Genomic DNA, 271,781 nt, shown 5'->3' with positions numbered 1-271,781 from the left:
TTTACAAGGACAAAGTTACATTATATATATCTGATGAAGTTTCTCCAGGACAGGAACTCATCCACTATATAGAATGGTCGTTAAACTCGTCTGGGAGAAGGTTGTAAAACTTCTCCGTGTATGCTGGTTTCTTTGCATACAATGCTGTGCGGTGAAATGGAAGATTACAGTTGTTAGAAAATCTGGTATTGTTTTCACATTCTTGAAAAGTTTTCCTGCCGCTTTCATGTATTCCCAATACAGCCAATGTTCTTATTGCTCTCTTTTAGAGAAGCAAAACTTTTACTAGGTTTGTATAGGACAAGTCTCCCCTCTCCCATAAGGTAACTCTATAGGTCATGTGGCCCTCAAGAAAGGTGTGGTAAGCAACTGTTGCAGTTCTCATGGCATACAATAACTTCCAGATTGTTGGTTTAGTCAGTGGTTTCAAGATCAGGTACACCACCAACTTCATTTTTAAAAGCCCTGTTTCTGAATAATTCGAACGTTCAAGTTTGCTCAAGGTCATTTTATGAATATAAAACAGGTGCATGTCCAGAAGACAGTATAAGGTTATTTGGCAGATAGCAGTGGAACTTCTATTCCTTACTATGTACACGTGTAGTTTTGAGAGGAATCTGATGTGGATTCACAACACTACCGAGACTAACAACAGCAAACTCTTCTAACTAATAAAAACATTGATTCTTTTTTATGTTATGTTTTAAAATGATGCCACAACTCATTAATAATGAAAGAATAATAGTGTTTCGGACATTTGTCATCATTATATTATGTTACAAAATGTATAACACCACGTTTCAGGTATTGAAATCTACCCTCTTTGTCAGGTGAAGGAAATTTAATTCATAAAAAAGTACTTAAAATCTACAAAATGTGGGAATTACTGCCACTAAAAAAATATATCCGAAAACTGCTTTTAGTCCAGACAGGAGAAAATGAACTCAAGCGTTGACACTGCACAGGATGCAAATCCTGAGCTTAAGTCACGAAAACGAGAAGTATAGCACAATTATATGTCATACCAGCACAGGTGAAAGTGAAGTACTAACAAGAAAATCAATATCAGTACATCCTGCGGTCTTACACTGAATTCAGTACCAGTAAATGCTCATTTGACCTTAAAGTAGTAGTTGACAGCAATTCGAAATAGTAACTTGATATTGTATTGTCTGTTATCCCTCTACCCTCCAGAATAGATATTTTAACATGAAATTTCTCATTTGTGTTGGCTTCTTTATTTAAACATTTTTACATACATACATTAACACTACATGTACAGGGCGGTGTGAAAAGAACATATTATGTATTTTAAAGCGATATAAGTAAGTTTATTTTAATCACACAATAATTTTATTAACACCAAAACAATCAGCAAACAACCACAATTGAGAATTGGAAAATCTCTCTTCAAAGTTCTCCATAACCTTTCTCTAAGTGTCCTGTGCTACAGCAGCAATTTCTTCATGTATTACAGCCTTCAAATCTTTGATGAACGAGGTTTACGATGATAAACTTTGAACTTCAAATGACTTCACAAGAAGAAGTCGCAAGCCGATAGATTTAGTGAGCGTGCAGGCCAATGAAGATCGTCAATACGTGATGAGGAAACATTTCTCTAATGACTTCCATAGATGCATTACTCGTGTTGGCTGTGACACCATCCTCTTGAAACCATATTTCTCCTATATCTATCCCCAAAGTTTCAAGCTGTTGCAACATCCTCTTCAAAAAATGAGCTCTAACGGTACCAATTTTCAAGACCAAACACCACATCGTAACTTAGGAGTGTGCAATGATTTTTTATGCATTTCTTGTGGATTGTTAGCTGCCCAATAGTGACAATTCTGCCTGTCTACAGATCCATTCAAATGGAAGTGAGCTTCATCACTCATCATTAAAACAGCATTGTCATTTGCAACGACTTTAAGCTTTCTCTCTCAAAAAAATATTCCTTTATGAAAATAATGTTCATAAACCTTATGAACAATCATAATCTTGTAAGGATGGAATTTCAACTCACATGACAGAATGCACTGTAGCGATCGATGTGTATTCCCAAGGTCGGAGCCATCTAGTTGAGCGGTGAGGACTGAACTGAGGCTCTGACACTCAACATTTTGCGAAGTTAATGCCGTACAACGATGACCAGCCAATTTATTCTTTTTTTTTTTTTTTTTTTTTTTTCCTTTGGGATATTGGGGTGGATTCCTAGATCCTCACACGTCAACCTGAGCTTATTGTGTGCCCCTTTGATGTTAGAGGGGTAAGCCTATCTTCGTGCCCTTAATTAGGCTAAGAAGCTTTTCCCCGATACTAGCATCTGGTTCGTCGCCTGGTTGTTTATCACCGAAAAGAGCCCTTCTCCTTGCTCCCAGTCTCTCACAGTCCAGTATTATGTGTTTTGCAGTCTCTTCAGACTTATTGCAGAGTCTACACTCCGAGTCCTCATTTCGTAAACCTAGAGTGTTTAGGTGTTTCCTGAAGTGGCCGTGTCCAGTGATCAAGGCAATCACTTGCTTAACCCGATCCCTCCCCAGCCCCATCAGCCATCTGGTGAATCCGGAGCTAGAATCGGCAAGCAGTCTTTTGCCGAGTGCTTGTCCTTGGTGACTCTGCCACCGCAAGCGGTGCGTCTTCCTGGACCATTTGTTTATACTTTGATAAGCGGCTGACTTGCTTATACCACAACTCGGTTCTGGACCGGTGTATGGCATGCTTGCTCCGCTTTTGGCAAGCCTGTCGGCGCATTCGTTGCCACCTATGCCTGTGTGGCCCGGTACCCAACCAAGACGCACACAGTTGCGTGATCCAAGCTTGCAGAGAGTGTTAAAGCACTCCCACACAAGCTTGGATGAAATGCTGTTGGAGTCAAGAGCTTTAAGAGCTGCCTGACTGTCTGACATTATACAGATGTTCATTTCCTGGTACCTTCTGGTGAGGCCTAGGTTGGCACAGGCTAGGATACCATAGATTTCGGCTTGAAATATGGAGCAGTTCCGACCCAAACTGCCGCTAAGGGCAGTTCTAGGGGATTGACTAAACACTCCATATCCAGTTCTACCCTTAATAAGCGAGCCATCCGTGTACCAGACAAAGCTCTTTCTTATTGTTGGGATGTTATCTTGCGATTTCCACTCATCTCTGGAGTAGAAGTCAACAGAGAATGGCTTATTGAATACGAACTCCGTTCTCATTGTGTCGGAGACCATTTCGAGAATAGCGCTTGGGTTTACAGCCTCAGTGATGGCGCCATGGCTCGCGTTAGACGCGCCATTCCTCCACAAGCCAGCAACCATCAGCCGATAAGCTGACTTACGCGCTTCAGCTTTTATATGAACATCAAGAGGTAGAAGTCCTAAAGCCACCTCGAGGGTCGCTGATGGACTGCTCCTGAATGCTCCGGTTACAAAGATTGTGCCAAGCCTTTGTAAGCTTTCAAGCTTGGCTTTGGCAGTTACCTGATTCACCTTTGTCCACCAGACTAATGAACCATAAGTGATTTGAGGCCTTACAACTGCTTTGTAAAGCCATAGTGCTATATGGGGTTTTACGCCCCATGAGATTCCTGCAAGTCTCCTGGACGTCATGAGCGCCCACTTTGCTTTGTGCAGGATATTATTAAGATGATCATTCCACGTAAGCTTATGGTCTAGAGTCAGTCCTAAATATTTGACTGTCTTTGACCACTCCAGCTGAGTGGATGCGAGTTTCAGCCTAGAAAGAGACTCTAGGTTCTTTTTTCTAGTGAATGGTACAACTACTGTCTTAGAGGGATTTACTTTCAGTCCCTCTCCCTGACACCAGTTGTGTACATGTTGAAGGTTGGTATTCATGATATCAACAACAACATTTGTGTATTTTCCTTGTACCATAAGGACTATGTCGTCTGCATATCCTTGGACATAGATTCCGTTGTTAGTAAGGTCCTCAAGTAGACCATCTACTACTAGATTCCACAGTAGAGGTGACAGGATGCCTCCTTGAGGACATCCTCTTGTGGGTGCGATCACAAGCGATACTTCATTGAGATCGGCCCCTGATCCGTCTGGAGCACAGCATGGCCCTAAGCCACCGGCACAGAGCTGGCTCGAGGCCACGTCGCTGTGCTCCACTTTACCATTGCAGTGAATTTGGCATTGTCGAAAGCTCCTTCAATGTCTATGAAGGTGCACAATGCCAATTCCTTGGCGGACAGGCTATCCTCAATCCTACTGACTAATTGGTGCAGTGCTGATTCACAGGATTTGCCTTGCTGGTATGCATGTTGGTTGCGATGAAGGGGAGTGTCTGAGAGAACTCCCTTTCTCAGGTGCCTCTCCACCAGTCTTTCTAATGTTTTCAGTAGAAACGAAGATAAACTGATGGGACGAAAAGATTTAGGGACAGAGTAGTCCGCTCTCCCTTTTTTAGGGATGAAGACCACCCTGTTGAGACGCCAGACTTGTGGTATGTACCCATAGGCTAGGCTCGCCCTGAATAGTTCACATAGAAGGGTAAGGAGATTCTCCGGCCCTTGTTGAAGCAGGGCCGGAAAGATTCCATCCCCTCCTGCAGATTTGAAAGGGGCAAATTTAGAAATTGCCCATTTGGCTTTAGAGAGAGTGACAATCCTTCTGGCAATGGCCCAGCTACCACGACAAGCTCTTGGCCGTGAGCCTGCCTCGTGATTACCAGACGTTCCAGTGTCGTCATTCTCAAAGATACAATCAGGGAAGTGAGTCTCAAGGAGAAGTTTGAGGCTATCACTAGACCCGGAAGTGTGTTGACCTCCCTGGGACCTTAAAGATCCCAAGTGACCGGTTGGACTTGAGGCTAGCAAGCGTTGCAGTCTAGCTGCCGCGCTTAACTCATTTACCTTCTGTGTAAACTGCCTCCAGGAACTTTGTTTTGCTTTTTTGATTGCTAGGCTGTATTCTGTTAGAGCTCTATGATAGGACTCCCAGATACGGCTCCTTTTGCATTGATTGTACAGCTTCCTGACATTAGCCCTTTTGCGAGCGAGGTCTGCAGTCCACCACTTACTATTGGTTCGACTCTTCCCCCGTCGCAATGGGCAATTGTCATGGAAGCTATTGATTATAGCATTCTGCAGGTCAGAAGCTATCTGATCTATGTCTGTGAAGCATCGCACCCTTCCGCCTACCGATCCCAACTGTGACTGAAGGTCAGACTTATATCCCAACCAGTCAGTCCTCCTGGGATTACGATAGAGGACCTCTGCAGCCTCATCTTGCAAGTTAAAGAGGATATACCTGTGATCCGATAATGAGGCCTCTTCGCTTACGTGCCACTTATCAACCATTCCAAGTATTCCTTGTGTGCAGATTGTTATGTCAATAACTTCTTGTCTAATTCGTGTTGCGAACGTAGGGCGGTTACCTTTATTACATATAAATAGGTCCCTACTTAGAAGAAATTGTAAAAGTGCCTCACCTCTAGGGTTAGTGTTGGTGCTGCCCCATCCAGCAGAGTGATGGGCGTTGGCGTCACAACCTAGAAGAAGTTGTTGACGTCTGGCTTGTGCTTCTTCCACCAGGAGCTCTAGGTCTCTTGATGGAGGGAGTTCCCTGGCATCATATGGCAAGTATACGGAGCCTACAATTGTGCTCTGCACTATACCTCCATTCTTCCAGGTCAGTGTGCCCACAGTGAGATCTCTGGAGCAGAATTCGTTGAGGGTTAGAAAATCCAAGCCTCTCCTCAACAGGATGCAGGTTCTAACATTCCTTAGAGAGGTACAGTAAATTAACTTACCTTTGGTTTCATTTAGGCCCGCCACTCTCCCTTGGTGAAGCCATGGTTCTTGAATCAGTGCCAGATCAAATCCCTCCTGGAGGAAGAACTGGCAGAAGGCTGCCGAGGCAGCCCTACTGTGCTGGAGGTTGATTTGTAGAACTCGTGGCATTGTCCTTGACTGTCGAGGAGACAATTGAGACCTGCCAGAGTCCTAAGTTGGCTCTCTACAGTTGGAAGCCTTCACAGCCTTGTAGCAGACCTCGTCCAGGAAGCAGACGAATCCGTAACCTTTCGGGTCTGGCTTGGATGGAAGGATTTTCCACTCGTTTACATTCAGGTTGGGGTTCTGCTTATTGAACATCTCAAGTACCTTTTCAGGTGTCTTCTTCAGAAGCTTCGGGTGAGCTCTGAAAAACACCCTAGTGGACCTCAAGATGTCCTTACGCAGACCCACTCTCAGAGAGATATCATCTCCCAGAGGTTTTATTCTTTGGATAACTTCTTCCAGCCAACGTTTGGTGTGCTCGTTGATGCAGGAAGCAATTAAAACACCTTTCTCTAGGTAGGTGCCCGCAAACGATGGAACGGAACCATCCTCCAGGGGTTGGATTTCTTCCATAATTGCGTCCTCGATGGCTTCTCCTTGCTCTGCACTAAGCTTCGCTTCCGGGTAGCCTTCGAGGGCTATGGCCATTTTAATCGCTGCGACCTCTCCGTAGGTAGCCTTGGGTGTGCTACCAGAGGCCTCGGGATCGTGGGCTTCGGGCTTTTGGGTTTCCCTCCTAGCCTTCTTTGCGGGTCCCTCAGCGGAGGGCGGGGTGACCAAGGTGCCTCTGGGGCGTTTGGCCGACCCCACCCCCGCCTTGGTACCCGCAGTTGGGCCCGGAGTTGAGACCTCCTGCCGTTCTGGATTCTTTTTCTTCTTCTTTTTCCCCCTCCTCCACTTGGAAGGGTCAAAAGCTTCACCCTTTTCAAGAAGTTTAGCCTTTAGTGCTTTCTCTTCTTTGAGCAGTGGTGAGATTGGGCCTCTTCATTCTGAGGTTGCCGAGTTGCTCTGTGGCATCATCCAGCGTACCTGTAGACATGGGAGTGCTTGGGCTGTTGAGGAGCTGATCTTCTATATCTTGAAGGGATTTTGCTTCCTCAGCGCTTGTACTGCCTTCCTCAGATAAAGCCTTGCCATGTATGGGAGCTTCAGTGTGCAATGGAACCTCCTGTGTTCCTAAGGCACTTTGTTGAGGAGAAGGTAGGGATGTTGGCATAACAACCTCTTGAGTTGTGTTGCCAGGTGGTGGTATGTGCGAGGTAGCTTCAGGAGCTACCTCAGCAGGAAGAGGTAGGTTAGAAACAGCTTCAGGAACTGTTTCAAGGGTTGGTTTGTTTTGTTTTTTTGTTTTTGCTTCTTTCCATGTTGTTCCCACGAGAAGCTAGGGAATGGAAGGTCCGCCCAGACAGAGCCCCGCATGCCTGGGTAAGCTGCTTTTAAAACTGGAGGGTCGCCGGTGTCCAGAGTCCGCATAGTATAGACTGGTTTGCCACCAGCCATTCAGCCCTGGCCTACGCTGTTCCACCGTGGCTTGGCCCCTAGTGGGAGAAATGAAAGGGAAACTAGATCGAAGAGTTGAGGAACTTTACCTCAGATAGAAGAGAGTGAAGAAGAGAGATAGGCTGACACATAGAGAAGTGTGCCAGCCATAGGCCTCCAGAACAAGAAGAGAAGGGATCTGGAGCATTAGCTAGGGTACCTCGGGGTCGCCACTGCCCGTACGGCCTTGAAAGTAAGACCGCCCCTGAGGGAAATTTATTCTTAGTAACTGAACCTGTTGCATGAAACGAGTATACCCAACAAAGTATTGTGTTGCGATCAAGTATTGAATATTACTCTCTTTACGAAAGCTATGTTGAACAGTGATAACAGATTCATTCAATTTGAAGTACTGTTCAACAGCAAACTCTTCCACTGTTACGTTCTTTTTGCACTACCCTTTATCACAAAATATATTAAATATATACAGTTACATTTTTCCATGTACCTGTATCAGTTTTCTTCCAAAATTTGTTTAGAGTTTACAGGGTTACATAATGACTGCCTTAAATGCACCATGGGGATTTGTACAGATATATCAAGAGTTAGCGTCCTACGTTTGTTACCAAATCTCTTGTATTTTTGATAACCTCCTTAGACCTATTGTACACTGTAGTCTGTACAGTAAATGTTGAAAATATTGATAGTAGAATCGATTGAAAAGAGCCGCGATATCGAGAATGTCTTAGGTATGTTGATCACATCCAACAAAATATTTTATTAGTAAAATGTGTGAACACTAGGCCATTTAATGGGAATTTTCCATACGAATAAGCTTTGTTATTTTCTTGTATATACTAAGTATGTGGAATAAAGTGATTTGATTTTTATAGCGGCGGAGTCATAATGTCGAAGAGAAAAATCCTTCCTTAGTGTGGCTCTAGGGCAAAAGATAAACTTGTGTACCAAATTTCATGTTCCTTAAATGAAGTTTTATGCAAGTCGGAATTCTGTCTCCCGCTTGTACACAGTAAAAAAGTTGGGTGTTATAATTTCCACATAGCTGACCTGCCACACCATTTCATAACAAGTGTGCAAACACTATTCCTCTACGGGTGAGACGGAATTCTGTCTTCCGCTTGTATAAGAGTATAAAAGTTACTCTGTACAAGCGGAAGACAGAATTCCGTCTCACCCGTAGAGGAATAGTGTTTGCACACTTGTTATGAAATGGTGTGGCAGGTCAGCTAAGTATGATTCAATTCAGACCTGAATTAATTTTAAGTTAACAAAAAATATTTTATACCATATTATGATTGTACTAATCTCATCAATAACTTGAGGTTAACAATCATTAAAAAAGAATTATCATTCTTATATCTAGTTTTATCAGATGTACACTATCTGTATAAAATTCCAATTAGAAAGAAAATGAAAACTACAATTATTTTAGGTAATATATTTAAACTAGCAGATACCCACGGCTTTGTTTAGCACCTGTATGCTTTGTTTGTAGCACTTGTGATGCAAGTGAATTATATTTGCGACCCCAACGTTGAGTTTACCTTCCTACCACAAACAAAAAAATATGTTTAAAGGTGTATATTTATGGCCATTGTAATTTTCTCCTGTCTTATTATTTTCTTCAAAGTTTATTTTTCCTGCCCAAGAAAATATATATACATACACAGCTCTGAGAAGCTTGCTTCTGTCAAAAGACAACTAAGATGGGTTTCATAACAGTCTTAAATGTATAGTAAAAGTTATGCTACTTTGTGTTTTATATCTGCACTGCTAGCAGTTACCTGCTGCTTTGGAAGCAATTTTGTGCATGTGTATGACCATTGCTAGTTCGAGTGAATTGTATTTCCAATGCCAATGTTGAGTTTTCCTTGTTGCCATGATCGAGAAAATGCTCTAAAAGTGTTTATTTATAGCCATTCTAATTTACTTCATCCTTAGTATTTTTGTTCCATAGTTGATTTTGTCTTGTTAATGATCAAGTAAATATATATGAGATCAGAGAAGCTACTCCTGTCAAAAGACAACTATGATAGGTTTTTAACTCTCTTTAAATTTGTAGTAAAAATTAGATAGTAAGTTTGTCTTTTATATATACTTGATAAAAATGTTTTAAAAATATTTTTGAACATTTAGAGCTGGAATCGGTACTTCAGTTTTAAAAGCATAGTCCAGCTAACTTTCATCCACTATAGTTATTGCCGACTGCTTCGAGGGGAGTCTTCAGAGTCAAATTCTGACCATGTTATGTTTTAAAACATTTTCTAAGGTAGAAAATAACGGTAGATGGGTACTTATGGAATTGCTGAAATCTAATAACAGCATGAAAACTAATGATTACTCCTCAGAAAATGTATTCACTATAAATGTAAAAAAATTGAAAATAGTGGTTAAATTAATTAAACATATGGTTCTGATATCATAAAACAATGTTTATACATAACAGTTTATTACATTTGACAGGCTCTTTCAAGTAATATTTCACAACTTAAAGAGGTCCAAGATGTGATTTTTCGCTTACGGACCAGTGGGGCATAGCCTGGAGGAAGTTTCGAAATAAAAATAGGCACTTTCGCATTTATAATATTAGGACTAGGATATACAATGATATTTAAAACACAGGAAATTGATGAAACATATGAGCTCCTATAATTAAATGGAGATTTTCACACGTGTCAAGGATCCATTTTCAACCTGATGAAGTTTTTTTTTTTTTTTTTTTTTTCCTTCTGAGGGAAGAGGACACTTTGTCCCCGCACTTAGTCCTAAAAGGACCTTTGCGCCTCCCTTACTTTTATTTGTGCCCTCAAAAACCGAGGCTTTTGCAAAAACCAATCAGATTTAAGGGCTCCTGTTCTCTGATGTCCTTGGGGCTGAGGAGATATGCTCCCAAGTATCTTTTCCTAGTCTCTACGATGGCAGGACAATCCAACCAAATGTGCTCTGGTGACTCCTCCTCCTCTCCACAGAGTCTACATTCGCTGCTCCTACTAAGGCCTACCTTCACAAGGTGCTTCCTCAGAGGGCCATGTCCTGTCAACATTCCTAATATCAGTCTTATATCCTCCTTATTCTGGTCTAGGAGAGCTGTCCACCCTTTTGCATAAGGAGAGATAAACATTTTGGATATTCTTAAACCCGAGGCTCTGCTCCAATTCTTGTATCTTGTCCTCTTTTCCCAATCTTTAACCAGAGCTTTAATGCTGGAGAAGGATATTCCACAACCTGGCTCAGGCCCCACCAATATGGATTCTGCTCCCTTTTTGGCGAGGATGTCCGCTTTTTCGTTTCCATGAATTCCTTCATGACCCGGCACCCACCTGATGAAGTTAATACCGGTCAGTGCTATAACCAATCGTAAAATTATACACTGAAATAATTAGTATTTAAAAAAAGTTTATTTATTGTTATAAACAAATGAGAACACAATTCTTGACTTCAATAGGGTTTAAATATTCAAAATATATCTAAGGATATCTAAATAAACACTCATAAATAATTTTAATAACATAAACAAAGACAGCTGTCTTGAGGTATATTAAGCAACAGTTGTGGGGGGGGGGTGAACTACCAGGCAACAAACAGGTTGAGTCCAAGACCTCTCCACCAGGGAGAAATACTAAATCAACTGGTGTCTGATACACCATAGTGTGCAACTGTTTGTTTATTTGAAAAATAAATACTTCTACAACTTTACTGTAGAAAATGTTTGTTTCTTTGTGTACATAGAGTGTACTATCTTGAATAATATTGAGTCAAAATGTTTTGAAGTCAGGTCTGAAGACGTTAAGAGTTCTCTGGTTACTTAAAATTAGCCTTTTTGATGTAGATAAGTGTTCCAACCGTCTTTAATTACTGCCTCACTACAGTAGTCAGTGTGTTGTCTTGCTTTTTATCTATTATAAATGAAAATGATTATTACAAGACTTTAATGTTCTTTTATTTATAAAACTATAAGTGGCATTAATTTGTAGTAGATGATCCAAAATGTATTACAACTACTGTATTATTTTGCTCGCTTCAATACAAAATTTGAATAACATACTTTCATTTGTTGAATATAAGCCCTATTTCAAAAAAAAATGCAATATTAAAATATTACTTCAATGTACAATGTAACGTTTTTATTGTGTATATAGATACACTATAACTTGAACCACAATTTAAAATTACTTTTATTAAAAACAGTTCATAATTACTCTAACACATTATTAAAAAGTGTGATAACTTTTAACATGTTGAGTGCGAAAATGCTTACCACATTGCATACCTAAATGGCTGACACATCTTTATTGGTTACTCAATATTCCTAAAATGTCATCAGAAGACATTTATGCATCATTTTGGTCAAAATCATTTATGTAATTTACGGTACGTTAAATAATGTACAGTACTCCAGCCTGAGGCTGTCTTCATTGAAATAGTTCACACAATACTTGACTAGTTCATACACAATTTAAATATAAAATGAAAAACACTATTTTCCTCTACCGCTTACAAGGGTAGTCAGCCATCATCCGATCGACCCCCTTCATGGGAGCTTTGTAATGTTGGTTGCTCGTACACCACCACTCACTATTTTAATTAACGTAGTCCACATTCAGTGTGTTAATAAGACATTACTCATTACTGGTCACCAACTTGACACACTCCTTCTTACTAGTTACACATCAGATCAAACATTACTTCACTGTGTCGCTTAAAAAATACATCATCTGGATCCTCTTAGTATAAATATTTGTATATCCCTAAACTGCCATTTTCAAAAAACCAATACTGCTTATGAATGACCTTTGCTGTGAACCCACTAAAAACTAGATAGGTGATAAAAATGTCCTATAGTTCCTCAAATTTTACAAGCAAATGAAACTAATCTTATAGGACTTTAACTTGATAACCAACTGTTATGGAATACTTATTTAGATGAACTTTGTAAGACGCTATAAGCACAGCAGTACATATAATTAAAAGGATGAAGCATATAACTAATACAAATACAACTAAAATAGTCAACTTTTTAATTTTGAGTTTAATGTAAGGTATGGATTATTACCTTGGGTTGAAACATCTACCACTAATCTTAATTCTTAAGTCTTTCTGTTCACACTGGGCCAAAACAGTGCTTACACAATTAACTTCTTGAAGTATTATGTCCTCGCTGCGGAAGACTAAAGATGTTGAAGATCTGTTGACTGAAGATGGCTCTTCTCTTAAGGCCGTTGAAGTCTGTAACTGCATCACATTCCAAACGCTGCATTAAGAGGAAGGTGAACTGGAGTTAAACTCAAACATTCATATTAAAATAACCCTTCCCACCATGGTATGTTGTGTGTGTATCTCTGTTGCTCCACCATTCATAAAGATTGTAGTGCACTCAATTGTGCACCTGATGAGACAATGTAAACGCCAATCAAGCTAAATTACACTATAATTTATATTTTGGAATCTAGGTGTCTCTGATGTCAAAACGATGTAATTGTTCTTTTTAGCTTCTTCGCCTTGGACTTTCTTTTATCTCTTCAAACGAACATGGCTCCAGATTCCAGAAGTCGAGTCTGTAACAGCATCATATTCCAGACCTACATTAAGAGGAAGGTGAACTGGAGTTAAACTCAACATTCATAAGTTAATTAAGTAGAATCAACAATTTAACCGTTTGTTGGGTTCCTGGTCATGAGGGGATTCTTGTGAACGAAAGAGCTGATGCCCTGGCCAACCAGGGCTCAGCGACAATTATGATGGGCCCTCAACCGTTTCTGCTGCGGTGTTCCAAGGTGTAAATCCTCTAGGGTTGTCTCGAAATGGATTCGCGCGGAGCATGAGAGAAGGTGGAGGTTGCATCCGGGTTTGAGAATGAGTAGAATGGTATTACAGTCACCTTCCTCCAGGGTGGCTTCGAACCTTCTCTCATTAAACAGATCAATGTCCTTCTAAGGTTATTGGTCTCATTACGGGGCATGGTCACCTGAGGAAGCATCTTCACAGAGTCGGCATCCTTCAGGAGGATCCGCTCTGTAGAAGGTGTAATGAGCAGGAGGAGACTGCTGAGCACCTGCTCTTTGATTGCCCTGCAATAGCAAGAGAGCGGGTATGCCATCCTTGGTAGTTTGGACAGGGGTGGTGAATTTTCCCAGGAGGACTTGATAGGTTGTTTTTGACGGTTTGTGGAACTGCTGAAGTTGTAGACTGGTGGGCCTCATGGTGTGTTTTCCGGGGTGCGAAAAAAGCCCTTGAGGCTTGTGCATGGCAGTAGGCCGCTCCAAGGGGGAAAAAAAGCAATGTTTCAACACACTATGAACCATAATACTTTGATATTATCTACTACCACTAACTTGAGTAGAGTCATAACACAACTCTCTGAACACTTCCTCACAGCCCTAGCTCTCCCTGTAGTGCAGGCCAGCAAGCTACACAACCTATCAGGTGACATTAAGGAGTAAACCAGCAGGTCATTTAGTAGAGGCTAAATTATCTGGCTGCTTGAACATCCTTACCTTAGGAGAGTTTCTAAAATGTATTTTCCCCTGAATGAAACAATAATCTGACATCTTGTGTACATTATTTTATATAACTAGGAATGTGTATGTAATTGACGCTATTGCATTTATTGAAGCTGGTCAATGAAGAATCTGAATAATTTAATTATAGGATTTGATACTTTTCTTCCACTATAGAGTAATATCATAATTTATCAATGTCATATCATTGTAACAGGTCTTAATTATCCATATATTATGTATTAACTCTATTTTTTAAATAGGCACCTGTGCTTAAATTTTTTTTTAATTCAATGAACATTGAGTATTTTTACCATGGTTATGAAACATATTTCCCAGAAATACCCCTGAGCTCTGTAGGTGGGACCTAAAACTTGTCTCCCACATAACCATTTTTTTTTATGTATTACCAAAAAAATTTAATTTACTTGTTTGCAATAGATACATGAAAAAATCATATATTTTCATAACATCCAGATCTTATTCACAGGATTAAATTGTATTGTTTAGAAAGTAGATTTAGTGTTTGATTGTAAGCCTGTGAATTTTGTTTGCTGATTGTTTAGTGCCTCAACACTCTAATTGGACCCTCTGATATTCTTGTTATTTATCAATGACAAAATCTAGCCCGAACTATGACACCTAGTTTTATGCTGGAAATATTAAATCTCGCTCTACCGATCGCTAGAGTTGCATACCGTTTATCTGTGCAATCAGCTATTGATTATGCCGCAGGATAAGCTGAAATTACCACATGCCCCCTGAACCCTGAAATGAAATTCATGTGAACAATGTATACCTAGAGTCAAACACTTAATGAATTGTTTTTACTGAAATGGGAGTTTTACACGAAATGAGGAGTTAAAAAGTCAGCTGGTCCTAGCAGTTTCTGGAAGTCACAGAACAGAGTAAAATCGGTGATGAGTACAAATTACCTTCAATGATAATTTTATGCTACAGAAGTAATAATATATACAGATAGCTTCATTTACAAAACATAGGAAATAGTTTCAAGTCATCGTGGTCACTGTTGGCCCTTTTTTCAGTGACAAAAAACTCCTCACTCTTTCAAGTACTTACATAGAGTTTTTTTTAACTTTCTTTAAAAATAATCCTTATCTTTTTGCAGAAAATACCTTTAACCATTAGTGCAACACCCGTCACAAGGGCAATTTTGTCTATGTGGGGGGGGGGGGGGGTGGGGGGGGGGGGGGGTGGGGGGGGGGGGGGGTGGGGGGGGGGGGGGGTGGGGGGGGGGGGGGGTGGGGGGGGGGGGGGGTGGTTTAGTTAATAGTAATGTTGCATTAATATTATTTGTGTTAAACACATAGAAAATTGTTTCGTAGTATATAACCTCTTTGTATATATTTCCCACCCCCTGTTTAAATCATACAAAGTTTATTTGAGGTAATTTTCTAGAGATGTTAACTCGTTTTTATGTCAAATGTTTTTCCATGATGAAGCCTATTGTAACCTTTCAGAATCGTTATTTAATGGCCATTAACAAAAAAACTCTTTGAAGAAAGAGCTTTTTCTTATTGATGTAATTAATTCCAAGAGAAATATCGCTCAATTAAAACTATTAGATGTCAATAAAAACCTGTTTTATTTTATTGCATTACTGTAGTAAAACTATAATTTTTCTTGTATTACTTTTTTCCCTTTTTTTTTTGTTCGGAAATGTTATTTTCTCAGCCATATAAAATTTTCTTCAATAATTCAAAACTGTTATTGGCCGTTTATCTACAATGTTTCATTATTTATTTCAGTATTTGTTTTTTATAGTAAATGGAGCAATGGAAAGGATCTTTTAATATTTGATCAGTGTGTATCAAATTGGAAATTTCTTGCCTAGGGTATCAAAAACTTGGAATCAACTTTATGTAGATGCAATTGTTATGTTTTTCTTAATGTATGATTAAAACAAAAATCATCCTGTAGCAGAAGTTTATTGTTTATTCCAATTCAGTTGACGAAACGGATTATAGTTTCCAAATATCCCATAGTTTGTGTATATTGTGAAATCGTATCTTTCCAAGTGTATATTTAGCTCTTCTGTTTATTTTATTCATTGATTTGTAATAAAATACTTTGAAACTATTGAAATTAGAATCAAGTGCAAAGAGCCGTGGCTCATGACGAATCCTCGATACCTTAAGAATTTAGGAATTCAGTAATATAAATTAACCCAATGCCTAACTTAAATATGATGTTTTTTCTGGTAAGATAGATACGTTGCCAGAGTTACCATTTACAATGTTGTTCACCCATATTCAAGTGTGTCGAATTTGTTTGTGCTTTATTTTGCTAAGGTTAACTTTTAAAAGCGCTTTTTACTTTTCTTGCAGAAATTAATTAAAATGTCGTGGTTTTTAGCTTGTCATTGTGAATTAATACTAACCATTAGATAGTGTATGTACTCACATTTTCAACAGTAAAAGCACTGGCACACAATTTTTGGTAAAATAGCTATCGTTACCATTTGTTTAAAATCATGTTGTTTTTTTGTTCAGTGTACCTTTACATAATTTTACAATCTTTACAGTGAATAATTGTATTTACACATTCTTATCAGGACATTTATTGCATGTAATGAATGAGTGCACACAAAGGTCCATTGTAAAAGGATTGTTTTATTGTCAAAGGTTATTTATGTGAAATTTCACACCAAATTCCCACCATATTGAAATCGAAATCAGATCACAAGTGTATATATTAATTAAGAAAAACAAATATATAGCCCTGACTTGGGATTCGTTCAGGATACATCTTAAAATTACAGATAATGAGAGAAACAGAATCTAAATTGTGAATTTCAACTTCAAGATGTGTTCCATTACAATTCTTTTATGACACGGAGATAAGGTATTATTTAGAATTCATTTACATACTTGCTTTGCAGTTGATTTCATTTGTTGTATTTTCAGCTGTTACTAAATTAAATGTGCCTTTTTTATTTGCACAAAGGTTATGTGCGTTAGGCACAAAGGTGTTACATTAAATTGTTTCTTTTCATGAAAATTATGTGTAGAATACAAAATTAGATTAAATATAATTGAGTCTTGTTAATAGAATTTGACACTGAATGAAACAGAATCTGTGTCAAAATATTATTTTTTTCATTTCACATAATGCTGACACATACAATTTGATAAAAACTAGGTAGAGTCTGTTAGTCAACTTCTCTCACTATCACAGTACTGCAAGTATGATAACACTTATCACATGTGCAGCTAATCTTGTTTCTGATACAAGATTTGTTTAGCTCTGCAGCATGATACATCTAAATGCTTGACATTATAAGATAAGACTAGTGAGTAATAAACTGTTTGAATTGTGAGCATCTTAAAGCATTTTATAAATGATTTTCATGTTAATGTTTGTCTCAAACCCTCAACATTAGAAATGTTTTTGTTTCTAAAGCGTATCCTTTACCTTTCTTGATCATCAACTGTGTTCTCTTACTGTTAAGATATTTTATCGTATGAGTTCAACTAGCCGCAATATTTACTCAATTTACAGTTTTGAAACGTGATCTAACTAATTTTTAAGTGAAAGACACACACAGACAGTCAGTTGTGCTTACGTAAATCAGTGTTTAAAAATATTTAAGAGTGTAAAATTACTACTTAAATAACTAATCTTAAATAAGCTAGATAAAAACCATTTAAATACGATAGTTTAGAAATCATCTGGAACTCATCATTCAAATTAAGCTTTCTAATACCGTGTAACGGTATCAGTACTAAAATTATTATCAAATCACCGAACAATAAAATTTAGTTTCCATCTACAAACAGTATTGCCCCATTCACATTCTTCTGGAAGTATTTGATCTAAAATTAGCGTGTGTTTCCAATGACAGCACATTGCCAGGAACCTGTGAGAGTACGATGACTAACTCAGGAGAAAGTGTACATGTAACACATACCCATCGGACGTTGCATGTTACATAATTGGGTCAACAGCATGGTTACTGTCACGCGATACAATTGACCTCCTCATTGTTTTTAAACATGGGAGCTATACAGCTCAAATATGCAAGTTTAACTTCACATAATCGAATTCTCAATTGTACTGTTGTAAAAGTAATTTTTTTTATATTATATTTTAAAATTCTTACATAACATTTACTGACACAATATCATACAGCTGTACAAAAAATAAGTATTTAGAATATTATCAATATATTTTACTTTTGTATGGTTTTTACGATTCTTAAAATAGAAGATCATGTGCATACACAGACACTCTAAAAAATAAATATACAATTCAAGAATCAAGATCTTTATTGACCATTAAGTAATACAAAATTACAATTAGGCTTCGTCAGTTCCAACAATAAAATATCACAGCTTGCTAATTTAAAGATACATAAAATAACAATACTAATAATAATATAGTAATTTTTTGGTTAGTTCACATATTATATAACAATAACATATTATGTGCAATAAATAACACAAACACCAATACTAATATAATACAATACTACATTACATAAAATTTTTAAAATACCCACATTTAACTGTCACTAATATTATATTCTAAAAATTCTCTTATGGAGTAAAATGCACGACTTGACAGCCAACTAGAAACCTGCCTCTTAAATGAATTAAAATCTAATAATCTCCATGATTCAGGGAGTTTGTTAAAAAATTTTATTTGTAAATATTTATGGACTCTTTGCATATTTTTTCTAGTCTAGGAATAGGCAGGACTAAGTTGTTTACATTTCTTGTTTGATAACTATGGATTACCATTAAAACAGAGGAAGTCATTAATATTCTCTTTTACATAAATTAAATTTTGAAAAATGAAAATGCAGGGTACAGTCATTATATTATGAGTAGAAAAATAAGCCTTACAACTACTCCTAAACCCTAAACCAAAAAGGATTCTTATTGCCCTTTTTTTGCCAAAAAAAAACTCTTTCCGCACCAGTACTTACCTCCCCACAAAATATTTGAATTACAATAAATGAGCATGAAAAAAACTAAAATATGACATTTTCATCAACTCTTGGGTTAAACAGGTCTTTAAACTTTTCTCAATAAAAAACAAACACGTGCCAATTTAGAGATTAAGTTGTTTGTATGATCCTCCCATAAAAGCTTCTGATCAATAGTGACACCTAAGAGTTTTTATTGGCTTTGTCATTTTACTATCTATCTGCATTTGTCTTAAAGTAAAACACTATATGTTCCGTTTTACTTTTCATTTATTTTAAGATAGTTAGAATCAAACCATACATTGGCTGTGTTTATTACTCTATTAGTTTGATTGAGCACTTTATTTAAAACAATTTCCATTTACTAAGATAGAGGTGTCGTCTGCGTACAGTATGGTATCACAATCTAAATTAACAGGCAAGTCATTAGTATATAGTACAAATAGCAAAGGACCTAGGACAGAACCCTGTGGAAACTCCAGCAAGAACCTCCTTAGCAGATGAAATCTGATTTCCCAACCGATACCATGTGCAATCTGCCACACAGATACATCTGAAAAAATTGTAATTGCTCGTTATTTATTCCGTAATATTCAAGCTTTTTCAAAAGAACACCATGAGAAAATTCTATCGAAGGCCTTGCTTAGGTCTAAAAGGGTCATTCCCACAAGTTCATGATCCTCAAAGCTCCTTAAAATCTTTGTCACAGTAATATCCTAGGGCCTTAACTGTAGAGTATCCTGGACGAAAACCAAACTGGCTACATGAAAGAATTTGATATTTATCAAAATAATCTAATAATTGGTTTTTTAACGCAAGTTTCTACAATTTTTGAAAATACTGATACAATTGTTATGGTCCTATAGTTATCAATACACATTCTATCACCCTTCTTAAACAAAGTTATACTTTTGGATGTTTTTAAGCAGTTTGGAAAGACAGAAAACGACAGACAAAGATTAACTATATACACTAAAGGTTTAATTATGAATGGAGACATCTGTTTCACAATTTTGTTTGAAAATCCAAAAATATCCTCACAATTTTTTCATAAATACAGAAAAGAATTATGAAATATACAGTTTTTTGTAATCATGGGACTCACTTTTTCACCCATTATTGTGCATAAGTGTTTTTTGTCTAAGAAAATAATTTTCACAACAGCCTGAAACAGATTTTTCTCAGAAAATATTCTGTCAAAAAATTTATAATTAAATATTTTAAATTATTTTTAAGTGTTTACTTTAAATTGTTTACTATCATTAATATTGTTTCAATAGTATAAAAAAGACTTGAGGGGCAAGGGTATTAGTCTGTAAAGCTTCCACTATAAATCCCTTTAAACTTATGTATCTGCACTATTCTAGAAATTGTTTAAGAAACCTTTCTGACATAATAATATTTGTTATACATTTTTAACAATACAGAGACAAAAAGCCAATGTTTGTTTTTTATCTAGCTTTGCTTGATGTGTGCCAATAAAGATTTTTTTGTTTTTCATATTAGATATACGGATAAACCTTATATAAGGTATATATATATATATATATATATATATATATATATATATATATACTTTATATTTAAAAAATATAAATCTCAATCATAAAAAAATATATATATACAATTTTTTATTGATTGATTAATTTAGCCTGTATTTCAAAGTTTTAGTAGGTAAACTGTGATGGATGGTCCTTCAGTTGTTTCAATAAGCAAATTATATCTTTTTATTACTTGCTTTGGTTGTTACCATATAAACGGATTAATGTTAACAACATTTTTTATGTGTCAATTGGATGACAATATATTTTTTGACATTTTTAAGGTTTTGGCTTAGACAATCATGACTTTTTGAAGTTATTTATTTTACATACATTTGTATTTAGGTGTTTAGTTGTCAAACTTATTTTTTTTATTATTTAAATGTTTCTTACCATTTTCACTTTTTACAGCGAATTTAGTGTGTATATAATCCCTCTTATAATTCTGATTTAAAAGCTAAAAGTATTTTTATTCCAAAGGAAGTTGAAACATTGTAAGAAACGATAATAATTATTTGTTTTTTTTTTTTTTACATAAATCGGCAAGTAAGTAATTTTTGAACAACGCTCAGAGAACTGAAAGGAAAGATTCAGTCTGTTTGTAATGGAAGAAAGGTTTGTACTACATTTTAGTACTGTTGTAACCAAACGTTCGATACCTAAAAGCTCCACGTTTGTATCTGTATCGAGCGAACAGTACTGCACACATAAAGGTACTGTAATGGTGCTGCAAATCAGAGGTCGGAGTATTTTAATTTGCTGACTCAGTGGCTCAACCTAGTGTTTGTAATTTTGCCAGTAACATGCGATATGCTGGCAGGAATGTTTTGGCACAGATCCTACCTTATACTCTTTAGTGTCAAGTTCTGTTAATAGATTCAATCATATTCTGTTGTAATTATATGATTAGACGTTAATTTTATTAGCAAAAATAATTGAATAAAATATTTTAACACTTGCATGAAATTCTTTAAATGTAATAAATGCATATTTAAATTGATTATTATCTGAAAAGATAATCTGCTATTTCCTGTGTGTGGCCAGTGCTTTTATTAAATTACCGTTTTGAGGGGTGGCAACCCTCTTAGCGTAGTCAAAACATGCGGCTTATTCTATATTTTCTAGTTGAATTTCTAGTAAACCATATCTAATAACTTTTCCAAATCCTGCTTCCTTTCTTATATTTTTAAATCCTTCTTGTTTTTCCTATAATTTACAATAGGTATAAGTTACAGAATTGTAATTTTCCATGACAATTTATCCTATTAGTAATTATCTTATTTATGTCTATTAATACTAATAATATTCTTTGGTTTTTAAAGCGGTGACAGTTAAAACAATTTAGAAACTATTAAAAGTTGTCAATTGTCACAGCCAGATAGAAATAAAATCAATTTCATTTCTTTGATCAAGTACATGTTTATGAATTTACATTATTTGAAGGAAGTCGAATGGCTTTATCCTGTCAAGGTTGATTTGTGTAAGTTACTGTATGTTTTTCTCAGAAACTATACAAGATTGATATGAAATTCTGTGTTTTTTTATAACACCTTTCTTAAGACCGAATGTGAGACGAGATGTTAATGTTATTGTATGACTCACTTGAATTCTGTGTACCGCCATGTGTAACCATTTCTTCCGAAGTTTAGAAAAGAGACTCGTTAAAAATAGGCTTTTTCAGACATATCAGTTAAAATATCCATGAAAAATTACAATTGCATAACCCAATCTCATAAATTATAAAATTTATGGACAAAATTATAATTTTAAAAAACATGTTTATCAAAATTAGGTTTAGAATCTATACTTTCATTTAAAAGAAAATATAAATAAAGAATGATTTATTTTCTCATTTCTCATTTTCTTACAGGCTACATACATACATCAATACATAACGGTAAAATTAATATAATGGAGTTATAATTTCCTAAATCTTGTCAGGTCTGACTGCACCGTTACATATTTCAGGGTATGCTCAGGGTATCCCGGTTTTTCAAAATTAAATTGTGTGTGAAGCTGCGGGTTATAAATAGAAGTTTTGAGGGTTTTGAGTAAGGTTTGAATATTGTAAATAAAAAGAAACAGGCATAGTATACTTGAGTGATATGGAGATATGGCAAGGAATCTCTTTTATTTATATTGGCGTATATGGTAACCTTTTTGTAAATATGTTCATGTAAACACCTGTATGTAGAATAAATAAGTCGTTTGTACGTAGCTGTAGATCTTGCTGATTGATTTAAATGATATAAGTTTGAGGTATGTCACTGCTTATGAAAAATATGTTAACAATAAAACAACAGTTGCAAGGGGTTTACAAGATATCTCAGTATGTGACACGTTGGCACTAGTTACTGCAGTTTTATGAGTTAATGAGATCATTATGTCAAAATACCTTATCAGTCCCGTGGGAGTTAACTGTGTGTGATTCATGATAAGGCTAGATAGTAGTTTGTTATTTATGGTCATCACACAAAGCCTTGTTTTCATACCCAATTTCTTATGTAAAGACAGCCATATGTTTCAGCAAGCAGCATGCTTACAAACAAAAGAGGTCCCGATTATTTATTGTTATGGAAAAAAAGTGGAAAATAAAATAAAACCATATGTTATCTTGTTTTTTTAAACAAAATTCCAGAAATCATTACTAAAATACATTAATTTGTAATTTTAATCATGAATTTTTTTTATTAATTTAACATTATTTTTATTTCAAGAGCCAACTGTAATTGAAATTTGTTAAACGCCATACCTTTTTTACTAATATCTTATTGCAGATTTTTAAGATGTCTCTGCTTAAAGGCATACCATTCACATGCCTCGGTGCTTTAAAAAAATGTGTTTTCAATAGGAAACACAGTTTTTTTTTTTAGGATGATTTTAAGTATAAGGAAAGTCCATTACTGGAATACAGTAAAGAATTCTCTTCTGTGTAAAACACTGGGAAAGTAGAGACATTATAATGTCATTAACAGACACTAACAACAGGAAAGGTCCAAAGACCAATCCTTGTGGGACACCTGCTATCGTATTTAAATAATCTGAGGAGAAATTGCTTACAACTACCTTCCGTTTTCTGTTACACAGATATTATTTTATTAACTTAACCTCATTGACTTTTACACCATTTTTCACAAAAAAATTTTATGTGAAATACAACCAAATGCCTTACATAAATCAATTTGGCAGGCTCCATTTTTCTTAAGATAAGTAGCACAACAAAATTATTAGCAATTCAATTAGTATTCAAGTAGTGTGTTAAATTGCTGTGAATATAATTCCTTTTTGTATAAAGGTAACTTACAAAGAGCAACACAAACATAGAGAATTTAATAGTCTATAGAATAGAACCACTGTGGTTTACGGCTGAAATTGCATTATCCATTAAAATAGTTTTTTGCTTTATCATAGTGAAAAATGGGTATTATAAATTCATCTGCATTGAACTCTCTATATAATTTATAATAGTGATAGGATTGTTTAGAAGTCATTGGATAAGTTTTAAGTATTTTAAAATAATCTGAATGAGGCAGTTCATACTTAAAACTTGGGTAGTTATTGTAGTTGCAAGGTTACTGAGGCATTTGTATTTATTAGAAAAGGGAAGGAACATATTTGTCAGTAGCCTATTAATATTTGCTTTAAATTGTAATATGAATCAACTACTTGGTTAAAACTTTTAAAAGCCACTAAAACACTAAATTTTAAATTCATTAGCAATATTTAAATTTCTATATTGTATAGAATCAGAATAGTTTGCATATATTTGAGGGGGTCTTGCTGTCATTTTAAGAGAGAGAAGACAACTAGTTTCTTAACTCAATTGCTTTGATTTTAGTAATTTTTTGTGTATGTGTGTGAGTGTGGTGTGTGTTTGTTGGATTTTAATGATTACAAAATAAGTTTTTTAGTTAATTGTGTATATAGGCTGTGTAGCCTCCAATTGGCAATTTCCTTTCTTAGATCCATTGTTTTCATGGTTCTTTTTCCCAACATGATAGTCAAGAGTTTGATTTAAATTGTTGAACCTTACCAGACCTTTTCAGTTAAAAGTTTATAATTTTATCTTCAATCTTAATTCCTTAGGCCATATTCCTTCTAAGGATAGTTTTCACACCCAAACCATGTGGATTTTCACATCAGTCATTCATTTTCAATTTTCAGATCGTTATGCTATGGCAAGTACATCACATACAGTCATAGTGGTCACTTTTTATTGTCTGCTTTAGCCAACTGAGCAGAGCTAAAGTCGATAATTTCTTTAACAGTCCACAGTTCTTGGTTGTTGTAGCATTTTTGTTACTCATCAAAACCTGGTTATCAAAGTCGTTCATATCAGTTGCTTCCTCATTATACTGTGATCCAAGAGTAGAAAAGTCCATCCTATCCCTTCATCGAGTAGCTGAGCGAGTAGTTTGCGCCCTCAGTAGACGCAGCCAACTCAGCAGTCACAACTGTTTGTTGCAGGCGTTGAACGGCTGCAGATTCAGCACCAACAGTTGCAGATTCAGCAGCAACAAGTGCTGTTGCAACAACAACAGCTGGAGCTGGAGTTGCAGCGACAGCAGTTGCTCGTGCAGCAACAACAAATGTTGCAACAGCAGCCGGTTCAATTGTCCTCACAGTTTCCCCCGCCGTACTCGGCTCCCGTTGACAACAAGAATTAGCTTAGGCGTGAGTTTTTCTCTCTTTGTTGCGTATAGCTCCTCTTGTTTAACGTAAATCAATGGTGGTATTGAGTATTTTTGTGCGTGTGCGTGTGTGTATGTGGAAAATCTATAAAAATGTTACGTCAGCAAGTTTTTTAACTTTTCTTAGCGACTATAGTCCAGTCGTATTACCTGATTGAAAAATTAAATGTTTTCTTACAGCAAACTAATGGCATAATTTAGTCAAATACATCATAAATAAATAAAAAAAACCATTCCGAACCAAAATCGTCTATTAGGGGGTATAGGAGGGTGGTTTTTAGGGGTGAAAATGGTTTTTTGCAACAATGCATCCTATTGAAAACAGTTAAAATGTAAAAGTTGTTGGAAATGAAAAAATCTAACAACTTATGTAGTAATCATTTTTGCTCAAACCTCAAAAATTTCCCCAAAATATTCAAAAAAAAAACCGTGTTTTTTGGTTTTTAATTTTTTTTCTTTTACAAAAATGGTTCGATTGAGCTGAAAGTTTGATCAAATATACTTTGTGCTATTCTAAAAATACTGTATTTTTTCATTACGAAATATTCAGCCGTTATAATAAAATTTCACTTTAAAAAAATATTTTGATAATTTTCAATCACCATTTTGAAACATTTTTTTTATCAAAAAAGGTTCTCTGACGGCTCATTATTTTCGTTTTTTTATCTATTTTGAAGAAAATGAAATAAAAAATATTAGTAGTTTAATTGAAAAAACTGCAGAAAAATTGTTTATTTATTTAAATTATAATTTTTTTTAATGTTGAAGAATTTTCGAATATTTTTGAAAAGTTTAGAAACATTGTTGAATGTGAAAGTTGGATTACAGGTATATATAGTACAGGTATATAATAGTGTCCTTGAAGCAAAAGGGCGGGGTCAATCCTATTCTTCTATTATACGGGTCTCAGTATGTTTCTATGCATTCAATAAGCAGCTGCTTTGTCGTCAGTCAAGTTATATTAGAGTAGTGTCATGAAATAAGCCTCGTGATTAGCAATTTACAAGATTTTTGTCCATATAAAATACAAATCGTAAGTATAACTTTAAAATTTTGTTTTGCAAAATTTTTACACAAATTATTCAATAAAAATTATTAAAAATAATACAGATCATAAAACTTTGTCTCTGTACATACAATTTTACGCATGCTATTTATCTAGTAATTTTTACGTATTTTCAGTATACTAATTTTATCGTGCTTTCTGCATTTTTATAGATTCATGTAAATGGTGGGAAAAGGTACCTTCTTGTATTATTTGTAAAAGCCCGCGATGGAGATTTGGTGAAAATAAAAAGTCGAGGGATAGATACTCTTATTTCGTCAAGTAAACAAAGCAATGATCAGCGGTACAAAACATTTCAGAAATTGACTGAAGCACACATTCATAATGGTTGTCGATCGGCATACAATAGACCTCGATCAATTGTTACAGCTTCCAAAGAACAAACAAGAAAAAAAATCTATTGTGGAAGAAGATTATGAAAGAACCATGTGATTTTGATTCTGAGCATCATTGTGTTTTTTGTGAAGAACCTTGTAACCAAAATAGAGCATTTCGCGGCATGCAGAAGGTTGAGACTAAAGACAAATTTTTATCAACTTTAAAGGGAAGAGATGTTTTCAGAATGATTTAATAAAAGTCTGTTAGTTAGACTGAATTTTCTCAAAGAATCAGATGAAGTTCAAGCTTATTATCATAATAGGTGCATGTCATCTTTTTATGATGGGACAGGCTCAACATCTTGTAGACATACATCGAGTGTAGATTCTAAAGATTTCATAAGTTACTGCGTGTATTACTTTAAAAAAATTCATCCGAGTGCCAATTTTCCCTTAACGAAATTAAAGAAGATTTTGATGGTGATATCTCAACATTAAATACATAAAAAAAAAAAAAAATGAGTGATAGTTTTGATAATGATCTTGTGTTTCCTTCAATGAAAGGAGATACAATCATTACATTTAAAAAAGCAGGGAAAAAATTAAGTAGAATATGGTATGAATCACGATCAGATGACGTAGAATATGAAAAAAAAAGATATTTATATTTTTAAGTTCACTGAAAAAAAAACATAAATATTAAAAAAAAAACTTTTGGAAAGAAATAATGGTTTCGTGATTCAATTTTCAATAAGAATTGTAAAAAATATTGTAAAGAAATAAAAAATATATGATGAAAAATACAAATTAAAAAAAAAATTTACTAAGACTCGAATTTTGTTTTTTGATTTATTTAAAAATTTCCACGTAATTGTTAAATATGCATGATTCCATTATTATTTTGCTTAATGCTTACAAATAGCACTGGTATAAAAAAAAATTATAATTTAAATAAATAAGAACAATTTTTCCACGTAAATAATACAATGTATAATGAAAAATGTCAATATTTTGTTTATTTTTCAATTTTTCTTCTGCAGTTTTTTCAAGTAAACTACATATTTTTTATTTCATTTCTTCAAAATAGATAAAAAAAAAACGAAAATAATGAGCCGTCAGAGAACCTTTTTTGATAAAAAAAATGTTTTCAAAATGGTGATTAAAAATTATCAAAATATTTTTTTAAAGTGAAATTTTATTATAACGGCTGAATATTTCGTAATGAAAAAAATACAGTATTTTTTGATAAAAAAAATGTTTCAAAATGGTGATTGAAAATTATCAAAATATTTTTTTAAAGTGAAATTTTATTATAACGGCTGAATATTTCGTAATGAAAAAAATACAGTATTTTTAGAATAGCACAAAGTATATTTGATCAAACTTTCAGCTCAATCGAACCATTTTTGTAAAAGAAAAAAATTAAAAACCAAAAACACGGTTTTTTTTGAATATTTTGGGGAAATTTTTGAGGTTAGAGCAAAAATGATTACTACATAAGTTGTAGATTTTTTCATTTCCAACAACTTTTACATTTGACTGTTTTCAATAGGATGCATTGTTGCAAAAAAAACCATTTTCACCCCCTAAAAAACCACCCCTCCTATACCCCCTAATAGACGATTTTGGTTCGGAATGGTTTTTTTTATTTATTTATGATGTATTTGACTAAATTTGTGCCATTAGTTTGCTGTAAGAAAACATTTATTTTATTTGACCATTTTTAACTGCTATTTCTCTTGGACTAATAGTGCAATTTTGACTCTTAGTTTTCTTCTTAAACTTATTTTTTTTAAACTATATTATTACTTTCCTTTCCCATACAAATTTTTTAATTCAAAAAAATGGTATAAATATATGTATATTGTAGGGATTTTATTTGCCAATTACGATTATTACAGACTACTTTATGATTCCTTTCGTTGAGAATTGAATAAAATAAATTTTTTCTTAAACCATTGAAATGTAAAAACATTTTTTAGACGTATTTGTATTAACCACAAACTGAGTGAGGCTGAAGTATTATGGATCATCTTAGAATATCATAGATAGAAAGAGTGGACATTCCTTAACGTAAGCTCCAGTTGCATATTATTGTGAAGAACAACCCAGAACAGAAAAAATAAGAGGACAGTAATTTTAAAAAAAATTTATTATTATACTGTCTTTATATTGGATACAAAATATTATATATGTTTGAAGAAACAACTGGTTTCATTTTTATTGCACTTATTAAATAATTTTAACTATGGTACTAAATGGACGAGGTACTGAATGGACGAACTGTATTAAGCGTTTTGGTTAGGAATGAAACAGATTTGTTGAAACTATCTTTTTGTTTTATCTCCAAGACAAAGTATTATAAAGCTTAATTTCCAAGTAATATGGATATTTTTCCAGCACAGTCAGACAATGAATGGTGTATTGGTACTTTTTTATTTCTAGTGTTGTGGACATGATTAGGATGAGCTTCTGTAAGTCACTGACATTTTTTTCTAACAAACTTAAGGTTTTTAATCTAATCTGTAATGCAGGAATAGTTTCGGTTTTATGTATTTGTCTCTGCACGTGTCTCTATAATTTAGTTTGTCAATTAATATAATAACTCTTAAAAAAATTGATTCAATCTTTGAGGTTCCTCCTCAAAAGGTTATACTACACTGTATTAGAGAAATAAAATAACTGTGGTATACAGCTAATGTGGTCTGTCTGTCTGTAACCTCAGATATAATCTTTTCATCCAGTTTTATTCCTAGAAATGTTTATATTAGAAATAGTGCAAATATCTCCAGTTGGTAATCTAATATCAGATAAAGCATGGTTTTGGAATGGGATGTGTGAAAATTTCAAACCATTGTTTTGAAACCAAACAAAAATTTCTGTGGTATAATTCTTAGTTAAATCTTTTAATGATGATTGATTTTTATCAATAGTCAGACAATTAGTATCGTCTGTAAAAACTAACATGTTTGATTTAATATTTCTCGTTGTTTATGAAAATTAAAAATGAAATAGGACCAAATTACAGCCCTGCTGCTGCTTACCATCAGTCTGAGAAAAAAATGTCTATCCTGAGCATCTCGTAATTTTTACCTTCTGAAATTTGATTTTTAAGGACTGAAAAAATAAATATGGATTATCAGTAAATCCGAAATGTTTAAATTTCATAAGTAAGAGCTCATGGTTCACACTGTCAAAGGCCCTGGACAAATTGCATATAAGTGCACACCCCAATATCCATCCAAGCCTCCACGACATTTGTAACTAGATCAAACACTGCTATCTGAGTGCTCTTGCCTTTACCAAATCCAAATTGCTCCAAGGTTTAATAATTCTTTTATTTTCAAAAATATTCCATTATTTTATGGGAACAAAAACACCATGAACAACAATAATTGTAAACTTCTTCAAAGAACCATATATACTCTCACATAATATCAACAAACAATGTAGAAATATCACACTGTGTGTATAAATATTGATATAGAATATATTATGCTCTGTTAAACAAAGCATATATAGATTAAAAAACATACAGTGCAATGATATGTATAAATATTTCTGTATGGGTTTATTCATTTCTAATGAAGCTGTGTAGCATGCATATATTATCTTTTATTCAATTTAATCAAGAAGAATTTTTAAAATAGTTTTTAATAACTAAAAAACTCTTAATTAAAAAAAAATCCTCTTAACTTTAACATAATATTTTATAGTTTCTTTTTATTTATCCAACTTTAACATAATATTTGATAGGTTTTTTTTTGTTTATCCAACCTCTTTATGAGCTGTTAAATTTTCATAAATGTATCTCTTTGATTGGTTTATTGTTATTTATTTCTTTGTTGCATGTTAGTTTAGTGAACAGTAGAGTTTCTTAACCAAAGAAAGTTGAAATATTGATGTAATGCATGGTAGTGAAGGTTTGCTCGGTGTTGTTGCTAGCATTGCCCGCTGTTTAACGTACGCCCTGTATCGCACTCGCTCTTTGCTCGGTGTTGGTTCTTCTTTTCCCTCCTGTGGTACTGATCTTGTTGATTGTGTGATTGTAAGGTTGCGTCTAAACTCGCAGGGGTGTTGCGGCCAGGCCCGATAGCTGTGACTGTTGGACCGTTGCCCCCCCAAGCACCCTACCAACCCCTCTCTCGTTCTGGTGAGTACAGCCCCAGTGGTTGAAATAGGAACCGCCTCCTCGAATGTCCAGGTTTGCCAAATTGTACAGTAATCTGTATTGTTAGAAGATGTGCCTGAGCCGAGTAATTTGTCCACAGATCTTCACCCAGTTGACATGAAGCCATTCATGAGTGTTTTAGTATATTTGTAATAAATAACGTCTAAATTCTTAGATATTCTTTGTTTGAAGTTTATTTTTGATGATGGAAGGATTGTGAAGGAAACAGGATTTTTCTGAACATTTGCCATCATTCAGTGAAACAAAGAATTCAGTAACACTACTTTTCAAGATCTGCAATCTAATCTCTTCTTCAGGTAAATAACTAACCTAACACTTAATTGCAAACTAGGCTAAAATAAACAAATCATACCAAAGCGTTGTCAGTCATAGGTGGCTGATCGATAAATGCAGACGTATAGTGACGTGTATTCTGTAGTTCAGTTTTAATAATTAGTGTTATTTGAAGACTCTTGGAGCATTTGGAAAATTCTTTAAATATTACTAAATGTTAATGAAAACACTACTTATCCAAATTATTTATAAACAAACGGAAAAATCCTGTTTCCTTCCTCTTTGAAATTAGTTTAGTTCGTATTGCGTACACTTATTTAGTATTACAGTCGACTCTCGATAACTCGAATTTCAAGGGAACGGCTGTTTTCTTCGAGTTACGTATAGTTCGACTTAAGAATAGTTCGAGTTATAGAGTTAATATTTCACTAAATTCGACTTACAGAGGTAAACAAAATAAAATTCGAGTTATAGAGGTACAAATAAACTATGTTTTTTATTCCCTACATCCTTTACAAAACTAATGTATGTACTGTAACTACATACAGCATTTGTACTTACTGTCACACTGAAATGTATGCCTACAATTCATACGTACATACAATTTCAAATTTGAAAATAATCTGTAATCTTCTTCTGCCTAAGGCTTTTTTCAGAATTTAAGTCTATAATGTTCTCAATAACAACAACAGCAGAGAATACGTTGTCTGGTACGTCACTTGATTGTTCTAAGTCACTGCGACCAGTCGGACAATTCAGTGACATGTCCAGACCTGTTCGGCTAGGTCTATGACCTAACACAGGTTCGCTGTAAACACAGCATAGCTTCGTGTTAGCGAGGGTTGATCTGAAAATTTCGAGTTGTAGAGGTAATGTATTTAAAGACTTCGACTTATCTACTGAACTTCGAGTTATAGAGGTAATTTTTCTATTACTTCGAGTTATTGAGGTAAAATTCGGGTACAAAATTAAATCGAGTTACGCATGGTTTTTTTTTTTTTTAATTAGGGAGGTTTTCTCAAGGGAACGGAAAAAATTTGAGTTATCAAAGAATTCGACTTATTGAGGTTCGAGTTATCGAGAGTCGACTGTATAACAGTAAATAAAACTCATTTCTCAGCTTTGTCAAATGTAAAGGAACAAGTCAAATTGTTTTAATATTAAAATAATAATTTGATCCGAATTCTGATATAAGTTAGTTAATTTTCTTTAATGTGCAATTGGATCTACAAGCAAAACATCATAATAGAACAATTAAAGTTATGCTTGCAGGTTTAAATCTAATCGTAAATTTAGCCATAATGAAGTTAAAAGTGGTCACAATATTTTCAGCATTTTTCAAACCTATTTTTAAATTGTTAAAAACTTAAGCCTTGCCCGAATGAAAAGAAATTTTACCAGGAAACGTAGATGTAATGTGAGGAGTATTATAAACTTTTTAATAAACCCTTTTTTTAACCAATTATTAATTTTTTTTATTTATTCAGAAATATTTTGTCTTAATTTTAATTTGTGTTAATGTTTTAAATTCCTGTGTACATATTAATTTACCTGCTTAATTTTAGTATGTTCTGTTATATATAGCAAACTCCTGAAAATTTAATTTTAAGTTTTCCAAATTCTTGTTATTATGGCGGTTATTTAATTCTAATTTAAATGGGCGTATGAAATAATTATATAAGTTACATTTAATATTTCCTTTTCTACTGTAATTTAAAGTTTTAGTTTGTGTAAAATAAGTCACTCAATCACAATACAGATCTAATCTTTATAATCAACATGTTACCATTTAGTGCCTCAGAAACAGATTATTTTTGATTAATCTTTTATAGCTTTAACAATTGCCAAGTAGTATTTCCATTTTGAACTTTGAAATTTTGTGTAGTTTTTTTCTTTGTATTGAATGTTTTTAGATTTTCTTTAGTTTAAAAATATATATTGTGGTATAGCTGTGACAAAATTGTAAATTCTAGGTTCATGTAAAGATTGAAACAACTTCTGTATTTGGTTTTGTTACAATTTGAATTGTAATTTTGCTAGCAGTTTGTAATAGCAAATGGAACAAGCGATCTCTCGAGGACAAGTGACTCACTGACAGACATAACTGATAGCTCTCCTCGAATGGTGATTCATAGACATAACTGATAAGCTCTGTCGCACTCGTGAACAATGAGTTCATTAGCATATATCACAGCCATGTCAACATTTGACACTTCAACAAGTGTTCTTACAAATAGTGTAATAATGAGATTAGTGTGTAACAAATTACAGTGTTTGATCATGTCCTCCTAATTTTTATACAACAGTTGTATCAACCATTTAATTTCTGTTGTCACTTGAATTGCAGAGCATCTCATTCACATTATGAAAATAGGTGAAATGCAGTTTAAAAATTACCTAACAGAATACTTATAACAAATTAATCAGTTCATTACTAACCTTGCTATTATACCATATATTCTGGAGCAGATCATATTCATCACTAATTACAAATTTTAGAAATTTGTCCAAACTTAAGTTTTATAATTTTATTTGATTTTACCTTGTTAGAAGATTAAGAATCTTTGAATCTTCTTCTTTAAAAATGTAGTCAAATTAAAAATTAGTGTACATTTTCCATAAAATGACTTAAAAAGTCATATCCCTACCCACCCATCCATAGTTGTATGTCTTTCCTTACTCGGTTTTGAAAATGTCACGTTAAAGCCCATGATGGCAATACAGATTATATATTTTTTTAATGTTTAAAACACTGATTTAATAATAATGAAAGAAAATTTGTATGTACAGATAGACGATTTTTACTATTTTGTTTATCTTAGGATTCCCAATGTCCTTTAATGGGTGCGTTGATTATGCCAAGGAACTGATTCAAGCAGTATCAAACATGACTGACCACTGAGTCATGTGGTCACTTGTAGGTGGTGCGGAAGTTACCTAAAATTGAAGGTCCACTGTACCTTCAAAACAAGTGCAGTTCTGAAGGGAGACACACCTGTAACCGTATGATAATTTTACCTAGAATTGGAACATCAACTCAAAGAATAATTTCTGTAAATAACACAAAGGGCTTTAAATGAAATCTTTTCTTTTACTTGATTGAATTTCGTCTGTCGCTCCTGTTTCCTCAATCAATCAATCAATCAATAATTCTTTATTCATTAGTTGTACAATACGGTACATCGAATAGTGTCATACATTGCTTATATATGTAAACTTACTTATATATATAAAATTCCTGATTATGTCCAAACAAGTGGACCAATAAATCGGATTTTAAAATGACTGTGCATTTTTGTTATAACTGCCGATTTGGGCTATACACGTAAAGTCGCAGACTGTCTTTCCGCCACATTTGGATGTAAGTCTCAATTATGGCCAAATACAGTAACCATTTGGCATGATTGATGCTTTTTGAATGTAGTGATCGATTGGATGCTGTAGTGTATCTGTTAGTACAATTATGGCTATACACATGGATACTGTGGTGTGTCTATTTGCCTGACGTCATTATTATGGCCATACACACGGATAGTGTGATGTGTCTATTTGCCAGACAACACGATCATGGCAATATACACAGATGCTGTTGGTTCACATTTGTCTGACAACACGATTACGACCATTTGTGATGCATCTGGCTCTCTGACTAGTACAATTATGGCCATACGAATAATTACTGTGGTTTGTTTGAAAGCAAGATTATGACCATATGAACAAGTATATGGTGTATCTGTCTGTCGACAGCAAGATTATAGGCTTACATGTAGAATTCATCAAGTGTGGTAATCAGGACTATTGTTCATTGAACTTCTAGTTGTATTTATATCTTTAACTACCATTTTGTACATTTTAACTTGTATGTAAATATTTGATTATAATTTAAATGCCATTCAAATTGTTACAGTTTTTGTGCTTCATCAAAATTAAAATTTTTCTCTTTTTGTTTTAGATGGGCGAGGTTGGCCAGCTTAAGAATCTTTTCCATTTTAACTTATTCTCTCTTTGATTTGTGATCTTCATCATGGACAATGACACTGTGACTTCAATCAAATTGTATCTTCCTTCTTCTCAGTTTGTTCTTCCGATTGCCATCATTGAACATACTCTAATTTAATTTACTATCACTGGTAAACGAGAATACAAATATTTTCCAATATTAATTTTAGAATAATAAAATTAATATTGAAAATATTTATATTCATTTCCAGTGATAGTAAATTGTACTTTTTCCCAATGCTTCAAGATTCTTCATACTGTAGTTTGTAAATCATATTAGATATTGTGTTAGGTTAAGGTAAGTTTAGTCAGTTTTTTATATACTTAACTATAGTTTGTTTTAAATTTAAATACAATATATTATTCCTTTAAGTTTTAATTTGACAATATAAGCAATACTTCATTTTATACATTTTTGTAAGTTTGTTTTATTGTGGAACTTGTCTACTTCTTGTATTTTTATTTTTTGATTCAGACGTATTTTATCCAACCTGTTTTTAATCAGATATTAGTAGTAACTAAAATACTTAAAGTAATGCTTTTGAAATTTGTTTTATTGCGGAACTACTTGATATTAATAGATAGCTACGGTGATGCTTCATTTTATAAATTTTTTTAAATTAGTTTTGAAGTGTAATTGGTTTATTTCTTGTAGCTAGTTTTTTTTTTTTTTTTATCTGAATATACATATTTTATCTCATTAAATTTTAATCTGATATTATAAGAAATAATCAACGTCTACTTATATAATAAAGGAATGTATAGTCTAGAGATTTTTTTAATGAGTCAAAAGGAGCATTCGATCTGCTAGTGGATGTTTAAGGTATTATATATTAGTCCAGCTAAGTTAATGTGAAGTGCCAAAACAGTATCTCCTACTAACATGCATTTACAGAAAATACGTTCTGAACGTTGTTACCGCCTGTCAATTTTGTTCCTAGAGACATTCCTAAATTAGTAATTGTGAAATAGTTTTGGGCATTTTTAACCACATAGCTGTTTCTACCAAAAATATGTACATATATGTGTTATTTTAACGAAAAAACCATGGGTTGATGTGCCTTATTGCCCCATAATGTAGTGTTACGTTTCCATTGGGTATGTTTAACAAAATTCTGATATTTTCAATTGTTTTATAAGATACTTGGAAAACCAAACAAATGGCATAAATTTAGTTATTATTTACACATATTTTTTGAGTTTATTATTTGTCATAAGTATCTAAATTTAACTTTTCAATAAAACATGTATAATAAATAGATCAAACGAATACCCTGTTTTATATTGTGAATTTTTTGTTAAACATGCCCTAGTTTACTATTTTACAGTTAGATATTTTTGTAAGTTTTAGCTTATATAATTTGCCCATTGCGACTCGGCTGTCTATTTTTGTCCATTTCATAATCAGCTCTATTGTAATAATAAAAGTACGATTTTTAAGAATGAATATGTTTTGATTATTTATACCCATACAAAATGTCTTATTAGTTATAAAACGACTTTAAATTAACTTAATAATTGTTTGGACACTCCATCTAGAAATGGAAAAAAATTGTACTTTTTCCACATTAAAAATTCCTAATTTTCAAAAGCCTGCTAATTAATTTTAATTCTATAATGAGTGAGAGTGAGTGGGTGAGTGAGCAAGTACGAGAGTGGGTGAGTGAGTGAGCAAGTACGAGAGTGGGTGAGTGAGTGAGCAAGTACGAGAGTGGGTGAGTGAGCGAGCGAGTATGAGAGTGGGTGAGTGAGCGAGTGAGTATGAGTGGGTGAGTGAGTGAGCATGAGACAGCGAGTATGAGAGTGAATGGGTGAGTGAGCGAGTAGGAGAGTGAGTGAGTGAGAGAGGAAAGAAACTTTATTCAAAATCATTAAGATTTGAAAAGCGTCAAAAACATTATATGACATCACATTTTTACAAGGACAAAGTTACATTATATATATATATCTGATGAAGTTTCTCCAGGACAGGAACTCATCCACTATATAGAATGGTCGTTAAACTCGTCTGGGAGAAGGTTGTAAAACTTCTCCGTGTATGCTGGTTTCTTTGCATACAATGCTGTGCGGTGAAATGGAAGATTACAGTTGTTAGAAAATCTGGTATTGTTTTCACATTCTTGAAAAGTTTTCCTGCCGCTTTCATGTATTCCCAATACAGCCAATGTTCTTATTGCTCTCTTTTAGAGAAGCAAAACTTTTACTAGGTTTGTATAGGACGAGTCTCCCCTCTCTCATAAGGTAACTCTATAGGTCATATGGCTCTCAAGAAAAGTGTGGTAAGCAACTGTTGCAGTTCTCATGGCATACAATGAACGGCTCCTCAACGTCCACAATAACTTCCAGATTGTTGGTTTAGTCAGTGGTTTCAAGATCAGGTACACCACCAACTTCATTTTTAAAAGCCCTGTTTCTGAATAATTCGATTGTTCAAGTTTGCTCAAGGTCATTTTATGAATATAAAACAGGTGCATGTCCAGAAGACAGTATAAGGTTATTTGGCAGAGAGCAGTGGAAGTTCTATTCCCTACTATGTACACGTGTAGTTTTGAGAGGAATCTGATGTGGATTCACAACACTACCGAGACTAACAACAGCAAACTCTTCTAACTAATAAAAACATTGATTCTTTTTTATGTTATGTTTTAAAATGATGCCACACCTCATTAATAGTGAAAGAATAATAGTGTTTCGGACATTTGTCATCATTATATTATGTTACAAAATGTATAACACCACGTTTCAGGTATTGAAATCTACCCTCTTTGTCAGGTGAAGGAAATTTAATTCATAAAAAAGTACTTAAAATCTACAAAATGTGGGAATGGCTGCCACTAAAAAAATATATCCGAAAACTGTTTGTAGTCCAGACAGGAGAAAATGAACTCAAGCGTTGACACTGCACAGGATGCAAGTCCTGAGCACAAGTCACGAGAACGAGAAGTCTACCACAATTATACGTCATACCAGTACAGGTGAAAGTGGGGTACTAACAAGAAAATCAATGTCAGTACTTCCTGCGGTCTTACACTGAATTCAGTACCAGTAAATGCTCATTTGACTTTAAAGTAGTAGTTGACAGCAATTCGAAATAGTAACTTGATATTGTATTGTCTGTTATCCCTCTACCCTCCAAAACAGATATTTTAACATGAAATTTCTCATTTGTGTTGGCTTCTTTATTTAAACGTTTTACATACATACATTAACACTACATGTACAGGGTGGTGCGAAAAGAACATATGTATTTTAAAGTGATATAAGTAAGTTTATTTTAATCACACAATAATTTTATTAACACCAAAACAATCAGCAAATAACCACATTTGAGAATTGGAAAATCTCTCTTCAAAGTTCTCCAAAACCTTTGTCTAAGTGTCCTGTGCTACAGCAGCAATTTCTTCATGTATTACAGCCTTCAAATCTTTGACTGAACGAGGTTTACGATGATAAACTTTGAACTTCAAATGACTTCACAAGAAGAAGTCGCAAGGCGATAGATCTAGTGAGCGTGCAGGCCAATGAAGATCGTCAATACGTGATGAGGAAACATTTCTCTAATGACTTCCATAGATGCATTACTCGTGTTGGCTGTGACACCATCCTCTTGAAACCATATTTCTCCTATATCGATCCCCAAAGTTTCAAGCTGTTGCACCATCCTCTTCAAAAAATAAGCTCCAACGGTACCAATTTTCAAGACCAAACACCACATCGTAACTTAGGAGTGTGCAATGATTTTTTATGCATTTCTTGTGGATTGTTAGCTGCCCAATAGTGACAATTCTGCCTGTCTACAGATCCATTCAAATGGAAGTGAGCTTCATCACTCATCATTAAAACAGCATTGTCATTTGCAACGATTTAAGCTTTCTCTCTCAAAAAATTATTCCTTTATCAAAATAATGTTCATAAACCTTATGAACAATCATAATCTTGTAAGGATGGAATTTCAACTCACATGACAGAATGCACTGTAGCGATCGATGTGTATTCCCAAGGTCGGAGCCGCCTAGTTGAGCGGTGAGGACTGAACTGAGGCTCTGACACTCAACATTTTGCGAAGTTCATGCCGTACAACGATGACCAGCCAATTTATTCTTAGTAACTGAACCTGTTGCATGAAACGAGTATACCCAACAAAGTATTGTGTTGCGATCAGGTATTGAATATTACGCCCTGCATTACTCTCTTTACGAAAGCTATATGTTGAACAGTGATAACAGATTCATTCAATTTGAAGTACTGTTCAACAGCAAACTCTTCCACTGTTACGTTCTTTTTGCACTACCCTTTATCACAAAATATATTAAATATATACAGTTACATTTTTCCATGTACCTGTATCAGTTTCTTCCAAAATTTGTTTAGAGTTTACAGGGTTACATAATGACTGCCTTAAATGCACCATGGGGATTTGTACAGATTTATCAAGAGTTAGCGTCCTACGTTTGTTACCAAATCTCTTGTATTTTTGATAACCTCCTTAGACCTATTGTACACTGTAGTCTGTACAGTAAATATTGAAAATATTGATAGTGGAATCGAGTGAAAAGAGCCGCGATATCGAGAATGTCTTAGGTATGTTGATCACATCCAACAAAATATTTTATTAGTAAAATGTGTGAACACTAGGCCATTTAATGGGAATTTTCCATACGAATAAGCTTTGTTATTTTCTTGTATATACTAAGTATGTGGAATAAAGTGATTTGATTTTATAGCGGCGGAGTCATAATGTCGAAGAGAAAAATCCTTCCTTAGTGTGGCTCTAGGGCAAAAGATAAACTTGTGTACCAAATTTCATGTTCCTTAAATGAAGTTTTATGCAAGTCGGAATTCTGTCTCCCGCTTGTACACAGTAAAAAAGTTGGGTGTTATAATTTCCACATAGCTGACCTGCCACACCATTTCATAACAAGTGTGCAAACACTATTCCCCTACGGGCGAGACGGAATTCTGTCTTCCGCTTGTATAAGAGTATAAAAAGTTACTCTGTACAAGCGGAAGACAGAATTCCGTCTCACCCGTAGAGGAATAGTGTTTGCACACTTGTTATGAAATGGTGTGGCAGGTCAGCTAAGTATGATTCAATTCAGACCTGAATTAATTTTAAGTTAACAAAAAATATTTTATACCATATTATGATTGTACTAATCTCATCAATAACTTGAGGTTAACAATCATTAAAAAAGAATTATCATTCTTATATCTAGTTTTATCAGATGTACACTATCTGTATAAAATTCCAATTAGAAAGAAAATGAAAACTACAATTATTTTAGGTAATATATTTAAACTAGCAGATACCCACGGCTTTGTTTAGCACCTGTATGCTTTGTTTGTAGCACTTGTGATGCAAGTGAATTATATTTGCGACCCCAACGTTGAGTTTACCTTCCTACCACAAACAAAAAAATATGTTTAAAGGTGTATATTTATGGCCATTGTAATTTACTCCTGTTTTATTATCTTCTTCAAAGTTGATTTTTCATTTTTCCTGCCCAAGAAAATATATATACATACACAGCTCTGAGAAGCTTGCTTCTGTCAAAAGACAACTAAGATGGGTTTCATAACAGTCTTAAATGTATAGTAAAAGTTATGCTACTTTGTGTTTTTATATCTGCACTGCTAGCAGTTACCTGCTGCTTTGGAAGCAATTTTGTGCATGTGTATGACCATTGCTAGTTCGAGTGAATTGTATTTCCAATGCCAATATTGAGTTTGCCTTGTTGTCATGATCGAGAAAATACTCTAAAAGTGTTTATTTATGGCCATTGTAATTTACTTCATCCTTAGTATTTTTGTTCCATAGTTGATTTTGTCTTGTTCCTGATCAAGTAAATATATATGAGATCAGAGAAGCTATTTCTGTCAAAAGACAACTATGATAGGTTTTTAACTCTCTTTAAATTTGTAGTAAAAATTAGATAGTAAGTTTGTCTTTTATATCTAATACTTGATAAAAATGTTTTAAAAATATTTTTGAACATTTAGAGCTGGAATCGGTACTTCAGTTTTAAAAGCATAGTCCAGCTAACTTTCATCCACTATAGTTATTGCCGACTGCTTTGAGGGGAGTCTTCAGAGTCAAATTCTGACCATCTTATGTTTTAAAACATTTTCTAAGGTAGAAAATAACGGTAGATGGGTACTTATGGAATTGCTGAAATCTAATAACAGCATGAAAACTAATGATTACTCCTCAGAGAATTTATTCACTATAAATGTAAAAAAATTGAAAATAGTGGTTAAATTAATTAAACATATGGTTCTGATATCATAAAACAATGTTTACACATAACAGTTGATTACATTTGACAGGCTCTTTCAAGTAATATTTCACAACTTAAAGAGGTCCAAGATGTGATTTTTCGCTTACGGACCAGTGGGGCATAGCCTGGAGGAAGTTTCGAAATAAAAATAGGCACTTTCGCATTTATAATATTAGGACTAGGATATACAATGATATTTAAAATACAGGAAATTGATGAAACATATGAGCTCCTATAATTAAATGGAGATTTTCACACGTGTCAAGGATCCATTTTCAACCTGATGAAGTTTTTTTTTTTTTTTTTTTTTTTTTTTTATTTTATTTTTCCTTCTGAGGGAAGAGGACACTTTGTCCCCGCACTTAGTCCTAAAAGGACCTTTGCGCCTCCCTTACTTTTATTTGTGCCCTCAAAAACCGAGGCTTTTGCAAAAACCAATCAGATTTAAGGGCTCCTGTTCTCTGATGTCCTTGGGGCTGAGGAGATATGCTCCCAAGTATCTTTTCCTAGTCTCTACGATGGCAGGACAATCCAACCAAATGTGCTCTGGTGACTCCTCCTCCTCTCCACAGAGTCTACATTCGCTGCTCCTACTAAGGCCTACCTTCACAAGGTGCTTCCTCAGAGGGCCATGTCCTGTCAACATTCCTAATATCAGTCTTATATCCTCCTTATTCTGGTCTAGGAGAGCTGTCCACCCTTTTGCATAAGGAGAGATAAACATTTTGGATATTCTTAAACCCGAGGCTCTGCTCCAATTCTTGTATCTTGTCCTCTTTTCCCAATCTTTAACCAGAGCTTTAATGCTGGAGAAGGATATTCCACAACCTGGCTCAGGCCCCACCAATATGGATTCTGCTCCCTTTTTGGCGAGGATGTCCGCTTTTTCGTTTCCATGAATTCCTTCATGACCCGGCACCCACCTGATGAAGTTAATACCGGTCAGTGCTATACCAATCGTAAAATTATACACTGAAATAATTAGTATTTAAAAAAGTTTATTTATTGTTATAAACAAATGAGAACACAATTCTTGACTTCAATAGGGTTTAAATATTCAAAATATATCTAAGGATATCTAAATAAACACTCATAAATAATTTTAATAACATAAACAAAGACAGCTGTCTTGAGGTATATTAAGCAACAGTTGTGGGGGGGGGGGGGGTGAACTACCAGGCAACAAACAGGTTGAGTCCAAGACCTCTCCACCAGGGAGAAATACTAAATCAACTGGTGTCTGATACACCATAGTGTGCAACTGTTTGTTTATTGAAAAATAAATACTTCTACAACTTTACTGTAGAAAATGTTTGTTTCTTTGTGTACATAGAGTGTACTATCTTGAATAATATTGAGTCAAAATGTTTTGAAGTCAGGTCTGAAGACGTTAAGAGTTCTCTGGTTACTTAAAATTAGCCTTTTTGATGTAGATAAGTGTTCCAACCGTCTTTAATTACTGCCTCACTACAGTAGTCAGTGTGTTGTCTTGCTTTTTATCAATTATAAATGAAAATGATTATTACAAGACTTTAATGTTCTTTTATTTATAAAACTATAAGTGGCATTAATTTGTAGTAGATCCAAAATGTATTACAACTACTGTATTATTTTGCTCGCTTCAATACAAAATTTGAATAACATACTTTCATTTGTTGAATATAAGCCCTATTTAAAAAAAATGCAATATTAAATATTACTTCAATGTACAACGTAACGTTTTTATTGTGTATATACGAGTAGATACACTATAACTTGAACCAACCACAATTTAAAATTACTTTTATTAAAAACAGTTCATAATTACTCTACACATTATTAAAAAGTGTGATAACTTTTAACATGTTGAGTGCGAAAATGCTTACCACATTGCATACCTAAATGGCTGACACATCTTTATTGGTTACTCAATATTCCTAAAATGTCATCAGAAGACATTTATGCATCATTTTGGTCAAAATCATTTATGTAATTTACGGTACGTTAAATAATGTACAGTACTCCAGCCTGAGGCTGTCTTCATTGAAATAGTTCACACAATACTTGACTAGTTCATACACAATTTAAATATAAAATGAAAAACACTATTTTCCTCTACCGCTTACAAGGGTAGTCAGCCATCATCCGATCGACCCCCTTCATGGGAGCTTTGTAATGTTGGTTGCTCGTACACCACCACTCACTATTTTAATTAACGTAGTCCACATTCAGTGTGTTAATAAGACATTACTCATTACTGGTCACCAACTTGACACACTCCTTCTTACTAGTTACACATCAGATCAAACATTACTTCACTGTGTCGCTTAAAAAATACATCATCTGGATCCTCTTAGTATAAATATTTGTATATCCCTAAACTGCCATTTTCAACCAATACTGCTTATGAATGACCTTTGCTGTGAACCCACTAAAAACTAGATAGGTGATCAAAATGTCCTATAGTTCCTCAAATTTTACAAGCAAATGAAACTAATCTTATAGGACTTTAACTTGATAACCAACTGTTATGGAATACTTATTTAGATGAACTTTGTAAGAAGCTATAAGCACAGCAGTACATATAATTAAAAGGATAAAGCATATAACTAATACAAATACAACTAAAATAGCCAACTTTTTAATTTTGAGTTTAATGTAAGGTATGGATTATTACCTTGGGTTGAAACATCTACCACTAATCTTAATTCTTAAGTCTTTCTGTTCACACTGGGCCAAAACAGTGCTTAACAATTAACTTCTTGAAGTATTATGTCCTCGCTGCGGAAGACTAAAGATGTTGAAGATCTGTTGACTGAAGATGGCTCTTCTCTTAAGGCCATTGAAGTCTGTAACTGCATCACATTCCAAACACTGCATTAAGAGGAAGGTGAACTGGAGTTAAAACTCAACATTCACATTAAAATAACCCTTCCCACCATGGTATGTTGTGTGTGTATCTCTGTTGCTCCACCATTCATAAAGATTGTAGTGCACTCAATTGTGCACCTGATGAGACAATGTAAACGCCAATCAAGCTAGATTACACTATAATTTATATTTGGAATCTAGGTGTCTCTGATGTCAAAACGATGTAATTGTTCTTTTTAGCTTCTTCGCCTTGGACTTTCTTTTATCTCTTCAAACGAACATGGCTCCAGATTCCAGAAGTCGAGTCTGTAACAGCATCATATTCCAGACCTACATTAAGAGGAAGGTGAACTGGAGTTAAACTCAACATTCATAAGTTAATTAAGTAGAATCAACAATGTAACCGTTTGTTGGGTTCCTGGTCATGAGGGGATTCTTGTGAACGAAAGAGCTGATGCCCTGGCCAACCAGGGCTCAGCGACAATTATGATGGGCCCTCAACCGTTCTGCGGTGTTCCAAGGTGTAAATCCTCTAGGGTTGTCTCGAAATGGATTCGCGCGGAGCATGAGAGAAGGTGGAGGTTGCATCCGGGTTTGAGAATGAGTAGAATGGTATTACAGTCACCTTCCTCCAGGGTGGCTTCGGACCTTCTCTCATTAAACAGATCAATGTCTTCTAAGGTTATTGGTCTCATTACGGGGCATGGTCACCTGAGGAAGCATCTTCACAGAGTCGGCATCCTTCAGGAGGATCCGCTCTGTAGAAGGTGTAATGAGCAGGAGGAGACTGCTGAGCACCTGCTCTTTGATTGCCCTGCAATAGCAAGAGAGCGGTATGCCATCCTTGGTAGTTTGGACAGGGGTGGTGAATTTTCCCAGGAGGACTTGATAGGTTGTTTTTGGCGGTTTGTGGAACTGCTGAAGTTGTAGACTGGTGGGCCTCATGGTGTGTTTCCGGGGTGCGAAAAAAGCCCTTGAGGCTTGTGCATGGCAGTAGGCCGCTCCAAGGGGGAAAAAAAGCAATGTTTCAACACACTATGAACCATAATACTTTGATATTATCTACTACCACTAACTTGAGTAGAGTCATAACACAACTCTCTGAACACTTCCTCACAGCCCTAGCTCTCCCTGTAGTGCAGGCCAGCAAGCTACACAACCTATCAGGTGACATTAAGGAGTAAACCAGCAGGTCATTTAGTAGAGGCTAAATTATCTGGCTGCTTGAACATCCTTACCTTAGGAGAGTTTCTAAAATGTATTTTCCCCTGAATGAAACAATAATCTGACATCTTGTGTACATTATTTTATATAACTAGGAATGTGTATGTAATTGACGCTATTGCATTTATTGAAGCTGGTCAATGAAGAATCTGAATAATTTAATTATAGGATTTGATACTTTTCTTCCACTATAGAGTAATATCATAATTTATCAATGTCATATCATTGTAACAGGTCTTAATTATCCATATATTATGTATTAACTCTATTTTTTAAATAGGCACCTGTGCTTAAATTTTTTTTTAATTCAATGAACATTGAGTATTTTTACCATGGTTATGAAACATATTTCCCAGAGATACCCCTGAGCTCTGTAGGTGGGACCTAAAACTTGTCTCCCACATAACCATTTTTTTTATGTATTACCAAAAAAATTTAATTTACTTGTTTGCAATAGATACATGAAAAAATCATATATTTTCATAACATCCAGATCTTATTCACAGGATTAAATTGTATTGTTTAGAAAGTAGATTTAGTGTTTGATTGTAAGCTGTGAATTTTGTTGCTGATTGTTTAGTGCCTCAACACTCTAATTGGACCCTCTGATATTCTTGTTATTTATCAATGACAAAATCTAGCCCGAACTATGACACCTAGTTTTATGCTGGAAATATTAAATCTCGCTCTACCGATCGCTAGAGTTGCATACCGTTTATCTGTGCAATCAGCTATTGATTATGCCGCAGGATAAGCTGAAATTACCACATGCCCCCTGAACCCTGAAATGAAATTCATGTGAACAATGTATACCTAGAGTCAAACACTTAATGAATTGTTTTGCTGAAATGGGAGTTTTACACGAAATGAGGAGTTAAAAAGTCAGCTGGTCCTAGCAGTTTCTGGAAGTCACAGAACAGAGTAAAATCGGTGATGAGTACAAATTACCTTCAATGATAATTTTATGCTACAGAAGTAATAATATATACAGATAGCTTCATTTACAAAACATAGGAAATAGTTTCAAGTCATCGTGGTCACTGTTGGCCTTTTTTCAGTGACAAAAACTCCTCTCACTCTTTCAAGTACTTACATAGAGTTTTTTTTTAACTTTCTTTAAAAATAATCCTTATCTTTTTGCAGAAAATACCTTTAACCATTAGTGCAACACCCGTCACAAGGGCAATTTTGTCTACCCAATTCATAGACTAACACGTTGAAAAGGGCAAGCAATCATCAGCAATGTAACACACTGTCTTGGCGCCTGAAAAATATATCCATCTCAAAACAGTTTGTAAAAGAAATTAACATTATTTTGCTAGAGAGATGCCCATACACTTTACAAGAATTCCCGTTAGGTTGTACCAATATGTTAATAATTATGTTAAGTGACTTTATTTGATTCTTATTATTTTAATATGTGACTTACTCATGTAACATTTTGTTATTGTTTTTTTTTTTTTTTATTTGAAGTTTATTTTTGACGATGGAAGGACTGTGATGTGAAGGAAACAGGATTTTTCCGGACATTTGCCATCGTTCAGTGAAACAAAAAATCAGTAACACTATGTTGTATTGTATGTACAGTATGTATTAGGTTAGTTATTTACCTGAAGAAGAGATCAGATTGCAGATCTCGAAACGTGGTGTTACTGATTTTTTGTTTCACTGAACGATGGCAAAAGTCGAAGTGAAGGAAATGTCTTCCACCAGTTGATATTGGACGGTTTATTGATGGTTATAAAATAGAAAGTTACACAGGTGCTGAAACTATAGAAGTGAGACTCTGAAGGGAACTGATGACCCCTGTGGGTCCTTACACCACAGTTTCTCAGACAGAAGTCACAGCTATTATGAAATTTGCTCATTAGAATCTTTGCTGCGGTATAGAAATAAGACGATCAGCCTTTTCATAGATAACTAGGCAGCTTTGAAGATGTTAGACTTTTTTTCAAGTCCAAACTTGTCTGGGTTTGTTATCAGGTAGTTTTTATTTTTTGGCAGAATCATACATTTTAGTTTGTTGCTCTCCTTGTCACGACGGGATCTTTAGGAACGAAAAAGGCGATGCCATGGTTTATCTGGGTTTAGCATCTAACATTATCCGACCTCAACATTTTGTGGAATTCCTAGATATGAATTCTTTAGGGATAAGCTACAATCTCCAACTTCCTTATGAAGATATGAGAAGGTGGAGATTGTATCCGGATCCAACTATGAATAGGCTGGTTCTGCAATTACCCACCCCGAGGGTTAGTGTCTGATCTTCTCTTTGTAGATTGTTGTCTTCTCAAGTTGTGGGTCAGATTACGAAACATGACACTTAAGGAAGCATCTTTACAGAGTTGGTATTTTTCTAGAGGGTCCACATTATAGATAATGTCATGAGTAGGAGGAAACTGCTGAACACCTTCACTTCTATCCACTGTCTGTTTCACTGAACACTACTTTAACGTTGCTGAGTATTGCCCTTCAATATCAAGAGAATTTTATGCAGTCTTACGAACTCTAGACAAGAGTATTTCCCTAAGAGCGCCTGATTGGTTGTTTTTAGCCATATTTACAGTCATGATATCTAGGCAACCCAGATCATCTTGACGCTCTTGCTACGCCTCATGGCAACCATAGGTCTCAAAGTCTCACCTCAGCAGATTTTAGAAAAAAAAAAAAACTGGCAAGAGCCACAATTGATGTGTACCTTCAAAAGCATCAGTTCGTTTTCCAGTTCAACAAAGGCTTTCAAAGAATTGAAAGTGTGAGCACAGTTTACTACACTGTGGTATGAGTATGATAAATCAGCATAAAGTTTTGTAGTAATATGTACTGCGTTAGTGCATCATCTTCTCTGTTCGTATTTCCTTTAAAAGGCGGAATTACAAGTCTTGCACTTTTAAAATTCCTTATTAATGAAAGAATTCATCGATTGTTATAGTTCTTTATTGGGGATCTAGAAACTTAGACACTGTTATGCGGGCAGCCAAAAGGAATTAGCAGTCAAAATTCGAAGAAGATACTAATTAACAACAAGAAACCGAAAGGGAGAAGGAATACTTCTTAGATATAAAAAGTTAATTTATAAGTATTAAATGTTATGAAACAGTTCCGGGTTTACAGCTCTGTTTAATTCTGTTTAATTTGACTGTAAACTCTATTATTACTGTAAACTATTATTACTTGTATCTTTTGATGTCAAAATTACTAAAAGTATCTTCCTCTATGAAAGAATATGGGTTGACATATAAATGGGCGTATTCAAAAGTAAAACTTTAGAATTCATTTGTCAAACCAATACTATTAAATTACTCATGTTTTGAACGCAAGGACAAATTCACACTCCATTAAATTGTTTTGAGTAATCAATATATTAAAAGTGTATTTTAATTGTGGACAATAATAATTCAACAACGTTACAATTATCAAAATGCATTTATTGAATCCAGTAGTGGTCACGTGATGTATGCGTAATGTTTCTCTAAAAGTTGATGATTGTATTTATGTTGGGCGGTTTCGTGATTAATTGAGTTGGTCGTGAGGATTTTAGGAGTTCTTTGATAATTGGTAAGTCATAATCTTCGTTACGGTTACACCCTTATATTTTAAAATGTGTCATGATACGAAAACGTTACTTTGCATTCATTGATTATTTTGTTGTTATTACCAGCGAAGTCTGGTAATGTATTTGGAACAAACAAACATTCTGCTATATTATTATTATCAATTAAAGTAACAGAACATCATCACTTATAATTAATTACCAACGTGACTTTTAGACTTAGGTAATAGAAACCCCACTTATTTTATAACCTGTTCACAAGGAGCAGTAAAATCCTTAAGTTTGTGTAACCTACTGATATCATTTTCAAGGAATGAAGGATCCTTCTAAAGAGCAGAACCTAAAATTTTGTCAGGATTCTTATAACTATTTAACAAATTGTCGTTGTAACATGTAAAATATGTTTTGAGATTTTAGTAGTACTGTTATATTTATAAACTTAAAAGTTAGGTATATGCTGCCTGTTTTGAGTGTGAAAAAGTATTAGATATGAGATCCTAAGTTCATTTTATGACAGAATTAGGCTATGGACTTTTTTATCAAATCTAAGCCACATGTAACCTTGGGTAATATCACTTAATACTATTAATAACATTTCATTTGACAAATAGGGTATTTCATATAATGTATAGGAAATTAAAAAATTTCCTACCTTTTATTTTCCTATCATTATGAGTGACAGTATCATTGATATCGATACTAGGCCTATGTACTATAAAAAATGCATGGATTACCAATATTGACAATGTCAATGATTCGTTTGTCAGCAATACATTTTTAATATTGTGTTATTTCAGCAATTAATTACGATTTTCTATAGGATCTAAACTAACGATGTTCAAAATTCTGTATATAGGTTTTGTTCTTCTTTGGCCTATAATTGTTAGGCTACCATTTTTTCTTCTAATTTAGCCGATATAGTGGTAAAATGTAGGGTTGTTAATGTTAATATTGTACCATTATTAGGCATAATTACATGGTGTATGTAAACAAAGGTCAATAATTTACTTTACCAATGTTAGTACCTAAAATGATTAAAACCACTTGTAATATTTCCTAGGTTAGAATACTTTATTTCCATACCAAAGTTTTAGGTCCTCACAAACTATTACACAAAAATTAATATATTTAAGAATAGTTTAACCGAGGACATGATTAGATGGATTTGTAATTATTTAATAGTCCGTGTAATGTTTTATTGACCTCTAAAAAGTTTCTAATCAGTTACTAGAATTTTTATTTTTAGGCTCTTTTAAGCAGCTTTAATCTGCCTGTCGTACTTATGGGCTAATGGCCTACAGTTTAACTTTAGAAGTGGCAGGTGCCGGATATACGGCACGGTCAGTCGTGAAAGTAGCTGCACCGGAAATCTGGCCCCATTACGTTGTGTCGCATTTAGTAATTTTTGAAGGGGTAAATATTATATTATTGTGATAAAAATCATATATTTACAAAGGGGAAGAGTCATACTTCATATTAATAACGTTTTTTATTAGATTTTATTTTTAGATTACTCTATGGGTATAAAAAACAGTTGGCAGCAGACATTGTACAGCTCTGACTGCCGGTAGTTATTGCACAACCTTTTGTTGACCTTCTTTTGTTGTTCCAAGTGCATAGATTGGAGTTTATTTTAGCTAGTTATTAATAATAAGATAAATAACAATTTATAACACATTTTTGTAAATAATTTGTGATAAAATCAGCAAAAACTTTAGAGATAGATCAAGTGACGATCAAACTTGCATCAATGATTTTGTATTTTATTTTGAGTTGATTTATAATCAAAATGATTCATAAGAATTGTTTAATATTTTTGAAAACATTATAATTTAACATGTATATAATGGTTTTATGTCTATTCCCTATGCATTAAAAATAAGTGCGTTGGTACATTTCTGTAAATATACATTAAAAGTGTAGACATGTATTTTAAAAGTCATATAAACTATATATTTATGAAATCACCAACAAAGTCTAGATAAAATGTATATATTAGAAATGTTTTTTTATGCGCTTGAAGAAAGGTACAGAATGGAATCCGAGGATAAAATTTTAATTTTTTAAAATTGTTTTTGGTGTGTCAAAAGTTTATTGTACCAAAACTTTTTGTTGTGTATATATTATATTTTTCTGTGTTCTTTTATGAAAAAAATGATGTATAATTTATTGTTTGGAGCATGAGTTGAGGTTGTAATAAGTTTTAGAAAATACCCTAATAGTTGGCTTAAAACACCCTGCCACTAAAGAGGGTTTACACTGCCACCTCTAGGTTTAATGTTCCTATCGATCAGAATAAGGGGAGGGGGGGGAGTTGATACAGAACAAGGTCGATGGTACTTATCATTAGTGTTATGGTCACAGACAGGATATTTTAACCCGCTCTTCTCTAATTCAGATCCAAATTCAGACATGTTTGACCGCTTAGCCATTGCTATTCCCTAATAATGTTACTGATAGGTACTATACCTAGAGGGATTGTTTTGTTCATTGCCATCAGCGCAAGTGAACACCAAAGATGCAGACAGTCCTTGCTGATGATCTGGAGGTGTTAGTGTCCATTTAACTACTAGTTCATTTTTCTTAAGTTAAACAAATACTTTTTAGAGCTTTCTACTGTAACTGCTAGCAGTGCAGATACAAGAGACAATGTAGTCTAACTTTTAAATTTACATTTAAAGAATGTTATGAAACCTAAATAAGTTGTCTTTTGACAAAAGTAGGCTTCTCAGAGCTGAGTATATGCATATATATTTTCTTGATCAGGTAAGAGGCAAAATCAGCTATGGAATAAAATATACTGACATCAAAGTAAATTACAATGACCATAAATATACACTTTTTATTATGTTTTCCTTTTTATGGGAAGAAGTCAGAAATATAATTTACTCGAACCAGAAGTGCTCATACAGGTGCAAAACCTACAAAATTGCTTGCGAAGCCACGGGTAACTGCTAGTTAATAATAATAATCATTTTGCTTTATAATAATTGATTGTAAATATATGGATAAAACTATGCGCTTTCATGTAAAATGAAGATTTATAAAATCGCTACTTATTCCAAAAATACACCTTGTTTAATTTATTTTGTAACAGCATCAATCAACAAGAACACATTTTTGTTGTAATGGGTTGCATTGGCGCTGTTAGATGGTGAGCCTGTTACTTGTATAAGTTTACACAACGAGATCAAACAATGATCTTCATACATTTACAGGCGTAGCAGTGTGTACTCTGTGTGTAAAAATGTATTGTTTACTGGAGTTAGAAGGTTTAACAGCAAGTTTTATTAAACAATTAATTTTTTAATACGTTTCCCTTGCTGTACCATGGTGAAACTTAGCACACCTATAAGAATAGTATGCAAACAATTATCTTTTTTACAAATAAAATAAAGGTTACTTTTTGAGATAAAAATAACACAGGTTTAATACTGCCATGCTGTATATCAAATTTGGATGCTTTGTCAAAATTTCAATATTATTCAAACTTTTGAAAAAAGTAAAAAACTGTTAAATCTAAAATTTATAATTTTAAAAATGGTTTGTTAAAAGAGGTCATAAACTGTTCATTAGAACATGAAATGACCCAACATGCAAAAAAGCTTGTCAAGTAAAATCCAATGTCAAGCTCATGTTCTAGTCCTGTTTAACTGGAAGAGTGTTGTCTAACATAAATGTTTGTGCATGAGATTGAAGGAGGAAGAGACCTAAGAAGGTGTGGGAGTGGGTAATGACCATGACATTGTATCTGTCCACTCTGCATCGCTCGTTTGTGGTTATTGAATGATAGATGCCATGGCCATCACTTCAAAACTTCCATACTCACAAAAACAGGCCTCAATTCTTTTTTTTTTTTTTTTCAAAAACTGAAGAGACTTGTAAGGGTGGGTGGAGATAAGACAGAGTTTACAAAATTAAAGAAAATTCACTGGAAGAATTTAGTTTCATTAAATCGGATGAGATTGCATGACTAACAGTGAGAGCAGCGGTAGGAAAAAATATAAGAATAAGAAGAATAACAATAATTTATTCACACAACAGAACACAAAGGTTTTCTGTGCGAGTCAAAACATCAGTATCAAAAGTAATTGTAAAAAAGCAACAGAACAACTGTTTACAATAGAGCATACAATCTAAAGGTAAAACACAAAATACCTTCTTGTAACAGTTTTGTTATTCTTAATACAAAAACAATCGGTCCAATCAAGACATGGGTATCACGAGAGCCTCGTGGAGACTGGAGAAAGCCTTCCCAATCAAGTAAGCCTTTAAATAATTTTTGAAACTGTTTACATTTGTTTGAATTTTGATTACATTTGGAAGTAAATTGTTAAGTTTAGGACCAATATAAAATATTGAGTTTTTGAAAAGGTTAAGTCTGAAACAGCCTGAAATTAGATAATTTCGTGATGTGTATTATGATCATGATTTAAATGTGGAAAAAGATTTTTATTTTCAAAAACAAACCATGTTGAATGAATAATGAGAAGGGAGGCCAAGGTTAGGATCCCACTAGATCGGAAACGTTCTCTCCAGCTCTCAGCTGTTTTCATTCCCCAGACGACCCTCAACGCTTTCTTTTGAAGAGTGAATACTCTATTAAAGTTGATGACACTAGAAAATCCCCAAAATATTCCGTAAATGATGGACTCAGCTTTGACTCAAATAAGCCTATGTAATCCAGTGTAAGAACTTGTTCTGAGCCAAATGTAGAAAGAGACCTCAGGGCGAATAGCTTCCTAACAGCATTACTGTGCTAAGTAAAAAGTTCAATAACTAAATACATTTGGTTTAAATCAGTGTTGGAACTGTTCCATGCCCCAAGTATGATAATGAAGTTTAATTTTTAATTTGTCAGTTGAAAAGTTTTATAGAGCCAAACCCATTTTGTCCTATTTAAAAAAAATCAACAAATACAACTGTTGCCCAAATTCCGTAGTGTTTGATACTGTTTTGAGTGCAAGAAGTGTAGTACAAGAATTTGTATAAAGACAAATTTTCTCTACATCATTACTTTGTTGCCTTTGGCATGAAAAAAAGCATTAAAGAAAATCTTATGACAATGCTCATGTACCGGAAAAGTTGTAATGGAATCATACTGAAGTCTTAAGTATACAAAGTGAAGTGAAGTGGTGATTGTGTGTTGAAACAATTGTTTTTAGAAATAAAAGAATAAATAAATATTTTGCAGTAGTTTTATTAGAAATTATATTATATGCCATCCCAGTTTGCCACACGATATAAAGTTGACAATATGAACTTTCTTGTCTGTTACTAACTTAAGTCAGTATTTTTTGTGGGTTAAGAAATATTTTACCTAGCAAGTTGATCCTGAATTTCTTGCAATGTTTTCCCATTAGTTTCTACAAAAGCACAAATTGTGAACACAGTACAGATGATACTGCTGGCAGAAAATAACCAGTAGTTGAAGTACATGCCGATGTGATCAGCAGCTGGGATGTATATAAAATTCAGGAACAGAGAGGAGAGTGCTAACACAACTGTCGTGAGAGCAGAGGCACTGGCCCTGATGTCAGCTGACAGTAACTCTCCTTTGATGCTGGTACCAATCGGCCCAAACCCCAGACAGTAAAATAGCCCGTGAAAGATAAAACTGACAAACGGAATCCAGCTTGAGCCTTCAACATCCACTTCTGTTTCTGCACTCAGATAGAACCAGAATCCTGCACTAAACATAGTAATTGAACATCCTAATGATGTTCCGGTCAGAAGAGTCTTCCTGCCGAGACGATCCACAAGGATCATTGACATACCACTTGAAATTACCCACACGGAAGCAAGAATTACGGCACATTCGCTAGCACCTGCAGATTCAAACATTGTTTTTGGAAGAGTGGTTGAACTAAACGCTATGATTAAACCCATACCGGAGAATTTAGTGAAGATCGCATATAGCTGAACAATTAAAAAAGCTTTTCTATTTGTACGAGTTGTAAATATAGCTGCGATTGATCCCGTGTTTTTCATTTGCTGCAGAACTACTTCCTCCATCTTATCGACTTCTAACTCTAAATTGTGGTTGTCCATTCCTCCCCTGAGCCACCGTAAGGATTTCTTAGCACCTTCTCTATCGTTGCGTATGAGGAAGTAATACGGAGACTCCGGTATCGAGAACATCATGGTTAGAAAATAAATGGGCACCACACCTGCTGTTATTGCCAAGGTGTGGTAAGACACGTAAGGACCAATCGAGTACACGTACAATGTGCCCACGTAAGTCATGAAGGAAAACATGTTTCCCAAAGCCCCTCGTATTTTTGGCTCCGCAATTTCCCCAGTGTACATCGGAGCAATGGTCGTGATAACGCCGACCCACAATCCTCCCAGAAACCTCGCTACGTGCAAATGTACAAGGCTAGTGGCAAGCCATATCAGGACCCAAGAGGAGATGGGGAGTATGCTGCAATAGATAAGTGATCTCTTTCTGCCAAATCGGTCCATAAAATAACCTGTAAACAAAGAAATAGTATGAGATAATTACTACAGTTAGTTGTTTTATTTTATTTATATAAATTAGCTGGTTAATTACAGACTACAGATACACTTAAAAGTTGTATCAAAGAACTTTTATAATGTTATCATTAATTATGTAAAATATCCAAATAATTGAATATAGTTTTAATTTGGTTACTTTTATTGATGTCTCAAAGCTAATACAATTATTTTTGTACAACACGATTTTTGTTACTGATTTAAGTATTAAAACATGTAGATCTTGGAGTTGTGAAAAAGTTAGGAATGTGTTTCTTTGGAAAGAATACATTCTATTATATTTTCGTTTTAGGAATCTAAAGGGTTTCACACACTTAATTTTACTTTTATATTGTATACACATTTACTTAGACTTACTATTCACTCTTACAGTTCGTTTTTTATCTTCAGTTTTCATTTTCATTGCAAATAGTACAAACATATTTCATAACTTTTACCTTCACACACTAAAACTAGTTTTTGTACTTGACTGTTCCTCACTACCAGAGTTCTGGGAAATCAAGGTGTATATGTTCTTTTGCCCCCCCCCCTCTCCCACATGCTTTTTATGTATTTTTGCATGAAAGCAAACAAATGTTTTTCAGGAAAAAGGTTTTGTCAAGATGCAGTCTATGTCACTGTAAATCATTTACTATATTATAAATAAAAAAGGCAGTAAAAATCACCTTTAGAATTAAAAAAATATATATATTTTTTATACTAAAGAAATATTTTAGGGTTGAAAAATCTAACCAGTAAATCCAATCTCCTTTCCTAGTAATCTTTTTAAAATACACTTACATGCCAAAGTTCATCAAAATCAGACTGTATAGTCTGTATTATAGTATTGTATTCTTTTGTTAAAAATAGATTTTTAAATAAAAACCTGAAAATGGTCAATCAAGTCATTTTCTTTTGAAGCGTGTAGGTCCTCAATCAAAATTTGTACATAGGTCTAAACATGTTTTGAAAAAGAAAACTTTTAAAACATTATATACACATTCTTAATAAGTAATATTAGTGTTTAAGATTTAAAAGTAAAATTCTATTAACTAATCAATTGTACAAGATTTCAGTCTCAAAAGTTTAGAATTGCAGTATGTCTATTTAACTAATCAATTGTATTGAATTGCAATTTGTACAAGATTTCAGTCTCAAAAGTTAGAATTGCAGTATGTCTATTTAACTAATCAATTGAAAGATTTCAGTCAAAATTACAGTATGTCTATTTAACTAATCAATTGTACAAGATTTCAGTCTCAAAAGTTTAGAATTGCAGTATGTCTATTTAACTAATCAATTGTACAAGATTTCAGTCTCAAAAGTTTCGAATTGCAGTATGTCTATTTAACTAATCAATTGTACAAGATTTCAGTCTCAAAAGTTTAGAATTACAGTATGTCTATTTAACTAATCAATTGTACAAGATTTCAGTCTCAAAAGTTTAGAATTACAGTATGTCTATTTAACTAATCAATTGTACAAGATTTCAGTCTCAAAAGTTTCGAATTGCAGTATGTCTATTTAACTAATCAATTGTACAAGATTTCAGTCTCAAAAGTTTAGAATTGCAGTATGTCTATTTAACTAATCAATTGTACAAGATTTCAGTCTCAAAAGTTTCGAATTGCAGTATGTCTATTTAACTAATCAATTGTACAAGATTTCAGTCTCAAAAGTTTCGAATTGCAGTATGTCTATTTAACTAATCAATTGTACAAGATTTCAGTCTCAAAAGTTTAGAATTGCAGTATGTCTATTTAACTAATCAATTGTACAAGATTTCAGTCTCAAAAGTTTAGAATTACAGTATGTCTATTATTTTCCAGATATCTCCTAATAAATTCACAGAAATTGCATTTTGAAATTTTTTCTGCGATTTGTATTATTTGGTTATGTATTTATAATTTAGTAAATCGTACATGCAAGTAAAATCCTAAGTACATTTAGAATAAATGTATGTACTCAGTTTTAACAATATAAAACTAAGTTAAAAAATTATTACACATAAACTAGTTATGGTTGTTTTATTATCAAGTAATAAATTGTATTATTTAAAACCTTGCAATTTTAAGTACAAACATTATAATGTTTTAGTATTGTACCGAGTAAAATGGTTTCCTAACTTGAAGTCACTTGACCGTTGATATGTTTGATTGAAAGCTGCTCACTATGCCAGCTGCGGTAGTTTAATTGAGTAATAATATCTTTTCCTGGAAGTAGGCTGGCTGGCTGAAATTATACAGATCCAACTGTTGTCTAGATAGCCTTGGCTGACGATACATAAACAAGTACTTCAGTCAGAACTTTTGAGATAAATAACAGTATTGTACTGTAAGTATCTCAAAATTTAAACTTGTAAATGTTCTCTTATTTTGTTTGAATTTAGTTGTTTTCACTGTAGTAGTGGGTGCGGTATCCAATATCACACTAGATACTTTATTTTTTGAACCATCAATTTACATAAGAATATAAGTAACTAACTTTTATGAATATTATTGTTGAAACTTTTATGAATATTATTGTTGAGCATCATTTTGAATAAAATCTACAAAACCTAATATTGTACACTAATAAGGCCTCACAGATGTATGAATCTCCCCAGCACTGAGGTTTGTGATCACTGTAAACTCTAGATGCCCTAGATGTAAGGCATATATGTATACAATTTTTCAATAAACATTTAATCACAAAAAGTACTTGCTCCGCCGGGACTCGAACCCGGATCTATGTGTATGTACAGTATATATTTTTTATATGTATATTTTTATTTTGAAAATTCTACAATTTAAACTCAAAGTTTGAAAACATCTTTCACAATCTTTACAATTGTTTGTTAATTTTGAAAGTAATAAATGGTTTATTTTATTGGTTTGATGGCATCCTTCTAGAGCATTCAATTTACTAATTATCAAAACAAGATTGGTTTTGTTATCTCTATAAACAAATAAATGTACAGTGAAGTTCCAATCAAGTGTGGGGCTTATCCAAGCAATTTCATCATGACACTTCTTGGTAAGCCAAGGCATGAAGAGACTGGCACTCAAAGTGTTAAATAAATATTTGTTAGTGAAATTAATTATTTTTACAAATACAATGCTATTGCTTGAACATAAGTAGCTCAAAGAGGACATTCCATGTCAGAACCAAAATAGTTTTATGAATAATAAACAAAATATGCAAATAAGTAAATAGACTATGTATTGCATAGTTATATTTATTTCAAAATTACTTAAATTTGCATCAAACAATATTTGCCATTAGTAAGAAATTAAATTTAAAGACATGATAAAACATAATGCTATTACATGAAAATGTTTTAATACAGTTCTTTTGAATTATAATTGTAATTTATCATAAATACTTATTTACCTTTTAATTTAATGGAACAAATCTAAACTATTTTCACAATTTTCAAATAAGTATCACACATTTCAACATTTTTGTAACAAGGCTTGTTAACACAGCTTGATGTAAAATTTAAGTTATTAAGATCAATTTATTCGTAAATGGATGAATATTGAATGGTTTTGCAGTTTTTTATGAATATTAGTAAAACAATTTGTTTTGTAAAAGTTATGAAAGAATCATTGAATTTGAATTTGTTCTATTAATATATTGTAATTTTGGCAAGATTAGGTATTGGTAATTTTGGAAGTACAGTATTAATAAATGTTCTATTTGCTAAAGATTCCTGTCTCTTGCTTCTTTGTATTGTATTTAATGTCCCAGTTCTATGAAATCCAAATCAAAGTTTTATATCAGCTGTCATTTTAAAACCACTAAATATTTCACCCTTTTAAGATTTTGGCAGCAAACTAGATTAAATTATTGGCAACAAAATCTTCCAAAACTACAACTTTTAAATTATTATTTTTTTACTCTTTCAGTAATAAAATATGCTGGAACATATATATGTTTATTGTTCACCTTGAATCCATATATACATTCTGTAGGAATTTTTAGAAACACATAGCTGTTTAGAAACACCATGTACTTTTCTAAGTAGTTGGTCGAAGACTAACCGGTAGGTATGGGACTGAGAATGTTGCCCAAGTAGAGTGCACAAACCATCCAGGTGATCTCTGAGTGGTGGAGACTAGAGGGGCATTGGGCTGAGTCAGCTTGGGGATTGTGGGGGAAGGCCACCATAGCACTCTCCGCCTATCATGATTCCGATGTTGACTGTGAACAGAAACCATCCATGTGATATCTAAGGTAGAGACATAAAGGGACGTTGGCTGAGTTAGCTTGGGGATTGTGGGAGAGGGCTAGCCATAGTACTCTCCACATATGACTCCGATGTTGACTGTGAACAGAAACCATCAATTTAATCTCTGAGTGGTGGAGACATAAAGGGGCGTTGGGCTGAGTTAGCTTGGGGATTGCGGAGGAAGGCCAGCCGTAGCACTCTCCACCTATCATGATTCCGATGTTGACTGTGAACAGAAACTATCAATTTAATCTCTGAGTGGTGGAGACATAAAGGGGCGTTGAGCTGAGTTTAGCTTGGGGATTGTGGGGGAAGGCCAGCCGTAGCACTCTCCGCCTATCATGATTCCGATGTTGACTCTGAATAGAAACCATCCATGTGATATCTAAGTGGTGGAGACATAAAGGGGCGTTGGGCTGAGTTAGCTTGGGGATTGTGGAGGAGGGCCAGCCATAGTAACTCTCTGCATATCATGATTCCGATGTTGATTGAGACTTGTTCACCTTGAATCCATATAATACATTCTGTAGGAATTTTTATATGACATAGCTGTTTAGAAACACCATGTACTTTTCTAAGTAGTTGGTTGAAGACTGACCGGTAGGTATGGGACTGAGAATGTTGCCCAAGTAGAGTGCGCAAACCATCCAGGTGATCTCTGAGTGGTGGAGACATAAAGGGGCGTTGGGCTGAGTTAGCTTGGGGATTGTGGGGGAAGGCCAGCCATAGTACTCTCCGCCTATCATGATTCCGATGTTGACTGTGAACAGAAACCATCAATTTAATGTCTGAGTGGTGGAGATGTAAATGGGCATTGGGCTGAGTCAGCTTGGGGATTGTGGGGAAGGGCCAGCTTATATAAATTAATTTATATATATATAAATATATATTACTTATTTATTTTTTACTATATTGTCTAAGTAATACTGACATTATATTACAATATCTATTGATTTTCTACTGAACAAAGCGAATATTCTACAAAAATACTTTTATGACAAAAGTTTAAAGCCATAAGTAACAAACAATATTGTGGAAAATGGATAATTTAAGCCATGCTTTTGAAATTTCGATATGATTGTGCTAAACCAAAACATTCTTGTTTAAAAATTCAAATAATTTATTAACTTCTTAATTGTTTTTAGTATTTACTTACAATTTGCATTTGTCCTTAGATTGTGTTCTTGCATAATTGTTTATGTTATTAATTTTTGAATAGTATTTAAATTTTGTATTAACTTGTATGTTCTTTATATGTTGTGACAATTAATTTATTAACATTACTTACTTATTTAGTTTTAATTTTACAGTATAGTAAAAATGTTCCTTAAAAATAATGCTTCATGCTATGGAATTTGAAATTAATTTCCTCCCTAACGTTTTCAGAACTAAGGCTAATTTTTTAACTTAAGATAGAAAGACGTTAAACTTTATTATCTATTTGCCAATACAAATTTGAACCATGCTACATGGTTTACCTGTAACTGCTGCCCAGAACTGGTGACATCGGGCTCTGGTGATAGGCAAGGTTGAGGTCCAAGATGTGAACATTGGTGACTATATTTTGTAGATTCTAAACTGGGTGATCTCTTTAACTGTGGTCTGTTTTCTGTAACTATCATTACAGAAATATTACTCCATTTTTCATATATTGTCCAGTTAAGAGTTGCACACTGGAAAGTAGTGTTTCAGCTTAAATAAATAACTACCAACTCTAGTCTATTTAAGTATGATATTGCTGGATTGGATAAGTCAGGAAATGTAAATTGGAACTTAGTTAGTCCAGAGAATACAATTAGTTGAATATCTAAGTATTTAGAAACTACATTAAACCACAGGTTACATAGTTCCCATCATTACTAGACAGAAGTGATCATACATATAAGTTCTCAGTTTTGAGCAGAATTCAACTTTCATTGCTGGGCAAAAAGTTGTAAAACTTGTGAACACTAGAGAAAATAGTTTTTTTTTAAGTAGAGGAAATTATGTGGAGTAACAACAGTTGACCTTAATTCGTCCAAATTATTATCCTAAAATACATTTTTTCTCTAAAACTGTAGGCAGTGTGGCCTTTTAAGAATGTTAATCCTCTAAGTAGGTTGTTTATAAATTTTTACTTGGATTGCCTAGTACAAGAAATATTAAAAAAATGATGTGGGTATTAAAATTATAAATGCAAGAGACAACAATGGATAGTCTTTCTATATATTGCGAGTGCTCATTCAAGTATTCCACGCATTTCTCCCAGGTGAGCTGATGGTTGAGTGAGTTAACTGCTGGCATCTCGAGCTTATAAATGTCCGTTCCCATGAGGACAGTTAATATGTTGACTGTGACAGATTACAGTGCTTAATTATATTGATACTAGTTATTCTCACTCAGTACAGAGCCGTAGTGAAGGTGTGAGTCATCGTTTTAAGCACTAAGTAATGTGCTTTTCCATGAATTTGAGGCAATACCTATATTTTGACTTGTATATTTCTATTTAGGTATTGTTATCTTAGGAACAAGTTATTGTTCACAATAAAACAATTTAATTTTTCTATTTAGACACAATTCTTATATACTCATTTGTTGTTATGTTTACTATATACGGATTAAGAGAGTTTCTTTTCACCATTTCACTGCCATGTTAAAAAGTATGTAAAAACATGGTTTATGTTGATGGAAGTTGTAGTAAAACGGTTAATTGTTTCTGTGCATTGTATAATAGTTAGTGTAAAGTTTTTGCATACATGTAAAAAGCCACTCTTTTATCATGTTAAAAAGTTTAGTAGTTTTTCAATGGAAGTTTGATTTAAAATGGTTTTGAATTTCAATTTTGACAGTTGTGCAGTGAATAAAGCAATAACGATTTAACAATAAATTGATTAAATGTTTACTGTGTAATGACAAGTTTGCTGCAATCATTAAACAAATGGTCTGTTTCATTCTAATGAACGGAACTTAATTGGCAATTAGTGGAGGGAAGATAGCTCAGTTTTCCCAGAAGTGGTTGATTGTTTTAAAGCATGATTTTGTTTTAAAACTCACAGTTCTGTAAGTGCATTAGCGAATAGTATTCATTTATTCAATAGTAGCTTGGTACACTTTGGCAGCTGAAATTATATTTTTCTGCATTGTAATGTATAATTATTAAAAACATAAAATAGTATTAAAAGATTTTTCTGGTTCAAAATGCCAGACATTAAAACGATTAATTCAATTTCATGAAAACTCACCCAATAGCAAAACAAATAGCATGGTACATAATACTTCTTTTAAAATCATTAAAACTTGTTAATTAATTTGCTTCATTTTGATTAATAAGTGACAGAAAATGCATTTATGTGAATTTACATCTATTAATCAAATAACAAAGTATTACGTCTATGTTTAAGCAAGTTCTGACTTTAATTTTATATTCATTTTTATAAAAAGTTTCATTAAAGTGTTGGCTGTATATAATTGACATTTTAAAACGTAAAAACACATTTTTTACTCTTCATTTTGTTCTCTTAACAGAAATAGGTATAACTCATCTAAGTTGTTTCGTTTACATTATATCAAAACACTATATAGCTTAGTGTTAAATAAAAGAGAATTATAAAAACCTAATTGTTTTTAGCACTATAGTAGAGTATGAAAAATAACTTTTTACAGCATACTGTACATGTTTTACTATTGCATCATAATGTTCAATTTAGTTCAATTTTACAGTATTTAAAAGTACACTACTTCAAAAATTAAAATAAATTTAGGTCTGAAGTAAAAACCATCTGAAGTAATAAAATTTTGAATTAACTTAGTTGTAAATTGAATATTTTTACATCAAATTTAAATAGATTTTAAATTTTAAAGTGTTGCATTTTTAACATCTGAAAGATTATACCAGATTAATTATTATTAGGTATACATTAGTTATATTATAGTTGTATTTAATAAAATTAATTAATTGATTTGATATCAAAATAATCCTGATTATCTTTCAGGTTGTTTGTGTGTGCATGGTTTATTCTTATTAAAACATTTCTAACCAATTATGAATTATACGTGATAGAACATAATAATATAATCAATGAGAGATTTGATTATAATATGATATTATCAATAATATGGTTTATTATACTATGATATTATCAATATGATATTATTATTGTTATTACAAATATTATTTGAGTTAAATATATAGTACATAAATAAGCATTAGATTTACACATTTCTTGATGTTATTGATCTACAAGTTATTGTGTCTAAAAAATAGTTGTAGTTTCTATAAGGTTTTTGAAATTTCTTAATTATTTTTAAACATTAATATTTTGTTCTGGTTGTTCAATTGTATATGAAATAGTCTATTCATACTTAAAAATGAACAATTGATACATGTCTATAGTGAAGCATCATTCTTTTTAATTCTTAGTATTTTGTGAGATATGATTCTGTATCCACAATTACTTAACTACTAAGTGCTAGTAATTGCTTATTAATGGTTAATTTTGCTGGTCTTTATGCTCAATTTTGAGTTGTAATTTTTATTTAAATTTTTTACCCTTTTGTCAATAGATTTCAACTGTCTGATAATATGTACCTTGAAGGCACAAAGCCTTATTTAATAACATGTTGTAGTACAGATTGATAATTTTCCTCTTATTTGCAAACTATATCATATATGTAGATAGTTTAAGGAATAACTGTATTAAGATTATTAAATTTTCCTCTGCGTTACAAGATTTGTCTGCAAGTTCTTAAGCCAAAGGAGGGAAGCCTGTGAAGCTTACATAATCAAATCAGCTTAACTGAGTAGTCCATACTAAAACCTGAGACAAATCATTTTAAAAAAGGAACCAACAAGTGAGATTACATTTGTATCATAGTGTTATAATAATCTATATGGCCATTCGATTGTTTAGTATGTATGTCATTGTTTATTGAAAAGTTTTAAACCAATAACAAGCTCGGTAATTGTTGTTTTAATGAAATTGTCGATGTACATAATGTCATATTACTTGTTTACACTTATTTATCAAAGATTATACAGTGTTATTATATCTTAACCGTAGAAGTGACACATTTCCCATACGTGGTGCATTAGGCCGGCATCAAGTGTCAATGCCACATAACATTTGTACTATCTTACTTTCATATTATGTACCTTTAGAAGTAGTAAATATTTCACAAATATCAGGTTTTTAACACTTTGAGTGCGGGTCCTGTAATTTAATGGAATCTCAAATTATCACCAAAATGTGACTTCCAAGCTCCTTTATATAACGAGACCATGTCAACACACCCAATCATTGTTACAACTGTAGATGATCATTTTAATGGTAATTTAGTGGCACAGTTCATTCAGGGAATTGATACAGATTCTCTGTACCCTATTGTTGAATGAGATACTGGTATAATGATTGTAGTTATGTAGAGTTACATTAGTAGTATTTGTTACAGAGAGGACCAGAGGCTAAGGTCCTCTACATCGTGGGGCAAGATGGTGACACAAGGACACAGGTTGTGTCTCCTGGTAACGGCCGTCTGCATCGGCTTTACATCAGCTCTAAGTAAGTTTTAAAATTTATTTGAATACTATACCTTATAATGTTAATTTTAGTTCAGGGATTTTTTAGACTTAATCCTATCCATTGACCTGTAGACTATGCAATCTTTTGTGGTCTTTATTATATATATTTAGTATTTTCCAACTTCATTGGACCACATTGGAACGAGTTAACTTATAATAAACAAACAACAGAAATATATGAATGATTTTTTTTAGTTTGTTTTAAATTTATAATAAAAATTATCGATGAGGATGGTTTTAGAGGAAGTAAGTTTTGTACCTCTGTTTAGGAGGAAGTCGTAGATTTACAAAACACAATTTCAAATTTTATTTACAAATTGTGTTATATTAATAAGATAATATTGTTTAATATAATGTGACAAATACTTTATAATTCGCTTAAATGTGGTTAACGGTAATAAGGAAGAAACAACCATTTAAAGTAAATTAGAGAATATTGCTTTCTTTGAATAATATATTGTAGTACGTAGATGTGGAAGTTTAATTTCAGGCATCAGTGCTTTTAATAGTATATTTAACCTAATTTCAATAGTTACACTAGTTTAAGGACAAATTTGCGAAAGTAAACACCATTTCTAAATGTGAATTTTTACAAATTGCACCACAATGGGGTACTTGATTAAACGAGTAGCTTCACTTTATTATCAACTTTCAGTTTCAGTATATGGTGACATAAATTGAAAGTGGTTTTAAACAAATCACTCTATTGTAAATAATTGACCTTTCAGTTGACACCCAACTGCATGGGGCAAAAAACTAAACTACAATACAAGAAGTTGAATTTGTTTTTGATCATCCGACAGTTGCAGTACCTACTATTTTACTATTTAATACTATAACTTGCTTATTTGTATGAAACTTGTTCATTTCCACCAAACCACTGGGACATTTTAGAGGCACATCAGGATTTATTAGATTTTGTTGTGAGTCATTTACATCTTAGTAATATTATTGAATAGTAATCTGGAGTTGTGGTAGGGGAGGGTGATGACTTTCGGCCTCTTACAATTTACTCTTGAGAACGATTTTCAAACAAAGATTCTAATGACAAAGATGGAAATGCAATGCTATAAATCACAGAAAAATCAAAGCAGGAAATCTATGAAAATGCAAAACAAAAGTATTTATAAGACTACCCATTCAAACTAAAATCAATCCGTGATTAGATTATTTTGCACATCTGTAACACTTAATATTAAGGTTGTATGGTTTTTTACTGTTAAGTGTATCATTCTCAAACATGAAATTATTCTTTGAAGCACCTATAAAAATTTGTGAAAGTAAATATAAAGCAATTGGATATAGAGTCCGCCCCAATACAATTCTTAGTGTGTGAATTTTGTGAACATTTTTTAGCTTGCAAATTTGTTATAAACTTGATTTAGGAATTACCCTGTATAATTTACTAAACAAATTTTTACATCTATTCCGAAGATAAGAATAGAAACTCCCAAAATAAAGTTATCAAATAGAATCTGCTGTTTTAATTATATCAATGGAAAATAAAAAAATTATATCAATATATAAAATGTTGGCGCAAAAAGTAATGGTTTATCTCGATTTTTGAAATGTGACAAATTTCAATTTTCAAAATGGGGTTAATGAACAGCTAAATAGTTTTTATAAGGACTATTTAAAAGTTGTTTAGTAAAATCAGAGTCTCTAACAAGTTTATAATGATGTAATGAATGTACTAGTTAGTCTAAGTATAGTTTGTACTTACAAACACACATGCTATTTTAATCATATTACATCTTGTACAAATATTTTCTCTGAAAAATCATTTTTTAAATAAAAATAGAAGCTAAATGATTAGTTAATGTACTTTTATAACTTTTCTAAATTATGTTTAATTCAATATTCAATCTTTATTTAGTAATAGTATACAGTAATAGGACATGTAAACAGTAAAAACAAAAATTAAAAATTGGCTGATTAGTCAAGCATTTTATAGTGTAGCTGAATTTGAAAATGGGAATTTCTATTCTATAAAATTTTAATCCAAGATATTATGTAAATATGTGTTTTTTACTTGAATCTTTGTATTTATTTGTGCGTTTAATTTATTTATATGTTTTATTCATTTATAGGATTTTAACTTATTACACTTATTGTTATACATTTTAAATGTAGATTTACCATATCTTATTCACTTTTGTTGACTATAGATGTATTCTATTTGACCCATATAATTTGACATGTAACCTTTAATATCTAAGATTAAGGAAGGCTACACTAAGGCTTACAAGTTTGACTATGTCTATTGCAACTACTGTTGATTAATGACAATAAACATATTTCATTTCATTTCATGAATAGAGTCACAAATTTAAATAAATGCATGTGTCATTTAAACAAAACTAAACATACATAATATACTCTTAGAAGTTTTTAGATAGTATTTATTTTAAAACTTACTTAAAATAGAGAATGTACATTGAGTTGTGAATCATACTATTCTTGATTATCAAGATATGTCTATTTTAAATCATTAGGTACTGTACTTTCTGTAAATTGATGGAATGTTTGTGGTTAGAGACTGTCTGACCTAAGCTGGTAACGTTGATGTTGGTGACTAATTTCCTTTCCTTTGTCACTTTACAAATAATTTATAGAAATACTTATTATGTTATTTCTTTTATATTTAACTTTTTAAAGCTGAACTTGAAATAACTATTTATGAAGACTTAAAAAAATAGTATTTTCCTAATTTTGCTTTATAATTGTGGTAACATTTTATTAATCAGTGAACTATGAAAGGAATAGTTTAAGGTTCAAGTTTTTATTGCATCCCAATCACTCAGGTTTTGTGTATGAGACTTCGTATGGAAAATGCTCAACCTTGTTCTGTGCTCTGAAGATGACACATTGTAAGAACGGTGATTTGGTCCCCTTCAAAAAACATGTAATTTTCCTGCACTATATTTAATTTAAAATAATAATTTCCTCAAGTCCTAAAAGAATTTAAAACCATGTCACTACCTAAAGCACTATATGACACGTGTACATATGTCACATTTTTATTATCAGTCATTTTTGTTATGCCCTGTTTATACAATGGCTTAAATAATTGTTCAACTAATGCATCCCTAAAAGGTATGTTGAGGACATACATACCTTTTAGGGATGCATTCAGATTCAGGAAGAGCCTGAAACCACAAGTAATGAACTGAAACTAGTAATAAAACAAAAACATAACGACAGGAGGATTGTGGGGGAAGGATGGCAAAGTTTTTTAAAAACATTTTTTGTTAAGAAGTGAACAGATCCAAACATCTGTCATTGTTTATAGGCAGTTTTCTTCGCAGTTGATTACTTGAGTTAGCAGTGAACATGTATTTGAGACACCCTGTAAGTCTTACATTGATTATATTTTTTGTTCACGGTACATCCTCAACAACGAAAAACATGTCAACACTAACATAAAACAAAGTCATATCCTTGTAGTGACTATTATATGTCTGTGTAGACTTTATTTTAGATAAAATAATCACAAATCTTTTACCTTGGAACATTCAACTGTTTTTGTCGGTTGCCACAAAGGGAACATTCAGAGTTTTTGGCGTTTCTAGACTGATGTTCTTTATGTGCCCATCATAGGCATAGCACTATAGGCTTTCCATATTCTCGTGGGACAACTCCTAGCACTCCAAACAGATAATGTTCAAGGTCGAATATTAATCAGACAAGATGTATTATCTCATTCATATCAAATTATGTCATTACATACAAATTGATCATAACTTTTAAACTCGTCAGCTAATTCGTGAAGTATCACAAGTATATTTATATTATACTTTAGTTTTTGAACTCAAATAACCTGAAATGTAATTTGAATTTAATTTATCTCAGATATATCAAAGATTACATGGTCTGTATAGAAACTTTTGAACATAAATAAAATTGTAGTATATCATCCTGGGATTTCAATAAGTTCTCTTAGTTGTTACATTATAAATAAATATTTTTCTACAAAACTTCAAAAATTGTTATATTTAAATGGCTCTTGAAATTTACAACTAATTCTGTTTTTCACAGATCTTTCTTCACACATATGGGTATTTTGACAGAGAGAAATTAGAAACATAATTAATTAGAAACCACTCTGATAAAGAAATGAATGAACAAAACCAAGATCGGTCAGCTGGCACGTGGGCAAACCATTGAGCAATGTTGATTCTTGGATATTTCTATCTGGATTCATGACAGCTTGGCCATGGGATAAAGTATTGTAACTGCTGAAACAGCTGTAGTTTGTCAATGGGTCAGCCAGCTGAATCATCCAGGATTAGTTACTCTCTCCCCACCAACCACCCACCCACCCACCCTGTAATCTATAATGTAGTTGGCTATGAATGTTGAGATATAAATTTGATAAATGTTAACACAACATCATACTGTGACAATTCCATGGAGAGTGCATAATTAATAACACTGATGAAATAAGAATGTCATTTTGTTTAATATACACAAATTAAAATAAATTCTAAGCAACTAAAAGCAATATATCATAAGTTTACACTTCTAAATAACGGGGAATGCACAGATATGTGGTAGAATAGTTCAAAAGATAAAGGAGATTTCCACACTGAGCTTTAGTGTTTGCTCTCATGATGAAAATGATGTAGCCAGGTTTCATCAGCAGTGATGACATTTGAAAGAAACTCCAGATCTTCCTCTAACATCAACTTTAACTGCATGCAAACCTGTCTGTGAGTATCCTTTTGTTCGGGAATCAACAATCTTAGAATTCATTGCGCACAAACACGTCTCATGTTTATTTTTTGTCCCTGAAGGTCCAAAGTGTGGGTGACACCCAAGGAATTGTTCAGTATTTCAGAAAGTGATCTCAGAGTAATTTGTCGATCCTCTCTCACAATGACAGCAGCAGTGTTGATGTTTTCTTCCGTAAGAGCAGTAACTGGAGCACCAGATACACCTTCCTTAGAAATCGATGGTCTCCCAACTTTTAAACATTTAAACCAACTTCGAGCTGTACTGTAGGGAAGGACAGACTCCCCATATACCTCCTGTAACATTGTGTAGGCCTCAGCTGAAGATTTCTTGAAGATGAAAGCAGAATTTCAAAGCCACATTTTTTTCCTCACGTGTTACCGTCATTTCACTTTTAGGTGAAACTGAACATGTCTGAACTTGCCTGCTTCTAACAGGCGTGAACCGGGAGTCCCAACAATGAAACTACTGCGTGATTATTTCACATTAAGCTTGTGTAATATCATAAGTTTAAATTTTAGCACACTAAATTATGATCGCAAAAGAGTTATGATCATTGCTTAATGAACAGCTCTTGTATTTCATGTATTAACATGCAGATTTTCGTTTTTTTAAATTAAAGCACTTTTGTTCTTTTGATTCTCTTCATGCAAACTGTAAAAATCTGTCTTTTGTTTTTTTATTTAGATTGTACATTGTTTAGTTTTTGGAACAGGTGGTTTGGATGGGGGGAGAAGTATTTAGGTTATCAAGAAGATATGTGAGAGAAGAAATGTAAGAGATCATTGAAGGGTGAAGAAAGAGTAGGAGAAATGAGTTAAAAGCAGTTAGTAACTTTGTGCCAAGGATACGGAGTTACGTTAAAACTGTGAAAGATGATGAGGAGCTATTTACTGTAATTTCTAAACTATTTAATTTAACTTAAAAAGACTTTGAAATATTAATTGACTAACGAGATTTTTTTTCATAACAGTTCAGTCGCCGCCCCGAATAGTGAAACAGCCGCCAACAGATGAGTTGTTGTTCCAAGTCGCCACCCAGCAGAACGAGAACGACAAACCGTTCATCATTGAATGTGAGGCGGAGGGTGAACCCGCTCCCAAGTGAGTTATCAATATCTCGTTCTTGATTTGGTTTATGTCGTAAGCTAGCTCTGTATTTAAAGGGGTTATTGCAGTTTTCTTGCACAGTTTTCAATTTTAATTTGTTATTCCTTGTTATATTGTTATATTTATTACTGAACCGCACATATAATGAGTGATCCTAAAACAACATTTTTGTTATACTCCTGTTTTACTATATTCTACTTGATAATTAATTTGAATTTATGTTCATAAAATAATAATATGTCTGTCCAAAATTGGATTTTTGATGTTGCTTAGTACTAATTGTTGTAGATGGTTGTGTACTATTACAGTTTGAAACCACTTTTGTTTTTCTGTCAATAAATTCACAAAATTTACTAGTTCAGCCTAATTATTTTAGAAGTAGTTGTTCACCCTTTTTAAATGTGTTTGCTGTTCTTTTTTGTAACTTTGCAAAATTGTTCTGTTTTTTTTCCTAAATTTTAATTATGTTTCTTACTACGTCAGGAACAAAACAGTATATTTTCAATTGGATTGTGATCTAAATGACAGTTATATAACTCTTATATAACTTTACTTTGGTTGTCAAATCGTGTAGTACCAGACATTTAATTCCTCTGGCTTATCATATCATTTTTACATTATAAGTTTGCTAAAAGCTTCCCTCTCATCATTATAAGTTGATTATATTATATTGTTGTTTATGTACGAAGGTCATAATATCCATTAAAAGTCGGTTATTATATAAGTAGACAGCTTTTTATGAAGAAGTCTCTAAATTGGAGTTTTACCTCCCAAAATGTTTAGCAAAATGCCTTATTGTGTGTTTTTTTGTGTAAGTAAAATGGAATGTAAAATGAGAATTTTAAACATTGTTTGTGGTTAAAATATAAGCTTTAGAAAAAAACATGAATGGCTGACCTAATATATTGTGTTTATTTCCCATGAAACATTTGTATAGATTTTAGATTAAATCTGAGAAAATATGGGATAAGCATAACGCTAAAGTGTTATTTAAAGAATGTGTGAAGGCTTACAGTTGATAATTTCAAACTCTCATTTATATACAGATTGCTAAAGCAGGGTACTTGGCAGTGTTATTTGTCTTTCTGATTGTATAATATCCTGTTTTTTTTTTTAATATTCTGGTCACTGACTTTAAATAATATGTATATATTGAAAAGAAGTAAATCATCTCAAGCAGTTGGTATTTCATTATGAATCTTAGTATATTAACTAATCCATTTTCATTCAGCATTCTATAACTAGAAGGTTGTTAGGTGTAATCAGGAAGTCCATACATCAGACCTACCTCATGGGCCGAAGTATTTCTGTCCGAGTTTGTTCACCTGTGACTGGACGTTAGCCCAATGTCAGTCTAATGTAGGAGTGACATTTGCTACGTTGATACAGACAGAACAATGGTTCTTGACTGAATGTGCTTTGATACACTCTCTATTAATTAGAAACCTATAAAGTTTTGATGAATACCCTTCATTGTTGTGAGATAAAAGGCTTATTATACGTACAGATTATTTACTAAGATTATAATTCAAATTTTCTTATTTGAACTAAAATATACATGCAAAATTAGGGCCACATGGTTTTTCTAATTTAACTTTTTTCTTAAAGTTTATTTCAACCCCAAGCAATGCTACAAATCAACATTTAACTCACAAAAAACACAGGAAGCTATTTTGTTAATTATTTTAACTTTTAATGTCTAATAATTGTATGATGCTTCAAAAACTACAAATAATATTTTTGTCTCTAAATACCGTTTTACATACCTAAGTTGTATGTAAAAAAGTTAAAAATCATATCTCACATGTTAGCATTTAATATTTTTACCCTATTACAAATTTTAATAACAAATTGTAAAAAAAGTGTCATCATAATCACAAACTTTCCAATCAAATAACTACTAACTAAAGTTATTTAAAACCTTATAGACAAGGAAAGAAACAATTTAAAATATTTACAAATTTTGAAAATTGCCTCAATCTACAAAATATTAATTTACTAAATAATAATTTATTTTCTACATAAATGGTGTTTCAATAATGTTGCCTTGTTAGTTGGAATTGGTAGATCTCTATTTATTGTTATTGTAACTTTGGACAGTGACATTTCTACAATGCTAATTTTTTGTTTCCCAAAAAAACAAAGTGACACTTTTGTAAATATCTGTAACTATGTTGTAAATCGTGTTGTCCTCTAGTTGAATTTAGTTCATATGCGTTTTTTTTTTTTTTTTTCTGTTTTTTTTTTTTTTTTTTTTTTTTTTTTTTAATTTGAATACACATTGTAATTTAGAAGAAAATCCCCATAGCATAATACTGTAATATACATTTCATCATGGAGTGGAAAAATCTGTAATATATCATATTTAAAACTGGAAAACTTACTAATGTAATTCCAAATATTTTCTTCATTACAGAAATATATAGTTTATATTGTTTAAAAATATATTTATACTTAATTTTATTTAAAAGTATGTACGAGGGGTTTTTTTCAACCTCCAATCTCACGCCATGACAGGACCACTCTCCAGTCACAAATGACAGGTCCTTAGTATGCATAGTATTTGATTGCCCATTTTACCCGTTACAACATTTCTCACTGCCGAGTTCAAGTAGCTAGTTTGCACTGCAGATGCCTAAACATGGTTGCCTCCATTCATTCATCCTCCAAATGTGAAATAAGGAGTGGTATTCGTTTTCTGTAAGCAGAAGCTCCATTGAAATTCCATCGGAGAATGTGGTGTGTTTACGGAGCAAACACTATGAGTGAAGGTGTTATACATGAGTGATGTAGAAAGCCAAAGATGTTGACTGACACCCACAAAAATCGCTGAATGGCTTCAACTTTGACATTTCTCGAATTGATCCTAGAATTTCATTTGATCATCTTTAAACTTTTGAACCTTTTGACATGTTTTATATACATACATATATTTAACCAATTTACTTATCTAACTATTTAACCAATTAATTAGTCTCTTAACAATCACTTTTACAAAAATGTATTATCTGTATTAAATACACCAGAATAGCAGTTATAGCTGCCTTTCTGACACTAGAAACATTGATAAAACTTGTTAATGAGAAGTTTGATTCTTTTGTTTTGCAACCATAGGAATTTTTTATCATAACCAGATAATACTGGTTTCTTCTTTAATAATATGAATGTACATTCATTCCATATGCTTTGTTTCTATACTTACTGCATGTGCGTGATGTAACATTTGACGTTTTAATTTATTAATTATTATTAATTAGACAACATTCTAGTTTTTAACACGAAATTTCCCATTTTTTTCCCACAGTTAATGGTTGTGTAATTAACTATGCATTGAGTAACATTACACAATTAGAGTTGACCAGTGGCATGATTAAAGGTGGTGGATGATAGAGATAGAACACCCCCGAAGGCCCTAAACGATTTTAAAATATACATATAACAGCAATTTAACTTGTTGAAATGGGCATTTAAAAGTTTTACTTTGGATTAGGCCTCTATAGTTTGTTCAAATTTAGATTTATTCCATACCTCCCAACGTGGAATGCTCTTTAATCAGATTCATTCTCCACCCCTCCCCTCCCCCCACAAGTCAAGTCCTAGTTTCAACACTGAGGTAAGCAATAATCCATTTATTGGATTATAAAAATATTACTTGCACAGTTAAATACTGTAAAAGATATGTAATTATTAATAAATAAAAATTCATAAGACTAAAGAATAGATCTCTGTAGGTGAGGAAGTTTCGTATTACAAAGCGAAACAAACATCCAGTGAAAATATATGTTAAGAAATTTGGTATTTTATTATAGGAACATAGCATTAGATGATATCAGGTTTTTAACAATCATCTTAATATGTTTCTTTTCAATTTTCAAGATACCTGTACCTAAAAGCAATCAAACAAATTATCATTTGTTGAGATCAAATTAATAGTTTGTTATTGGAAAACATGTTTATAAATTCCATATAATTTATTTGAATGTTCTTAATTTGGAAAAGTAATTCATTCATTTTAATGATATATAAAAATTATATAAATGTTTAGATATTTTAAGAGAAAGATTTTCCCACAGTTAGTTTGTGGATGGAAACAATGTTTAAATATAAAACTTGCCATTAGAATCAATGAAATATAACTTGTAATATAGAAACCAATATCAAATTTTGATTATGCTCAATATTAAATTTGTTATGTGCTAAATGTATATTTCTGACCTCTAATTTTATTTAAAATGAACACAAAGTAATTACAATTTTAATATAAATAAAATATGTGTTAGGTCATTGAGTGTTTAGTATTGCCAATCGAACCTACTAAAAAATCCTTTCACAATAGCTAAGTCTTACTTGGTTAACCCCCAAACCAGACTTTGTATAGTAAGAATCTATTCATAATTTTATATAATCCAATGCCGAACCTTACAATACTTTGTTTGATATTTAATACAGGCATATTTTTTACATAACTAGTATTTTAGAGTTTTACATGTTCAGTTTCCTTTAAAATATAATCACATGTTTGTATTGATTTATCCTTTTTTTTAATATCTAACAGAACATATGAAAACATCCTTGAAACAAGAACTTAGACTTTTTTGTGATTGGTGCACTTACTGATTGTTTAATGTAACTTGACAGATATCGCTGGATAAAAAACGGAAAAAACTTTGACTGGCAAGCCTACGATGACAGGATATCCCAGCAGCCCGGTAGGGGGACCTTGGTCATCACCTCTCCTAGAGACGAGGATCTTGGTATGTTCAAATATCTTCTTGTTCTATTACATATCTGTTAGCAGAGGCTGACATGTCATTCAAATAGTATTTTATGAAAGCATTAGGCTATTTAATTGGTTACAAGCATCAGAGCTCTGTGTTTTGTTTATTCATATATTTTTAGGTTCACCAGCAGATATTTACTGATTACAATTTGATAACAGTAATATTACACAGAAAATGTTTTTCAATTTAGTATTAGTAGTAGCAAGCTTCTTTGGAACAAACCTTTTTTTATCTAGATTTTAGGAGTCAAGTCTGAAACAGCATCAAATTTAATACGCTGGACTATGTTATGTGTAGTAGTTTTCTCTGAAAACTAAAATTTTGATTTAAACTGTCACAATTCTTTCTTCTACACCATATATTGGGGAGACGGTATAATAGAATGTTCTGCTTCTGCACTTGTTTAACACTTCTTCAGTGTGAAATGTGTAATGGATCAGATCTGATAGTGACATCCTCAATTGACAACTGTTTGTTCTCTGTCGCTCAGGTCAATACCAGTGCTTTGCTACGAACGAGTGGGGCACGGCCACCTCCAACTCGGTGTTTGTGCGGAAGGCAGAGCTGAACTCATTCAAAGATGATGTCCCCATGACCCTAACGGCAGAGGAGGGCAGTCCCTTCAAGTTGACCTGTCAACCTCCGGACGGCTGGCCCAAACCTAATGTCTATTGGCTGATACAGGTAACTGCTGTAAAGATAATTAAGTATAATATGTCCATGGGTATTGAACTTGGGAAAGATCAAGAATTATGCTGAAATAGTTTTAAGCCTGGAAAAAGCATCGAATATGCTTTGATTTTTGGTAATTACGGTCTTCTGATTTTTAGTAGTGTAGAGAACAAGCACTAAAAAATACAATTTTTTTTAACTCATTAAATTTTTTTAAACATAATTACATTGTCTTTAGGATTTGGAGATTAACATTTTGAGCGGAGTCCATTAAATTGAGTTCATTGATACTGAAAATTTAACTCAAGGTCCCTTTTTTATCGTGGCTTTTTAAGACTGGACCCTGTGTTAACGTTTCTGGTACATGCAGTGTTATAGTGCAATAAATGTTGTGTCATTGATAGCTAGTTGATGTGGTGTAGTGATGTATTACTAGTAAGACAATTGATTGTAGTTGAAGAACGGGGAAGCGGTATGGTACAAACATTTGAGTCTCTAGTCTAGTCTAGTAAATGTGATTTTAAAGATTAAAAATAGGTTTTAGTGATTGAGAATTTAACCTTGGAAACGTTGACCAACCCCTTTGGTATCAATTTGTATTTTACAGGTAAAAGCATTATTACCAGTCAAAGACCTTAAATTATACATCATTTGTAGGCCTATGAGTTGTTTCTAATGTTTAGTGGCCTTTGATTATCTGTCATCCTGTTTCTAGTTGCCAATCTGTGAAATTTCCACATGTGATTTTGTTTTGCAGCAGAGATTTCTTAAATCAAACCAGGATAATTTCACATTATTCACTAATATATTGTCTAACATATTCAAGGGAATCTGAACAGTAGTATGCTTAATTACGAGTTATAATATAATAAATACAATAAATAAAAACGTATAATAAATGAAATTTTAGAAGATTGTCAAACTTGATCGTTACCAAAAAAAATTATTAAAAAATAATTCATATATAAAAATATCACTTTTAGTAACTGTTAACAAACTTAGGTCAAGATAACAAAAATATATTGGCGTTAATCAGAACATTTAAGTAAATTATTACAAACACAAAACCCTTTTTAAAAATCTTAAAACAGTTTAAACTAATAAAAACTTATTTACTTTTGCCTATCATACATGGCTCTCCTAATTAGATTTAGAATTATATTAGCTTACAAGTGTTGTAACGTTGGTTGTACGTAATGATATTTCGCAGAACGCGGACGGAGGTATCAAGAGTATCAACAATTCCCGGATGACTCTGGATCCGGAGGGTAACCTCTGGTTCTCGAACGTAACTAGGAATGATGCCAGTGAGGAGTGGTACTACGCTTGCGCTGCCACTTCCGTATTCAGGTAAGTTCACTCCTAGCCAGAATTGATAAGTGCTGAAGTACAGTTTGTCAGTTGTGGTTGGTGTCAGTGCTGTACAAATTTAATTTGTTCCATTATACTAATATATATTTCCTGCTTTGTTGTTCTTGCATTTCTGATCTTTGTCCTGTAATTTTTGTCTTTTCATCAAACTTTGTACATTTTGTATAGTTAAAATTATCAAATCTGTTTTGGTATATATTGAACTGGAGATGTCCAATAGCCAATTTATGCAACACTGTGGATTTAGTGATCAATATATACGACAATTTAGAGAGCAAATAACTACTTTCTTTCATAAAATCAACACTGTACGAAGTGATTTACACTACACAAATTAAACAAATTTAATAAAAACTTGCAGTTATGTTAACCCCCCTTCAGCTGGGAGGGGTCCACCTTAAATTAACGGTGGTTGGCTTGGGTAGAAGTTGATGGGATCGGTGATTTTCTTAAGGAAGTGTCAAAAAGCACTTGATTTAAGTTTATTTTATGCTCTTTGAGGCATTTATTATTGAATCATGTCCATAATAATACTTTATACTACTTATAAGTACCAAAACTGAACATTTAAATACAACCATATAGAGAATCAGCACTAATAATAAGTCCCAAAAGGGTTAATTATTTATTTTTAATTTTTTGTTTACTCCACTAAAAGCTTGCCATTTTAGGTTTTTAATGGTTTTTTAAACCATTTTCTCTTAATTTATTTTTTCAACTAACGCACTAGCTTACTGTACATCTAATTGAGAAGAAATCTCTCAACATATTAATGCACGTTAACATAAATGAAAAAGAATTTGAGCATGCAGATAAAATTATAATCAATCCAGTAATAATCAGGATATGGTGGCTAAAAATACGTTATTCCAATTTTCAATGGAATGATCTATTGTGTTATATTGAGCTTTTGAAGTAAGAATCAGATATACAAGAAGAAGATATATAAGAATAAATAATGTAAGATTAAAAACCATTTTAATAGGTAATTAGTTTATAAATTATGAAGTAAGTAAATGATTTCATAAACTTATGCTAAATTAAAAAATATAAATAGATATATAACAAAAATAGTAATATTAAGGTAATAAATAATATAAGTAAAACTCACTCTATTTTCGAAGTATTCATAGTGCAATATAAGTTTTTTTAAACAGTTGTTTTTAATGAAATAATTGGACTGAGATTGTTAACTGTGTGGCAGGAATGAGTACAAGTTGGGAAACCGGGTGTTGCTGAATGTCGTAGCTGCTGGTATCTCTGCAGCACAGAACCGCCATGAACCGGTCCAGCAGTACTGTACCAGAAAGAATGAAGTGGCTCTCCGAGGCAAGAAGGTGGAACTCTATTGTATATTCGGCGGAACGTAAGTTACAACACAGCATTCAAGTTTAGTGGCCCTCCCACTGAGTGGGCATTAAGTAAATTGTGCGTGCGTAGGACAACAGATTGGTACGGGATTGGACCTCTTTCTTGCAAAAGTGTTTTAGCTAGGTACTGATTTAAAACACATATCGTTAGTGATAAGTAAATAAAACAATTTTAAATCTCAAGTCCTAATAGCTCTATAACATAAGTATGATTTGAATAAAATCACCACTAATCCAATTTCTGTAATTTTTAAACCTTTGGAAACATTTGATAATACAAAAAATAATCCAAGATATCAATTTATTGTAAAAGGGTTTGCAGATGAAAATAGAAATAGCTATGACCTAAGTCATATCCCCTACCTTTTACTTTTAATTTCAAGGTTTATAAGGTAATTTGATAGATTATAATATGCCCTGCCAGAATATGTTTTTAATCTGCAAAAATACGGACATAAGTTAGTATAATTTAATAAACATATTTTAAACGTAAAATGTTTGAACAATTTCAAATAAACCATAGTTATGATAACAAATGTATTGAAATATGAACATAATATATTTTCTAGAGGAATTATTTATACAACTACAAAAATTGTGAAGTGTTCAAAGATGCTTGGAAATATATATTTCTCTACTGTTATAGTCTAAAAGTAGCTTAATGTCTCATTCTTTCTATATTTGTTATAATTATGTTTGTCTACGTAATGTACAGTAATTGTGGTTTTTTCTAACTAATAATCTACAGTTGTGGTTTTTAGTGGAATGAGATATAAGTCAGAAAAACCACAACACAAATATGTGTAGGATGACGATAAATTTATCCTTGTACTATCGTAATAGTGTGTAAGAATTTTTTTATAAAATTAAACTTTTTACCTCTTTATTCTTAGCCCTACAAAACAGAATCCTTATGACAGTGGTATGATTATTTAAGGAACATTTTGTTGTTGCCTTTCCATTGTATTGAATCTCATGGTACTGTCAAAAGATTCGGGTTTTAAGACACACAGAAATGAATAATCTAGACAATGGTAAACAATTAACACAAGAGCTGGCAATATTACAATAAACTTGAATTTATTTTGAATAAGTATTAAATAATGTTTCTTTCTTATATTTTGTCACAAACTTTGTGTAAGTATTTCTATTGCCTCCCATAAAAACCCCATTTTAAGGTGTAACGGCCATTAGAACACTGCAGTTATAATAAATTCAGGGTGTCCAGCAGCCTTGAAAATCGGGAAGAGCGGGAATTATGCTTGAATTTTACCTGCCTTGAAAAGGGCGGGAATTATGCTTGTATTTTGTAGAAAAATCGGGAGTTTTGATTTTTTATTATACCGCTGCTGCCGTTTCTAATGCAAGGCGCCCACTGCGACCGTCCCGGCCCTTTTTGTGAAGTCGAAATACACGCAATGAAATGGACACCCGCACACTGGGGCACCCCGGCCCGGCCTTTTTGTGAAGTCGAAATACACGCAATCAAATGGACACCCGCACCACTGCGGGCGGCCCGGCCCGGCCTTTTTGTGAAGTCGAAATTACACGCAATCAAATGGACACCCGCCCAACTGCGGGCGGCCCGGCTCGGCCTTTTTGTGAAGTCGAAATACACGCAATGAAATGGACACCCGCACACTGGGGCACCCCGGCCCGGCCTTTTTGTGAAGTCGAAATACACGCAATCAAATGGACACCCGCCCAACTGCGGGCGGCCCGGCCCGACCTTTTTGTGGTCGAAATACACGCAATGAAATGGACACCCGCCACACTGGGGCACCCCCGGCCCGGCTTTTTTGTGAAGTCGAAATACACGCAATCAAATGGACACCCGCCCAACTGCGGGCGGCCGGCCCGACCTTTTTTGTGAAGTCGAAATACACGCAATCAAATGGACCACCCGCCCAACTGCGGGCGGCCCGGCCCGGCCTTTTTGTGAAGTCGAAATACACGCAATCAAATGGACACCCACACACTGGGGGCACCCCGGCCCGGCCTTTTTGTGAAGTCGAGATACACGCAATCAAATAGACACCCGCCCAACTGCGGGCGGCCCGGCCCGACCTTTTTGTGAAGTCGAAATACACGCAATGAAATGGACACCCGCACACTGGGGCACCCGGCCCGGCTTTTTTGTGAAGTCGAAATACACGCAATCAAATGGACACACCGCCCAACTGCGGGCTTCCCGGCCCGGCCTTTTTGTGAAGTCGAAATACACGCAATCAAATGGACACCCGCCAACTGCGGGCGGCCCGGTCCAGCCCAGCCCGGACCGGTCGCAGTGGGCGGGTTTTCATTTGATCGTATGCATTTTGACAGAGTATAAAAGTCCGGGCTGGGCTGGACCGGGCCGGTCGCAGTGGACGCCGTGCTCAACACAAATGAAGATATTGAAGCAACAGTGTTATTATGTTCACATCGATGTGAAATTGACAGAATACAAAGGAAATTTGGAAGTAACTCGCTCTCGTTGCAGTCGCCAAAAATGGCTTTGTAGTAGGTTTGACGAGAGATGGCATTTATATATGCTTGATGTTAAAGTAATTTGAAGAGTGGCTAAATAACCTACGCGACTATATATTGTATTTATAATATTCGCATGTTGAAGAGGTTACCAATTCTTTGAAACATAGTGATGAATATTAAATGTTTCAATTTAAGGTAATCGAAAAACGTGGATCATGTGATCAATTATGGTGTACAATTGGATGCCTATAGGATTTATTTTAAATTTATTTGAGATATATAATTAATACGTACAACACTTTTTTTTAGTAATCTAGGTGTTTATTTACCCTTGCTATACTATTAATGGTTGTTATCATTTAACTTATTGTCAATAGCATTTGTTTAAATTAATTTGTGCAATGAGTAAAAGGTGCAAATACATCGTTAGTAATTCAATTGTTAAAAAAAGTTTTATAAACTTTCACACATGTTTTCTAAAGAGAGTAACACTTTTTCTGTGACAAATTTATTTTTTAACACAAAATAAATTGTAAAAAGGGTTCAACATTTTAATAACCCATGTTTTGGACTTTTTGAGTTTAATCCTAATTTACAAAATGAATATTAATATATTTTTATTTATTTTAACAGTTATTTTCTTTTTATGAAAACTTAATTCACTTAAAACTAACCTACCCTCAACTGGTTTAGAATAGTATTGGGTTTGATGTTGAAAGTGTAAGTAAAACTTCTTTAACTTGAAAGTAAAACTGTTTCTTTACTATCCTGTGTTTTTGAGGGTTTGTTTTCAGCTTTCAAATAAAAAAAATCGAAATCATTTACCTAATTTGGATATAAAAAATGTATTTGTAACAAAACTGTTACAATATAAACATTAAATTAGGCTTTGGTACTTTATCATAATTTTGTATAAGCCTGCAACGTTTTTTTACTATTTTTTTGTAATAGTAACATTACACTGAAATTCATTTTAAACTAAATTAAATGCCACATTAAGCATAGTATTGTTTAAATAATTAAATTAACATATTTTATAGGTACGATTACAGTTCAAAGTTTTTTGAACACGAGGAAGTTCAATTATAAGTTATAGGTTCTGAAAAAACCCTCATTTACTGTAAATTTTTCAACAACGAATTATAAAATGTTGTTAATAATGTATAAGGACATTAGTAATTTAAACAGAGGCCTTAGATATTTGAGAAATCTTTATTGTTACATGGAAAGTAAACACTATTTCGTGACTTGATTTTGGCTTGTAAAATTGCTAGTTACCAATAAAGAGCCAAAAGTAAACCGCGACTATAGCCTTGAATTTTATAATTTTGAGCCTTGAAAACCTTGAAATGTGCTTGAATTTTAGATTTGGTCATTACTGGACACCCTGAAATTGAAACATACGAGTTTACAAAGTATTACTAAATATGACTGACTTCAAAGGTTTTAAATTAAAAAACTAGACTGCTATATCTCAGGCTATTTCAGAGCACCAAACATTCTATGAAAATAGCCCTAACTTTACCTGGTAAAATAAGACACCCTTTAGATTTACTTGTATGGGCAGAGACTGTAGGAGCTTTTTAAAAAACTTCCTACCTATATAATTTGTTATGGTGTGATTCAGAAAGTGTGTTTCTATGGTGTGATATAATAGTTGCCTTATGTATAATTCCTTATTGTAAAGAATGGTTTTCACATATTATATTAATAAAACAATTAAAAGTTTGCTTGACCGGAAAGCATTTCTTCATGCTTCATTGTGCTTTATAATAATATTTAAAATAATAATTAAAATATTAAATAAAATATTAAGATAATAACTAACATATTAAATAAAATATTAAAATAATAATTAAAATAAAGTTTGTTAAAATTTTCTTTTGAAGGACCCAATAGCATGATTTAATATACAATGTGTGAATAGAAAAAAGCATAATAATTTAATGTTGTTTGTTTTCAAAAATAGAATTTGTATACAATAATAACCCTCTTTGAACACTTTTGATATATTTTTTTGAAAATTATTTTCAGATGTACCTGAAGATGAATTCCTAGAATTTGAAATGTACATTGTACAAAATAAAAAATATATAATATACATCAAAAGTGTTTAAAGAGGGTTATTATTGTATATAATTTCATCAAACATATTTGAGGCTACATCTCTAAAATAGAATTTGTTTTATTTTGATAAGTCCGGCTGATAGCTTGGGTGATATATAATTTGTGTTCCTTCCTGTTCAGAAGAGAATCCGCTTTTAATACCCAGAAATGTATTATCATTAACTTCTCTAACTCTAGTTCACTATCACCTAGAAATGTAGTCATGGATCATTATCAAGTTAATATTTTGGAAATAGCTAACAATTTCTCTGACCGGAAATATCTGTTGATTTCTAACAGCAAGGGAGACCTGTTAATATTTATTACAATAGTGAAATCAGTACAAGCAATCACATTTTCACTAGGAGCACATTTAGTAAACAAAAATACATTTTTACGTACACGAGATAACCTTTAAAATGACCAAAAATAATGTAGTAAAATTTTCCGGTATAGAATTGTTATTTTGGTATAAAAATAGAAAGTAACCCAATTAAACAATTTTCAAACATATTGTTTTTGTAACTCTTTTTAATATTTCTAGTAGATTGTTCCTTAAAGTCCAGACAGCCCAGAAGTCATAGCACGATTTATTATTTTCTCCTGTTTCTTGTCGCTATCAATTTATTCTGTATAGTGAATTATTAACAATTCACAGTCACAGCATTGTAAATTCAAAGAGGGATTTCTTTTATTGTGGCTTAAAAATTTCTTCAGAGACAGTAACGTTTGTGCATTATTTGTTAAAAATCATTTGCAAAAGTGCATTTTTATTTGTTTGAATTTGTGTAACAAAATATCAGTATAAGTATAATTTAATGCTTATTTTTCATCTAATTTTATAAACAGGTGATCAGACTTTGTCTTTTTAGGGCAAGTATTCTAAAATTTTAAAATGTTAATTTGGTAATAAAAATAATGCTTTAATTTGAAACCTCAGTAATTTTTAAAAATTTGTGATCCTGAGTTAGACCGAAAGACTTAAGTGCAGCATTTAAAAAATCTACTTTAGAGTGTTATCTTTTGAAAACAAAACATACAGAAACATGATATTTTTATTTGAAAACTATACTAAAATTCACTATAAGACTTCTAAAACACTACAGATAACTTTATACTCAAAACAAGTGATAGGGAGATAAAAAATATCTTTGATACTTAAAAAATATATTTGTTGCCAATATAATTTTGTGGTTTCTGAAAAATAAAATTGTACTGTATCAAATAATTTGTTACTATTTAGTGATTTTAATGTGTTATAAAGAGTTTAAATTATCAAATTATACGTCTTTTTCAGTGAATCTGAAGTAATAATTATTACAACTAGTATTGAAAACGCTTGCTAGCTATTTATCACAAAAACCCAAAATGCAATCACAACTTCACTGTATTGACAGTGATTACTGTGACAAGCTTTGTTGATTGAATGTGATTTAATTGATTGCTATTGATGGCAGGGGGGAGGGGAGAGTGATGATGTGAGAGGTGCCATGTGCTCAACGTGTCAGTGACAATTGGTGCAATTGGTGCGATTGGTGTTTACAAGCCCCCATGTGGGTCTCCCCCTCCCCCTTCCTCACCCCCTCCCTATCCCCATCCCTTGACAGATCTCTCGTGTTAATTGTTACTAGATTCTTAACTACATATGAAAACATTAACACTTTTTATATTAATCCTAACTTGTCCATTGCCCCCCGGGTAATATTTATTTTTTGTTATTTTGCAGGTTTATATGATCAAAAACTAAATATTGTCTGATTTCATTACTTAGTTCATCCATCAACGGTTGACACATATAACCCTGTTGTCAAAAGGCCTCATGAAATAAAAAGTATATTTATTGGTTTTTTTGTAATTTTAAATTAATTAATATTTACAATTTAAGTAACCAATATAATAAGCTCTATCGTCAAGATAAGCAGTATCTTGCTGACTATTCTTCATCACATGAGCGTATAAAACAGCACAGTAGGGCATCTGCCCCCAAATTAGTGTCAGTGTATTTATTGTTAACTTGGCACGTTCCTGGATAAAAAGTTAGTATTTATCGTCTGAGCAGCTAATACAATCAACAAAGTCAACTTTTCAAAGGGTGGTTCTAATACATCAAACCATACAATTTACTACATACAACATACAAATAAACAATACTTTCTACTGGCTAATTAAAAGCCAACAGTACAAAACAATCAGACATATTATATAAAAATTAAAATAACAGGAAATTAACATGATAAAAACAATAACATATTAAGATAGTAAAATAAACAACAGCCAAAACTGACATTTAAATACAGGAAACTATGTCAATGCAATCCAGGATCAAAACTTGCAAAAAACTTTTAATTTCTTTTGGTGATAAAAAAATAAAAGAGGATGTTACATAAGCCACTGACAAATTGTTTTATACAAGTAATGATCAAGACACTTGATTCGGCGAAATTGGATATTTTTATATTTTACAGAAAAAATATAAACTTTCCTTTTTTCTTTTTTTTTAACTTTTAACTTTTTTTATTAATTGTGGTGTAAACAGTTGAAATATTTTTCTTCTGACAGTATTCTATTTTGTTTATTTCTAGGGGTGCATCAGTTTGTTTATGAATATAAAAACAAAAGAAACAAAAATTTATCTGTTCGTTATTTTTAATATGCTGCTACCCATAGTCAACTGAAAAGGGTGAAACAGATTCCTCCCAAATAAAAATGAGTGAATAAATCTCAAGAAAGAAATGAAGTGGTAACAAACAAGATGGTTCTAAATTAGTCATGGCTGTCAAACAACAATGACACAGTGCATTCACCCACGTAGTAATTGCAGGAAGTGTGCTGGCTATTGTACCGTAACGTGCACGGACTATATCATATTGTTGCTTTTGTTGATAGAATATCGCGGCTGTTTGGTACCTCGTTACTTTGCATTATCTCATTACAATGGGGCATATCTGGAAGCAGTTTAGTCGAATATTAATTGAGCAGATTGTTGAAAACAGTATTGTAACAATCCCTGCACACCTCACTGGACAAAAGTGTATTGAGTCATTGTTTATATTGTTTAAGAGGTCTTTATTGTGTTCAGAATTGGCAATTCATGACGTAACACTGTATAAAAGCATTAGATTAAAAATATATTCTATTTCAGCTAAAGTATTTTAACATCAGAAAGCATTCAGAATATATTAAAAAATATTTAATTTTAGATAACAATACAATGTTTATTTATTGTTTTTAAATTTAATTTAATTTTTTATGTTAAATTTTAAATTTAATAATATTCACACAGTGGCAACTGAAAGTTATTATAGAGAAATATACAATATATTAGAGTCTGACACTTTTTTCAGTAGTATTTTTATTATTTAATATATCTGAAATAAAAGTAAAGTAAAAGTAAAGAATGTCTTATTTTACCAGGCGAAGTTAGGGCTAAGAAGCCCTCTCTAACACTTAACCTGGGGAAATAAACTTATTGTCTGAGTGAAAAGTAATTCAAAACACCAGTTTAACCCCCCCCCCCCCCCCCCCGTAATGCTTCTATGATTTTACAGCCTTAGCTGTATTTACAATCTGTACAGTTTACTCTCTTGACTTAAGTTGTCAGTTCTTAAGTAATGGCATTTATAATAAAATATGAATATTACGGTGACATCAAAATTGCTGTTTAGTAAATTGCTGTTATATACAAAAAATAAATTCATGACAATCTATTATATTGTAACATCGGCTTATATTTTTGTCCTAGAGTTGTGAAACTCATATATTGCTGATATTTGGAAATGATTAAAAAAAAATATATTATTTATAACAAAATAATTTTAATCTGACACTATTTTTGTAGTTCTAGGGGTGTAACAGTTTTTTGTGAAAATTAAAAAAAAAAACAATTTCATCTTTAAAGCTAATCTTGTTGAAAAATTAACTTCAGCAAATTTTGGTGTGAACAACATTATAGATTTGTTTTAGTAGGAGATAAAGTCTGATAAGCCTAAAGTGAATTTTATTTTACCACTTGTTTGTTATATATATAAGCAGTAATGTTACAAGCGTTAAGCGGAAGAGTTATGGTTGTTTTATAGCTGTCATGGTAGACAGTGTTATGTATAGTATAAATTAGTACGGTAGATGACTTAATTTATTTAAATATGTATACTACTCTCTTATATTATGTCAAGTTTAAACTCAGGTAGGCTATAGATATGACAAGTCAATGATAACTTATATTAATCGACATGAATATTATGGATATAATCAACAATATTACAAATTTCAATGAAAAATATATCTAACTAATTTACATTTATTTTTTGGGTAACTCTTAAACACTGTAAGAAGCCTGGGTTGTGAGTTGACATTTTAGGTTAAGTCCCCACAGTTCACTGTAGGATATTGTTGGAGTGGATGGGGCTCTCTCGGTGTCAAATTGTTCCATAAGAGTAAATCTAAGAGTTATCAACTTGCTTGCTTCCACTGATACAGTCCAGAAGTACTAATTCCCCCCCCCCCACCATGTTTATTTTTATGGACTTTTGGCAGTAGATCACTTCAATACTCTCTATCCGGCGTAAAGATCTCTGCAGAATAATGTTAATTCCCATTACAGAACAAGTTAAAGTAAATATGAATTTCTTTTCTGGTTATAAGGGTTACTGTTAATACATCCTGTGGTGTACAGTTTCTGTGAAGAGCTTTATGTTTGCAGGCCGTTGCCACAGACTGTGTGGAGTAAAGACGGGCGGCCGGTACAGTCATCGGACCGGGTGACACAAGGCAATTACGGCAAAAGTTTGATCATCAAACATGTCAACTTTGAGGATGAGGGTGCCTACACGTGTGAGGTCAGCAATGGTGTGGGAGAGGCTAAGACCTACTCCATCAACCTCAAGGTTTGGGGTGAGTACATCAGTATTTGTGGGATATAGATAAGGAAGAATAAGGCAGTTTACTGGTAAATGTGTTGAGGTAGGTAGGAAGTTTGAATAAACAAATAAAATGAAAACCATTTCAAAAGTTTGAAAGTTTAAATTAAAAATTCTCCCAGAGAGTTGAGTTAGTATGATTGTGAAGGTCAACTGAGTTAAGAACTAGCTTGACTAGTGACCATCTTGGTTTTAATCACATAAGAATAATTTTAAACTTAAAATACTTGTGCATCCTTACTTTTAATCGTAAAATTGTAGATGTCCTGTTTTAAAGATATAACTCATACGTATATCCAAACGATTCTTAGATTTTTACAAATATTTTTATTGGTTATTACAAGAAACATCTAAAGCATTTTAGTATTCTATTTTCTTAATTTTAAAAAGCATGTAAACTTAACAAGAAAATAAAAAACTTTTAAATACATATTAATAATATCCTTAAAATTAATTATTTCTTATTGGTCTATGACCAAAAATAGGGGCCTGAAAGTGTTTGAAAAACTTAGTTGCAAAAAGCATATGTAGAACTTTCATTTTCAAGAACACAATTTTTTTTGTGGCATAAGGCATTTTAGAGGACTGAGAATTAGTTTGAGATGAAGCTCGTTCTGGGAGGCTTTAATATCAGAAACTGATAAGAACATTGAAAGAGTGAGGGCTCTGGTGAGGTTGGACTGTCGACTTACATTAAGACTAATGAGTGTAGAGTTGAGTTTGTGTTGTTTCGCTCTTCATCAGATTCTGACACAAGATTTGAGTGAGCATGAGGAAGATGTGTGCCAAGATAGTACCAAAAACCTAATAATTGAATAAGAAGACTATCACAAGAATGTGTGCCTTTGATGTTTTTGAAAGTATTGAAAATGACCCACATTTTTTCAGTCACGTGATTAATAGTGACGAATCATAGGTTTTCGAGTATAATACCGAGAATAAACCAAAAGTGAAGAGTGGCACACTCAAAAATGTCCTCGCTAAAGAAAGAGTTGCGTGAGCAAATAAAAAAATTTAAAGACTCAGGAAAATGGTACTTCATGTCAGATCGGACATTTCAGATAATTGGATGCTCTATCATGACGATGCCCCTCTCACATGGCAATGTCTATCAACAAGTTTTTGACCAATAATATTCCTGTGATTCTCCAGCCATTCATTTGTACTCAGTCCCTATGACTCCTTTCCGTTTCGTAAGATAAAAAGCACTTAAAAGGGCGTCATCTTGGTACCATTGGAAACATCCAACAGAGCATAAACAAGGAACTAAAGGCAATACCAGTTGAAGACTTCCAGCACTTGTATGAAGAGTGGGATTGCCTCCACCACTGCATAGTCGCTCAGGGAAACCACTTTGAAGGTGATAAAATCAATGTGTAAAAATAAATTAAATTAATTCAAATAAAAAATCAGTCTCATCACTTTTCCGCCACGCCCTGTACTTCCAGTGAGAATTGTGTGTTCCATCTTTTCTGTGACCTGTAGATTGTATAATTAACTTTGTGAGGATGTGTATATGAAAGTGTGTTAATGTTGCAGCCACTCCGTACTTCACAGTGGAGCCAGAGATCATCAACGAGGCCGAGGACGAGACGGTGGAGTTCAAGTGTGCAGCGTCCGGAGTGCCTGAGCCAGAAATCAAGTGGATACACAACGGCAAGCCCATCTCAGAGGCGCCCCCTAACCCTCGTCGTAAGGTGAGTACTGGTCGGGCCTGCCACCGATGTGGAAATCTAACTAACTTTTATTGCTATTACAATGTATATAAGCTAATGATTAAATATACTTATATCTGTAATTGAAATATCAGTAACAGTTATATACTCAAATTTGAGCACAATTTGAGTACGTGAATGGGGACCACGGGGTTACCCGAGCTGAGTATGTTGATAATCTTTAATGAATTATGCTGGATTCATCTTTATTGCTTTATATAGCTACAAGCTATATACAGAAATACAATAGTCTTAAAAAATGGGTCCAATTTTACTAAACAAATCAAGTATGTTATAGAATTAAATTTAAATTGCCAACCAATTAGTAAAATTGGAATCATTATTAATATGTCTCTGAAAACTATTGATAAGTTCAAAAATTAATATTCATCAAAATATTGTCAGAGTAGTCATTAAATAATTATATTACTTTTACGTAAACTTGATCTGCAGGTAACGCCGAATTCAATAGTGATCGAGAAGCTAGAGAAGACTGACACGGGCAACTACGGATGTAACGCCACCAACAGTCTGGGATACGTCTACAAGGATGTCTACCTCAATGTTCTCAGTTAGTGCTGTTTTTATACTCTTAACAATTATTGTTGTAACACCAAGAAAACGTACAACCTATGTTGAAATGTAAATTTTAAATTAGATGTTATTATAATGGTGGGCAGCTTTGTACTCTACTGTTCTGCACAGTGCTGGCCCCCGAGATCACGGAGCCACCTCAGGATCTGGCTACTGTGGACGGGCGGACTGTCACCCTCAAGTGTCGGGTGTTTGGAGCTCCCAAACCGCAGGTTAAGTGGGTCCGCAGCTCGCTCGAACTCACCGGTGGCAGATATAACATACTTGAGTCCGGCGACCTCGAGATAAGGTCAGTTGAGAATTGTGTACAGTGAAGCTCAAATTGGTCTAATAGTGTAACTATATTATACATCTTATATATACTTTATGTTTGAAAATATTTGACAATCCTTTCTAAAGACGACAAAAATTAATTTGGAATATGAACATTTTCATCTTAGAATATTATGAACAAAATTTTCACATTTAAAAAATTTAATTGTTAAAGGATGAACGCTCGATTTGCTATTATACCTTTATTACGAACATTTCGAAAGTAGTTCAACCACAATTTCAAGCTTGATTCCTTAAAAATAATACATACATACATTTCAATTATTTATTTACTTCATTTTCCTTAACCTACAAGTACCTGATGATAATGAATTCATTGAATTTGAAATGTACATTGTACAAAATCAAATCAATCAAAAAGTGTTTAAAGGTGTACTATGTATATTATATATGAAACACTTTTCGAGACTACATCTATAATATATAAATTTTATTTGTGTTTTCTTTTTTTTTTTTGTATGGCGGAAAGAGCCTTAGTCTCGGCATTAGGACTTTTGCGCTTTCCTCACTTATTTTTAACCCTTCAAGATCTTTGAATTAGGTTAGTAACTGATCAGTTATCTCTAAATAGTTGTTACTGACAGGAAGATGGTTGTTTCAGAGATGTCAGTTTCCTGGACGCAGGTCACTACACTTGCCACGCCTCCAACAAGCTGGGCGCTGCTGACGCCTCAGGCACTTTGGTCGTCAAAGGTAAGTCTTACTTGATATCTTCGTCTTGAACTAGATAGACTGTGTCAGATTTTGTTATAAACTATTTACAATAAGTTTATGGTGGCCAAACTAGAACGGTGGCTCATCTTCAAGTTCCTTGAGGGCATAGGTAGGCCTACTTGTAAGTCTGGACCATATGGTTTCCCTGAACATAGTATTGTTCACGTTACTGGTGCTTTCCAGTAGGCTGTTGTATAGTATTTTACTGCTGCTATTGGGACCACTAGATATTACAAATTTAATATCTCTAGAACTAGGAAAGTTGCAGATAACTAAACTTTACACATATGTAGTATACACAAGAGGAAAATTTTTAAAACTATAGTGGTGTGATTTAATTTGATTTGATATTAACAGAATGGCGCCTGTTGAAAATGTTTAAAGTCAAATAACAAAAATAAACCAGTATAGTTATAAAAAAAAGCACAAGACATCAAATATTTAGTGATTTTTCTAAAAATGCCAACGGTACATTTTGCAACGAGATTCGTCAACACATAAGTGAGCACGATCACTTTATAGGTATGCTTGCACAAGCCAGGAGTAACAAAGATTTTATCTGTTTAAAGGTATCAGCTGTTTTGCATCAGTTATAACGGGTGTCCCACAAAAAGTTTTAAATGTTTTAATTTTATATTACTTGCCCATTTATGTACCAAACATTTTCAGACTCTACACAATTCATTAAATAGGGTTTTAAAAATATTCTGTGAAAATTTCAGCTCTCTAGCATTTGTTAAAAACAAAATGGTGGCAATTTGAAAAACTATACTTTAAAAACAGTAAAAAAATCTGAAATTTTTGGTTTTGTAAAATTATTTATTGTCATATTCTAGAGAAATAAAGCATTTCTATTAGAAAATTAGAATGTAGCCTATTAAAAAACCTACAATTACAGTCCACAATTATTTGAACTGTAATCCGTCCACAGCGACACACTGATAACAGCGCTTAACAAATTAATCGTAAGCTCTTACAAAGAAATTTTGTGGTGTCCGGAGAAGCGGAGAAGTTCCTCTTCAATTGATTGTTTTAATTCCTCATCATTATTGAAGCTACGAGTATAAACTTGTTCCTTTAAGTAACCGCATAGAAAGAAATTACACACAGTTAAATCTGGGGATCGGGGTGGCCAATCAAAAAAGTCACTTTCACGACCAATCCAATGGCTATGAAGGTTGTCATTTAGTAATCGCTTGACAGGATTTGTGAAATCAGACTGTCAAAATCATTAAAACACTGCTGCTATTGGAACACCCTGTAAACAACACTGCATAGAGCCTTCATTTAAAAATGCCCCGAAATGTGGAAGGACAAATCAATAAATTAATAATACCTTTTAGTCATGCAACAAGATAAAACACACAAGTAATTAAGTTTTAAATTAATATATTGTAATTAGGAATTTCGTTTTTCTATGTAGTAGTGTTTTATCACACTTTAGAACAAATTGTATAATGGAGTATATGTTGTATTTCAGAGCACACAAGGATCACGGACGAACCTGAGGACTACGAAGTGCCAGCCGGGTCTACGGCTACTTTCCGCTGTAATGCCGTATCCGATGCCTCACTGGAACTGAGCATTGACTGGATGAACAACGGAGAGCTGATCGACTTTGACAGTGAACCTCGATTTGTACGATCCAACGACTACTCGTTGACCATCACCAAGACAACAGAACTGGACTCGGGAACCTACTCTTGCGTTGCGTCCACGGAGCTCGATAAGGCTCAGGCTCAGGCTACTCTCATTGTACAAGGTCAGTAACATTATATTGTGAGACTGCAGATAAGGGCTTTCCCAGTAATTATAATAATAATAATTGTGTTTATTTTTCTCATTCAGTTACATGCAAATACAGTATACAACAATATACAGCTTGAGAAAAAAATATACCAACCCAAAAAGAAACAAATCTTGCACTTGGGTGGGAGTCATCATCAGCTTCTTAATTAAAAGAATGAAAAACTAAGCAGCAAACCCAAGTTCTACAATAATAATATAAAAATACAAGCAAATTCAATTGTAAACAAACTTAAATTACTCTAAATCATTAACCCTTTGCACGCCAACGTACCTATATTACGGCCGTCGGCTACTCAACTGAAAATCGCCAACGGCCGTAATATAGGTACGTCACGTTTTTCGCCTGTAATTTTCTTATAGTTCATCTGATTGCCGTGAAATTTTGACTAATCGATAGTAGATTAGTTGCTTTGAAACCACAAAGTTGTTTATTCCTTTATGAACTGTTTGTTTGGTCGTATTTGAGCTTCACAGCTGTTGGATTGTTTGGTCGAGAGTGAGGTTACGTTCGTGTTGCTGTGCGTTGTTTACGTTTGTATTTCTCTCATTACTTTTGTTGCTAGGGCATTTTTATTATGCCCCTTTTATTAGATTTATTGGTACTTTGGGATTATATCGACCACACTCGTACCTTATTGGTACTTTGGAATTATACCGACCACACCCAGACATGAATCGTTATTTGACATTTTGCTTCTACTGATTACTAGATTAGCATAGAACAATATTTCGTCAGTATAAAACAGGAATTGTCTTATCGCAAACCACTTCCCATCCTCAGACTGAGGTCAAAGTCGAGCGGTCTAGTAGATAACGTGATTGCTGAGTCTCGCCGCCCGTTCAGCTGGTGCGTCGCTTTGTTGTACTTCTTCCGTGTTTTACCCCTACATTTCTCCAAACACAAAAATTCAACAAAAACAAACATTACCAAACAAAAACTAAACTCTTTATTGAAAACAAAACACACAAAACTTGTTTTTATTCTTGATCACACTCCGCCACCCAAAATGCGAGTGCCTCCGATCGAAGGTGCTGCCGAACCCCGCGCTGATGTCAACGAAAGAAAAACATCCCTCGAGATAGTACCTATCAGTAAGATATCAAATTCTAGAGGGGCTGATCAGAAATATAAATTGAATTGTAATGGAAAGGCAATTATGTACCGTGCAAAAAACTTAAATAATCATGCCACGCGGCCTGCCGTAATCGGGATTCTCGAGAAAGATAAGATGACAGCGACAACAATACCGATCACAATACCTGGAAATGCTTGTTGATTGATGGAATGTTAGTTCTGTTACTCAACTACATCGTTTTATAACGTTCTAAGCTTATTGAAAAAAGTTTAAGCGTTGGGAGCCGGAATCTGACCCCATTAGCAATAATTGATAATCGTTGTAAGTTTATAATTTTGTAATTAAAGAGTTGTTTTTTCGTTGTATCATGTTTGTTTCTATAAATTTATATTTTTGTGTTCTTCATACTGCTTTGGTCAGTATAATCCCAAAGTACCGATTTATTTTAGTACAGTGTCAAATATTGATTTGTGAATATAGTGTAACATTACATACAACGTCCATGCAACTTACAAAAACTGTGCCCGTGTCATATTTATTGAAGAAAATCACAACTGGACTTCTATATAAGATAGGCTTTTGAAATTTTGTAATTAGGTTAAGGGGTAGATATAGTTGACTAGGATATAACAGGAAATCAGTAAAAATATTTTTTGAAACTACTTATTTGTGCTAAAAAAAACTTTTTTGAAAATTTTAATTTTTTTTATGAATTTTTTATTTTTTTTTAATAAGTTTAAATTACTTTTATGCAACTACAATTTACCAACTGAACAAAAGCTTTTCATAAGCAAAATAATGGTAAAGAAATCATCAATATCTGTTCAAAAATTAAAAAGTTATGATACATTTTGTGAAAGCTTGCAAAAACTGCTGAAAATGCCCTTGGCATTTCTGGGTAGTACTTTTGGAAAATAGGCTGGCGTGCAAAGGGTTAAAATTACACTTGTTAATTATAGAAATCCAACCCATCTTCAATATAAAAACATACAAACATATTTTGTTCTTTATAAAGTAAGAACCAAATATTTTTACTGAACAACTAAATATAAGTTTTCAACACTTGTACTCAGCAACCAAACTTTCAGTTAAAAAAATATATATATATATATATATATATATATATATATATATATATATATACTCGTAAATCTATTAAATTTAATCTCACTTGGAATTCAATTTAAAAACATAACTTAAAAACACAAAATATATTTGAAGTAAAGAACAGTTTGGCTTAGGCAATCGCAAATACTGTTGATTACTGAGTCCAGAATTATAATTAGAGTTGTCAATAACAGGTCCAGAGTTATCACTTAATATGAAAAAAAATTACTAAAAATTTAAGAACGTATAAATATCTCAATGGTAAAATATAATTTCTAACAAAAAGTGAAAATGAATGTTCTCTGCTATTATTACGTATCAATCTTATAGTTTTTTTCTGAAGGACTATTAAACTAGATAAATTTGAAAAATATGAATTACCCCACAACAACAATCCATATTCCAACCTAGAATTAATTAAAGAAAAATAAGCGTTACTGAGGGAGGCCAAACTGATTTCAAATGAAAAAATGCCCTGAGTGAAGACCGTAGAGATTTTTTCAAAGAACTTACATGTGGTTTCCTCGATAAGTTTTCATCTTATCATCAATAATTATTATGCTATAAGTGTAAAATATTCTAATCTTGAGCATGCCAGCAAATACGGGGCTGTGAGTTTGATCAAGTGTGAACACGACATGAGCTATGAGTCCACACATGTACATATAGGTTTTGGTTACCCTACACATGTGCCAAACCATATGTATGTATGTTTCCAATTCTACAGCCATATGTCTCAAAAGAGGATTTTGTTATATATTTCTGTATCTTTAACCCTTTGTACGCTGTAAGCGGAATATTGCGCCGAGTAAATCTAACTCGAAACGTTCTAAGCGGAATAGATCACGGAATCCCCTGACAATGCAATAAGAGTAAATATGAAACGACATTTCCAATATTTAGTTCTCTTAATATTGTACCTCTAAAAAATTTTTTTATATATAAGGTTTTAAAGCTATTTTATAACAGAAGTGGACACACACATCAATACAATAATTACAAATGCATATTAAGAAATCCAAATCAAGCACTGTTACTGAAACCATATACCACTTTTTTTACCAAAACTTTCAACTTTTTAGCTCCAAGAATTTATCATAAAATCCCCATTCTTAAAGCAATCAAAAGGTAAGAATACCTTCTTAAAACGTCTGAAACAGTGGCTTTTGAAATTTGAAGATGTAAACTTTCTTTTAAATATTCAAACGTAGTATTTTGTTTTTTTTTTTACTGAATAAGTTAAATTTTTTATTTAACTGTTAATTAGATTCTTTTATATATTGCTGTATATAAGTTGTATAAGCTATCTCTAATTTATAAACTTTTTAGACTCATGAAATATTTTGTTTTAGCACTAGAAGATTACTTTTTATTATATGTATAATGTCTCTGAGAGCTGATATTTATTTTTGTTATTTCTATTTTAGCAATGGAGCCTCTAAACAGGTTTTTTACTTTAGAGGTCCTAAATTTTCACTTTTGATTTAATATAAATACTTGTATGTAATATGTAATAATTTCTCTGATACTTATTAATATTATTTGTTGTTGTTTAGTTCCTAGATTAAATGTAAATGTGACTAAGATTTTTTTTGTACAGTCATTCCTGGCATGATGCTCTATTCTTAGTGTTAGCTAGTGCTCTCTTTTATTGTTTTCATTTTGTAATTTTTTTTTCTAAGAATCTTTTTACTGTACAAGTATTTATTTTTGTAAAAAATTATGTACAAAAGAAGTGAAAATAAATTATTCTTATTCTTATTGACGTTAGTTCTACAAATTGCCGCCAGAATGCTTGAGAGTGAATATTTGGTGTTCTAATATGACGCAATGTGAAGCGTGACTCATCAAAACAGCTGGGACCAATCACAACAGAAGCTTTTGTTTGCTTTGTCAGTCCGCGCCATCGCCAGTGAGCAAGCTGTATGCTCTAAGCGGAAATACTCGCGCGTGACAGTCAGCTGCCAGCAGCTGCTATGTACTGTTGTTTATTGTTTATAACCTGCTATACTGCTTTAGCTGTCTATTGTGTGAGGTTATTCATATTGATACTGTGATAAACTATATATCTATGTAAAACATGTGAGGCCAAGCCTGCCCTCTACCCAGATGAGTGTTTTGAGATTTACCACACAAAAGTCCAATATTAGTGTGCCTTTTTTATTTTTGTACCATTTTGTGTTCTTTATATATTCTATATTTGTCATGGATTTGTTCCCTTCATTTCTACTAATTTTGTATAAATAATATGAATTACTGTTGTGCTAACTTTTGCTAATTTCAGAAAAGTTTATTGGACTTTATATACTGCATGTATATTTACATGTATATGTACTCATATGTAAATAAATAAAAGCAATACAAAAACTATCATGTGTTTTCATCAGTTGCAAGACCAATAAACCTAAAAACATATATAACTTTGAAAAAATAAAAAAAAAAAATTTTTTATTGAGCATTAGAGCAATTTTATACAACTTGCTTTCAGCGTACGAAGGGTTAACATTATAATTTCTCATTGATAAAAAAATGTTCAAAACTGTAAAATTGATCTTTGATCTATTTAACTTGCTCTGCCACCATACTTGTTAAACAGTATGATATGATGTCATAGATGTACCCAATGCGCCGCGCTTGACCGGAGTGGTATGCAACAAGCGCGACGCCTCCCTCTCTTGGAAGCCAATGGGAGACAACCGTGCACCTGTTCTCAGATTCACCATCCAGTACAACACAACATTCACTCCCGACGTGTGGGAGGTGGCCTTCGACTCCGTTCCTGCGTCTGACCTCACATATACGGTCAGTTAACTATCATTCAGTGTCATATTTATTATTACACTCTTGTATCTTTCAGTGTCAGGCATTATCCGTTATTTCATGCATGAAGAGCCAATTCAACATTTTTACTGCTGGATAAAATACTGTATTTCTCATTTTGTCACAAATACATTTTACTGTGAACTCAGACAAAAAATACAGTTAACCCTTTGAATGCCAATGTCCGATTTTACCGGACTTTCAGGAAAAAAATCACTACAAATCGAGAACTTAATATTTTTAAACTAATGTTATATTAAACTATTAGTGAAGAACTGTTCTTTTCAAAATAAATTGTTATAGTACACTTCTGATCAATTGACTTTAACGAAAACCAATCTAGAACTCACATGTAAACATTTTTGGTTGATAAGGCTTCCGGAAACAATGTGACATTAGTTTCTTAAATGTTGTATAACCCACTTATTATGAATGAATGAAAAATTTCTTTATTGTTATCAGTTGTACATTTTACATACAGTAGATCTTAAACTAAAATCAACAATAAAGCCCGAGGTAACAAAATACCTGTTCGGGAAATACACTAGTACACATAAAGAAACAGCAACTCGAAAAAAAGGACTGCCTTACCAGATCCTCGTAATGATACACTCTAAAACAACTATAACTAGATTAACTTCTAAAAAAAAAGTAACATAAAACGGAATATACGTGAAAATGTTGATCAGATTTTCAGGTAAATTATAATATAAAGTTACAATTTAAAAGTGTAATGATCATACTATAGTGTTGTAAAACCTGTCTACATCTTCTAATAACAAAAAATGCCGAAGCATTTTAACAAACTTATTTTTTATTTTACATTTTCTTAAATATTCTGGTAAACAATTAAAAAACTTTGGTCCTAAAAAAAGAATTTTTTAAACAAGGTTAGATGGGGTCTCGGAACTTTAACGTTTATTCTTCTCTGACTATAATGTGAATTTGCATTGTAAAAACATCATACAAATACATCATTGTACATCATCATTTGTCATTGTATATCATTATTAAAGATAATGATATAGATTTTTCATGATTTATAGACAATTGAATACTCTTTCCAGTGATATGGACAAAGAAAAGGATATGAAGTTTTTGGTAATGATAATTTGGTTGAAAAATGAAATTTAAATAAATTCTGGAATTTTTGACGTAAGTCCATTTTTTATATTCCTAAATTTAATTTTATGGTAACTTTGTTATCTTATGTTAATTAGGCAGTTTTCAAAGAAAAATTACAAAAAAATTATGCTGATAGCTTATTAAATAATCAAACTGTGAATTTTTTACTGAAACCTTGCAAAATTCTTTGAAAAGAGCTGGCACTTTTCAGTACACCCACTCAATAATACTTGGCACTCAAAGGGTTAATGCCAAGTATAATACATATGTCTAAAAAGGTGTCCACCTTCCACTTTTAAAAATAAATTTGTTATTTAAAATTTTGTTTTATGTTTGTAAAATATAAAACCGCACATTCACCTGTATATTCTCTACATTAAAAAATTTCTGATTTATGAAAGACGAATTTGGCACTAAAACGTTTAATATTTAAAATTAATATAAGTAATTTTTAGTGTTGACGTACTACTCAATTCTATGAATCCAACTAAAATTATTTAAGTATTTTGAATGAAATATTCAGAAAATGATGTTGTTTACAAAACATATACACACATGGAATGAATTTTCTAAATTCTAAATGAAGAACATCAGGAAAGAGTTCAGCAGGGACAAAGAATATTGTGATGTTTATTTTGCAGTGCATCTAATCCATGTTTTGTGGATTTAAAGTATTAGCCAATTGTTTTAACATATCATAACTGATTACTATTTTTTATATAAAAGCAATAGCTGCATAAACCTTCAACAACTGAGGAGTCTCCTGCATAAACCACTTTCTTCATAAACTAACTAGAAACTCTCTCCGCTATCTGCAGTTACATTTACCTACTTTGCTTGAAACAGTTACTTCGTGTTGTTCTCATATTGAAAACAGTTATTTTTTATTGAATTTACTTAGTCAAAGTCAAAAAATCTTTATTTGTTTTAGTTACAATGCTGTAACATTTTAATAGTGTCAGTTTAAACTAACTAAAAACACTAATATAAAATAAGGCTATAACAAAACTACCTGATTTGCAAATAAAAATATTCATTTAAGGAATATAAAGCCTTGTCCATCAAGTATGCTTTAAGCTTTCTTTTAAATATTTTATGTTCTGTTTCTTGTTTGATAGCAAGTGGAATGGATTTAAGAAATTCAGATCCAATGTATGTTGGTTTGTTTTTTGTGATAAAATGTAGCGTATGGCGAGGTATTAAAATATCATTTTTATTACGTGTATTATACAAATGAATTACGTTGGTCATATCAGTATTTAAGTTTTTAATTTTAGAACTTAATATTTAACTTAATGTATGTAGATTATTTTCATGTAAAATTCAAATGTTTCACCTTATTTCCTCAATGTACACATAACTACTTCGACTGAGTAGTACAGTGGTTAAATTTAGGTGTAAATATAAGGTATAATGCAGTGTTTGTTTACTAAAGTTGTTAACTGGTGATGATTCAGGTTGCAATGAGTCCCTGGGCCAACTACACTTTCCGAGTGCTTGCCATCAACAAGATCGGACCGTCGTCACCCTCTGGTCACAGCAAGGTGTGCACCACCCAGCCAGATGTGCCCTACAAGAACCCTGACAATGTCGAGGGCAAGGGCACAGAACCAAGCAACATCGTCATCAGTTGGACGGTTAGTGATTTGTAGTTATTAATCTTTAATTACAGTCATTATCATCGTCTCCACCGTATTTTGTATTCCCACCATCTTTCTTTTTGCAATCTTTCCTTCATTCCCTTAACTTGTTTGTACCTTTGTCTGTTTCTTGGTCTTTTATTGTGTATCTTTCCAGGGATGTAACAAAATTCTGGGCTTACTATTTCTCTTGATCCATTTTACAAGTACAGCCATATCATCCTATTCCTATTTTATTTATACTGATTCACATTCATTTATACTAGTTCAGTTTAGTTCTCATTTCATTACTACTTTTTTCTCTGTTAGCTTGCTCGGAAAGTTCATTTCACTAGTCCTCATTGTACTTTTTTCAGACTTCTATACTACAGTCAATTTGCAAAACGTGTTATTCAGTTAACATATTCTTGTACTAATTGAAGGGCAATTGTGAGGAATACTACAGAAGGTAGACGCAGACCAAGGAAGAATCAGTTACAACGTACCCTGTGCCTGGCAATAAAGCCTGAAACAAAAATAGGATGATGATGGGACACATTTTTAAGTGACCTGGTTCCAATAGAATGGTGACCTGCGGTTGATCTACTCATTTTGTGTATCTCAAGTCTCAATTATTTCTAATAAAAAAATTACTCTTATTATTAAAGAGCCACAGTACTTAAGCGAGAGGTCCTTACACTGGTAGGAGGTCTCTGAACGCTTCACCCAACAGACCCATAATCTCCATTTTCCCAAAGTAATGCTTGAGATCGGGAGAAAGGGCTTTTCATACTTCAGCCCCAAATGAAATGGGGAGGTCAATTACCTCCCCTTGCTAGTCAAAATTGTAGTTTCTTATGAAAACTTTAACGTAAATTGGGAGATAACACTTGCAAGAAATTACAGGCTTTAAGAATAATCAATCTGTAGGTTATTTCATTTTATAATACCACAACAATTTCTTTATCTTTAAGGTTAAGTTTGGTTTTATTTATATGTATTCAATTGTAATTTACTGGACAACAGTTGATTTGAAAAGCAATTGTAAGTTAAAATATGCTGTCTTAATAAAGGTTTGTTTTTATTCACTTTACTATGCAAAATGTTGCTTCATCGTACTTTGTGTGATTGTCTACAAACCAGCAATGTTAAGCAGTTTTAGTCTTTACACTAGCCCTTTTCTCATAATCTTGTTACGTTCTTTAACACTTATCTCAAGAAAGAGGCTAGTGGATGAGTCTAAAATGGTCTAACATTGCTGTTCCTTGAAATCCTTTTACCCTTTCATGACACATTAAATAGTCTTGTAAAAAATGATTTTGGCAAGAACATTGGAAAAGATATTGCTTTTTACCGGTTTTGGCCTTATCAGGTGGATATAGCTCTATTGATGTCAGTAACGAAGAAAATATTTGTAACAATGTTTTGTTACGGTTTTGTGTTTTGTCAATGTGTAATGTGTGTTGTTTATGCCTACAGCCGATGCCAGAAATAGAACACAATGCACCGAGGTTTCACTACAGGGTATTCTGGCGACGTGACATCGCTGGAGAACAATGGACCTCAGATGACATCATTGACTGGCGCAAGTCAGAGCTGGTGATAGCCAATCAGCCCACCTTCCAGCCGTACCGCATCAAAGTGATAGCCATCAACGAGAAAGGAGAGAGCAACGTTGCTCCCACTGAAGTCATTGGCTACTCAGGCGAGGACGGTGAGTATTTAGCTCCACCACCTTCTTGATGGTTGCGAAATTTGTCAAATTAGTGCAATTTAAAAGGCGAAAGTATAACGAATTCGGTACTTACTGAACTACTTATAAATTAACTATGTACTTATGAGTTTGTAATATCCTTGTTAATATGAAGAAATAAAACTAGTGGCTTACAATTAGTACTAAACAAATACTAAAACTGTAAGTATTCACACATCTCTATACCTATTGCATTTGTTGAAGATAAGAGCGCCCTTACACTGTGTTCGATGGATTGAAGGTTAGATAGAAAGAGGTGTAAATTTAGTTTTGTACCTATATCCAAAACAAGAATTTTGTTTATCAACCAATTTGCTTCTCTTGGTTCTTGTTCCTCTTAGAAAATTACTGGAAGAGTACTTTGAGCATTTCCTTAACCATTGAAATGTGTATTACAGTTATTATGTATTATTTGTATGAGATAGTTGCTAAAGCCCAGCGATGTTACAGTGCCGACGCAGGCTCCAAGCAACTTCACCTTGGTACAGGTGACTGCCTCCACCAGTGCCCTGCTCAGCTGGAACCCTGTGCCTGTGGAGACTGTCCGCGGACACTTCAAGGGGTACAAGGTACAGTTCACATAATGTACTATTTGCTGCACAGATAGGGCAATTATTACAATGATATAAAGTTTCTCAAATTGTTCACATCAATCAAAGGATGCAAGTGGAAAAAAAATCATTTTTTTCTTTTAGTGTTCATCATCAACATCCAAATAAACTTGAAAGAACTATGTTAAAAATTAATTAGATTTGGACAGAAATCTAAGATCTAGTAGTGAAGAGCAGCGAACAAATGATGCAGTGCTAATAAATGATATAGTGCTGCGGGGCACTAACTAGTATCAGAGAGTACTAACTTGTATTAAAATACCTTGGGCTAGGCCTTTTGTTTCAGCCTTATTCAAGCTCTCTTTTGGTGTACCTTTTTTCATAGATTAGTTGTTCACGATCTAGAGTCACCATTTTCACTCTTAGCATTTTCTCCACGTATTTGACCGTCATATTCCAGCATTCCTGTCCTCGGAGCATAACTCCAATGATAGTCTGTGGTTGAAGATCTTCCTGCAACTTTGTCATCAGCTCCCTCGTTTCTTCTGCTCATCATCTGCACCTAAAGAAGATACGTTCCGCATAATCTCAAGGTGAATTCCCAAAGACGCAAGTGGGCAACTCCTATTTCCCCATCTTATGAAAGTACAATCCAAAATAAGCATGGCCCGACAAGAACTGAGTGAGGAAGAAGCCCACCCACCGTGTTATCTCTCCATCCACTCTGCGGTGTAAGCAACCAACGTTTTCATCCAACTTCCATTCTCTGCATGATCACGACTTGGGTGTACCTCAGGCAGTCAGTGTGTTAAACGTATAAAATTATGTTATGTACATTTCAGCTTTTGTTGATTTACTAAAATTTGGTAGTAGTCTAAAAGTTTCAATATTTTTATATACTTAAGCGTTGTCTTCTTTGTTGATATTGAGTAAGACAGTCAGTGGGCCTTAGTGCACGTCATGGCTCACATGTTTCTACACCTGATATTTGTTTTCCTGTAGCAGTTATGGTTGTGTGTGCAGGTCCAGACATGGACAGACAGGGAAGGAGAGGCGAGTATGCGGGAGATCCACGTGAAGGGAGATGCCACTCGAGCCCTGGTCAACCGGTTTGTTCCCCACACTAAGAACTACGCGCGAGTGCTTGTGTACAACTCTCGGTACAACGGACCACCCAGTGAGACGCTCAGCTTTGACACACCAGAGGGAGGTCAGTGTTACCACTACAGGGGCACAAATATAATGTTACTTGTATGTGAAGTGTAAATATGTAGAAGCAACAGTTAGATTTTGTTTTGTGGGTACAAAATGATTAAGTGATGTTTTTTCCTTGTTGTTTACTAAATCAGATATTGTACAGTCTGATTAATTAAGTATCTACTGAGTTAAGCAAGCCAATAAAATTGTAATGCTCATTGGTTTTATTCATTACTCAATAAGGGAGAAGCAGATTTAACAATACTCCGTGCCGCCTTACATTTATCATCTGAATTGGCTATGAATTTATTGTTTGTAAGTTTTTTTTGCTACATTGCAGATCTTTTTAAAAAAGTTTGTATTCTTTTACATAGTTTATAAAATTTTCATAATTGGAATGCTTCACCAGTCTACTTAACACATTGAATCCTAGGTCTATAACAATAGATTTACTCAGTATACTGGCCATTTTTTGTGATTTTTACAAATTTTGAAAATTATGAAGACATTGTTTAAACCTAACATATTATATATCAAATTAAAGAGGAGAAAACACACTTTTAGAAAATATGCCTGTTTATGATAAATTAATTATCTGAAAAAAATTATGAAGTAAACAAAATTATGGAAAAAAATAAAATTTTAAAAATTGTAACATTGTATAAACGTTTTATTTTTCAACCACCTAATATTCTACAAATGTGTTTTTGATATAAAATTAACATAAAAGAAAGAAAGTAATAATTTATTACTAAAGGAAGGCTTATTATAATCATACTCAGCATCACTAACGTCTTCATCACTAGACCTAACCTTAAAATCTGGGTCAAGATCATTGTCGTCGAGAAACTCAACCTTTCGATCCAGAATTATAAATTTGGTCCAAGATTCTTTCAAACTGAATCACAGATGATCTTATATTTTCATTACAAATAGTATCATCCTCCTCAGAATCTGACAGGATATCACGTTACATACACACAGTTTCTTTGTCACTCATTTTACACAAAGAACCAAAAAAAAATACAATAAAAACTTGTATCACTACGAAAACCATCAGAAATAAACTAAATCATCACTAAACCAACATTTACCACATCATTTTATTCAATAATAGTGGAACTTTGTTTACAAACACACTCCAGACAACAACAAGGCTCGCGTCACCGCATCAGTCAATTACGTACTAAGCAGCTGTGCAATAGTTCAAAATACTATTTTTACAGCTGCACAACTGTTAGTTGTCATACAAAAACGTATAAATATAAACAATATAACATAGGAAATGATCTGAAACAACTAAACCCGGTTCTTTACCGAATACCTAAACGTATTAAATTACATACAGTATAATTACGTAACATATACAACGGCGTGCGTGCTAGCCCGACCTATACTCGGGCTCCGTTTTCAATGTGTTAACTGTCATTTTTTATACTAGATACTTTAATGTCCTTTGTTATCCATGAGTTGTTTTTTCGAGAATTTTGTTACTATAAAATGTTAAGGTAAATGCTTCTTCAAATGCATTTATGAAAGAACCAAAGAAATTTAAATTGTTTGCTCCAAAATGATTTTCAACAGACACATCCCAATTGATGTCTTTAGTAATTCTAATTAAATTATTGCTATTGTTATTTGAAAATAAACGTTTTTTTATGTTTAAACCCACCCAACTGTTTATTCAAAGTTAATTCATCAGACAAATTTATGGAAAGTGTCCTGTGGTCAGAGAGACCAAGTTCTAAATTCATTAACGGAGTTGCAATCTGGGACTTAAATTTTAATGTTAAGATATTATCAATATATGTCTGTGAATTTTTTGTCTCTGGTAGGCACAGAAAAGTTAGTTTGAAAACCATATTGTCCTAATAAAGAAAGAAAGTTCAATTTGTGTTGAGTATTGCAACAGTCATCCATGATGGCTACATTAAAGTATGAAACTACGTAAATATTTGTAGTGTTTCATCTTTTTGGCAAGCTTTTTAACATCTCAAATTTTGTTACAAACAGTTCTATAAATAGAGGCAACAAGTATATTTAAAGTCAAAACTTCAACACAAGAGATTTCAATAATTGAATCCTCACTATAAAACATAGATCTTCTCTCACTCTGTATTCCAAATTGAACTAAAGAAGAACTAACTATAGATATGAAAAATGTGAATAACCTCTTTTGGATAGGCAACGATAGTTTCACAGGCCTGTTGAGCGCTGAGTCTCATAATCGAGATAAATATTTAAAAAGTTCCAATGTGTTTATTTTATTATTTGTAAGTGTAAGTAATAGTTTTGAGAAAAATCTGTGAAGTGAATAACTATGCAGGTTTCAAATTAATTTAACATTCTATAACTTATCACTTTTTGTGTTAGTTTTAACAGACTAATAGTTGGTGTAAATGTGATATTTCAAAGATTATCTATTTTATTTTCAAACCATGTTGGAATAATAATAATTTCTATTAACTTCAGACCTTTATGTTGTTTTGTAATGTACCTTTGAAAATCGCTGAATATATGTATTTATGTGTCTAGTTCCCGGAACTGTACAGTCACTAGAGGCTATCCCCATGGGGTCTTCAGCACTGTACTTGGTATGGAAGAAGCCAGAGCAGGAGAACGGTGTGCTGACCGGCTATAAGATCTACTACCAGACGGTGAAGGGGACAAAAGTCGGTCCGTTGATGGAACGAGAGCCCCACATCAGTGATCCTAACACAATCAGAGCAAAGCTGGCAGGGCTGGAGCCGGGCACCAAGTACAGGATACACATCAAGGCCACTACCAACGCTGGGGAGGGCGAGGAGTAAGTACTTAACGTACTTGTACAAGCGCTTAAGCTGAATTTTAATCAAATTGAAAATAAGACTCATTCTTTGATATAAATGTATTATATTGAGATTTTTTAATTTTAATTTTAAATTTTTTTATTATTTATTGCTTTCACTTTCAGTATTTAAAAAAATTTGATTGCAATAATAAACAAAACAAACATAGTAGTTAAAGTAAGTTTATAACAGTATTTTACTTAAAGCCGTGCATTTTCGCTAAAACATACATATAAGTACTTAACGTAACAAGGATGTAGAGAATTTGATTTGACAGGGTTGAAGGAATGCTATGTGTGCAAGTCACTTACTATTGTTGTGTACAAGTCACTTACCATTGTTGTGTGCAAGTCACTTACCATTGTTGTGTACAAGTCACTTACCATTGTTGTGTACAAGTCACTTACCATTGTTGTGTGCAAGTAACTTACCATTATTGTGTGCAGCTACTTCATAGAACAGAGGACCCGAGGTTCACAGTCCGCACCTCCGGATGTACCCACGTTCCGTCTGGAGCAGCTGGCCTTCCAAAACAACAATGGATACGGACATGTTCGCGTCACCTGGACACCTAACTTGGATGGTAAACCCGGCTCGCACTTCTACGTCAAGTACAAGTAAGTATTTGTGTTTATCCAAGTTTGGTTTAGTTGGAAGGTTCAGGAGCTCTATATCTGGATCACACTACACTTTTAGATATTATGAAAAAGAGTGTGTTTTAAGCTTACTTCTGATTGTAACCGAATTTATATTTCTCAAATTCGATTATTTTATACTGAAGTTTATAAAATAAACCTCAGTATAGCATGTATTTTCTTACACTCATATTACATTTTAATAACTCTCAGTGTGGATGGTAAATTAATTTATTCTGGTTAAATTTTTTTTTAGAAAAATAGCCTTATTCATGTCAAATCTAACTGAAAAACATTTTTGTTACAACATTTCACTCACAAAAATGTAACACAAAAGCTTTAATTTTTATAAACCAACTGGTTTTTACTTCTTTTTTGTGTAGAAAATAAACTGCAACAATATTTGTAATCGTTTTATAAAATATGTTTAGACTATGTTGAAAGATAAACTTTGGTTCAGTGTTTTTTTTTTCATGACGTTTATTTTGGTATTTTGAACATTATTTAGTTGCATTAAAATGCTATATTTTCTGTACAATCCTTTGTTGCTTTATTAAACTAATTTTTAGTAGCTTAGTTTTTGGGACTATTTGTTATATCAATTTGTTATTAAATTTAGAATAAATCATGTCTCAAATTGTTTGGAACAATCAGTTAAAAATGTTATTCTCATAAGATTTAGATGGAAATCCAATTTGTTAATTTTAGAAATTATGAGCTGTTAAAATATGTTTTTTGTCTGGTGGCAGGCTGAAGGACGAGTCGCAGTACACAATATCAGATAACGAGATGGACGAGGACTGGCTCGTGGTGCGACCGCTGACGCCCGGACAGACGTACGACTTCAAGGTGGTGGCTGTGGATGGGGAGTATTCCACAGAATCGGAAACTCAAGAACTTGAGATCTTCGAAACTGATGGTGAACTGCCCGCTTGTCAGTATTATAGATTAGAGCTATCGGTGTCGTCTCGTCACCTCTGGTGGCTTTACACATGGCAGAAGACTTGCCACTGCCACATTCTCCACAGTCCGCTAAGATTGATAATAAGAGCTTGTTAGTTTTAAAATGCAGTGCTTTCTTTGTTGAACCTAAATTTCAGTTCTTATCAGAGCATTTATACAATTAAAATAGAAAGAAATTGAATTGGGTATATTCAATCAGTAAAATAATCTAAAAAAACATGATAATTTATGCATTGTTTAAGTAAACCTCATGTGACACTTCTAGGTTATGTTCCAGAAGTAAAAATAAGATATTCATTTTTTTAATACTCGCTATTTTGAGATGGGTGTAAAAATGGTGTAAAAAAGAGGGTTTTAGGTTGTTATATCAGATAGCTTGTTTTATCTTCTCTAAAATGCTTGTTTGATCCCAACAATCTTTTAAAATATTTCAAGAGTTTGGGGAGAAGTTTTTAAAATTTAACCATAAAATCAGATTGTATTTTTTAAATTAAAGAAATGTTCTATCTTTCTAAAGATTCTTTTTGGATTTACAAAACTTAAAAGAAGAAAACAGAATGGTAAAGAACAAATATTATTTTGTTATAAGAGTTATATCATTGTAACGCTAAAATCTACTATTTTTACTCAAAATAATCAAGCAATGAGAGCTATTTCTGTTAACATGCTCATAGGATAAAAAATGGATAAGTCTTTCTCATGGGAATTAGAATTGACTATTCTATTATCTAGTCTTCTGCTATGTGTAAAGTCACTCTACACAAATCCACATCACATACTGTTTCACAGTTGCGTGTTTCGTGCTGTAACGTCAGTAATGGTGCACACCCAGCTTGCATAGTGATTAGTCACATATAATACCTCCCCCACATACAGTTTCACTGTTGCGTGTTTTTTGCTGTAACTCAGTACTGTTGCATAGTGATTAGTCACTTTGTTTCGTTGCGTGTTTCGTGCAACCTCAGTAATGGTGCACACCCAGCTTGCATAGTGATTAGTCACAGATAATACCTCCCCCACATACAGTTTCACTGTTGCGTGTTTCGTGCTTTAACCTCAGTAATGGTGCACACCCAGCTTGCATAGTGATTAGTCACAGATAATACCTCCCCCACATACAGTTTCAGAGTTGCGTGTTTCGTGTTTCGTGTAAGCTCAGTAATGGTGCACACCCAGCTTGCATAGTGATTAGTCACATATAATACCTCCCCCACATACAGTTTCACAGTTGCGTGTTTCGTGCTGTAACGTCAGTAATGGTGCACACCCAGCTTGCATAGTGATTAGTCACATATAATACCTCCCCCACATACAGTTTCACTGTTGCGTGTTTCGTGCTGTAACCTCAGTAATGGTGCACACCCAGCTTGCATAGTGATTAGTCACATATAATACCTCCCCACATACAGTTTCAGAGTTGCGTGTTTCGTGCTGTAACGTCAGTAATGGTGCACACCCAGCTTGCATAGTGATTAGTCACAGATAATACCTCCCCCACATACTGTTTCAGAGTTGCGTGTTTCGTGCTGTAACGTCAGTAATGGTGCACACCCAGCTTGCATAGTGATTAGTCACATATAATACCTCCCCACATACAGTTTCACTGTTGCGTGTTTCGTGCTGTAACGTCAGTAATGGTGCACACCCAGCTTGCATAGTGATTAGTCACAGATAATACCTCCCCCACATACAGTTTCACTGTTGCGTGTTTCGTGCTTTAACCTCAGTAATGGTGCACACCCAGCTTGCATAGTGATTAGTCACATATAATACCTCCCCACATACAGTTTCACTGTTGCGTGTTTTTTGCTGTAACGTCAGTAATGGTGCACACCCAGCTTGCATAGTGATTAGTCACAGATAATACCTCCCCACATACAGTTTCACTGTTGCGTGTTTTTTTTGCTGTAACGTCAGGAATGGTGCACACCCAGCTTGCATAGTGATTAGTCACAGATAATACCTCCCCCATGCAGTTTCACTGTTGCGTGTTTCGTGCTGTAACGCCGGTAATGGTGCACACCCAGCTTGCATAATGATTAGTCATAGGATAATACGTCCATATCTTTCTGGATATAAAAACCGAAGTAATCTCACTTAATAAAAAATTGCATGTCTGTTTTTGAGTAATATTTTAGTTGTTAATAAACAGTATTTTTCAAATTAATTGATTATATTTATTCTTTGCTGTGTATTTTGTGTTGTTCCTGCATGCCTCTGCTGTTAGTAATTTTGTTCACCTTTTATTTTATGATATAATGATACTGTTATGATTAGGTGATTTAACAATTACAATTCAAACCACGGTTGTAAAATAGTATTATAATAATATTGTTTTGTGCTATTATAATGTTTTAGTTCAAATATTATTCAAAAGTATACAATTAATGATGAGATTTCAACTTTTTTTAATTTATGCATTGTAAAGTTTATAATATAAAAGTGTGTTTTAAATTCAATCATTGAAGTTCGAGAATATTCAATTGTTAGATGTTTTAATTTGTGTCTGTATATTTTGGAATATGGAAGAAATAATGAACACGCATTGGAAATTCACTAAAAATAATTTGGACGCAATCAATTACCCTAGGTGTTTTTGGACTTAAATTCATCACTAAAACAAATTTATTTTATTTTAATAATCTAACAAAAAATGAGTAATTACATGGATAAAATGATAAGAACCACTAGAAATAAATTAATGGCAATGAATCCACAATATCATTATTTAAAATTCAACCTTCATACAGTTTTTAAGTTTATAAATCTTCACCTGTCGTTTTAAAACTTGTTAAATTGTTCTAACATTTCCTAAATAGCTGTAGGTTAACACAATAATTCGTATCTGTAATGTAAAAATTTTCAAATTGAGTAGTTTTAACCCTATAATGTGTTGTGAATAAAACAGTTATACTTAAAACTGTGCAGTGGAAAACATTGTAACCTGAGCTTCAAGATCTTTATTGGCCATTAAAAACATTTTCAGTTACAATAGGCTTCGTCATGAAAAAACATTTCACATAAAAACTAATTTACTTACTACTAATTTAGTTACATTAACCAGATGTATTTTGTAACAGATCAAACGTGTTGCACTTCATGTACTCGTCAACAGAATAAAAAGCTTTTGTCTTAAGCCAAGTTGAAATCCTTAATTTAAACTTATTAATCGGTAGTTCTCTTATAGCTAATGGTAGTTTATTGAATAATCTAGTTTGTTGGGAATTGTAACTATTATAAGTCCGAGTTAGTCTTACTTGAGGAACTACAAGATTATATCGAAACCTAGTGTTGTAATCATGTACTAACTCATGATAGAAGATAAAGGTGTTGATATTTTCTCTAACAAACACTAAATTCTGATATATATAAATACAAGCAAGAGTCATTATTTTAAAATTACAAAAAGACTGTCTGCAGGACTCTTGATTAAAAAGATCTGCAATTAACCTGATTGCCTTTTTTTGCCACAAGAAAACTTTTTTGGAGGCACCAGAGTTGCCCCATAGACGGGTACCATAACAAAGGTGTATATGAAAACAGTCCAAAGTAGGTCATTAACAATGCTTCAAAATTAACACAGTACTTAAGTTTACGTAGGAGAAAGATTACTCTAGAAAGTTTTTTACAGATACCTTCCACATGTGGCCTCCAGCTAAGTTTACAGTCAAGTACAATCCCCAAGAGCTTAACAGGTTTAATGTAGTTATCGTCTAAATTTAAATTATTATTGTATGTAAAAATTATGTTTTGAGTCTTATTTTCATTTATAATAAGGTTGTTGGCTGAATACCAATCTTTAGCTTGTTGAAGAGCATTAATTAATTGTACATTAAGTTGCCACACATCCACATTAGAACAAAGAAGAGTTGTATCGTCTGCATAAAGTACAGACATAGATGAAACATTAACATGAAAATCATTTATAAAAACTAAAAACAAAAAAGGATCAAGTACAGAGCCTTGGGAAACACCTGCTACCACCTTCTGATACTGTGACGAAACATTGTTTACAGTTACCATTTGCATTCTATTTGTTAGGTAACTTTGAATCAACTTTAATTCTTTGTGTCTTACACCATAAAAATTAAGTTTTTAAAAAAGAATAGTAACAACATCAAAAGCCTTTGTTAGGTCTATAAGGGTAGAACCAATTACTTGTTTGTTTTCTAGACCACTAAGAATTCTAAGCTGTTCTAAACAGTGAGCTTTACGTTATATGATGTTTATTTACGTAACTATCATAAATAAACGTGACATAAATCATGTTTGGCTTAAAAAACATCACCTGAATAAAACCAAAAATGACGTGGACGTACTGACGAAAAAAGTTTAATAATTTGTCATCTATATAATGAGACAAATAATTGCTTGAATAGTTCCAACACAAGTCTACAGTAAGTCGCATTTGATGAATTTGCCAACCAAGACTGTCACGTCAAATCATGCTGATGGTTTAATAGGAATCATGAATAATTAATGAATTGGTAATTTAATGGATATCTTAGAGACAAGAGAAATGTTTTTATGCAATTAATGAAAAAGTGGTTTCTATCATAATAACAAATGGAGTTGTTGTCCTTGAAACTTTTAATTTACAAGTTAAATAACTCGTCCAGAATTTTAAAATAATTTTTGTATCACTGCTAAGTGTGATATAAAAGACGACTGTAACTAAGGCTTTGAAGAAGAAAGGCTTTATCGAATGCGTTTTATTTCGTTGAAGAGTTCATGACAAATTGCTGAGAATAATAAAACTATTTTGTTAACTGTGTTGCCGAAAGGAATGAAATTTTAGTGTTGACGATTGTAAAAAAAAAAAATTTAATGTAACATGAGTCGAAATGGATGTTTTAAACTTAATGGAAATATGTACAATATGTATTAATATAAGTTATATTACTGAAGTATGCAATACAATTGTAAAAAATTGTGTACTGTAATAAAGAAATTTTGAAGTTTTTTTTGAAAGATTTAAAAAAATATATTTAACAACCTCAATTTAATGGTTTAAGATTTATATTCAGTGCCACCTGAAGAAACTGCAGTACTGAAACAGTCTGCTATAAAGATACACTTCATAGATCATATAGCCAAATATAAACTATTTGTTTTTTTATTATTGAGTTATACCGTTTTTTACAGCACATATTTTGTAATTTATATGGAGCTAATACTTTATAAATTAAACAACTTTTCGGAAATACTTGGTTTATTCCGAAATTCAAGTTCACCCAAAAGTTTACAAAGTTTACAAACTTTTTGATTCAATTTTATTCAAAAATCCACTCAATCAATCAAATCTAATTAAGAGTCTGATCAAAAGGTACTGAAATTAAAATTAAACTAAAAATGTATACTTCTCCAAAAATGGTTTAAATTAACAAAACAAAATAAAAGTTCTCTTCTCAAAATACTCAAAATTAATATAACACAAAACTTGATATTTACTTTATCACCAAAATTTAATTCACAAAACTTCAAAAATTTGAATTAAATTTTCAGAGTCTGAAAGATGGGAAACTTTAGAAATTTTTAATACAGTATTATAAAATAAAAAGATATTAACTATACGCTGGTACGGGACTTACTACTTTGAAGATTACGGAGCAGATCGTATCTTAAAACGCACTAAAAATTTTAAATACTTCAAATTGACTTTACCCACGAAAAATAAATTACTCTAAATCCCAACTATTGGGTTAGAGAAAGAACTTCAGCTACTAACTCGACGACCGCTACACGTACTCCTCAATCGCCAAGACTAGACTGACCGCTCCTCCAGCGAGCCGGGAGGAACGCATCACCCGATACGTCACTGACCGATCAGCTGATTGCCGGTCCAACTGAACAAACAATGTCCCCGCACCGCGTCTAGTTAATAAGAGCCTACTTCCTATTACCTACCGCGATTCAGCATAAATGAATTTTGAACTATGGTACATATTTTCCCTAGCCCGAAGCTGCAATCACTGTAGGAACCTAAACCTTTAAACACTCATCCCGGACTAAGTACAATAATATCCCTCCACATGCACACTTTTAAATAACAATTCTTTTGTACTTATCACTACGTGGAGGCTGTGATGTGTAGTCCGAGGGTGATGTGGTAGGAGTGTCCGACGTCCAGTGTGGCTCCCCAGGTAGCCATCGCAGAGGGATGTGGTAGGTGAGGAGTCGAGGCAGGTAGCTTCTCCAATGATTGTGCGGCCCGGTGCAGTGCGGCGGCCTCGTTGATCTTCGTGGTTGGCTGGCTCTGGTTCGCTAATAGCACTGCTACCTGCTTCCTCCAATCTAATAACAATTTCAGCCAGCGAGGCATTGAGCTCTTGGAGGACATTCCTTTTTACAAAATATTCCCTCCGTATAATTGTATGGCTGTCAGTCTTTCACGGTGTTCTTATTTGTACGCCTGCGCCAGTGTCACGAATGTAAACCATTACCAGATGTTGTTAATTACAATACAATCAATTTATAGGGATTACAATGGCACAATAATCAATTGTTTACACACAATAAACCTCATTTAGTGATAAAAAAACAATATTACCCTGTCCTTCTACATTTGAAGGAACAGGGAAGAAATATCACTATCAATACAACTCATTGTATACCAAAAAATATTACCCTGTCCTTCTCTATTGGAAGGAACAGGGGACAACAACACCACAACATTACCAAAATTACCCTGTCCTTCTACATTTGAAGGAACAGGGAAGAAATATATCTCATGATATATCACAATACATCAGAATACATCTGTGTATTTACTTTTATACACCATTAATGCCATTCATTGTCCCCTGAAAATTACATGGTTTTACAACAACACTCCTATCACACACTTACACTGGCATTTTATATTATGACTTCTCATCTTAGCCATACAACTGCTGAAATAAAAAACGTCGTCACATCACCCTTTTATATTCCAATATTTTATTTGTATAATAATAATAAACTACTGGACTCTCATACTTAACTTGTTTTGTGTTTTGGGCCAAATTTAATACATAAGTATATAATCAATTCTTGAAGTTAATTTAGAAATAAATTATATTGTCATTTTATTGTTTTTAGACCCATCTTCAATTCCTTTTCAACAATATAATTGTCCTGAAAATAAAAACATACTGACCTTTGCCCCGGGCTAATGTTTATTGAGTTCTCAAATTTCACATTTCGAATTTAAATTTAGATTTAGAAATTGTACCTTATTATTTGTTAATACATTATGCACCTTAAAAAAAAAAAGAAAACAAGCTATCTTTATTTTAAAACAAAAAACACATTTTTACCAGGATCAATATTTCCTTGTTATTTCCGATGAGCATTTCACATGAAAATATTCAATCATATTGCCCGGTCCCTATCTTTACTGCCGTGTCATAAACTCTTTCACTTATCGGGCCCACTTAGTTTTCACTTATCAGAGTCACTTCGCTTTCACTTATCGGGTTCACTTGTAATTAAAACTTTACGATACGGACTCTTCTGAACAAATACTTTTACAAGGGGCCGAGTTATTCCAGCTTGATTACATCCGACCTTTTTACAATTTACACAGGACGCTCTCAACAATATTCCCTATCTCCTGCCCTCATTGTTCTTGAACCTTCCATAACCATAATTATTTTATAACCCCCTTTCAGATTACAAGCCCTGTCCCTAATATTAAATTTCAAAGTGGACCTTCACATTTTTCTAAGATTCTGGACGGTGTCGCTTTCAGAAGCATTTCCACCCCTAAAATTTATTTCAAATATTAATTCCTTTTTGAGCAACAGATCCACATGCGCTAGCTCCATTTTTTATTTTAAAATAATTTTCTTAAAATAAATCAATATTCCAAACTCACAATATTATTCTAAGTCCTAAGTCTTACTCACTACACAAAATTATGCAGGTTTATACACAATGTTCAAGTTCATACAAGTCTTATACAAGTTACAACACACTTTCATGAATTATACAAGTTTATATACCAGTTTTACAAGTTCTTTCCTGTAAATAACCTGTTGTACAAAGTTTTATGCTCAAAAAGAAATAGCAGAGTTGCGCAATTTATATACCGTTTTTACAGCACATATTTTGTAATTTATATATTATCCGCCAAGACTAGACTGACCGCTCCTCCAGCGAGCCGGGAGGAACTCATCACCCGATACGTCACTGACCGATCAGCTAGATTGCCGGTCCAACTGAACAAACAAAGTCCCCGCACCGCGCAATAAGAGCCTACTTCCTACCGCGATTCAGCATAAATGAATTTGAACTATGGTACAGAGTATTGACAAAATTGATCTACTGTATTATTTTGTCCAAATGTCATAGATATGAAAAAAAAGGATGACTGAAGTATCAGTCAGATGAGAATCTCCATGAGATGAAAATTATTAATAAATGTATGTTGTGATAAATGCTCTGAACTTAACTCAACCTCTGGTTGCAGCAGACCCAGTGATACGTCGGCGCGAGGACGTAGCAACGGCAGGCTGGTTCATCGGGATGATGCTAGCCATCGCGTTCCTGCTGCTTGTGCTGATCCTGGTGTGCATCGTAAAGCGCAATCGCGGCGGCAAGTACGCGGTGCACGAACGCGAGGCAGCACATGGCAGACACGACTACCCAGATGAGAGTGGTTTCCACGAATACTCTCAGCCGTAAGTTGTTTTGTGATTCTAATGGTCTATGACTAATCATTGTGTTAAGGTGGAGTGTTTAGTTTTGAAAATCAAAGGTAAATTTTGTCTGTTAACACGTTCACGACAATGTGTATCCCATTGGGTACATACCTGCCTGGTACACGTTGCTATGCATTTCCTCATTACGTTTTTATTGTTTGCCTGTATTGGTGGTTTGTTATATGTGATCCCACGCTTAAATAAATACATAAATAAATACCTTAGACTATCGTGTACCCTGTTGGGCGCATAATTGCGTAATTTTTAAGGTAAATTAACTTTTTAGGTACCCCAGGGTACACTGAGAAACATTGAAAAACATATTGAAAAAAATTTGTTTGTACAAAATTGTGAAGACTACATACATATCTTGTTATACTTAGATGTTTAACGTAAAACAAAACTATTACGGTGTTTTGCAACTATTACTACAAAATTCGATGGCAAATAAAAAAGTCTAAATAAGCTGTTGTTGTGAACGTGTTAAGTAGTACAGTTTTAAAATAGTTCAAATATTTTTACTATCTAAAAAGTTAATAACTTAACTTATATAAACCTCAAATTGGTTGCAGCGTATAAGTTTGAAAAAATGGAGAAAATTATTTAACAAATTAAATGTGTTTCTTTTATCATATGTCCTGTCTTGCTTTTCTTTGAAACATCTGATCTCTACCAGAATTTAAGTGCAGTTTGGTATATTATTTTACTATAACCTAACTTATTGTTGAAAATTTATATAATATTTTGTACTAGTTTTAAAATGGTGGCACTTTTGAAATTTCTACTGTAAATTCGACAAAATCAATCTAAGGACAAAATATTATTAAAAAACAAAAACTAGTTTGTAACAATACGTTTAGTACTTCATTTGTTAAAAATATGAGTTAAACAAATGTATAGGTTTTAAAGGTTTCTGTTTATTTATAAACAGTTATAATTCAAATTTCTGCATCCTCAATGCTTGTTTCTATCCAATTGTCAGCCTCAACTTTCTAAGCTTAGTCCTTAGCAAGTGAGATTTGCTCTCTTCGCAGCCCATACTCTTAAAAATGTGCTGATATGCTGTTACCTCTGTATAAATCACTTTTTTTCTGTTGAATTTGGAGTATCCTGCTAGGTGCCTTTGATCCTTCCATGCACTATATCTCCAAAAATGATTTCTTTTTTTTTATTCATTGCACCATGTTGCACAACATAACATAACTGGAGAAATAATGATGGTACGACAAAATCTTCCTCCACCAAACAAGTAAACTGAAGTGAATTTAAGTACTGGGGTGAGGCCATAAGAAAGCTAATAATTTCATATAGGTCTTTGCTCTTTATGTTTCAAAAAGAGGTTACTGTCATTGTGTGTATGCTATGAGAATCTGTCTATCAATACTCAGACAGCTTTATAAGCGTCGGGTTGGGCCTTGTATGTTTTAACTTTAAATTTTATGGGACTGTTATTAAGTTGTATTCTCTCTCAGATGAACAATGTTACTGTTTCTTGGGCTCCAGGCCATGAAAGGGATCATGGAAAATAAAAGGGCACTAAATGTAATATAACAACAACCTTTCTCTGGAATACCTACCTAGGTGTATGGTTTTTAGATCTATTTCAAACTGAATTAATACTCTAACACACAGTAGATGGAAAATGTTGCTGGGCTTAAGGAGTAATAAGGTTTTTGTTCATTCAATTCTCATAGAATTGTATCTGATCTGCCTCTATGTTTTTTGATTGTTTTGGATAGTGAACATAAACAAAGGGCATGGATATCTGAGGTAACATCAGTTTAAAGTGGGTATTTTTAGAACAATGCCTTTTTTGCTATTCTGTGTTAGTTGAGGATCTTTGGTGGTGTTTCTCCTCAGAAAAAATTGTTTTTATCATTATGCGGAACTGTTGAAACTGTGAACGACTAGATTTTATTTCACACTTCCGTTGGCCTTAAATGCGTAAGTGTGTAGGAATAAGTCAGAACTTAAAAGTAGAAGATTATGTAAATCAAATACAGAACTAATTTGTTGTGTGACGTGTGATAAATCAAATACAGAACTAATTTGTTGCGTGACGTGTGATTCAGATTAGACAACAAGTCACACGGGAGAGGCTCCATGAGCAGTGACCCCAAGGCAGCTCCAGAGAGTGACACAGACTCCATGGCAGAGTACGGGGAGGGTGACACAGGTCAGTGCTTACTTCTCTACAACTCGTTGTTAGTGATCAGTTGTGATGTTCACTATTTTAGTCATTCTTTGTGTATGAAATTTTTTATCATGCTTTACTTTAGTTCCCACTGCAGTATTATAATTAACATCTTTTTTTCTTAAAGTTAGTGATCGGGTTCTATTTTTTCAGTTACATTTTACAGAAAACTGTTATTAATATATTTCTCTTTCACAATTTGACATTTCATAGTAACGGTTAAAAAATATGTACGTCTTCTAACATGCAAATTTTTCATTATAAACTGTTTTTTTTCTAAATTTAATGTATAAAATCTATTTATGCCACTTAGCATAATGTGAAATCAAACTTAATAACATGTTTTGTCCACAAATTTTAAAGCAGTTTGGTAATTTTTAGGAGGAAAAATGAAAATAAATTTTGTTTTTGTGTGGAATACAATTTATTAAATTAAAATTACACTTATTGATGTTGTTGTAGAAGATAAAGTAGTAATGTTTAAGTACATTTGATCTACAACTTTATTTATGACGAACCGGGTTTAATTTGCACAGAGGCATGACTTGCATAAGTAATCACATCTTGCTTACGTAGCAAATGTTTTAAAATTTTGATAAACTTAATTTATATGGATGTTTTAAATCTTTTGTTGTTATATTAGTGTACAAGGTTCTGTAGAATAGAAAAGTTTATTTTTTTAGTCTTTTTGACACAGCCTGTAGAAGTAATGCATGTTCTATTTATGTCATATACACGGTTTTTATCTTCCTTGTTTAGTTTTCATGGCATACTTATTTGTTCAGATTTTTTTAAGCAATTTAACATGTTCAACCCGGGTATAGATGAAAGTTGTTACACCTCTAGTATAAAATTTATTTTTCACTTAGTTATACTCACTTATACAGGGTGTCCTGTAACTCTGGACAAAGGTATACCACGTTGTTGCTCAGGTCAAGACAAACATTCCACCATATGAACATAGATCTCAGATGCTTAGATTCCCATCTGTCTGTCTGTGTTTTTTTATTAAAAAACTGGTATCGCAAAAACCAGTAAATTAAATTATACAAAATTTGGCCTAAAACGATTATAATAACAAGGTCAGTTACTGAAAAAATATCATGAAATTATCTTTATTATTTTCAAAATGGCGACGGCCATAAGAACTTTTAAACTTTTAATATCTTAAAAACCAGTGGTTTTTCTCAAGATCTTCAATAATAACAGTTTTTAGAGGATTTTATCACAAATCTAATGACACCAAAAATATCTAAATCGAATAATAAACAACTGATTTATAGCAGATTTACAGTGACAAGGCCCACATTGAGAGCTGCTGTTTATTCAGTTTTTGTATTGTTGGCTATTTGCTGAGAAATCAATGTGGGCCATGTCTTGTCACCATAAATCTACCCTAAATCAGGTATTTATTGTTTGATTTTAATAACTTTTGTCATTAGATTTTTGATAAAATCCTCTAAAAACTGTTATTTATGTAATTCTTGAGAAAAACTGCTGGTTTTTAAGATATTCAAAGTTGTAATGGACGCCATTTTGAATAAAGATAATTTCATGATAACTTTTTCGGTAATTGGCTTTGTTATCATAAACATTTCCAAATTTGGTATAATTAAACTTATTAGATTTTAAGGTATTAATATTTTTTTTCTATAAACACATACAGACAGACTGATGGGAAACTAAGCATCGGAGACCCATGTTCTTATGGTGAAATATGTTTGTCTTGACCTGAGCAATAACGTGGTATACTTTTGTCCAGAGAGTTACTGGACACTCTGTATTATATCTAAATATAATGGTTTTTATTAATACAACAGATTTTATTATATGAAATATATAACATGACGCCGCCAAGGTGTCATCGGTACTAACGGCGGAGACCCTTGCCTCAGCTGACACCTAGCAGCTAGCACTGTAATTAAACTTCTGATTATCTATCAATTATTAATAATATAATAAATAGTGCTATTTTTCTATGATTATAATTCATCACAGAATATTGAATGATGTCAACTAATGTTATATTATTGACTGAAACACACTGTATGGCAAATTCGGCCTAATGTGGACCGAAGTTCAGCCTGGTTTAAAACAACCAGTTATCGGTAAAACAGAAGTTGGTGTTTACTGTCACATAAATAACATTACACATTTATTTCTTTAAATAATACATGTGAGAATGTCAGAGGCATTTTTTGATTCTTATATTTCTAAATAATCGTCTTTCTTACCAATAATAAGAGACATTATTAAAAAGTAAAAAATTCAGAGGGTTAAAAAATTCATAACTGCAAAAGCGTTGGGGATTGTTACTAGTGGTGTATCATGCCCATGACACCACCTTGAGCCATGAACATGTTAAGGAATTGCCATAATTTTTAGCACTCCATTTGTATTCTTTTATTTATTTATTGTATTGTACTTAAAGTTGTACCAATTTGTCACACAGTGCTATTATTTCATTAAACTGTTGTGTTTCCTATTTTTTCAACCTTTTTATTTTTTGGACGATACCTCACAATTTATTGAATACTTGCATTATATTTTTAAATCGAGTTAAATGCTTTCCAGTTTAAGTCAGTCATGAACCTTTTGTTGTTTAAGTGAAAATTAAATATTTGAGGTGTCGTTCAATTCTGTTTAGTTGACTTGGTCGTTCTGTTGTTGTTGGTGTACTCAGTTTGCTTTTGTTTGCATGCTTTATAGAAGGTATGAACGAGGACGGCTCTTTCATTGGCCTTTATGGCAAGCAGAAAAAACAAGGCGAAACATCGTCCGGAGGATTTGCAACTCTCGTATAAGCAAGGTAGAGTCTAATGTAGAACCTAATTTATTTTACAGGGATGTTTGATTAGATAGTATTATTAACGTAAAACGGTTCAAAAATTGAATTGTAAATTTTTAAGAATAAAATAGTATATTAACTGTGAACAGAATGTAATTAATTTGGTGGACAGTGTTAGTAACAATCAATTTCTGCATTTAAACTAAATTATTGAATTTAAGGAGAAAGTAGTTTCATGGTCAAATTTCAATGGTTTACTTAACCAAAACAGAAATTAGCAGACCTCTCTTTTGACAAACAGAGAAGAAAGTAGTGGTGAATCCATGGGCAGAGAATGGCTGACAATAAATGATTTCAGGAGTCCCCCAGGGCTCAATACTGGGTTCTCTTCTGTTCCTCATTTACTGAAATGATCTGCCTAATTTAACATCCAAGATGTAGGTCCTGATGTATGCAGATGATACCTCCATTGTAGCTTCCAGCCCTAATAAGGTTCATCTGCCACAGACGGTGACTGAAACCCTTAACCAAATGAAATACTTGGTGCGATGAAAATGGTCTGAAACTGAATCCTTCAAAAATACAATTTAACAATTTTCATTTAAATTACAGTACAATCCCTCAATCTGATTCATCATATTTACATCCTTATTTCAACTCTTTAGTTTCTATCAAATTCCTTGAAATTGACTCTACTCTTTATTGGCATCATCAGGTAAATTCTTTATTCCCTCGCCTCAGTGAAACTTATTTCTCAGTCATGAGACAGTTTTACTTTGCATACGTCCACTCACTCATCTCTTATGACCTCATATTTTGGGGAAATTCCACGGAACCACTGAAGCTCTTCAAAATACAGAAGAGAGTCATTAGACTTCTTTGTGGTTTGAGACCAAGGGAAACGTGTAAACAACACTTCAAAAATCTTAAATCCTTCCACTTCTTCATTGCTTATCCTCCACTGTCTTGTATTGGTCAAATCACACTCCCATAGATTTTTTTTAAGCAATCGCTATCACATTTATTCAACCAGAAATTCTAACATCTTGCAGAACTTCATCGACAGAACCAAATTTTGTTATAAATAAATTATATTGTAAAAATGTATAGTTGCCTAGACCACATAAAACATGAGCCGTGTCTCAGAAGGTTCAGAAAGCTTGCTGCTGAATTTCTTCTTCAAAACTTTTTCTATAGCCTCTCTGAGTATCTCAGTCACTGTAGTCTGGCCTTCTGATTAAAAGTGCGGACAAATTGTCCTTACCTGAAATATTAACCCCGGCTCAAGATTTAAATTTTGTTTTGTTATCATTTGCATTGTTTTGGTATTTTTACAATTCATTTGGCAAACTTGTATTTCTGGTTTTATTACTGATGACTATTTGTAATTTTTTTACATGTTAAAATTGTACTTTATAGAACTCATTTGATAAGTCTGACACCCAGGCTAACATTGCATGTAAAGGCGTTCAAGATGATGTAAATAACTAAATATGGAATAAGTTTTTTTTTTGTAGTAACATAAACATAAAATGTCAGTTTATTGATTGGTGTGGAATTTAACAGCTTCTGATTCGAGGAAGGTATTTTCTGAATTAAATTAATAACTATTGGAATTGAATTAAAGGAGAAGAATCATTAGTAATTGTGAACACCATTACAAATTTAGCAGTCCATGTTGTATGTTTTTACTTCTTATGATATAAGAACGAAAAAATAATTAATGTATGAATGGTGGTATTAATACATTTTATTGTATTATGATATGAAAAATTAAATTATTGTTCAAAACCAAAAAATTGGTAACAATAGCCTTTGAACAAATAAATTTTATTTTGAAGTTTCTTGCAAAATTTTATTATTTAATTAATTTTTAAATATTTTAAATAAATACATTTTAATATTAAATCATTATAATTTTGAGAGATAGATTGATATGAGTCAATAATAATCCAAGCTTTCCAAGCTATGAGTAGCGTAGCGTAGGTGGCAAATATTTCAATCTGACTGAAGATGTATGATATTGGCAACCCTGGCTGTACAAACACAAAATTTAATGGGTTAAAAACTTCTAATTAACAGTTTTAATGTTTGTTCCAGGGCGGTTCACAGAAGACGGGTCTTTCATCGGCCAGTACGGGCCCGGCAATGCCAAGAAGAAAGAGGAGCCTCCGTCCACGTCGGCAATCGCCACTTACGTCTAGTTCCCACGCTCCTCTCTCGTCTGACACGTCGTCGTGCACAGGGCTCTTACTCGTGTCGTCTCGTCTCATCGCATCGTCACATCGGCTACCGTTGTGTTCAGTTTTTGTTGTTTTATCGGTTGTGACTATTCTGGGCTAGTATGGCACATTTTACCTTTGACCCCAACCTGTTTAAATTTTCTCTAGAACAGGTTGAGTTTTTTTATCTATAAGAAATCACATTTTCTGTATTTTCAATCAAACAACTTTAATAATAACAATAAACATAATTGACTGCTATAAATGCTCTGATTTCAACTAATAGAAAAATAAATTTTATTTTATTTAAACAACAAGACAAATTGGTTCATTTCAACGATGAGAAGAATGAAAAATTTTCATTTTTGCCCTAGCCCAGATAGTGTGTAATTATGTTGTTGTAAATCAAATATCACCGTTTATATATTATTTACGAAAGGAAACCTCTAATAGTTAATAATTAGCGATTAGTAAACTAGAAGAAGTAATATAACCTCTATGTTAATTTATAGTTGTAGGTAGAAGAGCTGTGAAAGGCTACTTTGTGGTTTGTGTTTAATTTACAAATGTAGTGCAGTGTGAGCTGTGACGAGTTGAACTACTGTAGTAAGAGCTCTGCCTTAAACTATTAGCAGTTGTAGCGTAGCGTTTTCCATTCTCTGTTCATACTTTCAAGGCTCACAATTGCGTTTATATGTTCATCATTGGCACAAAACTGGCTCTTGGTTTTGTACAAAATCTATTTTTAAAATAATACAATTTTTATATCACTTGTAAAATATTCAATTTGTTTAGTTTTAGCACAATAACAGTCTCTCGGAGAAGAGAATGGAATTTTTCTTTCTAAATGTGTTGATTTGAAGGTGGGATATGATTATTTCAAAATCAATTTTAATAAAATTTATATGATGATTTTTTGGAAGTTAAAGTATTTTATTCAAAATGATAACATGTAAATGTATTATAAAACACTCATTGATATTTATAAGAAAGCTTATTATTAGCAGTAGCTGCTTAGCACTAGCAAAAATATCACTGATCTGACAAGTACTGTCAATCAAAGAGAATTTTTTAAACAAATCAAAGTTAAAAATCTATACTTAGATTGTTTTCGGTTCAAAATTGTTTTAAAGCCTAATTCGGTTTAATGTTTGTGATTTGAGTTGTGATATTATTGTTTTATACAAAAAGCGTTGTAGCCCATCTTCAGAGATACACAGTTTTTATACGTACATGGTAACGAACTGTTGACACTGTAGCGTAGCTCTGTTTCGTGTATTACGACTGCTGTGATGGACTTCTTATTGAGTGCAGCTATCTGTCAGGTTGTAGTGTAGTAAGTGTTAAGTGGAACTTTGGAAGCGCTTTTTGGCCAAATTTCTGTGTGAAACTTTTCAACCGGTCCCGAAGGCGGGGAAGCATTTCGGGACAGTTTGGTGCTTTCATGAAATTTTACTACACCCCTCGTTTCTGTGAATTGTCAAAAGAACAACATTGTCTGTCAAATTGTATAAAACTCTATCCTAGCTTGGCTGGTCGCTGTACGCGCTGTTGTTGTGCGTGCGCGTGTGAGAGTGCGTGCGTGTGTGTTCGCGGACAGGGTACATGGACTCGCTATCTGCTTGTTTTATATACTTTTGCCAACCGTATTGTTACATTTGTTTTCCTTCTCGTGTTATCTAGGCATGGTTGTACAATTTTTGTTGAACCGCTTCTTTAGTATTGTCGGAGCAATCGAAGATTCTCATCCCTTATTCGTAAAAAGATCTTTATAAGAAAGTGTTTTTTATAATTTTGAAATCAATAGGCCATTAAGAAGAACTAGAAATACGTTATAAAAATGAATTTGAAGTGGGACCAATTTTATTGGTAGCTACACAGTTAGTTTGTACGGAACAGGTATTTGGTATTTTTCCTAAAACTCACCATAAAAAATAAGGAAATTTTGAAGTTTGATTAATAAATCCTGTAGTTATTTTTTACTAAACCCCTTAGAGCCCATCCATAACATTTAAACTAATTATGTTGCATTATATCATTTTTAATGCGATTTTGAAGTGTTAAGTTTTTAATTTATTAATCTGTGATGTTTAGGGAATAATTTGATTTCTCCCAAGTTGTGTGTTCATTTATTGCTTAGTCGTGATAGTCTCTAGGCTGAGAATCAGCTACTTACGTAACGAAAGCTTTAATGATTTCATAGAGAAATTGTATAACCACGCCGTAACTGTTGGCCTCCTGTTTGTCTATAGTGTTTACATCTTTTATTTATTATTATTAGGATTTATTGATATTTATAATTAAAGCTTTTTATATGACATTGAATGTATATTTCCATGTTGATCTTATAGCACAAGTGCCTTAGGTAAGGCATAGATGTTTGTGTGTGGCTTGTCGTCTTTGTCGTCATTCTTGCACAACTCTAGTTTCTTGCACAATTTTCATTTGCGTAACGGTTTTATAAATTAGCAAATACTTTCTAAGAAAGTGTAGATACATACGATGGACTGCCTCTGCTTTTTTACTTAATGCTCATGTATAATTTGTGTACATGAAAGAGTATTTTTTCAAATCGCATCGTAGTGGATTCGGGGTGTGGCTGACTTATACATTCCACATCTACGTTTAGTTTTAAAATTAGTTATTGTGTTTTATTTTTATTTATATCAGATGTCTATTTTTTACTGAATTTTAGATTGTTTTCTCACTTATTGTAATTTAGTTTTTCTAATTTAATATTTGTACTGTTGATACATTAATTTGTATATCTTATGGTTTACCATAGCCAAAGTCGAAATAAATAATCACAATCAGAAATGTGCTCTTTTAATAACATAACCATCCGAATAATTTCCTGTGAAAGCATTGTTGGACTGAGGATGTTAGTTCTGCAGACCAGGAAATGTATTGTACTCTTCTCAGTTTGGCACCAGAAAGTTCTCAGGTTATCCAACAAACCATGTATCGATACTGAAACAATGTCGGCTTGGGCACTTCAAACTTAAGCTGTATCATTCATTACTGGGATTGTCATGAAAGGGTGTCAAGGATCTCCAAGAATAACCTAGATCAATAAATATGAATAAATAAAATGTAAAACAAGACTTAAAACTACACAAAAATAAACTGAAAATTACAACAAACTAAATCAACAAATAATGGTTCTAACTAATCATGTTTTCATGAATTTAATTTGGTACTAACTAAAATCTAATTATGCATGAAACCCTTAATTCTAATTGTACAATATTTATGATGGGAGTTATTTAAGGTGGTCAGGGAGACCATTAAACAATTTAGGACCAAAGTAAGACCTTTTCTCCAACTTAACTTTTGAAAAGTGGAGCGAGTGTCCTGTATTGAGAGACCTTCCCTCAGCACAAGAGCCTCCTGTTTAAATACTGTGGCTCCCCATGTGGTAGAACCTTGTGGATCACAGTGCAGGCTGCATCCTGCATATAGTTTATATAGGTAAAACTTTCCAAAAAGGAGACATATGGTTGAAACATTTAGTTCCTTGTCTGGCCACTGGAATTGTTCCATGCCTCCCTTCAACATTCTATTACTGTGGGCAGGATAACGATAATAAAAAATAGAAGATACAAAAGCCTGCATTAGCTGCGACTTTGCGGACTTGGGCAGCCGATCTCTAACCTGTGGAGGCCCTAAACGTTATTAGTTAGTTGCTTTTAATTTATTGCCAATGTTTATGTTATCATCAAATGTATATGTTAAAACATAAAATTGTTAAGGTTTCCGTATCTGGAAACAAACAAAAACACTATTTTAGAATGACAGAGAAATTCTGTCACAAATTGAACGCCTGATATCGAGGCTGAGCATTGCCATCTCATGATATACGTTTCAATCCTACGCACACACACACAGGCTCCGTTTGTACATAGGTTTGGAAATGAAACAATCAAGGACATTTTATTTTTTAATTTTTGTTTTAGACCTATACTGATTGTGAGAAGAATGTTTTGCACTTTTTATATCATTATTTGGATATTTATTGTCAATAATATAATAAATCATGCAACATGCACAAATTAACAGTTTCTTTTGCTTTAAAAGTAAGGGGGTCAGTTGTAACAAAACAGATATAATTTCAAGAATGTACAGTTGATAATAATTTATATACAAGGGCGGATAAAAAGCTTTGTAACTAAGGTATAAAGAAAGCAGCTGTGGCTTATCTATTAGTCTGATTTCTTATTCTATCTCTCTAAGATAATGTCCAAGTGTAATAAAATTTTTAAGTAAAGAGGGGAGTTCCAAGAAGGAAATTTACAAAAGAATGGTGAAAGTGTATGGTGAGAAGTGTCCTTTTTCTACAAGAACTCGGTTCAATGAGTTTAAGCGTGGACGCAAAACCATGAAAGACAACCCATGGTCAAGGAGACATTCCACCTCAACTGACCCAGATCATGTTGCCCATACTGAAAGCCTCATTATGTAAAATTGTTGGATACAGGTGTCTGAAGTTGCTACTGAATTACATGTATCCCATGGCAACGAATTTACTATAATTCATTAAGTTCTGGGCATTTTTCATTTCATTTCTATTTTATGTACAAGAAATAGTGGAATTCATACTAGAAATTACGTTCAGTTATTTACATACAGTTCAAGGCTTGTGTAAATTAAGTTGGAAAGACTTCATCTGTTGAATAGGATTATTAATAAGGTCTTTTAGCTCTGGATGAAATGTTTAATTTGATTTTATTTGTTTTAAATTACTTGGTAACATTCGTAAAAATGTAAGACCTGTTTTACTTGTCTTTTTCTTAGCAAGCTCTAAATTGTGGTGATTGCTTTCTACTAAAGCCCTTCCCCTTGTGTTGTATGTGCGCCTGTTTGCTTGTATTAGTCCTGGCATATTCTCTTTCATAAACATAACCGATTGAAAAATATGCAGCCCGTTTATGGTCAAAATGCCTAGATTTGTAAAATGAGCTTTGACAGAGTCCTTACTTTTTAGTCCTAATATGATTCTAATTGCTTTTTTTTTTGAAGAAGAAGATTCCTACTTACATTTTTTGTGATGGAAGTCGATATATGAAAAATATTTTGTCTTGATTATTTCACTATTACATAAATATGACATCTTAAGGGCATATAAACCAGAATTTATTTTCAGACTTAAATTTTCTTCGTGTTTATCCCACAAGAAACGTTTGTCAATTACTAAGCATAAAAAAACTTACTTCATTTAATTTCTTTACAGCTTTGTTGAGATGGCCCTGGCAGACCAAAATATGTCATGAGAGATGTAGTAATAAAATGAATCAATAAAATTACTTTCAAATGTTCGGAGAACCAGTCGGGGTCTCCAGTTCCTGACAAATTCTAAAAGGAAACTAGATGAAAAAATTTGTTAAGTAGTGTGCCGTGTGCCATAAAGTCACTCACCAAGAGAATATCTTTTACAAGTACCACAAGAAATTCCAGGGGGGTCTACAGAGGTCCACATTGACGGATAGTCCACGTTCGCAGGAGAACATACGCTTTAGCACATACAACGGGGCACATAAAGTGTAAACAAGTTGGGATAATGAGAGAAGTGAATGTGTGCAGAAGATACACTGGAGTATTGAGAGAGGTAGGACGAGATAAGCAACGAATTGAACTTGATAAATTTAGATATGGTTAGCTGATTCTCTCTCTCGCTTGCTCATTCGTTAAACTTAATTACATTATAAATGTAATTCAAACTAAACAAGATATATAAGATTATCTTTGTCCACTCAAAAAAAATTAGTTTTTTCCATATTTAACGGCAAGTTATTCATAGATAAGAATTTTTGGATGCTAGAAGATCAACACTTGCCTTTTCTTCAATTTCCTTCAATTATTGTTTAGATATTTTTAAGCTGGTATCATATGCATACTACAGCCATATATTTTCTTTTGGCACCTGATCCATAACATTTCAAATTGCATTTATATAGCACACAAACAACAAAGGCCCAAGGACAAGTCATTGAGGAACCCCTTAGCAACAAAATTTTAATTTCGATTGAGTGGTTAAGAGCCAACCTGATTTGACATAAGGAATTTCCTCATACTGTTTCCTATTCATCAGGTAGGATTTAAACCATAACTCTGGGCCTTTAATTCGTATATTCTTTAATTTATTGGTTCCATGGCATACTCTGCCCAAGGCTTTGATATACCAATGACATTTTCATGTTTATCTGTAGAGTCAATTATTGACTCGATAAACTGAGTCGCTGCTGTGATTGTAGAAAACTCTTGCTGACCAATTGGAATGCATGCTGACTATTAAAAATAATTTTGTTTTGTTCCAAATAAGAAATAAATCTTTTGTGCGCAGCTCCTTCACAAATCTTTGACAAAATTAGGAGTAATGAAATTGGCCTATAATTTGAGACATTTTTTGAATCTCCTTTTTTAAGAGGGATCTTCCGTCAATTGAAAAGGGCAAATATCATTCCAATTTTCAAAAAGGACAATCCCTTGTTTACCAACAACTACCGTACGATCTCCATTCTCCCAGTCTTGAGCAAAGTCCATGAGAAAATCTTTCTTGTACAACTCAACTGTTTTCTGCAAAATTTTAAAATTCTCAGTCTCACTCAATTTGGGTTCAGAGAAAAAAGTGTACAGCAGATACAGTAACAAACCTCATTGAGCAAGTTGTCAATGGATTGGAGAGGCATGAACATGTGTTAAGCGTGTTTCTTGACCTCTCCAAAGCATTTGACTGTATGCAACATGGAACATTGCTGCACAAGTTAAAAAGGTGCGGAGTACAGGGTCTGCCTTTAAAATGGATTGAGTCTTATCTTTGTGACCGAGAGCAGTGAGTGCAGATTTCGGACACTGTATTCTCAAAAGCAAAGATAACCCATGGAGCCACGCAGGGATCTATCCTTGGTCCAATTCTCTTTTTGATTTACGTAAATGATCTGAACCAATCAATCAAATGGAAAGGTGGTTCAGTATACAAATGATACGACTCTCTGCGTCAAGGTCAGAACAGTTCAGGGCCTGAAAACAATCACGTTTTCTGAACTGAATTTGTGCATTCAATTCTTTTCTGAAATAAACCCGAAAATAAAGAATCAAAATCAAATTTAATAAAATTTGCATTGAGAAATCAAGATTCTGAAACAAAACCTTGAATGATGTTCCTCTCCAGGAAACACAATCCAGAAAATTCCATAGAATGTATCTAAATCGGGGTCTGATTTGCGATAATCACGTCGACCACGCATGTGCAAAAATTGCATCAGGTATTTTTACTCTTCGCAACTTGGCACTGTATTGCTCCATCAGAGTATTGAAGACGATCTATTTTTGCCTAATCCATCTCATCTAGGATACTAAATAAAACTCTCGGGTAACTGTGCAAAATACGAGTTGGAACGGGTCTTCGGACTCCAAAAAAGAGCCGTGAGAGTGATTTTCAGTTTGGAAACCAGAGAATTGTGCAAAGATGCTTCTATGGAGCTGGGGTTACTGCCTTGCTCTGTCTCTATATTCTCGAGGTGATCTTTACTCCAGATCAAAGTGCGCTTTGGTTCGAGGCGGGAATGTTCACCATCATGAGACTAGAGGGCAGGGACAACTTTCGAGTCCAACACAGACCAAATTGAACACTGAATCATCTATCTCTCTCTTCTTAATATAAATGCTGGTAAATATAAACTATTCAGCGTTGTTTGAGATTTTCCAGACTTCACTATTACTTTAAAAACTTTGTACAGCTGTTGCTTAATTGATACAATTATTCGTGTTTAAGTTTTAATAACTGTTCATGTCTATTTATCATAGTATTTTAATTTGTTATTAATTTGCACATTTTGGTTCTGTACCATGTTTCAGTTTATAATTTTATATATTATGTATATTATTAATGGCTTCTGTTAGTTTGTAATAAATTAAGGGTTGTACAAGCCCATCCCTATTTTTACATGAAATGAAAGAAAATATTTTTCCTTACAATATTCTTAGTAACACTAGACATTCTTCACAATCAAGCCTATAAAAAACGGACGACAAATCTAGAAATATAATATACTATACTAATTACTAGTTCTAGTTTATAGCTCGTCATGTACGCCATTATCAGCTACACGAAAGTTTTCCTGCCTTTTTCCAAGCACGTCAACCAGGCATACATGTTATATCCTCTTCTGGGGCTGTGTCTACATTTTTTTAATAGGTTTGTCGAGTTTTCCGACGAATTTTCAGTCAGTTTTTTATACAAGATAATTCTTTTGAAACCATTTTGTAATCTCACAGAAACCAAACAATCTTTCAAGGTTGTCCTAACTAATTAACGTGAGGTATTTTACAGGCAAGTTATCTGAACCACCATTTACACATTTGTCGTAGAGAGGCAATGAAAGTATTAGCAATACAAGCTAAGGATGTACAAACAGTAGAACAGCGTTCGGTAGCCTAGTTGATGACTCATGAGATGTCATTACTACCACTCGGCTGTATCGTGGTATCAACCAAGATTGGCTTGCAATGACCACTTTGTTAGTCTATGGAATTCTTTAGTCACTGATGTGAAAAAGTTTCATGGTATATAAATAACACATATATTCTCACCGTACAACAATTTCAAGTTTCTTTATTCAACTCATGGCCTTTAAATTTAATCGTTATTTAATTAATCATATTCAAATTTGTAACGTCCAAAAACTAATTCAATCTCATACAAGAATGTATATGTGTGTGTGTATGTTTGATGTTCTAAGAGTTATCCCGAGTATTATAGAGAATAATTACAGCGTTTTAAAATACTTAAATCAATTTTGTTATTACATATAAAAGTAACTCCAATATCTGATAAGTGCGTAAAGTGTTAACTTACGTCATATATCTATGATTTACGTATAATAACTAATAACCTATGCCTATGTTAATGTTAAGGGTTATTTGATGCTTATGAGAGTTATGTGACTTTTGGTTGGTGGCGACACTGAAAATCCTATACGCTGTCATTCGAGTTGTCAGCTTGATGGCTGTCTGCTATTCTAACCTAAATGTCCAAATGTTGTTATGCAGAGTTTTCTATGAACAGCTTTGATTACAAGTATTTTATAACAAAATTTGGTTTGCTTGAATAATATTTATCATGCGGGTTGCCAGTAGAAAAAATAGGCCCAATGCTTCTCCAGAGAATATTTTGTACGAGTTGATGCTTTACACAGAATGGAATCAAGAATCTGATGCAGTGGTGAGTTGTAAAACAGATTATTTGTAACGTATTTAATTATTTGTTAACTAAGTTTAGTATTATTATATTGGAAGCTTGAAAGAGTATTCAGTAAGTAGCCCAACCAATAGGCTTCCATATAATATATGATATTATAGTATGATATAATTTTTGTTAGGAGGGCAGATTTGATTAGTCAACAACATTTACTCTTTTAGTGCCAAAGGCATTTTTCAAGTTATGCTCTACCAGTGCCAAGCATTTATTACTAGTGTGTACCTGTCAGTGCCAGAGGGTTTCTATCCCTTTTTGCAATGTGTTGGTGAATAATTTTTTTCTCTGTTATTTGTTAGAAAAATGTAATGATTTTTTACTTAATTAGACGAAAATTCAATTTATTGGGAATAAAATTCTAAAAAATAGCCTGGATTACTTACATGAAATCTTTTTTATTTCTCATTTTGACAAGCTTATGTGATGAAATAAAGTCGGGTTCTATTCAGTAAATTCACTGTAAAGTTCGCTAAATTATGAACACTGTTGAAATTTAATAGTAAAATTTTCAAAAATTAAAAAAAAGCTAGCCTGTGTAGCAATTAAAGAAATTAACAACTGGCACAATTTTTTAAAATGGTACTTTGGGATTACACCGACCACACCAGTATGAAGAACACAAAAATATAAATTTATAGAAACAAACATGATAGAACGAAAAAACAACTCTTTAATTACAAACTTACAACGATTATCAATTGTTAATGGGGTCAGATTCCGTTATATGCCCCCAACGCTTTAACTTTTTTCAATGAACTTAGAACGTTATAAAACGATGTAGTTGAGTAACAGAACTAACATTCCATCAATCAACAAGCATTTCCAGGTATTGTGATCGGTATTGTTGTTGCTGTTATCTTATCTTTCTCGAGAATCCCGATTACGGCAGGCCGCGCGGCATCACATGATTATTTAAGGTTTTTGCACGGTACATAATTGCCTTTCCATTACAATTCAATTTATATTTCTGATCAGCCCCTCTAGAATTTGATATTTTACTGATAGGTACTATCTCGAGGGATATTTTTCTTTCATTGACCGGAGGCACTCGCATTTTGGGTGGCGGAGTGTGATCAAGAATAAAAACAAGTTTTGTGTGTTTTTTTCAATAAAGAGTTTAGTTTTTGTTTGGTAATGTTTGTTTTTGTTGAATGTTTGTGTTTGGAGAAATGTAGGGGTAAAACACGGAAGTACAACAAAGCGACGCACCAGCTGAACGGGCGGCGAGACTCTGCAATCACGTTATCTACTAGACCGCTTGACTTTGACCTCTGTCTGAGGATGGTGAGGGGTTTGCGATAAGACAATTCCTGTTTTATATTGATGAAATATTGTTTCCTCGCTAATCTAGTAATCAGTAGAAGCAAAATGTCAAATAACGATTCATGTCTGGGTGCGGTCGGTATAATCCCAAAGTACCTTTAAAATTATAAAAACAGTTCAAGATTTTACACAAAATACAGATAAAATAACAAACACACAAGTAAAGCTTAACTGTCAATTGTATAAGTTAGCCTATTCATTTTTTTCAAGTGGGATAGCTTTAAAAAAACCAAAAACTGAAAAACTGAAATACTTTGAATGCATTCCTTTTTACATTTTTGCCTATAAATGGTGATTCTTCTCTTCCCACCAGCCTTTGTGGTAGCAACACTGCAAATACAGCAGTTCCTCTCCATATCATTCGGATTTATTTTGTGACATCCGATTAACCAGACGTTGGCACTTTATGCAGGTTTTTAGACAACCGGATAACAGGATGTGGGCACTACAAGGGTTAACTACCACTAATGAATAGACAATATTCATGTTTTACAGTAACTGTAAAATTGTTTTAAGTATCAGATCTTCTTGAAGTACTAATAAATGGCTTGATATGTCATATTCAACAGTTTTACATTTCAGTGGTATGTATGAGATTAGAAGAACAGTTTTTATGTTAAACATTGCTTCTATTCAAACCAATAGATAACAATATTAGGAGATCATTAAATTAAACTTAGCCACAAGACTTCAACTGGAACTGATGGATTGTGTATCAAAACCATCAGATTTTGTCAGGAGGATTTGAAAAACCCCCTTTGAGGAGCTGGTGAACATATAATTTCATAGCTACTCTTTCACAGATGCCTCCATTGTCAAGGTAAAGCAAATTTTAAAAAGAAAGAGTGATGTCTCTGATATCAGTAACTATCATTCAATATCTCTCCTTGTATTCTCTAAAATTATTGAAGGACAGTATAACAGGTATTTCTTTGTAGATGTGTTCCATTGTATGTTGACAACATTTTATTTAGTATGGTAATGTAAGATTAAATAAAAAAAATAATTAGTGTGTGCATTTTTGCCTTTTACAGCGTTCATTGTACAAATGTGGTGATAAAGGTTCCTCCTTTTACCGCATTTTTAGGCCATGGGATTATTTCAAGAAATGCGAGTCACTTTTGGACGAGGTTGGAAAGTGAGTAACAATTTCTATATTAATTATTTCGTTAACATGGTCATTAATATTCCATTTATAATATGTTTGAAGTTAAGTTTTAATTGTTTCAAAAAGTATATTATTCTATGTTGTGATTTGTTTAGGTACTATCTCGAGGGATGTTTGTCTTCCTTTTTTTTCATTAAAAGTGTGGCTATTGATGGCCAGGGACATTTCTGATCGGTACTTTCCCGATCTCGGACAACAGAAATGGAAAATCTGGAACATGATCTGAGATCTGGAAAGTAGTAATCGGAAATGTCTCTGGCCAACAGTTTGGTCTTCAGTGTCACCCCGTACTTCTGACGAAGAATGTTAAACATCCCTCAAGATAGTACACAAATTCAAGTTCAGATCACTCGAGTGCTCATAAAGGTTTTCTTTAAATTTGATACTACTAGTAACATATTTATGATAAACTAATCTTAACCTACTTATATAGCATATTAAAAAATACTAGATAGGGACAGAGTGGTCTTCTCACCGATATCGCTTCCTTTTGGGAGGCAGAAAACAGGAATCGATCGTCAAAATGACATGTAATTTTGACAGTAAGTCAAATAAGTCTATTCTTTCTAGTAATGTAGTTTTTAAGGTCCTTGGTAACGAAAACTGTTCCAAAGATAGTGGCCTCCATATAATACCAAATTACCCAAATTCTTTGAGGTGAAACAACTATATATCTCAAGATACATTATCAATTACAACTGTGTTGAAAATACTGTATTTGAATATATTTATATTTTATCTTCAGAACGTAATGTTCAACTACAATAAAATATAATTGCTGACAGTTATTTCTCTGGAAATGATGTAAGTGTCAAGTTTACTGTACGGTTTCAACATTTTAGTTTACAGAACAACCTCCTAGGTTGGAATTTCGCCATAGGAGACGTAGGAACTGTCCTTGCCATCCTCCAAGATTCACTGCTGGAGATAAGGACCCCTCGTGATGACTTCTCCTCTGTTGTTGGCAAAGCTACAGGTATCTTTCGTATCAGATTAATATCCCATATTATGTAAACTATCATGAAAACCATCATAAAATTTCTATAAATTTGAGTTGTAGTTATAATTTTTTTATTCATGGTACAAATTTAAACAAACAGATGTTTTAATGGGAATGCATTTATTTGTTATGTTATAATATTCAACAAGCGTTTTTTTTTATTAACTATGAAATTTTAATTTTATGAAATATTTGAGTTCTTATGAAGTCTATGAAATAAGATAAAAATAATACGATATTTCATTAAAAAAAGGTTTTGTAATGAGTAAAGTTAAGCAACAGTAAAAATTTTGAGTTCTTTTAAATGAGCAAAAAAATGTATTATAGGTCAACCGCTATTAAAGAAACCTGCGCAGAAGCACAATTTCTGTGCAGTACCGTGCAGGAGGGGCCCCCCTGCGGCGTGGAGTTGGGGTGGGAGTGGGACCAGCACCTTCTTGTATCTGTTTATCAGCTGTGTGGATTGTGTCTCGCTCTCATAGCTTTGTTTACACTGCAACTACTTTACTTGTTCTATAACTATATATTTTTTGTGTGTAGGCATATATGTGTCGCAGTTAAGCGCAAAATATTAATTGAACTGATTAATGTAGCTATAGATGTATCCAGGAAGCTTGCATTTTGTTTTGAGGTTAGCCGTGCAGTGGCAGTGGCCATTAGAGATGTGTCGTTCAATTCGAATGGGTCAGTCAAGTGAACAAGTGATCCAGATCAGAGTGTTTCAAAAGACCCGTTCACCTAGAACGTTTCATTCATTTTTTCCTGCCAACCGAATAAGTTTGATACTTTTTTCAAACCAGATAATGTTATTTTTAGTGATCGTTAAAACTTATAATATTATTATTATTAAGTCCATTTAAAAACTCTTATCCATGAAAAATAGCTTAACATCATATGGAACTAACTAAAACTATAGAGTTTATGCATTAGGTTACACTAGGTCCTCAAAATTGTTGTCGTTACTTTCATTCACTGCTAACCGACTAAGAATATAACTAGACTAAATAAAAAGTTGAGTTATACAACAGGGGTACTTGGGAGTTTCCCCATTTGTAGGAAATAACCTTACTTGTGATAAATCAAAGGCATGTCAATCAACCAAGTCCATTGATTATAAGTATTAACATTTAAAATATTTAGCAATGTATCCGGTAACTTACAATTACATTTTTTAAATAAGTTTTAATAGATATATTTGCATTTACTAGATTCCTGTAATAATAAACTTATTGTTATATATCTATCCATTCACTGAACGATATGCTGTTTCTTCCTCTATTCGAATACTTTTTACTAGCAGATCCTTTCGTTCACTCGGCCACTACATCCAGTCGTTCATTTGTTCATTTTGTTCAGTCAACACGATGACCGGTAAAACACGCTCTAGCGGGAAGGCTTAGTAACTCTGTACTGACCGGTTCAACGGAACGGGTCGCAGCAGTGAACGATACCGACTGAGCCAGGTTAGTCAGCTGATCAAATAGAATGAGTGCCGAGCAGTGGTGGGGATACTTGGAGGGGCGGCGGAGGGGTATTTACCCCACCCTGTGTGAACTCAAATCAACCAAGGTTTTTTTGTAAGCGGTTTACCTATAGTGTTAGTTTCGACAGTCATGAGATTAAATTAGTATACTTTTTTGTTGGCTTTGATTTAACCAGAATATTTGATTTAAGTTACAATTCAACTTGACAGCAGCCAATGCTTAATAATTAAAATAATAAAACACTCAGTGATTAAACATAGTTGGTTTTTAAAAACATCCATGGCATCAAACAAAACCATATAGTTACCTAACAATGAAAAATCTAAGTGAGCGGACTGCAAGATATATAAAAATTTGTAATTAAAATTTGTTTAATTTTTTCAGAGCTAAATTGATCGTTATTATAGATGACCTTAAATCAGTTTGAAAAAAGTACCATTGCTGATAGTTATTTTTCTGGTTTGTAAGGTTTTTTAACTAAATAGTATTTATGAGTATAATATGTACGGTTAAATAATTCAACTTATCCACATTGGCTTCTCCTTCCAAAATATTTTGGTTGATGTACTAATACAGATAAAATTAGAGGGACAATGTATTCTAGAAAGATTTAAGAAAACAAAGATTTTACAATGTTCTTTCATTTCATGATTAAGATTTAAGGAAAACACAAGTGACTGAAGGGCTAGCCCTCTCAGCCTTACTTTTACTAATGTGCTTTGTGATGTTACAGTTGCCCGAGACAGTTGTCAGCAGTGGCGGAGACTGTGTTGGAGCCCTGACTGCTCCATGCTTGCTCTAGCTTTCAGCAATGGAGCAGTGAACTTCTACGACCTGTTCGGCAGTAACTTGTTCAATATTCCTCCTGTAAGTTGTATTGCAGTATTTGTGCAATAATAAAAAATATTATTATAGTTGTAAAAGTGATCCCACGGTTAAGTTTTGTGCTAAATTTCGCAATGGTGGCACAGTCAGCTAGCACATACAGATTTGGATCAACGGAATTAAATTATATCAACTTCTCCAGAAGACAAAATTTTTATTGATGTAGATCCATATAATGAGATACCAAATATAATATGTGAAAAACTTATCATTTTTAGAGTTTCTTGTGAGCATAATTTTTAGCATTAGGATTTTAGGAAGAGACTCCTAGTTTTTGTTATTTTTCCCCTATGAAAGGTAACTTTATTTAGGGCATTATCCAAGGTTATATTGTACAAAAGTTGAAAAACCACATTTTGAAAAGTGGTGTGTGTCCTCTTAAGGGGCCAAAAACTAAGCTCAAGCATATACAAAACCATATGTAATATGGTTTGAAGATAGTCCAACCCCTCTAAGCCCTCCTCATACATGCTTCAACAATCAGCTGTAAAGAACTGTTAGTTACATAGAAACATTATTTTTTATTTAAAGTAATTTGGTAACTAAATTAAAATTTCTAAAAGTACAATGTTCATAATGTTTTAAATAACATTCAATATAAAGTGTTTAATGTATAGTTTTTTTCCAGCCTAGTAACAATAAAGAATCACAAATCTGGAATCCAGAACACAGTCTGGCAGGGATGTTTTTTATCAGTGCCAGAGATAAAAACCAAAAGTGGTAAGTACATTTCATCTATACGTATATAACCATGATTAATATCTCAATGTGAAAAATGCTAACAACTATCAATAATTTCTTTTTTATTTAGAGGAGATAAAATTCTTTAGTTCAAAGAACTAAGTGAAAATTATCGTTATTGATTTCACCTTGTCTTCTATATATATATATATAAAAGAATGTTTGTCTATATATTGTCTTTTATAGAATCGTAAACTATTTAACCGATAATTATGCAAATTTGTTTGTATATGTATTTTTTACATGTATGTTTATGTAACTCACCATCAGGCGGAGCTGCAGAGGATAAAAGTTTTCAAAGTGCCTGCACACTATAAACTGCAATTACGTGACAGTTACATATAATAAATAGCCAAACACTATTTGAAGGTGCTAAGTTTTGATGTATATTTGTCTTAAAGATAATTTTCTGGTTGGATTTAAAGCTTGAGCGTTAGACCACTTCTTAATAAAGTACATGTATGTGTACAATGGCTATAAACATACACAGATTTTCTTGATCTTTGCAACAAGGTAAACTCTACATCGGCGTTGGAAATATAATTCACTTGAACCAGTAGTGCACATACACGACAAAGCATACGAAGCCACGCGAAACAGCTAGTATGTTATAAAACTGTATATTCAATACAGTGAGCTAGATTGGTTGGACTAGAATATATTATTACATTTTTTGTAAACACTATTGTAGCTTTAGTTTAGTTTATATGTAATAATTTAATTTTCTAAAAGGATTTGTTTTTATGAATGCGATTTAAGTTTCTTAAGATAAAGTTTTTTAATCATTAATTACGAGGGTTGTCCAGAAAGTAACCGCCATCTTGGGTTGAAAGGATTATATTGCTCAGTATGCATCGAGCTGTGGTAATAAGCAGTTTGTATCTTTGAGGTTGAGTGGTAGAGAGGGCTTGATAGTCCTAACTCTGCCTCTTTAATAAAAGCATTTTCATTCATTCATTTATTTGCTCGCTGTGACTAGTTCAAATGTGCGCTACAATTAAATCATGCTGCTTGTGAAGTGCAGTGAACGGTTAAGTATTTTTTGGAAAAACTATGGAAATCCAACTTTGTGATGTTTGTAGGAATGGAATAATAAGTGAAAGCAGAGTGAGGCAGTGGTGTATTGATTTTAAAATTGGCCAAACTAATGTTCACCATAAGGATCGTATCAATCAAACTAGCCTGGTTACTGGAAACTTGTTGAAAATTATTGAAAAACTGTGTGAAAATCACCGTTTTAACGATCATAAAAAACATTTCCCCTAAATTTCACAAAGTTGTTTTGAAAAAGCTTAGCTACCCCAATTTTGTGCCAGGCGGATTCCCGAAATCCTTACAGAAGACCACAAAAAACAAAGGCTTGCTGAATTTCCTTAAAGGCTACAATAAACATTGATAATTAACATCATATCGTAACTGATGAAAAATGTTAATAGTGAGATAAAAACGCAGTCTAGGGAATGAGGACTCACTCGTTTTCCCATAAAAACCAAGAAAATGTCTCCTATCAACTAGAAATATTATGGATACTGTTGTGTGAGACAATAAGGTTGTGATTTTGGTTGATTTTCTTCAATGGGCTAAAAATGTTCGTTACAAATGTATATAATACAAAACCTGTAAAAGTTACGTGTAACTTTTATTTATTAAAGCAACTTACTTCCGGAACAATCCTCGTGTCTAAATTTGTTGTAGAATAGTAACTGTATTGTTCTGATTTACTTAAGACTATGAAAGGGTTTGTGAAAAAACTGGTACCATCATTATCATAAATTGGCATAGTTATACATTCAAACTGCCCATCTGTCCAGCTTACGAATCCTATCCTATTTTAATTATACCCTAATTATTCATTATTATCACCTTAATAGATACTTTTGTAACATAATATTTTCTTAGATTGAGAATATATCAGCCTAAATTGTTTATGGTTTTTATGTTATGTTTGTAGATCATGAAATAAATTATTTAGTCTTTGCTTTGTCAGTCATTTGTATTACGATTATAGAAAGATTCTATATAACACAATAATCAATATATGTTTATATATAACATTAATTATGAGTTAATTCTTAATTAAGGAATTTTATAATTTACATCCAAATGACTAATATTCCTTCAGGCCGTTTGAGCTGATTCTGGTGGACTACGGAGGTAATTTGCGAAGCTACAACATTTCTCCGACTGAAGGTTTCGTGGAGTTCCACCGTTACAGCTTCAGTAAGGGAGGAGTCTCTGCAGTATCATGGGATCCATTTCACAACCTCCTTATTGTATCATCGGCTCCCGAGCACAAATATACCGATCTGAAGGTAATCCTTGATATATCTTTGGACAATAATTTAATGGTTTGAATATTCTCCTTCATATGCTTGTTTATATACTGGTGGTCATCTTGGTTTTAGCCTCATAAAAACAATGGTAAATCCCAAATACTTTCACAGGGCCTTGTTTTTTGTTGTATAATCATGGAGGAGATGTTTGGTTTTATAGATATTAACGCGCACCCAAACGCTTTAGAATTTAAATAAAGAATCTTGGAGCATTGGAAAAAAAATTATTTTGCTATCACTGGTAAATAAGTACAAATTTTCCAATACTTATTTTCTTTATTGCTATACCTTTTGGGATCAATGATTCCATCATCAGGCACTTCAAAAATGTGTGATAAAGTGCCACTTCACCTTTTGAAGTGCCTGATGATGGAATCATTGATCCCGAAAAGCCTAGCTTAATGAAGAAAATTAATATTGGAAAGTTTGTATTTATTTACCAGTGATAGCTGTACAATTTCTTCAATATTTTTGTTGATTATTTAGAAACAATTTAAACTCAATAATTTAAATACTAATAAAATATCTCTTAATGATGAAAACTAAAAAATTGTTTGGATGCATATTACTTATATCTTTAAAATAAAACATCCCCCATAATTCTAAAATAAAAAATAAACCTTAAGAGTGTTTGATATTTAATATTTATTTTTACATACTAAATATTTATCTGATGGAGTAAACTCCATTTCACTACTGCTGGTTCACAGCATCATAGAATCAAATCGTATAATTGATTGTCTGTCTTTCTGTGTGATAACTCTTAAAAAAAGGGCAATCCTCTGCAGGGGCAATCCATGGACTGTCTGTCTGAGTGTGTGATAGCCCTTGATAATTTCTTGAAACATCACTTCTTAGTCATGTTTGTTACACTTAACAATAACAGATGTCCTCTTATACTTTTAAACCATTTAATCAATTAACCAATACTATAGAGTATTGTGGGACCTGACAGTACGGAATTAGTAATCGCACAGACAGACAGACTGCCCTTTTACTGACTCCAAAATCAATAGAGTCCTTCCTTGGATTAAGAGGAATCAGTGTACCAGGTGAGAAACTTATGATTTATGACAATTACGCTTGTGTTGGAATTTCCACAGAAAATGTAAGTGTAGGAAAGAAATATAACATTTTTCTCAACTTGTTAAGTATTTCAATTTATACAGTTGCTATTGTGACTAATATTTATTTATTTATTTTGTATAATAGGTACAGGAATATTATCCCTAAACAGCTATATTGACAATACAAGTTAATAATAATAATTAACAATATAATATATATATATATATATATATGTGTGTGTATTAGTACGTACACGAAGAGACTCAATTACAAAATCAATATTAGGCTTAGTAAAAATTAACTGTTTTCTATTACAGCACGAGAAAAAATACAAATATAATATAATAAAAAATAATAATAATTAAAAACTTTAACAAAACTCGGTTACTACCTTAAGTTAGAAAAATAATATTTAGCTTATTTATGAATGAATTAAAATTATATTAATTAATATATCCTGATTATTATTTATACACATGAGGCAATGTACTTATATCTGATTGAATGAAAGTAAGAGTAACAAAATTATATGTTTCTTTTTTATGCCTGTGATAAAGTAATTTACTTCTTGGGTATTAAAATAAAGCCATAATTTTTTATTAAATTAGGAGTTTTTATTCCTTTTAAATATTTATTACTTTTACAGCGTAATTACTACTAAAGTTAACTGTAAGAATTGTAGGTAATTTATTCTAATTTATTTACTTTTTTAAATTCCTCGTATTGCGTTCAGTGTTTGTTGTGACTGTATTTGTGATGTAGAGAGAGTCGCTGGGCTGGGGAATCAGTGCTTGGCGGCTGCTCAACGACCAACCGTTCTATCGGCTAGCCGTACCTTCAGCTGAGGACATTGCAAAAGTGGAAGCTCGTAGAGGGATCGTCTCCTGGGTCTCATCGTTCTATTCTTCTACTACTTTTGTAAGGTTTTCATAAAAGAAATTTTCTTAATTAGAATAGTATAGAAACAATTATTTTGCACCTTATGATAAATTAACCCTTTACACGCCACTAATAAATCCATTAACCTTCCTATAACGCCAAAACAAGTAAAAAAATTGTATTTCTTTAAATTCAAAGGTAATTTTTATTATACTACATTATAAAAGATAAAAGAAAAGACATTTTTCTTAAAATTAGCGTATTTATTGATAAAAAAAGAACTACTTACAAAACTGTTTCTTTAAAATAAATTTAAATTTCATTATAAAATGTATATAAACTGAAAAGTTTTATACACTACTAATTATTAGCATATTTTCTAATCAGAACACTACCACATGATGATGAATAATAACGAAATACATTTTTTTTCCTTCCTGAGGGAAGAGGACAGTTTGTCCCCGCGCTTAGTCCTAAAAAGGACCTTTGCGCCTCCCTTACTTTAATTTGTGCCTTCAAAGTTCGAGGCTTTTGCAAAAACCAATCAGATTTAAGGGCTCCTGTTCTCTAATGTCCTTGGGGCTGAGGAGATATGCTCCCAAGTATCTTTTCCGAGTCTCTACGATGGCAGGACAATCCAACCAAATGTGATCTGCTGACTCCTCCTCCTCTCCACATAGTCTACATTCGCTACTCTGACTAAGGCCTACCTTCATAAGGTACTTCCTCAGAGGACCATGTCCTATCAACATTCCTAATATCAGTCTTATATCCTCCTTATTCTGGTCTAGGAGAGCTGTCCACCCTTTAGCGTAAGGAGAGATAAACAATTTGGATAGTCTTAAACCTGAGGCTCTACTCCAATTCTTGTGTCTTGTCCTCTTTTCCCAATCTTTGACCAGAGCTTTAATGTTGGAGAAGGCTATCCCACAACCTGGCTCAGGCCCCACCAATGTGGATTCTGCTCCCTTTTTGGCGAGGATGTCCGCTTTTTCATTCCCATGAATACCTTCATGACCTGGTACCCAACCGAGTGTTACTTTGTTATTCCTTGCCAGCTCTGCTAGAGCATTCAACAAGATACATAGTAGATACACATTCGTGACAACCAAGAAAGCAGTGATACATGTCATGGATATGTTTGGTTATGGCTCTGTAGAAAGACGTAAAACTGACAAGCAGGTGTTCAGAGTTAGACAAAGGGCGCTCCACTTCCCCTGCCGCAGAGTGAAGGTAGTTTATAAATCCTTCTTTGGCAACCGCAATAAGCAGAAGCGTTCACTTGGCATTTCGAAGGCCTTTTGTAAAATAAAAACTCTCCAAGAGGCATGATCTATAATATAGGATATAACTGTATTTGGCATTTTGGTCGAAGTCTACCATTCTAATATATCTGTCTACGGTGTGGGAAGGGTTAAGGAAATGTTGATGTGGCAGTTGGTCTGTGCGTAGATGTGAGTTTTTCACGAAAATTTTGATAGAAAAGGAACTCTGTTTATCTGCTGAATGTGATGGTCAAGGTTTCTGTTTCAGTTATAAAATGTTCAGCCTCTGCCACAAAATGACTGACCTTACTTCCATCATTACTGTCCATTTGCTCTTTTCCCCCATTCTGTGTGATAAGACCCCTAATTTTGTTCTGTTATCAGTGTGAAGAGTGGAGTAAAACTAAAAAGGATAGAAAATTTATTAAATTTGAATTACAGATAAGCTAAAAGGATTAAGAGGGTGCAACCTCTAACATTTTGAAAATACAGAAAATTATAAATTCTATTTAAATAACAATATTAAGTAGTTTTAGATCCAATTACAATTAAACATTACACTGTTAAAACGGTTCTTTTCACATTACTATTTAGTAGTTCTATTTCCCACTTACCTTCTTGTGTTGTTTCAGAGTGTTGTTTTCAAGATGGTGTTGTCTCCAAATGGTCAGCACCTAGCATGTCTGCATACGTGTGGCACTGTTTCCATTTGGTTAATGCCGTCACTGAGGTAGATACTACTTCGGTCCTTAGTAATTTACATTTATTTTTTCTTCAGCACAAGTCCTTTTAAAGAGTGGTTAGATTTTAAATAGACTTGTAATAAGCACATTTGAATTATTACTATCTACAATTTTTATGTTACCCCCTTCAAAATCTGATCATACTTAACTCCTACTCAGCTTCAAGTAAATCTCAACTGTACTGTTATGTTCGACAAGTATTAACGAAAACTCTGTCATTGTATTATCAATGCTCAAATACTTGTCCCTTCACAGCTGATGAATTTAAATTTAAAAGAAGTCACCGGGAGTTTATCAGACTATTGGAGTGTGTGGTCGAAGACAAGAATGTCTGTTTGACCTAACTTTCTTTGTAGATACAGTAATATGAACGAAAGCATTGTCCAGGTGGAGAATCTTTGAACTATTATTCACAAATTAGCTGTTTTTTCCGCTTTTTAGGCGGTTTGCACTTTTTAATGCAGACTCTAGTAATCAAATGGTCTTATTCCTAAATAATTTTACACTTTTCCTATTTTAGCATCTGTTTTGTCCTGTAGTTAGTCTGCCAGAACTTAGGTTATTACCAATACTGTTCAAAACTGTTTGTAAACCATCTAAAACACCCCAACCTCCCAAGAATGTGCATATTTGTTTGTAGCATAATAACTAATTGGTAGCAATTGGTTCATTCAATTTTTGAGAAAGATCTATTAAAGTTTTTAAGCTTTTTCTATGAGTTGAATTTTTCATTGGATCGAGTGTTCAAATGAGAGAAAACGGTTGAGCCATTTCAGTCAGTTGATTTTGTTGTATTGTCTATTGGTTTTACTCACTTGAAAACATTTGAATGAAAAAGTAAATTTATAGAAAAACTCAACCAATTCTTCAGTCAGTTAATGTTGTTTTTATTAAATTAATTATATTTGCCAGTCTGTTGTCATGATTCAGATTTCTGGTTTAGAAAAAACCTAAAGAATAATTCTATTATATAATGAGAACACTCTTTAAGAAAATATAACAATAATTATTAGAAGAACTTTATTTATAGCCAACATATTTTAATTTCTTAATTAGTCACAGTAACAACAATCTAATGTAAATTTGATGTTAAAACTGTTAAAGATGTATTACAATAGTATTTCCTTTTGAAATTTCAGCACTTACCTCTTTGTATTATTTTACATGTATAGCAATGTAGATTAAGTATCAGGGTCTGTTCAATAAGTATCGAGACTGGCTCAAAAATCAAAATTTATTGCAGGTATCATTAAAATTACTTAATAATCTTCAAAATATATTCTTCCTGCAATAATGTGAGTTCGGTGCGTCTGCCAGTTGTCAAAGCCCGTTGGAAGTCTGTTTCCCGAATACTGTTGAGAATCTTTGTCGTCACCTCTTGAACAGCCTCTATGTCTTTAGCTCCCTTTTCATTCACAGAAACAAGAAAAAGTTTGGTGAAGCCAGGTCTGGGCTGTAGGGGGGTGAGGCAAAGTTGCCACGCCGAATTTTGCCAGCAGCTCCACACAACAATTAATTGCATTGTGGCGCGGCACATTGCCATGGTTAAATTTTCAGTCGTTCACAATGGCTAGTCGTACGTGCATTACGAGATATTGCGGGCATGTCAGTACTGCATGTAAAATACAGCATTTACAGTCGTTCCAGTAGGCACGAACTCCTTATGAACAATGTCACGTTGGTTGAAAAAAACAGTCAGCATTGTTTTGATTTTGACAACCAAACTTTTTTTGGACACGGGATCTCAGACTCAAATTTTTCTGAGTTTAAAGCAAAACTTCACAGTGTAGCATTGCTCGATGATCCACTCCAAGCTGGCGTGAATAAACCATAAAAAATCACACGTCACAAAAATTCACCTCCTGTCTCAACACATGCCCCCCCCAGGTGACTGTGTGCGTCTGAGTGGTGGGGGATCCCTCTACCGAGGCCGACCGGTTGGATCCCTCTCCACCGCTCTATTGAGGATACAGCAAACCAGTCCCTTTAGGTGTCAAATAGTTTTTCAATCAATTATAATTTTTATTCAATTGAAAAGGTAAAAAAATATTAGTTCTTGTTATAGTTGCATAAAATAAAAACAGGTTTTTAAAACAGTGCTGCTCTGTATGACAGGTTGCATGGTCTGTGGAACTTGAGGGATCAGCCCAATTTTGATGTTCAACCAGATAACGTGAAGAAGAAGTCTCGAGCGAGTCAGCTGGAAGATTTCTATCCAGTTGACATCAGTTGGTGGGCAGAGGAAGTAGGCAACATTTGTATCTAATAGGCATGCTTTATGTTTTTGTTAATAAAAGTTATGTACTATTGTAGAATATGTGTAAAATATATTTCATATTTTATATTTATCCTAGTTGGGATCAACTATAAAATTCAAGATGGCTGCCCTGGTAGCCTTATTCAAGATATGAATAAGGTAAGATGTAATGGAACAAGATGAAATGGTTTTGTCCTTTACAAAGAACAAAGTAAGAATGCAAAGTGGAAGATTAAAGGCAGAAGACAAAGAGTGTAGAAAGTATTGGGAGGGGATTACAGGATTGTGTAGTGATGATGAAAGAGTTGAGGTAAAAAAAATGGTAACTGTATAGTACATTCTTGTTGTAGATTGTAACCATAATGACAACAAGAAAATCATAGAATATATCAAATTTCACTATAGATTGAATTACAAAAAGTACTTGCTCTGTCGGGACTCAAATCCAGATCTCTCACTTGCTGGGTGAGTGTGCTACCATTACACCTCAGAGTTCTTACTTTTTGCGATTAAATTCTATTGTATTTTACCGTTTTTATCACATATGCGTTCAAATAATCAATCTATCAATCGGTAGATCAAATATAGATATCAATATAGATTATCATTTTTAATGTAAAACAGTAATGTAGACTGTACTGTGGCTCTTGTTTTACACTAATAGTATCGTTTATAAATTTATGGTTAGTTATAAGAGAGGACTTAATAGTCCTAACCTCGCCAATTGAATATGTCTTTCTTTATGTTCAATAAAGACATTTTTTATTTCATCAAATACCCGTCAAACAAAATCTAACATCATTAAATTTTATATAAACAGCAATAGCCTGATTTAATTTCAATGCAGATTAAGTTACAAAAAGTACCTGCTCCACCAGGACTCAAACCCAGATCTCTCACTTGCTGGGTGAGTGCGCTACTACTACATCACAGAGCCCTCATATTTACAACTCGATTATTTTGTATTTGACTGTTGTATATTTTTATGAATTTTTCGTTTGAAATTCTTCGGTTTTAAAACATTTTTTATTGCTTATGCAAATAGAAAATCACAAAACATTTTTGTACTTAATTGTTTGAATATTAAAAACATTACTATACACTTTCCAAAAAAAGCTCAAAATCGTTTTGATACATAATAACTATTTCTGTAAAATAATGTACCTTCCATTATTCTACAACAACAAAAAAACAAGGGCATAAATGTTTGAAGTATAACATTCCTCCCTGGTGTAAAGCTCTTAAAGTATTTTTGCTACAAGCTGGCTCGTAACTCATCAACTACAGTATGTTTGATTACTGTGATTATTTCATTTTGTGCTAAATTTATACTATTAACTACATTGCATGCACCAAACTAGAAACATGTTTGTAATACAATAATTACTGTGAGTTAAATATTTCCTTTCCTTATATAACGAAGTCCCTACGGTTTCAATAGCAAGAACCTAATTTTGTGTTGCAGAAGGTGATCATTGCCCGGAGGAATGGTGCTGTAAGTGTGTGCGAGCTGAGCGAACTGCGCAACATGTTAGGGGAGACCCCTGAGTTCGTACATGGTGAGCCACGACTGTCACCGGTCAGCACACAGAAGGGCATCCTCGTGCTGGAGTGTGAAATAGACAACAGTCAGGTGAGAAATGTTACTACAATGTGCTTATATTGAGTCTGTTGAGGAATAGCCAATGGTAGAGTAGGACTGTTATAACAAGTTTTTCAAAGAGAATTCAGCCACCATTCCGATGTTACCTAGTATACAAACATGAGAGCTCAATAGCATTACATTTATTTTAAATAGGAATGCCTTATCCACCTGGCCGAGCTATAGTACTCCTTATAAAATCTTATCGTAGACTCAAATAATACTTTATAATTGCATCAATAATATTAAATTTGACGAACCAAAGTAAACTTTATCTTTCTTAACGATTAAAGTCCGTTTATTAACTTGTGTTTATTAATTATGAGTTATGACACTCTTAGCCTTAAACATGTTCTTATAAAGGGGTGCCATAATACTTAATTTAAGGTATTCAAAGATAGTAACATTATATCTGGTTCCAATAATATACCCGTAGTCTATTAATTACCAGCCTGCTGCCTTCATCAACTGATTTTCAACAAATTCCTTCTATAAATGAAGGTGAGTCAAATATTAACCCTCCAACTGATGACCGACGGCACAGACGCTTGTGAACTGATACATGACCGTTGGTCAACTTTCTGCTATTATTACGCTTTCTTCCCAAAATTTGAAAATATTCAGTCCATTTTAGATTTGAGTCTATGTAGATTCCTAAAAAACTTGCTGATTTCAAAACTTCAATGCTTTGACTCTAACTTGATGTTAAATTCAAGATGGTTCTGACTTTGAACAGTTTGAAAACTAACTAATTGAGTTTTAGTAGAATTCAATTTTAAACCATTTGCTGTAAACCATCTTGATAATTCAAAATCAATCTTGGAGTGCTGATCTCCAATTCAATGCTCTCCTGCTGTCACATAAAGGCACATGAAAACTTTGTGGTATCCTACATTTCATAACAATACCGACCCTAATATTGAGCTATTTTTAGTTTGTCGAAGATCTATTGAACAGCAATGATCATCCAAGATTCTCTGATTGTACGCGGTCAAATTGTGATCCACTCAGAAATTGAATTGAATTTGAAAATGAATTATGAATTGTCCCCAGGATGATAACAGCAGCAGTGAGGAGGAGGAATCTCTGGTACACAAGAGCTCGGCTCTGGTGCAGACAACGGTGTACCTCATCACAGACATGGAGAGGTTCCAGCCCAAACGGAAGAAGGCGAAGGTGCAGCGGCGCACGTTCAGGCTGCTCGGCATCAAGAGCACAACTCCGGATGAACTGTTTTCTCGGAAGGTGAGAGTCAGATGATATTGGGTAAACAACATTTACAGAAACAAATAAATACATTAGATGCGTTCACAGTGATTCTTTGTTAGAGGAAACTGCCATTATCAAGTGGATTTTAAATGTTTTTAAGTTCTGGGGGCTATAATTAGATAAACTACAAAAATCTACTGGTTCGTCATTAGGGAGATTGCAATAAGCAGATTACAGCCCAACATTACTATGTACTGTGCGGTTTTTGGTGTTGTTTATGTTTGGCTGAGCGTTAGCAAAGCCTATTACTTGAGGGGGTAGAAAGTTTTCATTTTTGTCTGTCTGTCCACTCATTATGTCTTATAGACTTGAAATTTCCCATGAAGCTTCATTTCTATAAGATACATAGAGTTCGATAATGGTGCATTTCCATCCATGGGATCTTGCTAAGTGTCATTGAAGCCTATCGCTCTAAGCCAACATAATTTCTCATGTGTCTGCCGGGTGGATATAAAAATTTCTGTTATGTCTCATTGTGTGTCTGTCTGCCAGAAATCTCAAGAATAAAATGAGCTTTATACTTGAAATTTAGCATGCAATCTCAATGAAGTCTGTTACACTACACTTGGTTGAATGCGACTTCTATGGCTGTTAGAGGAGGCTGCAAAGTTTTGTCTTACAGCTACAGTTATCACAATTTTTATATTTTGATCTTTTTAAGTAACTATTAAAATGACACAAAATTATGTATTTTCTGGCTATTAGTCAATCTTTGAACTCGAAATAAAGTTTAAAGAATGGCTTCTGCAAAAACATTTATTTAAAATTTGGGAAGGCCAAAAACTTTTATTTAGATTTAGATTCATTTGGTTAAGAATATTTTTATTTCAGTTAATGTATGACAAGTAAGCCACCATTTTGAAATGGTTCTTAAATTTTATACAATTTTTTTATATTTGTGTTGCAGATAGATGCTGGGGAGTTTGATGAGGCGTTACAACTAGCTCATATGTACAACCTCGACACAGACCGAGTTCGTCAGAGTCAGTGGCGAAATAGTCCAGTATCTGAGGACACTATCCGTGATTATCTGGTGAATATACATCCAGTTCCATAGTTACACTCACCATAAGTGTTCCATAGATTGAATGTACAACCTCGACACAGACCGAGTTCGTCAGAGTCAGTGGCGAAATAGTCCAGTATCTGAGGACACTATCCGTGATTATCTGGTGAATATACATCCAGTTCCATAGTTACACTCACCATAGTATTCCATAGAGTAGTAGTAGTAGAGTTCCTTTAAGAAAAGTAGCTACTTATAAAACAGCAATTTTTTTTATTGTCTTTGTTTCTGTTTTCCACCTTCACACACAAGTGCCAATCTCCTACTGAACCAATACGTTTTCACATTGCCATATTGTCTTGAGATTATTGGGAGAACTATGGGATTCATCTCCTGATTTTGAAAAAGTATTCGTAACCCAAAAATCTGTTCTGAGGGCAATGGTTGGTGCAAACGTTTGAGCGACCTCTTGAACCTGCCAGTAATGAGGCTATCATATGATTTCATTACACGTAGCATCGAATCTATAAAAAATTTGTCAATTATTAATTGTTATACATAACAACTTAAATAAACTATAACTGGAGCTTTAATCAAGCTGTATCATAATACTGATTGAATAACTTCAAGCTGAAATTGGAACAGTAACTGGTGCTGGCATTGATGTCATTAGTTTAACTTAAGTATGCAGTAATAATTGGTGCAAGATCCTAAATAATTGGGAACCAGTTTACATGTTTAAACTGTTCAATTGAAATTAAGGACCATTTTTTTTTGCTCTCTTGGGACAAGAAGCTTATAAATTGCACTTAGTCCTATAAGAAACTTTGCGCCGCTTCCGGAGTGACAGGATATGCAGGATGGGTAAGGTTAGGTGGTAGGAGCCCGAGATCCATGAGTAAAAATTAGGGCACTAATCTCAAAGTCATGTCTCCCCGGAAGAAGGGGAGGCCGGCTCTGAACCAGCCTCTCCAGTCAAAGTAGGCAGGGGGCGGCACACCCTTGTTGAGGCTAGCAGGAACCTCTGAGGTTAGGGAACAAACCCTACCAACTCCAACAGTCATTTTCCATAGTTAGACTAGACCTATCGAATTGCCCTTGCATCCCAGAATCTCGACATTTGCAGTTAGTGATATGCTGCTCCTGGACATCCATAAGGTTGCCCAGATTTGTGACACATTGGTTTTTGCTGTGCCCAGTGTAGGTTTAACTGGAAGGTATAAACCAGCCAGAAGTTATCCCTGCTGGGACCATAAGGACTATAGTCTACTTATCTCTCAATATAAAGAACTTAATTTGTTTTTAAGTTTTTTTACTATAAAAGAACAGGTTGTTACAGTCAATAATTGCTTGAAATTGATTTTGGTCTGATTTCACCTAACGGTTTCTATATTTCAGAGTGAAATCAGCAAGAAGAGGTGGGTGTTTGAAGAGTGCCACGAGAGAGTCCCTGATACCCTTGCAGCTGCTAGGAGACTGATTGAGTTCGGTCTCAAGATCACTTCTATTCAGGCGTTGGCAGATTTAGCATCAGATGAAAGCAATGAAGGTAACCGAATCAAGAACAGTACGCCGCAGTCACAAATAACAACCTTTATATCATGAGCAATATATTTTTACTTTTGTATTGTAAAAGATCTCTCTGTTGTTTAACTCTACCTCCATAAAAAAATTCTATGTATCCAGGTGCTTTGATGATGGAGTTAAGGACATCAAAATACTCCTTCCCCATGAATACTTATTTGGGATAAAATTCGTTCCAAATGAAAGATGTAGTTAAAGGTTGGGACGTTTCCACATAAATACTGTATTAGTGAAATAAAGTTTGCTGTTTATATCAATTAATCAATTAAAAGATCTATATTTGTTTTATGTGTGAATATTGTATTGATTGTATCGTATTGATAAATAATGTCAAAATAATAAAACTTAGACTTAAATTACTTGTGTATGTAATATACGTTTGAATAACGTAAATATGGTGGAAAGGGTTGATTCAATTTGAATGTTGAGTTCAGATCCATTTCATCTTCCACGTAGTGCAGCGTTGGAAATCTGACACTGTCAGACTTGACTCCTGGAATCTGGAGTCGACATCCGTCTGAAGAGCTCCAAAAGATAGTTAGTGATGAAGAAGCTCAGAACAAACTCTGCATCATTTCAGCATCGGAGACACCTAGACTATGATGTAAACTAGATGAAGATGTGTTCTCATTGTCTTGCTAGGTGCACAATAGAGTGCACTACGATGTTTTAGACACATTACCAATACATGGTGGAGCAACCCAAGTTTGTTCTACATAACATAGCTGTGGTAGGAAGGTTTGATTCAATGTGAATGCTTAGTTCAGATGCTGCACTAAGCGGAAGTTGAAATGGAGCTGAACTCAACATTCGCAGTGAATCAACCCTTCCCTGCACTTGATTTTCAGTCTAGGTGTCTCTAATGTCAATAAAATGAAGAGCTTAAAGCGTTTTAAGGATTTTTGTTGCTGACTTATTTTTTCAATCTCTTTAAACAGACGTCAACTCCAGGTTCCAGGAGTGAAATCTGTGATACTGTCAGATTTCAGATGCTGCACTAAACGGAAGTTGAAATGGAGCTGAACTCAACATTCGCGTACATTTTAATGTTCTTAAAAATTCCTTCCTCTCAAGAAGAAAATAGGTACCGGGTGTCTTAAAAGTCCCTTCCCTCCTATTAACTTGTTTATGAATAGAGATGGAGTTAGTTATTTACTTTAGGGATTGTTTATATGACCAACTGAGGAGTTTTTTGACATATGAAAAATTTTTAAGTCAAAATTTTTAAATTAGAACCCCTAGCAAATGAGATAAAATATACAATAACTTTAAATGTAATTTAAACTGTGGGACTTTTATAAACAATTCAAACTTTAATTGGCCACCAAATTTGATAGTAACATTAGAGACCTCTAGTTTGCGCCATTAGGCCCGGCCCCCTCCACTTGCGATTTGTTGTCGCGCGATTGTTTTGTCGCAGTCGCAAAACTTAATTGAGGTGCATCCACTTGCGACAGAATCGTTGTAGATTTTGATCATGGATGACCATCGAAGCAAGTGTTGTGATCGCGCTTTTTACTTCGTGCTAGACGTAAACGGCGAAAACATAATTACTGGGTTCACCCAATAACAAGTCAGCGATTACTAAAAGGGCAGTTTCACAAGTTATTTGAAGATTTGAGTGAACATCCTATAAAATTCTTTCAGTATTACCGAATGACGAAAAATAGTTTTGATGAACTTTTGAGAATAATTGGGTCCATCAATTACATATAAAAACACAAAATGGAGATTGTCTATACCACCAGAAGAACGTCTATCAGTGACTTTGAGGTGAGTAATAATTACAGAAAATCAAATTATCTTATTTGTTTATCTATTAAAAAACTCTTATATTAAATCAAAACATTTTAAAAAACACACAAGTACAAATTAATAAAAATCAAATGTTATAGGAATAACTAAGGGTTAGTAGTTTACCCATTAAAAGAGTTACGATAAAATCAAAAAGATCACTTCCACTTGCAGAGGGTGATGACAAAACACTTCCTGCAAAATCGTTGTAAAAATTCTGCATTGGCCCAGTATTTTGTGGATACACAGGTTGGTTAGAATTATGTCCGTAAGCAGAATGGCTATGCTGTGGCTGTTGTGTATGTTGGGAAGAGCTGATGTAACCAGGGCGTGGATTAATGTTTCGAGCTTGCCTCATGACGTTTAAAATTTCTATCTTAGCATAATGCTTTTGCTCTTCATTTAATTTTCCTAACATTGGAACCAACATTAAAGCGAAGTGTTTATCTTCATTACCCTCGTCACTTTGTCTTGCTTTCAAAATGTTCAATAAAGATGTCTCATATGAGTTTGCATTTTTGTTTTCTTACTATTTTTACGCCTTTCACGCTCGGTCCTGTGCATTAATGCCAAGTGAGCATCTTGCAGTAGAATTACCTTCTTGAAATGTCATCAGATGTATCATGTGGTTGCTCTGGTTCATATCCATCCGTTTCATTGAGGGAGATATTACTAATAGTTTCTCTTCCTTTTACAAAGGGAACCAAAAACAGCAACGCATCAAAATGGATATACTTTCTTCTTTTTGTTGCTCCTTGGCCTGATGTGGTTTTTCGTTGTGCTGCAATTTCCCTCAAAAAGCAGTCCTTTAAATTCTTCCACTTTTTTTGAACGTCTGTACCTGGAATACAAATTTAGTATTAACCCCCCTAGAATAATTAAAAAATTATATTTTATTGATTTCAAATGTAAAAACCTATGCCATAACTTCATCATAACACTTTTGATATAGTACCTCCTTATTTTCAAGAATTTATTATTTTCAGGTACCTTGCCACTGGGAACAGCTTCATTTCGTTACACTTTGAATATTTATTGGGTGCCAGCACAATTGGTCACATCATTAAAGATACTTGCTCAAAATTGTGGACATGTTTACAACCAATACACATGCCTACCAAATCAGAGGAAGATTGGAAGGAGATAGCAAAACAATTTTACTTGCGAACGAACTTCCCCAAATTGCATTGGTGCCATTGACGGCAAACATATAAGAATTCAGAAGCCAAATCACTCTGGATCTCTTTTTTACAATTATAAAAATTACTTTTCGATTGTGTTACTTGCTGTAGTAGACGCAGACTATTGTTTTACAGCAATCGATGTAGGATCTTACGGTAGTAACAGTGATTCAAATATTCTGAAAAACTCCGCACTAGGTGCAAAGTTGATTGATGGCAAACTGAACATCCCTCAAGCTCAAACTCTTCCTAATGACGAAAATGGAAAACCTATGCCATTTGTTATAGTTGGAGATGAAGCATTTGCTACATCAAGAAATATAGTGAGGCCTTATCCCAGGAAGAATTTATCCATGAAACAAAGAGTATACAACTACAGAATGTGCCGTGCTCGATAGAATGGTGGAATGCACGTTTGGTATTTTAGCCAACAAATGGCGAATTTTCCATCGGCCATTGAATGTCCAAACGAACTTAGCGGATGACATTATTAAATCATCCTGCGTTCTCAACAACTTTGTAAGAAGAAAAGATGGTATTCGAGTTGAAGATGAATGCTATGAGTGTCCGCTGGTATGTATACAACAAGTCGGTGTACGGGGTACCTCTTCAGGTATCGAAGCAAGAGACTACTTGGCAGATTACTTTCATTTCACCTCAAGGCTCATTACCCTTGGCAATACGACCATGTTTAAATCAATAAGAAGAAGTTGGCATAATAATACATGGAAGTGATTTACAGAAGAAACCTCTGTTTAAAAAATTGTTTAATACATGTTAAGAGTAACTAAAGTTTAATAATTTCATTATTAATCATTTATACAACCATCTCTTGTTAGCCAAAACTACATTTTTGGTTTAAATAAATTGCTAATAAAACTATGAACGATGTTTTATTTACAGAAACCTATTAGGTAGACCCTATTAAAATGAAATATTGAAAAAATGTTTCTTGTGAAATAATAATAAAAAATAAACAAAACTGTTGGGAATAAATTAAAAAAGCATACAATATTTTAATAGACGATAATATAATAGATTTATAAGATAATACAATATCAAAGACGAAAATAAATTGATAATCGGGAACATATAGAACTGCAATGAATCCGATAAGATATAAAATTATAAGTTAGTGTAGGCTAACATTTTTTAGATATCCTGTAGGTGGTTATTTTTTAGCCAATTAATGCTATCATATTTAAATCACTCACCTTTATGTTTCTTTTCTTTTGATGTAAGGTCATTCCAGTTTTCTATCACTTTACCACACACTTCAGTCCACAGTTTTTCTTTTATATTTCGGTCACTGTACTCTTTTAATTGTTTATTATAAAGAGCCGGTCCTCTTTTCTACTTCACTAATTAGCAAATCAAGTATCAATGACTGATAATACTAATTTACTAGTAGAGGTTTCACTGTCAGACATATTTATTTAGTTAACAAACAGCCACCGCTCGACAGTACTCAGTCAAAAATGCGACTAAATAATCGCCAGTGGATGCATGTCGATGCCTGTCCGTGTGACTCATTTTATTTCCGCGACAGTCGCGTCGCGGTCAAAATAGGTCCAGTTGCGTTTTTTAAATCGCAGTCGCATTTCTGTCGCATGTGGATGCGCCTGCATTTAAAACAATAGGTTCTATTTTTGCGACTAAAACAATCGCGCGACAACAAATCGCAAGTGGAGGCCGGGCCTTATTCTTTATTTTATCATTTGCTAGGGGTTCATTTTTCAAAATTTTGACTTATGCTTAAAATACCCCATTGGGGGGGAGTCAAAAATTATCATACATCAGAAAACTCCCTAGTTATTCATATAAACAACCCCTAAAGTAAATCACTCCATCTCTATTCATAAAAAAGTTAATAGGGGTGTGAGACTTTTAAAACACTCGGTATATACTGTTTTAATATTAGGTTTAGTTGCAAAATTAGAATTGAAATTTAAGCAGTTCAACTAAAAAAGATTATACTAAATATTTTTCAGGTTTTACTAAGCACTGCCATATGGAAAAAAGTAAAGAAACTAATGAAAAACTAGACTGAAGAATGATGTGTAGTACAGATGGCTATTCCAACAGTTATTTTCCTCACTATTATCAAAAGATTGATGGATAGAAATCATTTAAACACATTTAGTTCACATTTAATTTTTTGTCAGTCTGTACTCTGTATCCATTCTATATCTGATACAGTGTCTTAAACAGTCAGTATTTTGAAAGAATGACAACCTTACTGATTGATTAGAGTTCAGTCCGTGGGTAGTCTGATTTTTACACATTCCACTAACAGCGACTTCTGACCAATGACATAAGCTTGTTTTAATGTAGTAATGTCTTATCTGTGTAAACAACTTTTATTAAAAAATCGAGTTGTCGTAGGAGAAGTTTTGCAATTTTAATGATTTAATTTTCATCCATAAAAATCTACTGATTAATCACAGTAGGCAATAATTCTCATGATAAAGTTATTTCAGATGATAGTGAAACAATCGAGGATAAAACAATTAAGGATGGAGAAGACTTGCCATCATCTCCTACAGAGAGACTATCAGAAGACCAAAAGTGTTTGATAGTCACCAGAAGGACGCTTCTACGGTTCTCTGACAGACTTCATACTTACGAGGTTTGCTTACATAGTATTCACTTTCATATTTATTAATAAAAAAAAGATTTGCTTAATTTTTCACTTACAATTTGGATTTCAAAAACATATATGCTGCCTTTGTTCCTTAACACGTTGACTGTGGCACACACACTAGTGCGAAGTAACCTCTTGGCACATACAGTATAGAGCAAAGCTAAGTTAACTTTATTTATTATACTTGGACAGTTATTTTACAGTAGTTTAACTTCATGTATTATGACTTAACTAGTTTAACTTCACAGTAACCCCTAGAGCAGTCCACCTTACAGGTTAACCCTTTGAGCAGTAACTTTCCATCAGGTCCCAAAAAGGAGTTTGAAAATTTTGCTATATAATTTTATATTGTTATATTAAACTTTCTATTATTTTCTATATAAAATAAGAAACTATGACATTTTGTGAGAAAAGTATAATTTAATCACTTTTTAAAATATGAAACTAACTTTTTTTTAACTCCCAATTTTGGTAGTAACCAATAGGAGAAAGGTGTCTATGCAAATATTATAGTAGTTTGTAGAGACCTAAAATACAAAGGTGTTATTAATAGTAACATAACACTAATAAAAAATGTGTTGCTATTTGGCGTAAAACTGCTGAACTGGCAATGGTGGAGGCAGGACTAGTTCCACTACTCATTACATCTGTGACACGTAGCAGATGTCATTAGAACTACAAACATTTGCTTATAAACATTGTCAACGCAGAGTAGTCCACTTAAAAAATTAAGTAGATCACAACATATTTGTTCACAATACTTTAAGATAAATGTAAAAATGCATAAGAGCTGTCATTACTGTGGGTGGCTTGTAGCATGGTGACTGTTCCGTCGTTACTGTGGCTGGTATGTAGCATAGTGATGTGACTGTTACTTCGTTAATGTTCAAAAGGTTAATAAAACATCAAAGGAGGGATACATTTTCAAACACTTATGTAGTGCTTGGCGGATTAAAACAGAAAATGTGTTGATGAGTACTGAGTATTATTAAAAATTAGCATTGTAAAATTCAGGAGTGAATTTTTGTTGCAGCAAATAATTAACTCGTGCGAGGAAACTTATGACAGAGAGATGTATGACAAGTTCCGGCGACAACCTTTGGTGCTCTCAGCCATAGAACTGGCTCAGAAGTCTGATCATCGAGCTGTAGGCCTCCTCCTCACCTATCAGGGACAGGGGACTCTGCCCTACTGGCTCACCGTGCTCTCCAACTTCCCGGAGACGACCAATCCTACGGCTTACAAGTACGGGTTTCGTACTCATTACTATCCTGCTCATTCTATTACTCTTAAGATCCTACCTTTGATTCTGTGTATGCCAGGATGGTCAACACAGAATTCTGGTGTTAATAAGAAAATAGTGAAAGTACAAATCTTTCAGAACTGCTGTAACGGTTACGCTTTTGTGTAATAGAAAGTATCTGTTACATTTACCTCTATGTAATAGATATTAAGTTAGATTACAGTTATATTTACATGTAGTACTCTTCTATTTGTAATAAAAACCAGTATCTATTTTGGTGTATTCTGTAACCTAATCTACTTGTGTACTTGTAATTAACTTTAAACAAGTACGAGTCAGTCACTAAGTATTACAAACTGAATAAAAGCACTTGTATTAACAAATGCAATAATATCAAACGGCATCATGAAAGTTTTTAAATTGATATTTGTCTGTGTTCTAACTTTTTCTCATTTCTACAGCTCTCTTAATTAAAAAAAAAATATTTTCTCGTAAGAGTGCAAATACAAACTGCTTGGATTTGTTCAATTTAAATAGAATGATTTTGTCATTTATTACATAAAATACAATTATTCCTTCACCGCCAAAACCTACTTTTTTCACTAACAGTTAACTGTTATACTAAGGGCACAATTATCCAAAATGTGGTTATTCGAGTTCCAGGTTGACCGAAGTACATTATAAAAATCAAATTAGCTTTGTTAGCCATTATGGCAGCAAGAAAATTGCACCATAAATCGATTTATGAACATGTGTGATGCTAACGTGTGACATAGCGATACATTGCTATAGGCTTGAAATTGTTGTTAATATTTGACACGAATGTTTTTCCAATACAAGGCTAAATAAATGTTAATTCTTTTCAAGGGATCTTCTTCCAGAATGTAGTGCAGAGGGAGAGATTTTTCCGTGGGAGCAGTCCAAGATCCGTGATGAAGATTGGTGTGAAAATAGCCATTTTGAGTGAGTGGTTAATTGTTAAGTAATACATTTCAAGCCAACTACTTGATATATAACAGAAGAATATTCCACGTTTCAATAACATATGGCAGTAGTGGACGTAGCAGTGCCATATAAAATCTTTGATGCTTCATTACATTTATTACATTACACATGCAGTATACCTGCGACACTTTTAAGAGAATATAAAATAAACCAAACTATTTTACAATAGTTAACCGAAGGCATATAAATTGTCCTTGGAGCTTGTAAGGCCAGCACCACTGGCCACTAAACATAGCAGTTGTTTTCTAATATTCTCTTTGTTTTATAATGAATGGTGAGTAGCTATCGAGCAGCTTTATTTTAAAGTTATTTTAGGTAAAGCAGTAAATTTGAAATTAGCCTATAATTCATTTCTAAACATTGACTGTACAAATAAGACAAATGACGAGTAGTTGGCCTACATACTAAAGTGGTAGAAGGGATAGAAACCCAGAAAATTTTACTGGAAGACATGTGCTATCTATTATTCACTACACATAGGGTTGTATTTTTAAAAGTTTATTCCGTAAAAAACTGTAAAAACTAAGAAAACTGTAAAATAGTTCATGTCTGAGTATAACATAACTGTAAATGCCTACTCTATAACATTTTATTTACATACCTTTCTTAACAATATACATATAAGAGTTAAATTTCCCAAATGTATGTTTATCTTTGTATTAGAAAGATTCATAAAAAATAAATTTTTAATTATTTTTTTATTTCTTCTTTAAACATTTTAAATTACAATGCAAATAACACAGGGAATATTGAACAATAATTCCGATCTGGGGAGGAAAACAACAAATTTGGCCGCTGAGCTGTCAATGAAAGTAGCGTGGCCATCTGTACTGGCCATACGAGTTGCGAGGACAAACTACGGCAAAACTAACACAAGCTGTTTGCAACCTTGGTGTGGCCAGTGCTGCTGGCCTTTTGAGCACAAAGGGTTAAACATGAGTAAAATAAATATTTTTATTGGCAGTAGCACACCAGGCATTTTGTTATGGTCATAAAATGCAAGTGGCAACGTGAATTGCCTTGAGCACTCATCTAAGTTTCTTCTAAATATACCAGCTGTACTGTCTTCTAAATAAACACATTTGTTTGTGTTTCTAATGTGTTACTGTACTTTTGAAATTATAAATCAGCTTCTTTCTTAAATACAGTTGGCAACGAATTATTCCTCTTTATTTTTTGCCATAGCGTTTCTGTGTCAAGAAGAAGAGACAAAGAAAATACTGTCTGATTTGTCAAAGGCAAACCTGATTTTCTTATCCAATCAAGTCTCTTACATAGTGCATATGTCAGGTGTTGTAAATTATTATTTTAAAATGTTTCGTATAGTTTTTTATTTACTTATCTTGAAAATTTCACCTCATATAATATGAAGAGCATCCAAAAAATATACCATTTCATTTCAATGCTGTCGCACCAATCTTTTGGCACTCCACAAAAGCGCATGTTGAAGCGGTTCATCAGCTTCACACTGACTGATTAGTCTTGTGTTTGTGTGTACCATTGCCATTTAAAATGTTTAAAACAATTGATCCCACTGGATGTGAAATTCAGTCCATTGTTTTGTTTTTGATTGCAAAGAATGACATCAGATTATAGAGACTTACAGTAGATAACAGCAATAAGTGAGGAAATGTGTGAAGACAGGTTAGGCAGTTCATTGAAGGATGGACAAATGTTCACAACAGAACTGAATGTGGGAGGTCTTTTGTTGCAAATGATGAACTTGATTATAAAAGTAGATGATAAACTCAAAGGGACAGACTGTTTACAATAATACTGTGTTTAGAGCAACTAGTGGGCAGCGGCAGTGCCTGAGTATAAAACTGCATGGTCTGCCTTTGCTCAAGGTAACCTCCAGCTCTGATGACATCAGCATGTTTGATTATTGGTTTAGTGTTTTAGAACCGGAGGAGGACATGTCAGAGTACAGCGTCCCGGAGAGAGACGAACAACTCTCAGTGGAAGTGGTGGAGGAGTGGTACAGAAACAGAGTTTATCAACTGGAACAGTACAGCAACATGGTGGACCAGCCTCTGGAACTGGTGAAGCTAGCACGTGAACGGAACATCAAGGTACGCCATCTGGATTTCAAATTCTATCAGGATGTTCTTTATTGTCTAGTTAATGTCTTCAGGGATTAGCTAGTTGGAGAATTTTATAGAGTTCAAACCTCACTTTTGTGACTGTACAAAAACTTTTTTGAAATTGTATATTCCAATAATGCATGTCAGTGTTTTTACGAAAGTTTGAAAGTTGTTAAAAGTTTTCAGTTAAACATTTGTCAGCTGAAGATGGCTTTTTTCAAAATATATCAATCTTTCAAATATTTTAGCATTGATTCGACATGGTGTGAATTGGACCTAGATGACTGTGTACTTTTAAAAACTAAAATAAGTATTATTAGATACATGGGTAATTGTTGCTATCAGGTAGTAGCAGTTGGAGTATATTACGGTTTTCTCGTATCAGAAATTTTAGTGTATGCTAGGAATTTTATTGAGGAAATAGTAAAAAGTTTGTTTTTCTACGCATTTGAGAAATCCATACTGTTAGATAGGAAAAAAGATTTGGCTAAATATTTTACTTCTCATTGGCAATAACTTTACAGTTATATCTAGTAGACCAACTGATTTTGATGTGTGAAATAAATGAAATAAAACTTGATTTTATTGGAGGCAAAGTAGTGTATGACGAAGAAAAGGATGAAAGGACTTTTTGCCATCGTTGTAGGTTATAAAAGATGTAACAAACGTTTCGAGGATTGGAATCAATCCTCTTCGTCAGGTGGGGTAGGTATTAATAACCTTACAAACCTTCCATCGTCAATAACAAACTTTAAACAAAACAAAAACATAAATAAAGGACAAGACTTAGCGTCTTCAACGAAGCCATGACTGACTGTTATGTTAATTATTTATCTTTAGAGCAGGCTATGTAGACAAAGTATCCATGTTGACTGAGCCTTCACAGAGTTACGTGATGCTTTAAAATAATAAATAAACCAACAAATTAAAACTTTAAGTAGGCAATAGAAAACTTTTCAAAGGGTTCAGCTAATATAAAGAAATTGGTTCTTTGTGGACTAGTAATAATGTGACTGATCTCTTACAGGGGCTGGACTGTCTATTCAGTGAGCTGGTCACTCTGGACGTGCTGGTGTACGATGTGGGCATGGATGACATCTCCTTGCGTGACCTGGAGGTCATGTCACACCTGCAGAAAGCCCAAGCTCTCATGAGTGAGGTGAGTGGCTCAGTTTGATCCCTTACAGGGGCTGGACTGTCTATTCAGTGAGCTGGTCACTCTGGACGTGCTGGTGTACGATGTGGGCATGGATAGCATCTCCTTGCGTGACCTGGAGGTCATGTCACACCTGCAGAAAGCCCAAGCTCTCATGAGTGAGGTGAGTGGCTCAGTTTGATCCCTTACAGGGGCTGGACTGTCTATTCAGTGAGCTGGTCACTCTGGACGTGCTGGTGTACGATGTGGGCATGGATAGCATCTCCTTGCGTGACCTGGAGGTCATGTCACACCTGCAGAAAGCCCAAGCTCTCATGAGTGAGGTGAGTGGCTCAGTTTGATCCCTTACAGGGACTGGACTGTCTATTGAGTGAGCTGGTCACCCTGGACGTGCTAGTGTACGATGTGGGCATGGATAGCATCTCCTTGCGTGACCTGGAGGTCATGTCACACCTGCAGAAAGCCCAAGCTCTCATGAGTGTGGTGAGTGGCTCAGTTTGATCCCTTACAGGGACTGGACTGTCTATTCAGTGAGCTGGTCACCCTGGACATGCTGGTGTACGATGTGGGCATGGATGACATCTTCTTGTTTAACTCCATGCACTGTTAACAATCTTTTTTGGAAGTGTTGGTACATGAACATGATTTCTATCCAATAATTAATGATGTGGTAAAACTCAGAAAATTCTATCATTCAATCTAATCATTTGATTGATTTGTAATGAGTACAAGATTTTGTTTCGATTCTTGGAAGTACTACGTTTTACATGGTATCTGAGCTACAGGAATATCGTCTAGGCTATCTCGATAGGATGCTGAAACCTACTTTTCAATGCCATATTTCATACTTTCAGTTTATAGTACAGGTAATGATAACAAATTACAGCATCGAAATGTGTGTCTAGTTTTGATAAACTTCAATGTAAAAAAGTGGGGCTATCTTTAGTTTGCTGAAAATGACAGTTTTTTTTTTATATCTTTCACATTTTTATCTGGACCAAATTTAAAAAAAAATTCTTTATGCTCCTTGTATTTAAAGTAACATTGTATTAAAAAAATAAAATGTTTTTCCAGTCAAACGAAGACAACTTTGTAGAGAATCTGCGGCACAGACTGGTGCCGTTCCTACAGCGCTGCGAGAGACTGCAGTCTCTGTCTCGTAGACAACTATTGTCCCAGTTTCTATCAGAGATCAGCTCTAAGGGCCTCAGACTCCCGTTGAAGGTAGGTTACCACACCAGAAAATACAACTTTTTGGAGCTCTGATTAAGATATTAATATATTTGCTGTGGCGGGCTGCTTTTGTAGTACTGACGTATTATCACGGCATGCAGTGGGTTTCTAAAGCAGTCCTCCGCTCTACCCTGACTCATTCCCTTAGTGTAAGCCCAGTAATGGACGGGGAAGATTTTTGAAGCTTACTGCGTGTAGTGCCGCATCCACTGTTTATTTTCTCGCAAACTGTTCTTGGATCGCCATCTTGGCTTATTTTCTCTTTCGTGTTTATTGTATCGTAACTTGTATGTGTCACTGTAGTCCAATGGAGGAGGGTATTGAACTCACTTAACTCCGGTTTTGTGACAGATAAGAATCCGATTCAACGGACAGTTCTGTTGATATTTTTCAATAATGTGTGGCATTAGATATTGATTTTGGTGGGGGAGGTGAGGGGGAAGTATAAATTATTTTGCTTAATAAATAAATATGTAAAATATAAACAAACGGATTCACTGGTGCAGTTGAGGATGGAATCTGAGAAACCAGTGACATATAGAGCACTGGCTGGACGATTATACAATTACAATTTTTTTGCAATTTATTGCCACACGTTGTTTCATTTCTGCAGCAAACGTGTTAAGCATTTGATAACATTCTAACATTGTATATTACCAAAATTTATGCCAACACAGAGTTTGTTGTAGATATCACTGACTTATCAGTCACTTTCAGTAATAATGTCGCTTTTATTTCCTAAGATGTTCGACTATTGCACGAAGGAGCCTCACAATCTGATTATTCCTGAGACAGAAGAACTGATCGTGTTGGCGCTGGATTCTGTCTACTCCTACCAGGACACAGATCAGCTGTCCGTAGTGGACACCATATTACGGATCCTCCCTACATCATCACTTGGGTTAGTCGAAACAAAGTCGAATTCATATTCCATAAGTTAGAATTTAATTTATTGAATTTTAAAATAGAACTTGATGTTAAACAAGTGTTCCAAACAGTATAATATCATTCAAAACGTAGTAACATAAAAATAATATTATTTTTAAGTTTATTATATTTAGTGATGGCAAAAGAAAGAGAGGTAAACTCTTTCATTCCATTAATATTGAAACTTAGGTTCACAAAATTCAAATTCATCACTGTACATACAGAAAAGTACAGATTGAATAGGCTTAAAGTAATAAAATTACAACAAACTTATTCAAAATTTTCTGACTAGCAAATTTTTAATTAAAAAGGAATAAAACATCATGTTACAATGAACAATATTTGAATTTAAAAAATTACATAGTATGTTTGCAGTTGGGAATGTAAAATTAGCCATGTTTGATTCTGAATTTTACTCTTGCCCCCAAATCTTTAAATGTATAACAAGGTTATTGAATTAAGTATTTTGTAAGATGTTGCTAGAATAGATGTCTACTTCAACATTTGAATGCCAGAGGAAATAACATACAAAAATGTCAAACTAATATAGATTGTTATGTTTTTATATAAATCCAAGTTTAAAATAAATTATTCCTAATAATTGTACTCATGACTTACAGAATTGGCCTTCCTGTTATATTTTGTAAATGTTACTGTTTACATACACAAAATATACTGTGTTATACAAATACCAGTTGTATACTATAAATATCTTTATCTCAGAAATTAAGTATTTCACAGTTTCTTACACCTTAAAGTTAAGTATAATTCTGAATGATTTATGTAGGTGATCACTCTCTTTTTCTTTTCTTATCAAAAATCTTCTTTTTTTTTCGAAATCAGTTTAAACATAATAATTTTCAATAGGTAGAAAGTCATCAATAAATACTTTGTGGTAACCATAGTTTTTCACCTATTGGCAGGACAAGTGCTGCAGAACTGTTTGACAGAGTGGAAGCGGCTCAGAGCGAGCTGCGGGTGGCGGTCATACTCAGAGGGCGGGGACACCCACTCAACCTGCACTACATACATAGCCACCGAGCGGACACGGATACAGCTAGAGCACTGTTCTTGGACCTCTCTACCACTCTTGGCAACAGGTTTGTGTTACATGCAAGTCAGTTTGTGACAGAGTAGAAGCCACTCAGAATGAGCTGTCACATTTGAAGTATTTTTGACGATGGAAGAATTGTGAAGGAAACAGGGTTTTTTCGGACATTGGCCATTGTTCAGTGAAACAAAAAATCAGGAACACTACGTTTCGAGATCTGAAATCTGATCTCTTCTTCAGGCAAATAACTAACCTAACAAATAATTCAAACTAGGTTAAAATAAACAAAATATACCAGAGCGTTGAGATACGCCTAAGTTAGGAATCACAACTACCATGTTATGTGCCAACTTCACAAACTCTAAAACATAGACTTAATAAAAAACTGAACACAGCAATAACTATTAAAACTGAACTACAGAATACAGGTCACCATACGTCTGCCGATAAAAGGAAGGGGACAGGAGAGGGCTCTTTTTTATTATTCGTTCATGCTAGATGAACTTCTTAAAATCATTTTAACATTTTTGGGTATTACACATGTTAAAAACTAGAATATTTTTTAATACAACATTTTTGTTGTTGAACTGTTGTTTGTTAATGAACTTTTTAACAACAGGGTTCCAGCTGCCTCAGACACAGATTGGAATCAGCTGCTGCAGGATTTGCTTCAGATGCAGAACCTAGTATTCACATGTGTGCCGTTAAACTTGTGTTATGAGGTATGTTGTGTCTGTTACGTATAATACTTTAGTTAGAGTCTAACCAAGCAAACATTGGGAAATAATTGTCCAGGGTAAATATATGACATTTGTTTTACACACAACATAGTTATGGTGGGAAGGGTTGATTTAATGTGAATGTTGGTTGAGTTTAGCTCCATTTCAGCTTTCGCTTGAGCAATGTCTGAAATCTGACCCTGTCACAGGATTGTATCTTGCAATCTGGAGTCCACCTCCATCTGGAGACCAGATTCCGGGAATTCAATCTGTAATAGTATCAGATTTCAGCCACTGCACTAAGTGGAGGGTGAAATGGAGCAAACCCAACATTTACGCTTGTAGTTTTGATACGAACAAAGGCTACCTCATGTTCAGAGTGAACCAAAAACAGACACCATGTTCTAAACATATGAATTGTTACCAACTGAACACTTAGATAGATAGATAATTTATTTCAAGATGTTGGTGTTCAAGGATTTCTTGCAATAGTCGTCTGAACACAGTTAACAATAAAATCTGGGTGTATCAAAGTAAAAAATTACTAGAATGAGTTAATGTCCACTTGATAGAGAATCTATCTTGTCACCTTTGAATTTAGTCTGAAGGTATTTGCTGGGGTCTTTTTCGGTTTCAAGATGTTTGTTATGTTTTCTTTATTATTTAAATGACATTTTTCGTGTCACCTGTCTTAATTTTTTATTACTGGTTATGGGTTTTTAATTATTTATGATATTACTTAATTGTTTATGCTATTTCTATTAATTTGTAACTTTTGAGTTTGATTAAGTATTTTATATAAGTTGATATCTATTGATGGTTCTGTTATTCAATATATAAAGTATTGATGATTGTAGTAAGCGGGTCTGGTTATTGTACTCTGCCCACTTTGCTGCATAGGTGTATACGGTAGCGGTGCTAGCCAGCGGGAACAGTGCGGTGGTGAGGACGGCAGTGCGGAGTCTCTGCTGTCACTCGGAGGAGAGAGATCGCAAGCCTCTCAGTCTGCAACGCAGCGTGGAGCTGGTACTACAGGCCGCTACTAACTACTTTGATGCAGCCGCCAGTCTCACCGATCCCAACATCAGACTGGCCAAGTACGAATATCTCCAGTGCAAAGTGGCAGCACTGGCGTGTATCAAAACCTTTTGCAGTTGGTAACATCTCTTGGAGAAAATGAGTTTTTCAGCAAAATCGGATTATTATTATGTTTTCAACACTCATTTGAATAATACAAGTCGATTTATTTCCAAGAGATGGAATTTTTCAACAAAATGTGACAAAATTATGTTGCAAATTAGTGAGGAGACAGAGTTATTTGACTCTGAAATTTTAAATATGAGCATAGGTTATGCTATGGATCCTTTGTACCAGAAGCTAGTGGACTTCAAGGTAGGTGGTGCAAATTTATGTCCAGTGCACCGAACATAATTGAATTTTCATTCCAACAAGACACCGCAAAAGACTAAACAGTAATCTAGTAAATAGGCCTCAAAAACTGACTGAAAGGCTTAGCCAGTCCTTTAAGGACAACATAAAGGAAAATGCTAAATTGTTACTTGGTAATTATACTGAAGCGAAGCTAGTGGGTTTTAAATGTTTTCATGGACTTCAATAAATGAAACATTGGTAGATGAAAGATAAAATGATAAAGTGTCCTTAATAAACAAGTTGACTAAGATTGTTAACCAATGAAGACAAAGACTGTTTCTTTAACTGAGAAGATTATTACAAGGTGTTCTAGAAATGTCTTCAGCCTAAATTATCTTCTTTTTGACTATTCATAAAAGAACAGAAGAGCAAAACAAATAATTTGTATACATTAAACATCATTATTGTACTGATTCAAAAAAGAGTTGCTAGGAAAACGTTTGCCTCTCATTCATTAGGTACTAGCTATTGTATAAAAAAAACTTCCAGATAAGTCTGGTACATGCTGCTGCAAAATTGAAGTTGGTAAAACCTCCCAAAACGGTGCAAATCTCTCTTTTCTAAATTTGATTCTTTTGGATTATTATCTATTCGCCAGTGTAAAGAATTGATTCCCAGGAAACGATTTTTTCATATTTGTGATATTTGGAATTATTGCAATGATTGGGAGTTCTAACTACGATGACAAATTTACACCCACATATTTTTTTTTTACTCATAGTGCTCAATATAAAAATGGTTTAAAATATCTTGAAAAGTTATCACTAATTATTATTAAATTTGTGGTCATTAAAATAAGCTTTTTTATCATAATGTAATAATCTACTTTTTAAGTTTTTGTTGTTTTGTATCAGCGATTTAAAAACTGTAATGTTTGGGATTGATTAATTTGTATTAAACCTACAGGCCTTTGCCATATTCTGAACTCGTTTCCAGATCGTGCCTGAATCTTATCACTGAGGATAACCCTGAAATCCAAGAGGAGAAAGACCTGATAACTGCGCTGCAACTGCTCAATGAATTTAAGATCAACTTGTTGCCCTTGCAAGGTAATCAAATCATGTAAGGCGGCCTCTGTGACTCTTAAGTGGCATGAAACAATAAAAACAACTTAACCCTATGCACTCATAAAAATTCATATTCTTTTCTTTGTCCATATCACTGGAAAGGGCATTTAATTGTCTATAAATCCTGAAAAATGTATATTATTATCTTCAGTAATGACTGAGTCAACTTTTAATAAACTAATGTCACATTGTTTCCGGTAGCTGTGTCAACCATAAATGTTTATATGTGAGTTCTAGATTGATTTTCGTTAAAGTCAGTTGATCGGAAGTGTACTATAACAATTTGTTTTGAAAAGAGCAGTTCTTAATGAACAATTTAATATGATATTAGTTTAAAAATATAAAGTTTTCGATTATTAGTGATTTTTTTCCAGAATGTCCGTTAAAATCGGACGTCGGCATTTGGCCAACTTTTGACGTCCGGTAAAATCGGACATTGGCATTCAAAGGGTTAAAACTTGTTATATTTTACGAACCAGTTCCACAGAACAAGTTTCCTGTTGCAGTTCGGCTGTGTACAGAGCGCATGCGGCTGATCGAGTCCTGCCTGATGTCTCGCCCCACTGCGTACAAGGACCACCACAAGTTGCTGTCTCTCGCCCACAAGTTGAGAATATGTGGGAAGGACTCGAGACAGCGTGAGGGCACTATATTAGTCCGTGTCGCCAACATCGCATTCGAGGTTAGTCAACATTACATTGGCTTTTCTTCATTCATAAATCATCATTTACTTGAGTCAAGATATCAATTTCAATAGGTTGTCGGAGAAGTGCATGGACTAGCAAGAATAACAAAAGTTATAATTTCATATTGAAATTTTTAAAATTATCAATGTTTTATGAAGTTTTTATTAACCATTTTAGTGCCGCAACGTCACTAATTTTGATGGTATGAAAAGTGCATAAAGTGCTGGCATCGCTAATTTTGATATTCTGTATTTTGATAATATTTTATATAGTATAAGGTTATTTCAGCCTTAAGGTTATTAATGGTGAAATTCTTTACGTTTACCTTTAAATAACTATTGAATGGTATTTCACAAATCACTTATCGCAACACTTCCTGTCAAACTCTAACATTCAATAAAAAAAAATATGAAACCCCTTTATAATATTAATTTATAGCAAATTAATCAAACATACTGCTGTCATGTTTATTATTTTATTAATTTGTTATTTTAAAGCATTGAATATCGAGTGTGCAAAAATTAGGTATAAAATAAGTGAGGTACTCTGTATATTATAACTATCTGCATTTGACTAATCCTTACAAAGGGTTATTAATTAATGTTATCTCGGTGACAACAGAAATCAAAGTAGCTATGTTCAATTGTGTGGAGACCTAGGTGCTGGACTAAATTACTAAATTGTCTTTCTGCCCTCACACTGTCACAGGTCTGGTTGATGTCTCCTAATTAATCTAAACATAACCAGATTTGTCTAATGATGTCCTTTTCGAACGGGAACAGCAGAGTGGCGCAATCATTATGTGTACCGAATGATGATAACACATGGGGGTGGTGACTTCTAAGGTCGTAGTAATAAATATTCGAATTGCAAAGTTTACTTATAAGTTCAATTTAATTAATGAAACTTACAAGCACCACTTTTAGTTGGTAAATTAAATGTATGCCTTGCCACGTTGCTGGCAATTAGAGTACAAGAACTAAAAATGTATATCTGATAGGTGGGCCTAAAATATCCAATGTTCTATGGAATTATGCCTACGATATTTTACTTTATAAAACTTTAAGATTTTACTTCCCTTCGCAATATGTATATGTATTTACTTCCCCCTGGCGTCGGCGTCTTGGCACGAGACATTGAAGCTGTAGTCTAAGAAGGGTTATTTCTAGTCGGTAATTACTAGAAGAGGAGTAGACGTTATGAAAGTGGTAGCCATCTACTCAAACAATACGTGAGTTCGCGGACATAGTGCGCGAGGTGAAATTGGTCACGTAGTTGGGCTGCTACGAAGGGTTAGAATAAAATATTCATACGTGTGCCAATTAGGTAGTTAGTCCGCCAATAATTTAGTTCCGGAACATTGGATAAAAAAATAATATTAAGTTGTACTGGCTAACTAGGTTGTGAAATGTTGCATTATATAAAATGGAACTAACTAACGGTACACAATGATTGGTTTTGACTAAGATGTTTCTGGAGTCTTATTTTATAAGTTTTTCCATAAGTTTGGAGACAGATGAAAGCAGTGAGATAGGTCTGTAGTTAGAGATGGTTTGGGGTCTCTTTGTTTGTGTTTGGGAAAAACCTTGGCTATTTTCAGTTGAGATGGAAAAGTGCTTTGTGGCAATCTGCAGTTTTCCATTCATATACATTGGATTATTGTGTTTATTGGATTGTTTTTACCAGTTAAATAAAAAAGATATACAGCTTAGATGAAAAGCAACAACAATTTAGTCAATAAACGGATTGTAAAAGAGAATAGCAGGTAAACAAACTCAGATAAAGAAATAATTAGTATAAAGTATAGTCACTTTAAAATAACATACTTTGGCTATCAGATTTCAAGCTGGCTGATATTGGATATGTTATCCAATAAGAAGGTTAAATATTTCTTTTATCTTTTGAAATTGTACAATTTTTTTTAAGAGCACAAAACCCTAAACAAATATTATTATTTGCTATTTCTAGACAGTGTGGCAACTATTTAACATAACTAAACATAATTTCTTCCTTCCTAGTCTTTTGTCTCATCCTGAATTTTTATTTCTTCACTTTCCAGGTTCCCTATTTCCTTTTAAAACCTTTTCCTTCTGAGTTGCCTTTTGTTTCTCCTCTTATTTCCTATTTGTTCATGGACATTTCATTCATTATATAGCATTTATTGTATTTTTGTTTTGTTTTTTATGTTTGAATTCTGTTAATTAGATAGTATAATTGTTCTTGTTATTGTTATAACTTTTGTTGGAACATAGTTTTCTTTTATCCACTTTTAAGACTTGTTAGAAAATAGTGATTTTGAATGGTAAATAAATATAAAAAAGTGACTTCATGTTGAAACATGTCTGTTTGCCTCAGTTATAACCAATGTTTTGCAGGCGAGGGACTACCAACACTGTGCAGAGATATGCCAACAGCTGATGGAACGCAGGCACGCCATTGGCTGGGAGATCACTCAGCAGCTCGGTCAGTGTGGAGAGTTCTGGGACCTGGCGACGAGGAGAAGACTGATATCATTTGCGCTCGTCCATTGTCCAGATGATAAGGTGCAAGAACTCATGGAATCTAGGTGAGCGTCCACAAATTTTAATACACTTCATTTAAAGTTATGCTTATTAAAGCAATATCTTGTATAATTTCCTTGCCCAAGTAGGTTTCAAATTCATGATTTAAAAACTGTACATACTGGATGAGTTTTATTTCAGAAAAATTCTACCAAGAAGTCTACTAAAGTATGTAGGGAAGAAAAAAATATAAATACGTTTGTGGTAAGTACTAAACAAAACGCTAAAACTGTGCATATTTAGGAATTTAAGAAAACCTCACATTTCTTTTTAATTGAAGCAAAAATGTCATAGACTAATGACCAGATTTCAGAACTTTATAAATGTAAACTAGTTTCTAGCTGCCTTTTAGAAATGTAATGTAAGGAAAACAGTTGAAAATAATGGTGCAATTGTGGAGGAATTGGAAAATTTAAATTCATTGCAACTGATATAGTCCAGGAGAAATAGCAGTTAAAAATGGTCAAATAAATAAATGTTTTCTTACAGCAAACTAATGGCACAATTTAGTCAAATACATCATAAATAAATAAAAAAAACCACTCCGAACCAAAATCGTCTATTAGGGGGTATAGGAGGGGTGGTTTTTAGGGGTGAAAATGGTTTTTTTGCAATTTGTGAGTAAACAATGGATCCTATTGAAAAAAGTCAAATGTAAAAGTTGTTTGAAATAAAAAAATCTACAACTTGTGTAGTAATCATTTTTGCCCTAACCTCAAAAATTTCCCAAAAAAATTCAAAAAACCGTTTTTTTGGTTTTTAATTTTTTGCTTTTACAAAAATGATTCGATTGAGCTGAAAGTTTGATCAAATATACTTTGTGCTATTCTAAAAGTACTGTATTTTTTTATTAAGAAATATTCAGCCGTTATAATAAAATTTCACTTTAAAAAAATATTTTGATAATTTTCAATCACCATTTTGAAACATTTTTTTCAATCAAAAAAGGTTCTCTGACGGCTCATTATTTTCGTTTTTTAGTCTATTTTGAATAAATTAAATAAAAAATATGTAGTTTAATTGGAAAAACTGCAGAAAAATTGAAAATAAACAAAATATTGACATTTTTCATTATACATTGTATTATTTACGTGGAAAAATTGTTATTATTTATTTAAATTCTAATTTTTTTTAATGTTGAAGAATTTTCGAATATTTTGAAAAGTTTAGAAACATTGTTGAATGTGAAAGTTGGATTACAGGTATATATAGTACAGGTATATAATAGTGTCCTTGAAGCAAAAGGGCGGGGTCAATCCTATTCTTCTATTATACGGGTCTCAGTATGTTTCTAAGCATTCAATAAGCAGCTGCTTTGTCGTCAGTCAAGTTATATTAGAGTAGTGTCGTGAAATAAGCCTTGTGATTAGCAATTTACAAGATTTTTGTCCATATAAAATACAAATCGTAAGTAAAACTTTAAAATTTTGCGAAACAAAATTTTATACAAATTATTCAATAAAAGTTATTAAAAATAATACAGATCATAAAAATTTGTCTCTGTACATACAATTTTACGCATGCTATTTATCTAGTAATTTTTACGTATTTTCAGTATACTAATTTTATCGTACTTTCTGCATTTTATAGATTCATGTAAATGGTGGAAAAGGTACCTTCTTGTATCATTTGTAAAAGCCGCGATGGAGATTTGGTGAAAATAAAAAGTCGAGGGATAGATACTCTTATTTCGTCAAGTAAACAAAGCAATGATCAGCGGTATAAAACATTTCAGAAATTGACTGAAGCACACATTCATGATGGTTGTCGATCGGCATACAATAGACCTCGATCAATTGTTACAGCTTCCAAAGAACAAAGAAGTAAAAAATCTATTGGGAAGAAGATTATGAAAGAAACATGTGATTTTGATTTTGAGCATCATTGTGTTTTTTGTGAAGAACCTTGTAACCAAAATAGAGCATTTCGCGGCATGCAGAAGGTAGAGACTAAAGAAAAATTTTATCAACTTTAAAGGGAAGAGATGTTTCAGAATTATTTAATAAAAGTCTGTTAGTTAGACTGAATTTTCTCAAAGAATCAGATGAAGTTCAAGCTTATTATCATAATAGGTGCATGTCATCTTTTTATGATGGGACAAGCTCAACATCTTGTAGTCATACATCGAGTGTAGATTCTAAAGATTTCATAAGTTACTGCGTGTATTACTTAAAAAAATTCATCCGAGTGCCAATTTTCCCTTAACGAAATTAAAGAAGATTTTGATGGTGATATCCCAACATTAAATACATTTAAAAAAAATTGAGTTATAGTTTTGATAACGATCTTGTGTTTCCTTCAATGAAAGGAGATACAATCATTACATTTAAAAAAATCAGGGAAAGAATTGAGTAGAATATGGTATGAATCACGATCAGATGACGTAGAATATGAAAAAAAGATATTTATTCACTGAAAAAAAAACATAAATATTCAAAAAAAAACTTTTGGAAAGAAATAATGGTTTCTTGATTCAATTTCAATAAGAATTGTAAAAAATATTGTAAAGAAATATAAAATATATGATGAAAAATACAAATTTAAAAAAATTTACTAAGACTCGAATTCTGTTTTTTGATTTATTTAAATATTTCCACGTAATTGTTAAATATGCATGATTCATTATTATTTTTCTTAATGCTTACAAATAGCACTGGTATAAAAAAATTATTATTTAAATTAATAATAACAATTTTTCCACGTAAATAATACAATGTATAATGAAAAATGTCAATATTTTGTTTATTTTCAATTTTTCTGCAGTTTTTCCAATTAAACTACATATTTTTTATTTCATTTCTTCAAAATAGACTAAAAAACGAAAATAATGAGCCGTCAGAGAACCTTTTTTGATTGAAAAAAATGTTTCAAAATGGTGATTGAAAATTATCAAAATATTTTTTTAAAGTGAAATTTTATTATAACGGCTGAATATTTCTTAATGAAAAAAATACAGTACTTTTAGAATAGCACAAAGTATATTTGATCAAACTTTCAGCTCAATCGAATCATTTTTGTAAAAGCAAAAAATTAAAAACCAAAAAAAACGGTTTTTTGAATTTTTTTGGGAAATTTTTGAGGTTAGGGCAAAAATGATTACTACACAAGTTGTAGATTTTTTATTTCAAACAACTTTTACATTTGACTTTTTTCAATAGGATCCATTGTTTACTCACAAATTGCAAAAAACCATTTTCACCCCTAAAAACCACCCCTCCTATACCCCCTAATAGACGATTTTGGTTCGGAGTGGTTTTTTTTATTTATTTATGATGTATTTGACTAAATTGTGCCATTAGTTTGCTGTAAGAAAACATTTATTTTTTCAATCAGGTAATACGACTGGACTAAATAATAAACACAGTTTTAAATATATTTAGTTTGTGCAAAGTTAAAATACGGTATATTGTTGTGAATTAGTTATCCTTACAATAGGTAGTGATAAAAATGTTTCTTTCAGGTAGATTGTTTTTGTTAACACAAGCATATTTATATTAATAAATAAATAACTGTTAGTTTTTTGAAACATTATCTTATGTATATTTTAACTTTATAAGTGCTCGTTTAACCACTTTGGAATTTCATTTGGTCATTTTGCTTTCTTAAATATTATTTTTTGAAATAAAAATGTTTTAAAATTTGATGTATTATATAAAAATTCTTTACACAAAAACATGCTTTATTACATAAACAACCTTTGAAAACTTATCTCAGCCTTAAGAAGAAACCATGTTGACAGGGAGAGTACTAAACTTTTTTCTATGTTCTTGAGATATATTTTTCCAAAAATATCCAAATCATACAAATTTTAAATAATAATAATGTTACATGACAGCGTTTTGAATGAAAGTTGACTGTAGGACAGGCCAACTTATCTTTAGTCTCGAATGGGTTAATCAAAAGAATTCTATTGCATATATAGTTTACATGCAAATTGATGAACATAAAGTACTCGCTCCACTTTGATCAAACCCTGAATGTTTGATCAACTTAACATGTTGGCTGACTATTACACCATAGGGCTTTTACTTTTAAACATAAATTGTTTTGCATTTGTCTCTTTTCTGTTAAATGTGTTTAAATAACCAGACTAACATATAGCTGAGCCAAATACTTATCAGATATCAGAAAAAATTAATCAATATATAATAAATACTACATATTTTGCTCTTTTTGTGCCTTATAATAGGTAACTGAGTCTTTGATAGTATTGAAGATCTATCATATTTTATCAAAGGCTTCTATGTAATTAATATTGTTTAAAATCTTAAGTTGTATAATGTAATTTTTTAATGAAGGCTATTTCATAATTACTCAGAAACATGAACACTGTACTTACTGATACACTTAATGTAATTGATTTAGCCTTTGAATTTTACAATTTGTAAAAGTATGTTGTATATGCGAGATAATTGTTTTACAGATGTGAGCTTGAGTATAAGAGGCTCCAAACATTCATTTACCAACAGACAGGGACTACCGAAACTCCTTCTGAAGATGAAGAGTTCTTGGATGCTGTCACTTCTGTAAGTTTACGTTATATCAGAGAAACTTTGATTAAGTACTAAGACCTTTTCTAAGTAAAAGTAAGTAGGAAAAAGTTCCTTCCATTTACGTACTGATGGAATGTATCTTGGTTGATAATAATCTCCTTTTTACCAAATCATCTGATGGTTAAAATAGGACAACTTGCTTCTAAATCAATAACTATTTCAATCAACATTTTTTTATTGCCATAAAAAAAGATCATTGACAAAGTCTCACTACAGCTTTAATTATATATATAGCCAAGTCGGTTGTAAATCTTATATTACGCAAACATAAGCTACAATACTCAAATACAGCCAGTGGCATTGGGGAATTTAAAATAAATGTTTTTTAATGGAAAGAACTCGTCTAGTGCATAAAATATAACAGCCATAAGTAAAATTTATTCAAAAATATATTTTTATTGTAATTTAGGACTAAGAGTGACAAATGGTTGTATACCCTCAGTGCAATAACAGAATGGCTTTCAAGAGTTTTACTCAATCTATTAAACTTAATGGATGCAGCATTTTTATTCCTGGTATTGTGGGAGTGTTTTAAACTGCTAGGCTTTACTAATTGAGGATATTGAAAGATATATTTCATAAGATCAAAGAGATACAGGTTTATTATGGTCTGAATTTTACAAATAGTAAAAAGAGGTTTACAATGTCTAAGTAGCTGTGAGTTAGTAATTATTCTTATAGACTTTTTTGAAGGATAAGAATGTTACTAATCTTACTTGCATTGCCCCACACTACAAGTTCATACCTTATAAAGGATTGAAAAAAGGCAAAATAAGCCGTTCTCACATACTTTTGTTATTTACATACATGTAAAAAGAACGACAATAATTGGTTCCCCCGAGTCATAATTTATAGTTCAAATCAATTACAATAAAAACAACAGAAATAAAATTTTGATACTAGTATATGATCTCTTCTTCTTCAGGTGTCTTAACATGTGGAAGTGAACAAACAATAAAAAAAGTGTCAACTTTTACCATGTTATTTTATTTTTTACTTTTTTGCATGCTTAAACGTATGTTGGATTTGACACCTGAAGAAGAGGCCAGATACCAGCACTTGAAATATTGTGTTTTTGTTACATCTAGTCATTCATTATCAATAATAAACTTTAAACAAATAATTGAACCACTTACTTCACCTTCCACTTAAATGTTCCAAAAGATAACACCGTTACCATGTCTGTTGCTAAATAATATTTCTGTGAAGACTAACTTGAATACCTGCTGAGGTCCAGATAGCCATTATCCATTGTTCAAAACATCGATTAACCTTTTTGATCCCAGAATTTTTTCGGTGTACTTGTCTCAGTCCCCGTAACCGCCCTTGATTTGTCTGAATGGATTCCAGCCACATTTTATTGAAAATGGTGATATTAACTTAGAATTGCATAGCATTGTTGTTTATTAAAGGAAATTCACAATTTGTCTTAAGGTCTACTCTGTTAAAAGTAAACATATAAAATAAAAATTGTATATGTAATATGTAGTCTATATAAGTAACTGTTACGTATGCAATACCTGCCACTACAGTTGGATTTAACCCTCCGATTGATATTAAGAAACTCCCAGAATGATTCACTGGTTTTTGTTTTTGTGCAGTATATTTTTCTGATATTCTTGAAAAATATGTGCTAAATGCTAAATAATAAGAGTTATATATACGTTTGTTTTGTTAGAAACTAGAGAAAAATGTACAATTATACAAATATGCACTTACTAAAGTATTGTTTTTTTTATTTGTACATAAATTGAAAAATTTTGTATTGTAAATTATTTGTTTTCAAGTTTCACTCCATATAACTTTCACATGACTTGAGATAGTAAGATACTGTAAACGTACAAAACATACATAGTTTTGTAGTGAACAAAAATATTATAACATGTATACACTTATTTACAACAAAAAAGTTTGTTGATAAAAATGTATAGTATTTACTATTTTTTTTTTTTTGTTTTTTTGGCTGTACATTTATGTTGTGATGTTTGATGAATTCTTTGGGCAAGAGGATTATCAGATAAAGATGAATTGTTGTCACTGTCATTATCAATTTTCACAACCCAACTCACTTTGCACTGACTAAGCTATAAAATTTGATTTTATTGTAATATTTATAGAAATAATTAATATTTTCAGCCTCAGTCTCCAACCAAAGAGTTCTTACCACAACTGTCATCGACTCTCCACAACACCTCCAAGCTATTGACTCAGTTGACAAAGACTGGCTTTTGGAAGGAGAAGCTTTTACACAAGTAAGTTCACTAACCTAAGTAAGTTCACTATATTATATAATATACTACAGTGTGCACATAAAACTAGGCTCTTGTTTTCTCTGACTCAGCGTACGCAGTCATTACAGCAGTGTCCTGTGCCAAGTGGGGCTAGGACTCAGCATCACTAGATTAAATAAGTATAATAAAATGTAGTCAAAAGTATTAAGTGTAGTAAAATGACTATCAGTTATATTGAGGATAATTCTATACTAATTTAACATTTCTCAAAGCATTTAACAATGTATTAATTATTGTACAAGAATCAAAATTAGTAAAGTTTTGCTGTAAAGTAAACCCAAAATTTGGAATTCTTTATGATGTCATTCTTCTTCTGTGAGGTGGCCTATTGCTGTGCACTTAAGCCTCAAGGGCTTTTAGCGCACACCAGAAGCACACCAAAGCCTACCAGTCTGTGATCTCAGCAGTTCTACAAACCGCCGAAAGCAACCTATCAAGTTCTCCTGGAAAAATTCACCACCCTTGTCCAAACTACCAAAGATGGCATACCGCTCCCTTGCTATTGCAGGACAAAGAACAAGTGTTCAGCAATTTCATCCTGCCCATCACACATTCTACAGAGCGAAGGATGCCAACTCTATGAAGATGCTTCCTCAGGTGACCATGTTCCGTGATCAGACCTATAACCCAAGAAGTCATCAATCTACTTAGTGAGAGAAAGTCAGACGCCACTCTAGAGGAAGGCGACTGTAGTACCATTCTGCTCCTTCTCAAACCCGGATGCAACTTCCTCCTTCTCTCATGTTCAGTGTGAACTCATTTCGAGACAGCCTCAAAGGATTCACACCTTGAAATTCCGTAGAACAGTGGGGACCCTTCATTTGACACTGAGCCTCAGTTGGCTAGGGTGTCAGCTCTTTCATTCCCAGGGATCCCCTAATGACCAGGAACCCAATAAACAGTCACATTGTTGATTCTGGCAAGGGAAGAAACGACTTAAAAACAATCCCAGACATTCTTAAATACTGCAAATATTACATTATAAAAATTGTTGATTCAAGAAGAAAAGGGCTAGACGCTAAATAGTCTAGAACGTATCCAATATAAATTGTTGCAGAGTATCCCAGAACACTGTGGCCAATTTTCTTTCTGATAGCATTTGCAGACATTTCCTCCGTTTCTTGGATGTATGCGTGTGTCACCACTTGGATTTCACTCATTGTTCCTTGACCGTACACATCACAAATCTGGCGATTAATTTCAATCGGTTTGTGATTTTTTGCCAAAAATCTTATTATAGATTACACTGCACAACTGGCGGGATTTTAAATTGCAGCACTCATTTCAACACTCCACTGTATACAAAGTACAATAGACACGATGCACAATCTACCACGGCTGGTTGCGTAATGAGTGTAGGTACACTCTGAAGCTAAGATGGCTGTGCTAGTTCCACCCATTGCTGCTCCATGTCAAAACGTCTGTTACTTTCTGGATAGATCTTGCAATAGAAAATAATTTTAGATGTAGTGCAAATACAAATTAAGTCTAAAGATGATTTACCAGAGACGTCTTTTAAAAAATCCTCAAACATAAGTCTAATTTCTCATCCCCTGGATATTGAAAAATAAACATTCAAAATCCAAAGAACTAACATAGGCATCAGCAAGGTTAGTTGTAGAGAAATTAACTATCCTCCCCTCTGGCCTAAAAAATGTTTTGCACTGTATCTCCGTGGTGACACATACTCCTTCACAAGAACATCTTCATCCCAAAACCCGGATCCAAAACCGTTTCAAAAACTTCTTCAGAAACACCGATCTTTATGACTTGTAGGTGTCATACTTCGGTTTAATTTTTTCATAAACAAACATTGGCAATGTTATAATTTTCACTTCAGAGTTGTTCATTTACTCTTGAAGTTTTAAAATTTTTCAGTAATCTAATATCAGGAGGTAAAACTTAGAAAACGTTCATTTCTGAGTACTTGGGCTTTTCAAATTTATTTATTTTATTTATTTATTACAAACTGTGTACATTATCATAGAGAAAAGTACATGAGTCATATTAATATGTGTCTTCCTCCTTGAAGTTGGGCTTGTTGTCCCGTCCCCGTCATGGTGCGTAGATCTCATTGTCTTGTAGGGGTTCTCTTCTCCAGTTCTCAAATTCTTCTATGGAGTAGAAGGGTCTTTCTAGGAGCCATTTGACTAGCAAGTTCCGCATCTCCTTGGTACAGTTAGTGTTTTTTATTTTTTCGGGCAGGATGTTCAAGAATTTGGTCCCTTTATAAGTTGGCTGCCTTTCAAAGAGTGCCAATCTGTGTTGTGGTAGGGTATAGTGGCTGGCTGTTCTTGTGTTGTGAGTGTGCACATTGTAACCTCTTTCAAGTTCTTGCTTGATGGCATACATTACTGTTTCTATTATGTATAGAGAAATGACAGTTAGTATTTTATTTTGCTTGAAAGCTCTGCGACAGTGGTCTCTTGGATTGAGTCCAGCCAGTATACGGACTGCTTTCTTTTGTAGAATTAAGACTCTTTGCATGTTTGATTTTGAGGTGGCACCCCATACTGCTATCCCATATCTTAAGTGTGCTTCGAGAAGTGCGAAGTAGGCTGTCCTGACTGTGTCATCACCACTTATTTGTTTCAACCTTCTTAGTACGTATAGAGCTGAGCTCAGCTTCCCACATAGCTCGTTTACGTGAGGTGTCCATGATAATTTGTTGTCAATGGTTATACCTAGGTACTTAGCCTCTTCAGCCCTCAAGAGTTCTGGCAGTGGGACTACTTCATCTTTTCTTCGTCCAAAGATAATCTGTTGGCTTTTCTTCCTGTTGAGGACAAGGTCATTTTGTTGACAGTATTTTTCTGTTTTGTTAAATACATCAAAAGACTCAGCTTCCAGACGGTCAGGTTCACAGTTTCTGTTCAAGAGCACAGTGTCATCTGCATACATCAGTGTTTTATAGAGTTCGTCTAAGAAGGAAGGGAAGTCACTGACAAATAGAATATACAGGATAGGTCCTAAGACCGATCCTTGCGGGACTCCTCTTTGTACGCTTTGGTGGTTTGAAATTATTGTTTGGGTTGTCCCATTACAGGTTGTTCTGATTGCTACAGCTTGGGTTCTGTGTTTTAGGTAGCTTGCAAACCACGTCAGTGATGTTCCCTTTATTCCCAGTTGTTGTAATTTTCTGATTAGCATTTCATGGCTTATGCTGTCAAAAGCTTTACTAAAGTCAAGAAACACTGCTGTTGCTGTGTCCCCAGCTTCTATTGCTTGTATCAGATATTCAACCAGGTTTATTGTGGCAGTAGTTGTTGAGCGGCCTTTTATGAAACCATGTTGATCCTCTGGTAGTAGGCTGTTTCTGATGAGGTGGTCCAGCAATCTGACTAGCACAATTTTTTCAATTACCTTGGAAAAAGTTGAGAGCAGCGATATTGGTCTATAGTTTTCTTCTTTTGTTTTACTTCCCTGTTTGTGTTTAGGGTATATTTTAGCTTGTTTTAGTTTTGTGGGAAAAATGCCTTGAGAGAGAGATTTGTTTATTATATGTACTAGTGGCTTTGTCATTTCCAGTTCACACATTTTTAATATTTTTGAGGATATGTCATCCAGACCAGCAGAGTTCTTTGACTTTAATGATTTGATGATTTTTCTTACTTCTGACGGATTTGTTGGCCAGAGTACTATGTTCTCAGGTGTGATCTGGGGGTCTAGTAGTACCTCAGTGCTTCTGTGGTTGTTTGACTGAGAGGTCAGTGTTTTGTTTGCTATATTTACAAAAAAAGTGTTTAGTTGGTTTGCAATAGCTTCAGAATCTGTTATTATATTACCGTTTATTTCCAATTTAGAAAGTTCTGCTGTTTTGGTCCTGTTGTTCTTCTCTTGATTTATTGATTTCCAGATAGCTTTTGCCTTGTTGTCAGAGTTCCTGATGAAGTTGTCAGTTTGATGCTTCCTAGATTGTTTAATGTGCAGGTCATAGTCTCTTTTCTTAACGGCTGCGTCAGTTTTTAGTTCAGCTCCACCTGTTCTTAGGTATGCTTCTTGTGCTTTAATGAATCTTTCTTTCTTTATTTTTAATTCAGGGTCCACTGGTATACAGGTTTTATTCTGGTTCTTTTTTCTAGTCTTGATGTATGGGCACGCTCTGTTCAGGTTGTAGGTAATTGTTTCAATAAAGTTGTCATAAGCTGCATCTGCATTGTCCCACAGTAGAACATCCTCCCAGTTTTCTCTCCCAATCAGGTTTTTAAAAAGTCTTAGGTTTCTGTCATTCAGGTGTCTTTGTAGAGTAATCGTTCTTACATTTTCTTGTCTTGTGATATTTAAGGTACAAAGTTGTCCTGTGTGGTCAGAGATATGTGCATGAAGAACTTCTGCCTTGAGGTTTTCATTCGGTATATTTGAGCAGACCATGTCTATAGATGTAGCACTGTGGGGAGTTATTCTTGTTGGTGGAAGAGCAGTCCTTGTTATGTTGTACTCTGCTAGTAGTTCATCGAGTTTCTGTTGCTTTGTGTTGAGTGTTAAACAGTCTACATTGATATCACCCATAACAACCACAGTGCTATTCCATTCAGGAATTGTATTCAGGACATTTCCAATTATTTCTGTTGCAATTTCAAAACTGTTCTCTGGTCTGTATATTCCAATAATATAGTAGTCCTTCTGCAAGATAGTTATTTTAATAGCAGCTAGTTCACATACTAGTTCAAGGCTGTAGTGTGAGACTTCTAAACATGTTGCTTCCTTTTCAAGCTTCTCGTTTACGTATATAGCAACACCTCCTTTAATATGGTTTTGTCTACAGTAGTTTGAAGTTAATGTGTAGCCTTGAAGCTTGGTGTTTTCCAAATTGCCTTTCATTAGGCCATGCTCTGTAATAATGACTACATCTGGGGTGATTTCTGTAATAAGTTCATTTAGGATATCTATTTTATTTGAGAGCCGGTCTGCGTTTTGATGAAATATTGTTAGTTTTTTTTTGTGGGATTTGAGAGTTACTGCAGCCGATGAGTGTTTCTGTTAAGTGGTTTGTTGGTGTTCCTGAGTTTTCTCTAAAAAAATTATTTTCAGTGGTGTGAGGCTTTCCATTGAGGTGTATAAAAAAAGTTATGTTTTTATTGTAGAAATCCTGTATACTCTGATTTTCTGGACGTTTCATTGCAGTTATCGGAGGTTTTCTTGTCTTAACTGGTTCGTTAGTTGTTTTATCTGGCTGGCATCTCTCTACTAGAAAATGGTGGTTTCTTTGAGGATTCAGTGGAAGTGTGGTTTTGTTTAGTGCTTTCGAGCAGTTAGGTTGCACTTCGTTGGTAGTGTTTGCTTGGAGTTCTACATATTCAGGATATGAGGGAGGCATTTTCTTTCTTCCATTGTTCTGTATTGGTTTGTGTGAAGTTTTTCCAGCCAGATGGTGTCCATCTCGTCGATAGGGTACAGTAGTGTTAGAAACTGTAGTCGTAGTGCGTTGGTGACATTTGGCTACTTGAAGGGAAACGCTGTACATGCTATTTTTATATACAAACGGTACAAGATTGTGATTAGTCTGTGTGTGTTCCTATTTCTTGTATTGACTTCATGAGTTATTCATTGCCAATAAGTGTAATGTAATGTAGATAGATACTTCATAAATATAAAGACCTGGTACTGATAACAGTGTATAGTGTGTTGGTACTTTTTTTATTTTTATTTATTCATTTTTGTTGTTGTTCTTTTAGGACAAGAAGCTTATAAGTTGCACTTAGTCCTATTAGCACTGCTTATGGAGTGACAGGATATTCAGGATGGGTAAGGTTAGGGGGTAGGGGCTGCCTCCTATCGAGATCGATGGGGAAGGATTAGGGCACTACATCTCAAAGTCATGTCTCCCCGGAAGAAGGGGAGGCCAGCTCTGAACCAGCCTTTCCAGTCAAAGCAGGAGGTGGCACACCCTTGTTGAGGCTAGCAAGAACCTCTGAGGTTAGGGAACGAACCCCACCAACTCTAACAGTCATCTCCCGCAGTAGACTAGACCTATTGAATTGCCCTTGAACCTCAGAATCTCGACATTTGCGGTTAGTGATGTGCCGCTCCTGGACATTCATAGGGTTGCCCAAATTTAAGTGACTCATTGGTTTTTGCTGTACCCAGTGGTAGGTTCAACTGGAAGGTATACACCATCCAGAAGTCATCCCTGCTGGGTAAGTTGGTACTGTTAATAGTAATAGTGTTCATTGTCTTTAAAAATTTCAATTAAGTAGAATAAATGTTTTTTTAATACTACTCTGTCATTCAATAAAATAAAATAATGAAACTTCTTTGTCCTGATATTCATTTAAAGTGTTACCAATTCAACATGTAAAAATAGTTATATAGTAAATATAGTAGATCTGATGTGTGAACAGGGACAACAGTAAGGACATGGAGAGCCGGAGGAAAGCAGATCCCAGTATGTCCTTGCAAGGATTCCCTGAGTTCTACCGCTCGCTACATGACCGCTGCCACCAGAGCGTGCTGTCCGCCGACTACAGTGGGGAGGCGGTGGTGGACTGGCGACAATACCAGTTAATGCAAGCAATTTTGCAGGCATCACTTCTGCAGCAGGAGAAACTGCCCCGACACCTACTTCGCGATATGGACAACGGTTAGTTGTGTAGAGTTTTATATTTAGAAGCAATTATTGCTAGGTATTGTGCATCTTTGTTGAGAACTTGGAAAGAAATGAGATAAATTTTTTTATTCATCCCATGACATATACTGATCATACTACCCAAAATATGGTATGGAGTTCCACGAGGTTCTGTATTTCGATCTTTTGAACTTTTAGTTTGTATCAATCCAAAGTTACTTAAGTAACTTTATTAATTATTTCTAATACTTATTTTGTCATTAACACATTTAGTATGTAATGGAACTAGAATGCAAAAGGAGATTTACACATTTACTTAAATTATAGATTCTAAGAATATTATAAATTAAAATCTAAAGAACTAAACGAACCCAATTTTTGTGAAAATAAAAACATCAAATAGTAAAAATAGGTCAAAATTATAACTGTATCACCAAAAATACAAATTTAATATGTGTTTAAACTATCTAGTATGTAGATATTTGTGTGGTATTTATGTAAACTTTTGTAAAGTGTCTGACGAAGATAGGCTTGCTTTCAAAAGGACTTACACAATAAAAAATATTGGTCGTTATATATTTCCAATATAGTGATTACAAAAAACCAATATAAACTCCATCTTCAGTATTGATTTATTTGTTTATTGAAATTATTTTGTAAAAGAGGTTATTTGTGTTTTACACAATGAAAATGACATTATTCTGCAACATGCATTGTGCTTGAATTAAAGTCTTTAAAACCAAGGATGAGAAAGTTTACTTTTTGTAATAAATTCAGTCGTATTATTAGTAGGTACTGATTTTGTTTTCATGCTAATATACAATCTATAAAAATATGAATAAAGTACTAATAGCTAAAATACCCTTCCTTTTTTTTTAAAAAGTTGTGTTTTGATAGTGGATAAAGTAATTAAAAGTATAAATTAGTAGTAATGTTGATTTATATGCTTTTCAATGTAGAGATGAGAAGAGATATTTTACAGTGGTACCACTACAAAAATGATGTTCTGTGCAGTACTGGTGCACTTCGCTAGCCTGCTGCTGCCGGAGGACTCGTGTGTTGGGTTGGCAACTCTATTGTCCCTCTCCAAACCTGAGGCCAGTGATCAGTGTTTCTCGTGTCTGCCTCTCACCGAGCTCACCCTGCAACTAGCTGTGTACTTCCTGGCACTCCTGCAGACACTCCGCCATGACCAACAGGCCTTCCTGTGGACTCCTGACCAGGTGACTACTGTCTGGGTTTGATCCTTTCACGGTCCATGAATGTCTCATTACCACACAATTAATTCAGTGAATTTATAAATGTGAGATGGTTCATTTATGTAACACAAATGTGCTAATATTGAAATTCTCAAATTAAAATTATGAAAATCAAAGTGCTGTTTTGTTACTTAACTTAAACATCGCAAACAAAATTCTATACACAACATTCATCTCAAATTAGTCAAATGATATTGATATCTGATGTCTTGGAAAAAAAAAAAAAGATTAATTTTTAAATAACAAGAATACACCTTTGAATAGTTTTTTTTTTTTTATTTGTACAATGTACATTTCGGATTTGAAGAATCCATCTTCAGGTATTTGTAGGTTAAGGACCTACATAAGGTTAATACCAACACTGATACATAAGTAATTTATTGTCTAATGATGGTCTTCATGAATGAGGTGCCGAATTTTTCCAATTTCATCTGTTTTGCTTGTGGAAGACCGCCCTGAATGGTGATCATCTTCAATTGAAGTTCTGCCAGCCTTGAAATGAGTGTACTACTAAAAAACCTGTGTTCTGTTCAATGAATGTTCTTCAAAAGCTTCTTGAAGCATTGCAAAGTTTCCATTGGTGATTTTTCAAGTTTAAAGCAAAACTTGATGCAAGCCCAGTGCTCGAATTTATCAGCCATCACAAAAATCGCTGTGTAATGATAACACGCAATAACAAAACACATCTTATAGATATAACCTAACCACTCACAAACAAAATTTGCTGAGCTAAGACGTTTAACTAACAAGTCAATGTGGGAACCCTACATTACCATGAAGTTTAAATAATCCCCAGGGAACTTTGTATAAAGCATACTATTGTGGATCAGGAGATTGAACAAATTATATTTCAGTGACACTGTATAATGTGTTCAAGGTCTTGGAGTTTGATTCATTCAACAGATCTGGCCAACTTTTTTACAAATGCTTAAAGAGGTACGCTAGAGGGTTTTGTGAAATTTTTTTGTTGCATTTTAGAATAAAGGACTTTTTTCTTTTCAGGTTCTGGCCTGGGCCATGAACCATTCAGATGACATGGCGGAAGGCTCTCAGCTGCTGACCAAGGCTCTCATTCAGCTAAAGAACTTTGAGCAGAGCAAACGAGTGGAGCAGCTCAACTGTGGGGTCAACGTGAGGCGCTTCGCTTGGGATGAGCAGTACAAGATTGACTCCATACTGGGGCTGGCCACGTCAGTATTTGTCATGTTTTATTAATATTCCATATAATAATTGTAGCTCTGCAGATGACCTTTTGGTCTTCAATCCACGATTTTAAGATGTTTTAGATTATTGTATCACCCATCATGTGCGAGATACCTGATGAACAATCCTTTAGGAACATAGATTTGGAACATTATTAATTAGATTATTGAAGAGTGTGCTACTGATCCCATAAGGCAGGCAAGGTAAAAATACAAATCAGAGAATATAAAACAATCTATGCAACACTGTGAAGAAGACTTGTCAGGCAAACCATCATCAACCATTAAGATTCATGAATAGAGAAGATTGTTAATGATCACTTTCTGCTTGGAAATTCCTCAAGTGTCTAGGTCAGTACTGTATAAAATTGTGTCTGAGAAACTTAACTTTACGATATTGTGCTGCTCACTGACAAGTTGGCAACAGTGCATGGCTTCTGCCCAATCTCCCACTCTAACAACAACAATGGTTGTATATGTTGAAGGTGTGAGGAGCGGGAGAAGCTGCAAGCAGCGCTACAGCTGGGTTCTACTCATGGAGTGGAGGGCTGGGAGATTGTGTTCAGTCATGTCCGCAGTCTGTTGCTCTCCAACAGTAACTCTCTGTCCGAGCGTCTTGGGGACAACCGTCTCACTCAACTCCTCAGAGACCAGTCGGAAGTAGTGGTGAAAAAGTAAGTTGGCAACATGTTTTTAATGCCTATTTTAGGTGGATTGAAGGATTTTTGTTAACAGTCATGTGCATTTATATCAATTATGTAATTTTGATCTTAAATAATCAACAAGAATAGGGTGTTTCACTGATGAGTAATTAAGTAAATTATTTCAGACTCACAAGCAATGATTCACACAAATAATAGACTAGTAATATGAGACAGTAAACAAAGGTTTATAAGAGGCGAGTATACTACCATCACTCGTATTAACACGTACTAATATGAAACAAAGAGTATTAGCTTTAGGAGGGTTTTAAGATATGACAGTGGGTTTGTAGAGAACCAATAAGAAGACTACTGTGTGACTTACGGTTATGCTGTCTCTCCCACTTGATCCGAGACTGCCTTAGATCGGTTTTGAACTACACAGTCTAATTGTAACCACACCAGTTCGACATTGTAAATGGTACAGTACAAAAAGTAGGGAGTTGATGGCATCTGACTCGACACAATGTAACTCAACGGGTCTTCCACCAAACGAATAAATATTATACCGTCTCGGTTAACAGCATGACACGTAAACTGTTTTAGACGTAAGGACTTGAGGGAGGTGATGGGCTTTGCCATCGAGACAGAACATGAGAATTACCACCTCACACCGGGTGAAATATGATACAATGGTACTAACCACATAAGTTAAGACTGCTCATTCCCAACATAGTGTGATCTCCGAACAAACATTGTCTAAATGCTTTGTAGAGTAATAACCTGTTTTACATTTCCTTGAACAAAACGACAAGCTCATTAAACATTTTGTTTGTGGCCCATAACGTTTTGCATTTCCTATAAATATTATTAATGGACTGATTTGTAGCAATATCAGAATCAACAGTCCTAAGTACCTTGGCTGCTTGTACTCGGTTCCATCGTTAATATTGTGTCCGTTTATTGTGTTGTAATGTATAACACAAAATGTGTGCACTAGACTGCAAGAGAGTGTGTTGCCCGCACTGAGCGGCACCAACCACAGTCAGCTGATCAGCTACTACACAGTACTGCAGGCTGTGGCTCCCAGCTTTGCTGTCAATGGACTGGTGCCGCGGGATCATGTGAAGCTCATCAAGAAAGTCAAGGCCACTTCATCTGGTCAGTAGAAATATTCTAGTTGATGTTGAGTTTTTGTGTGAATTAAATTGTGTTAAACATTTGGTGGAGCGTAATAAGAAAATAAAGAAATATATACTTTGTATATACATAGAGATGACGTGCTGTAGAACAGAGTGCATCCCACTTTCATGGTTTCACTCAAATTTGTTCTACAGGAGGGGTCATGGGGACCGCCCTTTCCCAGATTTAAAAACAAACCATGGTTTTATGAAAAAATATAATCACTCTTATATTGTAACCATAACAAATAAAATAACACGTTCACAACAACGTGTAACCCATCGGGTACACATGATCTTTTATAACTGCCGTTGTGTACCTGATCGGGTACACACTGTGCTTTCGTAAAGGAATCGTGCATCCAGTGGGGTACACATTGCTATGTAATTCCTTATTATGCTTTTCTGTATTTATTGTTTTTCTGTCTTGGTAGTTTGTTAAATATGATCCCGTGCGTAAATAAATATTTTGGATTATCGCATACCCTGTCAAGCGCATGATTGCATAATTTTTAAACATTATGACATTGACGTATTTGTTATCTTGGGATATTCTAACTGTTCTGTGTGGCAGAGATTGACTACGTGCGGCTCGTGACAAAGCCGAGTGAGGTGATGGAAGCTCTCAAGCCAGCCGTAATGAAGGACACTATCGCGAGTGTGGCAAAACTGGTGAAAGAACTCCTGAAGACGCTGCCGCAGCTACAAGGTCACATTACCGTCGGTGGCCTCTACGCGGACTGGGCCGTTGTGCAGTTCAAGGCCGAGGTAGTAGATGTTTGAGCTCATGCCATTTAAAATTGTCTTTCCCTTTTTAAGTATTGTGCGAAACCTCTGTGATCATCATGTTGTTATATTCAAATGTTTTACACATTAGCAGTAACATGAACAGAAATAATGAAGGAAAATTAAATAAACATAAAAACAAAAACAAAAGACCCGTTTTTTACTTCCACATGTGAGAGATAGATGGGTAGACTGTATGATTCTACACATTCTCTACAACTCATGATAATTTTTTAACACCTTTACTGCAACATGTGCCATGTACCGATTTAGGACAGCCGGAATAGTAGTAATGTGTGTCCACCGCAGTGAATGTGTTAATCTAGGAGTTTATATAGATTAGTTGGTGAACTAAATATGTGGTTCATCTAAACATTTGAGAGCTTTGAAGTGATTAGATCTCGCACCAGTAGAAGATGATGCTAGTCTCAACACTACACTTTGGAAGTAGAGGAAGCCTCATTGTTTGGCTACAGACTATCAAGCTTCTTGCATTCCTTATAATACAGAGAAAAAAAGACCATTAAACATTAGGATAAAAGAACACGAAGAAAACACGAGAAAGGGGCTAACAGAAAAGTAAAAAATTGCACATCATTACTGGTCTAAAGATCATTTATGAATTGGGATGAGGTTAGCATAATACATCAGGAACCTCATTCCACTGAAAAGAAATTAATCAAAGCACAGACCAAAGAAATAACACATAATACATTAAAGTACATTAGCAGATCAAGAGATCAGTCAACAATCAATCAAAATTAACCGCTTTGGTGATTCTGAAAAATGAACTAACAAACCTAAGGTATCTAACAGATTTTGAGAAGTTTATCTAGAAGTGACCAATAATGGTCCATTCACGTTTTGCCCGTTCTGACAATTGCCATGCTTTTGGCCTCCAGTCAGGCAGCCAACAACAACTAAAGCTACAGCCACCACGTCTAACACCTCACAATGATTCAATTTTTGTCTCTTATTTCTCTCCTGAACTATTGTAAATATTTTATTACGCACAGACATTTGTCAACGTTATAGGTTACAAAATCTGTAACACTACGTTTCGAGCATTGAAATCTACCCTCTTCATCAGGTATAAGAAATGAAATGCATAAAAAGTATTAAAATTATCATACCTGTCAATAGTTTGAGTTCCAGACAGAAATAAATGAAGGCAAGCACTTTGTCACTGCACATAAATCACAACCAAAACAAATCACGTCACAAGCGATAGTGGATGACTAACAAGAAAATAAATTTTGGCATTTATTGTAGTATCAAGGCGTGACGTCTAAAAGAAGGAAACACCATCATTGCTTTTTTTCCAAAATGTAGAAATGGTGTGAAGAGTTCATTTTGAGAGCTTCTTCATCGCTGGTTTATTTTGGATCTCTTCAGGTGAACATGATTCCAGATTTCAAGTCAAGTCTGTGACAGTGTCATATTCTAGATGCTGCACTAAAAGGAAGTTGAACTGGAGCTTAACTTTGTTAATGTGTTAAACTATGATACATCTATAGTTACAGAATACATTGTTAACACCTTCACTGTGCCATGAGTCATGTACTAATATTAGAACAGCCGGAGTAGTAGTAATTAAAACGCTTATATAAATAGTTTTCATGTTTTCAAAACAATGTTTATTTATAATTGAGAAGTATAAACCACCTATTACACTTTTATTGTTTTTTATTAGTAATATGTAAATTTCAAATTCAGAGAATTCATCTTCAAGTTTATTTATAGCTTTATTTGTGTTCAGATCAAAACGGATAAGCAATATTAGTATTTGATAGTGTTAATTAAAAAAAACTGAATTTAAATTTATTTTAACTTAAACTGTTTGTACAGTACTATTAAATAATTGTATCTAGCAATGTTATAGTATAGTGTTAAAATGATTTTATAATCATCTACACAACCATATAGGGACAAATATCAGAAACAAAAACTCACGTTTGTATATGGGGTTACATAATTTTTATATAGTATTAAGTGATCACCATTTTTAGAATGTTTTTCAAATTTTAATGTTTTAGTAACATAATTCATTGTAACCTTTAAAATTTTACTATGTTCTTTACGTTTAAGATTTTCGATTGAATCCTTATAGCCTAAGTAGATTGTGGAGATTAAGAAGATGAAGATTACGTAAAAAGCTTGTTTCTAACTCTTAAATTGGGACAAATAATTTCAGTTGCATAACTTGAACCAATTATCCCGTTGTGGATTAGTGAAGATCATGCAACAGCTGGACATAGCAGCATGTTCATGTACATGTCATAAAGCAATCTCTTTTTAATTTTACCTTCTATTAGTTAAATAATATTGTAGACAGAGTTAGAGAGTTTCTCAAACACATTTATAAATATTTTATAGATTGCAGTTAAACATTGAAGTTGAAAAATCAGATGATTTCACTCTCCACTTTGTAGCTCTACTGATCTATTGTTTTCCTCAGATATTTTTATAGCAGCAATTAATTTTATATTTTACAGTATTTGTTGCGTGTATTGTGATGTGCTTTTAAAAATAATCATATACACATCAGGCAGTTTGATACAGTGCGATATTATTGTTCTGCTGTTGTCACGTAAATGAATTCACACCCACTGAGATACGCTCAGCCATAAAAGTTAGTCCGCATTGTGATAAATTTCAGCACTAATCTAAATTTTAGATGAAGTGTACGTAGTTAGTTTTAATCAGCTGAGACTTTAGAGGTAAAATTGTAACTGGAAAATACATTTTATGGATATCTTTTACAACTATTTAGTCTTTTTTATATGTATATATAAAAAATGTTTATAAGTATATAAACATGTTTATTCATTATTTTATATATAATGAATAAACTTAAAAATATTTTAATTATTACAGTATAATTTCTGTTTACAATTTATGTTTAGTGTCTGAGCGCAACTTGTAGGCAACCCCTGGAACAGTTTGAAGCTCTGCGGATGTACTTCCAGAAGATGAGTGCGGCAGACCTGCTCAGTTTTGTGAAGAGAGCGATATTTTGCCACCAGAGTGTCCTGAAACTGGATGTGGACTCAAGGGAGGCCATGATAGACGTTGTGCTGAACTGTGGTCGCCAGCAGCATCTCACGTGAGTAGTCAGTGCATTATCGTGACAGTAGGAGTTTTGTGAAGAGAGCGATATTTTGCCACCAGAGTGTCCTGAAACTGGATGTGGACTCAAGGGAGGCCATGATAGACGTTGTGCTGAACTGTGGCCGCCAGCAGCATCTCACGTGAGTATCAGTGCATTATCGTGAGACAGTTTATCATGTCTCTCCTTTCCGGGATGCTGTCAAGTTACTTCCCGTGGAGACGGTGTCTACTCACGTGTTGCATGGTCCACAAGGTTCTCAAATGTAGAGAACCGCAATACCTCAGCAAGAAAGTGTTGCTTCGGGAGAAGGTTTCTAGACGAAGCATCCGCCAAGGCCTCACTTTCCGTAAGTGAGGCTGGAAGTTGGAAGAAGAGGCTTCTCTTATTTTGGTTCTAGCATTTGTAATAGCTTCACCGAACATATTACAAACATTATATCTTGTTCATCTTTTAAAGACAAGATGAAGGAATTTTTAAACAATACCAAGTATTTTGTGGGCGCTGAGCTGTGGTTGAGGTATTTTTGTTACTTTTAATTAGTATTAAATGTTGACCTGAGTTGATTTGAAAAACAGTTGTTTGCTAAAATACTCTCATAAATAAAGGCATTTTTGTTAAATTCTAATAAACAAAGATTGCACTAAGAGTATACAGAGGAACATAAGGAAAGGCTCAAATTGGATGGAAAATGCCAAAACTGTGTGAATGCTGTGTGACCAAGTTGCAGTACATCATGCGTAATAGTTCAACAAATTACAGAATAAAGTGGGACAAACGCATTGAAACGACAGTGGCACAATTTTGTACTTTTGCTATAAACAGAATGTATTATGTCAGAAACTGTTAAGGGCTTAAACTGTTTACAATTATATATTTACATAAACACTGATTGTATAACTGATTTCAGAAATGAGAATCCAGATTTCCTAAAGATCCAAGAATTGAAAGACTACCTACTGCAAGTTTGGTATTTGGAAAGAGACTCGTCCAAGAATATCAGAAACTATCTTGTGTAAGTTTTATTTTTTTCCTTTTTATAAAATATTAAATAATTAATAAAACAGTTCAAGTGTGACTCTTAAATATCATCATTAAATGTACTTGTGTTAAAGATTGATTATTAAGTCAAATTAAGAATTAGTCAATTATTGAACTAGAATAAATTAAACGCAATGTTTAAAAATACGAAAAATGTATAAAAACAAATGATATCTAAAAATAGAATAAACTGCGTAGTCAGGCTGGTGAGTCATAGCTTGAGTCGAGTAGATGGGCTCCCATATAAAATAATTTTGCATGTGATTGGTTCACGGAGTTGTAAGCAAGTGGGGGAGAGGAATAACTCATCGAGCTGGGGCTGGGAGTTCTCTCTAAGCCACAACTGAGATCTGACGTAGGAGTAGCCACTCAGCGCTATTGTATGAAGTGCAGCCGCATGACGGTGATGTCAGTACGTTTACAGTGTCTTCAGTTATACATTTTATCATATTAAAAAAAAATTAATATATATTTGAAAGTAAAATCAGGAGATTTTAAATATTTTTAAACATTTTAATGTATATAAAGACAATTTAAAATAAATTTGTAAGCAAAAATAATGTAGCGAAATTTACTTCTCCTGAGTAATAGATTTAAGTGACAAAATTAATTAATTGAACTTGTTTCAAAATTATATCCTCTCAATAAAATTCTGAATTGTATTCATAAAAAAACTTTATGTATTGAATTAATCAACATAGTAACATTTTTAAGAACAGCTTTTTGAGCTGGGATGGTACTGAAATGTAAAGAGCTACCGTATTAAATGACTTTCAACTAACTTAATGTAATACCACATTTTTGGTAACCGGAAAAAAAAGTGTGAAATGTAACACTGTAAATATCTTATACTATTTATTAAATTCTACTGAAGACTTTCAGATGTAATACAAAATTACTTTTTAAAACCATTGCGGATTACTAACGTAATATCTTGTCATGCAGTATGTAGTCCTAGCCTAGTACAGTGAAAAGTTTAGGCGAAAAGCGATCTCCTGTTAGTTTTACCCCCTAATGATGTCTTGTAGATTGTGTGAGCTTCATTACTAGACTGCTGAATGCCTTCAACAAATAATGTGTCTTCACTTTTCTCAAGCATGTTTGTAAATATATTAAATATTGCAGTTGTATGTAGAAGTTGATGAATCAGCTGAATTTACTCTCTGCTATGTATTGCTGCTGATTTATTGTTTTTACGGCTGTTTTTAACAGCAACTACTAGTTCCACATTTTACGGTATTAGTTTTGGTATTATTTTGTTCTGTTAATAATAATAATAGAAACGCCGGCCGGTTCGATATGGCGTGGCATAACTGTTCTCTACACACATTAATTTAGTAACAGTTGACACTAACTTTGATGAGATTGCAGTTCTCACAAGAACATGGATCATAACCAACTTGTGAAGTTATTAAGTTACTGTTCGCTTTCTATTGAAGAAAGTAATGTCGTGTTGTGTTGACAGACGGCTAGATGAAGCCTGCGGGGACTCCGATGCCATCTCTACCATTATACAGACAGCCTTGTTGGATGCCTCAGTTTCGACTCATGTTTTACAGAAAATCGCCAAACTGTCCCACAAAAAAGCGTTGAGCAACTATATCACTGACTTGTTACACTCTCTGCCATCCCAAGCATCGTAAGTTTCACTCTCGTTATTCATATTTCATGAAGAAACTAACCAACTTCTTAAGCATTAATGTCCAAGCAGAAATTTTCCAGATTAAATTGGTTGGATTTATATTGTAAAATCTTCCGTTTTTATTGAGAAAGTCAACATCTAAATGTTTTTTCACTATCATACATACACTGAACGTAAAATAAACTTTTATTAAATAGATTATTTAGGTGTAATAGTGTTTTATTGATATGAATTTTCATTACTTTTGGAATTTATTTCTTACTTTGTTAGAGGTTCTACAACAATGACGTATGTAATTAATTTGGAGAAAACTTAAACAAAATAGTAAGCAAGACTGCATTTTGGGTTTGAGCAGAGATTTTGGGTTTGAGCAGAGATTTTGAGGGTTCCAATCCTTCCCTTGATCTATACACTGTGTATTAGGGATAGCCAGTTCCAAAAAAAGAGGGATTGTTTTTCTCAAAACAATTAATCTGTAACATATTAGAAAGGAATTTTTTTGACGAGAATGCTTATGTACATGTACTTAAGTGAGTTATATCTACAAATTATATTTAGATTTATCACCACAATACTGCAGCGGGTTGAAGACTGTTTGGCTCATGGGGAGAAAGGAGACTCTTGGAGTATTCTCATTGGTCCGTTGACGGAGAGAACTGAACTTCCTACCAGCATTCGTAAACAGGCTGCCCAGATTTCTCAGGTAAACCAAGAAAATAAATTTTACTTTTGATTCATATTTCCCACTTTTAATTATGATATTTCATTCAGTAGAACATTTTCATGCATTGTGAAAAGAAAAGAATTGAAAGGTATATCATAGCTCACATTAAAGATTATGATGAAAAACTGATAGTGAAATAAAAAATCCATACACCATTTGAAAGTTCTGATAGATATTCAGGACATTGCTATTGTTTAACACAGCTACAAAAACGAACAGTTGAAACTGGTAACCCGTAAAAATTAACATTTAGATGATTTGAAAATTATATCCACTACTTTAAATAATCTAATTTTTGGATTTCAGCTAACCAAATAAATTGTGTACGGAATTCCTCTTTGTCTGTTAGATATTTATAAACTTAATTCAAGTGGTCTTGTTGCCAAAACCCAAGAGCTAACTACAATGAAGAACTGGAAGCCTTAAGACTGCGGACTGAGGCTGTGTTCCTGACGCCGGTGAAACTGTCCCAAGTGTGTGACCAGAACAGCTGATACTTGATGTTCACATTTCATGTTGCCAGAGGCTGGGAGCTAACTACAATGAAGAACTGGAAGCCTTAAGACTGCGGACTGAGGCTGTGCTCCGGACACCGATGAAACTGTCCCAAGTGTGTGACCAGAACAGCTGATACTTGATGTTCACATTTCATGTTGCCAGAGGCTGGGAGCTAACTACAATGAAGAACTGGAAGCCTTAAGACTGCGGACTGAGGCTGTGCTCCGAACACCGATGAAACTGTCCCAAGTGTGTGACCAGAACAGCTGATACTTGATGTTCACATTTTCATGTTGCCAGAGGCTGGGAGCTAACTACAATGAAGAACTGGAAGCCTTAAGACTGCGGACTGAGGCTGTGCTCCGAACACCGATGAAACTGTCCCAAGTGTGTGACCAGAACAGCTGATACTTGATGTTCACTTTTCATGTTGCCAGAGGCTGGGAGCTAACTACAATGAAGAACTGGAAGCCTTAAGACTGCGGACTGAGGCTGTGCTCCGGACACCGGTGAAACTGTCCCAAGTGTGTGACCAGAACAGCCGCTACCTAATGTTCAAACATCTGCTGTCCCAAAGTGACTCCTGGGACACCCTGCAGCAACTCAGCCTGCTGCTCTCCACCTGGCCAGATGTGTACGTCATTAGTTATTTTTTGTGCTCTCTATCTGTTATAGCTGTAGATATTCAAATACAAGTTGTACTTTGTAGATAAAATCTGTAGTTGCTGTTGGAAGAGCAACATTTTTTACTCATCTTTGTAATTGGATGTATACTTTAGCAGTGAAACAGAAGCTCTCCATGCACCGAAAGTACATCATCTATGCTATTTACAACTTTTATTCCTTTTAGTAACTTTTGAGCGTGTGGTATTTGGAGAAGCAATGTGCTGCGCACATAGATACTCCACAGTCAGTCCATTATCTTACCTCTTTGGTTTTTGGCTAATTGTGTTCTTGCTAACATGGTGCTGTCCACAAGGTGCTGGTTTATTTCCTGAATAAATACATTGGATATACAGTTATCCACATCTCACTTGTCAACCTCTTCAGGAAAGTCACAAAACTGATACCTAATTCAGCAGACGTAGGCAAACCAGAAGATTGACACCTGAGGATACATCTTCACTGAGTCAGTATTTTCTCTGAGGTTCCGCTCTGTCAAGATTGTGTGACGGGCAAGAAGAAACTGCTGATCGCCTGCTCTTTGACTGCCCTGCAAAGCAAGGCAGCACTAAGCCATCTTTGGTTGTCTGAACAGGGTAATAAATTTCCCCAGCAGGACCTGATCAGCTGTTTGTAGAACTGCAGACACTGTAAACTAACTGGTATTATAGTATTCTTTCAGGATACACAAAAAGCCCTTCAGGCTTCAGTGCATGGCAATAGGCCGCCCATTGGAAGAAGAACTTGGGGGTGGCCATCATTATTACAACTAGTTCCTGCCATAATGACAAAAGCACTAATCGAAATATAGCACAAAACCTACTCATATTGCAAACTTGCAAAATACGCAATGATCAGAAATATCTTTTTTGATTACACTGTTTTTTATGTTATGAAAACTCAACAAGGTAATTGTTTCCTAGATAGCCATTAGAGTGTAGTGAGAATTAATCAGAAATATGTAGTACATTGGAACACAACTTTATCAATTTACAACACCCAGGCTTTTCTTATCACTGTATCTATTGTATCAAATCTATCTATTGTATCGAGTCTATTTTTAAATATTTTTGACATCTAACAAATCTTGATGTCATGATATGTTGGTTTTAGTGATACGAGCTGGTATCTTGAGCTGATAGAGACTATGGCTGAAGTTTCCAATGGTGAAAAGTTCCTCACGCTGCAAAGAATATTCAGAAAGAATGTGTTTGAAGAAGAAGTGAGTATGTTGAAACAAAGTACTACAAAGGATAGTCATCTGAAAATAACTGATGTTTAAATTGAAAAATACAAATGGAGAAATAAATAATCATGTTATTTATCCTTCTGGGTTTCAAAGTACGATGTGGAGCATTTTAAAAATGTAACCATGTCTTGTAATGTTGTCATCCTTTTCACATTGTCGCATTGATATTCATGTGAATCTTATTCAACAAACGTTATTGATTACATCAAGTGTATATAATAAATAAATTGATGGTTTCACAGTATTTCTGCATGCCATCTCTGGTGGCCTTGGTGATTCATAGTTCACATCGAACAAGTTCAGTTACTGGTTCAAAATTCATAGCTCACAATTGCTAGTATATTCGTGTCATATTTTCATTCGAACATCGTATTTCGTTTTTGAATAACTTTATTGTGATAAATTTATTTTATTTGGATATTTTCTTACAGCCAAAAGAAATTTAATTCTCATAAATTTTAATCCTAATGATTTTAAACTATCTAATGAAGTTAAGAATGTTCTTGCAGTAAGACACACTTCATCAGACACAGCAGAATCCAATTTCCACCAGTGTCCGCCCCAGGAATGTTCTATACAAAGAAACCTTCCTCGTGAAAGTATCTATGCATATGCATGGTTAGTAAATTCGAGCATGAAACATGTCAGCCACTTTAAAAATCAGCTGTTTTATACAAATTAAAATAAAGTTTCTCTCCTGATCTGTTAGAATCTGACGAATCATAAGACTGCACAAGAGAGAGAGATATTGCTTTCTCTATAAAAACTTCTATCATGTATACAGCAGATGTTGATCAAGCCCCCATTCAAACTATCAAAGTTGTTTATACCAAGATCAAATTATCACCAATAAGACGTCTCCACTCTAATATTGAAATAATTTTTACTTTATTAATGTAATTTATTGTTATTAATTACGAACCACTACATGTTCAGAGTAAACAAAAAAGAAACAACTCACTATCGAGTTGGACGACACCAAGTATGAGGTCACTCAGATTCTGAGATAGCAATTCTAATTCTACCATGCCAACCCAAAGATATCATATACTTTCTGAGTCGCCCTCATATTATCCCATTAATATTTGTCCATACGTAGTCAGAATAGAACTTATACAGAAGGTCTGTATGACTGATATGATGCTAAAACCGTTTTAAAACAGGCTTGTTACAGCTAAGTGTAAATAATTCAATTTAGATATTTGATTTTAGAAATTAACCAAAACTTATTTACCTTTTAGCATGGTTTCAAGTGTTATTCTCTCTCGACAAGTTCACTGAAAACCACATTTCTGTGTAAACAGTGCTTCTATGCACTCTGTCGGCAGCAAGTTCAAGTTTTTTTACCATATTTTATAATGTATATTCGTCTGGGAGTAGAAAAACCCGCAAAAAGTCTCTCGTTTAAGGGTTAACACTCTCCTCACCGAACTACCTATGCTATTATGCATAAAAAGTGAAGTTATGTACACTAATATCTTGAAAGATATTGTTATAGATTTTTTAACTAGTATCATTCTTAATTACAAAATTGCAGTTCTTGAAAATTTAATAATTTTTAGTTCTTTAATTATAAAATGTTGGATTACACAAGGGAATTTAATGAGTAGGTTATGTAATCAATATTCTAGAATTTAAGGTTATGTTCTAAATGCCATTTAAGAATGTCAGAAAAGTAATTAGTAACTTTAATGGATGTATCATTCTTAAATTCAACCCGAACTTTATTGTATTTACTATTTCATTTTTGAAGTTTCTTGCCAACTGTGTGCTGACACTCGATACATCTTGTAGGAGGTTGCACATTTGATCTCGAGGCTTGAAGATTGTTCTGATGGCGTGTTCACTATAACTTTGTGCCTCATTCCGGAATTTAAAAGGCTTCATTTGAAAGGTGCTCATCTACTACGCAAACTTCCAAGTGTAAGTATTGTAAACAGCAGGTAACTCTAATCATTTATTTGAGTAGTATTAGAGCCTACTTGAATTACAATATGAAGGTTTTTTTATAATGTTGTTATAATGTTGTGTTGAGTAATGTGTCATAGTTTTTTAACAATAATGTTTGATTTTATACATTGATTTACAGAGAAATGTTGGTACAATACAATAAAACATAATCATCGGTTCTACGTAACATTTTGTATCGAAATAAAAATTTTAATTTGAATTCCAGTATTAATTTTGCTTAAGAGAGTACAGTTATAATATATGTTTATACAAAACATCTGATCCATAATAAATGATCTAATGAGATTTTGGGTCTGAATAGCAGAGTGGGGTCTGGCGTTGTCATGCAACAAGAGAACTCCAGATGTCAAAAGGACATATCTCTTATTCTGTATTGTACGCCGAAGTTTAGAGTATCACAATAAGCAGCTGCAATTATTGTTCTTCATTGTTCCATAAACTCGACTAACAATATTCCACGGCAATGCCAAAACACGGTTGCCATAACCTTGCATGTTGAGATTGTTTGTTTGGCCTTGACTTTAACCGGTGACGTTGTATGACCTATTCCATTAAGTCAAAGTCAAAATTTCTTTATTCAAAATTTGTACATATACAGTTACATACACATACAAACATCGAATGGTGTCAGCTATAACATACATAACATAACATACATTTACATAATAAATGGATATAATTAAATTACCTTATTTTAACAGTGTATTTCACAACCACCTATCAGTTTATAAAAAACTCATCATAAGAATACAAAAATTTACTTATAAGGTATTGTTTTACTGTTTTTTTAAAAAGTAAAAAAACTATCAATTAACTGGTGTTATGTGAGAAACCCATGTCTCGTCACCTGTGACAACGCTCTCTAAAAGTGTATCACCTTCCTCATGATATCAGACTAAAAACTCAAGAGCATAACCCATTCTTCTTATCTTGTGTTCCTCAGTAAGCAGAATGGGAACCTAACATGAGCACAAATTGTGAAATGTTCAGAGACAATTTTGTGCAATTTTGTTTTACTTACGGTCAAAAATTCCAGTGCTCTGATGAAATGATAAATCGCTGATTTTCACGAATGTTTTCATCAACGACGTTGAACAAATCTTCCGTGATCACTGATGGCCGGCCATATTGCAGTTCATCTATACATTTTCCCATCCATCTAGAATGCATTAGTGTAAACTTCACTTATCTGTCAACAAATATCCATTTCTGGAATGTTCCTTGCTGTCAAAGACCGGATAACTGATGGTATTTCGCAGTCGGCGGGTTGATCAATTGCTTTGAACATCTTAAATGCACACAGTAAACAGCACTCGATAATGATTTAATTGCAAATGGCATCATTTCGTACGCAAGGCATCCTGGGAGTGGCCTGCATGTGCATTGCGATCGAATAGATACAGAGAAATGGACCTTACTTTCGCCTGACCCTCTTATATACATTATCATTCATAGAGCAATTTTGGTTGGCCCGAGTTCAGATAACTAGAAATATACTTTCTGTGGCAAATTAATTGCGGAGTATTTTATTGTCCATTTAACGTACAAATTATACATTATGCACTGAAAAGAAAGAAAGAGATCAACTTAAAATTTTTGAGTACAAATCATTTGTAATTTTATGAAATTGTTTAATCATTAAGGCAGTATTGTTTGCTGCATATTTGTTATTTTTTTTATTGTTAGAGTTTAGTTTTATATTGTTCCTCATGTTGTATAGAAAATAAGTACCTGACCAAAAGTACAAACATTTAATACATATATTAATGTTTATAATAATTAATTTTTGAACCCCATCGACAAGTCTTGTAGGATGCGAGGTTAATCATTAAAAACTAAAAATTTATTAAGAATTTAGTTTGATTACTAGTTTCTTCTATAACATTATCTAGATAGAGAATACCAATTCGTTTTTTTTTCCAAAAATTGTCTTCATAATTTTCTCAAAATATAGTTTAAAATGTATTATTATTAGAGTGCTAAAAATTCAATGGTATACAAATTTATTTTTTAATTAATTAAATTTAACCAGTATTTATTCATATTCTAATTATTTTATCAAACAGAATTAGTAATCAGTTGTTAAAATTTAGCTTAGTTACTTAAATGAGTTATGTTTTGTTTCACAACTAATAGAGGTATATTCAGAATTGAAAAGGTTGTAATGTAAAATAAATTGTTTAGGAGACACTGATATCGAAGGAACTAGCAAGAAGAGTGGTTGAGACTGAGCTATTGGGAGAACTGGTACAATCTCCCATCTTCCCCCGAATAAAGGAGGTGCTGTTACAATCAAGTAAAGACTTGTGCGAGCGAGCGGCCGATCAGCTGATTGCAGCTAACTGTACTGATGATGCCATTGTGTTCCAGCAAGCTTCAACTTGCCTGTCTTAGCAGACCAGGTTCATATAACCAACCTTGTTACATTATATATGTTATACTGTGCTGTTATAATTTAATAAAATAATAAAGTTATTTATATTTTATTTTTTGTTATTTATACCTACAGTGTCAATATTAGTGTAATTCACTGGTGCACCCAGGATTTTACTTTGGAGGGCTCAAACCCCACCCACACAAGAAATGTCTCAGAATAAACTTTTTCAGAGGAAACCATTTGCAGTTTCCTTGTTCAACACAAGGTCATTTGAGTAGCAGTATTGTTTGGCTATACTAACCTTTGCATTTTTAGGCCATTAAATGTCACCTATACTGATCTCTTGCTCAGATCAGGTGAAATTACAGGTAGTTGTCCTCTCAGCTTGGTGGACCATAGCCGAGAATATTAGAAAATAAATGCTATGTTTAGTGGCCAGTGATGCTGGCCTTACGAGCTGAAATAACATTACGGTAAGAATTTATCCAAGCTTCTGACAAAATTGCAGCGGCCAATGGATCAAGAATCTTTATTAGTCATCATAAAATCATTAAAATGCATTGAAATCGTTACCAAAACTTCAATAGAATATTAGCTCACAATATATTATATTAAACATTACTTCACATGAAAACCCTGACTGGCCGAGATGAAACAATAGTATTTTACGTTTAACTAAGCACGGACAATCAACAATAAATACATGTATTAACAGATTCTACAGAAAGTGAATTAATAACTGATTGACAGTTAAACATTTAGGTAGGCTACAATACAGATAGGTTTAAAATTAAACATCTATCACAGATTATGCCAGATATTCATCTATACTATAAAAAGGTCTATTTAACAGCCATCTATACATCACTGATTTGAATTTACTAAGACTAATGTTATGACTGGTAAGAGGTAGTTTATTAAACAAACTGATACCGATAAAAGAATACATACATTGTGATTTTCTTAATCTTCAGTAGGGCTGATCTAAACATAAGCTGCCTCTAGTAGGATATTGATGAATGTTATTTCTAAGAGAAAAGTCACCAAGATTATGTTTTACTTTAATCAGACACGAATAAATATAAAGGTTTATAAATATATTCAGCTACAGTATTTGAGCTGGCCATACAAGCTCCAAGGACAAATTATAAATACTGCCTTTGAGTGCATAGGGTTAAGAAGTTTTTAATTTTCACTTAATAATAATATACATAAATGTAATGACATTTGTTCAAATCGTTGAAAATATAGACAGTTTAGATGTTTTCAAATAAAACCAAACAGATAAAATTCATTTTGACTGGTAGCAGAAACACATCTTTCAGTTTCGAACATGTGGTCCACACAAGTGGGTGACCCAGCAGAGGCACGATTAAATACCGGAGAAGAAAACAGCTGGTTTCTTGAGCTGTAATTCGCATGCTATATTTGAAAACCCATCTTTGATGACAACTAACTTGAAATTAAAACCATGAGATAATAACCATATTCACCGATTGGTAGTTGTAACAAATTAAAAAGGCTTTTTAAATCTATAAAAAAAATGTAATTGACTTTTGTGTTTGCTAGATTGTATTCAATCAATTTTGAATTTAAGCAGTTTTTTAACGTTTAACTAGCCTAAAATTAATCAGGTGATTTTATTTTTCACACATGTAAAATCACAAATTAATTTTATATAAACAAGTTTAGTTATTGAGCTATTTTTAACTACCAAATACTCACACTATCAATGGTTCTGAAAGGTTTAAAAACTCCAACTGAATAAAAGATTAAAATTGTACGCATTATTTCATATCCATTACTGTGTTTGTAGGGGACAGAAATAAAAGAAGTTTATTTTTGTAGTATCCAAATTTAGTAACTTAATTTATTAGAAAGAAGCGTAACATATGCATGGGCTAGCCTGCCTTTGTTTCCTCAACTGCTAATGTCTTTGCAGTAATGTTGGGTAATTCCACGATGCCGTCTTTGCTGATCATCTGAACTTGAAAGTTAGGGAGGTTGATCACCAGACGTTTCTGGATCTCCACAACGCACTTCTTCAATAGCTCGTAGCCTTCTTCTGGTGTCATGTCTATAACAAATATTGTAAGATCTTAATGTGACATCCAGAGTATAAATGGTGGTCCAGAACCTGTGCCAAATATACTGTCAGAATAAATATAACTAATATTCTTTACAACTGATTCTCTGAAGTTGCAAAAAATCAGGGAAAAATTAGTACAGTACTCCTCTTTATACATTGGTTATATTTTCACATAATATCACGAAATTGAGATAAATTAAGGCCTAGAATGGTGATAAGGATGGGAGATGGAGGAATATTATTAACTACACAGAAGTCTAATTTTGTGAACTGCAAATTGAAACATTTATTATAATTAACTGATCAATTTTTTAATGTACCTACTTTGTGTGAAACTCTAAAAAGATGAACAAGAAAGGTATAAGAATGACTTGGGGTTGGTAGCAGACTATCGTACTGAGAATAACAGTACATGGAGTTTAGCCTGTTTGTCTGATGACATGTGCATGTACACAACCAATAAAATGTCAACATAATGTTTGAACCTAATAATTGGATGAATACAAAACTCAATTTTGATTGTAATATTTAAAAAGCTAAATAAAAGCCATTTTTCAATACGTACCTCCCTTGCCATAGTATCTGTCAATCACACTCAACGAAACATATCCTCCATAACCGTAGGCATAGTACGGGATCTTGACAAGGGCAGCCAAGTAGTCGACGAAGTACAAGACCGGACCTGCCTCGTTGTCGTACCCTCCCATGAGCATGTTCACTTGGTAAGGTGTCTGGAACAAAGTTGGCACAAGTTAAACTTGCTGATTTCACTTAATCCAGTTTATATGTGGACACAGTCCAGTATGTACAGAATCGGATGGTGACTGCAGTACATTCGTCCTTGCCCAGTGTCGACTTATACGCCTATGTATACTCTAGAATAAATATTTGTCTGTTCATAAGATTATGTGTCCAATGTTCTTTTTTTTAACATTTTCCTGTTTTTTAAATTTGACAAAATTTACAAAATGATGGAACAGTAACAGGCCACGAAGTCTGAAGACGAAACAACTATAGCTTTGAAACCATGCTCATCCAAAAAAAGGCTGTAAACAGTTCCTTGCCGTTTAGGACTAAGTTTGATGGTAGCACAAATGGGAGAAAAGCGTAAGTAGCAATTGGTATCATGAGGGTCTTGTTTCCAATAAGAGAGATTTAGATACGCTGCATTTTTTGTTAAAGAATAGTATAGATTTTGATGGCAAGATTTAGAATAGTTATAAGTCAGTTAAAAAGGTCTATCACTATGAAATTCAAAAAGCAAAGCTTTTTGCAAATTGTGATATTGTAAATACTTGAATGAAACCAAGGCTGCTTGGTCAATTATCAACAGCTTTACGAAGAGTAACAGTAAACCTCTGCCCACACCAGTTTCTTTGACAGCACATAAATTTAATAAATATTTTGTGGATTGTGTAAATGATATTAGAACCAAGGTACCAGAAATATGCACTGAAGACTTTATATTGTCCTATTATCAGGCGTCCAGTTTTGCAATTCCCTTTAGGGGCAATAAGCGGCATAGACTCGTTATTCGGTTGATTTTATCGAATGTTTCAATTGTTATCAAATGAATTAATTCAATATTAAAATTTATTTATTTACCTGAATGTATGACTTCAACTTATTAATAAATTGTAATAATGTTTAATGTAAACAATAAATAACAAGAAGTAACAAGGCTAATTTTTGGAGAATTCGAAAACAGCGATGAATATTAGATTGAAAGTTCTTGGCAAGTGGTCAAGGAGATTGAGGAGTGGAATACCGGCAGACTATCTAGCAGACCACTCTCTCATTTTTTGTACCGCAGGGAAGTGTGCATGTCTGGGGAGAATCCTTTCCTCCATTTCACAAAAGCAGTTGCACACTGCTATCTGGGCAGGCTGAAAGTATTGCACAGTATCTCTGATATGTAAGCCTAGGTTATGTTATTCTTAATGTTATTGTTACATTACTTGTGTTATTGTAACCTATTCTTGTTTTAATGTATTATAATTCTTATTGCATACTGTATAATATTGAAGTTGTATAATATAATAGTATTAAAGTCTCCCTTTTTTGCACTGAAAGGGTAATTAAAATATTCATATATATATATATATATATATATATATATAACTAGCTGTTTCCCGCGGCTTCGCACGCTTTTCGTAAGTTTTGCCCGCGTATGAGCATTTCTGGTTGAAGTAAATTATATTTCCAACCCCGATGTAGATTTTACGTTGATGTCACGATCAAGAAAATATGTCAAAAATGTATTGTACATGCATAATGTATTTTATTACAAAGTGGTCTACCACTCAACCTTTAAGTTCAACCAAAAATTTAGTTTAGACAATTATACATCATAACTTAGCGCCTTCAAATAGTGTTTCACTGTTTAATATACGTATCTATCTCGTAATTGCAGGTTATAATGTGCAGGCGCTTTGAAAACTTTTCTTCATTTTATTCGTTTATATTCACGACATAAGCGAATAATTCAGATAATAACTATCCTATCTTCTAAGTTAGACTAAATTACGGATACATGTGAAATTTGATTGAAATTGGTTCAGTCGTTTTGGAGTTTATTGGCAACATACATCGTGACTCAAGATTTTTATATATATAAGATATATATATATATATATATATATATATATATATATATATATATATATATATATATATATAAAATTTTCATCAGAAGCCAACTGAGGAAGTAAAACTAGTTTAATGTAACTCCAACAATTAATTTCACTGATACAAACTAAGATATAAACATACTCTGCTCCTGAGGTATTCTGCAAGTGAACGTCTAGTGTAGTTGGCAGCAGCAACAGGTGATAGGCCGTAACCATTCCTCATCTTGTACAACTGGATGTTCTTGGCGATGTACTCTGCGAACTGTGTCTTGTCACCTGACTCTCCTACAGCCGCCATCACCAGGTGTTCCGACAATTTATGTAGTTTAATGTCATCTGCGGGCAAAAAACTTAATGAAATAAAGGGCTAATTCTAAGCAATATTGGTCAACTATTTATATTTCTTGCTGTTTTACTCATAATGGTTGTTCTTGTTTCACTTATCTGTGTGACTCCTTGTTATCATTGTTAATATTTATTCCTCTATTTACTTATTTATTGCATCTTGTTTGCTACATCTCTACAAAGCAGCTAATTTTGAACTTGATTTAATCTTATGTGATATTAAACAATGTCTTCTGCACACAATCATAATGGTTCATACATTGAATATAAATCTTCGATTTCTATCAATAACCAGGTAGTCCTTATAACTTAAGAAACAAGAAAAACAAGCTTTACAAAGCCATTGTAGCACATAACGTTGTAGATGTTAAATGTCCGGATGTGCCACGCTGCTTCTTATCTCGTCTAACCTGAAGAGGGGTTGAGATGCTAACGTGATCTGAGCATAATTTTATCTTGGGTAGACAAGTAAACAAGCATAGGCTAAATTGATAGTGTCAACTGGGTAGACGATCCATATTTAATATAGTACACAGTTGAAATAACAGAGTAGTCATATTGCCCCACTAATACATTTTGACGTAATGACTTTTACAACAAAGTCATGACCAAACAGTCAAAAAGACTGATGCATGACATTTTATAGGTTACATGACTAGGGTTACAGTGCGTAAATGCCTTTATTGTAGACAAACATTGGAAAATAACAGACATGAAAAAAATAATATAACAGTATGCTGATGAGTATATCAACAGCCATGGCCACTTACATACAATACAGATAGGCTATATATAAAATATGTGCAAGCTATGACCATGCAATATTGAAATATTACCTGATTTCACAACAAAAATGCTTTGAACTGCAGTCATGTCGGCAGCAAGAAGAACAAAGTCCTTAAAAGTAATTCCAATCATACACTCCATTATAAATTATTATGTAGAGACAAGAAGATATCAAAACAATTCTCTGTACGTTACAGAAGTTTGTCTCCAATTTAACAGTTAACAAATTACGTTATTACGTGTTATACAGTTAACATTAAATTTAATCCAGATGTATTGGAAAAAGCAATTTATATCACAACCACATTCAGATTGAATAAACCCAAGAATACTAAAACTATACTATTATTATTTCACGTTTAAAGCAGTACAGTGACTTGTAAATATGAAATGCAGGGTTAGGTAAAAGAATAAACGCCAATTCTTGCTCTAACCAAACCTATAGAGAAATACAAAACGCTAAATTAAACAAAGTCAAAGAGTAAAAAGTTAAATTTGCTAAAACTAAAAAAATCTAATATTTCTCGTGTTTTCTTGTATGTTTTGATCTTTGGTTCCCAGTGTACCTCGTAAAATTAGTTGTCTGAAATTGATCAACTCGGTCTTGGAAAAGGGTTCTGAACATTATTGTACTATATCTGAAAACACAGTTTTATAATTATCCGCTGCTATATACTCAATTACGGCTGAGTAGCAGGGACGCCATGCATATTCTTTTTAATGGCAGCACTCCCGAATTAAGTAATGGCCATTGGAAGATAATTCTCATTTCCTGATCAACAAAGAATAATTAGACTTTAATTTTAGTGATATTAATAAACTGTTTTCATACCATACATCAGTTCTAGTCTACTTATATATGTTCGTTTGATAACTGAGGTTTCACTATTTTAAAGAGGTGAAGTCAGATAGTAACATAGTTTTATCAGTATCCATGAAATAAGTTGAATTTCCGAACAAAACTCCATATTTTAACAATTTAAGTAGCAAATTTAAGTAGCAAATTTAAGTAGCACTTAAATTGTTTTAGTTCAGTGGAAGAAATTCTAAATTCGGAGACTGTAACTATCACAGTGAGAACATTCACGATGTAACATGATGGAGCCCTTATATGTTATAATAATGTTGAATTGAATTTTCTGTTTTCGTGTAAAATATCAATAATGGGATCTTACATAGTACCTTTTGCGTGACAAAAGCACTAAAGCTTACACCATTATATCTAAAACATTTACGATAAGGATAAATCCCTAAAAGGGCATATCTGCTGCTTCACGGGCCACTCAACTCGTTGTCATCGTTTGTTAACCTTTAGTTTTATATATATATATATGAAGCGTTTATCAACTCAGAGTTTATGGAATTTACATCAGTTCAATGTTATCGTCTGAATACATAACATGTATACATAAAATGCATATGCACACATAAATTGTATGTCTGACAGATAGAAAACGTGTACATGGTTTTTACAAAATTTATTAAAGTTCACGATTGCAATACAATGTAAGAAATTGTTAAATGCAACAAAGAGATTATTATTATTATTATTATACACTTACCATTTACAAAACTAAGAAAATCATTGACATGCAGACTTCAGAAAGAGGAGGATCCATCACTGACCTCTGTGGCACTCTGCTAATATTTCAATGTAGGTCTGATTTCTGGTATCTAATTGTAAAATTCAGACAAGATGTCATAAAAAACAGTTGTTCGTTACCAATAAAAATATTCTAACTTCACATTTCATAAGGAACCCAAATAGGGTGGAACCTAAAAACGTGGATGTTGACCTAAAGAGACGAAACATTTTGTTCTACGAATTGGATAAAATCAATTGCGCCATTTGACCTTAATAAATATCTACATTTTCCATGCACGTACTGACGGTTTTGATAAATATTGATGGTAATTGATGGACCCTGAAACTTGGGTGTAGAAAACGTATCGCGTATTAATGTAAGCTTGAGCCATAAAACCAAAGTTTGTCTTAATAGTTTTGCAAGTCCATGATTTGGAATTACAATCGCAATATCACTCTAAGGGTCTTTGAAGTCTTAGTGCGTTGTTGGATTCTGTTCCAGTTCGCTGACAAATTTGAGGTTGTTATTTGAATTATTTGCTATGAAAATTTGATTTTATACTTACGTTAATTGATATTTGCTTTATATTCGTAAGTATTCTTTGTATAATCGTGATCGACGTTGTGTCATAAACCCTCTTTTTATAACCGGTGTAATAAGGATGTTGACCTCGTCGGCTCACCATCATTCAAGTTCCTGTAACTGTTTTTGGGTGTAGTTTGTGGTATCTTTCAGTGTTTCATATAAACCCACATGTCCATTTTATAAAGTTTGCTATAAATTATCTTCTGTTCTATCACACAATTGATTATTAATTTAAAGTAAGAATGAGCTTATATCTTGAATTCATCTTTGCATAAGTAGGCTAGCTCATATTTTATGTGACAATTTCCTGGGGTTTGAAGTTTGGCCCTAGACCTCTACAGGTTGAAACATACTTTTTAGCCCATTTCAATCTTATTTGCTTACTGTAAGCTTAAAAACCCATCATTGATAGTTTTGGCTTCGGCTTCCAATTGTGACAGACTGGACAATTAAAGAAATAAATCTGTAACATTTATTATTAAGTACAGTAGGCCTACTAAAAAAATTGTTCATTGTAACCTTCTTCACTTTTACCCTCTAGCCTAAACTTTTTAGTTCACTTTAAAAAATGCTTTAACCCTTCCCACGCTATAGATGGTTATATTAGAATGGCAGACTTTGACCAAAACGCCAAATAAAGTTATATCCGATATTATAGATTATGTCTCTTAAGAGTTTTTTTAGTTCACACTTTCCGTGCTTATCACATTGGGTAGGGTACGATAAGCGGACCCGGTTTTTTATATCGAAGAATGTAGTAATCAATACCTAATATTCGCATCTCAAATCCTAGACTATCAATTGATATAAAAGTATCTATAGTCCTCAATAACAATCATGTTTTAAATTAAAATACGAATTTAATATTTACAGTCATCAAACAAATTATTATAACCAAAATAAGGAAAACTGAAGAAGACCATATTTGCTCCGCTCACAGTTACAGTTGTTTCTTTCCCACAAATTTCACATAATGGGTTTTTCATTACGAGTCCAACATTTTGAAGCCACGAAAAACATGTATTAACTTTTAACCCTTTTAATCCCAGCCATTTTTCCATGGACTTGCCAGAAAGCCCATGGCGATAAGGGACCATAGTGCAGAATTGAGGGAAAATACATCTAGTTTTCTTATTTTTGAAGATAACTTTTAGGTTTTTGTTTTAAATTGTTCACAAATAAGTGTACTCTTAGATGTAATAGTTAAAAAGTACTTTTACAGAATGATTTGTTTTTTTTTAGCGTATTTATACATTAAAAAAATTTTTATTTATTTTTATTTTTTATAGTTTGGGACATACATAAAGGGTAGAAAAAAAATTGTAGCCCCTGAAAAATGAAGCAATTTTGTTGTACACATATTTCTTACTACACACACAAAATTTGAAGAACTTTCCTTGATAAATGCAGGAGATATATCTAATTAATTGTATTGCTGCATAAGCACTTCTTCATATATTTCCACATACACGTCAGTAGAAGTATACAGATATGTATACTTGTTTTTGCACTTTTGAAATAATAATAATTGTAAAATAACACAAACTAATTGTAATGGTTTGTAAGACTAAAACTTGTTTAATTTTTCAAAAAAGTAAAAGAAATAATATTTACAATATATACATTTTATATAAACAACTCAATTCATTGTCTTCAAAAATAGCACATTCACCACTAATAATAGGGTACTTTGGGATTATACCGACCACACCAGTATAAAGAACACAAAAATATAAATTTATAGAAACAAACATGATAGAACGAAAAAACAACTCTTTAATTACAAACTTACAAGCATTTCCAGGCATTGTGATCGGTATTGTTGTCGCTGTTATCTTATCTTTCTCGAGAATCCCGATTACGACAGGCCACGGGGCATCACATGATTTGCACGGTACATAATTGCCTTTCCATTACAATTCAATTTATATTTCTGATCAGATCCTCTATCCAGAATTTGATATTTTACTGATAGGTACTATCTCGAGGGATGTTTTTCTTTCGTTGACATCAGCGCGAAGGCATGGCACTCGCATTTTGGGTGGCGGAGTGTGATCAAGAATAAAAACAAGTTTTGGGTGTTTTTTCAATAAAGAGTTTAGTTTTAGTTTGATCATGTTTGTTTTTATTGAATTTTTGTGTTTGGAGAAATGTAGAGGTAAAACACGGAAGTACAACAAAGCGACGCACCAGCTGAACGGGCGGCGAGACTCTGCAATCACGTTATCTACTAGACCGCTCGACTTTGACCTCTGTCTGGGAAGGAGTTTGCGATAAGACAATTCCTGTTTTATATTGACGAAATATTGTTCTACGCTAATCTAGTTTAATCAGTAGAAGCAAAATGGGTAAATATTAAGATCAGCGACTACCGCTCCGATCGCCGTAAGGTTTTTCGTACTAACACAGGTTAACGTAATTTCACCGAAAAAAAAATAGTCCTGATTATCGCTAACACATAAAAACCAGCTTTTCGGCAGTAAAATGTTGGCAATACAAAACACATAAATAACAAGATTTTCGACTATCAAACTTAAAACAATGGCCGACCATGGTCGTTCTGATGAGTTGACAGTAGTCACGTGACAAACAGGAAAGTTTCCGATTGGCCGGGCGGGTCACGTGACCTATAGGACGGCTTCGATTGACCGCCAGACGTAAACAAAGAAACCCACATGGACAAGGAATAATTAGTGAAGTTATTGACATGGCGTGCGATGGTTCTTGTCACACGCTAAAAAGACCTTAGCTTGCCTATTCAAAACTCAGATCACGCGATGCTTGCTCTTTTAGAAAAAAAAATTAACTCGAGCTTGCAAAGTCCAAGCCCAGATCACGCCATAACTGCTTACACATACAAAACTCAGACAGAACTAACGCAGGTTTCATTACAGGCAAAAGGTAAGGGGCGCGCGTTTATCACTGATAAGACGAGTTTATACTAGAAGTAGTACCTGGACTACTGCCCTACGAACTAATAAGACCAATTTATTTTTTCAAAAAATTCTTTTGGGGGGGGAGTAAACGGCTACGGCGATAATCGGGACTACTTTTTTTGGTGAAATTACGTGCCCTACGAACTAATAACACCAAAAAAACGAATAAATGCACTGTCAGTCAGGTTTTTTTAATTTTATTTTTTCCAAAAATTTTTTTTTGGGGGGGGGGAGTAAACGGCTACGGCGATAATCGGGATTATTTTTTTCGGTGAAACTACGTTAACCTGTGTTAGAATGCAAAAAATTACGGCGATCGGAGCGGTAGTCGCTGAGCTTAAGATTTACCGCAAAATGTCAAATAACGATTCATGTCTGGGTGTGGTCGGTATAATCCCAAAGTACCAATAATAGTGTTTATCAAAGTGTTTTTACTCACTGGTAACTTTTCTCTACGACGTTTAATCATGTTTTTTACTAATAATACAATAAATCACACAAAAAACAACCGCTTTCAATCACGCAAACTAATTGAGGTATATAATTGTATGCTGACTATATAAGTCAGCATACAACAACAATGCAACTGAAGTCGTCTGACAGCTGACATCGACAAATAAACTACGCTCACCGACGACGAAATACAATGCCAATTGGAAGGTTTATTGTTTTTGCATGTAGCCCGTTTCTTCACCGACTACTATACCGAAACTGATGGCATTTGGACATATTATTAGCCAGCTACATTAAATTCTCGAGATGTCCGGTATATCGGACGTTGGGCATTTTAGCTAGACCACCTCTGTCCGATATATCGGACGCCGGGGCTAAAAGGGTTAAAGCAATGTCGTGTAGTTTTCTAAAATTGAATGCAATTTTTAATAATTAAAATTACTTATGTAAAATTCAAATATTACCCTACGTTCTAAATAATTAATCAGTATCGATTGATTATGTGGATGGTTACGATTAAGTAATATCGTTTGCCAATTTTGATATAAAAACCGGGTCCGCTTATCGTACCCTACCCAAATGTATTTAAACTTTTAATTTTAGTAACATTTTATAATTAAATTAAAATCTATTTGAAATAAACAGTTTTAGGCTATTTATAGATATTTTTTTTTACAGTAAGTATGCTAATTTTAAGTAAAATGCCCAGTTTAATGCTTTTACCTTTTATAATTTAGCTATAATAAAAATTAGTTTTGAACTTAAAAAAAACAAGATTTTTTTACTTGTTTTGGCATTTTAGGAAAGTTAATGGATTTATTAGTGGCGTGTGAAAGGTTAAAATATTGGTTATGGCGTTTTTAAAAGGTTTGATGGATGGGACATTGTCTAATACAGATACAAGTAACTACACAAACCATTACTAAATTTGGTAAATATTAATGGCTGGTACGTTGCAGGTTAACTTAATAAAGTTTAATGGGGTGGAAATGAACATAATGAAGTTGTAGAGCATTAAAAGTAGAATTACTTTTGACATACAAAACAATGCCTTTATCCTATTTTTAGATCTGTGCTGTATATCACTTGGTCTTGTGCCTTTGAAGGGGAGACTTTAATGAACAGCCTACACTTGTTATTTGATTGTTATTATTGAACTATTCGATATATTATCCAAATTCAATATTATATATTAATCGTATGAAACAAGAATTATAATAAATTTACAACAAGAATAATACATTACATTTTTTAATAATATAAATTTAACAGTAACATTACAAAATAACAAATCTAACTATGGCCTAGACCTAAACATAAAAAATACGTTATAATATTTATGAATTGCATGGATAGTAATAAGCAACTGCTCTTGTCAAGGTAGTAGCCAAACCCACCTGTATATCTAGAAATTTATCACTTGATAGTCTCATATTCATTGATTGTCATTTTTAAATTCTCAACAAAATAGTTACTTCTTGCTGTTTATTGTTCACATGTGTAGCCCATTTCAATCTAAGTCTAGGCCGCTTATTAAAGTCTACCCTCTGTGAATTGATATATCAGTCATTACTGACTTCAAATGTCATACCTTTGAATAGGTATAATAACGACAATGGTAAACTTAAAGATGAATAACGTTTTTGCCAAACATAACTTAGTTCAAACTTGGTAAATAATCTATAAACAAAACGGGTAGAGTATGATAAGCGGACTCGGTTTTTCATATCAAAATTATCCAATAATGATAATAACATTTAATTATACATATCGATATAATCAACCAATAGTAATTAATTTGACTAATAAGTAAATCATCTGTACCAACTGTACACATATTTTCATCCTCTAAACACAATTTGTTAAATATAAGTTACTTCTTTTAAATAAAAAAAAATGTTAACTTCAGAAAACTAATAACACGAAAGATGATTTACTGTTTCAATAAAAACCTAGATCTTTCTCGGTTTGAAAATGTTTGTTTTGTTGTTACGTTTTCTTTATTAATAAAATGACATTTATTCTGTCACTTGTCTTAAGTTTATCGTTTGAGTAATGGTTATGGTTCCTCTATTAATTATGATATTACATAATTGTTTAAAACGGTACTTTGGGATTATACCGACCACACCCAGACATGAATCGTTATTTCACATTTCGTTTCTACTGATTACTAGATTAGCGTAGAACAATATTTCGTCAATATAAAACAGGAATTGTCTTATCGCAAACCCCTCCCCATCCTCAGACAGAGGTCAAAGTCGAGCGTCTAGTAGATAACGTGATTGCAGTCTCGCCGCCCGTTCAGCTGGTGCATCGCTTTGTTGTACTTCCGTGTTTTACCTCTACATTTCTCCAAACACAAAAATTCAACAAAAACAATCATTTACCAAACTAAACTCTTTATTAAAAAAACACTAAAAACTTGTTTTTATTCTTGATCACATTCCGCCACCCAAAATGCGAGTGCCTCCGGCCATCAGCGCGGGCATTGACAGCACCTTCGGTGCTGCCCCGCGCTGATGTCGACGAAAGAAAAAACATCCCTCGAGATAGTACCTATCAGTAAAATATCAAATTCTAGAGGGGCTAATCAGAAATATAAATTGAATTGTAATGGAAAGGCAATTATGTACCGTGCAAATCACGTGATGCCGCGCGGCCTGCCGTAATCAGGATTCTCGAGAAAGATAAGATAACAGCGATCACAATACCTGGAAATGCTTGTAAGTTTGTAATTTTGTAATTGAAGAGTTGTTTTTACGTTCTATCATGTTTGTTTCTATAAATTTCTATTTTTGTGTTCTTCATACTAGTGTGGTCGGTATAATCCCAAAGTACCGTTTAAACTATTTCTATTAATTTGACCATGTGAATTGAATTTAGTATTTTAGATACGTTGATATCGATAATTGTAATAAGCGGTATAAAACTGGGTCCGCTTTTCGTCTTTGCTGTTATATAAAATAAATAAAATATTTTTGGTACTTGTTATATAAAAAAATGTGTATAATTAATGATTAAATGGAGGCCATCCATTCAGTTCAGTACAGTACAGTACAGATCAGTATAAAAATCTTTAAGGCTCTTATCATGAATCCTTGAGAAAGCTATAAATATCACAATATAAAAATTACGATATTGAATTGAATCATAATTTATTTTAAATTGTGGTACATGAAACAGTGTACAAACTAAAATTCAAACTCAGCAGAATAGTCCTACAGTCGCCTTCCCCTAGAGTGCGTCCTTAAGTTGATAGACCGGTGTCTTATCGGGTTATGGGTCTGATTACGGTACATGGTCACCTGAGTAAGCATATTCACAGAGTCTGCATTCTTTAGAGGAATCTAATCTATAAAATGTGTGGCAAGAAGGAGGAAACTGCTGTATACCTGGTCTTTGATTTTCCTGCAGAAAATGTTTTTTTTGCAGTTTGTAGAATTGCTGAAAACATAAACTGGTTGGCCTTATGGTATACTTCCAGAGTGTGCAAAAGGCCCCAGAAACTGAAGTACATGGCAATAGGCCGCTTGAAGAAGAAGAATATCTGTCCACATGGAACGTTTCCATTTATGTAATGACCTTTCCCACGTGCCAACGGCCAGACATAACTACCCTGTTATTGATAACTATCTTATAGTAAAAAAGCACATTTTGCAATGTTTACACTTAACCATAACAGCCACAGCATGTCTAATAGATAACCTCTGTTTAATCAGAAATTAATATACTTTCTTGTCTTAAAAATAACAATATAAACATCATATTACAATATATATTGTTTGGTTTATTATTAGTCAGCAACCATACGTTTTATGATTCAAGTTAAACTTACTAAAGTACTTGCATCAAAAATAGTAAAAGAAAAACAAGCCTAAAAAGAAATAAATTTAGAATCAATCCTCACATAGCTGCATTATGTGTAAAGAACACTATGTATGAATATAATGAAAAACCAAACACACAGCTAACACTATACTAAACGTTATATTATCTAGCTTTTTGTAAAATAAATGGGTACATTTAGATTAGGCACATAACCCATACGGGTGGCTAGTTAATGTTGTAAAAAGTACTACGTCTATATCTTGTTTGTTTTAATCAAAAAATAAATTATAAGTAAAACCAAGAATGAAATAATGCATTAGAAAAATATAAATATAACTTGAAAAACAATAAGTGTCATATAAAACATTAGATATTTTGGTATTATCCGAATGTCACTATTTTTTCAACAGTTTTTCTAATAGAAAACCTAAAAATCTACATTATTAGACAGAACGGACTTTATTTGACTTCGTGTGAAAATTACATGACATTATGACAATTGGTTCTTGTTTCTGCCTCTCGAAAGGAAGCGAAATAGACCACTATGTCCCTACGTATTGTTATCAAGCAATATAAGTAGGTTTAGATTTGGTTATCTAAAATATGTCACTGTAAGTCAAATAAACTCTGTTCTTTCTAATAACATAGATTTTTTAAGCCTTCGTTAAAAAAAACTTAAAACAGTGGCCTCCGGATAATACCAAAGTACCTCTATGTCTATAACTTTTTTTTAATCTGGAAAGGAAGTTATAAGTAAAATACCAAGATATACACATGAGCAAAAATGAAGTAATGCCCTTAGAAAAATAAAAATAGGTATAATCAGAAAAACGTAAGTGTAGTATAAAATATTATTTTATTGTTCTAATTAGTGTAGCCTAATTGTACATAAAAATTAGTAACTATATAAATACACTTAGAACACTTTGTAAATCTGCCTATATTAAATTAGGTCTAATAAAAGCAATTTCTGGCATTTTAATTAAATAAATATGCCAAGTTAAAAAACAAAGAGCGAACAACAAAGATTAAACTGTAGTAATTTCCAGCTCTTTGGTAGTGATTTTGTAGCTTTAGCTTTTCCGCGTGGATCTGGTAGGACAACAGTAATTTGATCTCAAACTTTGCAATGTATATTTGGAACATTCATGTGAGGATTTTGAAAGCAATCTGAAAGCACTTCTTTGTTATATAATCTATATACAACTTCCAGTTTAGGTTTTTATCAATATTTATTATTTCCAAAAACTTACAAGTCTCAACTATATTGTAGTCAGACTGACATAGCCCATTTTCAGGGGTCTTCTTAGTCTTAAAATGAATTAAGTTGGTTTTTTCATGATTAGGACAAGGCCATTTTGTTGAAATCAATTTACTAGTTCTAGTGCCAGATCGTCCAACGTAATCTGACGTCAGAAAAGTTGGATGGTCTGGGATACAAACTGAGACGGGAAAGAACTCATCATCATAAATTACATGTAATTTTCCCAGTAAGTCAAATAAAGTTTGTTCTTTCTAATAATGTAATGTAATGTACCAGGGAATTTTAGGTCCCTGGTAAGAAAAACTTTACCAAAAATCATGACCTCCAGATAATACCAAAATATATAAATTTGTATAGAAACAAATAGCTATCCAATTAAGTACTTGAGATTTCTTAGACTTCTTACACTATGTGGAAAAACATTCATTTAAACATAATGTAAACTTGATTAGAAAGAGATCATAGTTGGAATCAACTGAATCAAAATAATCAAAAGTTTTAATTTAAGATGTCAAATTATCTAAAATCCTCAGTTTGTTAAGTTTGTCATAGGTTTTAGTTTTTGTCCTAGTTTTAGAAGTCTGATATTGACTTGGTAATGGAATTGACAAAGCATTGAGATCTGAGATTGCAATATCTATATGGGTTATGTCATACTCTCCAGAATTTGTTTTTGATGGTATATTCCAATACAACTTGCTGAATTAGAGGTTACTCTTGAAGGTTTATGATTATTTCCTTAAAACCAAATTGTGTTACAAAGTTCAGACCGATTTGTGCATGGTTTTCCTTTTTTAAAATATCAGAGGCTATAAGTATTTTTTTGTTTTTTTTTTCTTTATTCAACTTAGGCATAAGAAGTCTCACATTTTTTAAGAAATAAAATTGTATTGTATCTCAGTATCCTGTATAGAGAAATAATAATGCATTGTAGGGATTTTAATTCAATATATGACCCTTAAAAAAGATATTCTTCATTAAAAACAACTAAGTCAGGTCTACTTATTGTATATATAAATTTTTAGCTAACCACCATGTAATTCATGTAGAAAAACTCATCGGTCAAATTATATTCAGATAATATATTTAACAAGTTTTGAAGCGATAACAAAGCAGTAAGCTATTGTTTAGTTTAAAGTATTACAAATAGGCTTGTGATAAGAGCAGGCAGCTCCTCTAAGTACAATTACAATGATTGTGATTAGAATTAATTCGAAGCTATCATTAGGGTGGCTGATAAGAGCTGACCAGCTTTCTTGTTGACAAGTCATAGCTTGTATGTATCCTGTTACAACAACACTGGTATGTGGATTTCTGTTCTGTCCAGGTTAGTTTTAATGTGTTTTCTAACAGTGTTTGTAAGTAAAATTGTATTTATTTAGTTTCAGTCTAATTGTATTATACAATATTCTAAATTTGTGATTTATAATATTATAATACTCATTGATTTTTATATCATCAATTCAATTTTAAATGCCCTGATGACATTTAAAAACAAAGTAACTAAAATTAAGAATTAGGATTTAAATGACAATTTATGTTAATCACTGTTGACAGTATAAGTATGCATGCAGTGGTGTTGATTTATTATTTTATGTACATAATTGGTTTGTTATACTTAGTTTACCCCTTGAGCTAAAAACTAAGGAAAACTATAAGGCAATTCTGAGTAATTATTTGATCAACTTAAATTTTTTTTCATATTTTAGTATTGACAATCATGCAGGCTTTAGAATGTATAAAATATAAGTGTATGGAAACCATTGTTGATGTTGCTAAATGGTTAGAAGATTTGAGAGTTCATGTGTATTCAGTGGCAAATGGGACACAGTCAAATCGATCTTCAATTTGTTTTATACTTCTAAAAGCTTTCTAATTGTGTAAAGTAAAGAAATAAAATAAAACTGGTTATTTCAAAAATTAATTTTTTTCAGAAAAAGTTACCTAACCTTACTACTTGACTGTCTAATCTGTTCGAGAACCAATCGGCCTACCCAAAATATTGTTTATAGTTTGGAAATTTTTCTAAGTCCCGAAAATGTTCTAAGTCCCGTAACTCGATTATTTAGACTTTGTCGAAAAATCACCAAGAGACATTTTAGGCCGGGAACACTGTCCTCTTGCCCGAGACGTGGGCCATTCTCGGTTTTTCCGCACTTTTGCAAACATTGCTACTTGAGGCAACTTATGAAAACTCCCCTAACCGAACTACCTGACTGTCGAACCTACCCAAGGGCGACCGCATTACCCAAGGACCGACCAACCTAGCTGAGAGCCAACCGCCATAGCCTTTTTCCTGTCATATCTTACTTATTTCGAATTTCCCCATCTTGAATTTTCCTTTTTTATAGTAGACCGTTATCTAATATATAATTTATAACATAGTTGGTTATTTAAGGACTGGAATCGATATACAAGTATTCGAGTCCATATTTAATTATTTTACCACTTCCAGGGGTATTAAGAATGTTTAAATTGTGTTATAGGTATAATAATCAGTTGAAATGGCAGTGAACGTGTACTCAACAAATGTGACCACTGAGAACCTGAGCCGACATGACATGCTGGCTTGGGTCAACGACTGCCTTCACTCCCAGTTCGCCAAAATAGAAGAGTTGTGTACCGGTGCGGCGTACTGCCAGTTCATGGACATGTTGTTTCCTGGTTAGTATTCTATTTGTCTAGAGTGTCCTGCAGTTTATAATCGGGTGATCACGATGTTCAGTATTCTGTTACTTTCTATATTACTTGCTGTGACAGCTGCGGAACTTGGAAACTTTTATGCTTATCCTACATAAATTTCATGACCTCCTTCCACAATCAGTTTGGATAGGATGCAATAAATTCAAACATTAACCAATTAAATGTGATAATTTTATTAAACTAGAAGAAATCTTCGGGATGGATAGGAGGCAATCAATTTAACCCTTTGAACCCCAGACCAAAATATTGATGGTGGGAAAAACGTACCAAAACCATTTGACCTAAGAACTACTGAGAATCCCCGGAGCAGAAACAGCTGTATTGCATACTGTTCGTAAAAAATTTATATTTTTGCTATTTTTTATGCTATTGTCTTGTATTACACACCAAAATGTCCAGAATGAAATTGTGTACACAGAAACATTTTAGTCTGAAGTATAAAAAATTGTTTAACAACATTAAAATAACTTTAAAATATATGTTTTTAGTTTTTTAGGTAAAAAAATAGATTTTAAGATTTTTTAATTCAAAAATAAGAAAAAATTTTACTATGGGCACCCACATTTTATTTTTCTAAATTTAGTTTTATGTATGTACAAAAACAACTATATTAATATCTCTAAAGATAAAGATTTTGCAACCGCGATCTCACTGGGGCCGGTTGGTCATTGTCCGGAGTAGGCCTAGCGGCGGCGTTACCGCGAGAAGTAGATAGCTGACTAAATGGCATTTCTTCGTCATGTGAGTCCGAGATACTTGGCCTATAGGTAGGATCAACATCAGTGTCATCACTGAAAATTGATGAGACGTCAGACCAATCGTCATCTGATAGGTCAACATCCAGTTGTCTGTCCAATTCACTCGGGTGATTTACAATGTTGTCACTCATTGTTCACAGAACTGATTAGTACTATAAGATTAATACTAAAGAAAAAGTGACTAAAAACAGTCCTCAATTACAACATTTAACTCAATTCACACGCATAAAGACAATAACACTAGACCGCTTTGTAAACAAATACAGCTGTAGCAACAAAGAGTAATATATTTTTTTGGGCATAGATGTTATTTTAAATACACTATATTACTAAAAAAATTTGTATTTTACTAAAATACTTATAAATATGTATTAATACTCGTAAAATAAGTATTTTACGGTTTCAAATAAATATGTATTAAACGCAGATACCATGGCGACGATATTACGTCGCCCGGGGATTCTCGCATCTTCATTGGCGACGATACATCGTCGCCGCGGGGATCTTTGCGTATATTCTCGGCGACGATATTTCGTCGCCTGGGGTTCAAAGGGTTAAACATTAACCAATTAAATGTGATAATTTTATTAAACTACAACAAATCATCGGGATGGATAGGAGGCAATCAATTCAAACATTAACCAATTAAATGTGATAATTTTATTACACTACAACAAATCAACGGGATGGATAGGAGGCAATTGATTCAAACATTAACCAATTAAATGTGATAATTTTATTGAACTAGAACAAATTACCAGGATGTGTTTGCATGTGGGTGAATATGGTTACTACTTATTATCGTAACAGTAGGCTATCCAAAGCCGACGGTTATACCAGCCTTTACAAATTTGTTATCCGATTAAAAAAATATTGAAATACCTGTACAAAAGTAATGCTATATTTTGTCTTTCTTTTACAATAAAGGACTTTTTCATTTCATTTAATTCCAATTCAAACATTTCATCAGATGCTTTTAGTACAGGTCTCTTTTATATTGTAAAAACTCTCTTAAATATTTGAGTGTTGGAGTATAAAATAGTGTACTAAAGGCAAAATTATGTTTAGCCTATACTGTAATTGTTACATCTTAGTTTTTTGCTACTTTGATGGAATAAGGTGATCCGTGCAGATGCAATATTTTTAGGTAGTTTATATTGTAAGTTATTGACTAGTCTCTTATTTCTGGGATTTTTTATGGACGGAATGATGTTTGAGATGTATTTGAATTAATAAATAAATTGGCAGATGGAGGATTAATCCTAAAACTGGAGATTGCTTTTCCCAAAATAAAAGGTGGATTATAGTGATTTTTCAAGGTTTTTAACGAGGTAATCAAGGCACAGAAAACCTTTTTTACAGCAGAAATACTCAGAACAATATTTTCGTACTCCCAAAAGTGAAAAATCATTTCAATACACAGGTCCAACATTTTTTAATTGATTACGTTCTGAAATAAAAGCCTGTAATAGACTTAAATTATTTTCGACCCTCAATGGACTGTGTAATCAAACCAATATTGATAAACTGTAAAAAAGTTTCAGAAAAACATTGTATCAGGTTAACAAAATGGCGGACAGACACAATTTTCAAACTTTAACTCTTTGAGTGCCAAGAGCCGATTAATTGGTCCTAACGTGATTTTGGAAAGTACCAAGGGCCGATTAGATCCAGCTTTTGGGTAGGGTACGGTAAGCGGACCCGGTTTTTTATATTGAAGAATATAATCATCGATACCTAATATTCGTATCTCAAATCCTAGACTATCAATCGATATAAAAGTATCTATAGTCTTCAATAACAATCATGTGCTTTAAATTAAAATATAAATTTAATATTTACAGTGATTGAAAAAATTATTATAACCAAAATTAGGAAAACTGAAGACGACCATATGTGTTCCTCTCACAGTTACAGTTGTTTCTTTCCCACAAATTTCACATAATGGGTTTTTTGGTATGAGTCCAACATGTTGAAGTCACAAAAAACATGTCTTATCATCTTTCAAAGCAATGTCGTTTAGTTTTTTTTTTTTTAATTGACTGTCATTTTTAATAATCGAATGTTACTGATATATAATTGAAATATTACATTACGAGTATTGTAAGTGTTTACAGCTGTTGATGTAGATTATTTAAGTTAATTGTTCAAAATAATTAATCAGTATCGATTGATTATATCGATGGTTATGATTAAGTAATATCGTCTGCCGATTTCGATATAAAAAACCGGGTCCGCTTATCGTACCCTACCCCAGCTTTTTAGACAACCTGGATTTAACCTCAGGGTTTAAACATCCTGAGTAATTTTTGGTATATAAGGTAAACACATTGACACTATCTTGTTATCTTCAATCAGAAACACTAAGTTTCGAGATCTGCAATCTGAGCTCAAGCCAGTCAGTCCTATATGGTTGGTTGGTAAATGCAGACCTGTTGTGACCTTTATTCTGTAGTTCAGTTTTAATAATTAGTGTTGTGTTTTATTTTATTAAGTGCATGTTGAAACACATACACATGGTGGTTGTAATTCCTGACTTACACATGTCACAACGTTCTGTTATGATTTGATTATTTTAACCTACATTGTAATTTTGTGTTATGTGTCTTCAGTTGACCGGAAGAAGAGATCAGATAGCAGATCTCGAAACATAGCATTACTGATTTGTTGTATCGCTGAATAATGGCAAATGACTTGAAAAATCCTGTTTCCTTCATCTCAAACTGTAAATCAACTTGTGCTCTAATGAAGAAGTTAAATTAAATTTTAAACATGTAACAGACCAACAAGAAATTTTAATAACATATTTAAAATTAATTTTTGTTAAACATTTGTATGTGAGACAAAATTAGATTGATTATAGGATTGAGCTTGTTTCTTCATTTTGTTTTCATATTTCAGGGAGCGTACCTCTAAAACGAGTTAAGTTCAGGACCAATCTGGAACATGAATACATACAAAACTTCAAAATTTTACAAGCGGCATTCAAAAAAATGAGTGTAGATAAGGTAAGAGTTCTTTTATGTTTTTATGAAATTCATTTAAGAAAAAGATCACTGTGAACTAATAATAATCTTATGTGAAAGAGATATTGTACACAGTCTGATAACAACTTTGTGAAAGAATGCCTTTAAGAGATTATTTATTGTTTGTAATTAATTATACATATTGAACAATGTTCAGGAAGTTCAATAGGTTTTTAGTATCTATTATCTGTGTTTATTGCTTAGAGCTGAGTGCAAGATAAGCGGAATAAAGATTGTAGAAAACATTCTTCAACTAATTAAAACAACACATGTGCATTAATCTGTTACTTTTATAAAGATTCAATATATTTTTTTGTGACGAGTTTATGGAGTCTGTTCGGTTTTTTAACCTTAATCATCGGTTTTTGTCATTATCATTGTAGTCTATGGTATAAATATTTGGAGCAGTTTAATAGATTTGGGAATTTTGAATCTCCCATCTCTGTAGTTTTATCATACGCTTAGATACTCTGTTGATGGATTTCAACAGCTTTAATTTCTTTCAAGGATTCACGTATATTACAAGAGACATTTTTAAAGTAAGGTAAATTTTCTTTTATAGTCCCATAGTTCACGTAATTATTGCAATGAGCATGTGCACTGTCTCCCAGCATTCCGTGCAAACATACACATTCAGCTCTGTAGCTTATCTATAAGCAGCGTCACTGTGCATATTTAACATGTTTAAGATGATGGAATTGCCTGCCACCTGTGAAATTCGGTTGGTAATACATTTTTTTAACAAAAACAACATCAGAAGTAGCAAATTGTTAGCAACAGTAGCCGAAAGAACATTCTATACCAGTAACATTAATACAAATGTCTCATTTAAGCCAACGCACCAATTTCAAAATATGAATTCTATTTCTGTCCAATAATTCATACTGATATAAAAAAACCAATAGACTCTTTAACATCCTCTGGCATAGATATATCTGTTAAATTAACTAAACTTTGCAAAAATTAACTGACCTCTCCCCTTACGGATTAAAAATAAGTCCCTCTAATAAGGAATTTCCCTAACATTGCTGAAAACTGCAAAAATGTATCCTAAATACAGAAATGGAAATACTATGAAAACGAGAAGTTACAGACAGATATCCTTAATCCCGACTATTTCAAAAATAATACAAAAGGATGTTTATGACATACATGTTATGACACTAACCACAAACCTAACCAACATCTTAAAAGTGGAGAAAAAGTACTGTGCAACAAATTAGTTTTGAATGAACAATAAACAGTTCAGCTAAATTTCATTGCTACAAACAATCAATTATACTACTTCCTGACATAATATCAAAAGACGGCACCAGAAACCTAGGAGTAGTAATAAATACGAACCTAATCTCGATGGCTCACACAGAACAACTGTGCAAAAAGCTTTCATCATGTATTTATGTAATAAGAGTAGAGAAGATAAGTGACCTATAACAGCTAAAACTGCTTACTTCATATGAGTTTCATATCAGATATGTTATAGTGGCATGGGGGAACAACTAACACTAAACTGGGTAAAGTCATACAACTAAAGAGAACCATTAGGTGCCTACAGGTCTTAGTTTCTAAGACAGCTGTAGAGGTGCCTTTAAAGAGCAAAAGGCCCTGTCCAAATAATTAAATACTTTTGGAAAAGCATTGCTTTTACTAACTACTAGTTTTATATCATCTACTGACATTCACAATCAGCTTTGTGAAATTATGGAGATACCATAGAGAGTGAAGGTAAATTTGTTAAAAATGCATATATTGTTTGGATTTTGTATTAAAAATAAGTCCCTTTAAAAACGATCCTTGTACATTCATCAGCCAAATTGCAGGGGATACTTTTACAACCAGATTTTTTACAGGTAGGAATTTTCTCATGCAACTTCAATAAAGAGAAATGAGTGAATCGGTCAATATTTTTTTGTAAATGACATTCCATAACACTGTTATATATAGATGTATATATGCATGTATTGAATTTAATGTTTCTTCATGATTGACCAACTGTCTCTTCAAATCCACAAATGCAGTGATACACCCAAATTAAATGTTTACTCATAAAAATACTGAATCACCAAACATTCTGATTATAGTTATTTAACATTTTTGGTTATTAACATAAAAAGTTAATTTTATTCTATAAAATATTTATACATTATATTTTCAATACCTGTTAACTTTAATTAGCATTAAAAATAGATTAAAATTAGATCAAACATGAAAAACTATACAGTTATAAATAAACTCTCAGTGCTAAAAAACTCACTTGAATTTCTGAAAAAGTAATAAATTATTAACATTTTAGTTGATTTATTAGTTGTCGGGTATTATTATTGTCTTGTTATAAACATCCAATTATATGTTTGTGTGAGAGAGCTTAACCCTTAGCTGGCAGGCCTCATTAAAACTTGCTAGACCTCTCCTCTGAGTTGACAAGGGCCTCGGCTCTTTTATAAGTAATATTCCCAACTGGTAAGGGCAAATAAAAAAAAAAAAAAAGAACTGTGTAGTTACATTATAACAAATTAAAGAAATGTATGATTGCGATTTTTTATTTTGTCAACTCACAGGTTTACGTAAAACAGTTACATAATTTTACAAAAAATACAAAACTTCAAATAAACTATGAAACACAATGGTAAATCTGTTTTGGTAAATACTTTTATTTAGCTTAGAATCATTAAAAACTTTTATTCAAAGAACAATATAATAAAATCAAACATCGTGTAACGTTTCTCCAAGTACAATAGCCCCTTTGATAAATACTGTTTAAGTAAAATAGATACATAACACGATTATTGAAGTGAAATGTTATTAACTGCGGAAGAAATGTGTAAAATCTTCTGCAATAAGTGTCGAAACTATAGAATACTAGCTGTTTCCCGCGGCTTCGCACGCGTCTCTTAAGCTTTGCCCGTATATTTCTTTGCCTTCAAATAGTGTTTGGATATTTTAATATACGTAACTACTGTGTTGTAATTGCAGTTTATAATGTGCAGGCGCTTTGATAACTTTTATATCTTGCAGTACAGCCTGGTGGTTAGTTTACATCAATGGGCATTGCGTATAAACCTTCTACATAGAAAAATACAAATTTTCATAGTGATCGGTCCAATAGTTTTCTGAGTCTATAAAGGACAAACACACAAACATTCATTTTTATATATTATGATTGCAGAAACAGTAAAATTTGTCGTTTCTCTTAAGCTTACTCTATGCTTTAAAACTATAAGTGTAAAGAAATTTATATATAAATATATTTTTTGTCGCATTATATATGTTTACAAAGAACAGCTGATTAAAAATTTGAAAAGACTCTTTCACTTAATAACATATGTTTGCTGCAATGCATTTCTTACGGGTATTTCTGTAACCAGTGGGGCGGAATCCTGAATCGGGAAAGGGATAAAAAGTATCCTATAACCTTCTACAGATCAAGACGAACAAATTAAAAAAAAAATTAGGCGAATCCGTCCAGCCGTTTGTGAGTGATGCTGTTACACACGAACAGTTTCATTTTTATATATATATAGATTTATTTTCATATGAGATTAAAGGACATTATAGATAAACTTTAAAATAGACACTAAATTAGTAAACATTGATTGTGTATTAAAGGTTTATAAAGAAAATTAATATAACATCTACTGTCAAACATCAAATTTGTAAGTTTTAAAATTGCACACAATATAACTTTGACTTGTGTGTTTTTGTAGATGTAAATTAAAATAAATATATAACCTATTAGATATAATAATCATAAAACTGTTGAAGTAAATATTAAGCTATATTTATCATGAGAGTTTCATACTAACTGTAAAATGCATTTCTGACCAGATAAATTCCTTAACCCTTTGAATGCCACAAGGCAAAAAATTTAGTACAAAAGAAATGCACTAGCAACTATATTGCAAGTCATATGCGAAAAATGCCAGGGAATAATAAGAAGTATTACCGGGCTTCCGGAAAAACAATATATTTTTTTTTATTTTTCATACTATTTTTATGAAACAGGTAATCAAAATGTTTGTAAAAAATTGTATTACAATAAAATGTTACAAAACAAATGAAACAACATAAAATAATATTAGTTTTGGCATGTCAAAAACCAAAAAATGTATAAAGCAATTTTTATTTTTTAGTTTTTATTTTTTTTGACAAATTAATAAGAAACAATTTTAGTATGGGAAGAATTTTTTTAATATTCTTTATAACATTGTTAATGTGAAAAAAAATAATGGTTAACTTTTTTATATAATTACTATAGTTACATAACAATGCTTGAAATTATGTACATAATGAAAAAAATCATTTTTCAGTACCGGTAACACAACACTAAAACAAAAATAATTAATGCATTACTTACATTTATCCTTTGGTTCTAAAGTATATCTAAAATATGGTCTTCATATTTTCCCCAAAACATATGTACACACACACACACACACACACAAGCGCGCGCGCGCGCACGCAAGCACGCACGCGCACGCGCAGCAAGCACGCACGCACGGGAGATATCAATTTAACAAAATCATTTTAAAGATCCTAACCTCAAAACGATGTAAACACAACCATTTGACCGAACGTATTATTTTAGATATTACGCATACTATACGTAGCGAGTTGTTTTACCGCGTCAACGATGTTACGCGCCCGGTTGATCACCGCCAGCTGTTGTTGCTTCTATTATTCTGTGTTTTTTTTTATCTTCACTAATATAAAGTACTATGTGAACTATTATTTATCTATTGCAGGATAGTTAACAGATAAAACAATATTGGTTGTGAAAAGAATTCATGAAAAATAAAGCGTTAAAAATTACGATAACAGACGGCGACGACGGATCGTCGCCTGGCACTTTTCGCAAAGTAAGTCGGCGACGATCCATCGTCGCCGTGGCACTTTTCGCAAGGGTTTTTGGCGACGATGTATCGTCGCCGTGGCACGCAAAGGGTTAACTTTGTTCTAAATGTCACCTGAAGTTGTTTTTAATACATAGTATTTTTATCTGTAGTATAAAAATACTAATAGATAAAAATAACGACCACATCTGTTTCTTTTTCTACTATTGTTATAATGATCTAACATTTATTCTAATGGTTATTATAAATAATATCAACAAAGTGGTAAAGTAATAAAGATACGCCATTAGATCTGGAATATCCTCTACAACTCTCCGGGGGGACGAGACCCAGGTGATGCTCTCTTCTCCAGAACAAATTTGTGAAGATCAAAAAACCACAGATAATTATGCTATAACACGTATTGGCTCAAATATTACATTAAGTAATTCTAAAAGTCTCCATTGTTTCAGCAATATTTTGTACACAATGGATGTCCTTGACTTGCTAAGAACACTGTAATTTTAAGAATTGTTAAAACAAGACAGAAGTGCGCAAGTAAAAAACAAAAAAGTCTTGTATGGGTGTTTTAGAATTTATGTAAAATTTTGCAAAGGTGTACCCCCCATTGTAAGCTACAGCCTTTCAAAATAAAGCCTAAGAGTAGTTCTTTTATAAGGGTACAAAAGTAATTAATGGAACATGAAACAATTGTTTGTGTTGCATCTGTTTTATCTCCCTCAGGTGGTTTGTAGTGGAGAAGAGATATGGAATCTCTTCTCCTCGGTTGGCAGATCAGCAGAATTTTCCTCTTCTCTATGAGAACCAGTGTTGTCAAAATCTTTTGTCGTTTGTCATGGACCACAATGTTTAACATTCAGAATCACTCACTGATTATTTAAAATGTGGCACATACTAGAACAAATCAGCGATCAGTGACCTGCTGTCAAAGATTAACTCTGAACTTGGCAGTACGAACTTGTACACTTACAGGGATAGTGATATCATCCCACGCTCAAGCAATACACTTACTTCACTAGTGTCTGGGTTTCCCCGTTTATTGATGATTATATACTCCATGCCTGAACATTTATATTTAATAATAATAGATTGTTTGACTCACACCCTTTCCAAATAGGGTTATTCACCTTCAAACTCGATTTGAAGAATAGTTGAAGGTGTAAAGAAATATATATTTTGTTAATTTATATTTGTCTGAAATTTGCAATTCCCAAATGGAATTTAAGTTCTCCTCCTCAGATTTAGCAAATACTTTTAATAACCTTTCCCTTGACACTTTCCAGCCAGAAGGGGTGTCAAATTTTCTTTGCAGCATTCAATTTTACCCTTATCCCTCCTTTTTTCCTTATTATGAGGAATCAAATTTCATCATGCTTAATTTATTACTTGAACACTGTCAGGATAAAACTATGATTGAGGGATAATATAAAAAAGGAGGATTTTCAGAACTAGTGTTGAAAGGAAAAGTTTTATTTTGACCTCTGGTGTGCTCATAGGAGGTTTTAAGTAAGTTAACAGTATGACATGTAAAATATGTATATGTTATAACCGTTAAAATAAAGTCAGATGATAACTGAGTCACATGGCATAATACATGAAGTCATGTGCTTCATTTTTTCCTAACGTTTCAGGTAATACCTGTCGATAAACTGATAAAAGGAAGATTTCAGGATAATTTTGAGTTTCTACAATGGTTCAAGAAGCTGTTTGATGCCAACTACGACGGGAGAGAGTATGATGCGTACGAGGCTCGGGGAGGGATCCCACTGGGGAGTGGGTACCAGGACAACCCGGGCTTCCAGGCACCTCCCCCTCCCCGTGTTCCGGTCAAGGCTCCCACCGCCTCGCGTATCATCCAGAAACAGCAGGGTGTGCTACTAGCCCCACCGCCACCACAATCGCTGTTACGATTTGATCAGATCTTCCACTTGAATGAGAGGAGTGAATTTTTAAGATAACATTGAATTTGATATGGTCTCTTCTTGTATTTGACTTCAAATAAAACTAGGTTTTACAAACAAATATTATCAATAATTTAGAGTTAACACAATTTTAAAATTTGATTGTTTTGAATCATAAATTAATGAATATAATATACATAAACTAAACATTAACAGTATTATTGTTTTGTGCTTTAATTGATTAATACAAAGTGTAAGACAGCAAAACCATTAGCTACCACTTATTATTTAACAATGTCTTCTCAAGCATTACAGTAAATCATTTTATTCTGTAGGTGGTTTACTATTATACAGAATAAGCAAAAATATAAAAATAATAAATAATAACTAAATATTATAAGTCAATATATTACAGGACTTTTTGTCAAGTTTATAATATTTAGTTCAAGAAGAGAATTTTCATTTGCCAAGCTACTGATGAGTCTTAAGTACTTTCTCAGATATATGCGGAGTTAACGTGCAATATTAATCCCAGGAGATAAGATAGCTGTATGTGCAAATCAAGTGGATCATCTCGTCAATGACTAACGGCCACCATTTAGATACTGCACAGAGTAGAGTAGTGCTTGATGGCTGTTCTTGCATGATTGTTTTACCGATGTTCTTGCTTTATTTCCAGATCGTACCCATAGACAAGCTCGTAAAAGGCCGTTTCCAAGACAATTTTGAGTTTCTGCAGTGGTTTAAGAAATTTTTTCGATGCTAACTATTCAGGACAGGAGTACGACGCTTTTGGTCTGAGAAATGGGGAACAGATGGGCAATGGTGGGAACACTGCGCCGCGCAATAACGCCATGCCCGGTGCGTACAGCGCCAAGAGGACCAATACCTCTAAAACTGACCTGAGCGCTCCCGTCCCGGCCAAACCCGTCGGCAGAGCCGGTGATTATTTTATGTTTATTTATTTTATTTTTCTGTACAGTGTCGTGTACATAACGGTTCTGTGTTGATTAATAGATAACACAACTTTTAATTGTTTATTTGGCCATAGCAACATTCGCTGAAGTCATCATTGTAATAAATGCAACGAGACTTGGTGTTGGAGTGATGTCACCTCTGTTAAACATGGTTTTTTGCATTCCTATTACAATAATAAACCTGGCCAGTATAGTTACAGCTATGAATTTTACAGCTGTTGTGGTTAAAAAAATTGCATCTAAATTGACACGATACAATTGGTTAACAAACTGAAAAATTAGAAAATATTCGTAATGTGTACAGTAAATAAAAACAAAACCCATCAAATAAGTATACCTTGTCTTTAAGATGCCCATTAAAAACATTTTTATTTTTTGAAAAGAGACCTGATACACAATTTGCTGTCATAAGATTTTTATTTTAGTTTACTATTTGATAAAAATCATATTTCTTATTAAAATACTAATAACGATAATTTAAAATAAAATAACAATGTTTAACAGTTTTGTGTATGCAGTTTAGGAAAAAAAAACAGCTTGATAAAATTGTTGGTTATAACAAATGTAATTAAAACAATGTTAGATGTACAGTATATTGATAATACATGTGGAATGTCGAAAATTGAATTAAATTCTAATGTTTATTACATAATAACCTTTTAAAATTTGATATATTATGTAAATAATAAAAAAATTAATGAAATCTGGTTTGTGTTTCGGTGAAGCAAGTACTTTTTCATCATCAGTAATTCTTGAAATAGATTTGTTCTATTCATTACCATTAGACATGATGTCGGTACTATGAAACTTGTAATATCCACCTGTTTAATAATCTAGTTAGCACGCTTAGGGATAGCAATGCTCAGTTAGTTCAGTTTAGATTGCTATGCCAATTCCGCTACAAAATATTATTGCAATATGTAATAACAATAATTTTTACTAAATTATATATTCTAACCCTTGGTATAGGTTTGGAAATAGTTGGACATTTTTTATTTATTTCCACCCATTCTTTTCTAGGTGCTAGAACATAATTAGTTTTAATTTCAATTTAATTATTTATTGCACCATTTTATTCGTTAAAACTTTCAATCAGCACAAAGACATGTCTGTGTTTATCTTTAGTTTTTATTACTCTGTGTGTTATCAGTTACCAATACTTGATTTTTTTATTAGAACCTCTCATTACCTATTAAATATATTATAGCACATGTTAGTTTAGTTGTGTTTGGTATCAAACCTACTTCTGGTAGTTGTTGCTGAGCAATATTCTAACATATTTTATGTTAGATTATAACACGATCACTCTTATCTGGATAAGTGATTATTTAAAATAATAGGGAAGTATAATTAAAATTACGATAAAACCATAAAATACATTGTGTTATGAGTAAAAAGTATGTGTGGCCTACAAATACTGATATTTATAAAGCGTGTTCATTTATAAATACTATTTTACAAATGTAAGACCTAAACCATGTTTTACACATTTTTGTTTTTAGTAGGCTATGATTTAAAAACAAATAAAAACACTCTTATTCTACTTAACCTTGTGTGCAATATAAAGTATTTTCAAATTTCATTCACTGTGGAAGACTTAAACAGTTTAGGATTGTATTTTTTTTTAATAAAGATAATTTTGTAAACAAAAGGGTAGCAGCAAATACTCTAAATTGTACCTACAATCTCAATAGAGAATTTTCTACTTTTTTCTAGAATTGGGGACCAAGATCAGGGAAGAGTAATAATATTTTGGTATTTTTCTGTAAAATCTGTTGGTTAATTAGAGAAAACATTTAATTTTTATATACAGTGTTCAAGCTATCTGCCTATGTGGGCTATTAGGCTATCTGGGTTCGATTATCCATTTAACTCATACACCAAAACAGTTGGGAGGATTACTCTTGGAATTACCATTTAATTTACAAGAGTTTGAAATTAAATCTTATTTAACCCTTTTAACCCCGGCCATTAAATCAAGTGATGTGCCAGAAATCCCAATCTATTTTCAGACAAAATGTAAGGATTTTGTAAACAATTCATAACTCAGTTATTTTTAAAATATTTAGGTAATTCTTTTTTTGTTTTACTTCTTTATACATGTAGCTTACAGAAATATACAAATAAAATTATTATTTTGAAAGTAATTTTTTGTACATACATATACATATATAAAAAATAAATAAAAATGAAAAAATTTCAAGTTTGATCATGGAAACCATATAGATAAAAAAACTATTTGACACAAAAATACCCATTTACTTTATGATATATTTAATCCTTAATAAAAGGAAATAAAAATTATAGGCCTACCTTATTTACAAGTGGAGTAACATCAATTTTGTAAAGCTGTGTAAATTTTTCTTTTTGCCATTTCTGGGCAAGGCAATGTAACAAGACCTCATCTGATGAATTTTCAAAGGGTTCAAAAGATGGGTCTTCAACTATATCATCTAAATAAGTTACAGATAATTCACTATCACTTTCCTCTGCTAGTTCCCCTTCTGATTCAGAAGAAATGTTTTCAAGATATCCATCACTCAAATCGTCGTCACTAATCACATCCACACCATTTGCAACTAGGTTACTAATTAGTGTATTTTCACTTACGGGAGACTTTGAACGATGTCTTTTACTCATTTTGAAATCAAACAAATAATAAACTTTAACTGCCGTACTTTACACTGCTTTAACCTAAAACTGTGAAGAAAACGGAATATTCACAACCACGTGATATACAGCTGTCTGCAACAAGCGTGAGCAGTCAGTCGAGACGAACTGCAATTGCTCAGTCACAGACTGACAAAATACGAAGTCAAACCATTACAAACTAATATATTTCGATGCAAAATATCTTTGTGCACAAGTCTGTGAAATTTCAAAGCATTTGGTGAAATAGGTGGCCAGTAAAGTAATAAAAAGTGCACGTCCGCACTATACGGACGTCGGGAGTTGACGCCATTTTTACGACGTCCGTTTAGTACAGACGTCGGGGTTAAAAGAGTTAATAAATATAATAAAAAATAATAAGAACATAAAAATAAAATTTTTAGCAATAATATTGATGATCCATGACAGTAAATGTTTGCCACAAAGTGACTTGATTTTCATTTTGAAACATTTAAAACATTAATTAGTTAAAGAGATCCAATGTTTTTAATTCTACCTTTGCAGAATTACAGTTGAAATATATTATGAAGGTCAGTAAGTGCAACTGTATTGTTTGTTATCATTACATTATAATATTTTGATTCTCGTTTATTTACACTAAAAAATAAAGTCCAAATGTGTTATTTGTACTTGTTAAATCACTCCAATCACTAAAGGTATTGTTAATTATTAGGCTGCAATACTCTGTTGTTCGATTGTACTAACCGAGATTCATTTGTTTATTACATCTGATACAAGTATGTAATTAACAATGTTTTTGTTTGAATTTTTAAAAAGCATTAAAGAATTTAAGAACTTTTCCCAAAACTTTCAACTTGATGACAACAGAAAGCATAACTGCCAGAAGTAGGATTGAACGATGCTAGATTTTTAAATTAAAGCGGTAACTCAATTACAAACAAAAACAAAAATGTTTAGTACAGTAAAACCCCAATTAACCGAAGTAAAGGGGGTGCCCATTTTGGATACCAAATTTCACATCCAACCAAATTACATAAAAAATAACCTATTTGGATGAGTGCGTAGAGGGAATGAATTAAATACAAACTATTTTTGTTGATCTTTGGAGATGGGACAGGATCAGGACAGAGATGACTAATAAAAGCATTGTGAGTCGGCTGGTGCAGAGGGAGAGGTAGGGTGAATCATCCTAATGGTATGTGATTCTGTCTCAGTAACTGTTGCTACAGCAATGCATCACGCACGCACCCACTCTTCTGCCTAGAGGAGGAGGAGGTGAGTGACACAATTTTCCGCTGTAGAATGTAAACTATTTTGTTCGGTTATTTATGTACACATTGTCAGTCATGGAACCGTTACGGTTGACCCGGTTTTGGTTGTACTGGTCTCGGTTAACCGGGGTTTTACTGTATTTAATTCTACAACAACCATTTAATTTTTGGTATAATTTGTATGTTAACAAGAAACACGGAGTTAACGCTAATGGCTGAATTAGTTTGTAGCAAATGAATGTTGCATGCACATTTAAAAACGAGTATTCTGAATTTAATTTTAATCTTTTTTAGAAATTTTATATTTAGTGCAGGTAAACTATTTTCCCCCGTTTGGATATTTTACTTGGTTAAAGATTTCAAAATTGTGGTATATTTGTAAGTTGTCTGGTGGGTGGATGATTTCTCCTAATGTTGGCCTCTGGTCGTGTTCCAGTGCCCAAGGCACAACAGAATCGAGTGGCTCCCACTGTGAGACAAACACAGGCCATGCGAGGGGGAGATGCTGGGAAGATAGAGGAGCTTACTGCCAAGGTCGGTATAAACAGTAATGTGAGTTGAATATAATTAAGTCTTTGGGAGGACCTGTCACATATCATTAATGCAGCTTCCCACGTTATAGCCATATCTGAGTTGATGTTACATCACGATGCGGAAAGAATATTTATTTCAATATTTTATTACAGTAATCATTATCATTCAACAACTGTTGATCATTTGTTCTCGTAATGGGAACCCATTTTTGAGTGTTTTGTAGCTGTGCTTGAAAAATGTTGTTAAAAATTTATACTATAAACCTACATGTGTAATTTATTATTTTTATTCAGGAATATGTGGTCATAATATTATGGTATAAAAAATTATGTATAAACTAAAAAACATTTTTACTATAATTTTAGTGATATTTTTATTTGGAAAATTGATGAGATTGTACCTTGTAAAGTGTGATAAAACAAATATTAGAATCTAAGATAGCCAATTTATTCTTCATTTTATCTAGTTTTAGAAAATATAAAATGGTATCTAGGTTAATATGAAGAAAAATAAAATAACTTGTAAAATTAATACATAAAAGGCTAAATTTGTTATTATGAGTTCAATTATTTTTAAAAGATTACAAAAAAATATAATACTTCACCAAGTATTATCGTTTCACACCTGACGATGGCATCTTTGATGCTGAATGGCCTCGTGTATAAAAATAAAATTATTGGAGAATTGTGACTTTTCATTCATCAATTATTACAAAGTAGTGTATTCCAATAAGAAGAGCTCCTCCTTCAATGAAACTTCATTAAGTGTTTCCAAAATATACCAAAATTTTGAGAATTATGTACACTACAGAATAATAAATAACAAATTTTTAAATTGTTTAGTTCTTTATTTTTGAAAAGTGGTAGAGCGTACCTGGTGAATTTTAATAGAAAAATAAGAATCTGGGATAGCCAATTTATTCTTAATGCTATCTAGTTTCAGAAAATATTTAGCCTAATGGTGTTCAGGTTCTCTTTAAGAAAAATTAAAAATATATTGTAAAACCCAAAATACTATAAATGCTAAATTTGTTACTAAAGGTACGATAAATTTTAAAAATTAGAAAAATGTCTAATTTGTACACTAAATGGTTCCAAAAAGTGCCAAAATGTAGAGCAATTATGTGCAGTACAAAATAATAATCATTAATATTTGACAATAAAAACTTTTCTAATTTAATTTGAATATCGATTTGACTACAAGTGACCAAACATTTCAATTATTCAATTTTATTCACTTTCGTTGTTTCTTATCCAAGAACTTTAACTCAAATATACCATTATTTAAATAAAATCTTTTCATATTTTGACAAAGATAACGTAATTTTTGAAATTATCCTACTACTATTTAATAATTAACTATTTGAACAAACATTCTGTAATTGGATTATGATTTTTATGCGCATAATACAGTTGTATTTGTTCTCATCCAATATTTATTGATTGCGAATACAAACCTAGCCCTCCCTAGAATACCTTTGCTCTAATAACACTTACAGATTTATAGTTGAAATGAATCTTTTTGGCCCCTAAATGTTATAATCCCCTATTGTAAATTAAATACTTTTCATAGTGTAAACACTAATTTTCCACCAATTAGCTCTTCTGTGCAGCACATATTTAGTTTCTTTACTTTCATCACGGTCAACATATAACAAACATTTAACACAACATAATTTTGTTTTGTTTTTGCCCACAGATGATGGAAATGAATGTAAACAGTCGAAGGTCTTGAGAAGGAGAGAGATTTCTATTTTGGCAAACTCCGAGCAATCGAGGTTTTATGTCAAGAGCAAGAAGGAGAGAACACTGTATTAACAAAAATTTTAGATATATTATATGCTACAGAAGTAAGTATATTTACGAATTCATTAATAACTGTAAAAAAGTGAAATAATTTATTCCTAACTCAAGGAGCCCATATACTTTCTAAATTGGTGTGAGCGATCTTCTTACTACCAGTTTTTGATGACATCAAACTCAATATTGAGTCAGAACAAAGGAAAAACCGGCTCTTAATTTTGAAAAAATAAACTCATAGAGTGGCTATTTCATGCAAAATTTTTGGTTAAATAAATAACAGTACTGTAGTTAGTTTTTTTGCCGTTAGGTGGTGTGGGCATGTTAATTCACTTATATAGCTTACGTATACTGAGTTGCGTTACCAGTGCAGTGATTGTAATGTAGGTTTGAGCGCGACAAAGAAAAGGTTTACCATACTGAAAAACTACAAAAGCCAGAATTCACAAATGTGTTTAAATGACGTATATAATGTGCAAAAGAGTGTTGTACCTCAGTTCAGTTGTACCTTCATGTAAAAGGCCTGCACCAAATGTAACATAAAAGCAGTAAAAAGTAAGCTTTTTTTGAAAATATTCATTTTTAATAAGCTGTTAAGAGGTTGGAATGAAAACTTACATCCAGTTAGAACCTATAGGAAACCCACATATAAAAGTTAGCAATTTCAAATTCAACAATTAAAAAAATAAACTATCTTTTACTTATAAAATAATAATTTATTACAGATGTAGTTTTATATAGACTTATTTAATAAATCAACTGTCATGAATTTTCTAAAGTAAACTGAAAGTTAACAGAATCTTATTGACAAAGTAATATGGATTCCTCGTCTACCAAGAATCTGCTGCGTGCAATCTAGACTAAAGTCTACTTCTAAATGAAAGTTTCAGTTTAGAAAAATGTTTAAAGTGGTTGATGGGACAACATCATTGTATACGGTGGGTTGGAATAGGTTGTTAAGTCAATTAAGTACTAATACAGGAGAAACCTCAATCCAGTTTCTGGTAAATAAAAAGATATTTGTGTTAATCTATTAATTCTATATCACAGAGGGTTGAAGCAGATAGACTACAGTGAAACACTGTTATAACATTTTCCTGCCGGTACGACCCACGCCGACATCATAAGCGAGAAACCTTACAAGCGTATTCGGGTTATTTATTGTTTTGTTTTTTGCAAATAATTTTTTTACACTCATTAAAAACTATCTTCTGCCTGTGACACACTGGAGGGAATGATGTATATTGAAGTAAAATCTTGAATCTATAGAATATTCTGGATTTAACCCTTTGAGTGCCGCTGGTTTTTCCCAAGTCATATGCATAAAGTGCCGGGCTGTTTTTTCTGCATATTTGTAAGCTTTTGGTAAAATAGCTCTTGTTAAATAACTATCCAACAGATTTTCATAAATTTTTGCTGTTTTTTTTCTAATGAAATTGAAGACTACGAGATATCGTTACAAACAAAATATGCTTTATAAAAATATAAAAATTTTAGTTTTTACACAAAACATTTTTAATTTTTTGTAAAATGTTAAGTTTAAACCTAATTTGAGTGTATACAGTATTTTTGAAGATTTTTATCCTTTATACCATGATAAAGGCCATAAAATTCTTAATAAAACCCATGTATGATTCTACAAGAAAACAAACATGGCATTATATGTATAAACAAAATGCTGTCCGGTACAGACATTTTGTAAATTGTACTTCATTTGTCAGAGAAATTACATAGTAATACTGTAGTTTTCACAATACGTCAAATAAAACATCAAGATAATACAAATAAATATGATTAGTAGATGTAGAGACAAATTACTTGCTTTTGTATGAGTGTCAGCAACTTTGTAAAAACCAAAATAACCTTATTATATTTACACTGAAAACTCACGTTTTCCGCTTGGACACAACTCAAATCACTACATTACTTTAATAAAGAAATACGGTAAAACACAGTAAAAGTTACTATTTTAGTTTATATTTACTCAAATTCTTGGTTATCAGCACATAAACAACAAGAATGGTCATTACGCAACATGGTACGTTGTGACTGGTAGACAAAAATCATTGTGTAGGTACTTTGGTATTATCGCAGCTCACTATTATTGGATGAATTTTCCTTATCAGAGATCTAAATAAACTTTATTATACATTCCTAATACTTTCCTTTCTCCATAATGAATCGAAAAATACTTGATGAATCATACTTCCTATCGCTAAATCGCCAGCAAATAGCCGATCGACCCTTCAAGTCTAAATAAACTTTATTATACATTCCTAATACTTTCCTTTCTCCATAATGAATCGAAAAATACTTGATGAATCATACTTCCTATCGCTAAATCGCTAGCAAATAGGCGATCGACCCTTCAAGTAGGCCTAGACTTACGAATCACATGTTACTTTAGAATAATAAAATGTGGTTCTTTTATCCAAAAATAGTGGCCTCTTTATAAGTACCCAAACAAAACATGTCTCACAGATCAAAGAGTAGGGAAACAACATAAAACTGGTATTTATTGTTAAGTCAATTAAGTACTAATACAGGAGAAACCTTCTCAATCCGGTTTCTGGTAAATAAAAGGATATTTGCGTTAATCTATTAATTCTATATCACAGAGGGGTGAGGCAGATAGATGTACTAATACAGGAGAAACCTTCTCAATCCGGTTTCTGGTAAATAAAAAGATATTTGCGTTAATAGTTTGGAACCTATTGAATATAGCTCTCTGGTATTTGGCCAAAATAACCATGTACTAAATAAAATATCAAAATACGAAACATCAAAATTAGCGACGTTCCAGCACCCAAAGGGTTAAGAATCAATCAAAGAGATTTAACGAATGAATCTCCCTTGTTATTAGCTGTCGCAAGATAGATATTACCAATCGATAAAACTTTTTTTGTCATACTTTGTTGTTGAAAATCATTTATGGGTAACCTAATTAATAAATTATCGTAATTCTTTAAATAATATTTTCCTCGTGGTTAGTATTTACTACATAATGCGTACATGTATCCTTGCTAATCTGCTGCGTCCATTTGCAGATAACAGCTGATCAATGGTATGCAAATTATTGATGAACTGAATTAACATGTTATTGTAGATTTGAAAATAGTATTTTGCTCCCAGTACGTAGGTTTAATATTTATATTCATACATTTCTGCGTGTCTGCTGCATTTATAAGGGGATTTCAACTGCTCAACGTTAACCAGACTAATGTCAATTGATTTTACCTCACAATCATGTAGTTTATTAATATTTACTATATATATGTTTTTATCTCAATACTTTTATTTTTTTATACCATATAAAAGTGGAAATAGGATGCTGGGTACTGGCTGTCAGGTGGCTTATTTTAAATTATACCTCGTGTTTAAAATTACAGAATTTTTATTGCATTCTGTGAAAAAGGTTTAAAAAACGATCCTCACTAGCAACCTTGTTCTATATTGATTTAAGAAGGCTAATTTTGGAATATTTTTATGACATTCAAATTTTTGTTGAATGGGATGTTTTATATTTATGCAGTTTTTCTAGTTCTTCAGAATAAATTACATTCAGGAAAAGTCACGTTATACAATCAATTTAGATCAATAATAATTTACCTACATCAAACTCTAAAAACTAAATTCAATAAAATTTCCAACAAACATTTTTATAAAATTTTAATCTGTATTATACGTTTACAAAATAAAATAAATTTAGATAGATTTTAATTAAAAAGATACCACATAGATTTTCCCAAAAGCTTGCATTTTGAGGTAGAACTGTCATTTTATAAATGTGATGTGTTAAATGGTGTGGCAGTGAAAGTTTTGAATATTCACACAGGCCTGATAAATGTTAATTTCAGGATCCAGCGGAAACAAGTTCAGAGCTGAACGGGAATATTACTCACACAATTCATGAGGTAAAACAGGTTTCTGGAGAATCTTTCTCTTCCGTGTTTTTGTCACAAAATTGTTTTGGTGGTTTTAGTTGGGAACTTGAAATTCTTAGTTTCACCTGTCTGAATATTTCTTAATGTCCTGTGTGATAATAATGTATGCATAACAGCTGTAATTCAGACCTTTCTTTCACATTAATATTCATTCAAGTTATAAATAAGCTGATCTTGATCCTGAAATCAATTTGAACTACTGGATAAATTAGGATTCATAGCATTTATTGAGCTATCGTAGATTTTCCTTTCTTTATATCCAAATTCTATATATATAAAAGCCAAGTACCACTGACTGACTCGTCATGAAATCTCCAAAATCATAGAACTGATTTATATGAAAGTTTTCTTCATATGTTTGTCTTATCTCTTAGGTGTTTACTAAGAAATTGCTTTAAGAATGTTGTAATCTAACTCCAGAGTTTTTGAAAACCACAATACTTTTAATACAATTTTTTATCACATTCAGAATATTAAAACAATAAAACTACCATTAGTGTCCGATTTCAGTCCCCAATAGGTACACGCTCAAGACTAATGATAATATGCAACACCTAACCTCATCTTCTGAATATTTTCAAAATAGTCACGGGTAACATTTGAAACACATAGGCCGTTGAGCAAACCTTGTCTAGATAGACTTAAGCATAGGTTAAGATCTGTAACCTGGGATAGCATCTTTTTAACAGTAACTAATGTTGAGTTAGCTTTTCAAACTTTTCTGCAAGTTTTTATCTGATTGTTTGAATGAATCATGCCCTCTAAAAAAAGAAAAGTCTTGTCAACCATAGTAGGCCTAGATATAAGTCAAAAAGCTTAAAGTTGAACTGGTACACTCCTCTGCTAAGGGAAATAAGGCTATTGCTAGACTTAAGTCATGAAAAAGGAAGGACTGATCCTCAGTGCATGGCAATTCATGGTAGGCTTAAGAAAATGTATAGGCAGGAAATTATTTTTGGCTAAAAAAAGAGCAAATGAAAAGTTTATTTTTGAGTCACACAATAAATGTAAGGCTGCATGGAAAGTTATAAACGCTGAAACAGGTCGTGTGCCTAACAAAGCCAAAGAAAAAATCCCAATAACAGCTGATGATTTTAATAGCTTTTTTATTAATGTTGTTAATGTGTTAAAAAATAGCTGTGATAATTTTAGATGTAGCAAGTTTCTGTTGATATGTTGAAATCGTCAGGTATTAAACCCCCCTGGCCTGTGTAGTTTTATTAAGTGGACAGTTGTAAATAGTAGAGATGTATATAGTTCTGTGTATAGGTATAAGTAATTCCAGATCAGAAGATGTCTATGGACTTTCCAACTTTGTATTAAAGGAAATATTAGATGTTATAATCTATCCTTTAACACAGCTGATAAACTGGGTGCTTACTGATGGAATATAATCCACAGTGCCTTAAAATAACAATAACGGTACCTTTGCATAAGAAGGGTGACAAAATGAATTTAAACAATTATCGGGCCTATTGCCCTAGTACCGCGTTATATCAAAGTTAATAGAGACTATTGTGAAAAACCAATTGGAAATATTATTTTTGAGTACAATAATTTGATTTCTTCATCTCAGTATGGGTTTAGGAAAAATCTGTCAACTGTTAAAGCTGTAGATAATATTGTCCTCTTATGTATTGAATAACTTTGAAAATAAGGAAGAAACAGCTGCTGTGTTATTGGACTTAAGTAAGGCATTTGACGTTGTACCTCATGATGAACTTCATTCAAAAATTGAAATATTATGGTCTGGAGAACAATGCTTTGTCTTTGATTATGTCTTATTTGAGCAATAGACTTCAGCTTGTCAAAGTAGGTGACCAGAGATCAGGACTTAAGAGGGTAGCAAGCGGGGTTCCCCAGGGCTCAGTCTTGGGCCCCTTCTTGTTTACTGTCTTCATTAATGATCTCCCTAAATTTGTCCCTGGTAAGGTTGTTTTTGTATGCTGATGATACTACTCTGTTATCATCAGACAGAGACTCAAAATTAAATGATGTCATTATGGGCTATATGAGGGAAAGGTTCCTATCTCTGGTTCTCTGCTAATAAATTAACTGTTAATAATAACAAGACCGAGGAAATTGTCTTTAGTTTACGTAATGCTGAAAATAAGTCTGTAAAACTACTTGGTATCAATTTAGACTCAAAGCTTAACTGGGAATCCATACAAACCAATTTATGTATTAGATTAGCAAGAGTGATATTTCTACTAAAAAAACTAAAATTGTATACAAGTCTTAATCTAGTCATTAGTGGCATATTACGCTTTTTTTAAATGTACACCTTCTGTATGGGGTTTTACTGTGGGGCAACTCTAGTGGAGCCAAGACTGTGTTTAAGTGGCAAAAGAAAGCCATAACGCTGTATAGTAGGAATTAGCGACAATGAGTCCTGTAGGCCATTTTTTGAAGAACTGGGTATACTTACGCTTCCATGTATATATAATATTACACAGTTTAGTTTTTGTTAAGGAAAATCTTGACTCTTTCAATCTTAGAAGCTTTAACCATGAATACAACACTAGAATTAAAAATACAATTGATGTACAATATGCTAGGTTAAGTAAAACTCAACAGAACTATGCAATAACCGGAGCTAGGCTATTCAATAAGTTACCATTAAGTACTAGATCAATTTCTGTTGGTAGGTTTTAAGAATGTTGTTTGCAGAGTGGCTCAAGAGAAAAACGTTTTTATTCTGTAGATGAGATTTTTAATGATAATTTTAGTGACTTACAATTTTAAACTTTTAACGTAGATATAGATTGTATTTATTTTAGGCTCTGTAGGCCTACTTAGTGATATTTTTAATATCACACTTGACTTTGTCAATACAATTTTGTAATTGTTGGACGACAATAAAATGATTCTGATTCTGATTCTGATTCTGATTCTGACTACGTTTCTTGGATGTTTTTATAACCAATCGTGTGGACTCCTGGAAAACTGCAGTATCAGTCATGTGTCAACTTATCACAGAATCTTTCTAAATATTGGGTGCTGAGGTTTCAAGAAGACAACAGTTTTCAAACATTTCATAACATGATCGTGGGAAATTTAAAGAAGCCACGATAATCCTGTTATTGACAATTTTCTGGTACAGTTTTGGTTTAGTACGGTTTCATATGAATATATAATAATATAGATAATTATTATTATCCAGAAGTGTACATATGGATTATAGCATATATACACTTATTTCACAATCCAAATATGTTTTTTTGAATAAAAATGTAAAGTATGTACTATTTTTTTTTGGCAGTATGCATCCATGTTTTGATGAATTCTAAGGGCAAGAGGAATATTATATTTATGATGAATTGTCATTGTCATCAATTTGTTCACAACCCAACTCACATTCCACTGGTTTATAATCATCCAGACTACCTGAATACAAATCTGACAAAGAAAAATGCACTTCATTTGCTGATATGTCACTTTAATCATCAGAAACTAATATTTTCCATCACCTAATAGTTCACGTATATTATTTGAACAACGAGGATCGTCCATTTCGCAAGATAACAATAAATTATAACCAATTAGCCTACATAATAACCTAGCAACAGTAGGAACAAAGATCGTCAAGGCCGTGCAGCGTGTCACCAACTGCATAGTCCCGTCAGCTGTATGCCATACATGGTGGGGGGGGGGGGGGGTGGGGGGGGGGGGGGGTGGGGGGGGGGGGGGGTGGGGGGGGGGGGGGGTGGGGGGGGGGGGGGGTGGGGGGGGGGGGGGGTGAATTAATTTAAAATGTTGAAATATTATTAGGTACATACTTTTTCTAATCACCTGACACTGTTTATTTTTATCCAAAAAAATTACAATAAAATTATCCAACTTTCATCATTATAAAACTTTTACATTAACTTCCTAAGGAGGAAAGCATTAAAATGATCAATACTAAAGTAAAATTGGAAACCTTCTATATCTTTTTAAGACTTTATTTAATTATTTTATAGCATTAGATTATTTGCTACCCAATTATAGTGAATTGGTGTACGAAATATTTAGTCAATATATTTTAATTAAAGGTTATCAAAATATAAGTTAACTAGGCAGTTATATTCAATCGAAAAAAAATGTATTCCGACAAATCAAAATAAATGTTGTAAATTTTTAGAAATTATCTTGAACTGGTGACAACTTTGCTCCTTTAAAAAATGTCTTGTATAAATTATACAATTTGTAATGATGTGGCATATAATCTTGAACTGCTCAACAATGTCGAGATATCAAACCCTTGCATGCTTATGTGTATATTAGAGGCTACAGCTGTCTCTTGTAGTGTTTACGGTTTAATCATAAAACACATGACACATAACTAAAGTCTAGGATTAAATAACCCATGTGTATTCAACAATTACGCAATGTCAAAAGATAGGCAGTTAGTTCTGAACGTTTTTAATATTGTACCTATCTACTACAAAATCCTCTTGTTGTACAACCTATATCGTACTATAATAGTTATTTTACACAATATTCAAGAAAATACTACCTGCTCTTAGTAATCAACTGATACCATGATGTACAGAAACTAATTTTTAATTTTTTTTATTTATTAGAATCATTTTATGAAAAATGTCATGACCACACAAAATTTAAGTAAATAACATGGCTAAAATATGTCACATATAAATATAGTGCAACGATTAATTTAGGTGGTGCAATTTGTGATTTGTGTGTGAAAAATATTTTTGTGTGTAAAATCATAGGTGTTCAAAACTTCCCATGAAAATATAGGCATTTAAAGTAGGTAGTTTAAGTCATATTGCAAACTGGCCCAAATGAAACGGCTGAAAATAAAAAATGTGGAATTGTTTTTGTGTGTACATGAGTTACAGTTTCAGGGAGTAACATATTTTTATTTATTTATTACTAAAAGAAATGTTTTATTGAATAAAAATCTTTTTCAAGATATCATGAGGACAGACAAGTGATAAGCTTCGCTAACGCTTAGCCAATATCGTTTCCATTCTGATGCCGCTTGAAGCTGAACTGATTTCAAAACCTTAGACACAATGGGAAAAAAACAAACAGAACAAAGCAAGAAATCTGTTGACAACTTCTCACCTACTTTAAACTTTTTTGTTTTGCTAATGCTCAGTCAACAAACGTTAGATTATGTAAGCGTATAAGTACGGTACTTTCATCTTGTGTGTTGATCAATCAATAATAGTAATTAAATTAATAAGCCTCTGGAATTCGAATTAAGCGTACTGGATTACCTTCTCATGCGAAATAATGTTTGTAACTCTAATCAGTGGCATTGATCGTTATGACAATCACGTGCATAGTGAAGGCGCGCGCACGTGTGTGTGTGTGTGTGTGTGTGTGTGTGTGTGTGTGTGTGTGTGTGTGTGTGTGTGTGTGTGTGTGTGTGTGTGTGTGTGTGTGTGTGTGTGTGTGTGTGTGTGTGTGTGTGTGTGTGTGTGTGTGTGTGTGTGTGTGTGTGTGTGTGTGTGTGTGTGTGTGTGTGTGTGTGTGCATAGTTCTACTTATGTATGAACTAGCTCTCAGGTGTGGTAATGAAGGTCAAGACGTAACTCATGGTATGTAGCAATTTATCCCGTAGGGTTTGGTAACAGTTATTTACCTAACGAGTTACGTAATGCTCTATTTAAAGAACAAGGAAACACTGTGCATTAAGTTTATACCGAGTTTTGAGTATTATTTTACACAATATGTTAAATTATATCAAACTTCAACATAAAGGCACTCCACAAACTAAAGGAATACCTTTAAGTTTTTCCTTAAATCTATTGTTGAAATTTACATACTCAATTCCTCTTTCAATTTTAGTTTAAGTTTAAAAAAAAACATATACTGTCTATTAATCGTGATCACAAGGCTTACAAAGACGACTTAGTCAGTGAAGTTCATCACGCCATACTGTATAAAGTCAATTCTTCGTTCGTTTGAAATCGTCTTATTTTAAACTGATTTAACTATAACGCGCATTTTAGTATATAGGAAATGACCCACATAACCACGAACATGAAATAAAATTTGTTCGAAATATAATTCAACGCCGAACGTGACTGCTGCTTGGATGAGTGACCGCTGAGCGATCCTGTCCTTGCAAGCAGCCCGCCTGCCCGACCATTGGTGGTGGTGATTCGGAAGTCAGTTTTAAGCCGTTGGTCCCCAGGTTAAGTGTTAGAGAGGGCTTCTTAGCCCTAACTTCGCCTGGTAAAATGAGACTTCTTTCCTTCACTTTAATTCTATTTAAATTATTTTTAAACTATTATTTAGTTCGGGTTTGTGTATCTGATTTCTCTTATCAGCCTAATTATAGCCTATCAGACCACAATGATGCCTTACTCTGGCCATTAACTTTAATCGTCTAATTATTACTCGTCAATTATGGAGCTCTCCGTAAGACTGCAATACTGCTGTAAAAAGGCTTACTACGTAAATTATGAGATAAGACTTTAACATGAGCGGTTACGTAAACCAAACAAGTGTTACGTGTAAGGCCTACAATAAAAGATGTAATACGTCAACCAGTCTGGGCATTAATAGTGATGTACAAATTCATAAATTCAACCAATTAATTGACAATAAATGAGTTTATTGCCTATTCATTAACCACTGAAGAAACACAAACTACTGGGATTGTTGTTATGTACTTATATAAATTTATTTTTTCACGCTCTCACAGTGGAGTTTTTATTTATTTCTTTTCACTTGTGTAATTTCTAGAATATCAAGTTAGATTGTTCAATAAACTTTTACTGCTCTCACAGGCCGGTGTGGTTTTCATAAGCAGATTACCGAGATCGATAATCTGCCTGATGTCTAAGGTGTCACAAACTCGCCACTAACTCTTCTTGGTATGCGACGTTTTTTGTGTTGACGAGTTTCTGACATACGATGAAGAGACCGCCCAGTGAAAGGGCTGACTCTAGCGCTGGGAAAATGGGTTGAAATTGGTGAAGGATGGCTGTAACATGAGTGTGTGAATCGTTATAACTTGAAAGTGTTCTCAATGTGGCTTGAATCTTTTAAAATAAAAAAAATGTTTGCTACTAAACGTTTATTGTTTACTGGAAATAAATTATTTTATTTTATTTATCATAGTATTTTACTTCTTAATTGTAATGTCTAAAACAGTGTTATAACCGTTGTAATATTTTCTCAAGCTGTTACTGACATGTAACAATTGCCTACATTCTACTGTCCACCAATCCATAGATATCCACATCCTGATCAGTCAGGCAGTCAAGTTGTCAGGTATCATTGTAGTCAGGTCGCTGATCAATCTATTGACGCGTGCGCTCTTCACGACTCTGATATATTCCTCCGAAAGGAGCAGCTCTTTGATCTGGATATAGAATCTTGTTAAAATTCTTTCAGCGCACTCTCAAGGAAAAATATTGAAGAGCCTTACAGCGACGGTAGGCCTCCAATAAAGTGACAGATCTTGTCGAAGAGCTCTACTCAATATGTTTCTGTTTGTAAAATATCTGAAGGTGACTCAGGTTCGGTACCATGGTGCTCAAGCGGTACGGTGATGTATGTAACACGGCGGCTGTTGTCTGATGCTGATTGGTCTGATGAAGGAAGCTGCACATCCGATGGATATGTAAACGGGTCGGAGACCTGTTCATCATTAACAGTCTCGCGGTAAGTAATGACTCTGTGTTTAGTGGTTTGCATCCTGTGAAGGCATCCAAATACCCAGAGATCTAAGAAGAAGAAGAAAGAAACTTTATTTATCACATATAAAAATTTACAGATGCGAATTTTATAAAATTGTACAGACTAACCAAAAAAACATTACAATTACTTACACACATAAACAATACATACATATGCAACTACCACTACTATTACACTATACATCACTCTGAGAAATAAAGAGAAAAAACTCCAAGGCAAAGCCTGTTTGGAGTAATAATATCATAACATTAACAGAAAACTAGCAGCTTTACAAACAGTACACTAATATTTTTAGCAAAACTTATTTGTATTTACTCTAAATGAAGTTCGTGAAAAACACTACTAAATTAATACAAAACACTTAACTATACATAAAATAATCAACTAAGCCTAAATGTAAAATGTTAAACAAATAAACATGGAGAACATAATGAACATAACTAGAACGTAAATTAGATGATTCATTATTAACATTATTGGAAACAGATTACAAGGAAAGGAAACAATCTCATTTTAAACATTAATTTTAAAAAGTACTTCTTCAATATCCTTCATTGACAATAGCCACTTTTTAAGCTGTTTTAGAAAAATATTAATTGGATATTGTCTCTTTATATGCTGCGGTAACAGATTCAACCATTGAGGAGAAATTTGGCTAAAAATGATGCTTATGTCAGTTAATGTTTTGTTCAGACTGTGTGTATTAATTCCTCTGGAGCATTGGTATCGAACATGATAAAGGTATTGCTTCATATTAGGTAGGTGATCATGTTGCTTGTGAAACTTTAATATCTTCAGAGATGGTAGAAGTTTCCCTTCCTTATAAGGGTTCCTGGTGACAATACACTGGGAACATGAAGTGGAAAAAAAAGTCTTCTTCCGGTTTCCATCACTTACTACAGGGATACTAAAAAAAACATTTCGAGAGGTGGATGTAGTGACTTCATTTCTTCAATAGATTCGGTAAGGTTTTCAAATTTGCATATCAAAGCAATTTCTACTTCAAGTGTCTGTAATACTTGTTAATCACCTGCGGTGGATGTAGTGACTTCATTTCTTCAATATATTCACCAAGGTTTTCAAATTTGCATATGAAAGCAATTTCTACTTCAAGTGTCTGTAATACTTGTTAATCACCTGCGGTGGATGTAGTGACTTCATTTCTTCAATATATTCACCAAGGTTTTCAAATTTGCATATGAAAGCAATTTCTACTTCAAGTGTCTGTAATACTTGTTAATCACCTGAGGTGGATGTAGTGACTTCATTTCTTCAATATATTCGCCAAGGTTTTCAAATTTGCATATGAAAGCAATTTCTACTTCAAGTGTCTGTAATACTTGTTAATCACCTGCGGTGGATGTAGTGACTTCATTTCTTCAATATATTCGCCAAGGTTTTCAAATTTGCATATGAAAGCAATTTCTACTTCAAGTGTCTGTAATACTTGTTAATCACCTGAGGTGGATGTAGTGACTTCATTTCTTCAATATATTCACCAAGGTTTTCAAATTTGCATATGAAAGCAATTTCTACTTCAAGTGTCTGTAATACTTGTTAATCACCTGAGGTGGATGTAGTGACTTCATTTCTTCAATATATTCGCCAAGGTTTTCAAATTAGCATATCGAAGCAATTTCTACTTCAAGTGTCTGTAATACTTGTTAATCACCTGAGGTGGATGTAGTGACTTCATTTCTTCAATAGATTCGCCAAGGTTTTCAAATTTGCATATGAAAGCAATTTCTACTTCAAGTGTCTGTAATACTTGTTAATCACCTGCGGTGGATGTAGTGACTTCATTTCTTCAATATATTCGCCAAGGTTTTCAAATTTGCATATGAAAGCAATTTCTACTTCAAGTGTCTGTAATACTTGTTAATCACCTGCGGTGGATGTAGTGACTTCATTTCTTCAATATATTCGCCGAGTTTTTTTAAATCGTATATCAAAGCAATTTCTACTTAAAATGTCTGTAATAATCACCTGAGATTCCTGCGATCTCTGATCTTCAGTTCAAAAACGAAATAGTGCTTTGACAGTCGTGTTTGTCCCACACTTATTTGTTTGTAAAGATTTCGTGTTGGGGTTTTTGTTCTAAAATCATTAGGCCCATCCATTATTGTTGCATCCGTGTGGACTGTGGTGCTCTTAATTCAGCAGTACTTAAAATGGCACATACCTCTAACTGTTACAAATTAAACATTTTATATATGCGATTTGGATCTTTATGGGATAAATGTTGTTTTACAATATGTACAATATTTAAAATTAAAATTACTTAATTTACTGAAAAGTAGATAAACAATTCGAAAACTGAGACATAACAGCATTTGCATCGATTCACCAAGGTCATTGTTCCTAAAATAGCGCTGGCGAGTCATTGCAAGGGGAAAAAAGTCCCCACTCTTCTATCTTCCCCCACAAGCAGAAAATAATGGCGCTTGACCTTGTAGAATTACTTGCTCACGAAGGTTACAGGTACAAAACCTTTCAGGTTTGTCACCAGGCCGGATATTATAAGTTTTACTGTAACTATAAATTATATAACCTGGAGACACAGCTGATTAGTTCCAGCAGTAGCTACGCTGAAGAAATATCCCTCATCTCTCAAGCAGAGGCATTAGTGAACAAAATTATATTTCTTGTTTGTTGGTCTTAGCAAGTTTTATATTTATTATTATTATTCCTGAATGTTAGTATCTCTTCACCCAAGTTTTCTTTGATGCAAATTTATTATAGTTACACTTCTATAATAAATTGCAACCAACTGCATACTAGAGAGGTCGTTACAGCAACATCTATAACATATGTAGTGTCTGAACGCGCAGGTATGTTTTCAGTATAGTAATCATATTATCATATTAGTCATAGTTGGAAGAAAGTTATATTTTACATCATTAACCCTCTTAAAACAAACCCAGTTTGATAATAAAGTCTACGTCACTATTCAGACACTATTGAAGTCTCAAATTATTCAAAAAGTCGGAATTAGGCAGCCAGAACTCAATAGAAAGATTCGGGTACAAAAATGATAGGTCTGGATTAGATTCCATTAAAAATATTTAGCGTTGGGTTGATAGATTGTTAATATAAGTTTTACTATCGTAATCAGACTCTGGAAACTAATAAATTACACTTATAATAGTAGCAATGCTCGAACAATATCCCTCAGGCTGAGTCGTTAGTAAACAGAGTAATATTTTTACTTTATTGCTAACAGCTTTGTTGTTTGTTGGTTTTAGGAAGTTTTATCAGGATTAACTTCTTCATTGTTGAAATTCGGTCGTAAAGGATTGTAAAAGTAGGATGACACCTTGAAAGTTCAGTTATTATTGATAGTTAAATCTTTTATTTCAAATTTATTGTTTATTGTTTAAAAAATGTTAATTATTATTATATTCTGAGATGTGGAGGGCTATCCATCATTAAAATGTGTTCTAATGGCTTCTCCTTCGATAATTATGAAGAGTGTTTGGACAATTATAAGAACATCATTGATTTACTTTTGAGGAATACAATCCTTACACAATGTTCTTTACTAAAGGATTTCACAAAACCCCTTTTATATTTTAGTTCATTAAAATTAATTTTGTAGCAATGACATTATGTATAAGTTCTTCCAAGGAGAACTAGAACATCATGACTATTAGGATACATCCTTACCTTTGCAGCACACCCTGAATCTCTGTACCAGGTCCTTAGGGTTTTCTTATTGATATTACGTGCATTGTGTTTTCAACATTTGTTTTGACTGATGAAATAAAAACGAAATTTTGAGAGTTATACGTCTTAAATCTGTTTCCATCCGTGATCCTCATATAGTAAGTCCTCAGATATGAAATAAGTATTATAATTACTCGCAGTAACTATAATGTGTCGCCAGGATAGATTTCTGCATTAAATATCAAGTAGATGTTGTCCACTCTTAAAAATCAAATAGTGAGTATTCAAGCCAGTACCTATATAGTAACCCTGTATGCCTTGATTGTACTTTTTCAAACAGGTAAGCTCCCACTCGCAATACAGCCGATATCGTGCGAAAGACTATCCAAAACAGAGATATTACGTCACACCACTGTTTCAAACAGGTAAGCTCCCACTCGTAATACAGCCGATGTCGTGCAACAGATTATCCAAATGATCCAAAACAGAGATATTACGCCACACCACTGTTTCAAACAGGTAAGCTCCCACTCGCAATACAGCCGATGTCGTGCGACAGATTGCCCAAAGCAGAGATATTATGCCACACACCACTGTTTCAAACAGGTAAGCTCCCACTCATAATTAAACCGGTGTCGTGCGACAGATTGTCCAAATGATCCAAAGCAGAGCTATTACGTCACACCACTGTTTCAAACAGGTAAGCTCCCACTCATAATTGAACCGGTGTCGTGTGACAGATTGTCCAAAGCAGAGATATTACGTCCACACCACTGTTTCAAACAGGTAAGGTCCCACTCATAATTAAACTGGTGTCGTGCGACAGATTGTCCAAAACAGAGATATTACGCCACACCAACCACTGTTTCAAACAGGTAAGCTCCCACTCATAATTAAACCGGGGTCGTGCGACAGATTGTCCAAAGCAGACATATTACGTCACACCACTGTTTCAAACAGGTAAGCTCCCACTCATAATTAAACCGGTGTCGTACGACAGATTGTCCAAAGCAGAGATATTACGCCACACCACTGTTTCAAACAGGTAAGCTCCCACTCGCAATACAGCCGATGTCGTGCGACAGATTTCCCAAAGCAGAGATATTACGCCACACCACTGTTTCAAACAGGTAAGCTCCCACTCATAATTAAACCGGTGTCGTACGACAGATTGTCCAAAGCAGAGATATTACGCCACACCACTGTTTCAAACAGGTAAGCTCCCACTCATAATTCAACCTGTGTCGTACGACAGATTGTCCAAAGCAGAGATATTATGCCACACCACTGTTTCAAACAGGTAAGCTCCCACTCATAATTAAACCGGTGTCGTACGACAGATTGTCCAAAGCAGAGATATTATGCCACACCACTGTTTCAAACAGGTAAGCTCCCACTCATAATTAAACCGGTGTCGTACGACAGATTGTCCAAAGCAGAGATATTACGTCACACCACTGTTTCAAGCGGGTAAGCTCCCACTCATAATTAAACTGGTGTCGTGCGACAGATTGTCCAAAACAGAGATATTACGCCACACCACTGTTTCAAACAGGTAAGCTCCCACTCATAATTAAACCGGGGTCTTGCGACAGATTGTCCAAAGCAGAGATATTACGTCACACCACTGTTTCAAACAGGTAAGCTCCCACTCATAATTAAACCGGTGTCGTGCGACAGACTGTCCAAAACAGAGATATTACGTCACACCACTGTTTCAAACAGGTAAGCTCCCACTCATAATTCAACCGGTGTCGTACGACAGAATGTTCAAAGCAGAGATATTACGCCACACCACTGTTTGAAACAGGTAAGCTCCCACTCATAATTAAACCGGTGTCGTACAACATATTGTTCAAAGCACGACTATTTAAACAAATGAGCTCCCATTTGTTTAAATAGTCAAATAACAAAATCGGTTTTATTGAGATATACCTGAAGGCACAACAAATGCCTTAGACAATATACATGACACAACCTGCAAAGACGTCCTAAAGTTTTCTTAGACTCATAATGACACGATCCAGATAACCTCATTCCGAAAATCTATTAATGTTTTGAAACTCCACCTCAAATTATCAAATATTCATGTGTATGAACAAGCGGACAGATACCATTTCGTTATCATCTGAAGTGACCAGATATATGCTTATTATAATGTGCTGAAAGATTAGGCAGGTGAAATATATTAAAAGCCTTAATTAAAGGATTTTAAAATTAGTTAAAAAATCAAATATGTAAATAATAAGCGTACTAAAAGACGTATACCATCATAGCTCTATGTAAGCAGTACCTAAAACTCACTGAAGAGTACAGTGGGGGGGGGGGCGTGTTCAAGCTATTTAAAATGGTGTTTATTGATTTCTTTGGGGTTTTTCTAGTGTTGACTGGGATTCCTAGTTACCGACCTGAGAATCACTTTGAGCGGTTGCCAGAAGCCCCGCTAAAAACTAGAAAAAACGAATAAAATCAATAAAAATCCCTTTTTAATATGTTGTACAGGCTTCCACTGTACATGGCAATGGTCTTCAGAACGTTATATTAGGTAAGAAGAACGGTTTGAGAAACCTATAACTATTAAACTACTAATAACTAAAATAGTAGTTATTTTAGTTCTTACCCGCTTAGTTCGCCAATGGCGCAGTAGCGGGTACAACGCTTGTCGCAAGATAACCAGATCAAGTAACGTCGAGCGTGGCTGCTGCTTGGATGCGTGACTGCTGAGCGATCCTGTCCTTGCAAGCAGCCCGCCTGCCCGGCCGTTGGTGGTGGTTCGGAAGTCACCTTTAAGCAGTTGGTCCCCAGGTTAAGTGTTAGAGAGGGTTTCTTAGCCCTAAATTCACCTGGTAAAATAACCATTAGTACTTTATTTTACTGTTAATAACTTATAGTTGACGAGTGATCTAATATAATTATGAAGAGTAAAAGTAAACTAACTGAACGATAAAGTAGCTATCTCTCTAACATTAATAGAGGGCAAAGTTTAATTAAATAAATTATTGTGTTCTAATTCTTTCCCGGTAAAAATAATGATAATGTCGAATATTACTGAAAGATAACAGTAATATAACTAGACAGAGTATTTAACCGCTGCAATTTGCCTTGCTTGTCAACAGGTTGTACAAACGTGCAGTTATGGTTGTGTGTTTGGTCGCGAACTGTTAATGTTGGTAATGGACGTGTTTGGGCTTATCTCATCGTCAATCTGCTCGTGTGCTGGGCGCTGTTAAAGTGGTGAAATTAGTTTACGGTTGGAATGATAAAAGTGTTTTTCATATTCCTTTAAGATGTCTGTCTTTCTTAAGACAATTATAGACAATTTTTATCGTTCTCTACGGTGAGTTTTTGGCATTATAAGTTGAAGTTAGGGACGACTTGTTATCAGGCCACTAGGAAAACAATAAGAGCGAAGAATATAATTTTTATACCATTTTTAAATAGGAAGACTGCAAGGAATGACGTGTTTTCGTTATAAAAATCAATATAATATTTTAATTATATAATTTAATAAAAATCTAATTTTCTTAAATTATATATTATCTAAAAAATATAATTTTCTCAAGTCGAAAAAAGTATTAAATACATTACACTCCGTGAAGTTATAACTCGTGTATGTACTATAAATATGCACATTTTTACCTTCAATAGTAGTTTTTGAGCCTATTATAATTCATCGTAAATTAAAAAACCTTTTTTTAAATTTTTCTGTCTTTAAGGAAGTTTTTTAAAAGAGCATAACCTTAAAATAAAACCAATTACCCCAGCTGAAGTTGCATCCCTTGAATGTATAAGCTTTTAATTGCGTGGAATGTCTATTTACAGACTGATAATTACAGGCTGTTGAATATTGGATTTTTAACTGTATGTTAAATAATGTGTACCGTATGACGATAACACATGGGGGTGGTGACTTCTGAGGTCTTAGTAATAAATACTAGAAATACAAAGTTTACTTATAAGTTCAGTTTAATTACGAAAACTTAAAAGCACCACTTTTAGATGGTAAAGGAAAAGTTATGCACTGCCACGTTGCTGCCAATTAGAATATAATAACTAAAAAGTATATCTTCTAGGTGGGCCTAAGATATCCAATGTTCTATTGAATTATGCGTACGACGTATTACTCTACAAAACAATAATATTTCACTTCCCTTCGCAATAGGTAGACTCACAACCCGGGTGTCGACGTCTTGGCACGAGACATTGAAGCTGTAGTCTAAGAACGGTTATTTCTTGAAGAGGAGTAGAAGTTAGGAAGTGGTAGCCATGGACAGAGCGCGCGAGATCTGATCGGTTACGTAGTTGGGCTGCTACCAAGGGTTAGAAGAAAAAATTCATACGCGTGCCAGTTAGGTAGTTACTCCGCCCAATAATTTAGTTCCGGAACATTGGATGTAAAATAATAATATATTATACTGGCTGATTAGGTTGCGAAATTTACATTGTATGAAATTTAATTAATTAATTTACGGTACAGAATATCCCCCCTGTTTTGATTTCGCAACCTAGTTAGTCGCTTTACTTTAAACATATTCTAAATAACAAACTTAATTCAACCTTTTATTCATTACATAAATTCAAATTCAACCATAACAATACGATAGCGCGGGGTTTCAAAAGTTTCCTATGAAATCCGCTAGATCGCATGCCAATGCAGTTCTATGACTGCTCGCTTAGGGACCAAAAATAGAAAATCAATTTAGGCAAACTATTTTCAAGCAGTGCACGTTGCAGCGTTTTAGAATTTGCGGGTCGTTGCAAGAATAAGGGCATTTAAGGCGATTAAATCGTAAACAAGTGTAGTGTAGTGTTTTGTTATATAGGCGCCACATTCATACTTCTTTTTTGCATTCATACCAGTGTTTTGTGTATAGTGTTGTGCCATTAAATACCCTGAGACTTGCGGACAAGTTACCTATATGGATCGAATACTTTGGAATGAAACGTCCCCTCACGAGAAGCTAAGTCTCACATTTCGTATTAATACTGCATCATTCTTAATATATAATATATTTACATACAATATCCTATACATCTTACATCTACATGAATTTTAACACTTCAAATATTTATCTACAAAATTCAAAATTCAACATTTCGGCATACATACAAAACACAGACAATTTTTCATATTTGATTCCCTCATTACAAACAATCAGGATCAACTTTGTCTCATTTCTTTATACTAAGTCTATTTACAAATTCTTTTTCTATATTTTATTTCCATTGACACATTCGTTAAGAATTCACCAAACAGTTAACTTCCTGGATTTTATCTTATCTTTTAAATTTGGCAGCAAGTGGTTCCTTAAGCTAGGGATGCTACAAATTTTTTATTTTATTTTATTTTTTTTTTTTCAGAACAGGTCTTAATTTAATTTTAAATCTACAATATGAACCTTTTTTACATTCAAAACATTTTCAGTGTGTTGTACAATACAAGTTACAGGGCTTAAAAAATATAAAATTCTATAAATTCCTATATATTTTGGTGCTAATTTTGCACAAAACCTTTCTACCTTATTGCTTAAATAGTGGGTTCTAATCCATACTAAGGAATGCAACTTAAAGGGATGTTTTACATTTTGCTCTGAGTACTTTTGTCTATTACTGTTATGTGCTATACTCCTTTTTACATTCACCACAGCTCTCTTTAAATTGTTTACAACAGTTTCCTTGGACAAATTCTCACCAATTAGATCATTTAGCTTCCATAAATTAGATAAAGCATTATTACAGGAATGATTAAACATTAAATCAAAGGCAGCAAAACCTGTGCTTTCATTATGGGCGGTGTTTAAACTTAATTGTATATAGCCTAGGTCATTATCCCAATTACTATGACAGTTGTGATAGAAACTACGTAATAATGTAGATATGTTTCTAATATGCCTTTCTGATTGATTTCCATTAGCCCTGTAAGGCGCTAGTCTACGGTGTTCAATAAAATTCTTAAATAAGAACTTCTTAAAATACAGTGATGTAAAATATGCGGCATTGTCTGACACTATTATTTTAGGTACAGAAAAGTTGTTAAAAATTATGCGGTCTAATTTATTACATATTTCAGCACTCTTACATTCCCTCAAAGGGATTAGCCATAGAAATTTACTGGCGGCATCTACAACTACAAGTAAATATACATTGCTGTTTCTAGTTCTCACTAAGGGACCTAAAAGATCTATGAATAAACAATCCATATTGTTCTTAAATGGCACAGATACTAATTCGCCTTCATATTTTCTTTGGCACACTTTACTCATTTTACAAACATTACATGCTTTCACTTTTGCCTTTATAATTTCGTCTAAATCAGGTCTATAAAAATACTGATTAATTTTTCTTTGCGTTCTAGCAATGCCTAAATGACCTCCTATTAAAGAACTGTGGAAGAATTCATATACTAAATCAATTAACTGTACAGGCAAAAATATCTTACTCTTACTTTTTACATTCCTTTTGTACATCAGTAATTTGTTTTTTATAAAATAACATAAATTGTTACTATTGCTTTTTACAGATTGAATGATTTGCTGAGTTTCTTTATCTTGAAGTTGATATTTTTCTAAATCTTTAAACGCTAATGGCAAATCATTAATTAACAACCACAAATTATCCTTCTTATTGCACTTATTATTTATCTGCATTTTAGGCTTTACATTAGATGTTCGTTTACATGTTTGCCTTCGGGAGGAGTTTGAATGGCAGAAGGAAATCGATAATCTATTTTTATCCTGGTCTGGACCGTTCCGGCAGTCACTGGGGCTCGGATCAGCTGTTCCCGTCGACTCGCCCTCAAACATACGTGATAGGGCATCTGCCAGTGCATTATCGGTGGAACTTTTAAATTCAACCTCAAATGGCAAATTCAAAATCCTCTCGATCCACCGGGCAAGTCTTCCTACCTTCCTTTTGTGATTGAGGACATAGGATAAAGCTTGGTTATCAGTTATTAATTTAAAGGTTCTTACTTCTAAAAATTCGTGCCATTTTTCTATGCAAATTAGTGCACTCAAAGCTTCTTTTTCATAAACAGTATATTTTAATTCGGCATCAGTAAATTTCCTAGAGTAATAGGCTATTGGCATTAATTCATTTTGGTCGTTTTCCTGTAACAAACAACCACCTGCGGCTATTCCACTAGCATCTGTCATTACTATAAATTGCTTTGAAAAATCGGCTAACTGGAGTACAGGAGGATTCATTATAGCTTCTTTTAACTTTACAAACGAATCTTGACATTCACTTGTCCAAACAAATTTAGCGTTTTTCCTTCTTAAACGATTTAAAGGATTACATAATTCGGCATAATTATTTATAAATTTTGAAAAGAAATTAGTCATACCTAAAAACTGTGAAATTTGTTTGGCGTTCTTAGGCGGCATAAATTCTCTTATACTCCTTGTTCGCTCGGGATCTATAGTTACTGTATTATTTTTAATTAAATTCCCCAAAAAGGAGATTTCCTCAAAACAGAACTTTGCTTTCTCTAGGTTTGCCGTTAAGCCATGTTTGCTTAGTCTATTTACAATTTCTCTGACATGTACTAAATGCGAATCAAGGTCTTTACTGTACACTAAGATATCATCACAAAAATTTATCACATATCTAAATTTTATATTGTCTAGGACTTTATCCAGATAGGCGGACAATACAGCACTACCAACATGTAAACCAAAGGGTACTCGTTTAAATTTATATTTACCAAATATAGTGCTAAATGAGGTAAGATCTTGACTATCAGGTGATAATGGACATTGCAAAAAACTTTTTCTTAAATCTATTATTGAAAAATATTTGGCTCCACTTAGATGTTGATAATAATTATTTAAATCACCAATGGGAAAATCAATTTTCTGTAACTTTTTATTTAATTCGGTATAATTGACTACAAGTCTGTCCTTTTTGGTTAAAAAGGCTGGACTGGAGTAGGCTGAAGTACTGGGTTCAATTATTCCTTGGTCCAACCAATCCTGTATTATTGTTTTCATCTTATTTACAGTAGGAGGGCTCATAAAATAAGGCCTAATATTTACAGGTGTGGGGTCATTGAGAACTAATTTCACTTCCAAATCTAGAGCCTCTCCTAATTTTGGAGTAAAAACATTTGGAAAATCCCCTATAAGGTTTTGTATCTCAGCCTCAGCTCTAGTGCACCCTATTTTTACATCAATGCTGTTTACTTCATGTTCAAAAGGCTGTTGTCTGACAATAGTTATTTTCTCATTACAATTGAATTTAAAATAACATGAATCCCCATCAAGATCTAAAATTAATTTGCTATTAGATATAAATGGGTTTCCCAATACAATGTCCCATTTTAAATTATCCAATACAATAAATTTTACTTTCCAACAAAATTTAGAAATTTTTATCTTAGCATAACAGTAACCAAAACATTTTATTTCAGTGTTATTTGCAGCAAACATTCTATCCTCTGACTTCATTAATTTAGAAACATTTTTATTCAACAATAGGCTATCATAAAATTCTTTACTAATTATATCTCTTGTAGCACCAGTATCTAATAAGCAGTTTGTTTTTACATTTTTACCCACTATAGCTTCAATTAAAGGCATATTGTTACACTGTCTAACATTTAGTCTTAAATTAGGTTTTCTATAGTTTAATTTACTCCAATTTTTAATTACCTTACCATAGACTCTCATAAAATAGTGTTTTTCTTTTCTTACTGTATTATTATTTATAAAATTATTATTCTTAAACTTATGAAACCGGGGAGGGATATTTTTAGGTGTTGTGTGTAATACCACTCCCCTACCAACTAGTTTTTTGGATTCCTAAAACAGTTTTTTGCTAAGTGGCTAGGCCTATTACAATTGAAACATAACTTTGGGTTTTTAATAGTAGGCCTACTATTCCTAGGTTCAACATGTGGTGGATACATGTTGTTAACATATGTCTTACTTAAATTGTCCCTTAAGTTATCATTAAAGGTTATATTGTTACTAGCTATACACAATTTTTCCAAATCTGTAAAACAAATGGGATTGTTTTCAAAAATTAACTTATTTCTATCTGTAGGCTTAATACCTCTTTTTATACAAGTTACCAAGTCCTGTTCACTTATGTTACACAATAAAACTTGACTGAGCTCTTTGATGTCATAGATGTATTCATACAGTGGCTCATCAAACCTTTGTGGCCTATAAACTAAATCTAGTCTCAGTCTTTCAATTAGGCCTACAGGGATTAAAGCACTAATTAATTCCCTGTGTAGATAGTTGACATTTGGCATGACAGACTTACACTGTATTATTTTGGCTAAAAGTGGACCTTTTGCATAACATGGTAACAATGCTAAAATTTCATTTTCTGATAGGCTAGTTTCACATTTTAGTTTTAACAAAGTTTTCAAAAAGTTTATTAGCTCAGGTACTACTAAGCCATTTGTTACTGTAAAATTTTGTAAATAACATTCTACAGGGTTGTTTAACTTATTAAACATATTTAAACCAGACATAGGTTGACTAATACAATCATTGTTTGCATTATAAATAGGCATTATAGGCAAAGTGGGGGTACTGGCAGTAGGCTGTGATATTGTTGGTGGTTGTACAGAAATAAGGCCTACTTGTTCTTTCACTGCCTGTTCCATAGCCTCATCTTGTTCTAATGATTCATTTAAATTGGCTTCTAACACTTTAAGCTGTTCTAGGTTCACTGTAGGTAGCAAGTTTTTAGCTAACTGTTGTTCAACATTTACTAGCCTACACTTTAAAGCTGATAAAGTTTCACTATGTACAGAACTTAGTTCTAGCTGGTTGTCTAAAAATAAACGGTTTATTAAATGTTTACACTTTTCTTGGAATTTGGTGATTTCTAAAGGTGAACTAGCACTGTTCAATTCACTGCACCCATGTTCTAATAATATCACTTTTTCACTGAGAAGTTTTACTTCCTGATTGTGGTCTATTTTTAATAGGCTACTAGGAGTAGGTAAAATATTGTTTCTCAAACACTGTCTTAAGGACTTTCTGAGTTCATTTACTGTACTGTCACTATTTAATTTAATACCTCTAGATATCAGTTCAAATATCAACTCATCTTTAGACAAATATTCTATTTTAATGGCAGGCATTGTGGCGTTTTCACTCAGTTTCACCCAGTTGATGGCAGAGTAGGCACATCAATAGCAGATTCGCGCAATAAAATTTATGTGTACCGGATGACGATAACACATGGGGGTGGTGACTTCTGAGGTCTTAGTAATAAATACTAGAAATACAAAGTTTACTTATAAGTTCAGTTTAATTACGAAAACTTAAAAGCACCACTTTTAGATGGTAAAGGAAAAGTTATGCACTGCCACGTTGCTGCCAATTAGAATATAATAACTAAAAAGTATATCTTCTAGGTGGGCCTAAGATATCCAATGTTCTATTGAATTATGCGTACGACGTATTACTCTACAAAACAATAATATTTCACTTCCCTTCGCAATAGGTAGACTCACAACCCGGGTGTCGACGTCTTGGCACGAGACATTGAAGCTGTAGTCTAAGAACGGTTATTTCTTGAAGAGGAGTAGAAGTTAGGAAGTGGTAGCCATGGACAGAGCGCGCGAGATCTGATCGGTTACGTAGTTGGGCTGCTACCAAGGGTTAGAAGAAAAAATTCATACGCGTGCCAATTAGGTAGTTACTCCGCCCAATAATTTAGTTCCGGAACATTGGATGTAAAATAATAATATATTATACTGGCTGATTAGGTTGCGAAATTTACATTGTATGAAATTTAATTAATTAATTTACGGTACAATATATATATATATATATATATATATATATATATATATTAGATATATATATCATGATATACATCATTTATATCATTATATCATTTATCATATATATATATATATATATATATATATATATATATATATATATATATCATGATATACATCATTTATATCATTATATAATTTATCATATATATATATATATATATATATATATATATATATATATATATATATATATATATATCATGATATACATCATTTATATCATTATATCATTTATCATATATATATATATATATCATGATAAATGTGTAGTCTATTTCATTTTCATTGTATTGGATAATACATGTTTGGCGACTTTTATTTATTAGTGGTATAACTTTATTTTTTAGATACATTTGAGTTCCACCTACAAATGTTTAACCTGACAAATTCCAATCCTAACTTATTATCATGGATCTACATTTATAATCAAATCCTGGAGTGTTTTTGTTACAGTAACTTTATTAATAATAAGGAAGTTATATGAGGATCGAATATACCGAGCTTATGCTTACCTGTAGAACACGTTTACAGCTGTTTTTCAAATTTGGTGAGTGCAAGTTCACGTGTTTGGTACACTTGAAGGGGCCCTTGTTATACAAGTTCTGTGTAACATTTAAATTGTAACTAGGAACAAACCGTCCTTTATACATTATACACTTCCTCCCCACCTACCATTCTTAATAAAGAGGATATCAGAATTCTTATTAAAACAATTTCAATTTTTGATATTTTTATGTGGGCAACGAGATGAAAACTACAAATTTGTTCGCTTTCTTTAAACGTTTTCCTAAATTAAACATTTTTGAGAAAATAAAGATTCAGTTTTAATTGGACGAATAAGAACGTGGGCTTCCAATAGGAGGACTTCTGGACCCTAGTCGCTTAATTATAAAACGGAAACAGATCCATTTGAAGAGGTAACAGTTAAATGAATTTATTGCGAATGGCTGCTCAGTGGGTGGGAGGCAATGCAGCTTATTACCCTGTGTTTGGAGCTTAACTGTGATCATAGCAACGCTTCAGGTCATGAATAATAAAGACTATAATAATACGATTTATAAATC

General features: G+C 33.3%; 5 protein-coding genes and 1 long non-coding RNA gene across 12 annotated transcripts; 4 read left to right on the top strand and 2 right to left on the bottom strand.

The window, feature by feature from the left end:
- Positions 1-24,665: 24,665 nt before the first annotated feature.
- Positions 24,666-35,123, top strand: LOC124355298. The gene is made up of 3 exons (XR_006921751.1): positions 24,666-24,948; positions 30,421-30,501; positions 34,766-35,123. It is a non-coding gene; the product is annotated as an uncharacterized LOC124355298 (long non-coding RNA).
- A 13,451-nt stretch (positions 35,124-48,574) lies between these two features.
- Positions 48,575-128,057, top strand: LOC124355296 (neuroglian). Of its 5 annotated transcripts, none has more exons than XM_046806372.1 (25): positions 48,575-48,722; positions 64,853-64,962; positions 70,690-70,819; positions 75,464-75,579; positions 76,097-76,290; positions 77,489-77,628; positions 78,854-79,015; positions 88,297-88,487; positions 90,053-90,210; positions 90,682-90,799; positions 90,934-91,111; positions 91,757-91,848; positions 93,350-93,631; positions 98,476-98,663; positions 101,264-101,443; positions 102,905-103,139; positions 103,629-103,747; positions 104,753-104,939; positions 107,462-107,732; positions 108,201-108,371; positions 109,139-109,308; positions 117,808-118,015; positions 120,109-120,212; positions 122,940-123,039; positions 125,119-128,057. In XM_046806372.1, exons 2-24 carry the CDS (start codon positions 64,893-64,895, stop codon positions 123,032-123,034), a joined length of 3,759 nt encoding a protein of 1,252 aa, XP_046662328.1. In that variant the 5' UTR covers positions 48,575-48,722; positions 64,853-64,892; the 3' UTR covers positions 123,035-123,039; positions 125,119-128,057. The 5 variants fall into 5 exon arrangements, with proteins under 5 accessions (XP_046662328.1, XP_046662327.1, XP_046662325.1 ...); XM_046806371.1 differs by having other exon boundaries at positions 117,805-118,015; XM_046806369.1 differs by having other exon boundaries at positions 109,139-109,323.
- LOC124355297 (facilitated trehalose transporter Tret1-like) lies at positions 53,381-72,260 on the bottom strand. The gene is made up of 4 exons (XM_046806374.1): positions 72,114-72,260; positions 60,904-61,040; positions 60,024-60,185; positions 53,381-55,190 (listed from the first exon to the last, which is right to left on the bottom strand). The coding sequence occupies exons 2-4, from the start codon at positions 60,974-60,976 to the stop codon at positions 54,034-54,036; spliced, it is 1,392 nt and encodes a 463-aa protein (XP_046662330.1). The 5' UTR covers positions 60,977-61,040; positions 72,114-72,260; the 3' UTR covers positions 53,381-54,033.
- Positions 128,058-134,230: 6,173 nt separating the features above from the next.
- On the top strand, positions 134,231-207,783 carry LOC124355293 (neuroblastoma-amplified sequence-like). Of its 3 annotated transcripts, XM_046806365.1 has the most exons (43): positions 134,231-134,460; positions 136,851-136,954; positions 137,827-137,960; positions 140,202-140,335; positions 140,982-141,073; positions 143,217-143,406; positions 145,258-145,413; positions 147,272-147,369; positions 149,498-149,627; positions 151,105-151,272; positions 152,335-152,526; positions 153,458-153,583; positions 154,955-155,105; positions 160,596-160,744; positions 161,793-162,004; positions 162,870-162,965; positions 164,902-165,079; positions 166,119-166,250; positions 167,322-167,471; positions 168,224-168,381; positions 169,331-169,507; positions 170,078-170,180; positions 171,078-171,274; positions 172,545-172,657; positions 173,182-173,357; positions 175,737-175,927; positions 180,346-180,448; positions 182,612-182,727; positions 189,108-189,346; positions 190,346-190,554; positions 191,593-191,780; positions 192,278-192,466; positions 193,434-193,594; positions 194,189-194,382; positions 197,307-197,455; positions 197,601-197,651; positions 198,420-198,524; positions 200,016-200,189; positions 200,751-200,895; positions 201,852-202,048; positions 203,191-203,299; positions 205,121-205,249; positions 207,482-207,783. In XM_046806365.1, the coding sequence occupies exons 1-43, from the start codon at positions 134,359-134,361 to the stop codon at positions 207,689-207,691; spliced, it is 6,477 nt and encodes a 2,158-aa protein (XP_046662321.1). In that variant the 5' UTR covers positions 134,231-134,358; the 3' UTR covers positions 207,692-207,783. The 3 variants fall into 3 exon arrangements, with proteins under 3 accessions (XP_046662321.1, XP_046662320.1, XP_046662322.1); XM_046806364.1 differs by lacking the exon at positions 197,601-197,651 and having other exon boundaries at positions 197,307-197,506; XM_046806366.1 differs by lacking the exons at positions 197,601-197,651; positions 201,852-202,048; positions 203,191-203,299; positions 205,121-205,249; positions 207,482-207,783 and adding an exon at positions 201,440-201,619 and having other exon boundaries at positions 197,307-197,506.
- A 1,730-nt stretch (positions 207,784-209,513) lies between these two features.
- On the bottom strand, positions 209,514-213,955 carry LOC124355295 (proteasome subunit beta type-2). The gene is made up of 4 exons (XM_046806367.1): positions 213,575-213,955; positions 212,536-212,729; positions 210,329-210,494; positions 209,514-209,751 (listed from the first exon to the last, which is right to left on the bottom strand). Exons 1-4 carry the CDS (start codon positions 213,663-213,665, stop codon positions 209,576-209,578), a joined length of 627 nt encoding a protein of 208 aa, XP_046662323.1. The 5' UTR covers positions 213,666-213,955; the 3' UTR covers positions 209,514-209,575.
- Positions 213,956-215,573: 1,618 nt separating this feature from the next.
- Positions 215,574-245,706, top strand: LOC124355972 (microtubule-associated protein RP/EB family member 1-like). Its single transcript, XM_046807120.1, is given in 8 exon segments — positions 215,574-215,700; positions 226,666-226,843; positions 230,542-230,648; positions 237,148-237,385; positions 242,733-242,830; positions 244,529-244,546; positions 244,548-244,679; positions 245,680-245,706. Coding segments are annotated over 7 exon segments (780 nt in total). The 5' UTR covers positions 215,574-215,700; positions 226,666-226,683.
- Positions 245,707-271,781: the final 26,075 nt, after the last annotated feature.

Source organism: Homalodisca vitripennis, chromosome 2 (genome assembly GCF_021130785.1).
Source record: "Homalodisca vitripennis isolate AUS2020 chromosome 2, UT_GWSS_2.1, whole genome shotgun sequence".
In the NCBI taxonomy this organism is placed as follows: Eukaryota; Metazoa; Arthropoda; class Insecta; order Hemiptera; family Cicadellidae; genus Homalodisca; species Homalodisca vitripennis.
The sequence above is the reverse complement of the archived record's forward strand: the minus strand, read 5'-3'. Positions and strand labels throughout refer to the sequence as shown.

Bases quoted from the DNA above. Each gene is read 5' to 3' on its own strand.
- LOC124355295 (XM_046806367.1), bottom strand. From the start codon at position 213,665: ATGGAGTGTATGATTGGAATTACTTTTAAGGACTTTGTTCTTCTTGCT. The intron at 212,730-213,574 runs GTAATATTTCAA...TTTTGCCCGCAG, and splicing joins CATTTTTGTTGTGAAATCAG to ATGACATTAAACTACATAAA. The intron at 210,495-212,535 runs GTATGTTTATAT...ACTTTGTTCCAG, and splicing joins CAGAATACCTCAGGAGCAGA to ACACCTTACCAAGTGAACAT.
- LOC124355293 (XM_046806365.1), top strand. From the start codon at position 134,359: ATGCGGGTTGCCAGTAGAAAAAATAGGCCCAATGCTTCTCCAGAGAAT. The intron at 152,527-153,457 runs GTGAGAGTCAGA...TTTGTGTTGCAG, and splicing joins ATGAACTGTTTTCTCGGAAG to ATAGATGCTGGGGAGTTTGA. The intron at 198,525-200,015 runs GTAAGTTTTATT...TTGTGTTGACAG, and splicing joins AATATCAGAAACTATCTTGT to ACGGCTAGATGAAGCCTGCG.
- LOC124355297 (XM_046806374.1), bottom strand. From the start codon at position 60,976: ATGTTCACATCTTGGACCTCAACCTTGCCTATCACCAGAGCCCGATGT. The intron at 60,186-60,903 runs GTAAACCATGTA...TTCTGTTCACAG, and splicing joins GTTCTGGGCAGCAGTTACAG to TCAACATCGGAATCATGATA. The intron at 55,191-60,023 runs GTCAGTCTTCAA...CTTTGTTTACAG, and splicing joins TCTCAGTCCCATACCTACCG to GTTATTTTATGGACCGATTT.
- LOC124355296 (XM_046806368.1), top strand. From the start codon at position 64,893: ATGGTGACACAAGGACACAGGTTGTGTCTCCTGGTAACGGCCGTCTGC. The intron at 77,629-78,853 runs GTAAGTTCACTC...ACTGTGTGGCAG, and splicing joins GCTGCCACTTCCGTATTCAG to GAATGAGTACAAGTTGGGAA. The intron at 91,849-93,349 runs GTAAGTCTTACT...GTTGTATTTCAG, and splicing joins AGGCACTTTGGTCGTCAAAG to AGCACACAAGGATCACGGAC.